At 38.1% G+C, this 287,198-nt stretch overlaps 1 protein-coding gene and 1 pseudogene across 2 annotated transcripts; one reads left to right on the top strand and one right to left on the bottom strand.

Moving 5' to 3' along the window:
- Window positions 1-119,180: 119,180 nt before the first annotated feature.
- Bmp5 (bone morphogenetic protein 5) lies at window positions 119,181-243,524 on the bottom strand. Of its 2 annotated transcripts, XM_036193844.1 has the most exons (7): window positions 242,306-243,524; window positions 190,237-190,429; window positions 177,481-177,629; window positions 139,937-140,131; window positions 127,124-127,200; window positions 123,370-123,480; window positions 119,181-119,330 (listed from the first exon to the last, which is right to left on the bottom strand). In XM_036193844.1, the coding sequence occupies exons 1-7, from the start codon at window positions 242,793-242,795 to the stop codon at window positions 119,181-119,183; spliced, it is 1,365 nt and encodes a 454-aa protein (XP_036049737.1). In that variant the 5' UTR covers window positions 242,796-243,524. The 2 variants fall into 2 exon arrangements, with proteins under 2 accessions (XP_036049737.1, XP_036049738.1); XM_036193845.1 differs by lacking the exon at window positions 123,370-123,480.
- Window positions 211,196-211,882, top strand: LOC118586898 (annotated as a pseudogene).
- Window positions 243,525-287,198: the final 43,674 nt, after the last annotated feature.

Below are 287,198 nucleotides of genomic sequence, written 5' to 3'. Positions count from 1 at the left end.
AAGGAGCACAGGGCTCTGTACAGACATGGTTTCATTCCCAACCACAAGCCTGTAGGGTTGTCCCTCGGAATTTGTTTGAAGTCTTGTGTCAAAACTCTGTTTAAAATTACTGAGGCGCTTTGCTATATTTAAAAAAAAAAGAAAAAGAAAAAGCATAAACATCTCTAAAAGAGGATCCTAAATTAGGGGAGATCCTGGAGGTAGGCAGCACACCATGAAGTTGTCAGTAAAGCCGATGGTGCAAGACAAAGGTTGAAATGCTGGACTCTTTTTGTTGGTTTTCGTTTATTGATTTTAGTGGTTCTCTCCTTCCACTACCATGTGGGAGTCAGGAATAGAACTCAGAGTGTACGTCTGCCTTGGCCTGGTCACAAGCCCCTTACCTGGGCCTGAAGACCTGTTTGTTGTAAACAGAAATGGCACAGTTACTAAAGGCTAGATCCATTCAAACAAAAGCAAGTCCTTAGGAGATTAGGACTGAAGATTTAAACGGGAGCCTTAGGACCAGACAACCCCTGCTTCCTTCTGCCTACTTCACAAACACTCTTAGAGTGCAACGCCCTGATGCTCTTCAGTGTATCTTGCAGTTAATAAGATAAAATCACCGAGAATAGTCTTGTGCAGGGGTCCCTGCAGACTCCCAGAGACCCAGCTAGGTGTCTGTGGCCAAGATGCTAGCTGACCCCACATTTTCCACAGCTAGTAAGAATCAGGAGTGGACTGATGCACACATGCTTGCACACCCGATGGAGTATACAAAGTTTACCTTCTAAAGCATAATATGAACAGAGTTCAAGGGATTCACCATCCAGACCTGTTAAGGAATGTTTTTTTTAATTCTTTGAGAATATAATTCAAGGTATTTTGAACATATTCACTCCATTTACCCCAAATTCTCTCAGCCACACCCTTCACTCCTTCCATCCAAGTTTAAGGTATCTTTTATAAGTGTCCTGTCCTCATTTCAACCCCAGCGACAATGAAATTTTGAGTTCTGCAGTTCTTTATTGTGATGAATATCCTGTGCATGATAAAATGTATATATGGATGTTTCATTTGTATGACTATGTCTGCACCACAAATTCAAACTGCCTGCAGAAGCAAAAAGAGGGTGTCAGTTCTTTTGGAACTGGTGTTAGAGATGATTGTCAGCTACCATAAGAGTGCTAAGAACAGAACTTGGGTCTTCTACACAAGCAGCCAGGGCTCTTAACCATTAGGCCATCTTTCCAGCTCCACATGAAAAGAATTGACCCTACCCACTAAATATCAGCTGTCACGTAAAATCACCATTCCTGATACACAGCTGATGATGTGGCTGCTGCTGCTGCTGCTGGTGGTGGTGGTGGTGGTGGTGATGATGATGATGATCATGATGATGATGATGATGACATTTGCTGAGTGCTTATCATGGACCACATACAATTCTAAGCACTTCCTGGGGGTGTCACCAATTTCACAAGGATGGTCCTACAATTGTCATTTTACAGATTAAGCCACTTGCAGCACAAACTGCTTAATGAGAAAGCCAGAATTCAACTTCGGTAGTTTGACTTCAGTCCATGTTTTTAATTGTGACACTGATGCTGCCTTGCTGAAATCACACTCAGCCAGATATACAATACTTGAGGCATAACTTCTTTTCCATTATTTCAAACATTTAAACATTAGATGAGACTTATTAGAAATTTAAAACCTCTCAAGATTAAGGTAACTGACTCCCCTCCCCACAAGTTGTTAAAATTGCATCAGAAACCAGAATGCCTGGGGGGAGATCTAAATATCAGATGGAATTAGAATCCTGGGACCACACTTTGACAAGTGGACATTCAACCATAAATATCAATACCTTACAATTAGAATCATTATTAGAAGTCAACAGCGTCTTAGTATTTTTATTATCAACAGTTCAGAAAGAATCTTTACATTGTTTTTAAAATTCAGGATTTATTTCATGTATCTCAACACTTGTATATTTTACTTAAATCTTTTCACAAATAGCATCAGTGGAGAGAAGTATAACCCAGTGACACTGTCATCTTAGCAGATTCGAGATCCTGAATGCTGCAACCATCACTACCATCCAGCAAAAAATCAACTTCTTTCCCTACCTTCTATCTTAGCCTCAAATGGAGTCTCCAGATTTCTACACAAAATCAAAACACCCAACTAGCATAATTAAAGCAAAATTAAACCCTGTTTGGGTTGCTATGCCTTTAGAAAAATGTGGGGTTTCCCCCTTTTGCTCTAAAATCTTGTTTTTTAAATAGTTACAGGCTGACCATAGACTATAAAAAAGAATACTACCTAATTACAGAATTTTTAAAATCTCATCAAATGCAATTTCTGTAATTTGAAATGCATAGAATATTTTATTTGCTTTCAAATTTCTAAGGAAATAGATGGAAAAATAGCAACTACAATAATCTATACTTAACTTACAATTATCAATTGATTTCCATACACTAGGCATTAGCATAAAAGGTTTTCATGTGCTAACCCATGCAATCTTCGTAACAGCCACCTCACATAGGCTGCTTAAGTACAGCCATTTTGGGTGTGGAGAATGAGAGTCATGAAAACGTCAACCAAAAGTGACCAAAGTAATCAACATTATCTAATGACTCAGCTGTCTAGAGACAGCTGTCTACACAACCAAAGTGACCCATCTCCCCAGTGACTCAGCTGTCTATAGACTCAGTCATGACCAAAGTGATAGAGCTAACCAGTGATTCAGTGGTCTATAGACCCAGTTATTGGCACCAAAACTTTGCTGGTTACACAGACTGCCTTTCTAATAAAGTGGAAGAATTACTGCTAGATGCCATATCCCTCATCATTTGATAGGTAGATTAATTAGAACATATGTCTCAAATACAATAGGAAAAAATGCATTTGTATAAAAAAACTATACCATCTATGAAATTCTTGGCAGCACAGGTTAAGACACTTTCTTTATTAATAAATTAATGTTTAAAGATAATTTTAAAGCCAATAATTCTAAAATATTATTCATACACTTAACTGACATTCCTCCTTTGCCATTAATTCAAGTACCTACCCTCATGATTTTATTTTTTTTAAGATTTATCTATTTTTATTCCATGTGTACAAGTGTTTTGCCTGTATAGGCATACATGCACTATGTATGTGCCTGGTGCCCAAAGAGCCCAGAAAAAGGAATGGGATCCTCTGGAACTGGCCACTGGAGTACAAGAAACGGAAATCTGCTCCTCTGCAAGAGCAGCAAGTATGCTTTTAAGCACAAAACTCTCTCTCCAGGCCTCTCTGCACCTCCATATTGCCTTGAACCACAATGAGAATATGAAAAGTTAATGGGACATAGGAAAGGAGGGACCCTTGATCAAGTCTAGTTGAAGCCTCTTACCAGCTGAGGAACATAATCCCAGCAGAGCTGACATTTGCTTAAGGTCCTTCTTATTTCTCAGCTCCAAACCTACAACTCACTGAGAGCCTTTCTACCAGATTTACCTACCAGAACTGCCCAGAATTATAAAAGGACTGGTCCAAAAATCTTATGACCTCAATGGCTCTGAATTTTATTTTATAAAATTATAATCCCATCCAAGGCTTCTCCAGAGATAACCCATAATTTCATCAACCAAATAGAGAAACAGAGAAATTAAAACGTTTCTTAACAACCCTGTGAAATATCATTTGAAATCCACAATGGTATGTAGGGTCATGCTAAGGCACATAACTGTGATGGTGCCTTGAGATGCCCACACCAACACTTGAGCACGTCATTTTCTTTCTCTGAGCATCTCTTTCTCTTAACCTCTGTGCTGAAAACCTATACTAAAAGTAAGGCTGGGGAGATGGCTAAGTAGGCAAAGTATTCACAGTACAAAGGTGAGAACCAGAGTTCAGATACCTAAAATTTACTTAAAAGCCAGATGGCCATGCCAGCTACCTATGCTTCCAGCACTCTTGGAGCAGAGATAGATCCTCAGAGCAAGCTACTTGTCTAGACTAGCCAAATTTGCCTAGCTCCAAGTTCAGTTCGAGACCCTTCCTCAATAAATAAAGAAGAATAACACAGGCATGAACACACAAATGCACATGCCTGTCACACTTACACACACACACACACACACACACACACACACACACGCACTCCAGAAAGAGAGACAGGCAAGAATTTGCACTTATAAACACCCATACCATATACATATTCACACACCAAGTATTGCTATTCTCTGAGAAGCCCATACCTATTCTCTTGGGTGTGTTTTATTCTCTCCCTGAACACCTTTCTATTTTTAATAAACTCAAACTCTGCTTCCCAATGACTCCCACTGATAGTCTCTTCTGCATCTAAGCCAAAGATGCTGTTTCATCTGAATTGAGGTCCTTAAGAGATTAGAGGACTTCTCAGCCTGCTGAGGGTGATAGTGTGGAGCTGTGCCTCTGCCACTGGCCACTGACAGCCTGTCATTGAAACAATATAGCCCAATTCACCTGGTTCAGTCTTATTTAATACCAGTCCTGTCTGCTCAGAATTAGCCTAATTTGCCATTTTCAGCGAAGAGATTAATTTAAAAATTGAATAAAATGAAGAGGGGAAATTGATCCTCACATTGTAGTGCTAACTCCTGCCCAGTCTCTTCCTGCAGTGTGTGAGGTATTTGCTCTGAGAATGGAGTTCTCAGTTTAGCACATGATTACATCTGCAAGATGACCTGGCAAGCCTCGTCTTTACTTGATCTCTTCCAGATGCAACGTATCCACTATCTCCCTTTCAAAGTCAGCATGCAGAATGCCAGCTGATAAAATGAAATGTGTTCTGAGAGAAGCAGCCAGGGAGTCCTAACTCTCTCTGATCTTGGGTGCTGATGGCAGAAGGGGAAACCAGCCCTAGTTCTCTGACAGTTCTTTGTTCTACTAGATAATTTGGCTCCTGATCCTCCTGTGACTTCTCTGAAGCTGAATCAAGGAAAGATTTAAAATTATGTATACATAAACAATATGAGATAACAGAGGCTGAGCAGTCCTGCTACACATAGCAGAGAAGTCAGCACTTGGGATGTGCTTTTTTATTCATGCTATGCTACAAATATACAGTTTCTATTAACTTTCTTTTTATCTCTGTTAATACTTTTAATTTTTGCAACAAAATCAGAAGACACAACTTTCTTACTAAAGTATCAGCTGTTAGGAAGACAATCCTTGAATAGATTGTCAGTACCTTGAACAGTAGGCACAGAACATGGAATGTGTACTGGTCCCCAGCTGTTAGACCTGACCCAGGTAAATAGTTATTTAACTATTTTAAAATCAATCCTACCTAGTCATATTCTAAAAGGTTTGTTGTTGCTGCTGTCTTTTGTACAAAAGATAAAGTTAGTCAGTGCCATGAGCAAGAACTCCTTAACCAGAAATTTCTGTTGGTTACATGATCCTCACAGCTTTCCAGTACAAATACAGCTCAGCCAATTATAATGAAAGTTGTTTTCATTGGGAGTCTAGGAATCTAAGGAAGCCTGTTAAGCTTTTATTCTGCCAAACGAAAAGATCTTATTTTATTGGAGTTGTTACTATTAATTTGTTTTAAAGTTCAACATTAGAGATAAAATTATTTAATTTTTGCTGTGTATGTATCAACAAAACTTTGGGAGAAGCACAGAAGTATAGGGCAAGCAAAGTTCTTGTTAAGAGTCTGTAAAGAAGAAATGTAATTGGAACTGGATGGGAGCACAAATAATCCCATAGTGCAGATAAGTTCGGGGAAAATAGCCTACTAACTCCCACTGAAATGTTAATAAGGAATATCGGGGTGTCTTGGAACTACAGAGTTCTTCTCCGTGAGCTAGAATTCTGGAAAATTAGTGGCTCCTGAAGCCACCTCCAGCTAGTGGCTTTCAGGTTCTCTTCTCCCAGAGTTGAAGGATGGATTTCAAGGAACTTAGAGGCTGAGATTTAAAGAGTAGTGTATTGTAGATTTATAGACTGGAGCTTAAGAGGGGAAAGAGAGAGCACTGTTTAAGTAATGGATGGAGATAAGACACATGTGGCTGACAAGCAGTGTAAGGAAGCTCAGAGTGCCAGAAAAGGAGTAATTAGGCTCTGGTCAGTGCTCTTAAGAAACAGAAGAGAAAAAGAAAAGCTAAATGTTTCTCAGAACTCAGAAATGTGGGTAGACCCCAAAACACCTTATGATGGCTCCTAGAGATGGCATTGAAGGCCAAGAGTTGGGGAAGGAGAGATACATTTTTCTCCTTACAGGAATAATTATTTCTCCTAGCTCTTTAAGCATGAACCCTCCTTCTAGTCCCTGGTCAGGTGACTGGCTGGAATAAGGGAGGAGACACCTGTCTTCACCCAGTCAGAGATTACACTCATCACTGTAATAATATGGGTGTCAAACCAAACTATGCATACTAGGAAACAAATCATTTATCTACAATTGTTTTATAAGGAATTGATGCCAAAAACAAAAATAAAAAATGTCAACATAATATCGCATTCATTCCTCATGATCTTTGATTTGATCTCAGAAACTTTATGGATCAATGTCAGACTTTGGCATAATATTAGATGTCTGTGCTAAGGGTTCCTCTGCAATGTGATAATGTTTGCTCAATGAAAGTTGAAAAATTAAAGAAATAATTAATATTTATCTTCACTACTTCAACTAAATAAATTTAAAGTGATGTAAAAGATTTAAATCTGAAATTACACGATTGGGATTTTGATTGCCTGGAATTTGGGGCAAGATCTTTTAATAAACTTTGATGTTTTCTTGGTTACCTTATAGATGAGAATGGAATTAAATTTAATGATAAAGCTTATACCTTCATAACCTTTAATTTGAAAACATCAACAAAATATGTCCTGAATACCCTATTAGTCTTCATACACACACACAAAAAAAAAATGCATTGAATTGTTTACAATGGATAGACACAACATACTTAACAAGTTCTGTCTTGAAATGTGTTGGAAAAGGAAAATTATTGTGAAGGCAATTAACATCACACTTTAAAATTATTTATAATGCTGTTCTTACCCTGGTGACTGAGTTAAGTAGATCCCAAGTTCAGTGCCAGCCAAGGTAGGCTATATTGGGAGCTTCAGGTCAGCCTTGGACAGAGTTCTGATATATAGTAACAGAAGGCTGGTAGGAGCTTACTATAGGTGTATCTGGGCTTTAGATTGGATTTGAAATAAGCACCCAGAGTCCCTTGCTATGTGGGCTTCTTCTTCAGGATAGCTTCTTTCCTCACTGAGCACATTAGAGTTTCTGACTTCTGTGTGCTAAGACAACACTTTATATGATGCAATGCAATCATTGAAAAGATATCTATAAGCTACTGGCTGAAAGCAATCTGTAGACTCTGCTACACTCACAGAGAGAGGACCATGGGTAATCCATGCACAAAGATGTAAATTCTAGGAAGTGAGAATTTTGGAGTGTTGACTTAGGTTCTGACTACAACAAAGGAGATATCAGACATTCTCATTTTATTTTTAAAAAATGGGCTGCTAAAAAGACAGCCTTGTGATTAAGAGTATGGACTGCTCTTGCAGAAGATCCAAGTTTTCAGTTCCTGGCATTCTCTTCAAGGTGTGTACAATACCTATAACTTCAGTTTCAGGAGGAATCGGATACCTCTAATCTTCATGATTACCTGTGCACTCATGCGTGCATGAGTGCACATACACACACAGAGAAAAATAATTAAAATAAATTTTTAAACAATATAGATGAAAACTGTAATGTGTTGGATAGTTTTAAAATATTGGACTGCCTGTACAATAGAAGAGATAGCTCGGTAACAGGCTTATTTTTCAAGCATACAAACCGGAATTCAATGCCCACCACTCATGCAAAAAGCTACCCACTTGGAATCCCAGCCTGGGAAGACGGAAACAGGCAGATCTCTGGTGCTTCCAGGCAAGGCAGCCTTACCTACCTGGTAAATTCCAGCCTGCTGGAGACCCTGGTGCCTCCAAAAGGTGAACAGTGTTTGAAGAACAAACCTGAAGGCCAACCTGTGGTCTTGCCATTCTTGTGCACCTCCACACATACGTGAACTTGTACGTATAAACATATGCCCACATGTAATAAAGTTTGACTATTTTGGTTCTCCTACTGTAAGTGACACCTGTTCCTGTGTCCAACATCTTTGACTCAGGACTAATCTTAATTTTTTTCATTTCTATCTACAGAGTCCTGTGACACTGATGCATAGTGACCTCCAACACTAGTTTAGAAAGAACCACCATCCTTTGACTGGATCACTTCTATCATCCACTCTCATAGGCCTCTTTTGTGGCATGTCCTTGGAGAATCCACTTAACATACTTGGAGGAATTTGCACCATATAAAGGAGCCATGTGTAAACACTCAGGTCAACAGCCTCAGCCCAGATGTCAAATTGCAAGTAGATGTTATCTTTGAAAGTAGACTTCCTCACCCGCACGCTTTTCAAAGACATAGTCATCCTTTTCGTCTTCCCAGCAGAGGTACCAGACATTGTGGAACAATAAATATTTGTCCCCTTTAAGCCCTTTCTTAAACATCAGTCCACAAAATCTGTAAACATAATGCACTGTCATGGTGGTGGGCTGAATCTGAAAAGTTCCCTCAAATGCAGATTTAAAGGCTCAACCCCCACTATAGCAGTGTGTAAAGGTGGGGTCTGGAGAGGTGACTGGGTCATGAGAACTTTATCAGTGGATTAATTCACTGATGAATTCATCTGCATGGGCTAAAAGTAGTTAAAATCCAGTCTGAGAAGTAGGACTTAGGGCCATGTGCCTTTGAAGGGCATATTCTGTCACATTGCGTTTTCGTCCTCTTTCCCTTTTCTCACCACCCTCCCCTCCCCCTCTTCCTCTTCTCTCCCCTCTTCCACAGACACACTGGGGTGAATAACCTCCTCTGCCAGACCTCTCTGCTGCCAAAATGGTCTGTCTACTCTCAGGCCTAAAGCGGTGAAGCTAGCTGGCTTTGGACAGAAATGTCTATAACAGTACGCCAAAATAAACATTTGCTTTTTGAGTTTCTTGAATTTTTTCCCCAAGTGTTTGTTACAATGACATTGTGTATGGCTCTAAGTTCAATGCCTCTTTAATTTTGTTTTAGTTTTTACAGAGCCCTAGTATGAAAACCTGAGGGCTTCAAGTTTGGGGTTGAAATTGTTAAGGCTGTAAAACTCTCATATAACTCAAAATGCTTCTGGTAAATCAATAAAAAACAGAAAAACTTTGGAAACTTCATGAGTTACCACTTTAAAATATTTTCAGGCTTGTATCTTTATATGTTTCAACCACATACACACTTGAAAACACATTCTCTTTCAAGAAAGATATCAGAAGTTACTTTCAAATTAGTTCATGAAGTTTATATCCCTGAAGATTCAATTCTGCGTTAAACTGTTACTTGCCTACTTAAATATTTTATATTTAAAGCAGCTGTGACAATTCTACTTACTACGTGGACATTGAAAATCAATGATGAACACTAAAATATATATATAAAACCTATAATTAAAGCCAGTTGTTAACTTATCAACATGCAAAAAATTAAATTAAATATTACCATTTAAATGAAAAATATATTAAAATCACATGTTGTACATAAAAAATAAAATGTTATATACAAAATTCAAAGATTCTTGTGCTCAGCAAGCAAATATGGACATCATTTGCTTCTCCAGATTTTGTTTGGATTTCATTTCAAGGTTGAATTGCAGTATTTAAATGTTATGAATAATGTAAAAATCTTCCTTAGAACCTATGACATGGAAGTGAAAATATTGTGATTTGGGGTTTCTATTAGAAATACCATGTCAACAAACTTAATAAAATTTTAATAAAGAAACTGGAAAACTCTTGGTATCCTATATATTTTTATAATGTACTGAAGTCATATTATAATAAAGTACTTAGATATGATTCACAACTACTTTCTATCTATGAAGACATAACTTCTTCCACAAGATTGTTCAATGTAAAAATTAATCCCAGACTTTCAGACATGTGATTGAAAAGAATACAGAGGTTGACAGGAAGGAACTGAAAACTAAATATATGAATAAGTTGTTAAAGGAAAAGCTTGTAAAGGCTCAGGGCTCATGGCCCAGAAAATTACATGTCTAGGTTCTATATGAAATGAAAAACTAAAACAAAACCCAAAACCTGCTCTTTTTCCTTTACTGATGAAAAGTGATGTAAAGGAAATACTAATTAAAATGGTCAAAATGAAGTCATTATTTAAAACCTAAGGGAGTACACTGTTCATCTGAAGAAGGACTTTCATTGAAATTATAAATGGGACTTTTTATAAGAACAGAAAATAGAAATGTTCTTTAGTGTCCAGTATAACTTCACACACACACACACACACACACACACACACACACACACACACACACAAATGTATCACTGTACTAAACTCACTTCTGGATTGACTAATTAGGTAAGACAAGAATAAAGTATCAAGAACCTGGAACCAAGTCCCCTTTCATAAAATAATACTCAAAGAGCAATATCATGGCTAACAGTAAATGTCTGAGGAGATTCCTTACATTTCACCTGTGTGGCTCCAAAGATTAGAGTTTGGGTTGATGATAAAATCCTACATTTATGGTAATAAAGAGTAGCTTTCAGCATTGAGTTCATGGTGAGCTAATTCATACAACTAATCTGCACAGCTTCAGAAGACAGGTTGTCATCACTAGATGTGGTCAAATATCGGGTCAGAACAAACAATAGTCCTGCATAGGAGTATTCTGTCAGTTATCCACAGCTGTTAGGGTTGCCAAGTGTTTGGTACGTTCAGACATGGCCAGATCTGACAATTTTGTGCTGTGTCCTGCTCTACCTCAGACAGCATGTCCCAAATGTCTTGTATTCAGTAGATGTCTAAGAAATTACAAAAATGTCAAAGAGCTATTTTTCTGTCACAATAATGGGTCTTTAAATTACTTAAGTGGCAACACCAGTGGAAAGACATAATCCATGCATTAGGAGCTGGACAGACTCTTACAGCGTTTCCTGCTGTCCTGGCAAAAAGACCAACCAGGGGGACTGGGACTTAAAAGGACTTGCTTTTCATAGCCAAGGAGAGAAACAAAGGAGGCTGTTTTTGGCTGGAGGCCCAAGTCATGACAAATAACCACCATTAATTGGTGAAAAAAAGCCAAATCCATTCACATGCTCTGAAACTCACAAGTCAACAAGAGCCTCACTCCTTCAATTTCCAGATGAATGGCAGCTTCACACTTCTGAAAGGAAGTCATTGGTTCCTGGAAGTATATATTTAAAAAAAAAAAAAAAAAGTATGCTAGAAGACTTGCAGTCACCATCTTTGATAATATATTGCCAACATGTTAGGTATTTATTTTCCTGACTTTGCATTTTCTTCCACAATGAAATAAAAAAAAAAAAAAAAACAGCTCAGTGGTAAAGAAGGCATGGAGTATACCCCAAATATGCTGCTTGATACCCAGCATCATCACTAATAAATAAACTCAAAATCAGTAGAGTCAAGTAACATAAGTGTCTAGGTGACACTAAATATTTTCAAGTTCTGGTTTAGATAATAATAATTAGATACAAACCCACAGGTATTATTTTACATAAAATTTGCTTGAATTATATTTTAGTAAGTACTATCAGCATTTTGGTAGTTTTCTGTTTTGCATCCTTTGAATAACAAAGCAAAAAAATCAAAATAATTTTTGTGTACATCCATGTTACAAACAAATTCTTAAATACAGATGAAGACCCTGAGAGAGTTGAGCTGTTGACATTACTACATATGAAACTAAGTGGTAATAAGTGAGCCAATGTCCAAACGACATGTTATTCAAAACCCAAACATTTAAGAGGTGGAACCTGAGTATAATTTTAGTGGGAGTGTGTGAGTCTTTTTTAACACAAAGGTTATTAGTCTTTAGTATGTCTTGGAATCACATAGGGGGCTGCTAAAATACAAGCTAATGAGCCTTAGACAGGGCTTTGATTTAGCTGTTCTAATATAAGATCCCAGAGTGTGAATTTTTTCCATAAGTACCGTATGTTTATGCTGCTGGTCCCAGGAAGACTCTTTGAGAACTGTTGATTTAAGGACCTGAGAAGTAGCATGAAAATGCTGTCCTTTGTTCTTCTAGAATTTCCTGTCTACAACTGATTTGAGTAAACGATTGTATTTTCTGGGCAACTTAATAAAGTTGATTATTTACTTGTGCAAAGAAGAAAACATTGCTATGGCTAAAGAATACATGACTATAAGAAATTGCAAGTATCCATATAAACAATAATGCTTCTTCACAGCTCAGATATCAGGAGCCTGAAGTTTTTATTTAAACTTCATTTAGGTTGTGATTTATCTTCAGTTCTATCTCTAGAAAATTTCATTTCTAAATAAAGGATAGAGGAATATTCTGGAGCGCTTTCTGTATCTGCCCATGTCAGGGGTGGTTTTACAGAAAAGTGGTATGTTCTATCATACTTAATATGAACTTATCACGGAAATGTACAGGCTATGAACACAGGACTCTCTCCAATTATCTTGGAATTTGATTGTTTCTCTTTGTTACTAGGGAAGAGAACATGACTTTACCTACTCAGTGCTGTGTAACACCAGATCTTCATGTGCAAAAGTGCTATTTCCTATGATTCATCATTGACTTTAGTCTATTTCTACATCTCCAGAAAACTAGTCTAAAACTTACTAGGACATTGAACTCCTAGTAAAAGTCACAGAACGCAAACTTTTGACATCATTGTGTGTCAGCTAATAAACCAGCTAATGTTGAAACGACATCATTTTGAAAATTCAAGAGTACAGGACTTGAGATCTGAGTGTGATTTTTAGAACACTGTACACCTTTAAAAGTTAGATGAGGGCAGTCAATATGACTCAGCAGGTGAAGGTACCTGCCTCCAAGCCTGAAAAGACCTGAGTTCAGTCCCTGGCCCCTGCATGGTAGAAGGAGAGAAACGATGACTTATGCAAGTTTTCCTCTGTCCTTCACACATGTATGCCTTGACCTACATACATACACACACACACACACACACACACACACACACACACACACACACACACACATACACACCACTGAATAATAATATAATTTTTTAAGTTATATAAAAAAAAAAAAATCCAGTAACTTTTTTCTGCAGATTACCATTTGTCCAGCAAGATCAATCCTTTTCCTACTGGAGACAAACTGATGGGTTCAACTATGTGTAGTCTCTAGGTTCTCTAATGCTCTTAATTAACATTTCTCTCCATGAAAATGTTCAGTAAAAAACTAACGATTTTCTGCCATGATAACACACAAATGTTCTATTGATTCAATAGCCAAGGGAATTCGTTCACTAAACTGTCTCACCCAAGCCCTCCTCGCCCCCCCCCCGCTTTTTTTTTTCTTTTAAAGGAAACCTTTTAGAGCAAAGTTAAGCACTGGATGGGAGCTGGTCCAGTGGCTGCTGCAGGCTCCAGCACCAGTGAATGCTTTATCTACAGAGCTCATGCCAAATTTCCTACTGACAGAGAAGCCCTGAAATATGAACCTTGAAGTCAATTCATCAGAAAACAAATATTACATATAAATTAGCTGGAGGAGATGAAAACTGTACACATTCCCCAACTTCCATAATTATTTTGAAACAAAACAATTCCCTCCTACTTCTGCCAAAGTATTTGGCAAGCATACAAAAGTGGCTAAAAATTAGCATAAAAAGACTTAATCCTGCATTTATCTTTCTAGATTAGTTTAAATAACTTCCCATTTCTTAAGTTTTATAGGTTGATATTTTGAAACACTGGAAGTGCTTTTTAAAGACTCTGCATATAGTTTCCACAATCTTTAGGTGAAGACAAAAGGAAATTTTAACTGCTAATATATTTATACTAGGTAAACATTAAAAAGAAATGAAAAATTCAGAGGATATTGGCAGATCAATGTACACTTTTAAGGGTTTATTTTACTTTTTAAATAAACCATAAATGAAATGTTTTCTAGAAATTTTTCCACTTAACAGTATATCTAAATCTATAGAAGAGCTTATCATTAGAATAGTGATAATGATATAGATTTTGCCCTTTCTGGATACAGGAGATTACATTGATATTTTATACTGACATTCAAATGTTGGCTACTATATTACAGGGAATAGTCTAAATTTATCCACATATATCAATTTAGTAATTCTTAATGAGAGAAAACTACAGCATATAAAAGTCAGTTGGACAGTTGACCATGTATGCCTATACGTATATAACATTATTTAATTTAATGATATTTAAACTTAGAATATGCTCTGATGAAAACGGAGCTTTGTCATCCACAGAAAAGTCTTTGGCCTCAGATTCCTTCGGGAGTCCTTCATCCAATGACTAATGAGAACAAAGGGAAAACATCTTGACTATTCCACCTAAAAATGGACCAACTCCAGCCACCCATACTCACTCCCAAGGCTATGTTCAATCCTGTACCGAAACTTGACTCATCTCCCAAACCAATCCTGTTTCTTTCTTTTCCCTTTCACAGTCTGGGATTCCAAGAACACTTCATAATATATGTCTCACCTACTCATCTCCATCTTAACATCTGTGTCCCAGGAAACCTAGCCTACAATGATTTTCCACAAGCACTGAAATACATTTGTGCTTGTATACACTTCAGATGATACATACTTACTTCTGGTTATATAACTTTTCAGTGAGTATCATTATATATATATATATTTAGACATTGATAAATAATCTATACCCAAATGGATATGATATGTTTTATTTGGTGGTTAATATTTCTTGAATTTAGAATTTCATTTCCTTTTCTAAAGATTTTTTTCTAAACATAGTAAGATATAAATTCACAATAACACTGTAATTTAAAGTCTCACTACAAACTGTAGATAGATTTCCACTTTCAACAGTGCCAATTTCTGCAGTAACAGAGAGTGGCCAATGCACCACGTCAACTCTCTAACTCCTTAAAAAAATATACTGCAAATATTACTATTTTTTCAAAATTAAAATTTGTTATACAGACCCTATGTTATTGGTATATTATAATTCTCCTCTGGCAAAATAGCAATAAGTTATCCTATCTTTTTTTTTTCTTTTTTGAAGAAGATGAAATAATGTAATGTATTCATTTTATAATTTCTTTACTTATAATTTCCTTATTGGATAGGCTACTGTACTGGATAGTTTTATGTCCACTTGACACAAGATGAAATCATGTTGGAAGAGGGAGCCTCAACTGAGAGAATGTCACCACTGGAAAATGCCTACAATGCATTTTCTCCATGGCCTCTGCATCAGTTCCCACCTCTAGGATCCCACCTTGAATTCCTACCCTGACTTCCTTTGCTGGTGAAAGGGTTAGCTGAAAGAAACATCATTGCTCCCGAGTTTCTTTCATTCATGGTGTTTATGTTTATGTTCATGTCTGTTCACAGCAATAGAAGACCTAACTAAGACAGATCTTGGTTCCAAATCCTGCAATATTGCTGTAACGGATCTAACTGTGTTTGGGGTGGGGATCCTGTTGGTATTGGAACTTGGAGCTGGAGAAACAGTTGAGAGCTCAGAGACAGTATGCTGTCCTATGGGAATTTAGAAGAAAGGAAAGGCTATTGTGTAGCACTGATGCATTTGTGTGTTGAGTTGACAAGAGGTCAATTGTCCCTCCTGGTTTTATGTCAACTTGTCACAAGCTAGAATAAATTTGGAAAGAGGAATCTCAACTGAGAAAACGCCCTCCCCCCCATAGACCTGTGACTAAGCTTGGGTCACACTTTCTTGATTGATGACTGATGTGAGAGGGCTCAGCTCACTCTGGTGTCACCACCAGTGCTGGTGGTGGTACTGGGTGCTATAAGAAAGCAGGCTGAGCAAGATATAGGGAGCAAGCCAGTAAGCAGCATTCCTCCATGGCCTCTTGTGTTACATTTTCCTCCCAGACTGAAACACTACATCTACAGTGAAGCTCTTTAAATAAGAAGGGAAACAGCTCATGTAGCTAAGAAGACCTCCTCTCAAACCAATAGAAGCTGAGCTGCAAAAAGGCCTGAGACCAACCCCACTGCCTGAAAGATGTAAAAGCCAGCCAACCTGACTGGAAGAGCCACCTGTAAAGGACACTCTCCAATCTGTTAAGCTGCCTCCAGGCTGTGCAGTGTGTTCCAGGTTCCCAGCTTTGTGAGCTGTCACCCATGCTGGGGTGAGCTTTGGTGATACAGCTGTCTTTGAGTCATTTTTGCCCCTGTAAGTAACTACAGAAAAATTTATTGGTTCACCAAATTGGACATTGTTTCTATCCATACTTTGGTCTATCAAAAGATAGATATTTTCCCTATCTGGGCTAAGTAAACATGTGTTGTGTCTCTCTGGGAAAAGTTTTGTCACACATCTCTGTATCAGTTCCTGCTTATAGGATCCTGTTTTGTGTTACTGTCCTGTCTTCCTTCAATAATAAACAGTCCCTCCAGTAATGAACTGTTTCCTGGAAGTATAAGCTGGAGCAAACTCTTCCTTCCCCAGGTTCTTTTTGGTCATGGTATTTCATCACAGCAATAGAAACCTAATACAGTTTATTTAAGGTCTAATTTTCAGCATTACTTATTGGCAAAAGCAAGATCTCAAGTCAAATATTTTGGTACCTGTCCCTCTATACTTCATTAAATAGCTGTGGATTTCCTATTCATAGTGCTTCTTTTAATCTGCCATACTCATGGTTAAGTAAATACTTGTAAGGATTTCTTGGCAAGCATCCCAAAAAGGAGTCTTCTACATTTCAACATCAGAGATGTTATCCAAAGGTAAGTCTTGTTAAAATCAGGTTTTCTCTGTGCTGTAAAGAGGACAATGTGCCAACTCTCAGAACATCCTTTCACTAATCCCCATGTCCTTTTATGTCACAAAGATTCACATGTGTAGTTATGAGTTTGAATGAGATGGTTATCCTAGATTAACTGTTACAGAGGGACTTATAAGGCAGAAGTACAAGAGTCAAAAATCAAAGGAATTATGGCAATAGAAGGATAAGGATGAAGAGACAGAGGTGGGAAGGGAAGGATAGAGGAAGAGAGAGGGGGAGGAGGAAGGAAGAGAAAGCAAAAGAAATAAAGATGAAAATGCTGTATTACTTGCTTCATTTTAACCCACTGTGCCTCATTTTGGTCTTTGACACACAGAGTATAACATAATTTTTCAAGGCTTATAGAAATTAAGATTGTAATATTTAGTTATAAAGCAACAGAAAACGTGATCTGTGCTTGCATTTCTGCAGACTCCTTCAAGTCTAAGAGATGAAGCAAGCTAGAATGGCTCATTTTTGTTCTTAGACTTGGAGCAGAGATAAATATATTTATTTATGATCCTGTAGATGTAACTGTCTTGTTAAATAAGAAACACAGAGCCAAATAGAGAGTTAATAGCCAAGAGGTCAGAGCAATAGCTGAGAGCTGAAAACGTTACCCTTCACTGCTGCTGCTGTCTTTCTTCTCCGCAAGAGGCCTACATTCTGTGTGGTTTTCCTTTTTATAGACTTTCTGTTCTACCTTCTCATTGGTTGTAAACCCAACCACATGACCTCCTTGTCACTGCCTGTCTGTATAGACCTCCAGGTCTTCTATGGTTGGTATTGAGATTAAAGGTGTGTGTCTCCAAGCTGGCTGTATCCTTGAACACACAGAGATCCACCTAACTCTGCCTCCCAAGTTCTGGGATTAAAGGCGTGCACCACCACCACCAAGTTTGTGCTACAGCTTGCTCTGACCCCAAGGCAACTTTATTAACATACAAACAAAATCACATTTCAGTGCAAATAAAATATCACCATATTTCCCCTTTTCTATTTTTTTTCTGTTCCACACCAGAGGGCTCTTTGATATGGGACAAAAGAATCTCTTAACCTTTTAGTTTATCAATATGTCTGGGTTTAGAGAAGGAGTGAGCCAATTCCATCTCTAAAGCCAGCTTGATATATTTGGAGATTTGGGCATAGTTTTTCTTACTACTTTCTTTTGGAGGGGGTGCTGTATCTTATGGGGACACAAAGATAATTTTAGGATTATGGAGTAGTCCATGAGGGTGTATTATATGAGCCAGTTGCCTTGAAACTGTTTTGGATGTTGGATCATCTGGGCTACAGTGTCATTGGAGACCATTTAGGGGGTCTTGGTTGGTCAAACCTGATGTATCTTAATTTGGAACAAATCCATAGCCTCTGGCTTTCTGTGGAAACAAAAGCAGAGCCTCTTTTTTAAAGCAACATATCCTTATATCTAAATTTTGAAGCCAAGGTACCTTTAAAATTTACATATTTGTTTAACTCAACATATTTTACAATCAAATGTTTTTTTGAAGTTAAAAATCCCAAAGACAACACAATCTAGATTTTTTGTGTAGTATCCCTCTTTATGTGGCTTATTTTTTATACTACCTTTACTGTCTCTTTAAAGACTTTATTTTTAAAAACTATCTATTTTTTATATAATTGTATTTTTATATAATTGTATATTTTTATATAATTTTGTATTTTTATATACTTGTATATATTTTTATTTAAAACAGGTTGATTATAAATGCAATCTCTTTCTAAAAAAGGGGGGATATGATGTAGATATGATAAGATGAAAGGGTAGATTAATGAACCTAATTTTAAAGAGCAACAACTTGTTTGAAATGTTTTACATTAGTATAGATTTTAGTTTATTGATACAAGTTTAAACTTAATTTTGTTATACTGTATATATATTTCTATCCTCATTTGAGGTATTATGTTTATGTAACTCATTTAGATTGTAATGGATAATTAAGAAATACAGATCAATTAGTCTTCTGTGACAGCCAAACTCATAGTCATGTTAAGTTTTCTAGGTATACATAGATATATTTCAGATAGACAGGTAGTCTTCAAACACTTCAAAGATCTACAGAATATGGCATTTAAAATATTTTTAAAATTTAGACTTTCTGGACAATGAGATATGTCTGCTCCTGGCAGCACCAACTTACTTCAGAGAGGAGAATGAGCATCAAAGACGCATCATATGGAGTTTATCTTCACCTTGGCAAAAATAGCCATTTGGGCAAGAAACTGTTCTTGCCTGGACTACTTGATTGACTGGACATGCAGGACCCATAGAAAGGTGACCACTGAACTTTGCTTGGCAAAATGGTCCTTCACATTCCTGCTTCACAGAGGAAACTGCCAGACATTCTATAGGACACTGAGAAAAGTGACTGAGAGACTCTAGCCCTGTGGGCTAAAGATAGATGTCCCAACTTTACAAAGGAACATTAGGTGACTGTCCAGGCTGCCAGCTGTCTCTGTCTACCCTGCAGACTCCCAAAAGTTGCTTGCATCCTTCTCCCATTTCTCAGGTAATATTAAATCCTTCTGAGGTCTTTGACATAGTTGAAGACTAGAGATAGTTATCATTTTCCTTAGTTATGATAAAAGTTAAGTTAGATATGAAACCTTAGACTAACAAATATAGGATAGATAGGATATCTTCTTTAATTTTGTCAAATACAAATACACTAGATATTATAAGTATACTAGATATTATAACTGTAATTCTTGTTTGATAATTGTTTTGTTTTCTATAATTTTACTATGTAAAAGTTAAAACCTTCCTTTTTGAAAAAAAAGAAAAGGGGAAGTGCTGTGGGATGTTCTCTATTCTGTGAATGTGCTGCTCTGATTGGTTAATAAATAAAACACTGTTTGGCCAGTAGCCAGGCAGGAAGTATAGGTGGGACAAGCAGAGAAGAGAATTGGGGAAAGTAAAGGCTGGGGAGGAGAGACCTGGCAGCCGCTGCCATGACCAGCAAGATATAAGGTACCGGTAAGCCACGAGCCATGTGGCAAAGTATAGATTATTAGAAATGGGCTGAATATAAGAGTAAGAGCTAGATAATGGCAGGCCTGAGCTAATGGCCAACCAGTTTAAATAATATAAGCGTCTGTGTGTTTATTTTATAAGTGGATTGTCAGACTGACAGGGCTTGGCAGGGGCTGGAGAAAAGGTCTCCAGCTACAAAATCCCACACAATTTAGTGCTAATATTACCTGTTAATGAGGTAATATACAAAGTTGACCTTTATATGCATAACAAAATACTGCCCTGTAATTTTTATGGGAGAATAATGTTTACCTCTTATACTCAGCTGCATTCTCTGCCATGGCTTGGAAAACAAATCATCAGTGCAAAGAGGAGCGGTTCCAACATCTGAAAGTGGCTGAAGGGGTTTGAATGAGGAGGAGGTAGTGTGCAGGCACTGGGTCATGTTCTCAGATCATTCATCAGAGACAGGATTGATGCACTCAGTTCCAGGATGTTGAAGACTATCTTCATCTTACAGCTCATTTAGTCTCAGCCTCAGCTATAGAGAACCACCCCATCATGCTCATGGCCCATCCAGGGTAGCCCCTATGAAATGATCAGTGCATGCCAGAGAACGAAGGACTGGTATTCTACCCCTCATAGGGATATTGTTGGTGGCTATTACAGTACCCTGGAGGTCTCTGTAGAGCAGTTGTGACCCCCGACCCCGGACTGCTCTTACTTCATTTTCCCTTTCTCAGGTGTTGGCCTCAAGTACCTACTTTAGTTAACATCCTGATACTAAACTCCGTCCTAAGAATCTGCTTCTTCTAGAGTCTAATTTATAAAAGATAGGATTCATGGAGACTGAATTCCATTTTTTTACTCCTGAATATTAAGTGAACTGAGGAATTCAATGGCTTTCTTTTCTTCAGTTAATTACTCTGTAGGAGAACACACACACACACACACACACACACACACACACACACACACACACACACTACAAATGTACCACTCTAACCTCTATTTCCATTCTGCTCCCATATGAAACATAGCATAAAAGATACTTTAAAAAGGACAGGCTCTCATGAACCCACTGGGAGGCACCTAACTCAGCATTCTGTGTGCTAGGACTGTGAGGAGCCACGTGGAACCATTCTTCTTCTGACTTCCTTCTGTTCTTTAAATGCAGCTAATACATATCCTTTTTACAGATACATCAAGACCATTGCTTCTCATAGTAACCCATTAACTTCATTTCTCATAATATTAGCAACTATTTAGAATAACTCCTGAGTCCTTCCTCAGGTTTCTTAACTATTGTGTAGCATTTATCCCACTCAAAACTGTCCTTGGTCAGTTAGAACCTACTGCTCCTATTTTGTTTCTCTCCTTTCCTCAAGGCTTATAAGATGCTTTCATATCACCTCTGTTAACACCATATGAATACCCTTCCCTGTATCTTGAAGAAGTCAGCACCATACACAGGTCTCTGCTACACACAAAGTTTACTGGTTTGACAGATAAGGCAACAGCTCCAGAGAGGTTTGTGGGTGCTTCAATTCTTCTTTTTTTTCCCTGATCCACACTTATGGGAAGGTCTTACCAAGGTTTATAAGTCTTTGTTAGTGAATCAAACATTCTTTAATGAAAGTGCCAAAAAAAAATTAAAAGCAGGCACTAAGCTAACCAGATTCAAGGATAGAAATGACAGACTTTTTTTCTGAAGGTGGAATGACTTCCCATGCTCATGGATTTGTATGATTAATATTTCAAAAATGGCTATCAAACCAAAAGAAATTTATAGATTTAATGTAATCCCCATCAGGACAGCACAAACAATCCTGCATAATAAAGATCTACTGGAGGTATCACCATCCTTGATTTTAAATTATATTACAGAGCTATGGTAATAAAAAACATCATTCTGGAATTAAAAACATATTGATCAGTGAAATAGAATTAAGGACCCTGATATAAGTCCACATATCTAGGACAACTTGATTTTGAACAAGCCATAGATACACATTGGAATAAAAGGCATCATATTCATCAAATGATGCTGGTTAAATTGCAGAGATACATGTCGAAGAATAAAGCTAGATCTTTATTTCTCACCCTATACAAACTCAGTGCCAAGTGGGTCAAGGACCTTGATGTAGACCTGATATCCTTAATGTTGTAGAAGACAAAGCAGGGAATATAATTTGTTATTGACTTTTTTACTCTTTTGTGGGCCCACCACCCAGCTCCCAAATAAATGACACACAGAGATTTATTATTACTTATAAATCCCTGGCCTTAGCTTGGCTTGTTTCTTGCCAGCTTTTCTTAACTTTAAATTACCCCATCTACCTTTTGTCTCTGAGGTTTTATCTTTCTCTTACTTCTGTAATTCTTACTTCTTACCCTTACTCCATGGTTGGCTGTGTAGCTAGGTGGCTGGCCCCTTGCATCCTCCTCCTTCTCTTGCTCCTTGATCTCTCCTCCCAGATTTCTCCTTCTATTTATTCTCTCTGCCTAGCAGCCCTGCCTATATGTTCCCCTCCCTCACTATTGGCTGTTCAGCTTTTTATTAGACCATCAGGTGTTTTAGACAGGCACAATAACACAGCTTCTTGAAGTTAAACAAATGCAACATAAACAAAAGTAACACACCTTAAAATAATATTTCACAGTAAGAATTAAACTTATAGGCACCAGAAAGGATTTTCTGAATAGGAACCTAATAGTGCAGGCATTAAGAATTACAATTAATATATTTATATTTATTTTAAATGTTTATATTTATAAATTAATAAATAAACTAAAATATTTCTGTACTAAAAAGAACACCATCATTCAAGTGAAGAAGCAACCCAAGAATGGGAAAAAAATTACTAGCTATGCATCTGGTGAAGGTTAAATTTGTAGAATCTCCAAATCTAGACATCAGAATATAAACAATAAAATTTTAAAATGAGGCATACACATAAATAGAAAGTTATAAAAAGGTGACATACAAATGTCTGAGAAATATGTGGAAAAAATCCAATATCCTTAGCCATCAGGGAAAGACAAATTAAACCTACTTAGAGATTTCATCTCACCTAAGTAAGAATGGCCAAGATCACATCAACAAGTGACAATGGAAGCCAACATGGATGTAGGGAAAGTGGAACTCTCTTATCATGCTGGTGGGAATGCAAAATGGGACAACCACTATGCAGATCAGTGTGGGGGAGTCCTCAAATAGCTTAAAATAGATGTGCCTGAGGTACACCAATCCAGATCCACCATTCATGGACATATGAACCCTAAATTTTATACCCTACTATAGAGATCATTGCTCATCCTTACACATTGATCTCTATTCTCAGTATCCAAGAAATGGGAATAGCTTAGATACCCACCAACTGATGAATTGATAAGGAAAATGTAGTATATTTATATGATGGAATATTATTAAGCTGTGAAAAAAATAGAATTATCAAATTCTCAGTTAAATGGATGGAGCTGGAAACCAATATCTTCATCCAAGTAACTCAAACACAGAAGACAAACATCACATTTCTCTCTGAATATTAGCATTGAATCTTCAGATGTGTGTTCCAATTTTACCATCCACAGCATTTAGTAATTTAGTAAGGGGCCATTGGAGGGGAGGGAATCCAATGGAGGGGACTAGAACACACAGGTAGAGAGGGTTGAACGATGAAACAGGAAAGATTAACTTGGGGTGGGGGTGGGAGGGCAGGGTAAAAGTGAAAAAGAAGGACTATGGGGAGGGATGATGAACAGTAAAGCCCCTTTGAAAAGCCATATGGAATCCTAATACTATATAAACTTGATAAAAATATACACATACATACACACAGAGAGAGGCACATATATATGTTTAATGGTGCTACCCACAACAAGGGGGTCAGGACGCTAAATAGACACCTCATGCAAGGAAGTAAAACTCCAGCAACAAGAATGTGCTATACGTTTTTAAATTTTTGATCAATGTTGTCCCATAGAATCCCAACTATTATGGGCTACTGCCACTACTCTTGTTTACCACTCAGAACTTGCCAGGAGGACCTAATGTTGAACATACCATATACTTGAGACACAAACATGGAAACATCAAGCTGGTACTCATCTGAAAGCTTCATCCATACTGGCTAGTGTTTGTTGGTGCTAGATGATGCTATGCACACTTCTGGAGAAGCAAAGTGTTACTCAATCCCATTCAGCTGTGAATCCTACAAACCACAACAATGCCTGTTCTGACAAAATATGACCACTGGCCCCATAGTGGCATGAATGTTTTATGCCACTGTGGATAAACCAACCACTCTTTGATTATACCTAAGGCCCATTCCATGAAATGGAACTCATACCTAGAACTGTTCAGGGTGCCAAGAATCTATGGGTATATAAGTCATAGGCTTTAGAGGAGAACCAAATAGCATTATTCTGCTAATAAACATTGTACTAAAATGATCCCTGATGACATTGCTATACCCATAGATCAAAGCATCTCTCAACCCTCAACAGAGTGGCTTCTCTTTGCAGTAGACAGCAATTAACACAGAGAGTACCAACTGGTCAGTAGGCAGAGAATTAAAGATTGTGAATTGCTCAGCACTAAATAGGTTATATATATCATACCCCTCCCCAATAAAGCTCACAGATCTTTGCAGAAGAAGGAATATAGAGATTATAAGAAAAGGAAGGAGTCAATGATATCAAGGAAACAGTGTTTTCAAGACACTTTGGGGCAATTGCACAAATGAACTCACTGAGAATGAGCAAGACCCATACAGGTTCTGCAATGCTACCATAAAGGGAGAGGGAGCATAAAATACCACCACTGGCTGGGCAGAGACTGGCATTTGGTAGTTGATTGGGTAGTGAGAGTCAGTTTTCTTTGATAAAGTAACTGCTGGAATGTAGTTGGAGTTTTCCTGCCTGGCCCACAGTCAGGACAAATCTCTCTTACCCTCCAGTCCCATAGTCGCTCAGACACAACCAAGAAAGCACACAGAAACTTATATTGCTTATAAACTGTATGGCCGTGGCAGGCTGCTTGTTATCTACTTCTTCTATCTTAAATTAACCCATTTCTGCTTATCTATACTTTGCCACATGGCTCGTGGCTTACCAGTGTCTTTACATGTTGCTTCTCATGGCGGCGGCTGGCGGTTTCTCCCCCCAGCCTTCTACTTCCCAGAATTCTCTTTGCTCTTGTCCCGCCTATACTTCCTGCCTGGCCACTGGCCAATCAGAACTTTATTTACACAGAGCGATATCTACAGCACTGGAATATTGACCATACACCAGGGCAGGCCCTACTGTCAAGCATAGCTGGGCAAAACAGACTGTTTTCAATGGGAAAGAAGAGGGGAAGAAAGAAGTATCTCAAAGTAGTGTGGGAATGGATTAGGGGTGATAGAGGCTGGAGTTGAGGGAAAAGAGTGAATATAATCAAATTTTCAAAAAAAAATTATTTACAAAATTTGACATGCCCATTATTTTTGTTGTCATTCATATTGCTTAAAGCAAGTATTAGTTTCAAATTCTACAATTTGTTAGAATTTTCTATTAAGAGTATCATTATAAAATATTCATAATATTTACACTAAGAAACCATTTAGCTTAAACAACAACTAACATCCCTATAGAAAGTCAATATACCTATTAAATGGGAAAAAAATCATTCTGTAGTCTATTAAATATATGTCTAAAAATAATAGCTATGAATTGAATTTTGCATTTATAAAGCACATGGGTCTTCTGACTGGTTTCGTCGTATCCAAAAAGAGTTTTCTACTACCAGGTAATAGGTAAACAAATTATTATTAAGACATTAATTTTAATAAGAAAAAATGAAAAGAATAATAGCCTACCAACCTATCTGTACCCTCTATTTTTTAGCTAAAATTTATTATTAGAACCAAAACAGCAGGAAAAAAAAATGATGGTAGAATACATTGAAAAGTAAACACATGAACACATACCTGCATCACCGACCTGAGAAAAACAAGCCCAAAGCCAGCCATTAAGGAAGCATTAAAGAGAGCTTAAAGGCATTCCATGCACTTTGAAAAATGCCAGCAGTATGGTGTAGTGATGCACACCTGTAATCTTAGCACTCAGGAGGCAGAGGCAGGCAGAAAGATCTCTATGAGTTCAAGGCCATTTTTGTCTGCATAGAGAGTTCTAGGCTTGCCATAACTATACGGAGACCCTATATATTAGTCATTTTTCTGTTGCTTGAACAAAGCACCATCACCAAGGCAATTTATAGAAGTAATGCTTTATTTTGAGCTGTGGTTCTGGAGGTCCAAGAGTCCATGCCCATCGTTGTGAGGAAGCCTGGCTTCAGGCAGGCATGGGGGTAGGAACAGCTGAGAGCTCATATTTTGAAATGAAAGCAGCAAGAAAGAGTCAACTGACTGGTCCAGCCTGAGACCCATGCCACAAGATTGAGCCCACCTTTGACACTGCCTGGAGTGCTAAGATCCAGACAGTGGATGGCCAAGAGACCTAACAGATCCAAACATGACAGGAGGGAAAAAAAATGTCAATGTAAAGATGCCTAATGATATTCTGCTATACTTACAGATTGGTGCCTAGCCCAATTGTCGTCAGAGAGGCTTAATCCAGCAACAGGTGGAAACGGATGCAGCGACCCACAGTCAAACATTAGGTTTAGTTCAGGGAATCCTGCTGAAAAGAGGGAGGAAGGATTGTAGAAGCCAGAAGGTTCAAGGACACTACAAGAAAACCTATAGAATCAACTAATCTGGGCTCATAGGAGCTCACAACTGAACCAACAACCAGGAAGCCTGCATGGGACTGACCTAGGCCCTCTGCACAGATGTGACAGTTGTGTAGCTTGGTATTCTTGTGGGACTCCTAACAGTGGGAGCAGGGGCAGTCTCTGACTCTTTTACTGGCTTTTGGGGCCCTATTCCTCATACTTGGTTGACTTACTCAGCCTTAATACATGGGGAGATGCTTGGGCTTATTACAACTTGATATGCCATGTTTTATCAATACCCATGGTAAGCCTGCCTTTTGCTGAATAGAAACAGGGGAGGTGCTGTGGATATCGCTCTGTGTAAATAAAGTTCTGATTGGCCAGTGGCCAGGCAGGAAGTATAGGCAGGACAAGAGAGAAAAGAATTCTGGGAAGTAGAAGGCTGGAGAGAGACACTGTCAGCCGCCGCCATGAGAAGCAACATGTAAAGACACTGGTAAGCCACGAGCCATGTGGCAAAGTATAGACTAACAGAAATGGGTTAATTCAAGATAAAAAAAAGTAGATAACAAAAAGCCTGCCACAGCCATACAGTTTCTAAACAATGTAAGTTTCTGTGTGCTTTCTTGGTTGGGTCTAAGCAACTATGGGACTGGCGGGTAAGAGAGATTTGTCCTGACTGGGCCAGGCAGGAAAACTCTAACTACAAATGGCGTCCAACGTGTTGACAAGAGTTTCCACCTAAAACCTGAGAAAAAAGATTCTAAGACAGAGCTAAAAACAGCTTCCTAGTTGTCTTTCTCAAGTTAGCGGCAGCCTGCCGGTTTGAGCTACTATGGCAGGTTCCTGGTGGGTGCGTCTGACCTGCAGTGTGGCGGGAATGAGGAATCTATAAGCGACACTTTACTGTGCTGCGTGGTGGATTTAACCTTTGCTAGTTAAAAAAAAAAAAAAAAAAAAAAAAAAGTTTCTGGGCTATGCACTGCTTTGATAGAACTGCTTCTGATAGTTGATGGTACACATGGCTCCAGATCCAGAGCTGGCAGTAAACTGTACCACCGCCATGTTGGAAAGCTGAGATGGGTGGAGCCAGTGGTGTTTCAGTCTTACAAAGATGGATATTACACAGAGAATCTGGTTTATGTTGTCTTTGGGATTTTTAAGTACAAAAAAAGATTTGATCTTAAAAGCTGTTGAGTTAAACAAATATGTAAATTTTAAAGGTAACTTGACTTCAAAATTTGAATATAAGGATATGTTGCTTTGGAAAAGATTCTCTGCTTTTTTTTCCACAGAAAGCCAGAGGCTGTGGATTTGTTCCAGATTAAGATACATCAGGTTTGATCAGCCAAGACCACCTGAAAGGTCTCCAATGACACCATGGCCCAGATGATCTGACATCCAGAATGGTTTCAAGGCAACTGGCTCAGAGGTTCACCCTAATGGACTACTCTATAATCCTACAATTTTCTTTATATCCCCATAAGATACAGCACCCCCCTCCAGCAGGAAGTAGTAAGAGAAACTACGCCCACATTCCCAAAATTATCAAGCTGGCTTTGGAGATGGAATTGGCTCACTCCTTCTCTAAACCCAGACATATTGCTAAAAAAAAAAAAAAAAACGTTAAGAGATTCTTGTGTCCCAAATCAGAAGAGCCCTCTGGTGTGGGACAGAGAAAAACCAACATTTTTATTTAAATCATGTTGATTATAAATGTGATCTCTTTCTAAAGATAAAAAGGGGATATGATATATATATATGATAGGATGAAAGGGTAGATTAATGAACTTACTTCTAAAGAGCAACAACTCGTTTAAAATGTTTTACATTGATATAGATTTTAGTCTATTGATACAAACTTAAAGTTAATTTTGTTATACTGTGTGTATATTTCTACTTTTGTTTAAGGTATTATGTTTGTATAGCTCATTTTAAATTGAAATGGATAATTAAAAATAGATTAATAATTAGTCATCTATGATAATCATACTCGTAGCCATGTTAGTTAAGTCTTCTAGATATACATAGAGATATTCAGATAGATAGGTAATCTTCAAATACTTCAAAGACCTACAGAATATGGTATTTAAAATACTTTTAAAATTTAGACTTTCTGGACAGTGAGACATGTCTGCTCCTGGCAGCACCAATTTACTTCAGAGAGGAAGATGGGCATTGAAGACACTTCATATGGAATTTATCTTCACCTTGGCAAAAATAGCCATTTGGGCAAGAAACTGTTCTTGCCTGGACTGCTTGATGGACTGTACGTGCAGGACCCATAGAAAGGTGACCACTGAACTTTGTTTGACAAAATGGTCCTTCAGGTTCCTGCTTCGCAAAGGAAACTGCCAGACATTCTACAGGACACTGAGAGAAGTGACCAAGAGACTCTAGCCCTGTGGGCTAAAGACAAATGCCCCAACTTTACAAAGAAACATTAGGTGACTGTCCAGGCTGCCAGCTGTCTCTGTCTACCCTGCAAGACTCCCGAAAAATGCTTGCATCCTTCTCCCATTTCTCAGGTAATATTATATCCTTCTGAGGTCTTTGATGTGGTTGAAGACTAGATAGTTATAATTTCCTCAGTTATGATACAAGATAAGTTAGATATAAAACCTTGGACTCACAAATATAAGATAGATAGGATATCTTCTTTAATATTATAACTGTAATTCTTGCTAGATAATTGTTTTGTTATATGTAATTGTACTATGTAAAAGTTAAAACCTTCCTTTCAAAAAAAAGAAAAGGGGAAGTGCTGTGGATATCGCTCTGTGTAAATAAAGTTCTGATTGGCCAGTGGCCAGGCAGGAAGTATAGGCAGGACAAGAGAGAAAAGAATTCTGGGAAGTAGAAGGCTGGAGAGAGACACTGCCTGCCGCCGCCATGAGAAGCAACATGTAAAGACACTGGTAAGCCACAAGCCATGTGGCAAAGTATAGACTAACAGAAATGGGTTAATTTAAGATAAAAAAAAAAGTAGATAACAAAAAGCCTGCCACAGCCATACAGTTTCTAAACGATGTAAGTTTCTGTGTGCTTTCTTGGTTGGGTCTAAGCGACTGTGGGACTGGCGGGTAAGAGAGATTTGTCCTGACTGGGCCAGGCAGGAAAACTCTAACTACAGGGAGGAGTGGTTGGGGGAGGGGGAACAGGCAGAGGGGAGGTCATGGAAGGACTGGAAGAGAGGAGGAGGGAGGGGAAACTGCAGTTGGGATGTTAAAAAAAAAAAAGTGAACTCGGAATGTAAGTGGCTCAAAGCCCACCAGCACTGACACACTTCCTCCAGCAAGGCCACACCTCCTACCCCTCTCCAAATAGGGCAACCAACTGGAGACCAAGTATTCAAATGCCTGAGACTGTGGGGGAAGATCTCCTTTAAACCAACATACCTTGTCTCAAAAAGAAAGAGTCAATATAGGGAAAGTGAAAGATAGAGGGGTTGCTTGCACCATCAGAAGAGCCTCCAACTTCATCAATAGGGTGGCTGGTAAGATGCTTGTGGAATATCTTGAATTTACTGAGTATTAATTTAGTGTTTGAAGCAGGAAACCCACAGCATTTAAAATTTGCACAAAAATAGGAAGACTTATCCCCAGAGTGTTTCTGAATAACAGCATTGGGTAAATCTTACTTTAAAGCCCTTTTTTTAGTAAAGATTTATTTTGTCTTTATTTATGTATGTGAGACTGTGGCTGTGTGGGAGTCTGTGCACGAGTGCAGGTGTCCATGGAGGCAGCTGGGCATTGGATCCTCTAGAGCTGAAGTCATAGGTTCTTGTGATCTGCCCAAAGTGGGGTCTCAGAACTGATCTCGTGTCCTCTGTAAGAGCAGTACATGCCCTTATCTGCTAGGTCATCTCTTCAGTCCTAACACACTTCATTATTAACTGCAATTCTGGCATCTTTTTATTTTTCATTTTAAGGCTTTGTCTAGACAAATCTGTCCTCTATGCCTCACTAGCAAAAGATTAGATGCTTACTACCTGGGGACGTTAGGTCAGAGGGTCTACTGCTTTAATGTCAATAGAGAAAAATGAGTGTAGGGGTGCAAATGGGTGCAGGGAGTTCCCAAGAAATTCAGTATTAGTGACTAGAGTTGCTTTTCCAGCTCCCTCTTCCAACTGGAACTTTGATAGTCAGGCTCAAACCCCCTTGAAAATTTCACTCTTGGTAAACTGTTCCTAAAATACTTATGGAATATGATATTTGAAAATACTCAACAGAACAGCTGGGAGCCATTCCATTGCAGATGATAAACATAACCACAGAGTCTGCTCATGCATCTTGCTGGATAACATTACTGATACTCCCGCTAAGAGATGGGAGCAATTTCTCCACCCTGTGTATCTGGGCTTGGTATGTAGTTTGCGTTGGCCAAAAGAACATTCACAAGCACAATACAAAACAGATGTTTATGAGCCACTTGTGCATTAGGTCTCGCTCTCTACTGCCCTTGGGATACTAAGAATATCATGTAAATGAGACCAATCTAGCCTGCAAGAACAGGAAAAGAAAAAAAATGTCTTGGACAACAAGCTGCCAACTACAGCATATGAGATCCTGGACCATCCACCTGCCAGTCAACATAGCTGCTGATTATAGAAGAATAAACGAGACAGAATATATCAGCTGAGTCAGTTAAGAATCAGATCCTATTAAGCAAGTGAGGGATTCTGTGTTCAAGAATGGTTTTCATTGGAATCACCATGGCTATTACTTAGAATGGCCAGCTGCTATATCCTGAAGGTTCTGTTGTTAGAAATCTGTTCCAAGATGAGCAGCTTAAAGCAATAACCATTTATCTATCTCATATTTTGTGGTTATTGACTTGACTTAAGCTGTTTATTTTGAATTTCTCTATATGGTCATTCTATTGTAGTTCTTAGTTAGAAAAATGATCACACGCATTCAACTCATGTTAAGAATAACCAGAAGATGTAAAATAAACTTTTTTTTTTTTAAGAATTAGTAGAAAACAAAGGCAAAAGAGCGAAAAAATTAAACTTTGGGAAATTTCACCACCCTCAGAGAGACATGATCTTTTTTAACTGTGTAAGAAGATAAGTTTATTTTTTAAAAAAATGGAAACAGAACAAAAAAAAAAAAAAAAAACAGCTCTTGGAGATTTGAAAATGCAATTGTAGAAATGGGAAAAGAGGAGACAATGTCAGAAGATCTGAATGTGAAAATGGGCAAGGAAAGCAGAATAAAAAGAGTAGAAACATTTATTTGCTAGTTTAAGAATTTGAATATGAAAAGCAAACCCTTCAGAGAAAACAGAAAGAGAAGAAATCATCGGATATGTAATTCTCCTTAAGAAACAGAACATTAATTCCTATGCTAGTTTCAAAGATCAACAGTAGATTTATGATTTTGAAACTTCATAACTTGAAAATTAAGGACAAAGAGAAAAAGAAAGAAAAGAAAATGTTATACCAAGCACTTAAATTGAGCCATCTGTGGGACTGAGAATGGGTAGATTCTGAATTGCAAGTTTTTAGACAAATTTCAGGGAGTGCAAAGGTTAATAACTAAAACCTAAAAAACAGGGAAAGCTAAATACCTAAAATTTTGAAGAGGAAGAATTCCCAACTGGAAAATCAAGGTATCAAATATGAGAGTGACTAATGAGATTCTCAGCCACACAAGTTTTAAAGATTTTACTGTCCATGCATCTTTTCTCAGGAAGTTACTACAAGAGATTTTTTCTCAAAAAGAAGAAGATAAAACATTGAGGAAGATATTTCCTCAAAAAGAGAAGATAAAATGTTGAGGCAGGAGAGATATATATTCCAGGGAATAAAGGATCCATCATAGAACGATGGAAACCTTCTGCAAGCCTCAGAGCCAACAGGAAAAGTGGATGGGATGGGGGGTGGGGGAAGGGCTTAAAGACATAGAAAAATAGAACTAATAGAACACCAGGATAGTATAGAAGGGGAAGAAAAGGAATACTCATGCTTGGTGTGTACACTCATGCATGTATAAGGTTAAAACCATGTAGTTCTTGTGGTGAAAAATACTTTGGCTTAGAAAGTCATTCTGTGGCTAGTAAGATGAGTCAGCAAGTAAAGGTATTTGCTGTATAAACCCAGAGACTTGAGTTCAATTCCTGGAACTCATGTAAATGTGGACGGAGACAATTGACTCCACAGGCTAGTTTCCACCTGCCTTTTCAACAAACCCACAGGCTAGTAAGCATTTCATACTCAATTAATTTACCCCATCATCCTCAGGGACAAAAATTCTAGAAAATCAGTAAGGTATGATTGTCTGCCAAAAGCTTGAGTACCTAGAAAGCCTTTTAGATGTAGCTCTGTCCCAAGAATAGACAGTACCCTTCTCTGGGGCTCACAACTCCTGGCAACATGGCACATCTCCTGTGAGGTCTCCTGATCCTAGAAGAGCATTCTGTTCAAGGACAATCATCTCACCACTATAAGGACATAATCATGTGTTTTGTTCTTCTGTATAACTACATACTTCACTCTGAAGCTGATGTGTTCTAAGTAAAATATGATATATTTTTTAAAATGTCAGTATAATCAAGTTTAGTGGTTCATTAATGGCTTTACTCCCCATCTCACACTACAACTCTACTAAAATGAGATTAGGAACCACACAGAGCAGGAAAGGAAAGGTAGTCTATCATGAATTGAGATGAATTTTTAAAATTTTTAATTACTTCTTTCATTTTCCTTTCTTTTTCTGCTTTCATTCCTTTATTACCTTTGCTGTTAATATTTAAGATGAAGTCTTACTTATATCTTATGTATTATGGGCCAGCCTGGAACCCCTTGTTTAATTGAGATGACTTTCAGTTGACCCCCCTACCTATACCTACTGATTACAGACTGAGATTACAACTCCATGCTGCTACACCTGGGTTTCCTTTCAATATTTGAAGAATTTGAGGTAAAGCACAGATGAGAAGCATCAGTTAGTCCTTCAAGGGAATTAGAAGACAAAGAAGGGACAGCCTAGAACACAGCAGAGCCAATATAAACATCATACATTGCAGTTCAGGAAAAGAAGGCTAGAGGACCAAAACAAACATACAATAGCTTTGATAATTCTGAAAACAAATGTCTACTGTCATACCTAAGTATTCTGATGACTAAAGAAAGTTTTATATATATATGTTCATTATAAACTAAAATAACCCTAAACACAGCTAGCTATGTTTGAATCAGGTGAATTTGAATTGAAATTGAATCTGTATAGTTTACTATATTTATTTTTTTATTTTTTAATTTTTCAGAGCTGAGGACCGAACCCAGGGCCTTGTGCTTGCTAGGCAAGCACTCTACCACTGAGCTAAATCCCCAACCCCAATATATTTATTTTTTAAAACAACATTAATTAACAATATTAATTAACAATAGTGAGTACAAATATTTTTGAAGGGTTCTGGGCCAACTTATTTCCAGGGACCAGTTTGCTAAGACTTCTGCCTCATATTATCCCACCATCCTATGTCTGACTCATATCTAGCTTCAACCAGACCCTCGGGAAGTGTGTTCAGTCTAGTAACCAATCAGGATCCTACCTGGCCACAAGCAGGAACTAGTCTAGCTATTTTCAATCAGGAAGACCCCTGACACAGCAGACAGACTTTTGACGTGGCAACCAAAAATGCTGACCAGATGTCTTGAGCCAATCATAAAATGAGTCCTTTAGCAGTATGGGTCTATAGCCAATCACTTCAAAGTACACTTAACCACAGCTGGAATTCCACTAAGCAGGCTTAAAAGAGGTTGCCCTACCCTCCCCCAGGATCGAAGCCATTTTGTGTGGGCCCCAACATGCTGGTTTTTCTCAAGAATAAAACTGCTTTCTGCAATTGCATATCGGGTGTCTTCTGGTCATTTGGGGCAATCTAAGACACCTACAATTTTATACACAATTATGCATAGTCAATACTTTAATAAAATTCTCAAAATAGAAAACACTTTTAAATTTTGCTCCACGCTACTGAAGCAAGTCTTTAATTAATTTTAGACTTATATAATAAAAATCTGTGTTAGGTTAAGATTTTGGACATACTCGGGCTTGGGGATTTAGCTCAGTGGTAGAGCAAGGCCCTGGGTTCAGTCCTCAGCCCTGGGGGAAAAAAAAAAAAAAGATTTTGGACATATTCAATTTTATCTATATATCTTATCAACTCAGAAACAAGTATATTTTGTACACATATCATAATGGACAGTGAGCTCCTAAACTTCGATAAGATATTCACAGTATTAAATGTGATACTTGGTAAGCAAATTATACCCTGCTTTAGTAAGATAATAATATTTTTTTCTAAGATTTTTCTAGATTTGGGGAATAGTTTTCATCCTGGTCCACTGTCATGCTTTTTTATGAACTGACCAGGGAGAAGAGATAATGATATATAAAGCAGCAAGAAAGTCATATAAAGTTACATATATACTCCTGACATGTCTAAAAGAATCACCGAGAGTCTTGTGTGTACCTTTCTGCATAGGTAGGTACTCACACTTGGATGCTACTTTTCACATGAGAAAAATCTTTATTACTTTACAAAAGACTATAAATGTAAACAAATCAGAGAAGTAATGTGCTAGCCCATACACTTACTGGTAAGTGACTAGCTGACCTACATTCACCTCAAGGCATGTACGATTAAAATTTATGCAGCACCCATGGAAAAAAATGCATGAAATTTCTGTGTTCTTGAAAAAAGTCAAGACCATTAATACAAGCACAACAATACCTATGATCTAACACAACTCACATGTTTCCTTTGGCTACAAAAATTAAGAAAGCCACTTATTACTTTTATTAATTTATTAATTGTGGAGAAAAGTAAGCATTTAGTTAGCATTGTAAAAACATGTAGTGGGCTACAGAGAGAATTACAAGTGTAAATGTTGGCATCACATAGTCTTAAAGATAAAATGAGAATGCAGTACTCAAAAAAGCAGTAAAGAAATCAACCAAACACAACTAGAGGAACTATTTTTATTAAAAGAACCACAGCTACATCAATGGTACTTTGAGAAATTCATCCTTGATGAAATTGCTTTACCAGTCTGAAAATGATATAAGCATGTAGTGTATTGCTCCACAAGGCAAATCCAACATTGATGAGCTTAACGTACTAAGGAGATTCAAATGTTACAGCAGGAACAATAATCAGGAAACAGAAATGATAGAGCAGGCAAGAGGAAGTGAAGAGGAAGGGATAAAACTCAAAGGACTGAAATTGTATCATCGCTCAAAATTAACAACAGAATATTAGAAAGTGAAAAAGAGATGAGAAACATATCGCTTAAGACATCTCAGTTTTCAGAAACCTTCTGAGTGAGTTTGGGAATTTTCACTTGTGCTTAAAAAAAATACCCTTCTCAAATCAGTTATGCATCCCTATACCTTGGTATGTTTAATCTCTTCACACTTATTGAAGACCTGTGCTTTTCTTGTTTGTTTATCCCCTAAACATCACTTGGTTTAGCTAAAGGAAGATGAGAATTTTATTGGCAACAACACTGAGCTTTACCCACTGTAGAAAACAGTGCAGTCAGAAACTGAGCCCACAGCCCTAGCCAGAAGACAAACTTTAGCAATAGATTTAGATCTTTGCTGAAAAGGTGTGTGCAGAGTGGAATGGGTTGTTTGCTGAAACATCTACTCAGCCGCAGCATCCAACAAGAGTAAGAAAAGAAATGATCAGGAAGGGAGCTACAAGGGCAGCTGTAAGTTTCAAGCCCCAAGTTCCCCTAGTAAGTGTTGATCACTCGACTTTAACATGCTTTCTTCAACACAACTGCTATGATTAAACACATCAAAAAGCAACATGGGGAGAAAAACAGACTGCGTGGCTTACACATCCTGAGCCACAGTCCATCGAGGGAAGCCAAGGCAGGAAGTCAGGCCAAGAAACTGGAAGCAGGAACTGAAGGAGAGGTCATGGATGGACACTGTTCACTGGCTTGTTCATTCATGACTTGCTCAGCCTGCTTGCACCTTTTTCATACATGACCCACGCATGACACCTCCCACGGTGCGCTGGGCCCTTCCACATCAATCATAAACCAAGAAAATTGCCACAGGCATTTCCTCAGTTGTATTCCTCTTCTAAGATAACTCTAGCTTATGTCAAATTGAGAAAAAAAAAATCAGCCAGAACAGACTGCAAATACCTTATTCCATGTAATAAGAAATTACAAATGACATTTACAAAATTACTAAAAATTACAATGTTCTTACATTTGGGTGTCCACAATAATGAATGTGAACACTTCAAATTTCTTTCCCATGTAGATCAACCTCTTGTTACCTTTCCAATTTTAGTAACATAACTGAGTTGAAATAATAAGAACCCTTGTGGCACACTGAGTCAATTATTCATCCGTATTGGATATTGGATTCATATCTGAGAAAGGAAGTTTCCTCAGAGGAGAATTTTAGATCAGAGAATGTTTTACTTCCCCTGCTTACCACCTAATTGGGCCTTTTGTGAATAAACTCAACACAGTTCAGTACATCTGTCTATAAAATTACATTCTATGGAGATATTTTGAAAATGAGGATTTCTAGTACTAATAATTTATTGCCTGTTAAGACATATATATCCCAAGTTGTCAAGTTAACAAAACTCCAAATATATAAATGGTCAAAATTATTTAATCCCAGCTATTGCTTTCCATGTCATTTCTAGAACCTTCAGGTAACTTCCATATAAAAATCATATGTCCATGACAAAACAGAAAAATTAATAAATACAAAATAAAAATAAAATGTGAAGTTTATAGTGTACATATATACATGTGTATATATAATGCATATATTATATATATATATACATATACATACTTTACATTTTATATAGCTGTATAGCTGAGGGAAAGAAGACCAGATTCATAACTTGACATGAAACATGATAAAGTTATAACAAAGAATTCATTGATACAAAGACCAAAAATCTTAGATAAGAAGTAGTTCCTTCATCTTAGTGGAATACATTTGTTATAAAAGAAAATCTCAAATACTATGATGCTAGTCATCAATTTGACTTAATTCTTGATGGGGGTAGGTTTGTTTTTCTGCTTAAATTAGGTAAAAAATGCATAATTTTTTTAGTCATTTCTCAGGTGTCTCAAATAGGAATTCTCTCTTGTCACCAGGAAAATAGCAGGTTAGAAAATACACAGAAAGCTGAAGTGCAGGAACAGGAAACCAATCAGGAAATTCTCAGTTTCTGGCCCTATTGACACTGGCCATTTCTGAATGTAAAGAGTCAGGTGTTTAATAGGGAGCATTACCTGAAAATGAGAGTTAACCTTGGAGAAACTGTAACACCAACACAAATAGTCTCACTGGTTTTTTAGGGAACACAGCTCTGCAGGTATCACCCATGATCTGACCTTGATGTTAGTGTATTTGAAACAAATGGACATCAAACTAGACGCTGAAGGCCTGGAGAGAAAAAAAAAGATTGTTTTGAAACACTGTAAATCTCTTAGTCAAGTGAACCACTGGCTATGGGACATTTGTCTAATTTTCACAGCTTATCAGTAATAATGAGACTTAGAGCATCACACAAAACCCACTCCTCATCCCTTATTAAGAAATGGAGACTATACCAAAAGAAATGTAACCAAAGGGTGAGGAAGAGGCATTTTAGAGTTGGGGAAAATCATTTGAAGTTATCTTTAAAATATTGTTTTGTCAATAGTAGTACGTTAAGTATCATACAGGTGTTGTGTGACACTGTTCCTGGGGAAACAAACATCTTCTCATCTCATATCGGGAACCAATGATAGACAGCAGACCAAAGTAGGGATACCACCAAATCCAACTTGGAAAAGCAGTAAGTCTTACTAGAGTTACTTATGGGAATATGGATGAGTGGTCTGTCTCAGTTATGGTTTCTGTTGCTGTGAAGAGGCACCATAACCATGGCAACTCTTATAAATGAAAATATTTAATTGGGGTGCTTCACTTGCAGTTTATGAGGTTTATTCTATTATCATCATGGCAGGGAGCATTGTGGTATGCAGGCAGATGTAGTGCTGGCTCCATCTTAGCTTGCAGGCAATAGAAAGTTGACTGACATACTGGGTGATAGCCTAAGCATAGGAAACCTCAAAGCCCACCCCCACAGTAACACACTTCCTCCATCAAGACCACACCTGCTCCAACAAAGCCACACCTCCTAATAGTGCCACTCCCTTTGAGGTTATGAGGGCCAATTACATTCAAACTACCACATTCCACTCCCTGGTCCCCATACACTTGTAACAATATCATAATACTTCAAAAGTCCCTATTGTTAGGATCCTGCTCTCACTCTTCCAGGTCTAATGTCTTACGTCATCAGCGGGCGCATGCGTCCCAGCCTTAAAGCTAGACGTGCACCCCCACTCTCTCTCTGTGCCTCTCTTCCTGTGTTTCCTTTCTGCCAGGCCCGGCTCTCCTCCACCCCCTTCCCTCTATTAAAGCTCTAAAAATAATATTGGGTTCTACTGTGGCCGTGACTCTTCTGCCGACTCACCAGCACTGTTTCATCCTTTCACCTAGAGTCTAAAAAAGTCTCAACATGTTTAAAACTTTAAAAGTCTGAAGTTCAAAGTCTCTTCTGAGATTCATACAATCTCTTAACTGTAATCCCCTGTAAAATAAAAAATAAAAAAAAAAAAAAACAGATCACATACTTCTAACATATAATGATACAGGGTATACATTACTATTCCAAAGACAGGGAAGGGAATCACAGGAGGAAATATTGGACTAAAGAAAGGCAAAAAAACAGCTGGATAAACTCCAAACTATGCATCTATGTGTCTGATGTCAAAGCGCTCTTCAGATCTTAAACTCTGTTTAGCTTTGTTGACTACAACACACTTCCTTCTCTTGGGCTGGTTCCACTCCCTGTTAGCAGCTCTCCTTGGCAAGTATCCCATGATTCTGGCACCTCTGGGTTCTTCAAGGCAATCCAGACTTCAACTTCACAGCTTCACTCAGGGGCCTTTCTACTAGGCCTTCATTCAGAGCAACCCTGACACATGCCTGGCCTCAGCGGCTTTCTTTAGGCACAAAGGCAAATTTCAAAACCCATTTCTTCTATCCTTAACTCTAAAGCCAGAACCACATGACCAAATTGCCAAGTTCTTCTGCTTACTGGGCCTGGAACATGGCCCCCTCAATTAATTACATGTCCACCAGCTTTCTGTCCTTCACTGCCTAAGCTTGGCTGTCCTGAAACTTGCTCTGTAGACCAGACTGGCCTCAAACTCAGGTCCACCAGTATGTCTTCCCAGTGCTGGAATTAAAGATATGCCCTCATCACATCCAGCTATAAGCTTTTTTGTTTATTTGTTTGTTTGTTTGTTTCCGCAAGTTGGAAACTTAGCTGGGTGGGATCTTGCCCTGAGGTCACCAGTCCTTTTATTTCATTTCCTAATCTTTTTATCTCCTTGAACACAGTACTTAGCTCCATTCCACTTCCTGGTGCTCCTTTTCTCCTCAAAATTTACATTTTTAAATTTACCCTGCTCAGCTTTCTCTTTTTCATTATAAATCTTATCAGCATGAACACTAGTAACCACACAACAGAGCCTATACTAGGACGTTTTGAGATTTTTTTTTTTTTTCTGCCAGTAGAATTAGTTCAAAAGCCTTCACTTTATCCTTAGGCAGATTTTTCAGACAAGGGTAAAAAGCAGCCACTTTCTTCACCAAAATATCACGACTGGTCTCTAAGACACATATTAACCTTCCTCTCCACTGAAACCTCTTACTTCCCACAGTTCATCAAATCAGCAAAGCCCACCTCCTAATAGTACCACTCTCTATGAGAATATGGGGACCAGTTACATTCCAACTACTACATGGTCTGAATAAGATGTCCCCCAAAGTATCAAGTATTTGAATACTCAGTCTCCAGTTGGTGGTGTTGTTTGGGTAGGTTTAGGAAGTGTGGTCCTGCTGGAGGAAGCACGTCACTAGGAACAGGCTTTGAGGACAGTGAAGGGCCAGCCTTAGGACCTGATGAGTTCAGGACTTGCCTTTGGCAAGTATTTCTTCACTGTGGCAAAAACAGCAATCGATCAACAACAACAACAACAACAACAACAACAACAACAAAACAGTTCTTACCTTAAAAGGAATAACAGATAGTTTATTCTGGAACTATTTTGAGTGACTGTGCCCCAGGTAAACAGAGTTAGATTACCCTAAATTCCTTGTTCCCAAGTGGAATTGGTTTCATGAAGTTTTACAGAAGAAAGAAAGCCATAAGGACAAGTATAAACATATTGGTGGGTGTTAGTAGTTATGCGGCGCTAGGAACATGTCCCGAACACGACAGAACCACGGGAGAGTTTTATTAAAGAGGATAGAGGTGACAGGCCTGGGTGAAACACACGTGGAGAGAGAGAGACAGAGAGAGACTGAGAGCCTTGCGCAAGATGGCGCCGGCTTTTTAAAGGTTGGGCTGCGCATGCGTACAGGGACTCCTGTGGGTACTCCACGCATGCGTGTAGATTACATGGCTGCGTGCGCACTTTACGCAACCACGTAAGTCCACAGAGTCCCGGTCCCGCGAGATGTCTGACCCGGAGATGGCTATTCTACACCGGAAATAGTTAGGCGGTCTGCCGGGCAAGCCCAACCGTGTAATTGTCTATCAGTGGGTGCATCAGAAAGGAGGTCACAGCAACAGGAGGGGAGCTTTTCTATAGGCCTCAGATGCTGTCTGATACATTCTTATCTCTTGGGTTGGTGGAAGCTAGTTGTCTGATAAATCAACAGGTTTCAAAAGGCTTTTATTTATTAGTTTACAGAATGTTAGTTCTGGCACAGGGGTAGGCAAGGATTGACAATTCAGAGAGCTGATGCTAGCCCAGGTAAGGTCATTAGCCTCTGGACCTGCAACATTCCAACCTCGCCACATCAGTGGCGTTCTAATTAGTTAATCAGTCTGTGCAGACACACCCTCTTCCTAGGAATTCTTGTTCTCACCCCTAGTTCTGCCTTTTGGAAAATTAATGTATATGCTTTGTCATTATATGTTGGAGGAATGTAATTTGCTCTCTTTATTTTATAAGGTGGTTACAATTAAGAGATTTCCTACAGTCTCAGAAAAGACTTTGAATTTTTAAATACTGTACTTTTGGAGTTAGACTAAATGCATTTTGCATTTTGATATGGCCACAAGCCTATGGGACCAAGGAGAAGAATTTGATTTGGTTGGGATATCTGCTACAGAAGGACCCAAAGTCCGTGTGCTTGTAGATAAGCACTGGAGAGACTAGATTGTTAAACACACGGGCTTTTTTCTTCAGTGGGAGAAATTGACACCTTTCGATCAGAAGACTGGAGCAGATGTTGTTTAATAGCCTGGGGATCTTTTGCCTGGTGAAACAATAGGATGTTATTCTAAGGGAAGGTGACACATCCCATCTTGTGGGGAATGTACTTCAAAATTAGGAAATAAACAACTCAAAGTGGGATCTATGGAGCCATCCCCGACCCAAACTCCTCAGAATCCTGAGCATTGTTTCTCAGTCAATAGAACCTATCCTTGTGTAAGAAATCCAACTTACTTTGTAAAAGAGTTTGCTATTATGCTTATTACAAACACCTCCTCCCTAGGCCCAAACTCCTGAGCATTGTTTCTCAGTCAATAGAATCTATTGTTATACTAATTACAAACCTTTCCTCCCTAGGCCCTTGTCCTGAACACTGTTTATCAGTCAACACAGCTCATTCTTGTAGGAAAGGTCAGAGGTGCTTTTGCTAAAGGAATTTCAGTGTAGCCGCCTAAAGCTTTGTTGTGATAATTGTCATAGGAAAATTTTTTTCTTGAAGTTTTACTGTGTTTAAATAAGTAAAGAATAAACCACTTGGCATCAGACTCCAGAGGTTTGAGCCAGGGCCGGCTAACAAATTCGAGCTGAACCAAGTTTCTTTCTTACCTCACCTGGATCATTTCCCTGCCATCCATGATGCTCACAGTTGTCTTTCACTGTTTATATATGCTTGGGAGGTATTGGAGGGTAGTGAATCTGCTCAGTTTCAGGACTTCTTGAAGACTTTGAGATGTTTATTTCCTAATTTTGAAGTACATTCCCCACAAGATGGGATGTCTCACCCTCCCTTAGAATAACATTGTGGTGGTATTTTGTTCCCCACAATATTGTGCACCCTAATAAATTTATCTGGGGTCAGAGAACAGACAGCCACTAGAACAAAGCCAAAAATGGTGGCTAGAAAATGGGTCAGAGCAAGCCATAGCAGAAGTTGGGCGGTGGTGGTGCACGCCTTTAATCACAGCACTTGGGAGGCAGAGCTAGGCGGATCTCTGTGTGTTCAAGGCCACTTTAGAAACAGCTAGGCGTGGTGACCCACACCTTTAATCCCAGAAACCCAGTCATTAATCCCAGGGAGTGATGCAGAAAGTAGAAAGATATGTAAAGCGTGAAAACCAGGCACCAGAGTTAGTTAAGCATTTGGCTGGTTTAGCATTCAGGTTTTAGAGCAGCACAGTTCAGCTGAGATTCATGTGGAGGAGGACTCAGAAGCTTCCAACCTGAGGAAACAGCAAGGTGAGATAGCTGTGGCTTGTTCTGCTTCTCTGATCTTCCAGCAGTCACCCCAATACCCAGCCCAGATTTGTTTTTAACAATCCTGTTACATAACATCCTATTGTTTCACCTCCCTTTGAAACCCTGGGTCTTAACAAGCTTCCCTCAAAGATGAATGGTTTTATCTTGAAGAAAATTGCTCAATAACAGCAGAGTATACATAAACATTCAGATATGGTTTTGAACAAACATTAATGAGAGACTCTGAGGAAGGGGGATGGAGACACAGAACAGCAGTTGAGAGAGCATGTTAAGGGTCTGGATTTGATTCCCAATACCCACACTTTTAAATCTGTACAATAATAAAGACAAAAGCTTACAGGACAAGATGATGGACTGTTTATCAAGTTTAACAGAATGCAACAAACTCTATGATGAAGCATTGTAAAAATGTTCCTTTTATCATTATTGTAATCCAATGATACACCCACTTGCAGTGTAGGACCAATAAAGGAGGGTCCTGTAGTGACATAAATTGAAAATCTTTATTTAATTATTCCTTCAAGGTAACACTACATGCAGTAAAATATTATTTTAAGGTGTGTTGCTTTTGTTTATCTTGCATTTGTTTAACTCTGTGAAGCTGCGTTACTGTGACTGTCTAAAACACCTGATGGTCTAATAAAGAACTAGCCAACAGCAAGGCAGGAGAAAAGGGGCTGGCAGGCAGAGAGAACATATAGAGGAAAAATCTGGGAGGAGAGGAAGATCTAGCAGCCAGAGGAGGAGGAGGACATCAGGGGCCAGCCACCCAGCTACACAACCAGCAAGCCACAGAGTAAGAGTAAGACTTAAGGAAGTAAGAGAATGGGAAAAGCTCAGAGGCAAATGGTAGATGGGGATAATATAAAGTTAAGAAAACCTGGCTAGAAACAAGGCAAAGTTAAGGCCAGTTAAGTAAGAATAAGAATAAGTTAGGTAAGTTAAGTAAGAATAAGAATAAGTTAGGTAAGTTAAGTAAGAATAAGCCCCTGTGTGTGATTTGAGAGCTGGGCGGCACCACCCCCACCCCTGCAAAAGAGCAAAAACTTATGACAACTACATGTAACAAAGTTATTTTTCAAGCAAAGTTTTATTTGAAGATTGATTTTTTGAAGTCTACTGAAAACTAAAAATAAATAGATCATTATTTTTTAATATATGCATATTTGAAGAATCTCTTCTTCCTTCACATATCCTTGTTAATGTCGTAATAACCTGTAAAATACCTGTTGGTAAAGAAAGCATCTGGCCCTTCCCCCTTCTCTCTTCCCTCCTCGCAGTCTCTCTCTCCCTCTCTCTCTCTCTCTCTCTCTCTCTCTCTCTCTCTCTCTCTCTCTCTTTCTCTCTCTCCCTCTCTCCCCCCCCCCTCCCAATAAAGTTCTAGAAGGTAAAAAGAAAAAAGAAAGCATCTGATTGACCTTATAAGATTCCTCCAGCCTGGAATTACTGACATTGTTCAGTAAAGCTGAAATTCAGCCATGTATTGCAATAATGGTAAACAGCACAAGAAATACACAAGGAGCATGCCTAGAACCTAAAGTCTCTTCAACAAGCTCTATCTAAATATTTTGATCATAGAATTTTAGACAAAACAGATAAAATTTCATCATTATTATTACTTTTTTATTGTTGCATGCTTTTTGAATGAATATTAACCAAACTAGAGGAACTGGAAAGGAATATTATAAATTATAATCTTTAAAAGAGGATTTTTATCTATTAAGAATAATTTTTCAGTATTTTGGTTTCTGAATGACTTTAAGCTAGGCTTGGTGGCCCTTATCTATAATCTCTATACTCACCAGGCAGAGGCGAGAGGAGTTTACCTCATCCATAGTTTTCTTATACAAGAACAGGAGATATAGACCATAAAAATTGGTTTTATATATGCTTGAACTTATTTTACTTTAGGAAGTTTTAAAACACATATGGAATCAAAGAAATCATTTATGGGACTTGGACAAATGTAATAGGTAGAATAGAGGAATAAGCCAATGAATATAATAAATATCAACTTTATACATACAGATCCAACTCTTGTTGAAGGTTCAAGGTAAATTTAATCTATGCATCTGGCAGCCCAAACAATTTAGAAATGACAACACTTACAACATTTGAAGGTAATCATTTAGTTACTATATAATCACTTTATAAACTCTAATTACTTTAGCAGTAACTATTTCTACTTTCTTTGATTTCCTAAATCATAAAGTGATTTAGCAGACAACTTTCCAGCAAAGGAGTACTGAGCATATGCTGAACATCTTATTAAAATCTCTCGTATGATATCAAATAGTTCTTCAGTTTGTCCCATGAATATCTAATATTCACTAAGTAACAGTGCTATTGTAGAAACAGAAGTATAGTGATGGGCAAAGTACCCAAATTTCTGGTCCTTTGACAGCTAAAATTAATCCTTTAGATTACTGAAAAGGAAACTGAGATAAACAACATATGCAACAGCACACAAGGGCTGTCAACATCTGCGATTTGGACTCAAGTCTGCCTTCTTCACACCAAACACCATGGAATCCACACTAAGCAGATACTAAATATTTTAAAAGGTTACTATGTTGGAGAACTTGGGAATCAAAATCATTTAATGGAATCTAAAAACAGTATTATAACTGAAGACTTACTCTCTGCTTCCCTCAAGTTTGACTTCACCAGTTGTATGAACTGGAAAAACAAAGACATGGCCATGTTATAGAGAAGAATGAATAGGAGAGAAAGTGGAGGAAGAGAGAGGAAAGAAAGGAGGCGGGGAACAGAGGTGGGATGTTATAGCTGTCGAAGTTGGAGACGCACATGCCAAAGGTTCAGTAGCTTACATCTCTAGTATGTACAAATAGTAAAGTAGCTATGTGTGTATTAAGAGAGGAATAAGGAAGTGAGCTGTACTTGTTTTATGATGAAACACTCTACCAGAAAATAAATGTTCAACTAGAAACCTGCTTGTCACCACGAATGGATTACATAAATGTAAGATCAAAACCCATGAGAAACAGGGGAATATCTATAGCATTGCTCTTTATATAGAGTTATAAAACCAGGACTATTTAACTATCCATGAAAAGGAATTAATTAAAATTGATATAAAATAATAAATCTAAGTGTCACATTTAGATTATGTCAATCACTAGAAAAATAAGGAGACAGAAGAAAAATAAAGGTACTAGAAACCACAAATATATAAAGCTTTTCAGATGAATTGGGGTCACTGTAACACTATCACAGGCACATGTTATGAATGCATATATTATGTATGTATTATGTTACAGATTTTTATTATTTTGTCCTTATTCTCGGAGCTGAGGACAGAACCCAGGGCCTTACGCTTGCTCAGCAAGCACTGTACCACTGAGATAAATCCTCAACTGCACAGATTTTTAAAACTTCTTATACCACATAACTTCCATGTTACATGTGGCATGGAGTATTTAATGTGTTATTTTAAATTTTTATTTCCATGGAGCATCTGTTTACTGTTTTTAATAAGAATTCAACTTCAGGTCATAATCAATTTAACAAGATACTCCAAAACTGAGGTTAGTAATTATTTATTCAAACACATTCATTATGTAATTGTTTTTTAAATCAAATCATAAAATAATTTAATATTCATTAATAGAGAAATGAGTGTAATAGTTCAAAAACTCTAAACAGGGAATATCAAACCACTATAGGGTAATTTTTGAAGTTATAGTTTTAATAATCTATTTTGAGAACTTTTCACAAGATCTCACTGGATGAAACAAGTAAGAAAAAGTAAACCTTGTACCTAAAATTATCTATAGGATGGTCATGGTGCCACACACCTTCAATCTCAGCACTCTAGAGGCAGAAGCAGATGATCACTGGGAGTTTTAGGCCAGTGTTTATTTACATAACAACTGAGACCCTGCCTTAGAAAAAAATTAAAATCGTTTATATTCTAAGGCATTGTGAAAGAAAGCAGGGAAAACAAAGGAAAAGAACCATTAATTTTTAAAACTTACCTGTATGCTATAATTTCCTTTGTACAGTTATTTTTATATTTGCATATATTAATAAACTAGATAATCCAAAGAATGAAGTTAGCTCCATTTGTTAAAAAACAGGGAATACCAATTGGCCAAGTGAACAAGCATGTTACACAGAAGGAAATGACGTAAGGGTGCAGTAGGCCATCTAAATACTTTTCTTTATATCCATAGACAAGTTCAGCTCTTAGGGGTCATTAGAAAAGCTCCATTTTTAAGTGGATAGCAGTTAATGAAGAAACTTGAATCACCTCAGAGTGCAGAGAATAAAGAGCTGTGTTGTGCTCAGTCCTAAGTAAGACATCTACATCATCCCCCCTTCCCATGTAGCTCAGCAAACATTTCAAAAGAAGAGATACAAGACTAGGGGAAGACTGTTTTGAAACAGTCTCCTCTGAACATGTCAGAGACCCAAGGTGAAACCCAATGCTACTGGTTTGAAAAAGCAAACAGCAAAAACAACAAAACATATTAATAAAATGACTCCATTCTCCTCATAAATCAGTTCTCTGCTTTGCCATTGTAAGTGAAACTTCCTACTGCAGCAGATGGGAACACATCAAAGACACTCACAGCCAGACCTGCAGAGAGTGAGAGACCTTGGAATTCTCAACCCTAAATGAGATGTCTCTATTTAATCCCTTCCCTCAGGGCTCAGGGAACCCAGTAAAGGAGGATGATGTCAGGAGCCCAAAAGAGTGTAGGGGCCAGAGGGGATGGAGGACACCAAGAAAACAAGGCCTTCAAATCAATAGGAGCAAAGTTCATGTGGACTCACAGAGACTGAAGCATCCATGCACAGGGCCTGCACACATTTGCATCCAGTCCTCTGCACATATATTATAGCTTTGACTGGTTCCTTGTGATTCCTGAGTGTGTGTGACCGAAGCTACAAATTTGAAGAGGAACAGGAGAGTCTGCGAATTTGAAGAGGAGCAGGAGAATTTGAAGAGGAAAAGGGAAGAGAGGAATATTACAATTAAATTATAATCTCAAAAAGGGAAATCTCCTAATAACCATGATAAAAATGAGAAACTCATGAAAAAAATGATCATGGAAAATAAATTAAGGTAAAGACCAGCCTGTCATGGTCCATGCTATATTTTATACGTACATTTCTAAATAGAACATTTCACTTAACAGCAGGTGAATTCATTGCTGTTAGCTCAGCTAATAAAACAGCTAGCATATTCCTTAGTTTTTAATTATTTGCTTTAAATGACTGCTTTATTTCAAAATCATTATCTCCCCCAAAGTTTCTTATGGAGGCAATCACACACTCAAAGGGAAAAATAATGAAATTTGAACTCAATTTCCCAATTCTGCTCTGTGCCTTAATTTTTTGGTCCCAATAACTGGTCATAATAATAACAACAACCAGAAGACCAGCAGACTCTACTCCCTATGGGACACTAGCAAACCTACTTTGTTTTCGTTGTAGCAAGACCAAATTTTAAGCTGATAACTACCTCCCTCATCTGTTTTATTTTGTAACAATAATCTGACAAAAAAAAAAAGGAAAGGGTCCTATCAAACGTGTGAACAATGGAATGAGTTGATTTTAAGAATTCAAATATATTTTTAAATAGAATTTATAAGCACAAAACAGTAACATTTTAAACTCTGAAGAGTATGAATTTTTTGCAGCCACATCTTAAAGAAGAAATATTTATTTTATTAAAAAAAAAAAATCTTACCTTCAAGTGGTAATGAAACATCAAACTACCTATATAATTTAGATCATTAAAAAACAATTTGGAAAATCTTAACAACAGATGCAGTTGATTCAGCTAGAAGAAAATGTTGCAAAAGAGAACAATAGAATAAATAAACTTTATGTGTCTCTGTTGCCCATCATTGACAGACAGAGCCCTTATGGCAGCATAACCAAATAGAACTTTGAGAAGGGAGGGTGAAAGGCACCCTGAGCAAAGTACCCCCTCCTGGCATGTATTATGAAAAAACCTTTAGGAGGAGCTGACCTTTTAGGAGTTTCATTTTTTAAGTGGCACTCGAGTATGTCATTAGCAATGAGAAATCTAGGTAAAAGTGAAAACCTGTGTGATGCTGAGTCCTCTGGAAACATACAACAATACAAAGTAACAGCTAAGAATGCTTCATATCCCAGCAAGGAGAAGAAGGAACCACAAATATTACAAGAATTAGCAGGATTTCCAAATGGTGAGCATCGCAAGGTGGGGTATGAGCTAGAAAGGTTGTGCCACACCATAGGGCCAAACATCTTATTCATTTCAGCAACGCCTGCAAGAGAAAGTCCTGAGAAACCTGAACTAATTGTGTCTTTCCTAGACACAAAACACCAAGTTACCCAGGTAAAGGGAAAAGGAGGGCAGAGAATGCCACTTGGAATTTGATTTGCCGATACTGAAGCTTTTTAAATTAGTTCCTACAGTATTTGTCTCATAACAAATCTAATATTATAGTAGTATATTAGATAACTTAGTATTTTACTAAAGTTTTCAATTCTGAGTCAATGTGATTTTCGAAGCCAAGCTTGAAAGTCATTTCTCAAAATAGATGAAACTATATGTTGTAAAGCAGGGTACGTTGTCCCTGGGCACATCTCTCCCCCACAACCTGACTCTGGTTGCTGTATAACACAAATGTTAAATGTCTTTTAATAAAAACCCAGTGCCAGATATTGGGGTAAATGCTGAAAGGTTAGAGAGACAAAGGAACAAGTCACTGCTGAGTCTCGTTTCACCAACTCCATGAATCCTCTGATTTAATGTCTCTGAGTCCTCAGCAGAAGGGGTCCAGCCAAAAAGGGTTTCAGCCGAAAAAGGGTTGCTGCCAAAAAGCTTCAGCCCAAAAGCCTCTAATTCCTGTCTCCTCACACCTTATATACCATTCTCCACTCAACCATCACTTCCTCCTAGTGCTGGGATTAATGGTGTGTGTGCTTCCCAAATACTGGGATTAAAGGTGTGTGCCACCTCTGCCTGGCAACTATGTTTAATCTAGTGGCTTGTTATGGTCTCTGATCTTCAGGCAAATTTTATTAGGGTACACAATATATCACCACATTGCAGGAAGGCTTCAGCACAAAATCCCACATCCTTTCTCTCTAGGAAAGAGAGGTCCTCTCCACTAACACTCACTAAATGGTTTGATGCCCATGGAGGTGCTGCATCTACTAACAGTATCATGATCCCTTGTTAGCTTCCTCATTTTCAGTCACACTTGATCTCAAACTGGTATTTTGGGACACAAGCTAGTTGCATCTATGCAGGATTAAATTTCAACCTCTCATTCCTCACAAGTCCCGGTTCCTCAGCTTGATTCTCTGTATTTCACTCTTGACAAAGTTTCCTTTGAAAGACTATTTTTTTGTTTTTATTACTGACTGCTTCCATTTTTAAATCCTATGTGAGTTCTCAACACCATTTGTAATTTGTAACAATTCCTCTTCCTGGAAACATCAGCTGCTCCAGCACCCTCCTGTGTTCTTACTGCTGTTTTGAGCCACCCCTAGTCAGACACTGGACGTTTCATGACCTGTTGACAATGACTTAAGGTCTTGAGGTAATTTCTTCTTAGTTGTCATAAGCCAGTTTATACACTGTCTTGATTTCCATTTCAAAATACATATGAGTAACTTCCAAACGATACATCTATTCAAGACCTCTCTCCAGAAGTCCCCAGCTCCACACCAGGAATTTTTAATTGGGTATCTCATTAGAATCTCAAATTTCACATCGTCAAAATGTTCCTTTATTAAAGATGCTTCTTACATCTCAGCATATGGCATCATTAGCCAATGTTTTATGAGTCAGAATTGCAGACACCACTTTTGACCCATCCTATGTCTTACCTAACCCTAATTGTCTCCAAGTCTCTTTCTATGAGTGAACATTTCAGAGTTTACTCTAATATGATGCAAACTAATCATGGGTCATTAATGTCAGTGCTTTACCAATGTCTGTCTTTCTTTTCTTTTTTCTTCTTGAATACACCTCATACCCCAGTAATTAGACTGAGTCACATAACAGCTAGATACAATATTGAGATACTGAAGCAAATATTAGCTGTCACCATGAAGCTGTACTATAGCAGACAAGAGAACATTTCGGGGTAGAGTTCATTATGTGATAAATGATTTTCACTTTTCTCTGCCACTCCATTTTGTGCTTCTTAAACTGAATGTCTTAGGAATACTAGAATTTCACTTTCCCTTTTTTTGTGAGCTTCTGTCCCAAGCCCCAGAATCTCATAAATTCCTCTGTATTTAGTGATCCCCAGAAAGGTAACAGTTTCAAATTTCTAACAGAAGAATAAATCTTGTTTCTGATTTCTAGAATAACCCCAAAGAGCATCAAAGCATTAATCTCGCTTTAAGATGTTTGGGGAAGCTAATCTTTTTATTATTTGAATTTTGTATTGGTTGAGGATGTCATGCATGCACCAAATGTGTTTTGATCAACTCTCCTCCCAACTCCTTCTCCTCCTGGTCCTTCCACATCCCCCCACTTTGTGACATCAGGATGTGCATATGTATCTGGCCATCAACTGGACCATGGGTAGCCTCTCAGTGGGTTGCATCCCTATGAAAAACTGACACTCTCTCTCCCAGGGGCCATCAGTTGCCAATAGATCCTCAACTGTGGTAGAAATTTGTGAACCTCTTGAGCTGGAATTGTCTCATATTCAAGTCTTATGGGCACACTCAAGCTGCTGTCAGGTCACATGTCCCATGACCCTGTCATGTTCATAAAACAGATTCTCAGAAGCTCACCACTACCTTTAGATCTTACAGTCTTTGTAAATCTTCTTCTATAATGATTCCTGAGTATTGGGCACAGGGGTATAATATATATGCCCCAGTTATGTTTGAGCACTCCACATCTCCTACTCTCTGCACCTTGATCAATTCTGAGTCTTTATCAACAGTCATCTTCTCTAAGGACTGAGAGCTGTACTAATCTATGAATATAAAGTAATAGGGAGCACCTGAATAGTAACACATTCTCTGAAAAATCCATATGAAGACCTACTATTTTAGAAGCTTTCTAAAATAGGTACATATACATAAATCCTATAAATAAGAGAGTATGCCTCTTCTAGATACCATGGGCTATCAAAAAGCCCAGTGCTAGTGTGGGTACCTCTTTTTGAGTAGTTGTCCAGTGGGGTTCCATAAGAAATTACTGGTTATTGGCATTGGTTTGGGCTACCCTTTGAAACTTGGTAAGACCTTACTGAATACACTACATACTTGAGTCATAGGATGTGGAAATATTAAGTTGGTACTGACATGGAAGCATTATATCTACTGGCTAGCTTTCCAGTTTTGTGCACTACTAGATGATAAAAGTAATCGATAGCATTACCTAGTTGTGAACTCTGAGAGCTGCAATAATGACTGTCTTGGCAAGATAGGCCCATTGGTACAATAGTAACACAAATGCTATAACTAATCAACCACTTTCTGATTTGGTATGAGGCCATCTCACAAGATATAACTCATGCCTGTTACTAAAAGACAAATAAATCATTTGTATAAATAATAAATATAGTACTAAAACTTTATAAAGTAAGACTTTATATCTTTAAATAACCAAATTTATTTCTGTTTTTATTTAGCCCTCTACTGCTTTGAAATAAATTAATTTGTCAACACATATATGTATTATTTGACAGTTTCTATGGGCCAGTAATCTGGACAAGGATTAGTAAAGGCCTCTAACCACATGCTCTCATAAGATGCACTCAAATTATTGGCCACGCTGTAGTCATTTCAAAATGGCACCATGGCTAAGTATCCGCTTCCATCTTGGTCACAGAAATGTTAGCCACCCCAAATCCTTAGTTTCTCTATGCACTAAACAAATCACCATTCCATGGAAATGCCTTCTGATATCTCAGGGAGAGAGGAAGTTATGGGGAACCAGTGAAAGACAGTAACAGAGACAGAAAGAGATTAAGATAATACAATCTTTGTATCACAAGAGTAATACCTTACCTCTTCTCCAGTATGTGAGTCATTAGAAATGAACTAGTAGATTTAGACTGTACTGAGGGATGAGTTTATACAAAACCATGAATAAAAGGAATGGAAATATTTGCATCTCCAATAAAAAGTTCCTGCTCCATATTTTTAAGTATCTATATGAAGAGGGTTGACCTGTATCTCAACAGTATATGAAAACACTGAGTTTTGTTTTGAGAAATATTTTGCTGTTAGTAACTGATCTTTTAGATGCTGATATGTCTGTTTTAAAAGAATTTAGGAATATGTTTAGTTATTGTATTACATAGTATGATTTTAAAGCAAGACTCTGTAGCTAAAAGCACACACCCTCACTGAGTCATGTAAAAGTTCTTATTAATTGGAGCAGCAACATGATAATCTGAATATACACAGTTTCTTATGTCATTCCTTTATATTCTGGACATGAATATTTTAGTAGGATTATAGTTCATTGGGAACTATAAGGTTTGTAAGGAGAGCCTGGGGAGATGGCTCAGAAGTTAGGAGCACTAGCTGCTCTTGCAGAGGACCTGAGTTTGATAACTCTTCTGGCCTCCATGGACTCCTACTCACATGTGGTGTGTATATAGACATACACTCGGGAACACACACACACACACACACACACACACACACACACACACACAGACATGCACATGCACACACAAAATTAAGTTTCAAATATTAAAAATAAGAGTTGTAGTTTGGTCTATAGAGTGAGTTACAGGCCAACCAGCACTACATAGCTACACCCTCTCTCAAAAAAGAGTAGGAGAGAGAGAGATTTGGGAGGAGAGTCTGAGGCTGAACCAAGGATACCCTTTTGATGACTTCCTGAGCAGACTGTCATCTCCTCTGACCTGTATCTTTGCAACAACTTCACAGTTATAGCATGTGTTCCCTCTTCCAAAGCCAGGCCAAATCTACACTTTTATTTTTCCTAGGAAATCCCTTTGGGCTTTTAATTGGGATTCAAACAATACTATAAAGACATTTGCCTCAAATCTCAGCAATGATGAAAAAGACCTTCATGTTAATTGAACTAGTTATAAAAGAGATTTATTTAGATCATTGTTTAAAATCCTCAGTGCAATCTATTCTAAAGTTTCTCAAAGTAAAATAGATGAAATATGCTATTGAATTGAGACATTTGTTTCTTTCTGATCTCTAAGTTATATTTTATTAAAAGACATATAATATAATACTATATTGTATATCTACTATGAAGTCAGGCAGATTGGAAAATTGTTAGTGAGACTATTAACACCTACAGTGAGGGACCATGTGTTGCCTCAACAATAACTATGTGGGAAACAGCTCTCTTGCCTAGAACATAAACTTCTGATCATGAAACAACAGAGCAAAAGAATCCCTGGCTCATAACTTTGCTTCTCACAGATTTTCCCTTGAGGGAATATACTTTCATAAACTTTGTATTTTGTCTGTTTGGTTGGTTGGTTTGGTTCTGAATCAAGCATGGACACAAGTCCCAGTTGTATGCTAAAAAGCAATGGAACTAACATGACCCAGCCACGTCACAATCTTATAACAAGTAACAAAAAGAGCCTAAAAGCATTAACAGAACTGTGCATGCCAGCAGGATCTTGTTTCAAGAATTAACCCACAGGTTACTCGGTAATCAGTTAACCCTCTGCATGGAAAACCACACTCAGAGTATCGGAGATTAGGAACTATTCTTTGGAAAACGCCTGAGGTAAATGTCAGGGTTGGCACTCTTTCTATGCGTGAACAAAAGCAATTACATTTTCTTTTCTCACTTCCTACCCTAGGACAGGGCGAAAGTGTAGTGTTACATATGGCATGTTGAAACCTTATAAAAAATTAGAGTTTTAACTTTTTATTATGAAAAAACAAGCCATAAATTATCATTTACAGCAGGACTCATTTGTTTTACTTCAATATTGTCTAACTAACAGAGCACAAAGGACTTATACAGATATTCTCTCCAAAGCAGTACAGTTCAAATCATCCCCTCTGACCTATCATCTTAAAGGTTTGGTTTCTATCAAAAGGAAATGGATCAGACTGCATGGGTAGCAGGCAGTTTAGAAATCAGTTCTAGTCAAACATTGCAAAATTCTTGAAAACGTGTTCTTGAACATGCTCCAGACATGACAGGAGTGCCACAAACCCCCTGCGACAACACTCCTTTAAAGCACTTCATGTGGAAGTCAAGAAATATTTACAATTTTTTTCAGAATTTTTTTTCAAAAGCTTGAACTTTTCTACAGTATGTCTCTTTTTAAAAGCCAGGTCATAAAAGTCATGAGCAAGTTCCCATTAACCTTTGCCCTAACTTCTTAACTTTGAAGAGCATTGTGCCTTGTGCTTTAAGATAAACTAAATGGACATCTAGGAGAGATATTCCAGATTCTAATCAACTGTTAAGACCACTATAGGAACACAGAGAAAAAAATGTCTTCAGTGTAAAGCTGTTCAATTTACTAATCATTTACCAAGAGAGAGTACCATTAATCACAAAATATAATTGTAAGCAGGTAGTATTTAATCTTATTCAAAATTACAAATAACTTTGAAATTTTTGGAAGATAAAATAGACACATTTCATTAACATACTTTACAATAGTAACAATAGTAAATGCAACTGAAATTTACCAAATGTCTATTCCATACCGGGCTTTCTGTTTACTTCACTGAATCCCTTCAGTAATTCTGTAGGCCTGGAACCCCCAGCCTTATCTGCAGTTCAAAGATAAGGAGCCTTGATGTCACAAAGCTGAGTAACAGAGGCAAAGCTACCCAGCTAGTGGCTGCAAGAAAAGAAGTCGTGTTTCCACTTCAGAGTCGGTATTGTGAAGAACAAATATTGTGATGTGTAGAACTGCTTTCTTACCCAAAGCTCGCATCTTTAACCACGGCACATAAAGACTAGAATGTCTTGTCTGGAAAGAATCTAGTTTGTGTTTCCTTGGTGGCAGAATAAAGTAAATGTGTCATTCTGAATCTGAACTGCAAATACTGAGATCTGTATGTGTGTAATATTTTCCTTAAATGCTTCCAAGCAATGCTACACAAAAGGTCTTAATTGCTACATAGTCACACTAATTTTCCTGGGTATTAATAAACAAAACAAGATACTGTATGTTCAGCAGACATGTGCCATGTTTCCTGTCTGGCCAACACTTTTTGGATACCCTGCTATTCTGGAAGAAGCGTTCTGTCCATGGAATATCATCCGTAAGATGTATTTCTGCAGGCTTTCAGCTCAGAAAACAGAACACCAGACAAGTGTCTGAGTTGTACAAATTGCATTCGTCATCTATGAAAACAAAAAACAGTCTACAAGAGAATGACTTTATCAAAAAAAGCATTCAGGGTTCAAGTGAATACTGCTTTGAGTTCTGATCTTGGCGATGAGATCCCTGCGGACAGTTGTGGCTCCTTGGAAAGACTGGTAGGTGCCAGTTCCTGTCATTGACATCTGCCCCGTGATCAAGGAGGCTCTGTGACAGGGTCAATGACATCATTTCTCATGTGGCCTCCAGCCCCATTCTTCAGCCAGTTACTCTGTAAATTTTTAAGGGGATTTTCTTCTTTATCAAACCAAGTCAGCTTCTGTGGCTTATTTTTGAGAATTCTAAGACTTGTTCTGAGTCTGAATAAGAAGGAGTGAGCACAAGCCTGTCCCTGTCACTGAGCATGACTATACATTCTGGACAGACTGGATCTACAACGTAATGGATAATTTGAGAAATTCACAGCAACAAAGGGCAGATGCCCGAATAAGCATCCAATGTGGCAAGTCTACACTGTTTTTCTTTAGTATCATTTAATCTAAACTTAGTGCCACCTAAGTACAGGAAGGGGAGTGCCTGATTACTTCTTGTCAACTTGGCACAAACCCAAGTAACCTGGGAAAGAGAAAATATCAGTTGTGAACACATCACCAACAGATTGGCCTGTGGGGCATGTCTATGGAATGGTTCATGATTGATGTGGGAGAATACAGCCCACTATGGGCAATGCAGCTCCCAGAAGGAAGTTCTGGGTTGTGTAAGAAAGCAAGCTGACTCCTGGCAATGGGAGCAAGGCGGTCTCCAAGGCTTTGACTGGCTCTTGGAAACCGATTCCTCTTACTAGATTGCCTTGCCCAGCCTGAATACAGGGGGAGGTGCTCGATTGGCAGCTTGATATGCCCTGCTTTACTGATGCCCATGGGAAGCCTGCCCCTTTCTGAGTGAATAGGAGAGGTGGATGGGGGAGCTGTGGATTGGGGGAGCGGAGAGGAGATAAAGGGAGGGAGTGGGAGGAGATGAGGGAGGAGAAGCTATGGTCGGGCTGTAAAATAAATTAATTAAATAATTAAAATAATAAAGTACAACGATAAGGATTAAAAAAAATAAGCAAGCTGAACAAGCCATGAAGTTTTCAGTTCCTGCCTCCTGGTTCCTACCTCGGCTTCAGGTGAGGGACAGTAACCTTTAAGCCAAATAAATCCCTTCATCCCCCAAGTTGATTTTGGTCAGTGTTTTATCACAGCATAGAGAAGCAAACCAGAATACTCAGCCTGAATTTCACAAAGTGCTCCCAAGAGCAGTTGGCCTCTTAGAGACAGAGATCCACGGTAACCCTGCTCAAGAAGCAGAGCGGGGGAAATTGCCACACAGTGGGAATCTCCCAAGCCTACTTCGTTTTCTCTTGGGTCTTCTCCCTGTGCAATTCCTTGGTAGTGACAGCAGCAGCAGCAGCAGCAGCAGTGGCCAGGCATAAAAATCAGCTGGTTCTGGAGCTTCACAGAGAGAGAAAGATCTCTCTAATAGAGGCACTAGGTCTTCAAGATAGTAGGAATAACAAGAGGCCTCCTTTTCTCCTCTACTTGTACTGCCTCAGAGTAGACAAAGCACAGTAACAGAAATGGGCAGTTTCCAACCAACAAACAAAAAAATGTGAGCCTCTGGGAAACAGAATACCAAGGAAAGGATGGAAAAGAAAGAACTCAAAATGGCAAGCTGATAAAGGACTTTCTAACTTCCAGAGTCACTCACATCTTACAAATTCCTTGGATCTACTATCGGGCATGGCAAAAAAAAATTTACTAAGTTAATAAATAAAGTTCCTTCCTGGCCCAACAGTGGTAAGCAATGCAACATCTCTGTAAAGTCAGCTGATTTTCAAAATCACCAAAAGAAAAGAAAAAACAATTTACACGTGTATTATGGGCCAAATTTGGTCAATTGCCTGATACAGCTGGATGAGGCCCTCTGGATAAGTGAGACAACTGAATAGCTTGATTTGTTTGGGAGGCACCCAGTCTGTGGGGCCAGGATTTGTCCTTAGTGCATGAGCTGGCTGTTTGGAACCTTGGGCTTACACAGGGACACATGCTCAGCCTGGAAGGAGGGGACTGGACCTGCCTGTACTGAATCCACCAGGTTTAAATGAATCCCCAGGGGTGCCTTGATCCTGGAGGACATGGGAATGGAGGGGAGGGGCTGGGAGAAGAGTGGGGGTAGGGGCGGGAGGGGGAGGACAGGGGAACCCATGGCTGATGTATAAAATTTAAAACACATAATAATAAAGGAAAAAAATTCAAATGAAACCCAGAGTTTCATAAGCATCAAAACACCTAGTAAATGATTCAGTTATTGGTATCATGATATTCATGTTAAAAGACCATCAATATACATCAATAACAAGACAGAAGGAAATCAAGCTGGAACTGAGCCTGAAGCTATCTCACTGGTAGCTAGCTTGCACAGTGTCTGGGGTGCTATGTAGTTGGCTGAAACAGACATACCAGACTCTGTCTCACTCAACCCGAACTCTCTGTGCAATGCTACTAACCTACCAAGGAAGCTGTATCTATCGGTACTCAGTGGCACATCTGTTACAGGGGTCGCCAATCACTTTATGGTTGGTTTTGAGGCCTGCTGAGGAGGTCATAGTTCGTCATGGAGAAACTATTTCTGTTGTTTTGCTAAATGGACATATTGTACCAGTTAAACTGCCTCCTAAATAATTGTGTTTATGCCCATGGATTAGTACTTCTCTCAACTACGGTCAGAGAAACTTCTTTTTGTAGTGAGTCATGTTTGAACTCATGTGAGTCATGTAGTGGCTCAAAAAGTTGTTTGAAGTACAAAGAATAAATGACTGTTGTTTTCTCAGACCTAAAAGGAGTATTTATATTACTCCATCCAAGGCTCAGGGAACACTGGAAAAGAAGACACAGAAAGAATTTAAGGGCCAGAAGAAGGAGTATGTTGGAAATCTGTCTTCCAAGCATGATACGGTCACTCACAGAAACTATGACTACCTGAACAACATCTCTGTAAGACTGGACATGTCAGTATTCTGTCATAGATGGGGGTGAAAGGTAGGAGAGGGATGGGGAGTTGGGTTACTAGACTTCATCCCTGAGACTTATAGACAGTTAATTGTTGCTGGGGTAGGGAATAAACCTTTTTCAGAGGTACGGTAAGTTGCCTGTGCTCCTGTAAATGCTCCCTCACCTTCTCCCATGCTCATTAAAGAGCACTAACTATGCTCATTCATCACAGAAAATAAATGAACATGACAGTAAGAGGACTAGCTTGGCAGATGATGCCTGTCAGAAATAGACAGTAGACAACAGGGAATGAAGGGTGAATAGGATCAAAACACTGTATATACATATCTGAAAATTTCACAATGAACTCCATTATTATGTGAATACCAAGGTTCCATACAGCCCCAGACATTACAGACTGTTATCAATGGTCTTGTTAACCCTGCAAGACTTGAGGAAAAGACCCTAACACTGAAGAAACTACACACTTAAGTCACACAGCACAAAGAAATCAAACTGGGAATCTCCTGGAAGCTCCATCCTTTCCAGATAGTTTTCATGGCACTAGAATGTGCCAAGCATGCTATTGAAGTAGAAAATTAATCATCCATATGACCCAACTGTTAATTCTTAGAGCTACCGTGAGAGCCCATGGGTGCAATGCTGGCAATGTCATATCTGGTTGGATTTAGGGCCTGCTCAGAGACAAAATCCATATTTGGCAATGTTTTTAGGGTAAAGACCCTGTAATAGGTAGGTCATAAACATTAGGGGAGAACTTACTGCTAATTATTCAGCTAAATGTCCACAGTATGAAACTGATTTCTAATGACTCTCCATTACATTCATAGATTAGTGCAGCTCTGAGCCCTCATCAGAGAAGCTTCTTTCTAAAGTAGATGACTGTTACTACAGAGACCCACAGCTGGACAAAGAGTGGAGAATAGAATATCATGGAATACTCTATCCTAAATGGGTCATCTATACCACTTGGAGGAGTCCCAAGGCTCAGATGTCATTGTGGAACTGGGCCAGGAAAGAGCCAGGGATGGTGAATGTCTAGAAGGAAATAGTGTTTTCTTGCAAGTAGGTAGGTATACTAAGTATGATATGTATCACATAAAGGGAAGAAAATTCATATAATCATGTTTCCATTTTCTGCCTTAGTAACGAATATTCTCAGTAGAATGTGAACAGCTATGTATATACATATAATCTCTAAAGTAGCTAGTATAAAACATTATAATATGCATGGGAATATAAATATAGACTTTTAATCCCAGTATGTAGGAGGCTGAGGCAAAAATATTGATGAAGCTAGCCTAGGGTAACATAGAAACTCTCAAGACAATATTGGATATGTCGTGATAATCTAGCATATGATAAACCAAAAGAAGCTAGGAAAGGGAAGGAAACATAGGAAGTTGGTCTATAGATGTGCTGCTCCTCATGTGCATCAGACCTACTGGACTAGAAAAGGCAATGGTTGACTGCAGATTTCCAAGAGAACTCCTAGGAAAGACCCATAGCCTCCTCTCCTTCACATGCCAGAATTTCAAGGACACTAAGGATGCAGAGACTAATGCCCCGAGGCAGTGGGATCGGGACCTGTTCCTAGTGCATGAGCCGGCTTTTTGGAACCTAGTGCCTATGGTGAGACACTTTGGACAGCCTTGGTGCAGGAAGGAGGGACTTGGACCTGCCTCAACTGAATGTACCAGGCTCTGCTGACTCCCTATGGGAGACCTTGCCTTGGAGGAGGCAGGAAAGTGGGGTGGTTTGTGGGGGAAGGCTGGGGAGGGGAGGAGGGAGGACAGGGGAATCTGTAGTTGGTATGTAAAATGACTAGAAAATATCTTAATAAAAAAAAAAAGAATTTATAACCAGCAAGCCAGCTCTACAGAAAATACTTTAAAGAATTCTTCATACTGAAAAGAAAAATTAATCCATCCAGCAAGGCCACAAGAAAGAATAAACCACACTACTTAAGCAAAAAAGAAGAAGAAAAACCCTAAAATATAAAATCAGTAAAACTGCAGACCAGTATACAAGTTTCAGTAATAACTCTGAATATTAATGGTCTCAATCCCTCAATCAAAAGGGGTATGAATAAATGCCAGGACGAAGACAATGAAAGTACAGCTGAATGAAACATGTTAAAATATAATTAAAGAGATACCATCTTTGGGGGGAAAGCCAAATGAAATAGAACTTGAAATGAAAACTAAGAAATACAAATTCAGAGAAAAGCCTGACCAATAGTTTGGACAAATGATAATAGAGAATATCAGGTCTTAAATGCAAAGTAGAGAAATTGGGCCACTCAGTCAAAGAAAATAGAAAGTCTCCCAGAACCCAAGAATGGAATATGTCCTGAGACATGATAAAGAACCAAACATATGAATAACAGGTATAGGAGAGAAGACCCAATTCAAAGGCATGGAAAATATTTTTAACAAAATAATAGAACTTTCAGAATCTAAGCAAAGAGATCCCTAGCAAGCTCTAAAATTCATACAGGACACTAAATGGACCAGACCAGAGAACAAAGTCTTCCCATCATATAGTAGTCAAAATATTAATTACACAGAACAAAGAAAGGATATTGAAAGCAGAAAAGAGGAAGATCAAGTCACCTACAAAGGCAGGCCCTTCAGAATAACAGCAGATTTTTCAATGGAATGTTATATAAGTATGAAAGACCAAAAATTGCCAGACAAGACAACTATATCCAGAAACATAATCAGTCATAAGCAAAGGAGAAGGGAATTTTTCCATAATCAAAACATATTTAAGAAGTTTTTGGCGGGGCATCAGTGGGGCACACTTTTAATCCCAGCACTTGGGTGGCAGAGGCAGGCAGATCTCTGTGAAATCGAGGCCAGCCTGGTCTGCAGTGATATCCAGGACAGGCACCAAAACTACACAGAGAAACCCTGTCTCAGAAAACCAAAAAAAAAAAAAAAAAAGAAAAGAAAAGAAAAAAGAAAAAAAGAAAGAAAGAAATTTGTGACAATAAATCCAGCTCTGGAAACAATATTGGAAGGAATACATAGGTCTGAAAAGAAAGTTAAGCTCCAGGTACAAGGAATAAATAATTAATTTCAGAATACTGAATCAGGAGGCCTATTAGAACACTAAAAAGCAATGAAATGATAGAAATTAATGAACATTATTTAATAATGACATTTAATGTTGGTGTATTAACTCCTCAATAAAAAGGCACAAACTAATGGAGTTGATCAGAATCCATCTTTTTGATGGCCCCCAAGAAACACACCTCATTTCTTAGGGTGAATATTGTTGTCATGAAATACTATGACCAAAAGCAACTTGGGGAATGGTTTATCTGCCTTATACTTCCATATCATAGTCCATGATTGAAGGAAATTAGGGCAGGAACCTGGAAGCAATAGATGATGCAGAAGCCATGGAGGAGTGCTGCTCACTGGCTCACTCTCATGGCTTGCTCAGCTGACTTTGTAATAGGACAAGAACCACCATCCCAGAGTTATCCTTACCTACAATGGCCTGGGATCTTCCACATTAATCACTAGTTAAGAAAATGCCCAAACAGACTTGTCTACAACCAGATCTTATGAAAGAATTTTCTCAATTGAGGTTCCCTCCTCTCAAATGACTCCAGCTTGTGTCAGATAGACATAAAAATTAGCTGGCTTAGGGAAGTCAAGGTCATAATGGGAGGAACCCTTAGAGACAGCTGAGCCAAAGCTCCTGGAAGCTCATGGACTCTGGACCAACAGCTAGAGAGCCTGCATGGGACCAACCTAGGCATCTGCATGTGTGTGACAGTTGTGTAGCTTGGTCTGTTTGTGAGACTCCCAGCAGTGGGATCAGGACCTCTCCCCAGCACTTGAGCTGGCTTTGGGGAACCTATTCCCCTTACTAGTTTTCCTTGTCCAGCCTTGAGGCAGGGGTAGGAACTTGGTCCTGCCTCAATTTGATGTCCCATGCTTTGTTGACACTCACTCTCACCAATAGTAGTAAAAATATACTGAGTAGAGAAACTCTCAAGTTCAGTAAAATTGCAAATCAAATGTACCAAACCAATATCTACAGAACATTTCACCCAAACATTAAAGAATACACAATCTCCAATCTCCTCTGTACCAGGCTTTTTCTTTGTGGTCACCAACCAGCTCCCAAATCATGACATGGAGACTTATAATTAGTTTTGAATGCTCAGTCTTAGCTTAGCTCTTCCGTGAATCTCTTTCTCTTAATCTACATTTTGCCTTGGGGCTTTTTAACCTTTATGTATGTATGTATGTATGTATGTATGTATGTATGTATGTATGTATGTATGTCCTTCTTTCCTGCTGTCTCTATGTCTGGCTGGCCTTGGAGTGTCCCTCTCTTTCTCCCTGGTTCTCTTCTCCTTCTTCTGTCACAGGCCTAGATTTTTCCTTCTACTTATTCTCTCTGCCTGCCAGCCCTGCCTTTCCAACTCCTGCCTAACTATTGGCCTTTCAATTTTTTATTACACCAATCAGGTGTCTTAGGCATGCAAGGTGAAACAAATGTAACAGGTCTTTACATCATTAACAAAGGCAGCAGAAACAAATGTAACACACCTTTGCACAATTAAAGTAATATTCCATAATATAAACAAATGTAACACATCTTTACATAATTAAAGTAATATTCCACAACATTCCCCAGCAGCCAATGGGAATTTCTCCAAAATAGACATTTAGGACACAAAGCAAGTCTCAACAAATAGAAATTGGGGTCACATCTTGTGGTATTTGACCATCATAAATTAAAGCTGAATACCAACAACTAAAGAAAAGTCAGACAGTACACAACTCACTAAACAACACACTATAAAACTAAAATTGGGTAAAGAAAGAAGTTAAAGAAAAGAAAATTTTTAATTCCTTGACTTAAATAAAACACAACATGCCAAAATCTATTGGACACAAGGAAAGCAGTTCTGGAAAGAAAAGGGATACTAGGAACATATCTCAACATAATAGAGGCAATATACAGGCAGCCCCTACACAATATCATCCTAAATGGATCACTAAAGTAATTTTGACATATCATAAAATAAATATTTATGCTCAATTAATGTGCAGCATGAAAACAGACAAAGATACATAGATAACAAGTAGTTATCTGACTCAGCTGCTATATAGTCCTGGCTCTAGAGAAATAACAATGAATGTTCTTCAGTCCTCTTCCTACTCCTGTATAAGAAATAGCACTACAAAAGACAAAAATAAAAAATAAAAATAAAAACAGTGCAGATAATCAAGCCAAGACCTCCAAGTTCTCAGTACTCCTGCTCGTCTGTGAATGGTCAGCTCATTAAACAGTTCTGTATTTAGGAAGTGCTGGTAGCAACTGTGGTATCCAAATTTCTCCCTTTTCCTCACTCCTTCTCCATAGCCAATTTCCAAGCACTTCCTTCACTATTGTATATTTATGCAAGCTCAAAGCTGTCAATTCAGAGAGAGCACAGACAGTAGTGTTGAACATAATCTTCATAGAACTTAAAACACTCAGAATTAGCTTACAGAGATTCTTCCAAAAATTCTTGAAATCATGTTCACTGAAACTCTCCAGTTTTCTAGATGTTAAGATTTATTCAGTTTCCATATAAGAACCAAAAGCAAGAGCTTGGTTTTAGAATAAAAATTTGCTTTCTTAATATAGGCAATCTAGAAACAATTCAAACTGCCTACCTTTAAGGAGATGGTTACCATATGTGGGAAAATACTGCTGCTTTTGGATTTGCTTGGCATTTAGGCTCTGTTTATTTCATAAACTTGGACACAAGGGCAGTTAGCTCATGGTCATAGTGGTACAGGGAGATGACATCATAGCCGATGTCTGAATGAAGCAAATATCACACCATTTCTATTTCAAGATTTTCTCAAGACTCAGTGATAGGAAAGTTAAAGAATATAAATTTATGAATATTTCTTATTTGATAATCTTTACATTCAGAGCTTAATTAAAAAGAGAAATTTACTCTATTTTTCATAACTAGTGAACTCTAATAAAACAAGACTAAAAGAAATTTTAACATTTTCTTGACTGAAAAGGGTGTAGTAAGAATTTACAAATTGAATAAAGACATAGATTTTCATTTTTTCCCTTTTATTAAATCTGGATTTTTTTCTCATAAAATATCATCTAAATATAGCTTCTCCTCCCTCTACTCCTCTCAGTTCTTCTCCATTATATGAAGTTGAGAGTTGGCCTTTCAAGATCTATGAAGAATTGTGTTGGAATTTTGATGGAGTTGCATTGAATCTTTAGATTGCTTTTGGTGGAATGGCCATTTTGTCTTCCTTATGATAGTAAAAGCTGGCCAAAACACATAGACTTCTGTGGTAGAAGAGAGAAGAAACAAAAGGACAAATTTAGATCAGTAAAGTGCTTACCATGCAATCATGAGGACCTAAGTTCAATCTCCTTCATCCCATATTTTAAAAATATAAAAAGCAAGCTAGGCATTCCATGGCAGTCCTGTAATGTCAGCACTGAGAAGGCAGAGACACAAGGATACCTGGTGCTTGCTGACCAGTCTAGATTAATTTGTGAGTTCCAGATTCAGTGAAAGACTCCATCTAAAAAAAAGGCAAGGAGCAATTGAGGGATAACACACACACACACACACACACGCACACACACACACATGGGTGGGGGTGGAATTCTTTCTATTTCTCATTGGAGATTCCATTAAAGTAATTCCTCAATTAAAGTTGGCCTTAGATGTGTTACAAAATATTGTAATTCCTGCTTAAAGCCTGACTGTCATGAAATGATCACAGAAAGAGATATTTTCTTGACAAATGACTTTCCAAGCTACTTGCAGTTCAGTTTTATAATCCATTGAGAATAATGGTTAGAGATTCCACTAAAGTAATTCTGCAATTAAAGATGGCCTTAGGGGAATTGCAGAATATTAAAATTCCTGCCTTAAACAAATGTCTGTCATTAAATTATCACATAAAGAGTTATATATCTTGATAAATAACTTATTCCAATTTATCTGGAGTTCAATTTTATAATCCACTGAGAATAATAGTGAAATAAAACACAACATATAAACAATAAAATTGGCATAGACATCTCTTTTGAAAGGCTACCACATTCATCTTACTTAATTTTCACATTTATAAAATGAGGTAATTGTAGAAAACATCCTATTTTATGCATTGTGGCTGCCTCACTTCTTCAGTCTCTTACATGGAAAGATTTATCAGTAATCTCTGACTATGGTGATGCTGCTAATGGTATATGATTATACAGTTGGAGATACTTGAGACTAGACTATTATCATAGTATGATGCTGAAACCAGACATACAACTATGGTCTAATATCTAGGTAGCTACCATATGTGAAGAATTATTAACTCCTCCATGTTAGGGCATTAGCTCTTGGATTACTAATACTTTGAAAAAGCAGAGCTACAACTGAGGTGGTATTCAACAGGAATACAAATATTTACCACTACCCTATGTATTTACTCTAGGAAGTTCATTATAAATCTATTTTGTATTTATCACATGACTTAAAATAGGATATACCATCAAGGACTTTTGCTAAGAGCATGCACCTTAGACTTTCTATGCAGTGACACAAAATAACAAGAAAACAGGGAAAAGAGAAGTACGTGGAATCACCTTTTAAGTTACTAATTGGTTTATAATCTTTTTTATCATTTTAGATTTTATTACAGTTTTCTTCTATTACATACTTTACTTTCAATTCTTTTTTTATTATATTTGTGTTTTAATTTTACACATTAGCCATGGGTTCCCCTGTCCTCCCCCTCCTGCCCCCCCCCCCACTTTCCCCACATCCCCTCCCCTCCATTCCCATCTCCTCCAGGGCCAAGACTCCCCTGGGGATTCATTTAAACATGGTGGATTCAGTACAGGCAGGTCCAGTCCCCTTCCTCCAGGCTGAGCAAAGTGTCCCTGTGTAAGCCCAAGGTTCCAAACATGCTCTAAGGACAGGTCCAAGTCCCACAGCCTGGATGCTTTCCAAACAGTTCAAGCTATTCAATTTCCTCACTTATCAAGAGGGCTTGATAAAGCAATCTACAGCAAGCCAACAGCCAACATCAAATTAAATGGAGAGAAACTCAAAGCAATACCACTAAAATCAAGAACAAGGCAAAGCTGTCCCCTCTCCCCATACTTATGCAATATAGTACTTGAAGTTCTAGCCAGAGCTATAAGACAACATAAGGAGATTAAGGGGATACAAATTGGAAAGGAAGAAGTCAAGATCTCCCTATTTGCAGATGACATGATAGTATACAGGAGTGACCCCAAAAATTCAACCAAGGAACTGATACAGCTTATAAAAACCTTCATCAACATAGCAGGATACAAGATCAACTCAAAAAAAAAATCAGTAGCCCTCCTATATACAGTAGACAAACAGGCTGAGAAGGAAATCAGAGATACATCACCCTATACAATAGCCACAAATGATATAAAATACCTTGGGGTTACTCTAACTAAGCATGTGAAGGACCTATATGACAAGAACTTTAAGTCCCTGAAAAAAGAAATTGAAAATGTCAGAAAATGGAGAGATCTCCCATGTTCATGGATAGGCAGGATTAACATAGTAAAAATGGCAATTTTACCAAAAGTAGTCTACAGATTCAACGCAATCCCCATCAGATTACCAACACAATTCTTCACAAATCTGGAAAGAATAATACTCAACTTCATATGGAAAAAGAAAAAACCCAGGATAGCCAAAAGAATCCTGTACAATAAAACAACCTCTGGAGGCATCACAATCCCAGACCTCAAGCTCTACTATAGAGCTACCATGATAAAAACAGCTTGGTTCTGGCATAAAAACCAACATGTGGACCAATGGAATTGAATTGAAGACCCTGACATTAACCTGCACACCTATGAACATATAATTTTTGACAAAGAAGCCAAAACTGTACAATGGAAAAAAGAAAGCATCTTCAACAAATGGTGCTGGCATAACTGGATGTCAATGTGTAGAAGGCTGCAGATACATCCATATCTGTCACCGTGAACAAAACTTAAGTCCAAGTGGATCAAAGACCTCAACATAAATCCAGTTACTCTGAATCTGATAGAAGAGAAAGTAGGAAGTAGTCTTGAATGCATTGGCACTGGAGATCACTTTCTAAATATAACACCAGTAGCACAGACACTGAGAGAAACAATCAATCAATGGGACCTCTTGAAACTGAGAAGCTTTTGTAGAGCAAAGGACATGGTCAACAAGACAAAGCAACAGCCTACAGAATGGGAAAAGGTCTTCACCAACCCCATATCTGACAGAGGGCTGATATCCAGAATATATAAAGAACTCAAGAAATTAGACATCAAAATGCCCAACAGTCCAATTAAGAAATGGGCTATAGAACTAAACAGAGAATTCTTAACAGAGGAAGTTCAAATGGCTGAAAGATATTTAAGGAGTTGCTCAACATCCCTAATTATCCAGGAAATGCAAATCAAAATGACTCTGAGATACCACCTTACACCTGTCAGAATGGCTAAGATCAAAAACACAGAAGACAGCTTATGCTGGAGAGGATGTGGAGCAAGGGGAACTCTCCTCCACTGCTGGTGGGAATGCAAGCTTGTGCAGCCACTTTGGAAATCAATATGGCGCTTCCTTAGAAAATTGGGAATCCATCTCCCCCAAGACCCAGCTGTAGCACTCTTGGGCATATACCCAAGGAATGCTCAATCATACCACAAGGGCATTTGCTCAGCTATGTTCATATCAGCATTGTTTGTTAGACAGAACCTGGAAACAACCTAGAAGCCCTTCAACTGAAGAATGGATAAAGAAAAAATGGTACATATACACAATGGAGTACTACTCAGCAGAGAAAAACAATGACATCATCAGGTTTGCAGGCAAATGGATGGATCTAGAAAAAATCATCCTGAGTGAGGTAATCCAGACTCAGAAGGACAAACATGGTATGCATTCACTCATAGGAGGATACTAGATGTAAAACAAAGATGACTAGACTGCTACACAACTCCAGGGAGGCAACCTAGAAAATGGGACCCTAGGAAAGACACAGGGATTGCCCAATGACAGAGAAATGGATGGGATCTACATGAACAACCTGGATGACAGTGGGAGTAATGAAGGGCAAAGTTTGAGGGAAAGAAAGCTTAGGGGAGCAGGAGATCCCAGCTGGATCAAGAACAGAAAGGGAGAACAAGGAATAACAGACCATGATAAATGATGACCACATGAGAACAGGAATAGGCAGAGTGCTGGAGAGGTCCCCAGAAATCCACAATGATACATCCTGTGTAGACTGCTGGCAACGGTCGAGAGAAAGCCTGATCTGACCTAGTCTGGTGATCAGATGGCCAAACACCCTAATGGTTGTTCTGGAACTCTCATCCAATAACTGATGGAAGTGGATGAAGAGATCCTTGGCCAGGCCCCAGGTGGAGCTCCAGGAATCCAATTGTTGAGAAAGAGGAGGGACTGTAAGAGCGTGAATTGTTGAGACCAAGATTGGAGAGGCACAGCGACAAATAGCCAAACAAATGGTTTATAATCTTAAAGAATCTAATCAATAAATATTGACTAGAATATATGTGACAGTAATACTGCATAAAAGTTGATAGGTCAGTGTCTAAGAAATATGATAAACTCAATGGCACTGAGCAAGACAAAGAAAAGCCATGAAGAGACATGAATATTGGAGGATTTATTAAGGCAACTCCATGTAGTTAAAAGGGAGGTTTATTTTGGAGTAACTTACAATAAGCAAAGGGATAGGTTACAGCATCCGGGAGAGGTGAAGTGCAGTCCAGCAGTGTTCTCTGGAGAACTCTGCTCAGTCTACATCCAGCATCCAGGATCACCAGGAACCAAGAGAGCTGGCACATCTGGATCTCAAGTCTTAAGGTCTCTCATCTTGGCCCCACTTCAGGGGCAGGCCATAGGTAGGTGTGACAGTTACCAGAAGCCTCAATGGGGGTAGTACTTCCAAGTCAAAGCTGAAACAGCTACCCACTACACATGGGTTGTTGTTTCAGTTCAACAAAAGCAACAAAAATCTAGTTTCATACCATTTACAAAACCTTTTTAACTTCCCAGTTTCCTGCTGTCATTGGACATAACCTGAGAAAAGGCACAAGGTTCTAAAAATTTTAACAGAATCATCTTTATTAATAAGTTGGGAAAGAAGTAGGAGTTGAGGGTAGGAAGAAAAGAATGGGAATAGACAGACTCTCCAAATATAAGCATATTGTGTGTCATTCATAGTTTTTACACTGTTGAATGAAGTTACTCCCATTAACTTTGCTGTGCCCTGCCCTGCCACAAACTTTACTGGACTCTAAGGCCAATCGTGTTCTCTTTTATTAGAACAAGCATACTATTAAGGTGGTGTCTGGTTAGCATTCAGGTTTTGGTTTAGGAGGTGTGAATTCTAAGGAGATGATGATGATGATGATGATGATCAGAGACAACATTTTGAGTCACGCTACTCCATGAAATTCATATTAGTTTAACTGAAAGTCTTGAAATAGCATCTTTTTCATAGCAAAAAGGATGGCAATGAAAAGTCGTTTTTTTTCCCAACTAAACTTGTTAGAAATAAGTACTTCCAAAGCATATATTACCATCAAAGTGACTTATACCAAAGTAGAACTATGTTGTAGCAAGCTGTAGTCATGTGTTACCTTCAAGATAGACAATGTGTATATATGTGTTTGATAACTTAAATATTTCTTATAGTTCTTTGAAAGTCTAGTAGACTTCTCCCATGAATCTATGTAGATCTGGGTTTTCTTCAACCACAACACTTTTATTATTGTTCCAATCTTCCTATTTCTTTTGGGTTTACATTATTGATCTCTTCTTGGTTTAACTTTAGTGGTTTTGATGAATCTACTAATTGTTCCATTTCTGTTAAGTTTTCTAATTTAAAAGAATTTTTAAAGTATTTTTAGATACTTTAGACTTTTAAAATATTCCCTTACAATATTCTGAGTTTCTTTAAGATCTTTTGTAATCTTTCCCTGTTCATCTCCAATTTTGCTAAGTAGATGTTCTTCTTTTGGTTTATTGGGCTAAGAGTCTGTAAATCTTGCTTATCTTTTCAAGGAACCAGCTCTTAGAATTTTTGGATGTTTTGTGTTCTTGTTGTTGTTGTTGTTTTTATTCCACTTTTCTTGCCCTAGTTTTTGGTTGTTTCTTCTAATCTACTAGATTTGCAGGCAAGGGGGGTGGGTCCTTGTTTTTCTAAATTCTTGAGTTTCATCCTTAATCTGTTCATTTGTGCCCATTCCTTTTTTTTTAAGTTAGGCACTTGAAAATATAAGTTTATCTTTCAGAACTGATTTTAATGTATCCCAAGGGTTTTAATGTGCTTTCATTGTCATTTATTACCACGACATTTTTATTTTCTTTTTGATTTCACTGACACATTTATCTTTTGGTAGTGTGTTTAATTTCCATGAGTTCCAGTCATTTCTGATATTCTTGCTGCTGATTTCAAGCTTTATTGCATGGTCCTCTAGACACATGGCCTTATTTAAATTTTTCTTTATTTCTTCAAGATGTGGTCTATTTTACAAAAACTTCCATGGGCTGCTGAGTATACTTCATAGCCTTTGGTGTTAAGGTCAAATGTCTTTAGATATCTGTTATATCCATTTGATGTATGATCTAATTTACTTCAGATGTTTCTCTGGTTGGTTGGTTGGTTGGTTGGTTGGTTGGTTGGTTGGTTTTGTCCAGATGATCTCTCTTTAGAAGAAATAGGATGCTGAAATCACCTACTGTTACTGAGTTTATGTTAATCTGTGGGATGAAGTCCAGTAGTATGCTTTTGATGAAATTGGGTACAACAGAGTTCGACGCATGTATGCTCAAGATTGTAATGTCATTTTAGTCCATGTTCCCTTTATCAAAATGAAGTGCCCTTCTTTATCACCTCAGATTAATTTTATTTTGATGTCTATTTTGTCATGTATTAGGATAGTGATACCTGATTGTTTGAAATACTTTGCATCCTTTCACTCTAATGTGGTGCCTTTCTTGAAGGTGAGATGAATTTCTTATAAAATTTTTTTAAAAAAAGAAAAGAAAAGAAAAATGGGGATAAGTTGCATTTTACTACTTAATCTATTCAACTAACCCCTGGGGAGTTGAGACCATTAATATTTAAAGATTTTTGTTGAGAAGTGTGTATTGATTGCTCTTTTTCATTTTTGTTGGTTTTGTTCTTAATCTTCTTTATGTTTCAGTGGTTATATTTCATTTCTTTTCTTTCTGTAGCTTATTAGTTATGCTTATTCCTCCTTGTTACAACAGCTAAGACTTTAATACAGTATGAAATAAAATACATGAAAGATTCAATTGTTTTTCATGATTGGATTGATTAATTTTAGCAAGAAAGCATTCAATATGGTAGGAATTCATTGTTTGGAGACATCCTTTACTTATTCTTTTTTTCCTATTTGAAAATCTATTGTGAAAATTTTTTAAACTACATTGCTGTTTTGAAACTTGGGAGTGAAAGTTTCATTTTGTCACATACTTTTGATGAGTTCACTGAGATGATCATATTAGTTCTTGTTAATATGCTTACATGGTAAATTACACTAATTTTGCCATTTTAAATAAACCATTCGTTCTGGGGATAAAATATGATTAATTGTATTGTACTAATACATAAAAACATATACATACAGATAAGCATATTTAGTACATATTAGATTGATTAAAATTTGTAAAAAAATTAAACAGGCTTACAATTTATGACTTTAGCCTTCATTAAAGAGTGGTCCATAAATATTCTTCCTTTAGATATTTTTGGTTTTTCCATTTTATTGTAAAACAAGAATTTTAAAGCAATTATAGACCTGTAAGAATGTGTATAATTAATAATATTTCATTGTTATAAGTTTAGCAAAAGATCTCTAAAGCTATCCTGCTTAAAATTTACTTGTAAAGAATATTATTTCTTGAATTTCACTTCTTTGGTGGGCATAGTACTAAACTGAGACATTTTTCTTGAATTAACTTTGATTGCTTATATCATTCTGCCAAGGGTCATGAGAGTATATAGTAGATGACAACTAGTATTTAACAGGTTGACCCACTAGTCAGTGAACCTCATTTGGCAAAGCCATGGGGTTACTGACTGTAAATGACTGGATGCTTCTGTCTGTAATTTCTCTCATGTGCCACTGCTTTTCTTTCCTAAAAATAGCTATGAGTATTCTCCCCACTGCTTGTGTGTTTTATCTCATGAAAACATTCCATCTATTGGGCACACTTACAGTTGTGGATGGTCAGGAAGATGATTTCTGTTAAAGCTGTATAATTCCGATGAATAAAAATAACACTAGAATATTTTTCATAATTGACACAGGAAAAATAACAATATTCTCAGTCATAAAGACAACTAATTTTAGACTTTAGAACAAATTAAAAACAGACTGGCTGCCCCTGCAGAGACTATACAAACTTAAGTTCCAGGTGTTTATGGCTGAATCAAGGTCAGACTTGAAGCCTCTTTGGTAGACACAACCCCCTGTAGTAATTCTCTTTCTGCACATACCCCAACCACTCAAGGTTCATCTAACTAACTGCTATTATTAAGTTCTGAATTTCAATGTCATTCTCTGTCTGGGAATGCTAACCACTCAGGCTATATGTTCAGCCAAGTGTTAATCACTGGCTGGTCAATGCTATCTTCATAGCCGAAATAAACAGTGTGATTCCTTATGTGTATCAGTTTGGCTCTGTCTCTGACCTTTTACTCAAGAGATGCTTTGTGACCCTGAAAATGTAACTCATATGTGTGCGGAGTTCGGCTGTGAGAGGAGGGATGTGAAGAACTGTGTAAAGAGCTGTGCAGTTTTCCAAAGTGCCACTACTCTGCAGTCTTCTATTCACAGCCCTGGAGTACTTCTGGGAGCTGGCCTCTTGGTCTGTGTTATCATTCAAAACTTGATTATTTCATCTATTTTGATAAATATGTTGATATACAGTTGTTTATAACCTTCTCTTATTGCCTTTTTTTTTCTTGAGCTGAGGATTGAACCCGGGCCTTACACTTGCTAGGCAAGTGCTCTACCACTGAGCTAAATCCCCAACCCAGCCTTATTGCTTTTAATAGCTTTGTATTTTTTTAATGGTGCTTGTTTCCTATCTAGATATTAATAACTTGTATCTTTTCTCAGTTTTTAAAATTTTTTCTCAGATTAATTTGATGAGAAGTATTATCAACTTTAAGGATAATTTCAGTGAGCTAGTGCTAAGTTCCATTAGTTTACAGTCTTGCTTTCTATTTTAGATGTTGGCTGTAGGCTTTCCCATTTCTCATCATGTTTTGCTTTTATGGTGCTTTTTGTCTTTTATTTTTCCAAAATTAAAAACTAAGGTTAATGATAAAAAATATCTTTAGCATTATTGTTTTCCTTTTCTCATGGTATTTTTTCAGTATCCCACAACAGTCATATGTCATGTGGTTTTTGACACATTATATATTTACATGTGTGTGTGTGTGTACTTGTGTGTGTGTGCCTGTGTGTGACTCTGCCTCCTGTCTCTGCCTCTGTGTATGTATGTCTGTATGTCTCTGTCCTTCTGTATGTGTTTCTCTGTCTCTGTCCCTCTGTGTGTGTCTCTCTGTCTCTATGTGTGTCTCTGTCTCTGTGTGTGTCTCTGTCTCTCTGTATGTCTCTCTCTGTTTCTGTCTGTCTCTGTGTGTATCTCTGTGTCTCTCTCTGTCCCTCTGTCTGTGTCTGGGGAGGGAGAGGCATGTTCACATGCACACACACACACACACACACACACACACACACACACACACGTGTGTGAAGGCCAGAGGATAACTCAAAGTATCATTCCTCACTTTTCACATTGTATGAAGCTGGATTCTTTGTTCACCACCGAGTTCCTGTCTAGTTGGCCCTCAAGCTACCAGGGCTTCTCATGTCTCTACCTCCTACCTTGCTGCAGGAGCGTTGGATTACAGACACACACCACTGTGTCCAGCTTTACACAGGTTTTAGAAATCCAAAGTCATGTTTGTGCTTGTAGAACAAGTACTTAACTCACTGAGAAATTTCCCTAGCCTGTATTTTCACTTTATTTTTTTTGTTAAAAATAGTGCCAAAGTAATTTAAAATCAACTGTTTATTAAATTCCTCCCATTATGTCTATTTTTTTCTGCTTATATTCTTAATATATTCTCAATGGCAAGAGCTGTAATTTACTCTCCTAACTTCTCTTATATACATATCTATCCTCCTTGAGACATGAGATGTCTAATTTTATATACTGACTGGGTCATAGTCCATAAAGTTTAATCTTAACACATGTGTAGAGTATAATCTAAATCAACAAATAAAGATAAGCAAAAGAAACACCTTGTGCATGGAAATAATGTCAATATGCATAATTTTGGTCGAATATACTATTTTTCATTTAAAATGAAGAACTTTATCCCTATGACTGAATAATGTGTTAATGATTGGGGAAATAATAAATTTATTTTATCTCAATCTAGCCTGTCAAAAGTATTTTATTTTATTTTACATGGCCTAAACTGAACAAACAATATTAAGTTATATTTTTTGAGAACTTCATAAACAAGTATTCTATATTTAGATAATTTCTAATCCTCCTCTGCATCCAGATCTTCCCATGTCCCCAAGTCCATGTTAAATTCATGACCTCTTCTTCTTTAACTATCATTATAAATATATCCTGCTGTGTCCACTCAGTGTTGCTCATATACGTATGAATTTAGGGTTGACAGTTTTTGATTTTGGGTTCATCAGGGGGCTCGTCCCTGGAAAAGACTGATTCTGCCTCTCTCAGAAGCCATGCTAGGGGTGAGGCCTTGTGTAATTTCCCCATCCACACTGGCATGTCAACTGGCATTGTCATTATGTCTCTCTTGTTTAGGGGACCATATTGTTGAGATTTCATGAACATAACTTTCCTGTCATGTATAGAAGATACTATCTCATAGATGTCTTGATCCTCTGACTCTTAGAATCTTTCTGACCCTTCTTTTGCAATGTTCCCTGAATCTTAGATGTAAGGGTTGTATTTACTGTCTCTGTAAGAATTGGGGTTGGGCGCCCACAGTTGGATGTTCTCTGCAGTGTGACTAGTTCTGAATTTCTGTAACAGTCTCCATAGGCTACAGAAAGCAGGGCTCTTTGATGAGAGGTGAGAGCTGCTCCTATCTGTAAGGGGAGAGATCAGTATTTAGAATGCAGTTTAAAATTGTCTGGCTGAGGAAAGAGGTAGTAGTTGGATCTGTTGCCTCACCAGCTATGGGTAGTTGGCTACAATTACAGAACTAGCTATATCTTTCCTATTAAGTAGGTATAATTGCAATCAGACAACCCCATTGCAGTTAGGTTACCCCCAAAGTCATGTCACTATTGCACTCTTGGGGCCATCTTTCCATGCTGGTCTTACTGTAGTTTATACACTTTATACCCCAGTAAGACTCTTAATGGCTTTTCTCCCTTGGCATTTTGTATTGCACCTTCATATACTATGAGACCTCGTCCTCAGGAAGGAGGATTCCAGGTCAGTTCTAATTCAATTTCAAGACCTGTGTCTGAAGTGTGCGGTATCTTCAGTAAAAGGGTATCTTAGGATTTCTATTGCTGTGAAGAGACACCATGACCATGGCAACACTTACAAAGGAAGACATTTAATTGGTGGCTCACAATTCAGAGGTTCAGACCATTATCATCATGGTAGTACACAGAAGCTTGCAGGTAGACATGGTGCTAGAGAAGGAGCTGAGGGTTCTATAGCTTGATCCATAGGCAACAGGAACTGAACTGTGTCACTGGGCATAGCTTGAGCATATATGAAACCTCAAAGCCCACCTCCACAGTGACATACCTCCTCCAACAAGGCCATATCTACTCCATCAAAGCCACACCTCCTAATAATGCCACTGCCATTTTTTTTTTCAAACCACCACTTGGGTCTTACCTTCAAGTATGGAAGTCAACTAAGGGCCACAGGGACAACCTATATTACTTTGTGAATCTTAGACTCCCCTAACCAATATTCAAAGAGGAGTCCCCCATATCTGATACTGGGGTTTTGTTAGAAAATCTCTGGCTCATGTGGGGAACATTGTCACACCAACCAGTGTATTCAAACTATTTGTGTATGTACATAAACACACATCATTCATATATTTTAAGTAAACATAAAGTAGCAAGTTTCCTTGTGGCTTTTTCAAAATAATGATACTCAGGATATTTAAAAGAAATAATATTTTTATTGGAAATCGATTTTTTAAATATATTTATTTATTAAAATTTTTTCATTTTACATACCAACCCCAGTTCCCCCTCCCTCCCCTTCTCCCTCCTCCTCACCTCCCTCCCACTCTACCCCCATCCACTCCTCAGAGTGGGTAAGGCCTCCCATGGTCAACAAAGTCTGGCACACCAAGTTGAAGGAGAGCCTAGCCCCTCCCCATTGTATCAAGACTGAGCAAGGTATCCCACTGCAGGGAGTAGGTTCCAAAAAGCCAGTTCATGCACCTGGGATAAGTCCTAGTCCTGCTGCCAGGGACCCCACAAACAGATCAAGCCACACCACTGTCACCCACATTCAGCGGGTCTAGTTCGGTCCCATACAATATATTCTAACTATGTTTTCTCCTCCCCCAACTCTTCTCAGATCCTACTTCCCTACCCACCCAAAGCTACACACTTTCTTTCTCTCTTTCATTAGGATACAGACAAACATACAAACTAATAATAATAAAATAAAACAAACAAACTAGAATAGGACAAAACCAAGAACAAACAAACAGAAGAAAAACAGCCAAAGAAAAAGCTCAAGAAACTTACATGGATGCAGGGACTAGCCGATTCACACACACACACACACACACACACACACACATCCCATAAAAACACAAAACTAGAAGCTAGAATATATGCGTGCGTGCGTGCGAACGTACGTGTGTGTGTGTGTGTGTGTGTGTGTGTGTGTGTGTGTGTGTGTGTTGTGTGTGTGTGTGTGTTCAGAGGACCTGTAAGGGGGAAGAGAAGTGGGGGAAGGGGGAGCCCTGACAAAGCATTATGAAATAAATAACATCCAAAACACCATTGAGACTGTTTTGTATTGGCCATCTAATGCATGGGCATCTACTAGGTCCTGCTCCTTGGAGTGGTTTGTACACCTGGTGAGACTGCATTGAAGAAAATTACTTTTTCATTTATCAGTGGCTATCAATTGGCTATAGCTTGTGAGTTAGGGATGACGCCTTTTGTCCACTTACCCTCTCAGCACTAGGACCCCCATCAGGCCCAGACCTGTGCAGGCCCTGTGCTTATTGCCACAGTGTCTGTGAGTTCATAGGAAAAGACAGTACTTATAAGGACAGAGATGATGGAGTAGATCCTTACTGTTGCGTGTTCCCATTAACACAGAAGAAAGATTTCATAACTGGGAAGCATGGGTGATATTGAACAGACCTTAAGGCTGTGAAGTGTTGAGAGCGCCCATGTGGAGCGACAGGCCACAGGAATGCAAACCATCCACAAAGCCAAGAGTGGAGCTAGCAGGTGGCTTCATCCATTAGTCTGGTGTCAGCACACTCATGCTCAGGCTCTTAACATCTGGAAAGACCCATTAGTGCTTTTAATTAAGTAGAAGACAGATCATGCAGCGTTCCTTCATATAAGAAAACCACAGGAACAAAAGAAAAAGTATTGCCTAGATTCTAAGAGTCACTCTCGTTTTACATAAATAAATACAGTCATTTTAATTACACTTTATGGAGGTTTCACTTTCACAGATTTTTCCATACATCATTTCAGAATTTTATGGAAAATATTTCTTTGACTTTTTGATGATGAACCAAATTTTCATAAAGAGAAACATGTTTTTTTAACTCTCTTATGATTAACATTTTATACTTTGAAAATATTTCTACTATAAAGAGTTGGCTAAAAAAATAATTGCATATCATCTCAAAATATCTCTTGAAACTTACAACAGTAGAAAGTCTTGGTGTAGAAAGGCCCTTTTTGTATTTCTGAATCTTAAAAGAAAACCATTTATATGTGAAATCCTTCCTGTAAGTCTACACATAGATGTATATATCCACACAAGTATTTAAACTTTCAGGTTAAACCAGACAAGTCACTACCAGAAACAACTTAAACTCTAGCTCTTCCAAAACCTTCTAAACATGAAATTATAAGCCTCATAATGCATAGTAATTTTTTATGTTCTTAGTCAGTTTAGGTGGGAAATATTTAGAAAGTTCATTTAGAATTACATTACACTGCACTAGGTTTCTACACCACACTCCAAATGCCCTCCAATTCCAGTCATCTCTCCCCACACTCTCTCCCTCAACCCCATCTGCTACCTATCTGATCTCCCCACTCCCATCCCCACCCACCCCCAGTCCACTCATAAAATCTATTCTATTTCCTTCTACCAGGGAGATCCATGCATCCCGCCCCCCCATAGACCTCTCTTCTTTACCTAACCTCTCTGAGTCTATGAATTGTAGTCTGATTATCATTTACTTAATGGGTGATGTGCACTTATAAGTGAATACATATGATGTTTATCTTTCTGAGTCTGGGTTATCTCACTCAGGATGATTTTTTTTCTAGTTCTATCCATTTGCTTGCAAATTTAAGATATTGGGTTTTTGTTTTTAAACATCTGAGTAATACTCCATTGTGTAAATGTACCACATTTTCTTTATCCATATTGTCTCCAGTTTCTGGGTATTATGAGAAGAGCAGCAGTGAACATGGTTGAGCAAGTGTTCCTATGGTAGGAGAGTCCTTTGGGTATATGCCCAAGAGTGGTATAGCTGGGCCTGGAGGTAGATTGATTCCCAACTTTCTGAGGAACCACCATATTGATTTCCAAAGTGGCTGTACAAGTTTGCACTCCTACCAGCAGTGGAGGAGTGTTCCCCTTGCTCCCCATCCTCTCCAGCATGAGCTGTCACTTGCGTTTGATTTTGGTCATTCTGACAGGTGTAAGATGGAATCCTGAAATAGTTTTGATTTGCATTTCCCTGATGGCTAAGGATGTTGAACATTTCTTTAAGTGATTTTCAGCTACTTGAGTTTCCTTTATTAAGAATTCTCTGTTTAGATCTGCATCTCGTTTTTAACTGGATATTTGGCTTTTTGATATCTAGTTTCTTAAATTCTTTATATATTTTGGATATTAGCCCTCTATCAGATGTGTAGTTGGTAAAAATCTTTTCCCATTCTGTGGGCTGCTGCTCTGACTGAATGACAGTGCCCTTGGCTGTGCAATAGATTTTCAGTTTTGTGAGGTCTCATTTATTAATTGTTGATCTCAATGCCTATGCTATCCATGTTCTGTTTAGAAAGTCATCTCTGTGCCAAATGTATGCAATGCTATTCCCCACTTTCTCTTTTATCACATTCAGTGTATCTGGTTTTATATTGAAGTCTTTGATCTACTTGGACTTGAATTTTGGATGCAGTGGAAAGTATGGATCGATTTGCATTCTTCTACATGCAGACATCCAGTTTGACCAGCACCATTTGTTGAAGATGATATTTTTTCCAATGTGTATTTCTGGCTTCTTTATCAAAAATCAGGTGTCCATACGTGTGTGGATTTCTGTCTTTGTCTTCAATTTGATTCCATTGATCAATGTGTCTGTTTTTATGCCAATACCATGTGGTTTTTATTACTATAGCTTTGTAGTACAACTTGAAATTGGGAATGGTAAGACATCCAGAAACTCAGTGCAGTAGAAACTTCCTAGAATGTATGAAGGTGATCCTAAGAAGGACCCCTAGAGATGGGGGGATACAGAGTCTCAGTGGGCCATCTCATGTCTCCAGGCAAGGCTTCCAAAGGCAGGACTAGGTTACATTCAATTGAGTTGTTGGCCAAGGAGATCTTATGGAATTTTCCCTAAACAACCCATGCTGTTTCTAAGACAAAGGGTTGCTCTCCCCAAACTGACAGTAGAGCCCCATTGCCAAGGACAATACCAGCATAACTCACTGAATGTGGAGAAGTTGAGCTGGTACCTACATAGAGCCTCCACTTCTACTTTCTAGTCTCTTTGGTGTGAGAAGGTACTCTGCAGGTTCCTGAAAGAGAATGTGGACACCAATCCAGCCACAAAACCTTTGACCTACAATCTGTCTTGCCTGCACAACAGCTAGGGCAATGGTGTCACAGAACTTGTGGAAATATCCAACCAATGTCTGATTTGACTTAAGGCCTACTCCATGAAATCCATACCTAACACTAGTTGGGCAACCTAGAACCAGAGAATAGATAGCCCAGAAATCTAGAGTAAAACTAAATTCTAAATACTACTAAAATCTAATTACTATTCTAGATAGATAGATAGATAGATAGATAGATAGATAGATAGATTGATTGATAGATAGATAGATGATGTATATATATATATATATATATATATATATATATACAGAGAGAGAGAGATTGATTCTACTATATTCATAGATCAGTGCCATATACAGTTATCATCAAAGAGGTTTTCTCTGGCAGCAGATGGGAGTAAATTAAAAGACTCACAGCCAGAGATTGTGCAGAGAGTCTGAATTGAAGGGCTATGTCAAATTCCTCCCCTCGGGGCTCAGGGAATCCCTGCAGAGATTGTAAGAGCCAGGAAGAAGATACAGGAAAACAAGGCCCTCTGACTCAACCAAGCAAAGCACATATAAGCTCCCACAGACTGAAGCAGCAAGCACAGGGCCCACATGGATCTGCACCAGGTCCTCGTGTATGCATTTAATAAACTATTAAAGGTATTTGGTCTGTGTTTAAGTTTCTTTTCAATAATACAAAATCCTCTACTTCTGTCATCAGCTATGTCTGAAGACATTTTGTTGTTGTTGTTGTTGTTACAACTAAGGAATACTATAGTATTGTCTGTAGGTCTCAATAGCTCACAAAACACAACACTCGTGTGCCTCTCTCAATGACAAAATTATCTAGCCCCAAATATCTATGGAGCAAGATGGAGAAACCTGCAAATGACAGATAAATATGCCCAGTGATTTACTGATTCCTGTCGATCATCTTTTGTAATGGGATAAAACAGACATTAATACTGCCTTTTGGTCCTTATGTTTCTTATGTGTGGGCTCTATTTATGATTTCTTTTATTATTATTATTATATTTGTGTTTTAATTTTACACATCAGCCATGGGTTCCCCTGTCCTCCAACCTCCCGCCCTCACTCCCACCTTCCCCCCATCGCCTCTCCTCCACTCCTATCTTCTCCAGGGGCAAGACTCCCCTGGGGATTCAGCTCAACCCGGTGGATTCAGTACAGGCAGGTCTCCCTCCAGGCTGAGCAAAGTGTCCCTGTGTAAGCCCAAGGTTCCCAACAGCCAGCTCATGCACTAAGGATAGGTCCCTGTCCCACAGCCTGGATGCCTCCCAATCAGTTCAAGCTATTCAATTGTCTCACTTATCCAGAGGGCCTGATCCAGCTGGGGGCTCCCCAGCCTTTGGTTCATAATTCATGTGCTTCCATTTGTTTGGCTATTTGTCCCTGTGCTTTTTCCAATCCTGGTCTCAACAATTCACGCTCTTACAGTCCCTCCTCTTTCTCGAAAATTGGACTCCTGGAGCTCCACCTGGGGCATGGTTGAGGATCTCTTCATCCACTTCCATCAGTTATTGGATGAGAGTTCCAGAACAACCATTAGGGTGTTTGGCCATCTGATCACCAGACTAGGTCAGATCAGGCTTTCTCTCGACCATTGCCAGCAGTCTACAGAGGATGTATCATTGTGGATTTCTGGGGACCTCTCCAGCACTCTACCTATTCCTGTTCTCATGTGGTCATCATTTATCATGGTCTGTTATTCCTTGTTCTCCCTTTCTGTTCTTGATCCAGCTGGGATCTCCTGCTCCCCTAAGCTTTCTTTCCCTCAAACCTTGCCCTTCATTACCCCCACTGTCGTCCAGGTTGTTCATGTAGATCCCATCCATTTCTCTGTCATTGGGCAATCCCTGTGTCTTTCCTAGGGTCCCGTTTTCTAGGTAGCCTCCCTGGAGTTGTGTAGCAGTCTAGTCATCTTTGTTTTACATCTAGTATCCTCCTATGAGTGAATACATACCATGTTTGTCCTTCTGAGTCTGGGTTACCTCACTCAGGATGATTTTTTCTAGATCCATCCATTTGCCTGCAAACCTGATGATGTCATTGTTTTTCTCTGCTGAGTAGTACTCCATTGTGTATATGTACCATTTTTTCTTTATCCATTCTTCAGTTGAAGGGCTTCTAGGTTGTTTCCGGGTTCTGTCTATTACAAACAATGCTGATATGAACATAGCTGAGCAAATGCCCTTGTGGTATGATTGAGCATTCCTTGGGTATATGCCCAAGAGTGCTACAGCTGGGTCTTGGGGGAGATGGATTCCCAATTTTCTAAGGAAGCACCATATTGATTTCCAAAGTGGCTGCACAAGTTTGCATTCCCACCAGCAGTGGAGGAGAGTTCCCCTTGCTCCACATCCTCTCCAGCACAAGCTATCTTCTGTGTTTTTGATCTTAGCCATTCTGACAGGTGTAAGGTGGTATCTCAGAGTCGTTTTGATTTGCATTTCCTGGATAATTAGGGATGTTGAGCAACTCCTTAAATGTCTTTCAGCCATTTGAACTTCCTCTGTTGAGAATTCTCTGTTTAGTTCTATAGCCCATTTCTTAATTGGACTGTTGGGTATTTTGATGTCTAATTTCTTGAGTTCTTTATATATTCTGGATATCAGCCCTCTGTCAGATGTGGGGTTGGTGAAGACCTTTTCCCATTCTGTAGGCTGTCGCTTTGTCTTGTTGACTGTGTCCTTTGCTCTAGAAAAGCTTCTCAGTTTCAAGAGGTCCCATTGATTGATTGTTTCTCTCAGTGTCTGTGCTACTGGTGTTATATTTAGAAAGTGATCTCCAGTGCCAATGAATTCAAGACTACTTCCTACTTTCTCTTCTATCAGATTCAGAGTAACTGGATTTATGTTGAGGTCTTTGATCCACTTGGACTTAAGTTTTGTGCATGGTGACAGATATGAATCTATTTGCAGCTTTCTACAAACCTCTACTCCACAAAACTGGAAAATAAAACGGATAATTTTCTGCATAGGTACCACATACCTAAGTTAAATCAAGACCAGATAAACATTTAAATAGTCCAATAACCCCTAAGGAAATAGAATCAGTCATTAAAAGTCTCCCAACCAAAAAAAGCCCAAGACCAGATGGTTTCACTGCAGAATTCTACCAGATCTTCAAAGAAGACCTAATACCAATACTCTTTAAATTGTTCCACACAATAGAAGCAGAAGGTATATTACCAAACTCCTTCTATGAGGCTACAATTACCCTGATTCCTAAACCAAACAAAGATGCAACAAAGAAAGAGAACTACAGACTGATCTCCCTCATGAACATTGATGCAAAAATACTCAATAAAATACTGGCAAACAGACTCCAAGAACACATCAAAACAATTATCCACCATGATCAAGTAGGCTTCATCCCAGGGATGCTAGGGTGGTTCAACATAGGAAAGTCCGTCAATGTAATACACCATATTTATGATTTCTTAAAACATGGACTCTACAATTGAGGTAGAATACAACTAATTGGATTGCAGCTCTCTTAATTCAAAGCACATCTCCCCAAAATTATAACCAAGTAAACTTAATTGTTCTGTTTCATTTATAGAAAAGACAGGTTGTAGGATATGCATATCTCATTTTTTCATAAATTACCACATTGGCTGTGTGCATGAGAATATAATTTTACTCTGTGTCTTAACCAGTATTTGGCATTCCAGTCTTCAATGTTTGTCAACCTGGATATGAGGGAACATTTCACTGTTATTTTTTCTAAATACTTTTATGAGTTATAGAACAAATGAAAATTATCAGCTCTTTACTATCATTCTTGGTTCTTCTTTTATAGCTTGCCTATTCAACTCTTCACCCGTTTTTCTATTAGTTCTTCTTTTAATATTTCTTTACTAACTTAGAGGAATCTTTATACTTTTCTAGAACTCAGTTTTTTTTAACTTCATGTATTACAGTATAATAGCATTTCATCATGAATAAAATTATATTAATAGAAAATTATACTTCTTAAAAGTTTATAAACTTTGTGCAATCATAACCATCAAGCATTGTACTTTATCATCTTTTTCTCTTTAGTAAGTAAATTATAATAGACAACTTAAAAAAGTATATTTTAAGAAAATGATTAATTATATCTTTAAATTTCCATCCAAATACTATCTGTGATAAGTTGTATCACTTATTGATTATTTTTATATCATTCAAAGTGATAATATGTCAACACAAAATTGCAAATTGACACAATTTACAGATGTTTGCTAAAACTGTATTGTGTATTCTGTGGCAACTCTCATTTATTGATTCAGTTTTTTTTTTTTTTTGCAGTCTGTCTGGTTGCCAACTAAAGCTTTATTTACAGAGAATACACTAACATAAACAAACCTAGGCTCTAGATGTGCAGAAGGAAGCAAACAATAAATAGGATAAATATACAAAAGAAATGGATGACTGCAAGACCTTATAAAACCTCACATGGCAACAGTACTTCAAGATGGCAGATGCTCACTGGACAAAACTAACATTTAATAGTGTTTAAATGGTGCTTAATGGCTAGAACTTTTCATCAACCCAAACTTTGGCAAGTGAAGAAAATCTTAAACTTGAATCTAATCTTGTGGTCAATATTTTGATCAACCATACCTTCATAATAGGAACGAAATCAAACTCCAGGTTTGAACTTTAGTGACTCTCCTAGATTGAACACTCTGATCCCCTGAGAGAAGAAATGACGTCATACAAAGGACATGATAACTATTGTGTCTCTTCCTGCCCCCACACTCACACAAGCTCCAATCTATTCTGTTTGTCCCTTCCCTTGGCTGCCCCTAACCTCCTTTATACTAGAACTCTAATGGCAAATGTGAGTTCTATGAGCGGATTGTCAATCCTGAGAAAAGAGGGGAATCCCTCACTTTAAAGTTTGTCAGAAGTCCAAATGTGTTCAATATCTGAAGTGAGGACGGTCTTATTGTCAGAACTGTTTGCCCTTCATACAAAGGTCTGCATCAACTCTGAGTCATTATTATGTGCAAGTGAAACACAAAAGGGACCATCAATTTTATTATTCGAGTCTTCCCATGTGATACTCATGTATCACCTCACGTCAGTCTTAAAGTTACAAAACAAAACAATCCTCCTGTCTATGAATATTGAGTACTAGTTGTACTAATATCATAGTGACTTCTACTGAAGTAACTTTTCCAAAGGCCTTTTTCATATTCACATAAATATTTAAAGAGGAAACTCATGGGCAAGCTCTTCCTATAGCTAATAGAAAAGTGGCAGGTATCCAGTGGCCATGAATAGTGTGAGCAGTTAATATGGGTGCTTCAGAACAAAACCTACCTTTTAAGTCATCATATTTCATTGCTTATACATCCTCTGGCACTGGTGTGCCTTGACTTCAATTTTTTTCAGATATATCCAAAATGAAAATATAAAGGTTTAGAAAGAAATATTGGAAAAATAAATTCATATGTAAACAATATGTCTACAGGGCTGTTACACAACTCAAGTTATAATACAAGCAATGTTTTTTAAGTACTCTTACATTCTGGAGATGATGTTTCTGGATTTCAGAAGCCAGGAATTTGTTTATAGTAGTCATGGCCTCACTAGACCAAATCCTTTGCCTGTGAACTGAAGTTTAAAAAAAAAAAAGCAAATTTTAAATTATCATTCAGATTGCTAGTGCAATTTTTTTATTTCTTAAAGCATAATTATACTAGAAATGTGTAAAGCCAACAAAAAACAAATAAAAACCACCAAGACTAACAAAAAACTAAAATAAAACCCAAGCATTTGACTGTATCCTTTGAGCTCTATATCACACCTACATAGAGCAAACACTAGAAGCTGATTTTGTGACAAAGTGAAGGATTACAAGGGAATGCCGTCTGTGTTAGCCCCTCTCCGCCCTCTCCTAAGACACAATGGAGAAAACTCCTTGTATTGAAAATAAAAAAAGGAAAAGGACATTAGACTTAAAGTTCTAGGCATAAATCTGCCAGAAAAAGTAGCAGAATTACACCTGCTGTCTGTAAACTTCATATGGTGGGGGAAAAAAAAAAGATTGGATGGCTAATAATAACATCAGGGAATTTCGATCTTATTATTCCATAAAATTAATTCACATCAAGAGATTTATCCCCACAAAAGTCATAAGGAGTGTGTTGGGTTTGTATCTAAATGGTGTTAGACTATTTTACAAACTGAAACACCCAAACTCTGGAACCTTAGTAATTCCTTCCCTCTGTTTTTGTTTTCAACGACTGCATTCAAACCAAACCTTCGTAACTTCCTGTGTATTATTGCCTTGGCTAGAAGCTATGAAGCTCTGGACACCTCCATTATGAAAACATATTACTTCATAGCCATACTAAAAGTTTCCTCGGCCTAGATGTTTCCAAAGTCTCTTCTCGTCCAAAACTGAATTGTGAGCTGCTTAGCCCCGTCCTTCACAATTGCTTGTTTGTACCCTCCCCATTCTGCTTGTTCCACTCAGATGCCAAGCAGTATCTGCCATAAATTCATGAGTGAGTGTGCATAGATTAGTTTGCAACTCAGAATTTTTCTTAAATAAAAATTGCACATAATTTTTCAAACTCCCTGATATTTATTTAAAGATGTATAATTCCCAGATAATATAGGTGAGTCATGATCCGGGAAGAAGTTTGGAATTAACTTCATAGTGTGCAGCTTACAGATAATAGTGGACTACATGTTTAAAAATATTTAACTTACTAGTTTAAGTTTGCTCGAAAACACCAGTCTCGGCTACATGTATCTTTTAGATAGAGAGCCTATGATGTGGAGATTTCAGACTTTTATCTACCTTTAGAGTAAATGTGAATTTAAAAATTAGATGATGAAAAACCTACATAATTTAACCTTTTTTATAGCTTAGGAATCTGTTTGACTTTTTTAAAATTAAATATAAAGACACCTTCCCTCTCCACCATCTAATCGTTTCCATGTCCTCTACCTCCCTCACTTCTTAAATTATTTTTCTCTGTATATATATTTTTCTTTTAATATGTGTTTTGTATGTATGTATAACTGTATAAATACTATCTGATGAGTCTTAGTGATGTACATATATAATATATATTATATAAATGTAAAATCATATATGTATATGATTTCAGGGCTGGCCACTTGATATTGGACAACCAATTGAGGAGCTCATCCCTGGGGAAGATTAATTCCTCAGTGGCCTGTAGTTTTATGTGTGTGAAGTACTGCTTCCAGTACTCTATTTAGAGTTGGTCTGCCTGACAGGATTCTTTCAGCCTTCTTTCAGCCTGTTTGGATCATAGACAGCTTCTCTCTCTCTCTCTCTCAACTTCATCAGATGCTTTTGCTGAATGCAGTCGTCCAGGTTGGCAGTCACAGTCTTTTAGAATGTGGAGTGCATTGCTCCAGGCTTTCCATGCGATGTGGACATGTGGACTTCTTTCTTTGATTGTGTGTCTGATGTGGGAGTCTAACCTACCTTAGACAGGGCTGGTGCAGGAACTTCATGAGCAGAGCTAGACCAGGTAAAGCTGATGAATGAACTAATTACTTGGATCCTGAGTGGAGGGGGTGGACGGCCATTGGCAGTGCTCACTGGACCAATCTGGTTCATGCGCCAGCAAACATTTGACTTTGTAAAGAATACAGTATGTACAACTTTAGTTTTCTTTTCTTTTAATTTTGTTTGTTTGGGGGGTTGAAAATATGGGAAAGTTTGGCATTTACTGTGCTTTTAGATATCGGTGACAAGAGATAACATAGAACATACAAGATGTAAAATAGCTTACTTTGTAAGTTCAAACTTGGCAGCAGTTGATTATAATACCATATGCTGATAATGAGCCGATCAGGATCGGTCTGGTTTCTTGTGTGATCTTTATACTCTAGTGAACATGCTGCTGTCATCACCACCACTCCATACACAGGTGGACTGAAACACAGCGACATCAGACACGCTGCCTTTGACAAACAGAAGGTAACTGGCAGGAGTGACTTGAAATCCAGCATTTTGCTCCAGAATCTGGGACCTCCAAACTGTTGTTTCCATTCTTGTCACTATTACAATTTTTTAGAGTAATAACCCTGAAATATCAATTTAAGAAGAAGTAGGATTAAAGAAGTTTATAGAGAAAATTGAGATATGCCATACATGCAATTTCCTTGTTTGGCTTGCATTTATTGAATTATTTCTTTTGTGAATTTTTTTTAAATTATCATATAATTACATCATTTTCCTTTCCCTTTCCTTCCTCCAACCCCTCCCACACACCTCTCCTGCTCTCTTTTAGAGTTGTGGCCTCAATTTCATTGATTGTTTTTACACACATAAAAACATGTGCATGTGTAAAAATTCCTAAATGCATGAATGCAACCTCAGTCTGTGCAATGTGATTTGTATGTACGTTTTCAGGGCTGACCATTGGGTACTGAACAACCAATTGGAGTGCTGGTGTCACATAAGCATGTCTGTCCCTGTCCTTGCTCAGCTCATGTACAGACAGTCATGTTGATGAGATTTCAAACTTTTTAAATTACATCGTATAAGATCTTAGGTCTTTGATGCTTATGTTAACATGTTAGTTTGAACCCTGACTCTCCTGCTTTACTACTTAAATTATTGGGTCAACCTGAGATTTAATTCTCATATATGAAATGACTTACCTGTCAGGCTTATTGTGAATATTAGTTAATGTATGGAAAATGCCTGCAAGGGAATATGCACTCATCGATATGGTTGCTGTGTGGCAGTGATAGAAGTTGTCATATTCGTTCCACTTATTCTCTGTTCTTTGGCCCTAATTCAAAAGGGGAAGACCAGAAAGTCACTGTATTGGCCCAGTGACTTGGTACTTGAGAAGACAAGAAAAAAAGGGAAGAATATATAAAAAATTTCAATGGTGGGAGGTGAGGAACAGTGGTGACTGGGCAGGTAGAAAGGACCTGGTTAGAGGGTCCTGTCACAGTCTGAAGGAGTTCTGCCTTTATCTTAAGGACAATGGGCACTATTAAAGGTCTTTATCAAAAGCATACATGTCTATACACTACATATTTTTTTTACATGACTACAGTGAAAATGAATTTAAGGCTAGATTGGTTATCTACCACTGATTTAGTAGGTTCTGCAGTGTTTAGGCAACAGCAATTTTTGTCTTGGTGTAAGAAGGAACTGTGGAGAACAAAGAGCTGCTTGGTGTAGCTCCTCACCATCCTTAATACGTTCCCATCCCAGGAACTGTGCCTGGCAAGCACTTTTGATTCTCCTGCAGCCTCAGGTCTGCCTAAAGCAGTAGTGTCTATTGGCCATTGCCATTGAGCCCTGTTCTCATTAAACATACTTGTGAACTGTCACAAGGCATCACATTTCATTAAACTTATGCCAAAGAGCCCTTACAAAGGCACCTTTGAAAGAAAGGTTAAAACTAAACTATAGAATTAACAGTAAAAAGAGTCCCATGTTCAAATGTACTCACTATCATGTAAACAATCAGGAGAATTTTTAAAACAGTAAAATGACTTTTAAATAGTTGATATATTTTTAAATTCTCCTGGAAATCTTAGTCATTGTATAAATATTTATTGAATTTGGTGAAAGTCAGCTCTATGCAGATTTCTATGGCTGACACTGGAAGGGCTGTCCCATGTTTGCTATCATAATATAGCACTAAAGTCATCATTTTGTGTTGCTAGGGACCAGCCTGTGTATTTTACAAAGGACTCATCCTGAGTTATAGCAGGCGTCTCTTGTGATCACAGCCTTTACGCATCATTTAGGAAGCTGCAGTTGACTTATCTAGAAATGGAGATTATAAGGTTCACTTCGAATAGCAGAGACTGGAGTAAATAATATATAGTAATTGTTCAGGGTACAGTCTAACACAATAGTAGTTAGAAAACCAAACCCATAGTTGAAAGCAACACTTTGTCTGTCTTCACTGTTGATCCTCTACAGCTCTCAGCTTGACATGTTGTTAGATGCAGGGTTTAGAAGAGATTTGTTAGAAGTGGTAAGAAACATGGATGGAGCATGCAGCACATCTTAGCTGCACGTCTATGTCTGGGGAAAATTGTATGTATAAAGGAATAACATTGAAAACTTACATATTTAAGATTTCCAGTGAATTTGCAATCATTATAATCCCTTCAAGCATTAGTCTAGTCTCACATGTGGCAGCTCTTAAATAAAGATTTTTAGCGAAAATTTATTTAATTATAAGAGGGTCAAATTTTTCAGTGACAGTAAGGATTCACAGAAAGACACACTCTTAAAATTACGATGCAACTCCTCCAAGCCGCCCTAACATTTAGAGTCAGGACTTGATGCTTAAAAAGGGGGCAAAGATGACTCAAAACCAGTAGACGCATTTACTTTTAGCCAATTATAATGACTATCACATGAAGGTTGTTGACATTGCTGCATGACCCACATGCATCAGCACCAAGTTAATGTGCAAACCGTAACCCAACTGATAGCTTTTATAAATCCCCACTGCTGTGAGATAACAAAGTCCACTGCTCCGGCCTTTTTTCTTGGAATAACCTTTGATCTTCACAACAACAGTAAAAATAATTACTGACTTTGGCCAAGCCAGAATTAGTCATTTCTTGTGAGTAGCTGCACAGCTGGAAACAGATGTGTGGGTCTCCCTGTACAGATCCTTGCTGACTATCCTTGAGCCTTTAGATCATGCTTGTCGTTCGTTTATCAGTGGCCAAATGTTTTTCTTTGTAAATGTGTGTAAAACAGTCTCAGAATTTCAAACAATAACAAATCAGGGATGACCAGACTGAGATGCACAGAAAGGAAGTCTCCCATCTACATAAATCAAACAGTAGCATCAACAAAAAAAGAAATCTAAAAGCTGCCCATGCACATGCACATTAGTATATATTTTCAATAACTCGTCCAAGAAAGGAATAATATTCGAGGAGGAATATGCTCAAAGTTTCAGCAAGAAGAAAAGGGTGACTATTATTAGAAATGACAAGAGGCTGGTAGGCCCACAACTTTGGGTAAACATGTCCTGATTTGGGCTTGAACTTGTCACACAGGGCCAATGGCCAGAGGCACTAAGTGTGAGCCTTTGTCTTAAGCTGTCAGGCCTTTTTCTCAGATCAGAGATGTAAGAAAAAAGCCAGCAGTTGACCATTTTCAATATCTATTTGTGATCCCTCTCCGTATCTGTTTGCCATCAAGGATCTGCCTAACTCTAATTCCACCATGGTACTAGCAAACACCACCTAATTTTTGTTTTTAAAGCCAGGATAATTTAATCTGTCAGTCATAATAACTGTTTCCCTTGTGTTCTTATTTTGACAAGGTCCTGGAATGTACTACCAATTAATTGAAAGAGTCTATAAACCAAAGCAGAGGTTTATTGTCCTCTTCAGTTATGTCTTATGTCGTCTTTCAGGTTGGTTTGATTTGGTTTTCCTGTTGGATTGGAAGGCATTTCAGGCAACAGGCTTCTCATATAAACAAAACCTGGGTGATGTCGCTTGGGCCCTTCTTATCTTTTCCTCCTCTTGAGCAAGGTTAAATGTGCAAACAAAAGAACACTTCAGTGTAACAGGTGACTGAGTGAATTTCAGGGAGAACCATGGCAGTCACCTTACCCTCAGGGGATCTTAGATCTCCTCCTAAGCAGGAGGAAGGCGTTATGTACTCAGTTCTCACTGGAAGAAGGCATGAATGTGGACTCTCACAGCTATATGGAAAAGTGTCATTCTAGCCAGCTGCTCCATAGGTTTTGAAAATGCAAAGGAAACCTAAGTTCAGTTATTACACATGGGTTTGTGCCTGGTTTTAAATGGATTGAGATATACAATGTTTTTCAGTATTTTATTAATACTTTCTCAAAAAGTCAGATATAGCAACACGTATATATAACACAAACATTTGGAATGATAAAGTATCAGGATAACTGGTTACAGACCAGCCTGAGGTGCATAACTTTTTACAGGCTAGAGTGGGCTACATAACGAGTTACAGGCCAGCCTGGGCTATGTAGTGAAAATTCAGCTTAAATAAATTTACTATATTTTCCCAAACAAAGTAAAATAAGACTCTTAAGACAGCTCCTGTCCATTTTATTTTAAGCCCAGGTAGCGTTTGTCACATAAGAGAACAAGCCAATGAGCCTGACGCTGAAATCCTCAATCTTTTTCCAATAGTGTCAAAATCACTTAGTGAGGGATATGCCTATAATGGAAAGAATCAGTTTGTTTCCTGCCCGTATCTTACAACGCATGCCTCCAACACAATCACAGGTCATAGGGCAGGACCTCAGATATGTCCCTGTGCATCATACCCAAACTGAATTATTCATTTGCACGTGACCCCAAGCAGGACAAGTAAGATTTTTCTTTCTAAGAATTTGAAAGTCTGTCACATGATGACTTTTACCCAAAGGTGATTTTATTTCCTAGTCTATAGTGTCAGTGAGAATTCCTGAGAGGAAGCTGTGTCTGCATAGACGGATTGACTAATGAGTTCTGCAGTGATCTGGAAAAGTTGGAATGTCTCAGGCCCAGAGGCTAATCATCTGACCTGGGCTAACTTTAGTCCTCTGAAGAGCTGTTCCTTGCCCCCCATTGCAACAGAACTAACATCCTATGACTAATAGATAAAAAAAACATTTTGGAATCTATTAACTTAGCAAACCACTGGCTTCCACCAACCCAAAAGCTAAGAATGCCATCATCTGAGTCCTACTGAAACCTCCCCCATATTCCTGTATCCATCTCTCTAATATACCCAACAAAGTATTTTAAATTGGCCCTAATTTATGATTTTCTTTCTTCTATAAAATTACAAAACTGCTTCCATGTTGGAACATGGAATGTAGGGTAACCTGACTCAGTGCTCTCAGACCACAGTCACTCAGATTCAACGCTAAGATAAACTAGATTTGCTTCTTTACTTCTGCTCGGGAAAAGAGGCTTTGGTGACTGTGTATAGAGGTGGGGAAACAATTCTACAATGCCCAGGGCAGTGCTGCTGAATGCAAAGAATTAATTCCCAAAATGCAAACAATTAATTCTGAAACTGAAAGAATTAAATCCAAATGTTCTTAACTATAAGACTGGTTCCTCAGTGAAACACAAGAAATGTTGTGTTTCAGACAAGAGGCTTGTGTTCTACACTGATTGAAAATACACATCTGCATACTGAGAAGCTTGGATCCAAACCCACGGACTAAGAGCCATCTTTGTGAGCTACCTGCTCTCGGTAAGTCACTTCTTCCCTTCCTACAACCCATTGCTATGTCCACACTCAAAAACCTAGTTCCAAACCAGCATCCTGTGATACCTCTTCATTCATGAGCCACTTTAATCACATCTCTTTCCTTTCCCACCCAGTCCCCTCTCTCCCATCCACTCAGCCACCCACCACCAACTCTACACACACACACACACACACACACACACACACACACACACACAAGCCTAGCCTAGGAGCCCTCTTTCTTTGGGAGACACCTTAGCTTGGCAAGTTGTTTCTTCTTTCACATTATCCCTCCACCCCCCTCACCAATGTCCTCCTCTACTGGATATCTCCAGATCAGCAGGCCAAGGTCCAGTTGTTGATCTTCTAGCCTGCTTTGTTCAATAGACAGCCTTGAGTGTTAAGATGTTCCTTTCCTTCTTCATCTTCTCTCTGACTGCTGCTATATTGCACCCATGGGGCTAGTTCCAGATCCATGGCTTAGGAGCCATCTTTGCCTGATTCAATTAAACAGTTCATCCACCAGCTTTACTTGACTTAACTTAGGCCATACGTCTCCTGCACTGGCCCAACCTAAGGCAAGGCAGGTTATCACATCAGACACATCACCAAAGAGAGGATTCCACACATCCAGGTCAAATTGTCAAAAGAAAAACAACATAAAATAGCCAATACAGAATGTCTCCCATCAAACCCACTAGTCTGATAAAAGTTTCCTCTAATAAGAACTACCTAGATGAAATCTAGACAGAGTTTAAAAGAACAACCATAACTTTATCAAAGAACTCAAATAATTTCAAGATGTGAATGAAAACTTCATTGAACTCAAAGAAGATACCAATAAACACTTGAGTAATTTCAAGAAAATACAACTACATGGCTGAATAAAATGAGGAAGATAATTAAGGATTTGAAAACTGAATTCAATAAAGAAAGAAACATTGAAGGGAACACAAGCTGAAATGAAGACTGGATTAGAAACTCAATATCTCAGACTACTCAGAAGGAAAGCCTTAGACACAGAATGAATCAAGCAGAAGATAGAATAATAACAGGACTTGAAGATAAAGTAAACAATCTGGATGAAATAACAAAGAATAGGAAAATTTAAAATCACAGGGAAGGAACATGTATGAAATGTGAAACACCAACAAAAAACCAAATCTTTGAATTATAGGAATAAATGAGGGAAAAGAATCCAAGGTTAAGGCAATAGACCAAATCTTCAACAAGATCATAGAAGAAAACTTCCTTAAAGTAAGCAAAGACACACCCATACAGATACAAGGAACACACAGAACCCAACTAGATAGGAGGGGGAAAAAATACCCCCATGGCATATCACAATTTTAAAAAAAAACTAATTATACAGAACAAAGAAAAAGTAAGGAAAGATATAAGAGAAAAATAAAAAATTACATATAAAGGGAAACATCAAAATAACACCTGATTTCTCAATGAAAACTGAAAAACATGAGGCAATGGACTCCATGTGCTAAAAGACAGCCAAACTAGACTACTGAACCCAACAAAACTGTGTGTCATAGTTGAATGTGAAAGACAAACTTCCCAAGACGTAATCAGCTTAAAGAATGTCATACTCAACAAAAACAAAACAAAAAACCCTAAACAGAACACTATAAGCAATTCTTCCGAGGTGAGAAATAAGCATAGCCATAGCCAAGAGACTCTAGAAAAAAATCTATGACAATTGAATGCAATACAAAGCACAACAAAGAACACAAACCAGCAAAACAATGACTCTAATCTTCACACACCTTTCTATTATAACTGTAAATAGTAATAGTCTCAATTCTCCAATCAAAAGACACAGACTAGCTGAAAGAATTAAGAAACAAAACCCATCTATCTTGTCTTGCTATAAAGGTGAGAAGAACCAGGAGGACACTGTAGTGGATAGCCATCCCAGCATTGTTCTGGAAGTTCCAACCCCCATTGAGGCTTCAGTAATGATCATGCCCACAAAGCGGGGCGGGAGAGGGAGCGGAAGACCGAGGATCAAGAGGAGGTCGCTCTCTTGGTTCGGGGACGCTGGACGCAGGAGGTAGACTGAGCAGAGTTCTCCAGAGAACACCGCCGGACTGTGCTATACCTTTGCCAGACCCTGCAACCTACCTCTTCATTTGTAAGTTACCCCACAAAATAAACCTCCCTTTTAACTACGTGGAGTGGCCTTAATAATTTCACCAATAGGACACCAAGGAACATGCCAAACTGGATAGGGAAAAAGTCTAAGAGGCCTCAACTCTACACAGAGGACTACAGGCAACTGAGTAAAGCTGGGAGCAAGATAGGCAGTCCTCTCCAGAGAAGAGCACACCAACTGGTTTTCCAGTGCCAAACAGTTAACCCTGAAGACATACATGCAAGTAACATTATATGGACTCAACAGGTTATATTTATTAACATATATGTATATAAAATACAAACATACATGCAATAACAGTTAATGAAAAAAATAGACCATGAATTTGAAAGAGAGCAAGGAGATGTGTCTATGAGAGTTTCAAACGGGGAAGTGGAAGGGAGAAAAGATGTAATTAAGTTACAATCTCAAAAGTAACAAAGCAAGACAACAACAATAAAAAAGAGAAGACAGGCAGCACTTTAAAATGAAATTAAAAAAATACTCCATGAAATGGGCTCATGAAGCAGGCAGGTACTGCCATCCTGATATCTGACAAAACAGACTTCAAACTAAAACTAATCAGAAGAGAGAAAGGCACACACACACACACACACACACACACACACACACACACACACACGTAAACACAGACAGAGCAAATGAAGGAAAATTTTAGCCATAGGAACACAGTTATCCACATTGTGCAGTAGGAAGAAAAATAAATAGGAAAGGAATATGAATATGAAAATTACAGTTAAAATAGATTCAAATTGTAGAAAAGCAATAGAAGAAAATTTATATAAGAACATAGATTGAAGCATATTCTCTTTTATTTTAGCCAGTTAATTAAGTTGGTTGAACCCTGATTCGAACATATGCAAAATTTGTGTTATAAAGCCTAAATGTCAATATTTCACACTACATGAAAGAAAACCCACTTTGTTCTATGTGTAATTTGTGGCACAATCACTGATGCTCAGATAGGAAGCCTGAAACCAGAGGTGCGTCCCATACTGCTTTCATTAGTCATTAGAACTCTGTCCTTCATGTTTTCCTTCTGCTCCAGAGTCTCTTCTCCATCCTTTGCTAAATAACTTTTCTTGAGATATGACTCTTTGTGCTGTGGGATGTCATTCTGTATGCTGTGAATATGTGTTGCTCTGATTGGTTGATAAGTAAAATGCTGATTGGCCAGTAGCCAGACAGGAAGCATAGGCAGGACAAGCAAATGAGGAGAATTCTGGGAAGACGAAGGGCTGAGTCAGGAGTCACCAGCCAGACACAGAGGAAGCAAGATGACAAGGCAGAACTGAGTAAAGGTACCAAGCCACATGGCTAAACATAAATAAGAATTATGGGTTAATTTAAGTGTAAGAGCTAGTCAGTAATAAGTCTGAGCTAGTGGCAGGGCTGTTACAAATAATATAAACATTTGAATGATTATTTTATAAGCAAGCCACAGAACTGCGGGGGGGCTTGGTGGGACCTGAGAACGTTCTGGCTACATTTATGACCTAAATGTTTAACTTTTTAAAAATATTCAGTTAAATGACTCTGTATTCTGAAAAGGTTATATCACAAAGTCAAAAACATTTTCATCAACTACCCTAAGTCCCCTATTTTTGCATGTATTTAAGGTTTACACTATGACATTATAATATATAAGTGTATAGAGAAATGAATTCAGTATCATGGTTGTCTGATGGTGGGGCATGTCACTGAAAGACAGTTAGATATGTGACTAATACATTTTATTTTTCAGTTTGATAAGATGTATATACTCACTTTTATGATACTTACTTTAAAATTCGACATGCATTTTATTCACTTTGAATATCTATTTTGTAATTTCAAAAAAGTAATATTCCTCCAAACAAGGAAGAGGTAGAAATCATCCTTTAAAAAAAATCACGTTTACTACAAGAACCAGGAAACAATTGTGTGTTGCAAAAGACATCTGAGCATGGACCCTGGAAGATATGGTTACAGCATGTATTAGGATTATCTAAAGGAACTGATAGAATGAATATATCCCTAATTATATATATATATATATATATATATATATGTTTTTATATATCTTGACTGTTATTATATACATATATATGAATATTATTATATATGCATACATTCATACATATACTTACATACATACACACACCACACACACACACACACACACACACACACTTATATACTGTGTACTATATCCAACAATTGTCTCACACTGGAGACTTCACATCTCAGCAGTATCAATCCAGTACTGGAGGCCTGGAGGATTCATGGAGAGGTGGTAGTCTTCAGTCTGTGTTGGAATCCTGAAGAAGTTGTTTCTAATAGTGGTGAACAAAAATGCTGTAGCAGCCAGATAGAGGAACTTGCCAGTGAAAATGAGGGCAAGCCAGTAAAAGCAAACGTCCCTTCTTCCATGTTCTCTCACCTGGACTGCCAACAGAAAGTGCCACCCTCGCGTTCAGATTATGTCTTCCTGCTTCCAATAATCTAATGAGGAAAATCTTTCACAGAGGTACCCAGGGGCCTCAGGTTTTAGTTGGTTCCAGGTGCAGGCAAGTTGACAACAATGACTGAACCATCACAAATGGCTTCCAATTTGAAGGAGATGTTTATAAAGGAGCACTAACCATTCTTTAGAGATTCTGGATGCTACTTCCCTACCTGATGTGTAGCTGGCAACATTTTCCTCCCCTTCTGCACCTTTCTCTTTACTCTGCTGACTGTTTCCTTTGCTGTACAAGAGCTTGCAAACCTCATGCAACCCCATTAGTCAATGATTTCATATAAAGAACTCAAAATCTTAAAGAACAAAAGCCAAATAATCTAAGCAACAAATAGGCAAACGTAAAGAAGAGGTGCAAATGGTCAATAAATATAAAAAGAAATGTTCAAATCAAACTGCAGTAGGAGGAGTCTATGCCATTCAATTAAATTGGATACCACCAAGAAATAAACCTCAACAAATGCTGGCAAGGGTGGGTGGGGAAAGAAAACTATACAAGGTGGCTAGGAGTGTAAATAGTGCCACTGTTAAGGGAATCAGTAAGAAAGGTTCTCAAGAAACTCACACTAGAAATACTGTGTGAGCCAGCTATTCAACTCCTGGGTTTACACTTGAATGGACCCAGAATACCAGACACCCTCACAAGTCCTTATTTATTGTAACATTCTTCACAGCAGCCCAAGTGTGGAACTAGTCCATATACTCACTAATACATGAATGAATGAGGAAAGTCTGTCTCGATGTGTAAAGGCTTGCTTGCTGTGCCTGATGGCCTGAGTTTGACCCCTGTAACCTGAGATGGAGGGAGAGAACTGACCCCTGAGAGTTCTCCTCTGACCTCCACATGTGTGCTTTGCACACATGCTACTCTCATATACATACACCAACATTGTACATACAGTAATAATAAAGAAGAATTAAAAGTAAGAAATAAAATGTGGTATATATACAGGCAATGGAGTTTGTTCAACTGTAAAGAACAAAATTACATCATTTGTAGGAAAATAGAAGCAACTGAAAATTTTCATTTTATGCTAAATAACTCAGATATTCTCTCCTACACGTGGGATCAGGATTGTATAAAACTGACATGAAAAGACAAAGGGGATCATTTGCAAAGAGGACCAGGACCAATGGGAGGGGGAAGGGAGGGACAAGAGGGTACTGAGCAGGACCAAAGCACATGATACATGGGCTTAAAAACATCACAATGAAACCTGTAGCCTGGACACCAAATAGATGATACTTATAATGAAGAATACTTTTTTTAAAAAGTTACAAAATTTATTTTAGAAAACGTTTACATTGTCAAAATTTTGTGGCCAATTATAAGGTACTTGAATTTTTTCCAATAAAAAAGAAATAGTAAAGTGGATTGTTTTTTTAACTGCAAAAATTAGTAAAATAGTCTAACATCCAGAGCATCAGAAACTGTTGGTATTTAGGAAGATGGAACTTTATGGCCAAATTTCAGCAAAAATATATAACTCATTAAATATTATTTGTTTCAAGTGTATTTTTTCTTTAAAATTTTTACCAGTTTACAAGTGTTTCAACTTATGTGAGCTATTCAAACATATTTACATATTTTTTTTGTGTATATATATATATATATATATATATATATGTACATATATATATATATATATACACATATAGTAACATTGCACAATGCTTATGATCTGTTTGTTAGAGTGACCTGTGTATATGATTTACATAAAAATAAAGGTACATATATTTTGTAATCATGCTATAAGAGAACATGATTTTTTTAACATTTGGAGATCAGTGGTCTAAAAATATTTTTATCATCACATGAAATATTAATTTTCCATTCCTACTGACTTTTAATGATACTTTAGACAAGAGGACCATCTTAGTAATCAGGTTTACTATATAAGTATTAAAGATCTACAACAATTGTCACAGAAATCTGTATCTGAATGCCACTATAGTTGATTTCTTTGGTTGGTTGGTTGGTTGGTTGGTTGGTTGGTTTGATTTCTTAGTAGTGCACATTAATAGTTAAAAAAAATAGGTTTCTTTCTATGTTTTCATACATGTATGCAATTTCCTTTCCTTATTTTCTGCCCCCCTTTATGCTATATAATAGTTCAACAATCACTCAGAGATTTGATGGGATTTGGGGTGTGCTCATGAGTCCAGGCCCTTCCCAGGAAGCTACTGGCTGATAATATATGTGTAGGAGAAGCAGTGCCATTGTCTTTGGTCGTATATACAGAGGTGAGGCCACAGCCTCCATTGGATAATTTCACACCATGGCTAACACGTGGCCCTGGTTCAACTCAGTAGGGCACAAAACAAAACTAAAAGACATACATGAGAAAGAAACTTCTGAGGTGTTTGATGGGAGTGTAAGAGAGACAAGAGAAGGTGGGTGGTGAGGGTAATCAGAATGTACTGTATACAGGTTTGAAATTGGCATAAATAAATTATATTAATAAAATTATGATAATAAATTTCACAATTCAGCATTTCATACACACACACTCATGCAAATATACACACCAAATTGAAATGGTCTTATGCAGTAATAATTTAGAAATACTTTGTCTTAATTAAGCTGCTAGAGAATTTCTAAATATGAAAATAAAATAATTGCTTTAAATTAAGTCAACAGAACCTATAAATCTAGAAGAACATTATGTATTGTTTCCAATTGTCATCATAATTTCCACATATGAATCTATGTGTCAAATTATCTGGAAAGGACCACCAGTTCTGAGGAGATCACTCTCAACTCCTCATGTTTGGCCTCAAATTTGAGCACAAATTTATCCTTCAACTTTAAATTTCAATTCTCTCAGTCTATTTTCCTGAAGAAAAAAATATATTCATAAAAGGCATATTATTTTTTACTACTGAAGTTCCTCAAAAATACTTCATTGAGAATATCATAATTTTTCAGTTGGTAATATCAACACCAAACACAATTTCATATTCAGAAATTTAGTTTTATTCCTTTACATAGCAGCCATGGTAGTGTTGATTCTAAATAAACTTACTAGTGAGTGTTAAGCATTCAAAATATTGACTAAAAGAGACTATTTAAGATGCGTGTGTTGTGTCTCACCTATAATCCCAGTGTTGGGGAGGCATAGACATGGAGATTGCCACAGATTGAGGACAGCCTAGGCTACATATCAAGCTCCAGTCAGCCTGTGGTACAGAGTAAGAGACAGTCTCAGACAGAGAGAGAGCGAGAGAGCGAGAGAGAGAGAGAGAGAGAGAAATTAATATAGTTATTTAAATAAAGCATCATAAGCAATTAAAATACTTAAAATTTAAACAAGTAATCTTGACTTATTCAAGAAAAATTATTTAACTATGTAACTGAACAGAGTAAGTTGGAAATAGTCTTAGAAAGTGTGAACAGAAAACTACCTTCAAGTTTCAGTTTTTGGCGGCTGATAGTATTTGATAGATTTTTTTTCATGGACCAAACAATGAGTTGCTGCATTTACTCTCAAACGGGTGATTTATAGGGAAAGGTGTTGGAATAAACAAAAATATTGAAGAATCTGGACCATAATGCTTTGGGACTCTATACTGTTGGCTGAGACACAGTCCAGGTGCATTAATATAGATTTCTGCAAATACTTAATCTGTTTTCCTATGGAAAATTTCAACATGAACAAAAGAAGTACCAGGCACACTTTAACTTTGAACAATCTGTTTGGAAGGAAAATGTAAAAAAAAGAAATCCCTGATTTAAAAAAAAAAGAGAGAGAGAGAGAGAAACTAAATAAATGTCTGCAGATTTTTAAAGTGTTTAACATTTGCTGTTTGAAACTTCACACATAACTTATTTTTCTGTGGGTTAAAAACTAATATAAATATAGTTACATTACTAATATAGATATAGGGTCACGTAATATAGGATATTAAACAAAGGGAAACTTCTGTACAGCAAGAGAGAGAAATATTATTCTTTTATAAAAGCTGAGAGCTGTTTTTTCACAACACAAATGAGCCCCACAAATTTATTAACTCCAAATTCTGTATGCCAGGAGTCTGGGTTGGCTTAGCTGGTATCTTTGAGCTTCGTAAAGCAACAGGTGAGCAATACTTTTTCTTCCATGTTCTCCTTGGCAGCATCCAGTTTCTCTTGACACTAGGACTGGGTGGGGTTCTGGTTGCTCACTGGTTGGTGTTGATGGCTGTTCTTGGATTCTTCCATGTTGCCAATACAAGCCCTCTGTCTCCATCCTCAGAGCCAGCCTTGCTTTTCCAGTTTGATCTCCTTTCCTGCTTCATCTTTTCATTTTGCTACTGCTGTTGCTGCTGCTGATGCTGATGATGATGATCAGGAGGAGGAAGAGGAGAAGGAAAAGGAGGAAGAGGAGGGTAAGGATGACAATGATGATGATGTGTGTGACTTCCTGGCACTTCTGTCTCTACAGTTTTCTTTCAAGACTTCAAGTGATTATTTGGATCCATCAAGATGGCCCAGGTCCACCTCCCTGTCCTACAGTCTTCAGAGGAGCCACCCTGTCTTCAAGATCCCTCAGTGAGACTAAGAGTAATCTTTACACTGTGACACAGAATGGGAATCTTAGAGGGATGTCCTTAGAAATCCGCCCAGAGCAGTTGCACTAGCAAAATATGTGAGCAGGGCTAGGCAACCAAGCTTTGAATTTCTTCTCTGACGGTTTCCCCTGCAGGCCAAACAAATGCCAGCTTCCTTCTCTAGCTCTCTAAATATACTCAAGGACCCTAGCCAGCATAGAGGCCAAGCAGTCAGCTAATGCTCTGTGAATAGCTGTTTGTGATAAATGTCATAACTGTTAGATATTTGATTTGTCACATCCTTTTTGGCTTTATTTTTAAATATATTAATAAAATCACATATTTTTACATTTAATCTTACATTAAAATACAAGTTAACATAGCATCCGTAAAGAATACTGTTTAAAACACACCAACTTCATTTTTCATTTCCTTATCCCCAGATCCCCACATTGAACCGCTATATCCTGATTTTTCATTTTTTGTACAGTTGTTCTGATGTAGAATGTATCTATTGCTTAGCTACCTAACAAGAGAAGAATTTACCAAAACCACACTTCATCACCCTCTCCACTTCCTTACCCCCCCTCATAAGTTGGTGACCTTGTCAGATTGTATTTTTTCAGGATAACTGCATTAAGCTCTCCCATCCCTCATAGACAGGGCAAAACTTTCTTTCTCATTGAGACATGTAATATTTGTTCCTCCCCTGATTCTCACAGGCGTTTGGAAACAGCAGAATTGACGCTACTTGACTTCTAAGGGTCGGCAATAAAAGACAAAACAGCTTTCTCATGATTCTCTTGGGATGTTCATTCCTGGAATGCAGCCATCGTGCTCTGAGGAAACCCAGAGCACAAGGAGAGGTCATGTGTCGATGTTCCAGCCAACAGATCCAGCTGAGGTCCTAGCTGACAGCCAGGATCAACTTCCAGACATCTGAGGCAGTCTCAGTGATGACTCCAGTGCCAGCCATTGTCTGTCTGTAACCACAGGAGAGACCCAGAGTGAAGAGCTGGCTGAGCCCCGCCATTTCTCAGAAGCAGGAGACAGAACAATGTTGTTGTTTTAAGTTGCTAGGTTTAGAGTCAGCAATAGATATATGAAACTCTTATAGCTGCACTTTGTATTGTTGTATTTTATTATTTCACCATTCTGTCTAAATTTAATTTTAGTTTGTAAAAACAATAAAGCTTATTTTGAATCTTTTTCATCTCTTAGCATCTTTAAGTTTCTAAATAAAGTATATTTTGCAAAATACTATTCATAACTCCCTATTTGATTCCCTATTCTGCCTCCCTGTTTGATTGATATCATAATCAAGCAATATGAGTTTTAAATACTTGTTGATTTGATGAAATTCTATCTTTCCTGAATGTCAATCATACCAGCTCAGCTTTTCCCAATTTTGATGGCTGAAGGAGTTCATTTCCCCAAACAAACATAAGACATAAAGTTGTTAGAAAATATTTACATCTTTTCTACAATTATTTTTTGAAAGTATATTTAGCAAATATTTTACAGGTATTAAAAGACCTTTCTGGGTGTGTATAATACAAGACAAAAATAAATTGAATGCCCTGTTCTATTACTCCCTAGGTATTCATTCTGAATTTTGTTGTTGTTGTTGTTGTTGTTGTTGTTTGGCTTTTCGAGACAGGATTTCTTTGTGTAGTATTGGTGCCTATCCTGGATCTCGATCTGTAGACCAGGCTGGCCTTGAATTTACAGAGATCCACAAGACTCTGCTCCCCAGTGCTGGGATTAAAGGCATGCGCCACCACCTCCCAGCTCATTCACAGCATGCTATGGAGATTAGAAGACAGTTTACAGGAATTAGGTTGCTCCCTACTATGTAGATACTGGGGATGGAACTGGTGTCATCAGCCTTGGTGACCAGCACCCAACCTTCTGAGCCATCTTTCTGGTCTGTGGCCTCTCCTTATACTGCTTTTTCTTTTCATTTTTCTTACATTAGCTTTTATCATTGAGGCTGCGAAAGAGTGAAATATTCCAAGTTATGAAATTTTAAGGTTTTTATCTGATGCTCATTTTCTTGATAGAAGATTGGTATGGAGTTATAAATTTAAACTATTTTTAAAAGAAATTAAAATAATTTTATAGTCTCCTAGTATCCACTTTCATCACTGGTCTCATGTCTTTTTATTAGTATAGAATAATTGTATAAAGTAGTGGGTTTCATTGTGACATTTTTATACACGCAGATAAGGTGCCTTACCATCACACATCCCTCCCTGTGCCCTCCTTCCTATCCTCTGATCTCCCCCTTCCATTTCAATGTTTGTGTGTGTGTAGTGGTTCACTTTTGCTGTCATTGTTTGGGGTTTGGGGTGTTTTGCTTTGTTTTCCAGTCCACGCATGAGAAGAAACACTTTATAGCTGTTTCTTTCCCGACTCTGGCTGATGGTGCTTAACATGGTGATCGACACTTCCATTCTCGTTCCTAAAGACAGGAGTTTATTCCTGATGGCTGAGTGATAATCCCTGTCACACTTTCTTTGTCCATCCAATACATGGGTGACAAGGCTGATTCCATAACTTAACAGCCGGGAATAATGCCACTAAATCTTGCTGTGTAATGTCTCTACTGTGTGCTGCCCTCAACCCCCTCAGATGATGTGAAGTGCTGTGCTGAGATCATGCGGTAATTCTACTCTAAGATTATTGAATGGCTGCAGAAGTTTACATTGCCTCCAGCAGTACATAAGAATTGCCCCCAAGCACTTGCTGGCTTTGGTTTTTGTTTTTGTGTTTTTCTTGATGATATTGTTCTCACTGGATGAAAAAGAATGTCAAGATAGTTGTGACTTGTGGTCCCATGATGGCTAAGGATGCTTCTGTGTAAACAATTGCATCATTGCTAAAGGTCTTTGGAACTTGACTTTTTTACTAAAAAGCATTCAGGTCCACATAATCCTCGACAAAAGTAGGACACCTAACATTATTACCATACCAAACAAAAAGAATCAGTGACAGCAGGCCAGGTCTGTTGTCTGAAGGACACTGGGAGCAGGGTACCCCAGAGCTACATATGAGAGGGCACACTGGCTTCCCTGCATGTGTGTTAAAGGCAGTGTTTCTTAGAATGCAGATCCCACAAAGAAAACGCAAGACAATAACACCCGTGCTGATGTCATTTAACATGAAATCCCTTTCTGGTTAGTGACTAGGTATGGGTCATTATGAGCTAGTAAGCACTACTTATCCAGCCAGCCACCACTGGACTTTCCCTATTAGTAAGTGAAAAAAAAAAAAAAAAAAAACTGTCTTGCAAAACCATCTCTGAGTATTTTCCTAATCTCTCCTCCCTGGCTCAGCTGTGATGTGGACACAGATGTCCTATTGTCCATCTGTTTGGCAGCCCACGGTATTTTACTGCAGTGTAGGGACATTTTCTTTAATTGATTATTTAGTTTCCATAAACTCTTTCCTCTTCTCTGCTGTTGCATGTCTTAGCTCACTACCAAGATCTGTCGGTTTTTCCTAATGCTGTAATATTTGTCTTGAGTTCTGCACTAGGGGCAAGTTCTTTGTTGTGTGCATCATTAGCTACTGTTTCACCCTGATCCATGCATCCCCTTCACAGGGTTTGTCTCAAATTTGGGAGATAATATATATTTCTCATTATTGATGTATTCATAGGTAATTTGGAGGGTTTTAACTATGACCTGCTCTTCATTTATTGATACAAAGTTCCCATATATCTCATTGAATAAAGCCAGCATTTCTTACAATAGCCTATCTCCCTGGGATAAAGTGTGGGAGGATCTGGAGAGATTTTAACTTGTCACAACTGTGAGAAATGCTGTAGGATCTAATGGGAAAAGGAGGCAAGTGTTAACAAATATCCCACACTTCAGAGAACAGACACCAACACACACACACACACACACACACACACACACACACATCAGTTGGAGGTTTGAAAAGTCCTAGAATAAACCTATTAGAAATATGGAAATTTCTGTTAATTCCATCAATTACACTTAAGTTAGTGGATATATTTTTCATTATATCATTTATATTGTTTTCCTCCACACAAATGATGGTCTTACCTGTGAGGGCACATTGACACAAAACATACATGACTGATTTATAGATTATTTCCCTCTAATTGTACTTGTCTTTCCTGAATGAGAGAACAAGATGTTGGTTTGTTTTTAAAAAGGGATCATGCCAAGAGATCAATATGATAGTAAGGTGTAGAAGCAGGCAATTATCAAATCAAACTAAAGTGGTTTACTGTATTTCACTATCAAATAAACCTTTCTGTTTTCTACATTTTAGATTTTTCATATTTTTTTACTCTCTTACATGAAGGTTTTAATTCATTTCAAACCCTCCTCTGCCTTTTTTTCAAGCTCAAAGTAATTCTAGAAAAGCTCTCCAGACAAACACTAAGTTGGACATTACAGAGAAATATCATTGCGCTTATTTACTGGAAGGGAAGAGGTCCTACGTCTCTTCAGACCCAGCTCTTACTGAAGCAGCTTTCAATTAATTAATTAATTAGTTAATTTCCATGATTATCTCCTTTTCCTCTTTATATTGATGTTACTGTTAGGTTTTTCTCCTGGGCTCCATTAGAATTGATTGCTTTCATTTTTGCAATATTTATGTAGATTCTTCTACCCCACCTGCTTTTCAGATTTCAGAGTTTGTTTAAACTTTCTGGTCCACTGGAAGGAAGTTCTTCTGTTTGTCAACACTGCTGTGTCTTAACTCCCCATTTTAAATGGTGTCATGGTCATTTTAATGAAAAAATTAGCAGGAGGAGAAATAAACTTGAAAATCTCAGAACCTTCCCAGTGTTAATTACAGAATCAATATTGGTCTTAATAGATACTTGGCACATTTTTTAGGGTCAACCTGATGTATTTGGTCAGGTTTCTGGGCAGCAAATTCTGAGACAACAATTGCCCTACAATTGATTTCCTGAGAAACATTGCTAGGTAAATGGTGTGAGAGTTGATCCAGGGAGGAGATGTCAGGACTGGCTGGTAAGATTCCTGAGACATCCAAGTCCAACTCTGGAACCGGTGGATGTGTTACTTCAGATGGATAAAAGGATCTTCCAGTTGTAATTAAATGTAAAAAATCAGGACAGCAAGGGAAGTTGTGCTAGATTTGCTGTGTAGGTAAAGTGCAATTGTAAGAAACCTTATAGACCAAAGAGGCAGGTGAAAGTATGAAGGACTGTATTTCTAGTTTTGATGATGAAAGAAGGAAGTCAAACGTCAAGAATGCATATATTCTCAAGAAGCTAGATTTGGACAGGACAAGAAACACAGAACTGTCAACATGGATTTTAGCTCAGAACAACTTACTTTGGACTAAACTTCCAGGACTGTAAGCTAATAGTTTTGAATAGTTTGAAGTCATGTTTTAAAAGCAATCATCAACTAATCCCCTAGGCAAGGGTGAAATCTCAAGCAAGATCCATGAGCAAATCTCTGACTGGAGCCCACAGGAAAATCTCAGAGAGAATTTCCTCCGGGTTGCCTCTACCTACTAGTGAGACAGACACCAACAGACCTGCCATATTGGTTGTTAGTACTTAGGAATAATGTTCCTCTATTGGTTTAATAAAACGCTGATTGGCCAGTAGCCAGGCAGAAAGTGTAGGGGGATGTTCAGACTAGGAAAAGGCTGGGAAGAGGAAGGGAGAGGTGGAGTCGCTAGCCAGATGCAGAGGAATTAAGATGAGAATGCTGGACTGAGAAAAGGTATCAAGCCACATGGCTAAACATAGACAAGAATGATGGGTTAATTTAACTGTAAGAACTAGTTATAAGCCTGGGCAATAGGCCAAACTGCTTATAATTAATAAAAGCCTCTGCATGTTTATTTGGGACTGAATGACTGCAGGGATGGGCAGGACAGAAACTTCCATCTATATATTAGTTTGGGTTACATTTCTGGGTATTTCTGGCTCTTGCCTGTGGCAGAGAGTAGAACATTGACCAAAGAGATTGAAAGAATTATGGGGAAAGCACCAACTTTATCAGGTCTTCCCTTCCTTCAGAACTCTGGAGAAATGAAGCTTCTCTAAGGTCTGTGACCAGAGCCTAGGTTTCCAACAATTAATGGAAACCGGTTTCTCGTTCTCTAGTACATTCTGTTTCTTACAACTTAGCGTCTGAAAAACAAACAGACAAAAAGACCCCCTCAAGCCAGCGCTCATGCATATAATGCCACAGTAGGGAAGCTGTGTGAGAACACAATGCCAATCTTGGCTAGGAGGACCCATCTGTGGAGGGGTTGGGGGCACAGAAACAGAAGGAATGATGGGAGAGAAACAGAATATTTCAGAGAAACATATGATTTACAATTGGTCAAGCGACTGGGATGCAGTAGAGGCAGCAAAAGCCATTTTATTAATCTTCTAGGTGGGAACCGAACAGCTTGCAGTGTGAAACAGTGGTACCTGTTTCAATCTACTATCTGAGGCCATTGGTGATCAAGTACCCAGCATACGTAAATCTGGTGCTGGGAAACAGTAGACGTAGTATAGGGAAATAAAAGTTGAGAGGTTGATCACGAATTATGAATTTGGAAGCTCAAAGAAAAGAAATCACCACAAATATAAATAGTAAAGGTTGAGCTCAAGTCATTAATTGCAATGGCAAAAAGCTCCCAAAATATAAGGTTTTCTCCTTTATTTAATAAATGAAACAAATTAAATGAGGTTGTTAAACTTCTTTATTCTTTTGTTGGTACCTGACTAGATATAAATCATGGAGATAATAGTACCCACATTCACAAATAACCTTTGCCATCAAGAAATGGTACCGTAGTGTAGCATGAACATAGAGGCATAAATAGAAATAGATATGTACATAGATATGTATAGATAATATTTAATACATCCTTCATTGGGCTAAGATCAATAACAGCATGATTTGGCAATTAGGTATTAGAGACGGAGTGTTTTAATATGTATTGTTGGTTAAATCGCCGTCTTGAGAATATGGAACAGCAAAAATGTTCAGTCCAGTGAACTTTTTCCCACCAATAATGTTCACGCTGACTGAACACTCTGCTTCCATCAGTTTTGTTTAAAATTGAGATTTCTCCTTATCTTTACTGGCTGTAAAGTTGCCTGTTAATACTACTCAGTTGTGTAAAGGCTCAACCAACTCTTGACTACTGCACCCAATTTTGTTTTGCTTATAGTCAATACAAAACGGGCATCGCATTAAGGTCATGTAAATGTGGCATTAGTACAAGACAAATTTGAAATTGAATTTCTGTATTTATAATATATGTTTTTGCCTAAATTTGAGAATTAGAACTATTGAATTTTCTTATCAGAGAAAATATAATAGTTTTTTTTTAAAGTCTAAGGAACTCCCAAGAATGGGAAGGGCTCCAAGAGAGGAATACCCTGGAAACAATGGGTCTAAAGTCCCTCTGCCCTATAAATATTCTTATATATCAACTAAAAAGCAAATTCAACTTGTATCTACTTTGTGTCTTTAAGTAATTCAAAGTCACACTCTTTAGTTATAATAATTCTCTTAGAAGTGAAATATGAAATACATTCTTTTTGGGTTTTTTAGTCAATACATAAATAAACCTGGTTATAGGCTGTGGTTATTTAGCCATCAGGAAATTTCACTATCAGCTGTTTTTAAGTTTTTATTTTTAAACAATAATATATTTATATGCAAATGTAAACATATGAATATTCCTCTAAGTGACAGGCCTTGAAAATAATTATTTTGACATCCAAAATAAAACGTGAATTTATCTAATATATGCTAAAGCAAAACATAGATTTATCTTACTTAGGTCTTACTGGTATATGTGTGTGTGTGTGTGTGTGTGTGTGTGTGTGTGTGTGTGTATAACAAATGGTTTAATAAAATATTTCAACATTGTAGAAAAGAAACAAAAGTGAAAACAAAACTCTTAAATTGAAGTCATAACTGGCCTTTCTCATCAAACAATGAAAACCTGTCTCAAAAACGCCCTTGGCACACGGAACATTTGTCCACATTGTTAACTGCCTTTGGGGGCCACAGATTTTCAAACGAGGAATTGAGCCCCTCGCTGTCCTCACTCTGACAGCATTCCTTTCAAGTGTAGCACTTTTTCCATTAAAACCACAAATAAATCTATATGCTACCCATTTGCAAAGGATCTGTTTAGTCTCGACTTTGAGGACATCGTTGTGATGACTTTTTGAAGGAATTAGTAAATGATTTAATGGTAGAATTTCTTTACCCTACCTGTACAAGCTATAGGAGTTCAAGATGTTCCCAAATAAATCCAATAGCTGTTCTCAGAACTGGTCGTGAAGAATTAGCTTATTTGGGGAATCAAACATATCGCTCTGATGGTTCTTTCTTGGTCTTCTTGGAGGTAGTGGCAAATGGGAAAGATCTCTAGGAACTAACTAAAAGGACAGGACAATTGTGGGGAAGGCATGTGTGGTAAATAAAAAAGTGTTATCAAGGCCCAGAGGCTGTTTTCATGTGCTCGAGCTGGGGAATACAAAATAGTTTAAAAAGTTTTCAGCCAGTCTTGGCTATCCTGTGAATTCTCACAACACAAATACTAAATAGGGTGTCAGCAACCTTAAAAACAGGATGATGTGTACCAAGATGACTCTCTAGCATTAACATTTTATTTGTCTGGAACTTGCCATGAAGATCAGTTGACTTTGAACATACCAGTCCTCTGCCTCTGACTGCCACCTGTTAGGCTACACCCAGCTTATTGGTTTTGGATTAATAAAATCAATATAGACAGTGCCTTCTGATCTTATACATCAAAAATCTATATACCCTCATATTTAAAAGAAAGCACAAGTATAGTGTTTTTTCTAAAGACAAACTTTGTTCAGAGTTTTATTTGTACATGTCAGGGACAAAAGAAGAGATAAATTGCTTCAATACACTCATTTATTCTTGCCAAAAATGTCCTTTAAGTTAATGTGGTGGGTATTGTGTTCCCTGAAATATTGTGTGTTCCCCAAAATAAACATATCTGGGGGGTCAGAGAACAGACAGCCACTAGAACAAAGCCAAAAATGGTGGCTAGAAAATGGGAAGAGCAAGCCATAACAGAAGTTGGGCGGCGGTGGTAGCACACGCCTTTAATCTCAGCACTTGGGAGGCAGAGCCAGGTGGATCTGTGAGTTCAAGGCCACTTTAGAAACAGCTAAGCATGGTGACCCATGCCTTTAATCCCAGAAACCCAACCTTTAACCCCAGGGAGTCGGGGCAGAAAGAGAAAGGTATATAAGGAACTAAGGAGTTAAGCATTTAGTTAGTTAAGCATTTGGCTGGATAAGCATTCAGGCTTTGGAGCAACACAGTTCCTCTGAGATTTATGTGGAGGAGGACTCAGAAGCTTGCAGTCTGAAGAAACAAGACCAGCTGAGGAACTGGTGAGGTGAGGTAGCTGTGGCTTGTTCTGCTTTTCTGATCTTCCAGCAATCACCCCAATAACTGGCCTCGGGTTTGAGTTTTATTAATAAGACTCTTTAAGATTCGTACTACAAGTTAGTGAATTTATGTTTTGAAGTTAAGTAAAATGTTTACTTAAATGCAATATAGCATGGTTGTTCTACATATGACCACTAAATCGTATTTGCTAACCAGGTATATTTGCCCTCTTGTAACTTATCCTTTAATTCATAATAGTCTATCAATTTTTGTAATAAATTTGCTAAAAAATTTACAGTGAAAGAGTACATTTGATCTTTCTTTGTGAATCTAACAACTTTTTTATTTAAAGATTTTTCTTTTAACTATGTGTGCTGCATGTTTGGGGATTTGTGCATGTGAGTGCTGTTTCCAAAGGGGCCAGAAGAGGAAGTCAGATCCTCCTGGAGCTGGGATTATAGGAAGTAGTGAGCAGCCAAAAAGAGATGCAGGTTTCTGATCCTCTGAAAAAGGAACAAGTGCTCTTAACCACTGGGCCATCTCTCCAGCCCCCAATTTTACAGTAATGAGCACATTAAAGTTTTAAGAGTCAATGTCTTTGAAAGCTGTGATGTAATGTCTCTCACTGCCCCTTGTAAAGATTTTTTTAAATTGTAATATATTTTATTACTATAATCAGCCCATTTCCCTTTAGTGGATACTGTTCTAATATTTGTGTGTTCCTTTGTTTTATCCCCAGCTTTATTATAATTTTAAATTTTAGTCATTTTTCTTTTTAATAGCATGGCATGTGGATGCTTGCTGAAACAATTTATTTAAAAATAAGCAAGACAGCAATGATCACTTTGGTCTATTTGCATTAAATGTTATATGGCCATATGGAGCCCTTTCCATTCTGTTTCTCAGTGTAATATTTTGCACACTTCACACACATCTCTTTGCCTTCCTTTCCTATTCCATTTGTGTGAAGGGACTGCATTTTATCACATTACAAATATCCCCCATGCTGGTATAAAATACCTGTCAGAATAGTATAGCTCAAGGCCAACTTTGCTCATTCCTTGTTTCTGCCAATGAAGTGCTATGCCATGGCTATATCTAGTCCTTTAAATAATTTCTTTAAGTACTTTGAAAATATAGAAGCCAAGTTTGAATACTTACCTAAGAAACACAAAAGCTTAAAAAGTTGTTAACAAACTTTTTCATGGAAGAAAAATGCTCGACTCTAGTTTAGATGGTGTGTATTGATTTTCTGCTCTGGTTTTATCTGGAAACTTTACCATGAATTCCTGTCCAACTTGATGTGATAGTCTTTGTTTTGTATTTTGTTATATTTTAGAATGAATGAAGTAATTAATTAGTGAATGCCTAGCCACTAGGGTAAAGCTTAACAACTGAACTGTCATTTTTACCTGCTGAGAGAAGAAAATCAGTTTCCCCACAGTGACACTGGGTGTATCAGCACTCCAGGTCAAGCTGCATGTTAGCAGCTGACCGCCATACAACCGGATTCCGCAGGTGCGTGTGTGTGTGTGTGTGTGTGTGTGTGTGTGTGTGTGTGCGTGCGTGCGTGCGTGCGTGTGTGTGTGTGTGTGTGTGTGATTTTATTACAGTCTGGTGGGGTTTGGTTTGGTTTAGTTTGGTTTGGGGGTGTTGTTTTATTTTATCTTATTGGTTTGGGGTTTTTTTTGGGTTTTGTTCGTTTTTTAAGAAGGAATTTACAGTTGGGTGGGTGGGGGTGGGGAGAGGATCTAGGACTTAAGAATGTAACCAAAATATATTTAAATTTAAAAATTGTTTTCAGTAAAAAATACATGTGAACAAGAGCATGTTTTAGTATAAATTTATATACATGTATGAAACCAAGTGTGTGGTTTGATTTATTTTTGTTTGTTTTTTTTAGGAAAGGATAACAATTACTGTGTAATTTAAGGCACCTTATTGATCTTTTGGCTCAAATTTTTTTTTTTTTTTTTTTTTTTTGAGCTGAGGATCAAACCCAGGGCCTTGTGCTTGCTAGGCAAGTGCTCTACCACTGAGCTAAATCCCCAAATTTTTAAAATTTGCTTTTTTACTCTGGGATTTTTTTTTGGTAGGAAAATGAATACAATCTAGAATTTAAATTCTCTGCTCCTGTATTTCAGTATTCATTAGTATCCCCAGTGTGTTTAAAGGACAAAGTATTACAATCTGCTAAAAACATCAGGTTAGCTTCTGTTTCAGTACTTGGTCTTGAGGCACTTAACATACTGTTCTGTTCTCCGCCCCCCCTCTCTCTCCTCTATAAATGATTATATAATTTCCAGAACTGAATATATAGTGCATCTCCGTCCCCATTGTGTACAAACATTGACTCTACAGGAAAATGGAAAGTAAGGAGAGAAACTTGATGTGGGGTTTTAGTTTTCTGAACTTTTGTGATTTGTAAAGGCTGCAGGTTCTCTTGGTTTTCCTCTCTGAGATCCTTGCCTTTCAGACGATGTTAATGAATATTGTAGGGCTCCATCTTCTGAGCCCCTATGCCCCTTCTGGAACAGCCACCTTAGTGTGGCCTTGTTTTACACCTAAATAAGAGAAAACACTGGCATTGCTTGTAATTTTTCACATTTTCTCCTCAGTTTTCATCTTCTTCAACTTGATAAAAACACAGATGTATACTTAGTAATGTGTATACTTTATCAGCAGAGGCATCTTCCCTCTTAACTTTTAAATTTTCCAGCTTTCCTCCCCTCGAACAGGGTGAACAAGAAGAAAGCATAAGGAAACACGTAACTCAAGACAGACTTTGAATGATTGTGCACTAGACTCAACGGTTATGAGGTGCTTGCCTATGTTTGGGAGTGAGGATTTCTTCTGCCCTGAGCAGAACTGCAGTGTAAGCTAATTATTCCTTGGGAATGTCTTGAGGGATCCCAGTTGTCAGACTGTAGGTTGCCAGGAGGCTCTGGCTCAGGTTCGATGATGATGATATAGGGAATATGGAGTGATGGTTCTTCAGCTGAAAAATAATTTTGGTTTTTCAGTCTGTTTTCTTTAGTTCTATGTAAAATCTTTAGCCTTAGTTTTTTAAAAACTTGAGTATTGATGATTTATGTCCTCTTACTTCCAAACTGGATAAAGCACTTGCACAAAGCAGAACATATGTAAAGTAAATTTAGAAAATTTTCTAAAGTGCACAAACAAAAATGTCATCATGCTAACTACTTATAATGACTTAAATCCATTAAAACCAATTATTTGTTTCTGGTAATAGTTAGAACAATACTACACTAACACTAAGAATTTATGACAATTATTTGAGACCACCATGAGTATACATACATATAATTTTTGGAAGATACAAAATCAATGTCAATTAGAGTGTTTCTATGTATACATGCATGTATGTGCTCATGTGTTTTCATGTGTATGTGTGTGCACACACAAGGGAAGGCTAAAAGTTAACCTTAGGTGTCCTTCCTGAGGAAACACCCACACTGTTTGTTGAGATGGGGTCTTTCACTGAGACCTGAGCCTTACCGACTGGGTTAACTGGCTGGCTGTCTTTCCCAGCACTGACACTACAAGTCACATTAACATCTGCTTGGCACTGGGACTGGACTCAGGTCCTCAGGCTTCCATGAGAACACTTCACTGAGCCGTGTTTGCAGCCCCACTTATAGTCCTTCTTATTTTTGTTCTAGATGAGCAAGAACAAGTTAAGTTATTTTCCGCTCTGGTTATTTTTGCTATTTTAAATGTTTCCTTGTTTGGACCATTTTTTTTAACTATAATTCATAGGCTGGTGTTTGTCCACTCAATAGTCAATTAACTATGAAAAGTACAAAAGGGCTTTATCAATTGAAAGCAAGTAATGACCCATGTAATTAAAACATTTTACAACTGGTAAATATTTTAGTATAGGATACACTTACATTTTATATATTTTTAAATAAAGAACTATGACACACACACACAAAAAAAAGAGGTTGGCATCACAAGTTTAATATATTTTAAATGTAAACATACATTCAAGTAGCACATTTAAAGAATAATATAATAGATTTCTATTTCTTAACCTCTAGTCTTAACCTCAATGATATACTATTAACTTATTAACTAAAAATATATTACTTAATGTATCCCCCAATATAGTCAATAACATATTTTCTATACTGTAAACTGTGTTTTTAAAAAAATTGTAAAATATCTGAATTACAAACAAGCCACAATGTTTGGAAATTCCTAATGGTGGACTTCTGTTCAAAGGCTATGGATGATGGTTAAGAAATGGTGCTTTACGAATATTTTCAGTCAACTGTTACAAGCCTCACCATGCAGCTAACAGCAGCAGAAAGTGATCAACCTGAAGACCCGTTCCTCAACAAGTCAGTGTGTGCTGAAGACCTTAGTTACCAGTAACCATTTCAACAAAGACAAAATAAATTAACACAAGAGAGAAGAGCATGCGCACACACATACACACACACTTTGACAATGCTCCAGAACCTTCCCTACTGTCCTTATTCATGCTTGGAAGAAGGCTTTCAAAATCCCTTTGTAAAATCAAGTTTGCACTAAGCTTATTCTGAAAATTATGAAAAATGGCTTTTAGTTGCTTTAAAACGGCAATTCCATCAAAGCCATTCAGTGATTTATTTTTTTTCCTTCAGTTTAATTTCAATGGTTTCACCCCAAATAAAATCCTTTGCATCACATCAACCAGCAAAGTCTATTATAAAGGCAAGTGAATGGGAATGTCTCTGTTGGCATCATCCATTCCAACACATTTTATGCATGAAGTGACTCCTGTATATGGGGAGGGAAATGGAGTACATGCAAATATTTCTTTACTTTGGACTAAGTTTTAAACAAGGAAAAAACAACACTGTAGCAGCAGTGTTCTAGACAATGGCCAGGTAAGATTCATCTGAGGTAAGGTTGTACTGTGCTTTTTAGTGTGGGTTTGGAAACTTGTGGACATAGTCTCAAGCCTGTTTCTGAAGTTTTGACCTTCTTGCAAAGAAAAAAAAAAAAACTTTAACCCAGAAGCAACAAGCAGCATGCTCCTAGAGTTGCACCAATTCCATTAATGAGAACAATTCAAACAATTATGCAGTCCTTCAGTTCCTGTGTCCTGCCTACCCTCTATTTATTCAAATCCAGTTCAACATTTTACTTTAGCCAATAAAGCTTAAGTGCTAAAAGAAAGTATCCATTAGCCAAGCAATGTTTGGTTTTTTGTTTTTTTAGTTTGGGTTGCTAGTTTTTAAAACTTTATTTCTAAATACTTTATTTTAATTTTCATTGGTGCAATATAACCAAATGTATTAATTTCCCTTCAACAACATTAAACTGTCAAAGGAGTTCTACTTAATATCAGAAAATTATTTGTAATAATATTGGGGAAAATGTTGACATAGAATTAAGCTGGACTCAGCACACCCCATCAAAAGTTAGAGTAGGAGTCTATTATATAATTATAGGAACCTTTAAAATAGATTTTACTAGTGAGGAATCCAAAAGAGAATATATATTTTCAAATAAATAAAAAGTATATATACATAATATTGTACATAGAGAGATGAAATCACCTGGGCAGATTTTAAGAAAGTCCCCAATTATCTGCTTTTTTTTATTACAGTCATGAAAATAATACAGATCAGTTTTGTTATTACCACAATTAGTTCTAGTGGCAGCCACATGAACGTACTACCATGTTTCTGTATTTCTTCAAAATGACATTGGAACTGTCGTCAAAGTACAGAACAGAGATGGCATTTAGCTTGGTTGGAGCACAACAAGGCTTGGGCACGTGGTCCGGAAACATCAGGTGTACCTGGAAAAGAAAGCAAGTAAAAAGGAAAGATGTGTCTTTTGGAGAAATGGGGTAAACATTCTATTTACAGCTTTAAGAATCCAATGCTTCTATCATGACTATCTGACAAGCATATTCACCATCTGACTCCTGTGTATAATAGCAATGACTGGCAATCGGAGGGCTGCTCAACAGGATGTACTCTCCATCAACAAGCCCTAAGAATCAAACTGTTCTAAGTAAGTATTGGGGCCTTGAAACGCAGCCCAACAGATAAGGCAAACTGTGTGTGGAATATTCAGTGGAATTTTTCGGGGCGGGGGGAGAACATGACACTTAGCACTACCCTGCTTTAACTGAGTGGGTATCTTCTGTGTACACTACAAAAATAACAGAGGCTTTGGGCTCAAGTGAGTGCAGACAGAAAGTTTTAAGTCTGCAGGATATTGTAATAGGACAGCTAAACAATGCATCGCAAACATTGTGCCAATTCTTACTCCTACATGGTGAAGATAAGCTAAAAACCACAATGAAATAAAAATCTATTCTTGTTTTGCCTGCACTCAGGACCCTTTTTCTTCTACTGGGTTGCCATGTACAGCCATGATATGAGGGTGTGTTCCCAGTCTCATTAGGCCATGTTTGGTGGATATCCCTGGGAGGCCTTTCTTTTTTAAAGGGAAACAGAAGAGGGGTTGATATGGTGTCAAGAGGGAGGTAGGGGAAAGGACTGGGAGGAATGGAGGGTGGGGGAGCTGTGGTCAGGATGTAGTGTATGTCAGAAGAATAAAAATCTAAAATGAATCTAGTACTTGTTTTAGAGCAACGATTTCAACTCTTCTTCATAGAATTTTCTCTGGACTGACAGGAGTTTAACACCATTTTCCTTTCCCCATATACTCCTTAGAAAACTGCCAAAATGCAAGTTGACGCTGAAGCAAGGGGTCCAGATAGTTTGCAAAGTGAATATCCATTCCCTTAAAAGACTAAAAATGTAGCTATATGGAAAAGTGAAGTGGTTAAATAAAAGCTTGGTACTCATTTTAACCAGCCTGGCAGTTTGCCTGTAAGTTATAATTGAGCTAGAAGCCAGAACATGGTTCCCACCTACTCTGGCCCTTCCCCCAAAGGAGTTTATGGGAAGTCCCCAAGATGAGCCTTAAGGGAGCTACAAAAAAGCAAACATAGCCTCTTAGAGTTTTGGCTTCACAGTGTTCTGGCTGAAATGATATAGGAGGCCTGCATGAGAGCAAAAACATCAGACAAAAGAATGACTCCACATGAACTTGAAATTTCCAAAGACCTCACAAAACTAAAAGTTGGAAAGCTTTTCTGGATTTGAGATGCAGTTTATATTCCTCATCAGCTTTATCTCCCACAACCCTCACAGGCATGATTGATAACCCCCAGGTTTCAATGGCCTTGGCAGCCTCAATAAGCAGCCACTCCAAACAAAATGAATTGTTCTTGAATGATTCTTCGAACGTATTAGTCACAACATGCTCTTCTTTAACAAAAACCATGCCTGTCCTCTCTTTCAACGTCCTTCATGGGACAAATGTAAGAATATTCACAGTACCACAAATGCTAAAATCACATTTGCCCTCTGAGCTTGAGCTTTGCAATGATGTGTCTTCTATAACAGGATAATATGCAACACAGAAAACAGGTCTTCCAATGTCACATGAGGACTTCTTTTTGTTTTCTCTTTGATACCACTTCCAGACTGTAGCCTTAAGAACTCAAATGTTGTATTTATAAGAAAAAGCAAATAAGGAAAGAGGAGTATTTGACGAAGGATTTTTTTCCAAACAGTATTAATGCTTAGCCTGAGGGAACTTTGCCATATTGGATACATATCTAAGAAAGCAAAATTCTGCTTTCTTAGTCAGGCATCATTACTTTAAAAACAAAAACAAAAACAGATCAAGAATTTTGAGAAATCAAGTAGCATTATTTCACAACTAAGCTGCCTTAGTTGGGGTTTCTATTGCTGTGATGATGCTTCATGACCAAAACAACCTAAAGAGAAAAGTGTTTATTTCAACTGACAACTTATAGTTCATCATCCAAGGAAATCAGGGCAGGTGTCTGGAGGCAAGAGCTGAGGCAGAGGCCATGGAGAAATGATGCTTTCTGGTTTACTCCCCACAGCTTGCACAGCCTGTTGGCACTCAGTACCATCAGCCCAGAGGAGACCAATGATCTGAGCCCTCCCACATCAATCATCAATCAAGAAAATGTACTCCTGGCTTAGCCATAGGCCAACCCGGGGGGAATGGGGCAGGGCACATTTTCTCATTCCTTCTTCCAAAATGACTCTAGCTTGTGTCAAGGTGGCACAAAACTATTCAGCACATAACCAATAGCTGTTCCTCTCTGTCACTACATATATAGTGATCATGACTGTCTTCAAGAGGAATCATCAGCATACTTCTCAGTCTACCAGTAGAGGTCTAAGAACAGTGCCCTTGCAGAACCTGTCTGCTCCTCATTGCTCAAGATTACTAACCCATAATAAGAAATCTTTGTGATGACATGAGGCATTGCTGACTCTAATTATCCCCAGGAATTAACTTTATGCTCTACATACTGTCATTAAAATAGGCTACCTCATGAAAAGAATATTTGTGGGGTTTTTTTTGTTTGTTTGTTTGTTTTTTGAGACAAGGTCCATCTATGTAGCCCTGGCTGTCCTGGAATCCACTCTGTAGACCAAGCTGACCTCGAACTCAGAGATCCAATGGACTCTATCTCCTAAGTGTTGGAATTAAAGGCATGCACCACCACTGCCTGGGTGAAAAGAATATTTTATATGTAGCTGACTATTAAAATGTTTATTTTCTTTCTTTATTCTCCTCTCCCTGGTTTTATTTCTAATTTTTTTTTTTTTTATAAAACTCATGCTTACCCACCATAGACAAGCACTTCAGACAAGCCAGGAGAGTCCACAGCATTTTAAGTCAAGAGTGATACCAGGTAAGCATCAAGGAATTCAAGTACTAGATATGTCTATTTATATTTATATATTATATTTTATATTATATATATATGTGTTTATATTATTATATTAATGTGAGTTCTTATTTAGAAACTAGCTACTCTGTCCACCAGCTTTCAAGTTTAAATGGATTCGAGGGGAAAGGTAAACTTTGGAGGTCAAATACAAAATCTAAGAGTTTGCAGCAAAGGTTGATAAATAAGCCTTGCTTGCATGATAGGGTTGTTCTGCCATCAGCAAAAGAACTCCACTTCTATCAGGGCTTTGTGGTCCTACAATTGTGTTCTCTACTTTTTCTCCTTGATACATTATCATAGTTTTCATGTTAACCCAGACACTACACAGCAATCCTATAACATAATCTAGTGCACCTCCTAGGAGACTGCTATCTTCCAGAGATTACCCTCTACTACATCAATATGTCAAGAGAGGTTGGATTGTGTTCATTAAAGGGAATCCAGTCATAGATCCCTGAGTCAACATTTCAGTCTTGAGCACAGGAATATGTTGAGGTTACTAGAAAATTAATCACTGCAAATATTTGGAAGTATGGAAGAAGAAAAGGAAAAGATAATTTTCTTTTTAAAAATGACAGAAAAAAAGAACTGAGAAGGAAAAATCAATAGAAATTTTTCTACTATTTGTACATTATATTCAATGACTGTAATACCAATATATATTTAGAACTTGCTTGAAATAATTATGTCAAAAGCTCTCAGCTGAAGTTCAATGCAGTTGTTATTCAATGTTTAGCAAAGATGACTAGTGAATTCTAGTTTAAAACTCATCTTGCTAATCACTGTGGAGTGATGAAATCTGTACAGAGTAGCTACTTTATTTAATACTTCAGTTTTCCCAGCTGAATTTGTCCCAATTCTGAGACCAGGGTTGTTGATTTAAACCAATCTGAATTTCTTACTGTACCCACCATTGTTACCCCCAGCTACAAGTTACAAAGGAATTTAAGAACTTGAGGTTGATAATTAAATTTTCTTTAAAACAAACCTCTACCGTGTTTGTATTATAAACCAGTTTCTATACCGTAAGCATAGAACATACCAGAGTCTGGACTATGGCATGGTTGGTGGCATTCATATGAGCATTAAGTGGAAAAGAACATTCTCCATCACAATAAAATGCAGCATACCCTTCTGGTGCTATAATCCAATCCTGAAATGTACAAAGTCAAGAGAAATAATATCAGATGAGTGGTGGTAAAGACAGATACTCCTTCAGGAGACATTCTACCTGAATAAGTTCCTCTCTTAGTCCAACCATTATTCTAAAATCCCAGCTTCTTCTACATCCTTTAATTTTTAGTTGACATTTACAACAAAAGTTTAAATATTTTCACTAGAAATGGTCATTTCCAATTTCTCCCAAGAGGTTAGTATATAAAACAAAGTATACATTAATCATTCTGTGTTTGAGAATAAAACCAGGATCACAAAATAGCATTCTAAATATTGTTTAAACTGGAAATGATTAACTCCGGGGCATTCAAGTGAACCAGAAAATGCAGAGAGTCGATGAAGTCCTGAGTGCATCTGTGTTGTTGATGTGAGCATGGCCATGTCAAGGACTCCAGTGACTCAGACACATGGGAGTGGCAAAGCCTTCCCAGGGTCAGGCTCAGAGGAATGGCAAGCCTTCCCCCAGTCAAAGTATAAATGTTGACAACATGTACTGAAAATATCAGCTGCAGCTTCCTCCTCCAGAATGACCGTAGCTGTGATGGCTCCGCTCCAGAGACGCCCCTATCAAGATCAGTTAGCCCACCTCTCCTTCTTCATCTGTATATACAAAGCACTGAGTTTCCTGGGTGCTGCTGGTACATCTCCATCAGAGCACATGACCCATCTGATCCCACCTTTTCTGTTTGTACGTCTGTCACTTATTCATCCCAGTCACTCTAATCAGGTCAATACCAAAGCCCTGCAGGCCAAGGCCTGTGGTATCCAATGTGGGTCCCTGACTTCAGGGAACTCACATCAGGGAAGCAAGGGAAAACTACAGTGACTGGAGCAAGTATGCAATGAAAGGTAAGGGAGAGAGCATTTGTGTACAATGGGTGTAAACCACAGGATGAGCAGGCTCTAGAGACAGTTGGGTGTTTGTGCTCTGAAGGAATTTGGAGGAACCATAGTAATAAGGTAAAAGGGTAAAAACATTACAACTGCATCAATGTTTAGACTGTGTTCAGGAGACATGCCCAGATACTCATACTGAGGAAAGGAACTATGGGGATGCAGTCTCCCAACCTGTGGTGGAATTGCACCTTAGGTCTGGGTCGCAGCAAGGTTTAAGGAGAGATAAACTCACTCCTTGACAGCAAACTTTATTTAGGCCTAGAGATTTGGAGGAAGATATTAAAGGTTTTAACTACTTTCCTGTGTTTGGGTGACCTAATCCATAGAATCAAAACCAAATGTTAGAAGAGGGAGCATAAGACCTAGGGTTGAGAAATAACCCAGCAGTTATATTTCTGATACATCTAGTGTTATGCCCATGAAGATAAGCCCAGTTCAAGGTGAAGCCAGCTGGATCTATCTATCCATCCAGTGCTTCATCACATCTTTCCATACCTGTTTATATTAATGATTCCCTCAATTTTGTCCTAATGAGCCCCATTCAACTATTTGAAATGGGCTGTGACTTTACTCAAATGTGTTTCTCCTTTATCATCCCCTTAGGTCATTTTTCTTAAAGAGACCTGGAGAGCCATTCTGCTATGGAATGGTACCCATGTTAAACATGAACAAGTAGAACTCCTAGAATTTGAGGCCTCCATAGAACACAACAGCTGTCATCACCCATCCCCACTGAGAAACTGTAGTGCACATAGTGGGTCCCTGGCTATGCTCACTGAAGACATTGCTTGTTAGACACCACTCAAACACATAATGTTAGTGGCCTTGATGTCATTCAATGGACCACTAATGGCTCCACATAAGTAATAATACAGTGTTTTGGCATTCATCCAGTCTCCAGCTAGACAAAGGATATTATATGGAACTATGGAAATTGGCATCTGTCACCAACTTTTTTAATATTACCAGTTGGTCATTTCTGACATCAGTGTAGATAAAGGAGGGTTGCATCCAGATATCAGACTGGATTTGATTACCACAGCTTACCAACACATATGTGTGACAGCAGCTCTTATAATGAAAGCAAATATAATTGGGAATTAGTTAACACCAACCTCTAGCATGCTTGAACACACAATAACAATACTGTAGATATGGCCCAAATTCATTTGCAGAGCCTAGAATTGCAAAAGGCTTATGGCCAGATTGTCTCCACAGCTAATATTGCAAAAGTGATCCTTGATGAGATTCAAGGCTCCAATCTCTTTAATTTAGTAAAGCTTTCCATGTTGTTTGTGTTGGACATGGTGGCTGTTTGTTCCTCCTTTGTCATCATTACAGTCTGGCGTTGAGCATTGCAAACAAACCTGGGACTAAGAGTGAAGACACTCTGAACATCTAAGTAATAAGAAAGGGGAAGATATTCAGAGCAGATGAAGTCCAGGGTGAATGTATAGTTTTAACATGAGTGTGGTTTTGTCAAAGACCCCAGTGCCTCAGACTCTTGGGAATGGCAAGGCCTTCCCCTGGAGTAAGTACAGATGTTGACAGTGTGTGCAGAAAATATCAACTGCAGCTTCCTCCTCCAGGATGACTACAGCCTGAGTTTTCTCCCCTCCAGACACACACACACACACACACACACACACACACACACTCACACTCACACTCACACTCACACACACACACACCTAGATTAGCTAACCCTTCTTGTCTCCATTCCCACTTTATATAATAAAAGCACTGAGTTTCTGGGCTACTGCTGGTGCATCTTCATCAGGAGCACTCAGTCCACCTGATCCCAGCTTTTCTGTATGTGTATCTATCATTTGAGTTTAATATGAGTTATAAGTAAAAGAAAAATATTTTGGGCAATCCTGACTTATGATTTAAACTTTATAGTTGGAAATTCTATTTCCTAGACAGAACTGTGATCCTAATGTAACTAATGTAGACATCTATACTACCTTAAAAGTTCTGCAGGTGCTATGGAGATGATTCAGTGGGTAAAAGAGCTGGATGGGAAAGCATGAGGACCTGAGTTTGGATACCCAGTACCCAGATAAAAGTCTGGGAGGTGAAGAGCATGTCTTTCATGCTTGCTTATAATCCCAGGATTTTCTACATTGCAGCAGGAGATACATGACAATCACTGGCCTTTGCTGGCAGCCAGCATACCCCCAAAGACAATGAGCTCCAGATTCAGTGAGAGATAACTATTTCAAAGAGTAAAGGTAGAAAGTGATAGGGCAGGACAGGTGATGGTCTCTTGTGGCTTGAATACATGCTCACAGATATTTACATGCATGTGTGTGCAAAAATAAATTAATTAATAAATGTTTATTATATGCAGGGCATGGTAATACATGCCTATAACCCCAATACATGGGACACTGAGGCAGAGGGAGTATTCACAGACATTGGGCTGCATAATGAGACTTTGACTCATGCAAAACAAAAGACTTGAGATAGTTAAAGAGCAGTATTGCTTTTATCCATTCTTAAATTTAAGAATGTTATATTTCCCTAGATGGCAGTTAAACCCAACTCATTATGTTCCAACAAGGAAATAATAATAAAGAAATGAAAATGACGTGTGTGCACCACATGCTGAATAGTCTTCAAAGATGATTATTATAGTGGACCAATTACTAACAAAGACTATGACTTGCTAAGGACTTAAGATAAAACAGAAAAGAAACACATAGATTAAACAATCTTACCTGCCATCCCAGATCCCGGAAACTCACATAGAGCTCATGCTTCTTGCAGGCCTGTTTTTGTTCACTGGTATTATAATCTGCAGATTAAAGAAAACCCAAAACTTCTGTTTGAAACCAATGACTGCCTTTGGGTATAGAGGTATACAATTTCTGTTATGAGATTATGAACAAGGTTTCTGGAAGAGATTGTATATGTTAAGCATGAGTTTGACTCTTAACTGAGAATTTTGGCTGTGTCACTCAGTCAAGTTACTTTTGTAGAATGTAGGATAGTATTTGCTTTATACAGTTCTGAAAAAACATTCTATTGCCACCTATATGCCAGGCATAGGCTGGTGCTGCCATCCACAGAGTACCAACTATTAACTGTGTGATCATTCATTAATTCAGTCACATCAGTGGTACTTCCATGAATATGCATATTCATACAATATTTTCTAAAGAGGAGCTTTCAGAGAAGATGCCAGTGTCTTTGGAGATTTTATTTAAATAAGTATCATCAATATAAGATACCCTATTTGGAGTTTCTGAGCAGCACTCAAAAACATGTCCACTTTTAGGCGTCTTCATTCATGGCTAATGGAAGTATCCAGGCAAAACTCAATCAAACAAAAAGCTCAGGAAACCCACTCCTTTTTCCTTTTTTCTCATGTCCAATCTATCAGGAAATCACCCACACAACTTTCAAATAGATTTCAAACCCACTTGCTCATTCTCTCCATCATTGCTCCTGGACCAAAACACCATCACTAGGCAAGATTACTTAAGTATGCTGAATAGTACTCTCCCCCTTTCCTCTTGTACCCCAAGTGGGCTTTTATCAAATTAATTATGCGTTTGTCTGAAAGAAGCCCTGCTATGGTTCTAATACCACCAAAGTGAAATATCTGCACAATGGCTAGAAGCTTGGTGTGAGTGGGACCCAGTACCCCTCTCACTCATTTCCAGTAATTCTTCTCCTCCTTCACCTCATTCTAGCCATAACCACCGCTTCCTGTTACACACACAGTTGAATTTAGACTTCATTTAGGGTCCTTATGCTTGCTGTAGCCTTTTCCTGATATTTTCTTGCCTGGACATCCACATGGCTAACTGCTGTATCTTTCAGTATTTTTTTAAGCACCATCTTGGAAGGAGTCTTCCCTAACTAGCACATTTAAATACTATAACTCTGATCCCAATAGTCCTCATTTCTCTTACCTTGGTTAGGCTGATTTAGTGTTTCACTTACACTTTGGGAAATTCTCTGCCATTATTTATTCATTACATGCATTACTTCTTTTTTATTTTATAATTTAATTTAATTTTATATATCAGCCACAGATTCCCCTGTCCTCCCTCCTCCCACACTCCCCACCCTCTCCCCAGCCCACCTCCCATTCCCATCTCCTCCAGGGCAAGGACTCCCCTGGGGATTCAGTTCAATCTGGTAGATTGGGTCCAGGCCGGTCCAGTCCCCTCCTCCGGGGCTGAGCAAAGTGTCCCTGCAAAGGCCCCACATTCCAAACAGCCAGCTCATGCACTAAGGACAGGTCCCGGTCCCACTGCCTGGATGCCTCCCAAACAGTTCAAGCTAATCAACTGTCTCACTTATCCAGAGGGCCTGATCTAGTTGGGGGCTCCTCAGCTATTGGTTCATAGTTCATGTGTTTCCACTAGTTTGACTATTTGTCCCTGTGCTCTTTCCAATCATGGTATCAACATTTCTCAATCATACAATCCCTCCTCTTTCTCACCGATTGGACTCCTGGAGCTCTACCTGGGGCCTGCATTACTTCTTATCTGTATTGCCTCCATTGAATAAATACTCACCAAGACAATCTGTTTAACTCTGGTTCATTGACATATACCAAGTATGAGAAATAATGATTGATACATAATATGCATTTCATAAATATCTGAAAAATTAATGAACTTATTTTCCATAGTTTCCATGAGTAATTTAAGACAGAGACATTGTTTCTATTATATATTTTGCAATGTATTCAAAATATTAAAAATTCTATAATTTTTTAAAAAGTTAAATATAAATGTAAAACTCTAATCTTGCCTCTGAAATAAAGGAAAAGTATCTCAAAAATACAAAACTTTACAGAGCACTTTTTATGTTGTCTCTGGAATTTGCTCAGTTTTTACAAATATCATTCTAAAAGATTTTTATTATTTATTATTGTGAAAGAAGGAAAATTAAAAAGCAATATAATTTACTTCAAAGAGAGCTTGTGCGACTGTTTCACCTTCCAACTTAATGATTCAACTGCTAATGAAGGAGTCTCACACCAGGGACAAAATGGTGATGCAGCTGTCTTTGTGATTACCGCAAATTGTCATTTGTTTGATGTCAACTTAGAAAATAAAGTAGTAGTTAAAATTTGAGCAGAAAATTTTCTTCTTATGCAATAATTGAATAAATATATGTTAATAGTAAAAAATGAATAAAATTTGTTTTAAGATTATGTCCTATTGCTTTCAGGGAAGTTTCTACATTAATCTGAATAATACCACCCAACAATTCTATTCAGGCAGTGGGAAAGTGTTTTTAACAATTAACATTCAATTATATTACAAACACATACATGCACATAGATAGATAGATAGATAGATAGATAGATAGATAGATAGATACATACATACATACATACATACATATATACATACATACACACAAAGACAGATAGGCAGGCAGACAGACAGACAGAGACCACATGTATGGTTTTTAGAATTCCATGTTTATAAAATAAGAAAGTGAATAAAATTAAAAGCCCAAAGATCTCATTTAATTAATGTAGTTTCATAAAGACTAAGTGAGATATATATTATCTCACATAAATGTAATGAGTAATTAAGTTTATAATGGATTCTTGTTCCAAGAGTCTGATGTCATGGAGAGTTGTACCCATATGCTTACTCTGTCAGAAATAAAAATTAATGGTTACTGAGTGAAGTAAATATTTTAGCCAAATCAGCAAGGTCTGGAGTTAGGTGCATGCTCAATAGTTGGCAAACTAAGCTGCAGGAAAAGGGGCAAGGGAATTATGTTTATAGCTTTAAAAATAGCAATTGGCAGTCCTTAAGAGATTAAATGAAGTGGACATAATTCTACTGTTGATGAACAGGTCTACAAATGAAGTCATGTGCCCAACTCCATTCTGCCTACAGCTGCTTGCCAAAAATATTGACCTTCTCCTGGACTCTCTCCCTCTCCTTGTAACTCATCAGACCCCATATTCACTAGGCCAGGCCACCTGGCATGAAGACACATGTAACCTCTTTGAGTCCCCTTTCACAACAACTTCCAACTCTAATCACCATGGGAGCAGTTTATACCATTTCCATCCTTGAGGCTCAAAAAGGCCTACACATCCTGTGCACTGGCCAAGACTGGTGAGTCTGCCTGACCTTACCCTGTCTGTCAATTAACCAATTCCTAGCCCTAAGCCTGAACTCCCAAACAGAGCCTGGCCTAGCCTGATGAGCCCAATTTACATGTTTCCTAACCTCCAGGTTCAGGCACAACCTAGGCACCAGCCTAGCCTGCTGTGTCCACATCAGATCCACAACCAACAGGAGAAGATCACATGACCAGATCTCATATTAAAAAAATAATAATACAAAGGCTCAAGACACTTTACACCCTCCCCTGAAATCCACCAGTCCTGTTAGAAATGTTCTCCATCAGTTACATAGATGAAACCCAGGACACAGGAGCTAAAAGAAAAATCACAAACTTTATCAAAGAATTCAAGGAACTGAAAGAAGACACAAACAGCTCAGTGAAACTAAAGAGAATAAACTCATAATAAATACTAATTACCTGAGGGATATGAAAGAAAATACATGCATAAGTCTGAATGAAATGACTGAATTCAATGAAGAGATAGAAACATTGATAAGAACTCAAGCTGAAATGAAGATGTAACTGAAAAACTAAATAACTCAACTGAAAAAAAATCAAAAGATTCTGAAAACAGAATGGATCAAGCAGAAAACAGAACATTGGGACTTGAAGATAAGTGAAGGAACTAGAACAAGGAAGCAGAGAATATTAATTTTTTAAAGCATGGGAAAGGAACAAGCTGGAAATGTGGGACACCATCAAAAGACAAAATCTTCAAATTATAGGCATAGGTGAGGGCGAATAATCACAGGTCAATGGCAAAGACCAGATCTGCAACAAGATCATATAAGAACTTTTATAAAATATGGAAAAGCATATCTAGCCATAGAAATGCAAGAAGTACACAGAAGCCCAACTAGAAAGACCAGCAAACAGAACCCAAACAACTAGATAAGACCAGAAAAGACCCTGTGACAAATCATAATTTCATCACTAAATATATAGAAAACAGAAGTATTCTTAAAAATTGTAAAAGAAAAACACAAGTCACACCTAAAGAAAACCCACTAGAATAACAGCTAACTCCTCAATAGAAACTTTTAAACCTAGAAGAACTCGGAGCAATGTATTCAAAATTCTAAAAACCACAATTATCAACCAAGATTACTGAACCCAGCAAAACTATGTACCAGAGTTGAAGGAAAGGGAAAAGCTTTCCATGATCCAAATGGGCTAAGACAATTCATACCCATCATACCAACTCTAAATAAAACATAGGAAGAAATACTGTGGACTGCAGAAAGGAGTGAACATAACCAACAGACTGTAGAAACTCCTCTAATTACTGAAACAGAAAGTATGATTTAAAATAGCAAAAAACAAAATGACTATGATCAACACCTACCTTTCAATAATAACTTCACATATTAATGGCCTTGGCTCTCTAATCAAAAGACAAAGGCTGTTTGGATGGAAATCCATCCTTCTGTTGTCTCCAAGAAACTCAGCTTTAAAGAGAGTTGCCACCTTAAAGTGAAAGGATGGAAAAGGGGATTCCAATAAAATGGGACCAGGAAACAAACAGGTGTTGCTCTCCTAATATCTGATAAAATAAACTTCAAACTAAAACTTATCAGAGCAGATAAACAAGGACACTTTACTCTTCTTAAGGAAACAATTAATCAAAAAGACATTGGAATCCTAAGTATATATGCACCAAACTCTGGTGAACACAATTTCATTTTTAAAATTACTACTAGAATTAAAGAAACAGATTAACATCAAATCATTAACAGTAGGTGATTTTAAATATCACACCTTCTCCAGTGGATAGGTCATCTGAACAAAAATAAATAAATAAATAGAAAAACATCAGAATTAATTGATATACATCAAATGGACATAACAGATATCTACAGAATATTCTACCCAAACACCAATGATTATATATTCTACTAAACAGGCCATGGAAGTTTCTATAATATAGACTACATTCTGAGACACAAAAAAAATCTTTAAAAATTAAGAAAATTTGAAATAACTCCCTCTGTTCTATATGACCATAATGCAATAAAACTTAAGTAGACAGCAAACAAATCTTTAGTAAGTCCACAAACTTGTAGAAATTAAAATCTTGTTTTTGAATGATGAATGGGTCAAAAAAGAAATCAAGAATAAAATAAAAAAATTCCTGGCTCTAAATGAAATGAAAACACAACACAATAAAACCTCTGGGGCACATTAAAAGGAGCCCTAGGATGAAAATTTATAGCTCCAAGTGCCTACATTAAAAAAAAAATAAGAAAGACCAAAAAATAAATGATTTAACAATGCAACTCAAGAATCTGGAAAAACAACAAACCAAACCCAAATCCAGTACACAGCAAGAAATAAAAATCAGAGCAGAAATTAAAGAAATAGAAACAAATAGAATAATTCAAGAATTCAATGGTTCCAAGAACAGGTTCTTTAAAAGAAAGTAAGCATGATGTTTGGTCCAACTAACTAAAAGAATGAGATGATCCAAATCAACACAGTCAAAATTAAAAAGAGAAACAACAGACACCAAATAAATTCAGAATATTATATAGGAATATATTAAAAACCTGAACTCCATTAAGTTAGAACCTAAAGAGATGGAAGAATTTCTAAATTCATCCAAACCACCACAGTTAAAACAAGAAGAGATGAACAACCTAAACAGAACATATGAGGAAATTGAAACAGCAATACAAAGGCTTCTGACTTTAAAAGGCCCTTATACAGCAGAATTCCATCAAATACTCAAAAAAGATCTATAGGCAATACTCCTTAAATAATTTTTAAAAAAACAGGAACAGAAAGAGCACTTCCAAATATTCTACAAAGCCAGTAGACTCTGACACCAAAACCAGGTAGACACAATGAAAAAAAAGAAAACTATAGTTCAATAATCCTGATGAACATGACTCAATAATTTTTAGTGCCATACTTGAAGACAAAATACAGCTATATATTAAAAATATTATTCATCATTACCATGTTTGCCTTATCCCAAAGATACAGGTTTGAATCAGCATGCATAAGAAAATAATTGTAATAAATCACATAAGTAGACTTAAAGACAAAAATCACATGGGAATTTCAATAGATGCAGTGATCGATTATGGACACATTCCAACTTATAATTGACTCAAAGAATATTAAACAACTAGAAAGAAACACAATGAATGAGATAATAAGATCTCTATAACAAAAACTTTAAATCTCTAAAGAGATTGAGAAAAACATTGTAAAATGCAAACACTTTCCATGCTCGTACATTTGTAGAATTAATATTAACATTGGCATTAATATTAATATGTGATAATTATGTGTACATAACTATAACTATTATGTTATTTGTAATATTAATAATATGAAAATGAACATTGTTTAAAAACAAATTATAGATTTGGTGCAATCAAAATCCTCATCTCATTCTTGACAGAAATTAAGAAAAAAATCTACCCCTAAATTTCATTTGGAACCACAACAGACCCCGGATAGTCAAAGCAATCCTAAGCCAAAAACAAAACAAAACAAAAAAACAAAACAAAAAAGAACAAAAAACAATGCTGTAGGCATTACCATTACAGATTTCAAATTGTATTACAGAGCCATAATAGTAAAAACAGTATGATACCGACACAAAAAATGGACATGTAGACTAATGGAACAAAATAGACTCAAATGTAAGTACATGTAACTATATCCATCTGATATTCAACAAAAAAAAAAAAAATGACCAAAAAAATACACTGGGGAAAAAAGACCATCCTCACCAAATGGTGCTGGAACAACACAATGTCCATATAAAGAAAAGTGAACTCTGACCTGCATTGTCGCCCTGCACATAAACCACCTCCAAATGGATCAAAAACTTCAATGTGAAACCTGAAACACTGAAAGCTCTGGAGGAAACATAGGCAGTAAGTATACCACAGGGTGCAAATGTAAGAAACAAACATCTGAAAAAGACTCAATTTGTCCAGGAATTCGGGCCAACAACCAACAAGTGTAACATCATCAAACTGAAATGTTTCATCTCACCTAAAGAAATAATCACCGAATGAAGAGGAAACCCATAGAATCTTTGCCAGCTGTACATCTGACGGCTGGGTTAATATCCAGAATATACAACAAACTCAAAAAATCAGAGTCAAATCATGGACAACAAACAGAATTTGCAGAAGAAAAAGTAAAAATGGTTAGGAGATATCTAAAATAAGTTCATCCTTAGAAATCAGAGAAATGCAAATTAAAACAATTTGAGCCTTTACCTCACTCCAGTCAGAATGGCAGGTAATGGATAGAACAAAACATTTTTAACTGAGTGAGGTAACCCAGACTCAGAAAGACAAATGCTTGTCTTTTGTGATTCCTGCCTCCATAGTGTCACATGTCAGTTTTATAACCCAGAGAAACCCAAAAAACTCAGATATCAAAAAGGTACCACAGCCCGGTGGTGGTGGCACACACCTTTAATCCCAGCACTCAGGAGGCAGAGCCAGGCAAGGCCAGCCTGGTCTACAAAGCGAGTTCCAGGAAAGGCCCCAAGCTACAGAGAAACCCCATCTCAAAAAAAAAAAAGGTGCCATGGGGGAAGGCGGAAGCAGTAGAGTTGAGATAGTGGGACACACACGATGTGAAGGGGAAATGGGGAAACTGAAGAGGAAACCTGGGGTAAGATGATCAATGCAGAAGGAGTGGGTGGGAGGAAGAAAAAACACAATGAAGATGTTTCGAAAATCCATAACAAATCATACTACTTTTTATTCATCCCAAATTACATATAATACATATAATTGTATGTGCATACATACAGATGTACAGTTTAAATGAAGTTAAGCAACTTGGGATGAAAATGCTCCTCTGTGTAGCCTTAGACTGTCTAATAAAAAGGCCAGTACCACTCATAAGAAACCCTCTTTTGAGTTGTTGGTCAATTTTGCCATTGGCTGTCTCCCAGAAGTTGAAGGTAAGTCTTTGATGCTGATGATACTACACACATAGGACACAGGACTTTGAGGATCCAAACAGCTTCTGACCAGAAAACCACCTCCCTGGTGACTACCTTTCACAGTCCAGGATAGTGCTAAGTAAGCTGCCAATGGCAGAAAGCATCAACAGTCCTACCCAGCTGTAAAGTGTATGAACTACAATAACAACCAATAGGACAAGTTATTCTCAAAGGCGCAATAAGGCACATATCCATTGGCAGTAACAAATAGCTGTCTAATGGGATGTAAAGCCTATCCAACAGGAGGGAAACCATGCTTGGTACTGAAAACTTAGTCAGCTACCCAGGGTTAGTGAGGTTATGAATATTAAGAGGAGACTCACTACCACCAGTTTACTAAACCAGCAGACTTCCTAACTACATTCTAAGTAGACTTCCCTTATACACACAGACAAGAGTAACTAGGAGGCTTCACCAAAGCAGCTTCTCTTTGCAAAAGACAAAGACCATTGCAAAAAACTACAACTTGCCATAATGCAGAGAACTACTGTTCTTGGGAGCTGAGCCCCACTGGATACATCTCCAACACAACTCCTACACTTAAGACTCAGGAAACACTACAAAAGAGGGGGCAGGAAGACTGCAATAGCCAGAGGACCAAGGAACCTACTGTGAGACTGTTTCCTAGAGTGACAGGGAAGCATCACCTAGGATGCTTATTTAGCTGCCTCACTCAGACTCGAACAAGGACAACGATAGACATGCTAACATGGAGCATGAAATCTCTCACAAGCCTTCCACCCCTAAACAATGTAACTAAGGGATGCTTAAAGTAGAAGTATATTCCCATAGGGATGAGCCCTCTAAATGCTTATACCCAAAATCACGTACATGCCAATAACACTGAATGAACAAAATATGTCATTAAAGAAATAGAGCTAGCTAATGACATATTAGATGAGCTAGAATAATTGTTTGAGAAATGTTTCTAAAACATTTCATGATTCCCAGAATAATCAGTTTTTAATGTTAATTTCTATAGGAATCATTTAGATTGGAAACATTTTCCTCTATGTAGCACTGTAGAATTTTCAGTATATTATTTATTTTAGAGACCTCGCTCGGAAACAAGCAAAATGTTCATTAAAAGTGATGTGATTAACTACAATAATTCTAGTATTATTTTTTTTTAAAAAATGCTGCAGCATTTTAAAAGAATCAGGTCATTTTGCTAGGAAGATGACTAAATCACTTCTAAAATACACAAAACATATTATTTGTGTAGTTTGACTGATAATACATTATAGAGCACTCTGGTTAATTTAATTGATTCTCTTTCCTTGTTTGATTGATATGTTTCAAGAGGCATAGGTTTCCATTGTATACATTAGACAAGAGGTAATGTTTATTTGATTTGAGAATAAGTGCAGAATGTTTGAGTTAGGATTAACTATGGGAGAGAATTACCCTGAGAAGCTATATAGGCTTCAAGCACGACCACTGCAAGACCAGACCCACTTTTAAGGGTCCTTAGTACCAAGCACATGATAGAAGGTCTTCTAGCAGTTCTGGTATGAGCTGAGACTTGGCGATTTTCCTGTCAGCTTTCACAGACTCTCAATACTCTGCTGTTTTGAGCACTTTATGTAACTCTTGAAACATCATCAAGGTCCATGAGTTCTTTGAAAAACTTATCAACCTGTAGCTGCTGTATCTTCAGGGATGGCTGGTTTAAAACTTGGCTAATGCTCTTTCTTCCTTCCTCTACTACCCAAACTTTAAAAAAAAAATCATTGTGCATGGTCAATGTGACACTGTCAAGGTCATCTACAGGACTGCTGCACAACCTTCTTGCCAAAGGAACTGAGATGGGAGCAAACTCCACAAACGTTCTGGAAGCAATGGTTCTACAAATATTCACTTGAATGAGGAAGTTGGTTTTCTGGGAACAATCAACATGGTAATTTGTTTAGCAGGTATTTGGTAGGCTCCTACTTTGGAGTAAACACTCTTCTAGGCTCTCCCATAGGATTATGTATGGGACAGAGAGAACTGAAGTCATAAGGGAGGAATCTTCTTTTTCTCCTTCCCTTTCCTCTCTTCCTCCTTTTGTTCCTTCTTTTTGCCCTCCCTCCCTCCTCCCCACTCCTTTTTTATGTTTCTGCAGTGTCCCTAGATAACTCAAGTTGGCTTGGAATTCTGGATTTCCTAGCCTCAGCCTCCTGAGTAATGGGATTACATGAGTGCACCACCGCGTCCAATATAGAAGTTCTTTAAACAAGAAAAAAAAAGTGAAGTGAAATGGTCAAAATGACCTGACCTGGATTATAATTTTCCTATGCCTTATGCTTTTCCAGACTTCTAATATTTTATGAGATGCACTGAAAAGCTGCAATTTGACAAACCTCTATCATTACTCTTTCTTAAAGCTGTGTCCATCCATACATGAGTCAGGGAGCCTTTGTTCCATCATTTGTTTTGAAAGCCTAGTATTATTGTGGCATTTATTACTTATATTTGGATCATTTTATATTTTACCTGGTATTTTAAGCCCCCCAAATATCAAGCGTTCTGTTTATATTACTATTCCCTTCCTTCAGTCCCACCTTTTAGCCCAAATCCTATGAGGCTTTTCCAGTCTGCTTGATTACTACCTATTGAAAGGTTAAGTCTCATAGAAAACCAGCTACTTTCTTATTATCAAAATATGAACTAACTTCAAAACCATCTACCACATATTTCACAGAGACGCTTGCCAAGGACCAACTCTGCAAAGGGAAATATCAGTCTATACTATAATAAGCATGTACACTAAATGTGTTGGGAAACTGGTGAAAGGCTCCTGGTTTTTGCTCCATGTGTTTTATTCATCTGTGGTTATAGAAGTACATTTGCTACTTTGTGGTCAAAAAGAGAAGATAAATAGAGTGGGCCCAGAGGGAAAAGGACTTTGATGATTCTGGTCACTGGAACCTTCTGCCAGAGTAATTATAAGCTCGAATAATAAGGGCATGGCTGTACTCTCAGCTTTCCAGTTTCCTCCAAAATTGTTTACTATTCTGTTCAGAGTTTACAAAACCCCTCTCTTGATGCAAAGTGCTACATTAAATTAAAAACATTCCAGCCAAATTCAGAAACCTCCTAGCTGAAAAATATACATCTATAACTTTGACAAGCTAGTATTTGCAAGGAAGGGGGGGCTTTAGAAGGTTATTTTTCTCCAATTTCATATTCAGAGACTATAACTTTTTGCCAAACTAAATATTTTCTGAGTATTTTTAACAAAGTAGCATAAAACTACCATTATTCTTCAATGAAACTTTATTTGAAAGCTTCATTTTATATGTAGCATTTAATTCAGTATAATGTAGTACCATATATAATTCTCTCCTATTGCTTCTGTTTCTAGACATGCCAGGTGATCTGGCAACTACATTTCAGGAAGGTGAATGAATTCCGTCTTTGATGATCTCAGGTTCTAGAAGATTTGTTACTTTGAAGAAACCTCAAAAAATGAAGTTTTTTTTAAGAATAGCAAAGGCTATTTGAAATGAGATTTCTAATTTGCCCAAATACGGCTAGTGGAACTCATGGCTGTCCTATGCATCTGCTCACCCCTTTGCTAGAGCAAAGTACTGTACATATGGTATCTGTTAAGAGAACCACATACATCATTATCAGTAAACAAATAATTTTTACTAAATTGAGAAGTTCTAGGAATAGTGAAGATCCAAATTTATTTTTCATAGATGGGAAAAGATTCTTGTAATAATGTAGACATCAATTTTACCTAATTTTACCTCATATAAAACATGAGGTTAGTCTTATATCCTAGACTAACCAAGGTCCTTCTCAGCATAAAGTGTGCAGTTGAGTCACTGGCAGTTACATACTTTCTAATTAGTGACACTTTTATCTCCTTTCCCAACCAGAAGGAGAATAAATTAAAATGAAAGTAGATTGATATCAGCTACCCATTTGTAATATTTTGCTGAAAAGTTTTATGTGTACATGTGATTGGATAGTTCAGATAGCAGCCCACCAGATAATTAAGGGAAATACAAGCACATCTTGATTCTCTGACCGTCTGCCCTAATCCTAAGTTCTAGGAAGAATCTGAGCTACATGATTCACATCTAAATATTAAGGGAAGGACTAGATGCTGACCATTCCTTCGGGAAGCTAGTCCGCAAGATGTGCCATTTCACTTCGGCTACACTTTGTTGACTTAGCCATTTCATAACTGTGTTACTGCCCAGCTTGATTTTAATTTGAATGGAATCTTTCAACACATGAAGGCACATCATAGTTATTTTTAAATGAATTACTGAGTGATTCACTGGTGAAACATTCTGGGGATGCTGGAAACATCACTAGATGATTTAATATACCAAATGAAGTTGTACGCAGCTGGCAAATTTATTGTGGCAACTTGACTTGCAACTTATGACCCAATCATTTTCTGAGCACAACCGACACTCTCATTGTATCTTACCTCCAGCACTGGACATCCTGGAGGGGTCCTGTTGAGAACTGGATTTGTTGCGGTTTTGATTTTTCCGTTTGCTGGCTGCTCTCACAGATCGAAGAAGTACCTCACTTGCCTTGAAGAAGGCCACCATGAATGGCTGTTTTGACTGAGGTCCATGTCTTCCCACAAGACCAGCAGATTTTACATTAATGCTGCGTCCTAGGACATAACATATAAACATTTGGTTTGTGGGAAAGAGATAAAGTAGTGTGAATGAGTTCTGCAGTACTTTGAAAAGGAGAAAAATATTTAAGCATTATCAGAATGTTTTCTTTATTGACTGAGATTCTTATACACCTTGATATTTATGATTAAAGATAAATATCTGGGAATATTTTTTGAATTGTCTTATTAGTCTACCACAGCCCAAAACACATAGAAGTACACCAGGGAATATCCCATGGCTGCTCTTGTTCACTGATATGTCCTTGGACAGAGAGAAAGGTTAAGAGTAATAGATTTGTTTACCCATCAGACTTGAAATACCCACACCAAACACAGGTCCCAAAGTCAATTCTGAGCTTTTGTGCATTAAAAAAAAACATAATTTTTTTTTCTAAACAATGAGAATCGAATGTCTGAAGGGCATCGCCCCCTTTCAGCCTCTCTCATGTAGGTCAATACTGATAGCCTTTCCCCCATTCACTTATGGCCAACTCAGTAACCTTTACAAAGTCATTTGCTCTAATGAACATTTTTTGTGCCATTCTGGGAGACTTTTCCTGGGAATGCAGGCCTGTTGTGAACTCCATGCCCGTTGTAAAACACTGTGAAACAAACAGGAAAATGTCTAAATTCCTCTCCTGGGGAGTTTCCACAAACTAAACTTGACTGAGATTTCAGGAGACTCAAATGAAGTCTGCTGACTGTCCAAAGAGAGAAGGAAGTCTTAAGTGAGCATATAGACTCATGTTTGATATGTACTCAGTTTACATCTTAGACCATTGTCGGTCTGTACATGTGGCTGTACATCTAAGAAAGAGGGAGAAACTGGAATGCTTTACAAGTCAGAGTGTCCTAGGCTCTACAAACTGAGGTGTCTGAAATTGCCTTTCCTATGGAGTAGCAATATTTATAATCATACCAATATGTTTGGAGTGCTTCCTGTGAATATGCTATATCGTTTTCTGGATACTTCCTCTGCATTATTTAATATGGTTCCACAAACACTATAGGAATGAGGTACTTCTATGCTCCCAAGTTAAAGTAATTGTCATTTTAAATTATATGTTTATATAATATGTAACTAAATATATATATTATACAAGGACCTATTATATTCTATACCTATCTACACAATGAAAACCATTGATTGCCTACTAGTTCTATGGAAATCACCCAACGGAGGTGAACTATTTAGTCTTATGCTGTAACTTTACTTGGAAATTATTCAGACTTATTGAAGTTACTATTCTCGATATGAAGTTACTGATCCTGTAAGGGTAATATATAACATGGCTTGAAATATGTACATGATTGACTCTGGCATGCCCCTTGAGAAAAAGTGTATGTTTTCTTAAAATATTTCTTCAGCAAAGACTGTGAAGCAACCTCGGTCCACTACAAGACCTCACCCACCGACCATAGAGGAAAAACAAGAGGAACACGTTCAAAAATGGTACTGACGGCATTTCACCAAATCAGCCCTTGTTTTTAACACAGTGTATCTTGGCAGCAAAAACAGTTTTGTGTGCACATGAATTGTGCAGAGAGACTTCTCTACCATCAGAAAACGTGAAATAAGAGTTCATGCAGCTGTTGTGAGGGAGACAGAGAGGTCTGTCACACATTGCGACAACAGTTTTTGAAAGTTCACACCAATCCAAGCTCCATGGGTATCTTCCATGATTGTCCTATAACAGAGAAAAGTCGTCTCCAAGAATGACAATGGACATCTGCCTCACAAGCCCCTCCACACACCGAGCTACCAGGAAAAGGACTTACAGATAACCCAAGCAGTAAACCTTAAACAAATAAGCATACACGTTTTTCTTTCAAATGCAAACTTATGGTGGCTCTGTGCCAGAGTGTATGTACTTCTTAGGAAAACTTTATCATTGGCATAAATGAAAGAGGCAGTTTGGTTTGTGGTTAGAGTAGTTTCCATTTTCCTTCCACTGCAACAAATGTATTAATTCAGCTCAGACTTCCTCCTTCTGGCAGCCCCTTGTGCTGTAAAAAGAGAAATTAGGAGTTCCAGCCAAATACCATACCTTGAACTGACCCACTTCAATACATAAACACTTTTACAATATGTTTATTCAGGTGGAGCCCTTGAAATCGGCTTAAGAGTTTCCAGTGACAGAGAGCTCGGCAAAAGAAAAGAAAATGCGAACTGAGAAACTAAACTGCTGTGGAATAGAAGAACTGGCAATCTGTTCTTCATTTTTTTTTGTCCTGTTTTGAAATATAACATAAAAAAGTATTTGTTGAAACTTTTACTTTGATATTTTAACGAAGTGTTAATTTAACAGTAGCTAGACTCTACTTGTATACATGGATGACTGCAGAGACCATTTTTAATATATGATCTTTCTGATTCTGAAATGGGTTACTGTAGGGACTTCACAGTGGTGCGATTGGTCTTCTATTCATGCAACACACACTGACTTTTATAGTTAAGTAAGCACTTAACTCAAAGCTCCAAGTTTCCTTTCGGTTGCAACATTTCTTTTTTTTTTTAACAAAGATTCTCAGTATTTTTATTTTTAGCTATGGAGAAATAATACTGCTCTAAAGATTTGCGTTCTGAAATGTGTAAAGATATATGTTAGGAATAAGAGTTCTCTTGATATTTGTGAAGGAAGATATTGTATATGAAGCAAAGTGTCCCTTCAAGTCAATGTGACTTCCTTTTAAAAATTACTTTAGATGTTATTGAATTTCTTTTTGGTATTTCACTTCAGCAATGAAGTGACAGTTAAGATTTTGTAAATTTATGCTTGCTCAGTTACCCTTGGTCTTAAACTACATTATTAAAGCATTATCTATTTTATCTACTCCTCTAGACAAAATATACCTACATTGATTATGTTAGTTAAACCTTTTGAATGATTGATCAGCTGTTTTCATTCAAAGTGCTCACAGGATCTTAGAATACATTGCATGTTAATAAAGATAGTGAAACTTTTAAAATATATTGAATTATTTTGCATTTGATAATAAATGTATAATGTGTGTTAGGTGCTAGAAATATAAAATAGAGGAAGCCTAAACCATTTTGATTTAAGAAAACTGTGTTTGTATATTACCAATGCTCTTCAAAGCTGATCTTGTTTTTCACTTATTTCCAAGTTAGAAAAATGGACACAATGACAGAAGAGCAGATTGAATATGAAATGGAAATTAAAATAGAATGTGATATTAAATGATCATTAATATAGGAGTGATGAAGATTTCAGCCCGAGTCTAGAGTTAAGCACTTTAGGACTTATACATTTCTTGGCATAGCTAGAACTTAACAGGTTCAATCCAACAGGGATATATTTGAAAAAAGTGGTAGCCTACAGTATGGGGAAATACATACAATAGAGGAATAATATTCAAAATATATAAAGAATTTTTAAGAACTAGATATCAAGAAAACAAATAACCCAATTAAAAATGGGATAAAGATCTAAACAGAGAATTCTCAAAAAAAAAAAAAAAAAAAACTCAAATGACTGAAAAAACACTTAAAGAAATGTTCAACATCCTTAGCCATCAGGGAAATGCAAATCATAACTACCTGAGATTTCATCTTACACCTGGCAGAATGGCTAAGATCAATAAACAAATGGCAGTCCTACTGGCAATAATGTAAAGCAAGGGAAACACCCATCCATTGTGAGTAGGAGTGCATACGAGTACAACCTCTATGGAAATCAGTGTGGTGGTTCCTCAGGAAGATGAGAATTGATCTACCTCAAGATCCAGCTGTACCATTCTTGGACATATACCCAAAGGACACTTCATCCTACCACAGAGACACTTCTCAACAATGTACATTGCTGCTCTATTCATAAGAGTAAGATACTGGAAACAAGCTAGATGTCCCTCACAGATGAATGTATAAAGAAAATGTGGTACATTTATGCAATGGAGTATTATTCAGCCAATTTTTTGTTTGTTTGTTTTTCGAGACAGGGTATCCTTTTTGTGTAGCTTTGTGCCTTTCCTGGAACCCACTTGGTATCCCAGGCTGGCCTCAAACTCACAGAGATCCGCCTGGCTCTGCCTCCCAAGTTCTGGGATTAAAGGCATGTGCCACCACCGCCCAGATACTCTGGTTTCTCTTCAGATCATATAAATCTTTCGCCTTCTACGCAGCCATTTTTTAAAAACTGAAACCATGAAATTCTCAGATAAATGGATGGAACTAAAAAAACTCATCCTGAGTGAGATAATCTAGAACCAGAAAGGAAATTATGATATGAATTCCCTTATGTGAATATTACCCATTAAAGCAATGATACCCAAGCTACAATCCATAGAACCATAGAGGTTCAGTATAGAGTAAGGGACTAGGAAGACAGATAGCTCTCCCTAGGATGGGGAAACCCACAGCCATAACAGAGAGATAGAGACAGAGACAGACAGACAGACAGACAGACAGACAGACAGAGAGAGAGAGAGAGAGAGAGAGAGAGAGAGATCTTGGAATACTCATCCCTAAACAGGATGTCTCCATCAAATCCCTCCCTTCAGAGTTCAGGGATCTTTACAGAAGAGGAGCCCAAGTGGAAGAGCCAGCGGGAATGGATGACACCAAGAGAACAAGGCCTTCTTGTAGCAGGAATCTTAACAGGTCTTATTAATAAAATCAAACCTGAGGCCAGTTATTGGGGTGAATGCTGGAAGATCAGAGAGACAGAACAAGCCACAGTTTCCTCACCATGCCAGTTCCTCAGCTGGTCTTGTTTCCTCAGACTGCAAGCTTCTGTGTCTCATCCCAATGGCTCTCAGCTGAACTGCTACTAGAAAGCCTAAAAGCTTAACCAGCCAAATGCTTAACTAGATCTGGTGCCTGGTTTTCACGCCTTATATATCTTTCTGTTCTCTGCCATCACTCCCTGGGATTAAATACTTTCTTTCTGGGATTAAAGGTGTGAGTCACCATGCCTGGCTATTTCCAATGTGGCCTTGAACTCACAGAGATCTGCCTGGCTCTGCCTCCCCAGTGCTGGGATTAAAGGCATGTGCTACCTCTGCTTATCCTCATGTTTAATATTGTGGCCGTCCTGTTCTCTGACCCCAGATAAGTTTATTTTGGGGAACACAATATCACCACAAATTTCCCCTGTTTTTGTCTAAAATTTTAAAAAGGTTATAACTAATACAAGAAAAACTATCCAGTAAGTATATACAATATATACAGTCAAGAATTATATTAACAATGTCCAGTCCATTAACATTTGACAAATTCAGATAAAAACTCCATTATATATATATATTAACAATGTCCAGTCCAGTAACATTTGATAAACTCAGACAAAAAAATTTTCATTACTTATCCTATTTAAAACAAGTAGTTCCTTTTTAAATGTAGATCCAATAATTGACCTTTTTATCTGATCATATCCATATTCTCTCTTTTTTCTTTTCATAATAGCTAAAAAGAAAAAGGCAAAATATAAAAATGACAAAAAGTAATCTACCTTTTGTCATTTTTATATTTTTCCCTTTTTCTTTTTAGTGATCTACCCATTTATCCTATTATGTCTTTATCTTTTTTCTCAGGGTAGACTCAGTGATCTATCTCATATCTATATTCTCCTTTTTCTTTTTTAAACAAAAACTCTATTTTGGGGTTAATTGTCAAGTCTTGTATCATTTGTCCAGCAACTGCATAATAAAAAAGTGCAGGACTTGTTTCAAGTCCTTGTTCAAGTAGTCTGTCAGGCTGGAATCATTGTTGTGAGATCCTGTCATCTTTTTGAAGATTTCAAAGTCACTGTTAGGTATGGTCATGGTTCTCTTTTTATCTGAATCTGTCAAATGTTAATGGACTAGACATCATTAATGTAATCTTGACTGTGTATATTGTATATACTTATTGGATATGATTTTTCTTGTATTAATTATAAGCTTTTTTAATTTTAGACAAAAACAGGGGAAATGTGGTGATATTTTATTTGTAACGAAATGTGATTTTATTTGTATATTAATAAAGTTGCCATGGGGTCAGAGCAAGCCAGAGCAGAAGCTGGGTGGTGGTGGTGCACACCTTTAATCCCAACACTTGGGAGGCAGAGCTAGGCAGAATCTCTGTGTTCAAGGATACAGCCAGCATGGCGACACACACCCTTAATCTCAATACCAACCATAGAAGACCTCGAGGTCTGTACAGACAGGCAGTGACGAGGAGGTCATGTGGCTGGGTTTACAACCAATGAGAAGGCAGAACAGAAAGTCTATAAAAAAGACAGGACACAGGAAATAGTCTCTGGTGGAGAGGAAAAACAGCAGAAGCAGTGAAGGGTAAAGTTTTCAGCTCTCAGCTATTGATCTGACCTCTTGGCTCTTTTTTTTTTTTTTTTTTTTAATCTAACATGATCCATGTTAAACTAAATCAACATGATCCAGGCACATAGTAACTCACAGAGACTGAAGCAGCATGCACAGGCCTGCATGGTCTGCACCAAATAGGGTCCTAGCTGAAAGGAGAAGTGAACACAAGCCCCCATCCCTAACCCAGAAGCCATTTCTAACTGATAACCACTTGCAAATGAAAATTTAATTTCCTCCAAGGAGACTACTAGGTAAACAAAATACTCTTAAGGGTAGGCTTCATGCCCAACAGGAGATATCCAACAGAAAATGAACTCAGCAGCATCTTTGGAGACTCTTTGTCCCATAATGTCATGCAGGACTTTTCCTTCTTCTTGTTGTTGCTGTTGTTGTTGTTAATTTTATCTATTTTTTAAATTTCATTTATATATTTATATAAATGTATATATAAATATATTATAAATATACATAATATATTTGTGTATAGATATGGCTTCCAGTTTTTATGGGTTTCATGAGTGTGCAAATAAGTGGGTCTATGTCTCATGCCTTCTCTTGGGCTCCCTTAGTTCTGTCTGTTTTGTACCAATCCAATGTGTTAGTTTTTGTTGTACCATATGATACATGTTGCTTTATTTTATTTTATTTTATTTTATTTTATTTTATTTTATTTTTATCCTACAGAAGTCTGTTTGTTATCTAATGAGAGACAGATAGGGGGTGAATTTGGATAGGAGGGGAGGTAGGGAAAAATTAGGAGGAATAGAGGGAGGTGAAAACATATTTTGGATATACTATGTGAGGAACAAAAACATCTATTTCCAATAAAGGTGGAGAGATGAGCTACTTAGAGCAAGGTACCAAAGACTATGAAGAAGTAGTGACTTTTGAATCTTCAGGTAGAATTGTTTCTAGCTCTAATACAATCATTTCATATCTAAGTCTAGAAACAAAAATAATTCAAAGAAAATATAGCAAGCTTTTTAAACCCAAGGGTCTGTAAAACATTGGGAGCTAGAGCAACTACAGAACTTGGTTAGCAGAGTGACACAGTAGTAAAGCATATACTCCCCTCCATGAACACTTCTACACCGGGTCGGGACGGCAGCAGCAGAACAAGTTCTAAAGCAGTCTTCTCTATCAGCATCAGCAGAGACTTCTGAGAATGGGAGAAGTCCTCTGGAAGGTCAACAGACCAGAAACCAGGAAACGTTGGAGATTTACTAATGAAAGAGAGAATGCTACATAAGAGAAAACAGTTCCCTTGAAAAACACCCATGTCTTAAAACTATGTACTGAGAAGGGTCAGGGATGCAGTGGGAAGGAAACAGGAGGCAAAGAACTTGCTTTCAAGGAGTTGCTCGAATTTAGATATATGTGTGCTCTCCCACACGAATGAGGAGGAGGGGTGAAGAAGAGGGCTGAGGTCTCTTTGAAGGATGTGGCAGCATTCCAATGATCTCACCAATGGCTGCTAGAAACAAAGGAATGTCATTTGTAGAGAATAAGCTCAATTGATGCTTAATAGGATACTTGAGCTCTGAAGTACAGTAATTAATAAAAAGAAGTATAGGAGCCTAGAATTTGAAATTGGCATTGGTATTGTCTTTTGCCTGTAAAATTAAGAATATCAAGTCAATCTTGGCATGCAAAAAAAGCCATCCTTTCTTTTATCTTAAAATTATTGTGCAGGTGCCGGGCAGTGGTGGTGCAGAGCGAGGTGGATCTCTGTGAGTTCGAGGCCAGTCTGGTCTACAAAGTGAGTTCCAGGACAGTCAGAGGTGTAACACAGAGAAACCCTGTCCTGGGGGAAAAAAGAAAAGAAAAGAAAAGGAAAGGAAAGAAGAGAAGAGAAGAGAAGAGAAGAGAAGAGAAGAGAAGAGAAGAGGAGAGAAGAGAAAAAAGAGAGAGAAAAAAAGAAGGAAGGAAGGAAGGAAGGAAGGAAGGAAGGAAGGAAGGAATGTTTGTGCAGATCCCAGGTAATAAAAAGAAAAAAACTTTAGTGGATACATGGACAATTTTTCACTGTTTTAATAATTATAGTGTAAATAAAAACAGAATTAAGGTGTCTTCTAAAGAAAGGATCATTGCCTTCAAATAGGAATCATTAGGAAAATAAATCAGACAGAACTCTGTTCCACTAAATCTTGTTATAATTGAGAATGGATATTTAAGGTTTCAATTTCTACCACTCTGACCTCACTGGTTTGCGCAAGTACTGGGAACAGAGCATTAAGGCAAATTCACCAAGAATACAACTGAGGCTATTTCTAATTTATAGTAGCAGAGAAGTAGACTACTGCAGCAAATACATATCCTAAACTTACTGGCTTGTATTTCTAGGTGATTCCTTTTGGGAAAATGTAAAGTCTAAAATCACTAATTCTTTAAAAATGGAGTTATTAAAGATACTCTGACCAAAAGGAGCTCTTCAGAGTCACGCTGATGCACTGCTAACTGACTGCTTCCACACCAGTAGGTTCTGTTTCCCTGAAGGATACATAATCTAAAAGGCATTCATTTGAGAAGTTATCAGAGTCTAAGTGCCGATATCACTCTAAGATGTTAGCATAAATTCCAAAGTACTCTCTTCCTAAAAACCTATTGATGCTGACTGTTTAACCCAGAACACCTGTGATAGAATGTGTACAAATTAACTTCCCTCCCTTTGAGGCAAGACACACAGCACCCTTTACAGAGGACTTCACAGAAAGCAAATCAATCTCGTTTTTCATTGACATGTCTATTTGATCTCACTTATGTTCAGCCTGTGGTTAAGACTGATCCTAGTACACATAAATCATGGATTCAGTAACTAAAATAAACTAGGATTTTGCCCTTTTTGAAAACAAATGATTTTAAATGTGAATTTTCTGCCTACCATATATATTAAATCATGCTTATATTACATTTTAAGGAATGTAGATGAGATATAATTTTATCTACTTGAATTCCAAACATATTTCAAGTCAGCATAGCCTTAAATTATGTGTCTTCTAATCCAGCTTCAGATTTCGACTTAGATGAAAATATGCACAGCTTTAGTGGTATAGCAGAAAACAGAGCCATTCCAGATATAAGCATACACACTTCGAGTACTCCAAACATAATTCAACATGGCGGCTCAAATTTTAAGACAATATACACTGACCAATAAATTACAATATAAACAAAGAAGGCTTAGATTTTAATTGTAATGATACTGGAACCTGAAAGGTAAGTGGTATTTTGAAATTTTTTATGAACTTTAGGACTCAAAGTAAGTTGTTTTGTTTTGTTTTGTTTTAAAACAATTCTTCCTAGTAGTTCTCAGGTTATACTTACTAGATAGAGCTTGAAAATCAATGTCTTCCCTGGAACTTCGGTTTATCATCTTTACAGTGGTATTTAGAGGAGAACTTTTAAGCTAACTATTTTCCTGTATAAGTTACATATCTAGAATTATATGATAACTTTTCAATGTGTCAAAAACAAAAGATAGAGTGACTGAGAAGAAATGTATTGGTATGCCTAAACAAGCCCAGGACTCTATGACCGACAAATTAAGGTAAAATTACACCTTAAAGAGGCTGGAGAAATGACTTACTAGTTCCTTTCTGTATGACCATGAGTACCAGAGTTAGAATCCCCTCTGAACCTATTTAACAAGAGGAAAACTGACAAATGCCTGTAATTCCACTCTGGAGGGATTTGACTCCCTCTTTTGTCCTCTTTGCATATGCCTATGCACAAACGCATACACATGCACACACACACACACACACACACACACACACACACACATATGTGTATATGCACACTTGCATAGATACAGAAGCACACACATATTTTCAAAAAATTCAATCCAGAATATATAAAGAACTCAAGAAATTAGACATCAAAATGCCCAACAGTCCAATTAAGAAATGGCCTATAGAACTAAACAGAGAATTCTCAACAGAGGAAGTTCAAATGGCTGAAAGATATTTAAGGAATTGCTCAACATCCCTAATTATCTGGGAAATGCAAATAAAAATGACTCTGAGATACCACCATACACCTGTCAGAATGGCTAAGATCAAAAACATAGAAGACAGCTTATGCAGGAGAGGATGTGGAGCAAGGGGAACTCTCCTCTACTGCTGGTGGGAATGCAAGCTTGTACAGCCACTTTGGAAATCAATTTGGCACTTCCTTAGAAAATTGGGAATCCATCTCCCCCAAGACCCAGCTGTAGCACTCTTGGGCATATACCCAAGGAATGCTCAATCATACCACAAGGGCATTTGCTCAGCTATGTTCATATCAGCATGTTTGTAATAGCCAGAACCTGGAAACAACCTAGAAGCCCTTCAACTGAAGAATGGATAAAGAAAAGATGGTACATATACACAATGGAGTACTACTCAGCAGAGAAAAACAATGACATCATGAGGTTTGCAGGTAAATGGATGGATCTAGAAAAAAAATCATCCTGAGTGAGGTAACCCAGACTCAGAAGGACAAATATGGTATGTATTCACTCATAGGAGGATACTAGATGTAAAACAAAGATGACTAGACTGCTACACAACTCCAGGGAGGCTACCTAGAAAATAGGGCCCTAGGAAAGACACAGGGATCACCCAATGACAGAGAAATGGATGGGAATCTACATGAACAACCTGGGTGACAGTGGGAGTAATGAAGGGCAAGGTTTGAGGGAAAGAAAGCTTAGGGGAGCAGGAGATCCCAGCTGGATCAAGAACAGAAAGGAAGAACAAGGAATAACAGACCATGATAAATGATGACCACATGAGAACAGGAATAGGCAGAGTGCTCGAGAGGTCCCCAGAAATCCACAATGATACATCCTGTGTAGACTGCTGCAATGGTTGACAGAAAGCCTGATCTGACCTAGTCTGGTTATCAGATGACTAAATACCCTAACTGTCATGCTGGAACTCTCATCCAATAACTGATGGAAGTGGATGCAGAGATCCTCAGCCAGGCCCCAGGTGGAGCTCCAGGAATCCAATTGTCGAGAAACAGGAGGGACTGTAAGAGTGTGAATTGTTGAGACCAAGATTGGAGAGGTACAGGGACAAATAGCCAAATCAATGGAAGCACATGAATTATGAACTAAAGGCTGTGGAACCCCCAGCTGGATCAGGCCCTCTAGATAAGTAAGAGTATTGAGTAGCTTGAACTGTTTGGGAGGCACCCAGGCAGTGGGACCAGGACCTGCCCTTAGTGCATGAGCTGGCTGTTTGGAACCTTGGGCTTATACAGGGACACTTTGCTCAGCCTGGAAGGAGGGGACTGGACCTGCTGAACTGAATCCACCAGGTTGAAATGAATCCCCAGGGGTGTCTTGGCCCTGGAGGAGATGGGAATGGAGAGGAGGGGATGGGGGTAAGGTGGGGTCGAGGGCAGGAGGGGGAGGACAGGGGAACCCATGGCTGATGTGTAAAATTAAAACACAAATACAAAAAAAAGAAAAAAATTCAAAATACAGAAGTCTCAAAAAATATCCACAAGCATGTCCTGAGACACTGATATGTCTTGAGAGCCAGGAATTATCTGTGATGAAGAAATAGCTAGGTACTGAGCATGGTGGTGCACGCCTTTAATCCCAGCCCTCTGGGGAGATAGAGGCAGGTAGACTTCAGTCCAAGGCCAGCCTCATCTACAGAGTGAGTTCCAAGACAGCCAGAGCTACTTAGTGAGAGCTTGTGTCAAAAGGAAAGAAAGAAGGGGGGAAGGAAGGGAGGAAAGGTGGAGGAAAGAGGGAAGGAAGGAAGGAAAAGAGAGAGAGGGAGGGAAGAAAGGAAGAAAAGAAAAAGAGAAAGAAAGAAAGAAAGAAAGAAAGAAAGAAAGAAAGAAAGAAAGAAAGAAAGACAGAAAGACAGGGAGAAAACAAAGAAAGGAAGAAAAGAAAGAAAGATACAGCAGGATAGAAGACTGAGTATGGAGGTGAATAACTAACACTAAAGAACTTTTGAAAATGCTCTATGGAAACCTATTACTATAGAAACTTCCTAAAATCTACACACACACACACACACACACACACACACACACACACACACACACACACGTGGGAGCACCCACACGCACACTTAAGTGGAATATAAATAGAGTCACCCTGACAATGCCTCCCTGAGACAAGATAGGCAATCAAATAAATATCCTTATGCCCAATGTGTGTTACTTCTTTTGAGTTGTTGGTTGATGAAGTCCAGCCTCCCCAAAATTACTCCCCATAGATCGGCCCTCCTCACAATTACTGAGTATTGCTATTTCTCTTGGTTACCCTCCAGAACTTGATGGGAAGACCCCCATTGTCTAGAAACCAAATATTTGAGTCATAAACTATGAAGAAATCAAGCTGATACTGACCTGGAAGCTCTATCTATTCCTACTAACTTTTCATATGCTGGAAGGTACTATGTATGCTACCAGCAGTCTATCAGCTTCAAACCTTGGGAACTACAATAACAAATGCCCTGAAAAAATATGCTCATTGATGCTATAGTGCATAAGACCTACAATATCAAACCAGTCAAACACCCAGCATGGATAATGGGGGAGGGGAGCTCAGAAAGTTCCACCTACAGCTGAGGATTTATTGGCAATTGATGGCTGTTGGGGTTAGGGGAAGTCAGTTTCCTTTGAGGACACAGCCTTGACCAGCCACCCAGGCTTCAGTGGATGGTCCTACATCAATACAGACAGCACTAAGTGGAGTAAGTTGGTTTACTTTTTAAATAGAGTACATAAAAATGGGAGTCAAAAGTGGTGGGGGTGAAAGGGTAGGAACTTGGGAAGAGAGAAAGAGATATGGATAAAAATGGATTCTACACAATTAAGAAATTTGAAAACAAATTTAAAAGAAAAAAACAAAAATGTTTCTCTTACATACCTAGATTGACACTTAGAGAACAACAAAAATAAATAAATAAATAAATAAATAAATAAATAAATAAATAAATAAATAAATAAAAGAAATGCTTACAGCCCACTGTAGGGGTGCTTAGTTGTAACCTCAGCATTTGGAAGGCTGAGGCAGAAGACTTGCTATGAGTTGCACCCCACTATACAGCAGGAATCAGGCCAGCAAGTGCTACATAGAAAGGCCCTCAGCAACAACAAAATGTAGTTAGAAAGAGAGGCAGGAGAGGGGCAGGGAGGCAAAGAAGACAGGAGGAGGGCAAAATAGCAAGAAGGTTGGTGGGGATACCAACTGATGCGGCCACTCTAGACAGCTGAATAGAAAACCCTCAAAAGTCTAAAAAATACATCTACTGTTCGACCCAGCTATACCACTCCTTTGCCCAAAGAAGTAGACATGCTACTCCACAGGTGCTTTCTCAGCAATGGTAATTGCTGGTCTGTTCACACTATCTAGAAAATGGAAGCAACCTTAAATGCCCTTTAAAAGATGAATTTAGTAATGACAACATAGTTCATCTGCACTATGGAATACTATTCAGCAATAAAGAAAAATGAAATCATGACTTTTGCAGGTAATGGATAGAACAAGAAAATAGTTTTGACTGAGGTAACCCAAATCAAGAAAGACAAATGCCATATGTTCTCTCATCTGTGGTTCCTAGCTCCAAATCTTCATATGTGAGTATATTATGTCAAGTAACCACAGAAGCCTAAAGTGAAAACAGGGCATGGGAAGGATGGACTAGAGGAAGAATTAGCAGGGTCTGGGTGATAAGATGGAGCATGGAGAAAACAGAAAGGGAGAAGGAAGTCAATACAGAAGGAGAGGGAGGAAGGAGAGACAAAAGGGAATCATTATTTTATATTTACCTAAAATTAATACATATGCATGTATATTAATAATATAATATATATCACTTAAATGAAGTTATGCCATACCATTTATGCCGGCAATGTTCCTTACAAGAGCCATACCCAAAAAAAAAAAAAAAAAAAAAAAGTACCAGAAGTGAGAAACTTTCTTTCAAGTTATTGGTCAGGGTACTCCAAGAGACTGCAAAAATAATATGAGCTATTTCTATTCCTCTTGGTTGCCTCCCAGAGGTTGGAGATATGTCTCTGTTGATAGAGAAGCCACACACTTAGGCCATAAGGCTTGGAAGATTTGAGATGGATTTGATTTGAAAGGCTTCTGTCTGAGGTTTCAGTCTACCTTTCATAGTACCAGATGGTGCTCTGCAAGCTGCCAAGGGAGGAAGTCATTCAAAAGTCCTAACCATCTGTGATGCCTATGAACCACAAGGATATCCAGACTGCCACGATACACTCAATGGTGCAATAGAGGTTCTCATATATTGGCAGTAATCAACAGGTGTCTAATTGGACTTAAGGCCTGCTCAACAGAATAGAAACCCTTCCAGGTACTGGAAACCCAGCCAACTCCCTGGGATTAGTAAGGTTATGCATCTCAGAGGAGAACCTGCTACTACAACTTTACTAAACCAGTATAATTCCTAACTTTATTCTAAATATTTACTCTTATACCCTCAGATAAATGTAGTTCTCTCCCTCATTGAAGAACCTTCTCTTTGTAGCAAACAGAGACCATTACAGAAAATTACAACCAGTTGTAACACAGAGATCAACTGATTTGGGGGTGCCTAGACCCAGTGGATACATCTACCCTCATACATCAGTAACATTGAAAAACAGAGGCCCCAAAGATGTTAAGAGCCAGAGGAACAGATATTCTGTGGTGAGATTGTGTCTCCTAAAAATTACAGGAAAGCTACAACCATGATACCTCAACAGTATGGCTTCCTAAGAAAGACCTGAACAAGGCCAACACTAATAGACACACTATCATGGAAGGGGGGAATATAACCAGGCTCCACTTAGACAAAGAGCTGCAGGCAACTAAAGACTATTGCTAGTGGGAAGATTAGTCTAACCCAGCAATTAGCCCCCTGGTTGGTTTCCAATACCAACTAGTCAGCCCTGAAATTATATACATACAAGCAACACAAAATTGACAAGGCAGATTTTATTTGTGTGAATACACACACACACACACACACACACACACACACACACACACACACACACACATATCAAGGGGAAAGTGTCCATGAATTAGAAAAGGAGTGAGAGAAGCATATGAGGAAGCTTGGAGGGAGGGATTGCCAAGACCTACATAGCCTTGAGATTGACCTGGGAAAGAAGAAATTATAGATGCACATACAGAATAGCTGGAATCAAGAGGATGCACACACTGATGGAGATGCAATGCACATAGAGAACAGCTGGAATCAGGAAGTTGTACACACTGATGGAGATGCTCCAGCGTCCAGAGCTCATTGCATTTTGTACATACAGATAGACATGGAGGCAGGTTTCCTATATATGTGGGAGTCCAGCTCCCACCTTTTGAAGGGTTCTTAGGTGGAGGAGAGAGGAATGAGAAAATATCAGATAGAAAGATATAGACCTAGACAACAAGACAGAGACACAGGATAGCTTCAGGAGGGCCCTGGATCAATACCTAGCCTCCCAGAGCTTTTTTCAAAAGGACTTTTTATAATATGCTAAGAGGAGAGGCAAAAGACCTCCCCCTTGCAAGTCAAAGCACACCCTACAGCCAAGTGTAGACATTTCCAAACACCTGGTAAATATCCCTGTGGCAAAATCATCCTATTATGCAGCCCAAGCTCAGATTCTCTGACCCTGAGTAATTGGGTCCCCACATATACACAGCTGAAAAAGGAGGTGAGCTAGATAACCTTGGTAAGAAGTTTCTATGGAAGAGAAGTCTGAGCGAGGCATGATCCTACAGTTACAAGAGACACAGATGCTACTGAAGATATTTTTGTATGGGCAGTACTCTTTGCCTGTACTGTTTTTAGCTAAAAGTTAGCCATTTATCAGCATCCATACTTGGACTCAGGGAAGGCCTTGCCATTCTCTCCCCAGCCTCCTACTCAACCTGACCAGGGGAACGCCTTGCCATTCCCATGAGTGTGAGGCAATGGTGGGCTTAACATGACCTTTCTTATGTCAACAATACTCATTGTTACAAGAAAGGATACACTCAATCTCCACAGGGCACATTGTTGAAGGGGGGAATGATATAATTATATTTTAATTAATTTTTAAATTAAAAAATAAATAGTTACAATTCCAAGTAATATAAAGTATTAGAAGAAACTCCTTTTCCTCTGACTGGGGCACAAGCAGAGTAAAGGAGCATGAAGGGGAAAGAGGGTCTACCAAGGTTTGCTACCGTCTCTAAGCACTTTACAGGAGAGTATCTGATGCAGGAGAGTATCTGATGGCTTCATTTTGAGATGTTATGGGGGCTACAAAAAGAAATGGGGGGGCAGAAACACTGGCAAGTAACTGGGGCATGGCAGGAAACACAATTCTTGAAAACCAATACTCAGGAGACCCCAGGAAAAGAAGGTCTGGGGACAGAAAGGGCGTCTAGAGTGGAAGCGTTTCAGCAGATTCAAAGATTTTACAGTCTGGAAGGCAGGCCTGAGGCAGTAGAAAAATAAGTGTTCTCCTTCCAGGGGTGTCAGCCTGAAATGAGGGGTACACTACCTCCTGCATGGCAAGCCCAACAAGTGCTTCTTCCTTGGCCCCAATTTTCATGATGGAAATATAGATCACATACTAAAAATTACACTGTATCTCCACAAAAGTTCATAGTTTTTAAAAGCACTCATCTTTATATAGCCCCTTTTCCCTGGGGCCCTATGAGTTTTGCAGACACCAACTCTCACATACCCCAGAAAGACTGGCTAGCATTTTGTCTTATAGCCCTCATTTATTTTAAGAAAGCAGAAACATTCTTTTCATAAAACCCTAAGAAGAATGAATTATTTTTAGTTTTCCTTCCAGTTATGTGACTTTTTATACTAAAAAAAAAAAAAAAAAAAAATACTACACTGAGAAAATTCTTTCCTTCAAAAGAGTACATGTAAATAAAGCTATGATGAACCACAGACTAGCAGGAATCTACCAAAGGTCTTTAAGACCTCCATATGTTGTGGTATCTTATGGAAGCACTTTTAAAATTGAATTTTATAATCACATGTATCAGCAGTAAGATTTGCTTAATACTTGGTATTTGGTCTACACGGTGACAATGGTCTTGGAAATGCACTTAACACAGTGAAGGTAAAGTTGTGAGTGTCTGAAGGAAACATTTCTCTGTACTCATTTATCCAGACATCTTTATCACAGAGACTAGCACAGTTCATTAAAGATTTGACCTTAATTTTACATTCTATGAATAATCATAAGCTGCTTCTAGCACCATGAAAATAGATCAATAAAATACACTGTGTTAAAATACACTCAGGGCAGAAAAATCCATGAAGAGGACTGATGCAAAATTCCTAATGTAATATGTTATAATCAGTGTCCACATTTTTCTCCCTTCCCAAATACTGACTGAAGATATTCGGGTCAGGTAAAGTGATTCATTCCTGTCATCTCAAACTCAGGGTTGAAGCAGGTGAGCTTTTCCAGGTTGAGGCCAGCCTGAGCTATATAGCAAGGTGCTTCATCCAGCACAAACAAGTAAGTGACCAGACATGCATATAAAAGTCATTTCTTTATTGTCTTCATACATATAAAATAGAAAGATAACAAATATTCTTCTTATAAAAACAAACATGCAAATCTTCACTGACACTTTTGCTGTGCTCAGTCAACTTAGCGCTTCTAACACTAAAACCAAAGCAACAGCCGCCTGAGAGTGAAGCCAGGTATTTTATCTGTTGCTTTACAAGCATCACTGCATCTATTCCTCACAAAGCAATGGTCACATCTTTTGAAATGATTAAAATGAGACTCAAAGAGTGGTCTGTTTTTTAAAATAATATTATTAGTTTATTCTTTGAAAATTTCACACCTGTGTACCAGGTATCTTCTCTCGGTATCCTCTTCTCTAGACCCCTGAGATCCTCTCATCCCATCACCCTTCCAACACCATGTTCGCCTTTTAAAATTGAATATTAGTAATTGATTGCTCTATTTTAACCACATGCACGTGGTTGTATGTCATCTACTTGGGCACAGGCATCCCACCAGCAGCCACACTCCGAAAATAAAGTGACTAGCCCTGTTCCAGCAGCCATTCACTGTCAGTAGGGCCTCAGCTACAGGTGGGGAGAAGGGTCAGAGTGCCACACTTTCAACCCTAAAGTAGGCTCTCTTTCCCTCTCGGTTCTGGGAATGTATTCCAGCTAACGTTTTTCTCTCAGGTCTCTCTGTATAAATACTTCCCACCTGTGGAGACGGAAGTCTATCTGCACATCTATCAATGGCACATGAGTGTAACTGTAAACAAAAATCGTTTTTTAATTTAGAAATAGCCAGTCCTGGGAAGGCTAATCATTTCCCCAAGTTTCTATTTCACAAAAACTGAAATACCACTCGATAGAGAAAATAATATGTCCTTTGGGGGGATGTCTTATGTGACATTCCTATCCCCATTCTCCAAATATTAACAACCATGCTATCGGCTTTGGCTGTTGGCTTTTTCTTTGTCACTGTTTTCTGCTTTCCCCTTAACTTTGTGAGTCTACAGCAGTCATACTGTGGTTGAACTCGGCCACACAGAACCACAGAGAGCTCTCCTGACTTCTAATGAACTTTTCTTTCTTCTTCCCAGTGTGCTGTCTGTGAAGCATGCAAACACCAGCACTATGTAATTTATAATTTATTTTGGAAAAGTAGGTGTCCTCAAGAAGTTTAACTCATATGTAAAGACTAGAAAAAACACAGTTACATGGTATCCTATATAAGTATTTCACAGTATTTGTGGCTAGAGCATTACTGTAAAGAATATTTTCCCTGCAGAACTTCAGTTCAGCCATAGAGAAGAGCATAGAACGGGGCCATGAAAAACACTAGAACATGTCCTTGACAAGAGTTCAGGGAAAATAAAACACAGAAATGTGGATTTATCAGAATATTTTCATATCCATTTTTATTAAATGAAAGCTTTTAAAATGGTGAAATGACCTGGAGAGGTGGCTCGGTGGTTAAGAACACTGGATGCTCTTCCAGAGGACCCAGATTCAATTCCCAGCACCTATGCAGTGACTCACAACTGTCTGTAACTGCAGTCTTAGGGATCCAATATTCTCTTCCTTCCTCAGGACACCAGGCATGCATGTGGTGCACAGACATACATGCAGAAAAAAAAAAAAAACACCTATACACATAGAATAAATAAAAGATTAATGGTTAAAATATACCTTTCAACTGATTTTTTTTAATCAACCACTAGTAAGTATCATTTATCTTTAAATTGCTGCTTTTAAAACCTATTTCCATGTGTCTTCTTGAGTTCTGATGCTAACCTCTGGATAAGCAAATGAGGTTATAAAACATCTCATTCAATTATAAATATATTATAAATCAAAACAAAAGACATTGGTTTTTAAAAGTTAGTTTTTAAATTATATGAGCATGACAAAAATAGAGATTTTTCTTTATTGGCTTATTCAGTTGTTTTGTTTCTTAGATAATGTCTCACATGGTCCAGGTTAACCTCAGTATAAAATTGAAAAAGAACTTTGAATGCCTGGCCCTCCTTTCCCCACCTCCCAGACACTGTTGTGTTACAAGTGTGTACTACCATACCCAGCTACTTAACATTTTTAATAGACTAATGAAATGTATTCTATTGTACCTATTTCTAACGAATACAACCTCAGAACGCTTCCACACCTAAGTCTCAGAGAACACTGTGAAAGAGGGAGCAGAAAGATGGTAAGAGCCTGAGGATTGGGGACTTTGCTGTGAACTATGCCCATAAAATCTCACCAACATAACTGCCTAAATGTCGGCTGAAAAGAGGCGACACCAATGGACATGCCAAAGTGGATCAGGGAAAGCCTCAGAGGCCTCAACCCTCCACAAAGAACTACAGGCAGCTGAGGAAAGCTGGGAGCCGGAGAGGTGGTCCTCCCCAGGGAAGACCACACCAATTGGTTATCCAGTGCCAATTTGGTTAGTCTTTAAAAACATACACACAAGTAACTTTGTATTAACTGAGCAGGTTATATTTACAACTACACATGTTTATACATTTAAAGGTCTATACACAATAACAATTAATAAAAGAAGAGGTCATGGGCTGGGCAGTGGTGGCACACGCCTTTAATCCCAGCACTGAGGAGGCAGAACCAGGGGGATCTCTGTGAATTCAAGGCCAGCCTGGTCCACAGAGTGAGATATCCAGGACAGGCACCAAAACTGCACAGAGAAATCCTGTGTAGTTTTTTTAAAAAAAAAGAGGCCATGAAGGAGAGTGGAGAGGGTTATATGGGAGGCTATGGAGGGAGGAAAGAGAAGGGTAAAATGTTGTAATTATATTATAATCTCAAAAATTAAAAAATAAGTTCTTATTTAGAAAAAAATTCATGAATAAAAAGGACTAAAAATACAGTATATTTTCAAGTATTAGTTAGCAAAAAGGTACACATAACAAAAAAAGAATTTTAAAAATTAGAATCATGACTGTATTTTCAATGATCTTTCTCAGAATACAAGGCTTTCAGAAAAGCAATTCTGCTTAGGGAATAAAAATATTCAAGCATTCTGACAAGTAAATAATGGGCCCTGTTGACAGAATTTTCTTTTAAACACTTTTGGGAAGAAAATTCTAATATGTTGTATTACCAAACATAATCTTGATAGTCAAGATCTCAGGGCAGAAACATCCTTGTCTTCCTCTCATCTTGGATATTGGGAGGAGGGTAGATGGGAGCAGAGAAACTGTAGATTAAAGGTTGACCTTTTGCAAAAAGATAATGAGTTTTAGAAACTGCATGTTGGACTTCCTTCAGAGTGAATTTGCTTACCCTGGTTAAACCACAAGCTTGAATATCAGTAGATATTTTACCAAAATCTGAGGTGGTGGTGGGATTTACCAAAGATTTGACCCATAAAAAGAAAGAAATGATAAATGAAAATTCATTAGAATAAAATTTTCTTTTCTATCAAGGTATTAATAGACAACTTACAGACGTGGAGAAAACATTTGCTGAAAAACTACTGTCCAGAATCCCTAAAGAACTAACTCTAAAAACTCAGTAAGAAAAGACTCTAAACCAGGAGTGGTGTTATATACCTGTAACACAGTGCTCCAGAGTCTGAAGCAGGAGGGTCACAAGTTGGAGGACACTGAGATATGTTCAGGGTCTCTGTCTCAAAAGAAAGTGGGAGCAGTGTTTTGTCTTAACAGACACTATACCAAATAGGGCATTTAAATGGCACATGAGGAGGTGTTCCACATCCTATGCCATCAGGATATGCACACTTATTAGAATGGGCAAAGTCAAAATGAGAACATTTATTCCATGTTTACGGGAATCAAGTATGATAGATAAAACTCCTTTGGAAAATGTTTGGCAAATTTTTATAAAACTTTTTTTAGGTAATAAGAATTGAACATAAGCCCTCAAGTAATGCAAATACACTATCATTAAACTATATCCCCAGCTCATTTATTTTTGTTTATTTTATGGCAGGGCTTATCTGAGTTGTCCTAGCCAGTCTTCAGCTTCCCCTACAGCCCAGGCAAACCTTGAACTTGCCATCCTAGGTCTTCAGCATCCTAAAGTGGCTATGATCACAGGTCTGTGCTGCCAACTCTATTTCAAAGCTAAACATTCCTTTGCTGCATGGTGCCATAAACCTTAACATAGAGTTAAAAACTTCTGTCTCCACAAAAACTATTTATAGATGCTTTATTAAATGTCCAAGTTGAAGGTGGGAGCAACCATGATATCTTCATTAGATGAGTGCATAAATGGAGTACAATATATTTAAATACTAGAATAATATTCAATGATTTAAAGAAATGACATATCAAGCAATAAAAATACCTGGAGAAAACTTAAATACATGGTCCAAAATAAAATAAGCCAGACTAAAAAGACTCTCTACTGCATGATTCTAATTGTACTACATGCCTGAGAAGGCAAACTATGGTGAATTTAAAAGTCAACAACTGTCCAGGGCTGGGCATTGAGATATGCATGGGCAGAGCACAGCCTCGGGGAACAGAAAAAAAATACACTGTAATAGTAAAACGGTAGTATTTTACTATTTGCTAAAAATAGTAAAATGCCCTTATTTGATTTTTCTCAAATCCATAGATTACAAACTAAGAGTGAGCCTTAATGTAAACTATGGATAATGATGAGTCACTGTAGGAACTCAACAGTAATAAATGTGCCACTCTGGAAGGGATGTCTCCAAAGAAACAATCAAATTATGCTATTTTAAGAGAAGGGTGGTAATAAGTTCTCTTTAGGGTCTATCTATGCCTTCTCCAGCCACTGGTAGTTGTCTGGGTTTTCAATGCCATGCACTAATTCTTTCTTGTTGAGCAGGACTGAAGTCCAAACAGACTGTCACTGGTTGCTCCCAAGGCAAAGGTGTCAGTACTGCACTACTGGGGAGATCTTGCTGGTCCAGGCTCTTTTGTGGTTTCTAGGCTTTACATCTGGATGGGACTATTAATTGCTCCTCTATTTTAGCAGTTTGCATAGCATGACTTCTGAAACTGATTCTCAGGAAGGAAGTTTCCAAGTCAGTTCAGTTCCGTCCCTCTGTTTCTGAAGTGTGTGTTGTCTTCAAAAAGGGGGCAACCAAAGGCAATGGCAATACCTTATATTGTTTTTGAACCTCTTTTGCAGCAAATAGAGACTATTACAAAGATCCACAGCTGTCCAAATGCACCATGGGATGCACCAAATGATATATCTACAATCCAATCCCTACACCTAAGACTCAGAAAAGCCATAGAAGGAACAGAAAGATTGTAAGAGCCAGAGAATCAGGATTCCTACTACAAAGAGATATAACAGATGTGCTATATGCTGCACCCATAAAGTCTTCACATATAGCTGCCTAAACAAGACCTACATGACAACAATACCAGAAAACATGGCAATAAAGACAGGGGGAATTTCATAAAGCCCCACCCACTTCAAGATCAGCCCAAGGTATCAAAGGCTGCTGAGAAAAGGAAAACCAATTTTCTTCAAGTATGTGTCCTGATAAGTCATCCAATCCCAAGTAGTCAACTCTAAACACATGTACATACAAGCAACACTAGAGTGCCTCAGTAAGTTGTGTGAGTGTGTAATAACTACTGAATAATTTGAAAAGTGAAGGAAGGAAGAGTTGTAGTATGGAGAAGTAGAGGTGGAAATGGTGTAAATATAGCACTCATGCATGAATCCTCAAAAAATTAAAACTTTAAGTTAAGAAAAGAAGAGAACTCAATCAAAAACATTATTCATCAACATGGAAATGGAAAAAAGAAAGGCTCGTATCAAATTCATAATAACTTAAATCTGGCTCTATTTAATGTTGGAGTCAATGACTGACAGAAGAAAAATATCTTTTCTTCTGAGTTTAGAAAATCATGATACTATAAGGAGCTGAAAGAAATATTGAAGTAGTTTAATTTTGAAAAAGAAAACATGGCAAAAATGTTGTCATTTTGTAGGAGCCAAATCATAATTGAACTTCTGGGGAGAAAGTATAAAAGCTCAGAGGAAGTTTCCTGTAGAGCTCACATGAAATTCATTATTCTCCTGTATTGGTTGTTTCAATACCATTGTTTCATTAGAAAGTTATAAAAAAATTTTTTTTCAGTTTGTACCTTATACAAGGCTACTATAAAGTATAAGACTTAAGATGTAAGAATCTGCCTCTGAAATGGTTTTAGTTAATGGGCAAGATTCTTCCTGTTCCTATAACTTAGTACCTTCATGTACAGAGTGAAAGAACAGAGGTGATTTTTAAAAGACTTGGTTTTAAACGCCCAGCATGGTGTTCATCACCTATTAGTAGGCTCCCTGCAAACATTAAGTTTTCATTAATATCATTAACATGATTTTAGCTAACCACCCAAGAAAATATTATTTGAATGATATTTTAAATGAATTAAGGGGCTGGCAAGATGTTCGGTGGGTGAAGGTGATTACTGCCAAACCTGGCGACCTGAATTTAACCTGGAGCCTGAGGCTGATATTTTGCGTACCCCAATAAACTTATCTGGGGGTCAGAGAACAGAACAGCCACTATATTAAACATAGAGGTCAGGCAGTAGTAGTAGTCTAATCCTAGTATCCCAGAGGTAGAAGAGCATCCAGAGCTCTGTGAGTTCAAGGCGACACTGGAAACAGAGCCAGGCCTGGTGGCATACACCTTTAATCCCAAGACTTGAGATCTCGTGTCTTGCTTGGGAAAGACACACGCCTTTAATTTCAGGAAGTGATGGCTGGAAGTGGAAAGTTATATAAGGCATGAGGACCAGGAACTAAAGCCCATACAGTGGAAGGAGAGAACAGATTCCTGCAAGTTGTTCTCTGACCTCCACACTTGCAAAGCAGCATGCATCCTTTCTAGACACCTCCCACAGACAAAAGAAATCAATTCATGTAATAGTTTTAATGAACTAAAGGTGCTCCTGGAACGGAAAACCTCTATTTACTTTGCAGGATTCAAGGACATAGACTCTTTTTTTTTTTTTTTTTTTTTTAGATTTACTTATTTACTTACTATGTATACAGTATTCTGCCTGCATGTCAGAAGAGGGCACCAGATCTCATTAAAGATGGTTGAGAGCCACCATGTGGTTGATGAGAATTGAACTCAGGATCTCTGGAAGAGCAGCCAGTGAGTGCTCTTAACCTCTAAGCCATCTCTCTAGCCACCTGGACATGGACTCTTAGCATCAGAGAACAACTGATGCCCGTATGAGCCATGCCCAGAATGAGAACAGAGGAAAGCATGGAGTTATATAGAAAGAAAATACATTTTGATAGAGTGAGCTCAAAACATAGCATGTATAGTTTATGAAAATCAGAATGTATTATTTGGTTGAACAATACATAAATATAACACTAATCTTCATGTTCATTTACTTTAGTCATGAAAAGAGAAAGGCATGCTGAGGTTTTGCTCATTCCTTTGCAATGGGCAGGGGGCAAGTGAGAAAAAAACGAGAAATCTGTGTCCTGCGAAGCCCTCTAAAATGTTACTCCACTTACAAAGCCCTTGAAACACAACTTACACAGCTTTGAACATTAACAAACCACAGAGAAATCTCATTCATATTTCTTTTTGAGTATAAATCTTGTCATTTTTATCATAAAGATACATGGATTTTTCTCAATGGATAATTTTACAAATACTAATACTAAAGTGACCGATGTATTTGTGTTCTTTGACTGCCTTTTAAATATCTTGGGCCTTTATTCAAACAAAAAAGTGATTCTCAGAAATTAACACATGATGGTAGGTTATGCTTTGTTGCTTTTAAAGTTACATAAAAGTGTGATAGAAACAGAAACGACTCTGAAATGTGGAAATTTTTAGATTGAATGTCATGTTTTGTTTTGTTAAAAGCTTTCTGAGAGTCTTAAGGAAAAAAAAAAAGGACAGTAATCTGGTGAATGTGGTAAGGGTTCTCTGGAAATGTTAACAATCACAGATTTTCAATTACATGTCTATGTGGTCTCTTACGTGACTACTTGAGAATGCACGAATGCTTGGCATTTCTCCTCTACACATACAAGAAAAGCTGTCTGACCTTTCTTCCCCTCTTTGTCTCCCCAAATGTCTCCATCTCTGATTTACGCAAGAAAATGTTTTGAGTTGTGGGCATATTGTGGCTTGTTTAAGATGGTGGGTGTCTGTGCACTGCATTCTTTCTGCATACAGTATGTGAGTGGTGCTCAAAGTGTGAGCATGTGCTCAGGTGACAGTTGGCTTATTGTTATCTGATATGGTCTTAGAAAGCTCCTGAGTGGTGACCTTCTGCAATACAGCAATCTCTAGACCAAAGATCAACTAAATAAAAGATGCTTCCAGTCACACATAGTTCATGACATCACAGAACAATCCCATTAGCTGTCATTGTCAGCCATTTTTTTCTTGTATTTTGGTTTTAAAATCTGCTTGTTTTACACGTTAATTTAGTGTCAGGACTATAACAAATACATCTACTTTTATTTATGCATTCTATTTCTCAGAGTGTTTAAAGATAAACTTTCTTCAACTCATCTCTTTGTTTATTCTTATATACTCATTGAAAACTCATGCTCTAATTATCCTCAATGTTAAACAATACACAAAGGGCATATTCGTCTAGAACACAGCATGGCAGTGTATGTTCCCTTTCCACCTGGAACAGTAAACAAGATGTGTGATTCATGTCAGTTTGGGGGTCTAGAGACTTGCTATCTATTTATTTGAAACCAGCAGTCATTTAAATTACCATAAATTTACCAAAGGGAGCCATATGGGCTTCTGATAAAAAAAAAAATGACTTAATTGCTTTCTAAGATAAGGTTCAGATAATGGGAAGGAACACTATTAAATCTTAATATGTTTTCTAAAATCCTTAAGTAGACATAATTCAACCTTTTGGACTTGGATAAATAATAGTGAGATACTGCATTCAAAACAATAGAGACAAAAGGAAAATACCACCCTTGGTCTATAATTTCTTCTGTGACTCAATGCTGTCAGCTGATATTCAGATTAATTAGCCACATAGATCCTCTTAGCCTTGAAACAGATCAATAGTCATTTGGCAACACAGAGGACTTTTATGGATATCTTCACCTAAGGTATAAATGACCTTATATGTAAGTCCCGAAGATATTAAGGAAAATACAATAAATTTTCTTAACCAGAAAGTTCTATTTTAAAAAAAAAACTACGGATTTAGGGGCAAAAAGGATTCAGGATGTAAAATTTAGATAGTGCATAAAAATAGATCTTCTTTCATACAAACTAGACTTTAGAATGTAAATTTGGTAATTTGCACACTGGTTTAAGGTACGTGTAACCATTACATGCTGTAACATGTTTCCATATAGGCTACATATCAAAAGTCATCACAAATTTTGGAAATTCTGATGTTAAAAGGGTATATTTAGGGGACATAGGACAATGCAATGTTGGGGAAGTAATTTAGTGGTGTGTTAAAATATTCTGCATATAGGAAGGAAGAATATATTTTTTAATCCCTTAAGGTATAGAAAAAGGAAACTACTAGCCCTTTTGAGCATCATTATATTAGTTGTGAAATTCCACAAGTTGAAAAATAAAAATAAGAAGTTAGAAGCTGGAGAACAGGAGAAAAAAAAGAGTGAGCAACTGAAGTTTTAAAATACTCTCACTTTATTTTCTGAAACCTAAGGACTTTTTTAAGTTTTCACAGTAATCTTGGTGAGAAAGGGAGAGGATGAATTCTTTGTACTATGAAACAAAATAAAGAAAACTTTTGTGAACCAATAAATAGAAAAATGATAACATCTGAGAAGCAGACAAAGAGAGCCAGTCTGGGCTACCATACAAATAACAAGAACCCCCAAAAGCAGCTGCCTTGACAAGCAGGGGCCTCCTCTGATGTTGCCCCAACCAAACAGTTGTGAATGCTCTTTATAAAGAGAAAATGTAGCCCTGGCTGGTCTGGAACTTGTCACATAGACCAGGCTGGCCTCAGATTCACAGAGATCCACCTGCCTCTGCCTCTGCCTCTGCCTCTCAAGTGCTGAGATTAAAGGCGTGTGCCACCATGCCAAGTGATTTTCTGATTCTTTTATGGAGAATATCATTACACAATGATGCTGCAACACAGGTTTCTAAAACTGGCAGCACTATATACATTAGGAACCATTAGTACTTGCTCATTAGCAAAGACTGTGAGGAATTTGTGAATTGTGACTCTGAACATTAAACTACTTGTATTCTATTATCTTTTAAGAAGTGGTTTTGATGTTTAAGGCTTACTAATACATTTAGTATTTCTACTAACTTACATTGAGGCATTCTTGCACTGGAAAATGTTTGTAATGTCAATGTAAGTCAGCCTTTCATAAATCAGCCATGTGTGCATGTGTGTGTATGTGAGTGTGCACATGCATGTGTGTAGATGTGTGTCTGCACATGTATGTGTATGTGTGTGTGTGTGTGTGTGTGTGTGTGTGTGTGTGTGTTGTGTTGTGTCCCTATGAGAGACAAGGAGCTTCTCTCCCTTATCTTTCTGATACAATTAGTTGCCCCAAAATAACTTACTTTTTCCAAGAAAAAACAAAAAGGTTGGCACTCAAGAAAACTACCACATTTGATATTTTATTGCCTATAAATTTCAAACAATGTAAGTACAAGTTGACAATGATTCATGTGTTGATTTCCAGTGTCTTCATATCTTTGGTGGAACCATATCTAAAAGTGTCTTACCAGTAAGTATTTTATCAGCCAGAGTGGTTGAGTATGCCCTTAATGAAAAGTCAGAACAAATAAACCAAAGCACTATCTACGGGTGTGCTCCTAACTCAACTTCAGAAGCTTACCCATGCTAACATCCCTCTATGAACTAGCTCTCCCTTGTGAATTTACCTAAAAAACACATTTATGTCATCATTTCTACCACTGTAAAGAAAGAGCTTTTCCTATGGTAGAGTTGCACCACTCAGAGTTACCTCCACTCCACTGCAGAACAACAGACTTTGATTCCTACCCTACTGGGTGCCCGGCACCTCCATCCAAGGTAGCTCCACACTTCTTCCAATGATCACTGTTACATTCATTTTGTCATTGTTATAACTAAGATTGTAACTGTTTTTTTTATCAGAGATAAGATTTTAATTTATTGTGCTGGCGAGTGTTCTTTCCACTTGACACAAGGTAGAGTCATTTAGGAAGAGGGAAGTGCAATTAAAAAATCTCCCACCAGACTGGCATGTGGGCAAGCCTTGGGAGCATCTTCTTGAGCAATGACTGAGGTGGGAGAGTTCAAGCTTATTGTGGATGGTCCTACCCCTGGGCTGGTGATCTTGGGTGTAAAAGGAATCAAGCTGAGCGAGCCACAAGGAACAAGCCAGTAAGCAGCTCTCCTCCAAGGGCTCTGGATCGGCTCCTGCATCCAGATGCCTCCCCTGGTTTCCCCTCAGTGATGGGCTGTACTGTGTAAGCTGAGAAAAAAACCTTTCCTCCCCAAGTTGCTTTTGGTCATGGTGTTTTATCAGAGCAACAGAAACTCCAACTAAGACAGAAATCGGTACCAAGAGTACACTAGTCCTATGAGACCTCACCTTCTGTCTAGGGAGGATTAGGGAATGACTTTGGAATTTGGGGCTGGAAAAGCCTTTGAGTGCTCAGAGCTTAATAAACTGTTGCAGGAACTCAGATTATTTGGAGAGCAGTGCAGCCGATGGAGGTCTGGCTGGTGAAGTTTCAGAGGGAAGTTTAAGAGTCCCTTCAAGAGTCTCAGGGGCCATTTATATGATATTTGGAATTAAGAACCACTAAAGTAAAACCTTTGCTTTGCTGGGAAAATTGATACTGGACAGCTGGGGCTGAAAATCAGCTGTGGTTAAGAAAAGACCAACTGGGAAGTGTTTCCTCCATGTTAGCACACAGAAGCTGTGGTCCAAAGAGATCAAGGCTGTGCCTTGGGCTAGCAGCCGAACTTGGTAATGTGTAAGAATCTTCTAGGTAGTTCTCATTTTGAAGGCATGAGAGGTTCATGAAAAGCCACTGAGGCTTGGCACTGAAAGAGGCCATTGATGAACATGCAGTCTTAGTCACAGTAAAAACCGAGGATTGAAGAAGTAGGGGAAAGGTAAGGATTGGCACCATGTGGCAGGGTCAGGGTCCCTGAAGAGAACCCATGAAAGGCTATCAGTAAAGAACAGTCCACTTGCAGTAGATTCTCTAACATATTGGAGATTCCAGTACCATGGGATGACCTCCAAGGACAGCAGCAGCCATGGAGTGAAGCCGCCCTGAGCCTGACAGACAAGCTGCATGTGTAGCAAACTGTGGAGCTGGAGAAGTAGAGCCCTTTGGGGCTCAGAGGATTGTGAGAGGGTCCCAGACCTCAGTGCTGACATTTTTACACTGTCATAGTGTGGTTTTGCTTTGATTTGATTACAGCTGTGCCCTGGCTCTTTCCTCTCGAAATAAGAAAGTATTTAACTTGTTAGTTTGATTTGAGAGGAGCCCACAGTCGACACTGAGCTTTTAAAAGAGACTTTGTAATTTTAGAAGAACTTCGGCATTTTAGAGAGACTTTGTATATTTTAAAGAAAATGACCTTTTAAAGTTGTTTGAATGTTTAAATGCTGTGTGGCTTTTAAATTTTGAGATAATTTTTTAAATTGTAATATTAGTATTAACATACCATCTTGATGACACGTGAAAAAGGAAAGGCCGATAGTTGAATAGTTGTGTATTTTTGTGTGAAATTGACAAGGGGTCATTGTGTGAGCTGAAGTTTTGTTAATTTGACACTAGCTAGAGTCGTTTGGGAAGAGGGAACCTCAATTGAGAATACCCCACCACAATGGCCTGCAGGCAAGCCTGTGGGGCATTTTCTTGATTGATGATTGATTAAGGAGGCCCAGCCCTGTAGCTGAAGTTTTCCTGTGTCCTGCCCAGTGTGCAGCCACTCAGACCCAAGTAAACACACAGAGGCTTATATTAATTAAAACTGCTCAGCCATTAGCTCAGGCTTTACATTGAGTAGCTCTTACACTTAAACTCAGCCCATTTCTGTTATCTATATGTCACCACGTGTTCTGTGGCTTGACCTGTGTGACATTACATGCTGCTCCCTGGATGGCAGGCTGGCATCTCCTGGCTCAGCCTTCCTCTTCCCAGAATTCTCCTTGTCTGCTTAGCCCACCTATACTTTCTGCCTGGCTACTGGCCAATCAGCATTTTATTAAACGGGTATACAAAAGCATTATCCCACAGCACAGCCCATTGTGAGTGGTGCCACCTCCTGGGCAAGTGGTCCTGGAATGTGTAAGAAAGCAGGCTGGATGAGCCAAGAGGAGAAAGCCAATAAGTGGTACTCCTCCATGACCTCTGCATCAGTTCTACATCAGAGTTCCTGCCCTGACATCCCTCAATGATAGGCTGTGATGTGGAACTATACACTAAAATAAACTCTTTTCTCACCAAGTCACTTTTTGTCATGGTGTTTATCATAGCAATATGAACCCAAACTAAAATATCTATTTATCCATCTTCTTCCTATGGGCCCCACATATCTACAGTAGTTACACTATTCAGTTTTCATCTCATTTAAATTAAGTGTCAAAAGTTAAAAATTATAATTCATCTATAAACTATAAATTTCTGTCTTTGACATGCATCAATTACAATGGAATTTAATTTTGATTAATACTTCAGTAGTCTTTTCTTGATTCGGGTTCAAAATTTAGTGGCATTTGTAAATCTCCTACTGTAAACCCCAAGTTTTACCTTGACATAATGGATAATAGACCCATGACTTCCTTCAAAGGCAAATGGACTTTATAGGCTTATTTTTAAAAGAACTTTATCTTGTTTGGGGACATTAAACAGTACACTAACTAAGCAACATTTTGATGACTTGAACACAAATGAATCAGAAACATATGGGTTAGATTTTTCCTTGACACACAAGCAGGTTTGAATAAAAGAGGAAAAAGTCATTGGCAAAATTCAACCTGAGTATTGCCAAATATAAAATGTCTGAAAACAGGGCTTTTAAACCAACATTCTAATGAGCCCCAAAATACTATCTTTGTTTTTCCATCCTTAAATTATTCTATAAATCTGTGTTTTAAAAAGAAGTAATTAATTTACTTGGAGAGTTTAAACACACAAAGTACCAAACAATGGAAAATGGGGTGTTGGAGAGAGACCCAAGTCTTAAAAGTGAGATTAAAATTACTGTCTAATAAACTATGTACATATGTGGATAAAAAAAATTACATATATGTATTAGAAATGTTCGTGAGAACCACATAAGTCAGATAATTGTATCTTTGCAATTTAGGAGATTGGAAATCTTAAGTTATAGATCTAAGCCTATTAGATTTTACTATTTAAAAAATAGTACCTATTTTTACCACAGAAGCTATTAGCCATGGTGAAAGAATGATGTACAACTTTGAAAATGATTTTGTACATTGTATAAAATAATTTGTCTGCAAGTCTTCTGGATTTTGCAAGGGAAAAAAAGGAGATATGTTTGAAATGTTTGGGTTTTTTGTGGAAACAAACAAATGGAACTCAGAAAATCATCTGTTAAGCATGAAAAAATTCAACAAAATATCCTTAAATTCTCATGACATCCATTGCAGTTCACTGTCAAATTTCTAAAAAGATTATTTCACAATCACATAGTTTCCACAGGTTCTCTGAGTCACAGTCCTGCTTTTTATTTTGATAGCCTTTTGATTTCCAAAATATATTTAGACCTGTTTCCCATTTTTCTTTACAGGAGAGGATAAATAAAATTCAATAGTATATCTCATGAACTTTCTCCTCATTTTGTGATTGAAGACATTTAACTAAAGGACTGTGGTTTGCTCTTGTGGACAGATGGGCCACAAAGACCTTTTATGTCATTTTCAACATAGCTTTTTTCAAGTATAGTTTATTGCACTTTATTCATTTATTTTTGTGTGTATATGTGTATGTTTGGGGGACTGTACATACTATGACACGTGCATGGAGATTAGAGGACAGTTTGCAGGAATCAGTTCACTCCTTCTACCACAGAGGTCTTGGGTACTGAAGTCAGATCATCAAGTGTGGCATAAGGTGACTTTACCCACCGAGCCACTTCACTATCCCTCAAGACAGTTTTTTAATACATGAGTCCTGCATTGTGCCAAGCATGGTAGATACAACCGAAAATGAGCAATGCACAATCCCTGACACCATGAAATTGATATTCGTTCAAGCACATAATCATAGTTAGGTTCTGATGGTTGATTAAAGTGACAACTATACTTTCCTAGCCTTAGGATCTAGTTGCAAGGGTATACGATACTGTACCCTCTGACTCCATACCTCTTCCATGATTTTATTCACTTTCTTAATAGAATCTGGAGCCATTTTTATGCATGAAAGTTGTTCTACCCAATTCTAGATGGTTAACTTTCCCCTGAGCAGACCACACATTGCCATTCTATACATTTATTAACATTGTTTCCTCATCCAGAAATAAATCACCCCTCCATTTTCCACTGCCGCTCCTCACCCCCCCCAAAAATTCTCTCTTTCTGCACCTCTGTTTCTTAAGATCCTACCCCAAAGCTGGGGGTATAGATGCAAGTCAATGGTAAAATGATTGCCTAGCATGCCTGAACTCTATCCAACACCACATATACCCAGGATTAGTGGCACTTATCTGTAATCCCAGCATATCAGAAGTGGAGGCAGGAGGCTAAGACAATGAACGTCTCCTTGGCCACCTAATATATTTTAAGCCAACCTGGGATACATAAGGCCATGCCTCAACAAAACAAAGGATTTTGCTCTTAAAAACAATACATTCACAATCTAATATTGCAAACAATAGATGGTCTGTTGGCTCTGTTTGAAGTAATGTCCTGTTTGCCATTTTTCTTTACAGGCAAGGATAAATAAAATCTAATTGAGAACCTACACCATCACTGGGAATGAGTGGAACTGCAAAGAGCTGAAACATCTGGTTAATTCTATTTATGGGAAAATAATGTCACATGTATAATCGCTATGAGGCTGCAGTTAGTAAAACTAAGGTCCCAGGAGGGTCCTCATTGTCCTAAGGCCATGCATGCTCCCTTTCTGCTTAAAATCATGAGGGACCATAAAAAAAGAGCTACCAGAGAATTAATCTGTTAAGTCTCTGTGAACACTGATCAGAGGCAAGGAGGAAGTTACTAGAACTGAAACAAAGTCATGCTGGGCATGGTGGTGTTTACGTAGGATTTCAGCATTTGCAAAGTTGAAACAGGATCATATGTTTGAAGACCACCTAGGCTCTGTTGAGCAACTCTGTGTCAAACTTACAAAATGGATCTGCCAAGGACTTCTGCAGAAATGGTTCTTATACAGGGTAATCTGACACTAACTGAGTATGTTCTAACATGGACTCCTACTTATATTCTGTTTATGAGATTTGTTTCAGACAGAGGCATATTTCTCTAAAGACTTACTTTATATTTTATGTGTATGGGCAGCTTTTTGTCATGTAGGTCCATGTACCACATGAATGAAATATACATGGGATCCAGAAGAGATCACCAGATCCCCCAAAACTGGAATTACAGACTATTGTGTGTTGCCATATACATGATGGCAAACAACCCAGGTCCTCTTCAAGAGCAACAAGTGCTTTTAACTGCTGAGCCATCTCCCCAGGCATCACACATGGACATATGTCACATCAAGACTGGGGAAACATGTCTAGCCTATATGGGGGAGGGGCATTAATATATTAAAGGAATTATTATTCTCCCTCTTGGTTGTCACACCATTGAAAGAATGGAACCCATGAAATGAGAATTTCTCAAAAATCTCCTGCTGGAAGAAGAAAGGGCCAAAACCCTGGTGGCAACCAAATAAGGAACTTCCCAGGTGAAGTTGGAATAGAGACTAACCTCAAAGAAAACACTTGGCACTGACACAGCGCTGGACAGGTGGCCACACCTGCTGGTCCTGTTCTGTCAAGTGTATCTCTTGCTTTCTATTTAACCTTTATCCTCATGTCAAGACCCTGAAGATAGACTTGGATGGGCAAGGGTCACTGGATGTCTTTGTCCCTCTTACCAGTGTGGCCATATTGAAAAGTATTTGCTTTCTGGCTTGTACTATTTTTTTAATTGTCTTAAAGATTATTTATGCATGAAAGACCAGATAGCCTGGAACATTTAACTATTTTAATATTCTTCATATTAGACATCTATAGAAACAAAGAAAAGCACCAAAAGGTAGGATCCAAACCGAAACTAAAATTCAAAAAAGTTGAAGTATTTGAAAAGAGTTCAATGCTAGTTTGTTTTGGACTCAAAATGATAAATAATGTAATAGTTCCTTCAGGCATAATTACTTATAAATTGTAAGAGAAATAAATATGAGCAATTAGAAACTTAATATATAAAGTTCTTCAAGAGCAAAGAAATCGACAGTAAAACAGAAATTAAACTGCATAAATCATAAAAGAAATAGAAAAGCAATAGAGGGGAAGAATGAAAAAAAGCAAAACTTCAGAAAATGCATGCGTGGTAAGAGGAGGAGTGGGGATTAAAAGAAAACAAACAAGTTGATCATGTTTCATAGATTTCTTGATTTGTTTAGTTAGACATTTCAGGCATATCCCCTGGGAGAACACTTGGATAAGTACACACCACTAACTCAGTTTCTCTCCTTTGGGCCACATACCAAGGAAGAAACAATTGGCTCCACCCCCACAAAGCTGATTTCCCAGTCACATTTCTGACCATAAGTGTACAGTAGTCTAAGACTGTAAGAATTATTGGAAACTCATTAAATGTGTTCTTTTCCTTGGCTCACATCCATAATGCTTAAACTTGATGATTTTCAACAATAACTTCAAATCCATAATTAGAAAACATTCTACAGTCCCAGTCCAACATAGTTTAATTGCTTACAAAATTTTAAAATTCAGTATTACAAATGAAAATCTGTGGAGAGTTTTTATTTGGAGGCAGAAGAGTTTGAGACTTTATCCAATAACACTTTCAGTGGGAACTATTTTTTTCAGATCAAGATTTGGGGCACATGAAACGTTCACTTGATTAACCTGGTGACATATTTAATTTGTGACTCTCACCTCATTCCACATATACAGTCTTTGGAGTCAGAACATTGTTCATGATGTCTCAAACATGCTATGAAGCTGGCTGGTGATTGGTTAACCAGGACCACCAGGAAATCTTTGTACATACAGCTATTACCTTCCTTTGAAAGAGACCAAGACAGACCCTGACTGGATTTAAGTGTGAAGTCTGTTAAGGAAGGTGATAGTATATTACAGGGGGCAGAACTAAATGAGTCACATTCTAGGTGCAATGCCCACTGCCTGATTCTGGGAAAAAGCAAACTTAAATAAGGATGTCTTCTGATCAATAAACCCTTTAAACCCCATGCTTTCTGAACCTAAGTGTAACATTGGAAGGATGTAGAGCATGAGATAATGGAGAACCACAGAGGGTATTTGAAACATTTAAAAATTACAAAACAAGCTAACACAAATTGAATACTCATGTTCTACCCTCCTAGTATGACACATAAAATTTTGAGTGACCTGGAAGTGTAAGTTTGAATGACAGTATTTGAACTCTCTGTGATCAAGGACTGAAAAGGCTATGAAAAAAAAAAATTGTCTTAGGCCTCTCTGCCCTTATCTGACTGTGCCAAAGTTCTTTCTATACAGACTACAGAGTCTGTTCCATTTGTCTGAAATGTCCATCCCTATAACTTCTAACTAACCATGTCTTCCTTGTCTTGAGGACTATAGTTCTGTTCCACTCACTGTATTCTTCCTCAGCCCATGGCAGACTCGGGAACGTCACCATGTGACCATGGTCTTACTCATGGCAAACCTCAGGAAGCCATTTCTGCACACGCTTCCTGCCATGGTGTCTCCAGCCCCAACGTACACAGCACTTAGCAGGTCCTCAGTGAACACTTGTGTGTGCAGAATAATTAGGGTTTTGTGTGAGGTTCCTAAAATGAGCCTAAAAGCAAATTAGTCTTTGACCAAATATCACAGCACGTTAACAACTTTGCACAATTTTTTCATGGCCCTGACTCCATCTGTATCCCCTCTCCTTCCTTGTATTATTAATTGCTAGTTCTTTTGTTTCCCTACCATGTTAAATATACTTTCTCTTTTTAGACTTACGTTCAGATAAAAATATGTGTATGCCCTCATAACCACAACCAAGCCATAGGTCCATAGCCCTTGTCATACTGGGTATAGTGTAGTAGTGTTACTAGTTTCCACATGGGTCTTAAACACCAGGCTGAAAAATCTCCTGAGAGCAAAAATGGTACCTACTTTTTACCATGCCCCACCCATGCCTAAATCCAGTCAATTTGTGTATAGAAAATAAATACTGCTCTGTGAGTTGATTTATCAATATTTTGCATTATCCTAAGGAATGTGTTGCCTTGTACATAACTATGAAGCATCAATTAAATAACACAAAAAGCCATGGGTCCAAGCAAAGCCCATTAAAAACATCTAGGTCAGGACTTACCATCCCCCGTCTCTGCACAGAGCTGTAAACCCAAATTATTCTGTGGGTTAATCACCCAATGGTTGCTGGTCACAGTGATATCGAAGACAAGCCAACCCACATCCAAAGCTTGTGCCTTCCTCGTGTCCAACAGGAAAAGATCTGCATCCCTAAGAAGAAAGGAATGAAAAATAAATGAAAGGTTTGAATAAAGACCATAATTTCTCCTATGAAAGTGAAAACATTTCAAAAGCACTTTTAAAGTAACAGGAGTTAAAGAACAAGGAGACAGGGGACTCTAATGATGAACAGTAAGACATTGCTACCTCCCAACCCAAACCTGGGAACTATTAGGAATATCTGAAAGTAATTTCTATTTTTCTGTTTCTCATTGTCACTTCATGCTAACTTAAGGGTCTTAATTTGGTCCCTGGTCATCATCAGGGCTCCCTCCAACCAACATCTGTTAGTACCCCTTAAAAATAGAAAAGAAAAATTATTAAAATGAATTGAGACAGAAACAAAAGTAGCTGCTCCCATTTGGATGAATGCAGACTCTCGGAGGAGCCCGGGTAGGGGATGTGTCAGCATCTGTTTCAGGGATAATTGTTGTATCCTTTACATTTTTAATATAATACTTTTATGGTGAAGTCCAGAAGGAGTCACTCACTAAATGTGCCACTTCATGAAGAGGTCAGACTCATGAGTGGACAGGCGCAGCCCACAGTGGCATGCTTTCACGTCTTCTGTGAGTCAACATTCCCTTTCAACAATCACGGCAGTGAACAGAAGTGCCTATGCACTACTACAATCTGAACGATATGACAATTAACATTTGTGAACAGATCTTGAATCTTGACGGTGCTCTCAAGTTATAAACATATGTTTGTCAATTATAGAGTGGCTTTATCTGTTCCTTCCCGACTACCACCAAGCAGTGAGCTAAACGTTGCCTGCTCCTGGCATTTCATCTTTAAGTTGTCATTTTTACATTAATGGAATTGGGGCTCAGATTAATCAGTTGTAAAACACCAAAACTCCTCCAACATAAAGTAAAAACAACAACAAAAACCACTAATATCATTTTGAAATGGACTTTCCTACTGTTCTGAATCTTTTAAAAAGCATACTGTATAAAGAGAAAAGTAAAGCTATGCCATACTAAGTTGTATAATGGCACTTTGGAAGCATCTCAAAAATACAGAAAATAAATTTTGTATAAGTCATACATAGAAATTAATTTAGAAAAACTATAAAAATTGAAATATTTTTAACAAACATGAAAGTGAAACTCTAAGTCAAAATTTTCAATATTTAGGTACTGTATATTCATTTCTTCAATTTTACTTGATCTGTACTACTCACTCAGTAACCAGAGAATTAAAATAAGAGACTAGGAGAGTAAAATCATCTAGTTATCTAATATTACACTGTAAATACTCAAAGTATTTAACATAGAAAGGCTGCAGACACTGAGATTTGATCCAGGAGGTAGTTTGGCAGATCACGGACTTCTGATGAGCCGGAAGTGCAAGGCAAAGAAGAGTCACACTGTACCATTTGAGTGTTCAGGACCCATTTTATCCATTCCATTAGACAACGTCAATCAATTGTTTTCCTTTCCTAACTTAAGAAGGCCATCAAATATATGGAATAAGTAAACCCTAAGAAAATAAGGATTGCACTTAGTGTTGAACTACTTGACTGGTATCTCTGAAGTTGTAATCTTTTTAAGTAACTACATTGCTTACTTCTTAAACGGGAGTCACTGTGTCTTGGAAAAGACTCAAGGGCTACACAGCTTTCAAGACAGCTCTCTTTTGAAATATGATATTGTGCCCCAATCATTTCTTCAAAACTGTATCCATTGAAGCACTTGAAAAACAGTAAAAAGAGATAGCTTTGTGTGTATCATGTATGTGCACATGTTTGTATACATGTGTCTATGTAAGTGCTTGTGCATGCATTTGGAGACCTAAACTTGGCCTTCCTCAATCACTCTCTACTTATTTTCTAAGATGGGGTCTGTTGCTGAGCCAGAGACCCAATTCTAAGAGGCCAGTTAGGGTGGTCCAGGGATGATCCTATTTCTGACCCTCAGTACTGGCATTTTAGCTGGGCATCACTGCACCCAGTTTTTTACTTTTATTTTGTTAACATGGGTGTGGGGATCCAAACTTGAGTATTCAAGCTTATGTGTTAAACACTGCCAACAGAGACATCTCCCCAGAGTCCCCACAGAGGGCAATTTTGATAGTTTAAATTAACAAAGTTCTGTAGGTAGCCATTTAGGTGATATTTTCTATTACTTTAAAACTGAATTACAACATCTTTTCATAAAAGAACCATCCAAGGTCAAGTCACACATCTTTCTAACATGTCCATTATCAGTAATAACTATGGACTTAATGCATATGTTTAGAGGGGAAATCATACCACAGGACTTGTGCAAGCTCTAAATGTCTGCATTCACTGACACAAATTGCAACACACTAGAAGATAATCTATAAAGTGTGGTTTCAAAAATCCATATAGTCTAGTTTACCTCTGAAGAATTATAGATATTCAACTGATTTCATAGTTATCAACATGTTTTCCTATTCTTGAACAAAACTATTTTATTCTTATTTCTTTTAGTTCTCCTTTCTCTGTTAATATAAAAACTTCTATATTACCTTCATACAATGAAATTTGCTTCAGAATATTGAATATCAATCAATGAACACAATGGCAGCCATTCTGTGATTTCATTCATGCAATTCCATTCATGATTGTAACAAAATAAACCCTCTCTAAGTCTATACAAAATTAGGTGTGAATTCCTTTGAAGTATAAAATTTCTCTACCATGAACTTATATCACCAGGAATAGTAGAAAAGTCTAATCATTTCCTCTGAACAGTCTAAAATAAACCTGTTGCTCCGTCTCACTGTTATCATTTGACATTTTTTTCCTGAACTTAGGACTTCATGCATGCTAGTCAAGAGCTCTACCACGGTGCCGGTACTTTGACTAAAAAAGAATAAATTCTTTTTTTTTTTTTTTTTTTTTTTTTTTTTTGGTTTTTTGAGACAGGGTTTCCCTGTGTAGCTGTGTGCCTTTCCTAGAACTCACTCTGTAGCCCAGGTTGACCTCAAGCTCACAGAGATCCCTGGCTCTGCCTCCCAAGTGCAGGGATTAAAGGCATGAGTCACCACCGCCCGGCTAAATTCTTCTTTTAAGGTGGCCACACTTTTAGTTGTTTGCTATAGAAACTTCAAGAAATCAATACACTCACTCGGAAGTTTTCACACGTGAAATGGAGAGTTCACTAATGTAAAATCCTAAGGAAAGCAGGAAGAAAGAAAGCATGTCTTTAAGATCCTTGGGCAGTGAGGTTATCAATGGATGATAGGAAAAATAAAAGGAGTTTTAGAAATCTAATTGCAATTGGCTGAGAGGTGAATGGGGAAGTGGAAGGATTGGAAAGAGGAAACAGCATGGAATTCGGGTGACTAAGTGGCTACAGAATCAAGTAGGAGTGGCTTTTCATTAAATAATTACATAATATTGCTTATAGGATGCATTTAAACATCTTCACAAGATAAAGCACTTACTTTCTTTCTTTTTTTTTTTTTTTTTTTGAGATAGGGTTTCTCTTTGTAGCTTTGCGCCTTTCCTGGAACTCACTCTGTAGCCCAGGCTGACTTCCAACTCCTAGAGATCCACCTGATTCTGCCTCCCCGAGTACTGGGATTAAAGGCGTGCGGCACCATCGCCCAGCTAAGCATTTACCATTTTAACACAAGATAAATTAAGGTGGACAATACTGACTATCCCCTAAAGTCAACATGTATTTAATTATCTGTCCATAGCACCACATTTGGAGTTCAAATACAAAATTTCTTTATGAATCAAATCACTTGACAAGAGGTAGTGGATAAGATAATATAGTTACTTTTGATAATAAACTAACAATTACAATAATATGTATACTGCTTTTTTTGAATTTGTACTCCTTTTTCCTGGCAATAGATGGCATCTCCAGTTATATTTTGCTGCATTGTTTTATGAAGGATAGTGTATGGCTTGTGGATAATATATTTTCTTGCTTACTTTTAAGTACAATTGACACATACTTCACATTGATATTTTCCATCCACTTAAGCAGAGGTATAATATTTGGGAGTCATCTATTTCTTAGCTAGTTTCCATTGCTGTGATAAAACATGGTGACCAAAAAAAAAAAAAAAAAAAAAAACCAACTTGGGGAGGAAAGGATTTATTTCACTACACTATCATATCACCATCCATGATGGAAAGAAGTCAGGACAGATTGATGCATGAGCAGGCTTTTTGGACCCCACTACCTATGGTGGGACATCTCAAACAGCCTTGAGGCAGGAGGAGGGGCTTGGACCTGCCTCTACTAAACTTACCTCCCCATGGGAGGCCTTGCCTTCTTGCATGAGGGGGAAGGGTTGGGAGGGGAGGGGTTGGGAGGGGAGGGGTTGGGGAGGGAGGCTGGAGGAGCGGGAGGAGGGAAGAGGGGATCTTTGATTGGTATGTTAAAATGAATTTAAAAAATTCTTTATTAAAAAAGAAGAAGAAGTCAGGGCAGAGGCTCAAACAGGGCAGAAACCTGGAGGCAGGGGGTGATGCAGAGGCCATGGGGGGGGGCTGCTTATAGTCTTGCTCTTTGTAGCTTGCTCAGCCTGCGTTCTTACAGCACCCAGGACCACCAGCCCAGGGGAGACACCACTCACAGTGAGCTGGTCCCTTTCACATCAATCATCAACCAAGAAAGTGTGCCGCAGGCTTGGTCACATGCCAATCTGATAGGAACTTTTTTTTTTTTTCCAGATTAGGTTTCCTCTTCCAAAATGGCTCTCACTTGTGGCAAGTTGATATAAAACTAGCCAGCACAGTCTGAAATGACACACTGTAAGTATACTTTCCCAAAGCCGGGTACTATAACTCCCAAGGGAAATTATGCAAATACCTTTAGGAAATTCATTTAAAATCTATACTTAAAATTTGGGATCTGTGAATTAATTCATTTCTCTAAACTTTGGGAAGATTTGTTAATACATTCCTCACAATGGATTTTAACCCCTAAATCAAATAGGATAAGAATATTAATTTGAAATATCACAAAGAAGTAAAACTATCTATATAATCAATAATAATGGATAATGTAAGAAATTTTCCTGATTGTCGAACATTATGTGGATATACAGATCTCAATCTTTCTCTCTCCATATATGTATAATAATTAACTAAAATATATTATAAAATTAGTAAATTTACTATATATAAGGCACATGATCCTAGAAGGGATATGTTATATTAAAACAAAGTGTGGTCAAGGGAAGCTTGGAGACACTGCCAGAACATTCACCATTCTACCTCATCTCTACAGTGTACCATGATGTCTCCATATTTCCTAAGCTTCTCAGAATTGAAACTATTTCATCTTTCACAGCATATTCCTTGAATAACTCATCAAGCCTAGGAAAAGCATAACTCACTTACACTTCCATATCACAGTCCATGACACAGGAAATCAGGTCAGGGACTCAACTGGCAACATAATCAATTACTAAACAAAAAACATGATGTCTCTTCACGTAAACATCACCACCATAGAACTGAGGAAGTAATCAATGGTTCTAGTATTGAGCACATTGACAAAATATGTCACAATAATAAATGATAATTTCTGGTGGGATTTTTTTTTGTCTTAAAGTGAAAAGTTTGCCCAGTCCCAATGGATACATCTACAAAACACCCCCACCCCTAAGACTCAGCGAAAACTGCAGGAGAGGGAACTGAAAGATTATAAAAGACAGAGGAGCAGGGAGTTTGCTATGAGATGGTGTCTCCTAGTAACATCAGAAACTATACCATAAAGTCTCACCATGCCTAAACATGAGCTATGCAAGGATGACACCAATGGACACACCAGTGTGGATGGGGGAAAGCCACGGACACGCCAGTGTGGATGGGGGAAAGCCACGGACACGCCAGTGTGGATGGGGGAAAGCCACGGACACGCCAGTGTGGGTGGGGGAAAGCCACGGACACGCCAGTGTGGGTGGGGGAAAGCCACGGACACGCCAGTGTGGGTGGGGGAAAGCCACGCACACGCCAGTGTGGGTGGGGGAAAGCCACGCACACGCCAGTGTGGGTGGGGGAAAGCCACGCACACGCCAGTGTGGGTGGGGGAAAGCCACGCACACGCCAGTGTGGGTGGGGGAAAGCCACGCACACGCCAGTGTGGGTGGGGGAAAGCCACGGACACGCCAGTGTGGGTGGGGGAAAGCCACGGACACGCCAGTGTGGGTGGGGGAAAGCCACGGACACGCCAGTGTGGGTGGGGGAAAGCCACGGACACGCCAGTGTGGATGGGGGAAAGCCACGGACACGCCAGTGTGGATGGGGGAAAGCCACGGACACGCCAGTGTGGATGGGGGAAAGCCACGGACACGCCAGTGTGGATGGGGGAAAGCCACGGACACGCCAGTGTGGATGGGGGAAAGCCACGGACACGCCAGTGTGGATGGGGGAAAGCCACGGACACGCCAGTGTGGATGGGGGAAAGCCACGGACACGCCAGTGTGGATGGGGAAAGCCACGGACACGCCAGTGTGGATGGGGGAAAGCCACGGACACGCCAGTGTGGATGGGGAAAGCCACGGACACGCCAGTGTGGATGGGGGAAAGCCACGGACACGCCAGTGTGGATGGGGAAAGCCACGGACATGCCAGTGTGGATGGGGAAAGCCCCAGAGGCCTCAATGCTACACAACAAAGAGGAAATGAAGAAATGCAGAGAAAGGGAGAAATAGTTTTTCCTGGGAAGAGGACACCTGAAAACATACATACAAGTAACACTATATAAACTAGTAGTTTATATTTAGGAATACAAATATATTATACATACATATATATTATATAAAAATATGCATGTAACAACATGAAAAAAGAGGCCTGAATTTAAAAGACAGCAGGAGTGGTTGGGAGGGCTTGAAGGAAGGAGAGGGAAGGGGGAATAGTATAATTATATTATAATCTCAAAAATAAAAGAAAAACGGGGAAAAGGTTAAAGCTTGGATTGTTTACTGATTGATGATTTCAGATGACCCTTATTATTTCATATAAAACAAACATGGACTTTTAAAATTCTGAAAATCATGAGTATTATTGTGACAGAATCTGATTCTATGATGTGTTTCAAATGTTTAGATAAAAAATTGGTCAAGCAACCAGGCATGGTAGCACACGCCTTTAATCCCAGCACTCAGGAGGCAGAGACAGGAAGATCTCTGTGAGTGTGAGGCCAGCCTCATCTACATAATGAGTTTCAGGCCACACAAGGCTACATAGACCCTGTCTTTAAAAAAGATAAGAATATTAACTGAAATTAATGTTATTGAAATAATTCTTAAGTTGTATTTCTATTAAGAAAATCATTATTTTTACATTGTAGGGTTTTAGATTATCAATTTGTTTTGTTTTGTATTGTTTTTCAAGACAAGGTTTCTCTGTAGTTTTGGTGCCTGTCCTGGATCTCGCTCTGTAGACCAGGCTGGCCTTGAACTCACAGAGATCCGACTGGCTCTGCCTCCTGAGTGCTGGGATTAAAGGCATGCACCACTGCCGCCCGTTTCAACAAATTTTTAATATTTAGTAAATTGTCAACTATAATTATACCCTATTTTACCCTGCAAAAGAATTTCTAATTGTTTATGTGCTACCCAGTAAATATACAGAAGTTCCTCCAAGTCAATAAGAAAAAAAGGAGATAAAATTATTTCACAGACAATTCAATTATTTTTCAACCCCCAGAAAATGAACACTGTGCCCAGGGTGATTTCTCCAGAGCTCAGGAAAATGTGGTGTGTCTTATGATCCACCCGAGAAACCTTCAGGGAAAAATCAAGAGATTTGCTGTTTTCTGAACCACATCATTCCCACATTCATGTTTATAGTTTAAATCTCCCAATGCAGCAGAACTTCCTAACCTTGGAAATATGAACATTTGGGATCAGATCATTATTTGTTGCCCTGGGTCTTCTAGAAGGTTTAGCAGGATCCTCTATGCAAACTCAGTATATCCGCACATTCAGTGCCAGTGGTGTACACACAGCTCCCACACCATCCCCACTATTGAGACAACCAAAATTACCTTCAGACATTGACAAATGGTCCCTAGGGAGCCATGTGGCCCTAGCTGAGAACTGCTGATATAATCAAGCTTGATCCCTGTATACTAAGAAATGTAAGCTGTGCTTGAGTGCTGTCTGTCCTGGGCAGAGTCAGCACAGCCTCCTCTGAGGGTCCTGCTCTGCTCTCCTCGAGGGACCAGGAAATCTTCCAGTGTAGAAACTGTCAACATTCATATATTTGGAAGAATGTCCACAGGAGAACTCCAAATCTTAAAGAAGCAAGAAGGGAGAGAGAGGGTGCAAAGGGAAGCTGACCGTCAACCAGGATGATGATGGCTGGACTAAACACACCAAGGAGGGAAGGAAGCTAATGATGGGGAGCGGTCAAGCCTAAAACGTTTACAGGGGTGACAGAAATTTATGTCCATAGTAGACATTAGGAAAAAATGTTGACTCCTAAAAAGCTCATTTTCTTTGGTGGTGGGAGAAGAGAGAGAGAGGGTGTGTGTGTGTGTGTGTGTGTGTGTGTGTGTGTGTGTGTGTGTGTAATTTCTAATTTAAATGTAGCACTTTGGTACAGCACCAGACACAATAAGTGGCCAGTAAATGAACCATCACTACCTATTTTGCTGTTGATCATATTATTTGTATATTATTTAATTAATTAGATATTTAGGCCTCTTAACATTTCAATGTATAATATTTTAAAGTTAAAATCCACTCCTTCATCAGCCTATAAAAAGTTCCTATCCATCCTGAAAGGTAAGCCCCTAGAGCCCTCCCCTGAGGCCCCTCACCCACCCACATGAAGAATTCATTTCCTTTCATTCATGTTTCCACATCACTTAGTGCATACTTACATCATAGTTCTTAGCACATTGTATTATTGTTATTAAAGTCTGTGTGAGGCAGGCTCTCCACATCCCGTGTCCCCCAGGCTATGAGCTTTTGAGATCTTATTTACTCTGCCTTAGGTCCTCTGTGCTTGCTCAACAAAAGCATGCGTGTGGCGCTCAGCTGCATGATCTGGAAAATTTAATAGTGTGGAAACCTCATTTCTCAATAATGTCAATATATGAGGTGTGACTGAAGAGCAGTGCATTCTATATGGAATTTGGAGCTGTTGGTTTTATATAAAACGATTAAAATAAATGAAATGATAGAAAAATGTGTTACCTCTTGAGCAGGAAAAATAAAGACTTGGATACCTATCAGAACACGTCTTCAAATTGCACACATTTAAATATGTATAAGCATAAATCATGGGTGTAAGAGATGGTAAGAATGAAATATATAATGTAAAGAGTTGAAAGTTATATAGAGTAAACAAGTGGGAAAGCAGATGATATAACAGTTCTGTCTGCTTTTGTAATGTAATCACGCTGATGGAGGATTCACAGACTAGCTGGGTAATAGATCAGCTGGGGTCTCGAATGTGAAGCACATTCAGAATATCAGTCTGAATGATAGCGAGGATACACACACACACACACACACACACACACACACACACACACACACACAATGAAAGCAGTACCTAGGGACAGCGAGCTCCCATATAAGATAATACAAACATACCATTAGAGACACTGAACTAAAAAGTGCAGACCGTAAGGATTTCAATTACTTCTGAGTTTTATTGAAAATACTACATTAAAAAAGTTACAAGTTTGATGATGAAAGCTTCGAGGGATGACATACATTTTGAAAACATGAGATGTTATTTTCTTTTCCTACCTCCATTTTAGTTCTTTAAGGAACAGCATGTGTGTGAGTGTGTGTGTGTGTGTGTGTGTGTGTGTGTGAGTGTGAAACAAGAGTAAATTATTTCAAAGATTTATTTTAAAATTACTTTTGTATTGCAATTATTTCTGTTTTAACTGTGATCATATAATGTGGAAATGAGGAATTTTTAACTTGGTTTTTCTCTCACAGAATGAAAGTCAAATTATTATGAAAAAATCAATAGAAAAAATAAGAGAGTTAATTCTTAGCTCTCACTAGGAAAAAAGAGACTTATTTTTAAATCCTGATATTTTGATGTTGGTCCTTCTTACTGAGGAGGGGTTGGAAATTCTACTTAACATTTATGTAACACAAAGTTGCTTCTCTCTATCCTTCCCTCTCTCTATGTGTGTGTGCAAAAATATCCTGAGCAAAACGAACAGTTGACTTGTACTGGTCAGCTTTCCATTACTACAATGAAATACTTAAAATAATAAACATATAAATTTTAAAAAAGCGTTGTTTGGACTTGTAATTTTATCAAGTCCAGTCAGTCCTGATCAAATGGCTCAATAAATACCTTTGGAACCTTGTCTGAAGAAATACATCATGGTAGGATCCTGCAGCTGACCAGCTACTCATCAGTCATGAGTCCCACATTCCTCTTCAAGGCCATCCCCCAATTGAAGAAGAATCTCTGGTAAAGCCCCCATCACCTCTTAAATACCTAGGACACCCCTCAACAGTTCCATGCTGAAGATCACACTTTTAACATATGGGTCTTCGAGGGACATTCAACCTCAAAACTATAGCAGGACCTGAATAAAAGTTGTCCTTTTGGTCAATAAAAGAAATCAATATTTAGAGTCAATCAAAATATTATCAATGAGTAATACCAGGTATATCAAGGATTCTTTTGAATAAGACTTGAGATATTAAGTAACCAAGTACAACTTAATGTCCATTAAAATACACATGGCTCTCCACCATAAATAATAGTAAGGTCACAATATTAACTCAGAACAAGTTAATAGTGCTGAGGATAAAAAACAAACACAATACTCTTCCTTCCACTGTAGAAAAATAGTTATAAGATAAAAATTATATAGTTGTAGAAATATTAAGTAATGTTCAAAATACTATTTTCAAATTTCGCTTGACTCTAACGGATACTACCATTACTTAATACGAAACAGATGTTTTCTAGGACTCATTACATATGCAGGTCCTGTGCCTTAATTTTGTAAGTAGAACAACTGGCCGGACATTATGAGCCACACCTGAAATCCCATCACTTGATAGGCAGAGACATAGATCTGTAAGTTCTAAGCTAGCCTGAACTATATACAAGAGCTTATCTCAAAAAAGAACAAAAGAAAATCAATGAGCAAAATCAGCACTATAGTAAGATTTAAAAAAACAAAAATATTCACCCATGGCCAACAATTACTAAGGTTAAGAAAATGACATGGATCTTCCTGATTTCTTATTAGTTTTCTTTAAAAATAGCAGTGCATATAGAGTAAAAGTTATTAAAATGACCCATTTTAATTAGTGTTCCATGGAATAATAATAAGTGCTACTACACATCCAAAATTCAATTAACAAATAATTTTGAAGAAGACCAGCTAAAAGAAAATCAGTAACCTCTGTAACCATGAGCCTGACTAAGGCTTTCTGTTTTGCATTTTGAACCTTCTCCAGGTTGTCTAATGGAGGTATTTGACCTCAGCCTTTTATCTTCACTGAGTACTGTGAGAGACTAATGGAATGTTCTTTGGGAAACTATTACAGTTGAATAACAAGAAAAACCTAAAAACTATATTAGGGAACTATAAAGAGACATCAAGGTAAAAAGGAACAAGACACTGACGCTTAAGTATTTGCCTCACCAAAGGACATAGTGGTTCACCATTAGAAAGATTTGATCTCGTGAGTGGGAGCTACTGGCAGAGGAAGAGCATCTTGCTGTAACAGGTCAATTGTCCATCAAAGATAACTAATCATTGATGAAAGGTGTTATCCACATGGTTTCTGTGTTAGATTAAAGGTCAGAAAACATGCCTCATGTCCCTCTATAGTTCATACTTGATGGTTCATTTGCATTCAATTGTCAGGGACATTTTCATATATTTAATGTTTCCATCTATCATCTGTTTTCATACAGTTCTCAAATATCTTTCCTCAGGATATATACTGGTTGTTTGTCAAGTTCTAATATAAATATAAGTAGAACTATCTTTATTCAAAATACACATAACTAATTGTATAATACCCCACCCCTTACCTAGCAAGCCAGTCCTTCTCTGAGTACAAGAATACTATATTATTTAAATAATTTATATGAAATTTTTATATAGATAGAATAAATAGAAAATGCAAATTTTCTGGACTGGAAGGCAAATTTACAAAACGAGACAAAAGCCCAAGAAAGAAAGACTATAGAGAGAGATGTGATACTGTTTTGGTACACAGATTGGTCAATAGTAGAAAAATATGTAAACTGTAGGAGGAATTTTTAATTTTTTTATTTTTCAGACGTATTTTCAAATTTCATTTATGTATATGTGTCTGTCTGTGTGTTTGTAGGCATATGTGTATCAGGTGCCAAAGGAGGTCAGAAGAGAGGTTCAGATTCCCCGGAACTGGAGATAAGGATGGTTGTGGACCACCTGATATGGGTGCTGGGAGGCAAATTTTGGTCCTCTACAAGACTGAGAGCTCTCAACTGCTGAGTCATCTCAGCAGCTCCTGCCTGAGTCTTACTTTTCAAAGGACCTCTACCTGACTCAGAATCTCCCTTCATCCAAGAAAAGCATACTGTGAATTATACAGTTTGTCAATAGCTTCTAAAGTAAAATTCAGTCTTTGTTAGGATAAATAATTAATATAAAGTTGATACCTATTTGTGTATTCCTTGATGATCTGATAGATGCTAATCTTAATTGTTTCATTTTCAAATCGATGGTGGCTCTTGTCCTTATATATCCGGAATTCGGCCGCTGTCACTGCTTCTCCGTGTGGAATCTGGGTCAGATCAAACCGAAACTCTTTGTAATGCCTTCTCTGATGAGAAAAGTCCTTGTCTCTTTCAACTGAAAAAAAATTAAAGGAATGAAGAAAGGAAAATGTTAGCCCTTTATAAAATATGGAAATTCATGACAAATTCTCTGCCTTTCAAAGTGAAGACAAACAGGATAAAACTGTGAAAACACTGAAACCACAGACTCATAGGTGTTTCCAGCTAAAGGAAATTCCATAGACCTTTTAGTTCATTCCATAGGCCTTTTAGTTCAAATGCAATGTAACCATCTGGTTTTATACCAATTCCTGGATCCTAAATGGAAAGACTGTCCAAAAATGTTTTTAAAAATGAAGGTTATAAAGTGATTGCCAATATGGATCAAGCACTGGGACATAGATTTCATACAGGAATTTAAGAGATGTTACAGAAGTCTGCAGAGTTCCAAGTGAAGTCAGTGATGTGTCAGCCAGCTACACAGGAAAGAGGGAGGAGGACAAAGCATCCGTAACATGGGACCTTATTGGTGGCAGTTCCGTTGACAAATACATAAAGCAAGTTCTTTTTCTGATTTCAACCAAATTTATTTTTAGCTGATCCATAAGCACAGCATTCACATTCATCAAGTAATGCCTTGATGGTGGGGTTGTGATGTAGGCACTGTCTAATGTTTCAAGTTAAATACATATCCTCTAATGGTGATCCTTCCTTCACAGAAAGAAAAAAAAAATCCAAAATCCTTCTCCCATCTTTGTGAAGCAGCCAGTAAGCAATGTTGCTTCTGTGGGACAGGATACCAAGGTAGCTCCCTCCACCTGACTGCAATGGATACCAAAAGAAGGATCACTTCTGAGCTGACTTCCCCAGGTGAAGGCTGTTTATTTATTCATTTACTTCTGTGAATTAAATATTTTCCTATACCTTAAGGCTTTTTCATGAATGATTATTCTAGTAAACTAACATCTAAAGACCCCTGTCTCCTCCCACTCAGGCTGAAGAGGAGACTAGCTCCCTTCTTTAGCTATCTTTCTAACAAATTAAATAAAAAATATAAATCTCCCAAGGACAGTAAAAAATGCTGAGGGATTTAGAACACTAAGTTTCAAATATATTGCAACATGATATGACTTAGTGTACTGTCTCCCACAGTCTCCTAGTGGCTACCATAGCTTTCCTAATGAGTTAGCTACAAAAAAAGGATTCATTTAGGGACAATCACTGTTATTTGATGGACTTAAGTTTTTCTGTTTATTGATTTTTCAAAATCTTAATTAGAATAATATAGGATTATGTTGTGGAAAAAACAAAAACTGCTATAATACACAATATTTTAGGCATTTCATAATTACTGTCAACAGTAATTTAAATTTTCCCAATGACTTGAGTCACTGATAAAATTTTAGTACAAAAATATAAAAATACATATAAGTGCCAGATTTATAAATTTTAAAAATGGTGTTAGCAGTAGAGCTGACCCTGTTGACAGGGGCATGGGTGAGCTGGCCCAGCCCCTCATCTGCCATGCAAGACCATAGGCAAAAGAGAGATGCCTTCATCAACCCCACATTCCCCTCACTGCCTATAGCAGGTGGGAGAGCTGGCCCTGAGGTCGTGAGAGCTGAAGAGCTGGTCCTGCCCATCACAGGCTGCAGCAGGCCCTGAACCTCACCTGGAGAGCACAGCAGAGCTGACCCTGTTGGCAGGGGCATGGGTGAGCTGGCCCAGAGGGTTTGAGAGCCAGAGAATGGTCCTGCCCCACCCTCGTCTGCCATATGATGGTGTGAACAATGGAAAAATGCCCTCCTCATCCCTCAGCCCTTACTCAGAAGAGTGGACCCTGCACACACCTGGGCACCATAGTAGAGTTGGCCCTGGTGGTTTGGGTGCAGGTGAGCCCTGACTGAGGGCATGACAGCAAGGGAACTATTTCCACCCCCTGCTGCCTGCAAATTCAGTGAGCTAGCCAGGGCAGTGCTGGAGAACTCGCCCTGGTGGTGATGATGAGGGAAAGTTGGTGGACTGACCAACTCAGCTACCACCCAGGACCAGAACCAGAGCGATGAGTTGGCCTACCCCAACATCCACCCTATCTATGAACTGCTGGAGCACATGAAGGGGCTGGTCCTGCAGATCCAAAGCTATAGGCTCTCCACAACACAGGGCCGCAACAGAATATCCAAGAAGTGTCCCAGTGAGGGTCCAGTATCAATAGTGTAGCAGAAGCCAGAGGCCTTGAACCAGACCAATGACTCATTGCAATGAACACTTGTAAGTAGGATGTATGAACTAAAGGGTATACTGTGAGACTCACTGTGTCCCACTACAACTCCACAGTGAGGTTTTTTTTTTTTTTCTTTTATATTTTGTTTTATTGCATTTTGTGGGGAGGTTGCAAGGGCAGAGGGCAGATATAAAGGGATGGGGAGATCAATGGGATCAGAATGCATGATATGAAACCCACAAAAAAATCAATAATTTTTTTTTAATGAAAAAGGCTAGTTGCAAAAAAAAAAAAAGCAATTATAGGGTACAGAAATCTCTTTAGATCAGTCAACATGCTTCTGATGCATTTTTAAGTATTCAGAATTTCAGGGTCTAAGATACAGGAAGGTTGAGAATGGATGGAAGGAGATCATGGTCATCCAGATATGATACTGGGGAACTGAGGCATTGAGACATTTGAGTTCCAAAGCCAGAAGAGAGCCACCTCTTAAATGACTCGTGACAAAAACACACAGCATTTCCTGCCTTTGTCTTTTGAAAGAATTTCATGTTTATTTTCCATGAAGCAGGTGATTTAGGAAGCCCAGGGGCATCTGCCCACCTGCTGCTCGGGGGCTCTGATTAGCATCCCTAAATACAAGGATGAGACAAAGCCATTCCTGTGCTCCAGAGCTCGCTGGAATGGTGGGGTTTGGCCATCTGACTAGCACCAGCATCACTTAACATGATTTGGGGAAGCTTGTTTTTTTTTAAATATCACTATTTTGCCGGGCGGTGGTGGCGCACGCCTTTAATCCCAGCACTCGGGAGGCAGAGGCAGGCGGATCTCTGTGAGTTCGAGGCCAGCCTGGGCTACCAAGTGAGTTCCAGGAAAAAGGAGCAAAGCTACACAGAGAAACCCTGTCTCAGGGAAAAAAAATCACTATTTTATTCCTAACAACAAAAGCACTTTCTCTAAATGAGGCAAATGAGCCCATTTTAGAAAGTGATTTGGATTCATAATTTAACTTTCTTCTGTCTTACTTCCCATGAGCAATTGTAGACTGCTATGGATGTTTCCCCATCTTCCTTCGGTCCATGCTCCTGCCTGAGAACATGGCAAGACAAATGGCAGAATATGCCAGGTACCTGGGAGCTAATCACTGAAAGTGTGTTTCCGAATGTGAAATTTGCCACAATTATTGTTTTTTGAGAACTAAATTAAGCTAGCTGTATTATTATTTTCTCATCTTAAATTTAAATCAGTGGACGATACCATACCTTGACAATAGTTAATAGCATTTATATGGAACAAATTAATATATTCTGCTTTGTGAAACCTATAATATAGAGCTGCCTTTCTCATTTTGAACATGGGGGGAACAAAGAGTAATGTGAAACAAGTTTTGTCCAGGGTTGCTAATGACAGACCTGCTGATTCCACTTACACACTATGATCTCCCCTATCTTATCAGTACAGGAATAAAAATCTTGAATTAACAACTCTAATATCTAAAGAGTTCTGTAAAATGAAGATTGGTTTCGGCCTCATTTGGTGGCTAAACTGGAAGTCAATTAGTATATTGTGACTTAAATTCTCTATCTGTCCTGGTTTATCTAAGTATGTATTGCTTTGCTGTAGAAGGTCTGTATTTATCTAAGTAACCCTCTCCCAGACCCTATGTAAGTAGTTCCATACATGGTGATATGTACTCACTGGACATTCACAGATATGTTGTCTCCATTATCCGGCATTCTAAATTATAGCAACCATTCTCACGGTTTCCTTAACAATAATTTTGTGATTGTAATTGAAGTCAAAACTCATACCATAGTCCTGGACGTAAGAGCTGAGATGTGAGTTTTATAGACTCCAATCTAAAGTATGCATTTCCAAAATGTAGATCATTTGTTTTCATGTTATACATGTCATCTACCGTTCTGGAGGCTAGGCTGTGTAATCCCCAAGAAGACAAACGTTTAGAGTTTAATAAAATTTGTTTTAGGTATACCACACAGAATAAAGCTGTATTGTAAATGTGTCCAGTGACTCACATTCTTATATTCTCTGATCAGAACAGCAATAGAAATTTCATGGGACATTGAAGCTAATGATGGAAAAAGATTTATTTATATGGACTTCAGCTCCAAATGATGCCCATAAATACAAGGTAACTTGAGGTCCTAGATAATTCTAGAAAGTGGCAAACATTAATATCTCTAAATCAAAAATAAGAAACTAGGTGGTAACAGACATCTGATTTTGAGACATCATTATAAACCTTGCATAAATGTTCAAGTAAAGATGCCCAGCACTACATTTGTATCATAATTATATTTTGAAACATAAATACTTTCAATTTTGAAATGCTTGTAGCTATCCAGCTGGATTGCTCTGTACCACTGACTTCTTCACAAGATCCTCTTGAAAATCAAAACTCCCAATGTCTTTTTTTAAACAGAAATATACATACAATTAATATTCCTTAAATATAACCTTCTTCAAGGCAAAGTCTTACCTCTTTCATGTTGTGACAACTTGGTAAATATTAGGCATTGTTAATGGTTACAATGCATAATAGCCCACCGTGTTAAATGGCTTGGGAAAATTAAAGGATAAAAAGTAACCAAAAGCAAAAATCAGAAATTTTTATTCTGTTGTCAGCTTTTATAGTCATATTATTCTAAATGTTTTCCTTTTACTTACTCCTTAATGTGCTTGTTGAATCAACTAAATGCAAGTGGTTTCCTCACTCTTTTTTTCTCTTTTTTTTGTGTGTGTTTCTTTTGTGTTTCTTTTTTTTTTTTTTTTTTTGAGCTGAGGATCGAGCCCAGGGCCTTGCGCTTGCTAGGCAAGTGCTCTACCACTGAGCTAAATCCCCAACCATTCTAGCATTTTTAATAATGTATGTTTCTCTGGATCAAAACCTTCAAATAACTATGAAATCCATAATCCTATTTTGTCGAGGAAAAAGAGTTCTTTCATCTTATAATCCCCTCCAAAGCTCAGGAAATATTAAAGAAGGTGTGGAAAGAGTGTAAAATCACAACAAAGATGGGGGGCGAGAACACTGACTTCTGGGGCGTGTGCTTTGGTTGGTAGTGGCTTTCACACTTGAACTCACAGAAGTTAAATCCTGTCATGGAGTCTAGAGGGTTCATGGGATCCCACCACTCCCTGAGGATTTATACATAAAATGATGGTTGATGAGAGAAGAAACATTTTCTTCACTGGTGTAACTACTGGTGAAACACCCAGGATTGTGTAAACTCTTACACATGCTCCTATAAGCAGCCCCACTATCCTAATGAAAGTCACTCAGTCATTGGGGATGGGGGAAGACATGAAAGAAGGCTGGAGGGGTGGCAAAGTGGTTTAGAGTGTTTTAATGGTTTTGTAGAGTTCAGTTCCTACAACCATGTTGGATGGCTCACAATTGCCTATAACTTCAGCAACAGGGCATCAGCACCTCTTCTGGTGTCTGCAGACACTACTCCCATGCACAAACTCTCACAGAGACACATACACACACACGTAAGTAAACATAAAATAAAGCTTTTGTAAAAAGACAGAAAAGTAGAAGGAGAGATGTGAATGTGAGGAGGAAGACTGAGACCAGTCAAAGCTGGAGAAGGACTCAGGAAGGGGATGGGTAATCAAAATACACCATGAACATGTATGAAAATGCCAGGCTGAAATCCATTACTATGTATAACTAATATATGGTAATACAAACACAAAAGAGTCTCTTAATGACTATACACATAAAATAAAACCATCAACAGAAGGGTCTTAGTTCATTGAAATCAAACTCAGATTTGTCAAAGGGAATTGGAGAACACAGGATACAACACTGTCCTCCAGTGGAGACCATTTCACTCCCCAAACATGTACACATTATTTCTTTTGTGTGAAGCAAGAATGAAACTGTAGGGGAAAATATAACTACATTTAAAGCACATTGTATTAGTCAGCTTCCTTATGATATTCCCTATGATATATTGAAACATAACTACATTTAAAGCACATTGTATCAGTCAGCTTCCCCATTTCTATAGCCTTTAGAAAAGTTAGTATCTGAGGACATATGTCAAAAGCTCAGCAGGGAGCATTTGTCTGATAATCACATATTGACTCTAACTTTTTAACACATTCTTCTGTTACTGCTTATATTACAGGAATGTTTCAAATTTTTAAAAGAAAAACTCAAATGCTATATGATGGTATGTTGTTGTGTATTCCAATGAATGAGACTATGTAGACAATTCTACATGGTAGCATGAGGAATTACCAATAAATCCATCAACACAGAATTGTTTATTTAAACTAATGATTACTAATAATGTTCTTTAAAACACTCCAAGGATTTGTTTTACTGGGCACACATACACACACATACACACACACACACACACACACACACACACACACACACACACATACACACACACCACAAAAGAAAAAAACTATCAAAAATGTGATAAAACATACGCAGTCAAGTCAGAATCACAGGGGGTGACTAAACTTGCCTCTGTTTCTAGGCTTTATGTATGCTCCAAACATTTTCATCTGCGTTAAAATCCAGATCACAAATCTGAGTACAGCAACAGAAATCTTTACTACATTAGCACACTGACACAAATAATTTCTTATTATGTTTGGCTTTAAAGCCAAACATTTAAACATGGTAATATAAAAGCATACAAGAGATGAAATTTGAATCAAGAAATTCACATTCCATGGTAAAATGTATTTATAGTAAAAAAAAAATTGCTTTAAATTTTTTTACATTTACTGATTTAATTTATGTGTATGAATGTTTTATGTGCATGTATATACATCATGAGCATGCCTGGTACCAGAAGAGATCAAAAAAAGGGCTGGATCTCCTGCAACTAGGGCTATGAATGGTTTGAGCCACCATGTGTGTGGGAACAAAACCCAGTCCTGCAAGAGTAATTAGTGCTATGAATTACTGAGCCATGTCTACAAACACCACCACCACCACCACCACCACCACCACCACCACCACCACCACCACCACCACCACCACCACTCTTTTGAGACAGGGCTCACTATGTAGACCAGGTTGGCCTAAACTCACAGAGCACTGCTTGCCTCTGCCTCTTGAGTACCAGGATTAAACTACAGACCAAACTATAGCTTAAAAGTTGTAAATTGTCAGAATTCTGATATAATTATAAAGCTGCTTATGCTCAAGATACACATGCCAAAGACATTTAGTATTGAGATAAACATATTTATTCTCAAATGCCTTACTTAGTGATTTCAACACTGCTGGAAACTGGAAAAACATGTCCTGATCTAAATATCTTCATGTCTGCAATAAGTGAGGAATGAAATTAATTGACAGGAGATAACAGTTTATTTAGTAATTTATTGCAGTTTTAGAAAGATACAACCTTGGGCAGTCTGTCTTAATCTCCTACTCATGAGCTGCACAAATAGCCTGGGTAGCTACAAGACATAAACAACACTCTCCAAGAGGATGGCCGGATGATAAAAGTATAGAAGAGAAAATGGAGAGCTACTATGGGAATGCTAATCTGTATGACTTTTCAAGGAGCTACTATGGGAATGCTAACCTGTATGACTTTTCAAGAATTCCTTCCTTGGTCCACTGAGCAGCATAAACTTGGCCCTGTAAAGACCTATTTATTGGCCAATGAATGCATATGTGCAGGTTTTCTTTGAATGGACAGTCACTCCAGAAGTGTGACAAACTCCAGATTCCAGGAGCCCCTGGAGCTTCTTAGGACCACTGTGGTGTGTAGCTTCAAGAATTAGTTGTCTCCTTAAATGTTGCAAAGCACAGTGTCAGTTGTTATTCGTATTTTATAATTGCTGTACTCTGTCATACTCTTAAATCCTCATGATAAATGTAATTTTGAAACTTAAGAAATTCAATTAATTATCCAATATTTATATAGTATTTTGTTTTAAAACTGTTAAGAGTTTAGAAGCGCAAATGATTAGTTCTTAAGGAAGGAAAGATTTGAGAATGGCTGGGCGTTAGAACTGAGTACCCTTCAGCGTTATTTGACAATAGCTATAGTGTATTATTGTCTCAATAATTAATCATAAACAATTAAAGCAGTAAACAAATTGGTGTTTGGTTTAACAAAATTAATAGTTTTGAAATTTTGCTTCTCCCTTAGCTGATCCAACAAGGTAACATCTTCCTTTTCTTCCTATAATATAGGTAAAATATTAATTTCCTCAATACTACAATGTTAATTACAAAGCAAAAGAATAAGTCTCTAGGTCTTATATGCCTAATTAAATATTCTTCACACCATAACTCCTAAATGTGTTGTGTTATTGTTTTGTTTGGTTTTGTGTTGTTGTTCTTGTTGTTCTTGTTGTTGTTGTTGTTTAACAAGACTGGCCTGAAACTTGTGATCTTCCTAAACCTCCTGAGTACAGGGATTGCATATGGAAACAATAGTTTCACCGAGTAATGACTACCACTTCTGACTTGGTGTAAAATGTCCCAAAACCAACATTTCTACAGGACAACAAGTCATCATTTTTGTCATGCTTCTCTTTATGTATTTAGGTTCTCCCTCTGATTTGTATCAATTCCCAGGGTATAACAGAATCCTGGAAACACATCTGTGTGTGAACAAAGTTGGGTTTGTTGACTCTTTTCAATCAATGTAATAGGTAAATAACACAGGAGTGGGAGTATTAGAAAGGAATCACGGTTGTGCGATTTGGGAGAAGGTTCCAGGAGTCTGTTTTGCTCTGCTGCACTGTCTGGCAATGAAACCCAGGCAAACCCAAACCCATGACGATCCAGGTTCAGCCTCCTCAGTGTTGACCCTACACATGTGAGCCACTTTTCTCAACTTAGTACTGCTTCCCTTCTATAGGAAGAGGTCATTTCACCATTTGCTGTAGTAATTAGGAACATACACTAGAGTTACTGCTGCTAATAAATAAATAAATAATAGAATAGAATAGAATAGAATAGAATAGAATAGAATAGAATAGAATCTATAATGGGATATGATGCATGGTCGTTTTTGAGATACAATCAAGCTCTTATTCCTAATCTGTGTTCAGATGTGATTATAATGTGGTCTTGTGTCTGTCTTCCTCCCTATCACAGAGAAGGTCTGTCCATCTTTGCTGCTCTATGGCTCTATTTCCACTCACCTGAACTGTGCCAGGATCTACTAGCAACACCATGCTGGGCTGAGAGATCCAGCCTAAGCCCTGATTCTCCACTACTGCCTTCCTCTTTTTCATTTCCCTCACTCATCTTGCTTGTCCTAAAAACAGGTGCTGTGTGCAAGTTATTTATTCAGTTCTAAAATAATTGACCCTTGCATGCTCTAAAACAAACCTTAGGAGTTAAGGAGGCAGAAGAGAAAATAAGAGAGCCCAGGGTGATCAAGAAGAGTGGTCCTTTTTCAAAGTGTTGTGATAAAGATAAATGCTATTTTTCAGACAAAAGTAGGAGAAGATGGAAAGACATAGATAGAAAAGGGAGAGATGGAAGGTGAGGAGAGGGAAGGGTGGAAACAGGAAGGGAGAAAGAGAGAATGAGATCTCACACAAAAGTTATTTCACCAGATGGTGGTGGTGGTGATGGCGGCGGCGGCGGCGGCAACAGCACATGCCTTTAATCCCAGCCCTCAGGAGGCAGAACCAGGCAAATCTCTATGAGTTCAAGGCCAGCCTGGTCTACAGAGTGAGATCCAGGACAGGCACCAAAGCATGGAGAAACCCTGTCTCGAAAAAAAATTTTTTAAGTTATCTCTTTCCTCCTGCATTATAATTATGCTGCCTTCTATCTATCACATGCATAAAATGCTTAAGAGAATTATCTGTTTTCTCCATTTGCACTATCTTGATATGTTTCTTGATTTACACCAATAGTAAATGGTCAATAATGGGTAATTATCAGAATATTGGTTTATGTAGAATAAAGTTTTGTTAACTGAAAATAAAAATAACAATGTGGCTGTATTTTTAAAATTGTGTTACCATAGAGTTAAAGAAAACTCAGGCTAAAATTCTATACTAGTAGACACAAAGCAATAATGTTTAATTGACATCTCTCGAAACCTCATTCCTATAAGGCAGACCCCAAAGTGCTACACGTTTTAGTTGTTCTCGTGTTGCCCAGAAATATCAATCCAATGAAATTTGCTGGTTCCCTAAAGGTCAGTCATCTCATTATTTTTAAATGTAGTCTAATGTATGAAAATGCTTTTCTTCTTGTGGTAATTATTAATTGGAGATTAAAGACAAGTATTCATACTTATGGGTTAAATACTCATATCAATACTAATATTAAAATTAATGTAGCATAATATGGAAGATCATACTTGATTAATAAAGTTTATGTAAATAAGGGACTGTGATTTTAATGTGTAAAAAGTATTTGAGAACAAGACAAAGGTACAACTTTCTTACAGACACCTTTTAGTAAATGTTTAGCATTTAGCTCTCATAGTCTCTCTGGTGGAAAAACTGGATCCTTTTATAAACTGCCTGCATCTAGAGGTCACCAATATGATTCCATCATATTTCACTGAATGACCTTGAAAATTCTTAAAATAAAATAGTCCATCTATAACCTACTCAAAGTGATATAGCTTATAGTAAGTTCACCCAGAATAGGCAATTTCACTTTACATCTTGAAATTGGTAAGATAACAGTTAATCCACAGTGAATATTTGTGATTATCTGACAAACACAGGAAAACAGTTTGGGAAAATTTCTTCTAAAAATTGCTCTATAGCTTCTCTAATAGCTGATATTGTAAAGAAAGAGTGGGAGCATCGTGTGGGTGGGTGACAGAGAAGCCGCTAACTTTGTGCCCGTGCTTGGTTACAAGACACTGGAAAGGTCATGAGTCACAAACCTCTCCACTGTGCTACTGTGAGAAAATAAGACGTAAAAGTTTATTCTCCCTCTTTATCAAGCCTGAAATCCACTCTTACCTCCTTTAGTTACAATTGAGATGATCTGCTTGTCATCTCATACACAGTGTCCAAGTGAAGCCACGTACTATAACTCTGACATTGATTATGGTTTGTATGCTTCTGTTTCCATAATAATACTTTCTATATCACACTTCTATATGAAGTACTCATTTAGAAAAAAAAAAGAGCAACATTCTACTCAACCAAAAAAATTTACACCCATCTGAAAGAAGTCTTGAAAAAATGAAAAGTTAATAACTATGTTAAGTGTGTCCAGACTCTCTAAGGGAATAAAGGAAGTAAGTGTAAGACAGAGTTTGTATAACTAAAGGATATATGATTTTTTTTTAGATAAGAAAACAAATACAATTCTCAAATTTGCTGCTTCAACTATTAATTCTGCCCGATAACATTCATGGAGTTTACGCAAGCTCAAACTTACAATTCAATCTGCTGTGTCTTTAAAGCACACACTCTGAGTTTTCAGGATCGTCTGGCACATGGAAGAAAGCCACAGACAAGTGTGACTATTCACAGACATCTAAAGTTCACAGTGTAACAGCCCTGGCAGGGAAAATATTTTCTAAAGAAATTGACATGGTGTTGGGGATTTAGTTCAGTGGTAGGGTGCTTGCCTACCAAGCACAAGGCCCTGGGTTCAATCCTCAGCTCCAAAAAAAAAAAAGAAAAGAAAAGAAAAGAAAAAGAAATTGACATGTACCCTACTTTTGGAAAGTGTATTACTGAAATAAAAGATCCCAAAGAATTAAAATTTCCCTCTGTATACCATGGTGGGGGAAAGAAGGGATAAAACCACGGTGCCAGCCTGAGAAGGAACTTGCCTCAGAGGAAGAGACTCCACGCTGTTCTACATTTGCATATTTGTCCTGTGTTTCATCTTTTCTATAAAATTATCAAACATCTATAGCAGCATTTCTCAATCTGTGAGTCGTGATCCCTTTGGGGGTCACATGTCAGACATCCTGCATATTGGATACTGACATTATGATTCATAACAGTAACAAAGCAACAGTTATGAAATAGCAACAACAACAAAAAATTAAGGTTGGGATCACCACAGCATGAGGAACTGTGTTAAAGGGCTGCAGCATTAGGAAGGTTGAAAACCATCGGTCTACAATAAAAGGCAGCGAAAAACTAGTTTTCCCTCTTCTGGGCGTGGCCAAACTGCAGATGAATCCAGTTCCTTTCCATTTATTTCCAAATTTCTTTTAGGAAACTGTAGGCGTATCAGCCTACGTGCCTTATTGAACCTAAATGACAATAGAGACCAATGACTTGTTTTTATACTTTCTACAATAAGGAATAAAACTGTAAGGATATGGGCTGGGGGGTGGCTCAGCAGTCAAGACGGCTTACAACCATCTGTAATAACTCCAGTTCTAGGGGATCTGACACCCTCCCTCTTCAGGTCTCTAGGGGCACCAGACACACATTTGGTTGCACATGCATGCAGGCAAAATACTTATACATATAAAATGAAGATAAATAAATCCCTAAGGTGCATACTGCAAGAACATTTACAAGTAGACTAAGAATTGGGAGTACTTACTACTTCAGTCAGACGAACGCCATCAGCGGCGGCAGGTGGGAGTACACATCTGCTCTGTCTCCCACCCGGAGACTGTGGTGCTGTACAGTGCTTCTGCCTGGCCCTACACCTTTCCTCCTGTATCTTCAGTCCCTGCTTCAATCTCTGTCCCATAGTGACTATATCTATATCTATAGATATGTGTGGTCTGGATTTGGGATGCTCTTTCCGGTGTTTAAGGGGCTGACTTCAGACATTGTTAGAGTTTTGTTTGTTTGTTTGTTTGTTTTGTTTGTTTGTTTGTTTTTCGAGACAGGGTTTCTCTGTGTAGCTTTGCGCCTTTCCTGGAACTCACTTGGTAGACCAGGCTGGCCTCAAACTCACACAGATCTGCCTGCCTCTGCCTCCCGAGTGTGCGCCACCACCGCCCGGCTTGTTAGAGCTTTTCAATCCCCTTTGCTTAAGCTGGTTGTGCTAATGCCTCAGGAAACAGCATTAGTCCAAATGGTGTATTTATCCCCTTTCTTTTTGGGGAAAAACTCAAATAAATAATGATAGCTTAAATAGAATCCTTGTGTCATGTATTTATTTTTAGTTGCACACTATGTTGTGATTTTAAAAATACATGCTAACCTAGTAGAATCATTATGATTCTTTCTGAGTTTATTACATTTGGAGAGAAGAAAGGCCTAATTGAAAGAATGTATTTCTTTTATGTTAGAGCAATTAATAAAATTCTAAATAATTTACAGAATAAATGGTGTGTTGTAGAAGATTAAAAGATATTTTGCAAATAATCTATGTCTTATGTTCTTACAATCCATCCTTTATTTATACATAAAATACTTGTTAATTCTTCCATGATAAATGTGTAATATGTGTTATTATAAATATTTTCAATTTCTTTTCTTTCTCTTTTTTACTTTTTCACTTTTTTAGAGATTTATTTATTTATTATATATACAACATTCTGCCTCCCTATATGCCTGCATGCCAGGAGAGGGCACCAGATCTCATTACAGATGGCTGTGAGTCATCATGTGGTTGCTGGGAATTGAACTCAGGACCTCTGGAAGAACAGCCAGTGCTCTTAACCTCTGAGGCATCTCTCCAGCCCATAATTATAAACTTTCTTTAAAATTATTGGAAACAGTTTTTTTACTAAAAATATAGTTTTATCACACAGCTTTCAATGGGTTGTCTCTATCACATCCCTCCCCTTAGAACTCAGGGAACCCTATGAAAGAAGAGGCAGAAAGAGCATAAGAGCCAGAAGGATTAGAGGACACGAGGAAAACAAGGCCCTATGAATCAAATAAGCAAAGCTCATATGAACTCATAGAAACTGAAGCCGCAAGCACAGGGCCCATGTGGGTCTTCACCTGGCCCTCTGTGTACGTATTACAGCTTTCAGCTTAGTATTTTTATGGGATTCTTGAGTGTGTGAGTGAGTGTGTCTCTGATTCTTGTGCCTGCTCTTGGGGCTCTTTTCCTTCTGTTGGGTTGCCTTGTCCAGTCTTGATGTGATGGTTTTTGTTTTACCTTATTATATTTCATTTTGTCATGTTTGGTCATTAGCTCGTAGAAGCCTATTCTTTTCTAATGAGAGACAGAAAGGGTGTGGACCTGGATGGGGAGAAGATAGGGAGGAACTGAGAGGGATATGGTGGAACTGTAATCAGGATCCATTATATAAGAAAATAACCTATCTTCAATAAAAGGGGAAAAATAAAATGCCAAAAAATATGGTTTTGTGACTTATAACTCTTTTCATTTGTCGTAAGTTGAGAGTGAACGCTTATTGTGTCAGTCCTTATATTTAGAAATGGAAACTGGGATACACAGCATATGGCATGTTTAACAACTGTTGATGTCATTTTTACACATTATGAGTGAGATGAATCACTGCATGAATATTTAAAAAATATCTTATATAATTAGAGACCAAATTCAGAATGGTTTAATAAAAATATAGCAGGTGTCAGAATCAATAAAACTCTCACATGATTGCCTTATTATTGATTGATCTTATCAATGAGTCTACATTGTAATGTGAGCCAAGGGATCCTCATTGGTCTCAGATTTTTGGTTGATCTGATTCTTGTATACTGGAATTTAAGGTCAACCAGAAAATACAGAGTAAAGTTCATCTATGAATAGACTCTTTATACATTCAAACTTAATAATTTCTTAAGTCTCCAATCCAACTCCATATTAATTATCAGAAAAATGCATTTTGTTGTTAAAGTTACACATATTCTTAACATTATTTAATATTAATCCAACTAATATGCTGTGGGATATTCAAGTATGTCAAATGTGTTGCTCTGATTGGTTAAAATAAAACACTGATTGGCCAGTAGCCAGTCAGGAAGTATAGGTGGAACAAGCAGAGAAGAAAATTCTAGGAAGTGGAAGGCAGAGGAGAGAGAAGCTGCCAGCTGCCACCATGACAAGGGAGATGTAAGGCACCAGTAAGCCACAAGCCACGTGGCAATATATAGATTAATAAAAATGGGTTAATTTAAGATAGAAGAAGTAGATAACAAAAAGCCTGCCACAGCCACACAGTTTGTAAGCAATATAAGTTTCTGTGTGTTTACTTGGTTGGGTCTGAGCGTCTATGGGCCTGTCGGGTGAAAGAGATTTGTACTGACTGTGGTCCAGGCAGGAAAACTCTAACTACACTAATACATTTGTATTATTACACAAACACTTTTCAGCAACAGAATTGATGGGTGTATTTGAGTGTTAAGAGAGCCTATCGTAGTCTGGTGGGGTGGTGCATGCCTTTAATCCCAATACTCCAGAAGCAGAGGCCAGTCTGGACTACAGAGTGAGTTCCAGGTCAGAGAAACCCTATCTTGAAAAACCAAAACCAAAACAAAGAGAGAACCTATTGTATCTATACCACAAATTAGGAAAGGAGAGAAGGAAATGAAGGGAAGGAGAGAGGGAAGGGGACAGAGGGAGAAAGGAAGGAAGGATGGACAAAATCAATCTCTTGGAAGTAAAGGATATAATGACTATCAAAGCTCAGTTTGAAAGACTGAAATTTTTTTCAAGTAAAAGAAATAAAATAGGGAATAGATTTGGATGAGAGAGGAGGTGGGGAGGAACTAGGAGTAGAGAAAGGGGAAAGTGTATTCAGATTATATTGTATGAGAAAAGAAACTATGTTTAATAAAAGGGAATAAAGAAATAAATAGTCACAAAAGAAGAAAGCAGGAAAAGGTGATTAAAGGACAGGGGGAAATGGTTTTCTAAATTCACCCAGATAATAGTGTCTCTGCAAGGAATAATGAGGAAGGAAAAAAGAGAAAATCATGTGAAACATTGATTTGAAATAATGAATTTCATGAGTAAAAAGGTTTACTGCATTCTTAGACTACAGGACACACAATTCTGAAAATTTAGGATCCTGGAAGCAAACAGAAGATTCCACAAGCTTCTAGGAATCAAAAAGAAAAACAAATGTATTGGTCAAAAAAATTTTAAAAATCAAAATAGCTTTATTCTAGTATTCAACCATATCACCAAATATTAAATAAAATGAAAGTGCTTCCATACATGGGTATATAAAAATCATAAAATGTTTTTCAATAATTTTTGACAAGTTTTTCTTGCTTACTTGAACAAGAAAGCCAGCGATACTCACAGTAACGTCTTCTCTCATTGCAAGCCCAGGTTTAGTCATGGGATCTCAATGAATTCATGAAGCTTGCACACTGAGATAATTTACAATTCAGAGAATTATGAAAATAACAGTTATCAAACTCATGAGTTACACTCATGAGATAGTATGCAAACACCAATAATCTCATCTTGCCTAACATATTTAATGAGTGAAACCATGCCTCATTTTTAGAAATACTTTCCACAACTAATTTTATGGAAGGCAAGAACCCAAAGTTCTATCACATTCAGAACAAAGAAGAGATAATGCCTACAGTTCCTGAAAAGCTTAAAGACAATTGATATTATGAATGGAATGAAGGAACAGGATGGCTGAAGGGACAGAATCCCTCTGATTTCCAAGGCACACGCAAAAAAAGCTTAGCTGGGCAAACTGGCTCCTCTTCCACTCTGCCCATCAACCTGCAAATGACTCAATGGCAAATAACTAAATAACTTAGTTCGTGTTGACTGACCACCTATTGAGTCTAAAGTGTCCACACTGAAGCCATGAGAGGAGAGAGGCTTACATTGTCAAGAACACACTCTATAGACACTATTTTTGAGCTACATACTAATCCACATTGTTTAGGGCTCATGGGAGATATGGTTCTATTTTTCCATCTCTCTCTGTCTGAGGCTTGGATTATGTCCAGTTTCCACCAACCCATTTTTTCCTTCTAGAATGCCAATTATAGCTTTTATTTTGTTCAGGGGGAAAGCAACAGATAAAGGAAATTTGCAACACTTGAAAATCACATCAATGGCAAGGGACTAAGAAAGGAATTTTCTGTCAGAAACAATTTAGGGGAAGGAGTTACAAACACTTTTCAATTTAAATATAACACCAGAGTGGGGGATGGACTTGAGGTTAAACAGCTCCAGTTGAGGACTTTGAAAACAGGCATAAAATCAATACCACCATGGGTATGTCTTCAATATGTTTTGATTTGGCATAATGAAGTATTGGCTTTCTTCTTTCTTAAATATTAAATGAAATTATGTATAATGTATATATACATTGTATCTAAGAATGAGCCGCATGGCTTAATTTCTCCAAACAAAGCAATGTAATTAGCAAGTTGGTGAAGTGGAAATATATAAAAGATGAAAACATCCAAAAAATGAACAAATAATTTAATTGTGGGTAGTATTCACACATATGCAAACTGTATCCTTGCTTTGCTGTGCTGTGGGGCACTTTCAGGTGCTAAGGGACACCCACACTTAAACAACACTCACATAAAGTACATGCTGGCATCTTTATCTGTGCCAAAGTATGTTGCCTTTAGGACTGTAAAGAGAACTGAGGAACATATTGTTGAAATTCATGTAGTGATGCTTTTTAATAGAGCTTTTTCTTGTATTTTAGGTTGTGAGCCTATCCTTGAATGGCTGAGCCATCTCTCCAGCCCATAGAGCTTTTCCTTAATGAGACAAATGACTCAGAGATATGAATGACTTGAAGAAGGTCCAGATCTGAAAAATATCCCTGAAGTATTTAAAGCAATATTTAATGAACTAGCGTTAAAAGACAGATGGTTTTGGACAAAATCAGGCCTGTCAATGCCTCTGTCTTCTTAAATGCAGCAAAATACACAGATGTTAAGCATACAATTTGATGAATTTGAACAAGTGAATACAATCATGATAGAGAAATACCAATCAAGACAGAATTTGCCTCTCCTCAGCAATGTTTGGGAGACGCAGTCCCATTCATACACTCGAGTCTATTCATTCTTTCTTGGTGCTTTCACTCCACTTTGTGAATGCGCCAAACCCATCCACGCTGTATAATAGAGCTGCACTCATATCAGGCTGGAAGCTGATATGGGTTCATCTGTGATTCACATTCTAGTTGAGATCTTTCTGTAAGCACAGGCTTTTTATATCTCTTGAATGATGCCTAAGTCTGAAGAACTTCTAATAGGCACATATTTCATTTGGGAGGAGGGGCAGGGATGCCAAACACTGTCCCAAAACAATCAAACCATGTCACAGACATGCTAGCAATCAGCAAGAGTGCCACTCATGGGACTAACGTTGATGTTGTCATTCTGATTAAAATTTGCTATTCTAATCTATGTAACTAGAAATTGTACTCCACCGACATTGACTACTGAATACTTTTTCATATTTTTGTCAGTTATACAGCTATTGAAGTAACAGTTCTATTTTTATTTCTATATTATTGGATATGCTTATAGAATTCACATACATTTTAATTTTGCTTTTCATTTTATTTCTTTGTGTGTGGTGTATTGTGTGTGCATATTCCTGGGCATGTGTGTATATGTATGTACAGATGTGTGGAGGGCAGGGGTGAGCATCTAGTGTTTTCCTCAATTGCTCTTCACCTGTTTTTGGAAAGGATCTCTCACTGACCTTGTCTGGCCAGCTAGCTCCTGCATCCTCTTGTCTCTGCCTCCCTGGTGTGGGATTGCAGGTGAGTGCTGCTGCTCCTGGCTTGTTACAAAGGCACTGGAGAGCAAAGTCTGCCCCGGGCATGTGCAGCAAACATTTTACCGATGAAGCCATCTCCCCAACCTCCTCCTTTTTGTTTTCTTAATGGTAATTTATGACCAGAAAATTTTCATTTTGATGAAGCCCAATGATCTATTTTTAAGTGGTTATTTCATTCTGAATTGTGAAGGCAATTTTGTGTTTTTATTTAAGAGATATGACTCTTTGAGCACTTCATTTAGTACTATAATTTATCTCTAAGCAACATACACATACAGTAGGAAGTAATGGTTGAAGTGCATTTCTTTCTCTGTATGTTTGTCCAGCTGTTTCAGCATCATTTGTTGAGAACATCTTCATTGATACATGCAAGTTCCTTTCCTTCTGAACCATTATAATTCTATCAGGTTATTTCAGAACTCCATGCTGCTTTATTGCTGCATCTGTCTATTTTTTTTTCTGCTCTCTTAATTATTGTGATTTTATTCTAACTTCTGAAAATAGATAAGAAAAATCTTCTAACTTTTTCAAGACTATTTTGATATTCTAGATTGCTCACATTCCCAAAAACCAATTAAGAGCAGTTTATCAATTTACATCTCTTTGAAGTCTGAGTATTTCACTCTATGAGTGAACTCAAAGAAGACTGCCATCTTAGGAGGGTTGGACTCTAGTCTTAAAGTTGACACACCCATTCAACTGTTCAAGTCTTCATTCTCACTATCCTTTATAATTCTTACAAGTTTTATTCTTCCTTTTATTGATTTTATGGAGTGTCTTGGGAAACTTTATACATACTTACATTATCCAAAATTAAATATTTTACTTCCTTTTTAATAGTTATGCCTTTTATTTCTTTTGGGCCATTTTCTAGCTTAGATGGCCAGTACAATATTGAGTAGACAGTGTTCATAGCCTCATTTTCTTTCTTATCTCATAAGGAAATCATTCAATATTTTACATTCTGGCTGTATCTTCTGATATAATCTATCTACGGATTATATGTAAACATTCTTGTGATGCTGGTATATTTACTTAATATACTAAAACTTTAAATTTATTTTTTTAATTCTCTTTCCCCCTCTGTCTGTGTGTGTGTGTGTGTGTGTGTGTGTGTGTGTGTGTGTGAGAGAGAGAGAGAGAGAGAGAGAGAGAGAGAGAGAGAGAGAGAGATGAGTAAAGGTAGAGGTGCCATGGAGGCCAAGATCCCCTGGAGCTGGAGTTACAAGGCATTATGAGCAGCCTGACAGAGGTGCTGGAACTGTATTTCCTGCAAGAGTGTTACATTCCATTAACCATTGAGCCAACCTTCCACCCCACAAATTCTCGAGCTTTTATTATGTTACAGTTCTTATTTTCTTACTTTGAAGAATCTCCATTTTCACTCATATAAAATGAATGTGTCTATTCTAACCATATTTTGATGTTGAAATGCTGGTTTTACTTAATTCATTATTTTAAAGGTTCTGTTTGACATCTGTTTTTCATCGTGTGAGAGAAGGCAGCCATCACTTGAGTCATTGTCTTACTGACTATGTGTTTTCCTCTGACTGCTTCCAATAATTTTCTTTATCTGTGGTTTTTAACAGCTTAACTTGATGTGACTGGGTATATCACCTTAGAGTCGATTTCTATTGATTTGGTTATGACTATGCCATGTTTTTTTTTTCATTTAGACATTGTGTGAGTCTGTATAGTTGCATTCTTTAAAGGATGTCAAATTTTGTTTAAGTGGAGAATCAAATGCCTTGTGGTTCTCAATTCTCTCAGAATTTTTTCATAATTATAATTTCTTGGGATGAACCTACTTCAACTCATTGTTAGTTCTAGGACTTAGTCATTCTCTCTCCCAAGAGGTCACTTTTCTGCGATCCTGAACATGAAGTAGTCATCAAAGTTTCTCTACTCTGCCCAAGTCACAACATCCAGTTGGGCCTTCCGGCTGACCCACATCTGGGCCAGGGGATGAACTGGAGAGTCTCAAGATGTACCATCTGACCTCATTCATGCTGCCACAGGCCTTGGCCCATGCCATACGCACAGGACATCTCAATGACCAAAGCCTCCACAGCAGTGCAGTGGCAGCCACCTACAAGTGTGGCAATGTACAGTAGCTTGAGATAGACATGAAGTCCATGACTGACCATGCAGTTCGGACTTTGATGTGGACAGAACTCATCCAAGGACTGAGCGTGACCCTGAGCTACCTCTTTCAGGACCCTGTCACCACCAACTACCCATTTAAGAAGGGCCCACTGAGTCCACCCTTCCATGGGGAACATGCATTGCACCACTACCCTCCTCAAGAGGAATGCTGCATTGCCTATAAGCTCTGTTTGTCCGGCACAAGCCATCACCATCGAGGCTGAGCCAAGAACCAATGGCACTCACCAAACTACATGCTACAACATTGACATGACCAAGTGTATCTAGTGCGGTTTCTGCTAGAGGGCCTGCCCTGTTGATGCCATTGGAGGAACCCAACTTTGAGTTCTCCACCGAGACATGAGGAGTTGCTGTACAACAAGAGGCTGCTTAAGAATGGGGACAACCTGGCACCTTGGCTCAGTCTGGTGGTCCCTACTGCCCATAAAGAAGCCATGATTCCCATCACCACCACCACCCCCAAAAAAGAACATCCAGTTGTGGAGCTGAGCTTCTTAGGAAAGTAGCCCCATTCACTGGGTGTTAGTTTCATTGTTTTTGTTGTTATTATTTAACACAGGTTCCCACTGTATATTCCATGATGTGAGGCTCTATGGGCAATCCCTGAAGCTCTGCCTTCTGAGTACTAGCTTGACCTTACCAACATCAAATGTGTAAGTCTAGAACTGGTTCATTACAGCTGAAAGAACAAATCACCCATGTATATAAACTTTAAATATAAAAGCTAAAATAATTTAAACTAACTAGAAGTACTGTGTTCCCACACTCATTCTTTGCTGTAAAACTGAAAAGAATTTAATTTCTTGCTTATACCAGGTACCGAATCTTGACAATAAGCATCACTAAATCCACTCCTTGGCCATAGATAACAGAGTCTTAGGAAATTTTTAAAGCAAAATTTAAAATAAAATAATGAAAATATAGTAGGCCCTCCTAATTTTCTTTCCCCAAAGGCAAATAAAAAAGACTTGAGGTTGGACCTGTCAGTGTAGAGTACTTGTGTGGCATGTGTGAAGCCCTGATTTTGACCACTATAAAATAAAAATTAGGTGCTGGAGAGATGGCTCAGAGGTTAAGAGCACTGACTGCTCTTCCAGAGGTCCTGAGTTCAATTCCCAGCAACCACATGGTGGCTCACAACCATCTGTAATGAGACCTGGTGCCCTCTTCTGGTCTGTAGTCATATATGCTGTATACATAATAAATAAAATAAATCTTAAAAAAATAAAATTAAATAAAAATAAAAATAAAATAAATGAGTAAACTAACAAGTAAAGACAAATCTGCATTGCTTCATTATACTGTGTAAAGATATCTGTTTATTTCTCTCCAAAATTACTGGATAAAATATTTAATTTTTTTTTAAAAAAATTGGTGTATGCACATTTGTGTGTGTGTATGTGTGTGTGTGTGTGTGTGTGTGTATGTGTGTGTGTGTGTGTATATGTGTGTGTGTGTATATGTGTGTGTGTGTATGTGTGTGTGTGTATGTGTGTGTGTGTGTATGTGTGTGTGTGTGTGTATATGTGTGTGTGTGTGTGTGTGTATATGTGTGTGTGTGTGTGTGTGTGTGTGTGTGTGTGTGACATTAGAGGCCAGAGAACAATTTGTGGTAATTCTCTTCTTCTACCCTATGGGTTCTGGAACTCAAACCCAGGTCATCTTAAAGTCTTGTTGGCAGCCCAAAATATGTATTTTGTTTGTTTGTTTGTTTATGAGACAGTGTCTCAGGCATCACATACTATCTTTGAACTTGGTATGTAGCTGAGAATAACTTTGAACTTCTGATTCTCCTGCCTCCACCTGTGCACACCACACTAGTTTATGTGTTGCTGAGGACCAAAGTCAGGGCTTCACGTGGGCTGTGTAAGCACTTGACCAGTGGATCTTCATCCTCAGCCCAAGATAAATTATTTATAGGTAAATAATTAATTCTTAAAGTATACTGGCTCCCTTATTCTGCTGCTTGAAAGAAACATAAATTTTTTTCAAATAGTTTCTTTTAAATATTTAACATTTGTAAAACTAGATAAACTAAACTACTCTTTAAGTCAGTAAACTTAACCAACTAAAATTACTAATAGTTTATCTCTATATTGTCAATTGGAGCTAAATCTTCAAATTCTTGCATGTTGTACCAATCATTTAATTTGCTTGTACTTTTCTTTTTGCCCCCAATTCAGACTTACATTGTCTTCTGAATTAATTGAATTCTTAGAGGCTGGATTTCACAATGATTAGGCTACCTTTATTTCTAAAGAGCTAGATGATCAGTAAACACAAACATTCAGGAAAAGATTAAGCTAAAATAAGGTCTATAATAAACAAGTTGCTAATTTGAAAAAACTGATAGATTCATTATAGAGTATTTCTGTTAGTATTCTAATGTTAATAACTGAACGTCAGAAGTAACTCTAAGTCTAAGTTCTACTTTGTAGATGTTTTAGTCTTAGAAAAACTTAACAGTGAGGCAATTTATAAAGTAAGGTTTTGTGTAAATATTTCATTCAACATTCTGGAAGAACTTCATTCTCACTGAGAAGAATCCTAGCCTGAAATGACCAAAACTTTTTATCTGGTGTGATATCCTTTTCAGATACAACCTTTGACACCACCCAGTGTTCCCTTACTAAACACACAGGGAATAAATGAACAAGGCTTTTCCAAAATTCCTGAGCTGAGAGTCAAATGTAGGGCTGCCTGATCCAATGTGTATGTTCTTGCTACATATCCTTAAAAAAAAACAAAACAGAATAATGAATTATCTAAGTAATTCTAAATTTTAAACAGTGCAATTTTAATTAAAAAGAAATTTTCTTAAGTTATAATTTGTTATCAATCAAGGTTTCCCAAGATAAGTCAGCACTGGCTGCACACATGTTTGTAAACAGCGCATGCGCTAAGGAAACTCCAGACTGTTTCTCTTAACCTGCCTTTATAGTTTGGAGGCATTGCTTGACGTTTAACGTGCTTCCTGCCCACACTCTGGATAAAACTTTGGATTATTTAACTTAACACAGCATGGACATAAATGCTGATTATTCTGTCTTCTGGATTGAGTCGTTTCTCCCAGTAAAAAGATTTTAAACTCCTAAGAGAGAATCTGGGTTTGGAGATGGCCCGCTCATGACTCCTGGCATGAGTGTGCCAACTGTGAGACTGCCATTAGATTCCATCAGTCTCAGATGGAATTGGTTAATCAAATGGAAAAAGTGCCAACAATAGTTTCCTGGGACATCAGGAAAATAAAATTTTAAGAAAAAAAATGCTATTATTATAGGAAAGATGTCATATTATGAAAGTATACAGTTTTGTAATTGGACTATGGGTCTTTGATACATTTTGATGGTATGTATATGAGCTAGAATTAATTTTAATTTTTAATGGAACTTTTACTTGAGCAGGATCTCATGACTTTCATAAACCAGTGTATATCAATATTATCTAAACTTGAGACTCCAAAACAGGTCACAGCAAACCATTAAAATTTAATGTGTATTTAATAAATATAAAGGCAATATTTTTAGCTTTTTTCCATATACATTCTGCAAGTTTCCTTTCTTGATCCTTTAAATCTAGTATCTTTAATTTTTGCCACAGTTCTCTTGAAATGCCCACAAAATAGTCCTTAAAAGTTTGTATAAATAAAATAGTCAAAGAAATACTTATGTAGACAAAAAGTATTATTTGTGATCAACACCAACCAAATATTTTCTAAAAGACTTAAATGTTTATCTAAAATGTGCACTTTGAAATATTGACTTTGTCACATTTAATTCAAGTTTATTTCAAAGGCAAAAAATGACACCTTGTATATATATCACATAGCTTCAGTTTAATTCACCATGTATATGACTGTCAGTTGTATTTATTATTTCCTATACACATGAAAACCCATAAACAAATTCTATTCTGCAAGTTATTTGCAGCATAGTAAAATTTTAAATCCCCCAGAGGACATTCACCAAATTTTATGGCTAATATCTTTACACTGCACTTGTACATAATAAGAAACAGAGCTGTCATATTTCATTCAACGGACTTTTATAATGAGATTTATATTTTTGCCAAGAAGTCTGAGTTTCACAACAGCTATGTTGAGACAATAGAAAACAAACATGAAACTTTATGCACATTCCAAGGTGGGATTTTTCCGCACAATTTACTTGCTATCTCCACGTAAATATAGAAAATTCACCTAAACTTTAACATGAGTTTGTGGAACAATTCTTATAAGACAATTATGCTGTGGATGGTTTGATGTAAGGAGCTCGTTAGAAGATAAACTGTATTAATGAACTGGATTGATATTAATTTGCATCAATTCCCTTACTGTGAAACGTCTACCGCTACTTTACCATGGTTTTTATTACTATGCAAAACTCTTGAGTAATAGCAACTATTGATTTTACTCTTACTTACAAAGTCACTTAGGTTCATCTTGGTTAAATATGAGGTTAAACTACCATAAAAATACTACAGGAATCCTTCCCAGGGAACATAGAGAAGCAAGAATTGATTCCTTTTTTGCAAGGGACAAGACTATGGTACTCTGCCCTCTGTGGTATGGAAGTTATGCTCTGCCCCTCTGGACCCCATTTAACGAATTCACCCTTTCAGTCTTCTTGGAAATCATATTAAACCATTAGGCAGCTGTTTTACCCTTCATTTGTATACTAATACAGAATAAGCTGCCTAGGACAAGAACACCAAATCCAATTCTAGCTGACGTTCACCCATACTCATCGTCTCTTGCTAAGAGAATCAGAGGTAGTAGTGGTGTCCCATAAAACACAGTTTCAGAATTCATGGAGCATTGGAATTCTATGGGAAAAGCAAGGGATATTTTGAAATATAAGTCTTTCTCAGTTAAGAATTGCCTTGGGCCTCACACAGCCTTTGGATGTCTCAGCAGATTAAACCCCATAAATATAAATTGCTCAGACTTCAGCCTTCAATAGCAATAAAGAAATTTTATGGAAGATAACCTGGAAGTTCAACAGAAAAAGAAACACTGACGTGAAGCAAAGGCATTGTCTTTGGTTTTCAGTTACTTTCTCCTCCCTACTTTCAATGAATAGTTTAAATTCTGTACACTGACAATAAGTAACTTAAAAAGGACTTCAACTATTGATCTGGTAATTCTTACTTACTGGTGAGTTATTTTTATAGACACGTGATCATTGTTGCAGATGGTCCTGATTACATCATTAGAGAGAAAATGCCACTCAAAACAGTTTAGACCAGACAGCAGCCTGAGGGCTGGGGATGGTGTTGTTTACACCCTCATTTCAGAAACTCTATTGCTCACACATCTCTTTAGTAGCAGATCAGCTCCTTTGGCATTTACCTCTTTTCATTAATCTTGCACGATACACACTAATTGCTCACTTCTTTCTGTTGCCATGTGTAACTGACTCAGTTTCTGCTTATTTTAGTGTCAATTATATATTCAAATATTTGTGACTGTCCACTCTTTTTTTCATCCTTCTTTAAATACATGGTAACTTCGTATTTATGGAGCATAAGTGCAGTGTTGGGACCAGTGGGTACCTGTGTACAATAAATCACATAACAACAAACAGGATATTTTACATGATTTTCCCTTTGTGATAAGAACAGGAGCTAAAAGCTTATCAAGTAAGACAGAGACCCCAGGTTCCTCAGTGGAGGTCAGGAATGCCAGAAGACAGGTCTGTTTCCTGTTTCTTTGTTATCTGGCTGAGAACTGCCTGGAGGCCATATGTCACTACAGGACTAATACTGAGAGAAGGCACATGGACACCTGGCTATTTTACATGGCCTCACCCACTCACTCCCTTCCCAGTACCTGCCCCAGTCTCTGCCCTAAATCCTTTAAAAGTCTCCCAAACTTGCATCTGCATGGTTCTGTGTTTCCTGAGACTCCTGGGTACAGGAGTTTTTCCTCTCTCCCTCCTATGCTTCTACCTATGGATCCATAATAAACTTCTCCCTAACGCTCACCCTCTGTGGTCTGAGAATTTCATTCTCCAAATTTGTGAGATGAGAACCCCAAAGGCACTGGCTAGGGTTGGCTTTGATAGCTCTTGAGTTTTCTGAGACCTAGCTACACCTACAATGAGAAAAGCTCTGACTTTCCCAGTCATGTCCCAGGATTCCCATGTCACTTAGACATTTGGATGTTTATGTAAGGGACAGTAGATTCCTTGTATTGACTGTCCATTTTTATAAGGTTTCTATTTTTTTGTAAAGTGTGTGTGTGTGTGTCTGTGTCTCTGTGTCTCTGTGTGTCTGTGTCTGTGTGTGTGTGTGTGTGTGTGTGTGTGTGTGTGTGTGTCTGCGTGCGTGTGCGCATGTACGCACACACTCATGTAGAGTTCAGAGGACAACTTTGTGGAGCCCATTCTCTCCTTCCACCATGTGGATCCCAGATGGAACTAACAACACCTTACAACACTAACAAGCACCCTTACATGCTGAGCCACCTCCCCAGCCCAACGGTTCCTAAGGAAATAAATATTGAAACTACATCTTAATATCCTAAAAGTAAAACATCACTTCAAAATTTCCCAATGGATTCCCTGGTAAATCGCAGGGCTTCTGTGTTTTTCATTTGGACCAGATCACTCTCAGAGAGAGAACTGTTATTTATATACCAGTTAATTTGGATAAGGATGATAAATGCTTTTAACATAAATAGTTAGAATTTTATGAAATTATTTTTTTTATTTTTTTAAGAACTATTTACTTTATCAAAACTACTGGTATATTTACACTTCCCTGCACGAGGTCAAAGTTCTTACTTAATCCAGAACCTTCTTTGTGTATACTTCCGTAGCATTGCCTGTAAAATGCTGTTTGTTGCCCAGTTTCCTGGAAGACCACCGGAATAGAAGAATAAACACCTGCAAACATCTGGCTGACTCCTACTTTCTGGTTGACCAATTGCTGTAACTTTGTTATAATCACTCAGTCACCAAGAGAATGCAAATTTGTAAACAAAACGAAAACACTGCAACCCAGCTCCTGCAGTTTATTTCCTGTTTTCTCTTAGCAACAGCACACACAGTGTAGTTGATTGGCACACCACACATGATTCAATATAATCATACTGCTCGTAAACCAAATTAGATTCAGCTACCAGAGAGTAAATGGCATCACAATAAGAAAAAAGGCAGTACCTGTTCATTTGGTTTGCTTCTGTGGCATCAATATTGAAAACTGATGTTCCCTGGTGTACTCATGGTTAAAACTCAGCAGCTTCCCCAGATCCTCAGGCAGGTAAGCTTTTCTCAGTTCTGGGTTGGTGGTGCACACTTTAATCCCAGCACACGGAAAGTAAAAGAAAGCAAGCCTCTTGAATTTGAGGCCATCATGTCTACATAGTAAGTTTCAGGACAACTAGTTCTCTAGAGACACTCACACATGGCACCATCAGCAGACCAAGAATTTGTTGCTAGACAGATTGTAGGTTCTAGAGAAGAACCCACTACTATTCTTCTGGTAAATGGACATATTATTAAACTGTTTCCTAATGACTTATCTTTATACCCACAGGTTAACGCATCTCTCAACCCTCACAAGGAAAACTGCATTTTCAGTAGATGGTGGTTGACAAAGAGATTCCAATTGGTCAACATGTAGAGAATAAGAGATTGCAGAAGGCTCAGACCTAAATGAGATACCTAGATCGAATCTCCTGAGCTAAACCTCAGGGATTGTTACAGAAGAGGGAAAGGAAAGAGTGTAAAAGGCAGAGGTGGTAAATAACTATATGAAAACAGTGTCCTCAGGACACAACAGGATAGCTGCACATATGAGCCCACAGCAGTTGTGACAGCATGCACACACACCTTTAGAGCTAAAGTCAGACAGAATTTCAGCATGTGAGGGCAAGTCAGGTACCAAATCTGCCCCTAATAAAAGAGCTACTGGAATCCTACCACTAGCGAGGAGCTATTGGCAGCTAGTGGGAAAAGGAGAATCAGTTTTCTCTAAGAGTGTAGCCATTTGTATGTCAACCACAGTCCAGTAGAAGGCCAAGCATTCAAGTTTATATGAACAGCAGATATTGGATTTGGTGTGTGTGTGTGTGTGTGTGTGTGTGTGTGTGTGTGTGTGTGTGTGTGTGTGTGAGAGAGAGAGAGAGAGAGAGAGAGAGAGAGAGAGAGAGAGAGAGAGAAGACACAAAGTTAAATGGGGAAGGAAGGAAGCATGGATCCTGGAAGATTTGGGTGAGGAGAAAATATGACTAAAACACAGTATACAAAATTATCAAAAAGTACACACACAGAGAGAGGGGGGGTATATTCCTTTTCTTTCCAGTCATTAAACAAAAGATATATAATTAGGCAATCTTTTAAGTCCCCTAGACCAACAGAGTCCCTTCAAATTGTACCCCACCTGTATATCCACCTCACCTCAAACCCAAAGGCGAGCGTCAGTAACCTGTGTTCTAGATGATACCCAGCTGCATAACCCATGCAATAACTCAAATATTTTAATATAGCAATTATCACTACTGTATTTTCCCTTTCTAAGTTAAATGGTAAGTCATGTATCCATTCGATCTATATTTATCATGATATTGCTGAATGTAAGGCACGTTTCTGGGGACTGGGATGACAGCAATAAATACAATTAGCCTATCTTTATGGGATTTGTATTCCACTGGAGACAACTGTATTTTAATGGTTAATAGTTGGTGAGTACAGATGTTGTGTTTTGCTAGTGCCATCCTCTGTGTATATGTACATGAACACATATACACACACATACAGAGGTATGTCGAGGCATAAAGAGTAATATGAATGCTATTTCAGGTAAGGTGATCAAGGAAGAACTCCGAGGTAATGTGATCTAATCAGAACACTGCTTACTCAATACACATGGCAGGTGCATAGGTCCCAAGAAGGGGAGTGGTTGGCTTCTTGAAGAATATCTCAGTGAGCACAGTTGGAGCTGTGGTCCATCAGCAGAGTTGAGGGAAAAGATAAGAATGCTACCCAGAATCTAGATCACTTGCAGAACACGGTAAGGAGTTTGGAGGATTTTATATTTTTCATGATCAAATGTTCCTAAACCAATTAATTGATTTGGAACAGACTCACAGTCTGCATTCACTCCTTATTAACCTATGCTTTCTCTACACCATGGGGACCAAAAGTAAGTGAAAATAATCTCAAATCTCTCTTTGAAACCAGGAGAACAGAACTATTTCCATCTACTCTTGACAATCTACTCATTTCCAAAACCTACATTCAAATTACATTTCTGGTGAAATGTGTCTCTTCTTGAATGTATAGTCAAACTTTCAAACCTTTTGCATACATGTTATTTGTCAAGGTCTGTTAGGGCTCTATTTTTATTTTGAACTGGAGCAGAACTTTGGATTTATCTTTAAAAGTCATTTATTCTTTCTGAATGATTGGCATTCAAATGCCAGGTGTCATCTGCTAGCCTAGATCAAGCTAGAAATATAATCATATATTATTTATTCATGTTATATATAAATATATTGTATAATATGTGTTATACACTTATATTATGTGTATATATATATATATATATATATATATATATATATATATATATAATACTAAGACTATTTCAATCCCATTTCCTCATTAGTTGTATAATACTGGTTTGTCCAAACTGCAAGTTCCTCACAGTGAACTTGCATTACGGGGTTTACAATGGTTTAAATAAGATACATACACAACCATTATGAATGTATGGATCACAGCAGACATCTGGAAAATCATAGTTATTGCCAGTTGTTTTAACTTCATGATAAAAAGAGGCACTTCTCAAGAGAAATTCCCTGTCTCTTCTTTCCATACAATCCTTACAACCATGTCATGGAATTTCACTACTGTTTTGCTTGCTTTGTTATTTCAATGGAATAAGGAAAAGGAGCTATTTATCAGTTTGTTTGTTTTTTTCCTTAATTTTTCTTTCCCCATCCTAAGCAGCTAAACAGGTCTTTGTGCTGTATCTTTCATGGGATGGTTGTGTTTTATGACAGAAAACAGAAGTTGCTTGTAAAAACGAAACAAAACAAAAATCAAACAAACAAAATCTTCTGGCATGTCTTAGGACAGATTGTGCTATATACACACATTGGGGGAGGGGGAAGTTGGCTAATGGTATTAAGGGAAACTGGAAGGAACAGTAAGCAGAGCCTCCTCCCTGGGGCTCAGCAGGGTCCTTTCCCTCCTGGAGGTGGGTGGCAGTCCTGAAAGTGGTGTGGAGAAGGAAACACAGTTACCGCTGGGGCGCCACTGCAGAGAAGGGCAGCAGAGCCACTGGACTCCAGAGGACTCTGTGAGCTTAAGGTACAGAGAGGACATGTTTCCTACAAAAGTCAGGTCTTCTAAAAGTTGAGGTTTTTAAGAAGTACATTTCATTACAACTATATCGCAAATGCATAACTCTATCATAGTCTCCGTAAACTCAAAGAGCAGTTGAACCTCAATTTTCCATGCATATCACAATGACATGAACAAACCAAAAAAGCCGTGTATCCTTAGGTACCAATCACTTAACAGAGTTTAGAATCTCTTCTCAATTCTATTTCTAGCTATCTGCACTGTATAGAAATGAATCCAACTCAGAAAGCATGATATATAAAATGGTGCTGTGTGAATATTAGGTGCTTGGTAAAAAGAAATCAAAATGATAAAAGGAAAGCATGCAAAAATATGTAGAATTTACACAATACCCAAAATAAAGAAATCTGTACAGATATTTGAATAACATTCATTTATGGTGATATAGATACATCAATATGCCATTTGGAAAAATAATCTAAAAACTAAAGAAATAAAATATAAGGCATTACTTCCCATAGGCTAAACTAAAAAGTATGTTGGTTCACTGTTCTTAGACATCTTGAGATTATTTTCATAATATCCATAAATCATTTATGTGCCTCAACAATAGATTGCATATGTCTATTATATCCTTTGGTTAAGTTTGTTAATTTACATAACTATATATTTAGTATACAACATCTCTACTTTATGCATACACCATCTGTTTTTGAGACTGGTTTTACATTGCCCAGGCTTGCCTCCTACTTACTGTGTTGCTCAGGGTTGCCTCCCCCTTACTGTGTAGTCCAGGCTTGCCTCCCCCTTACTGTGTAGCCCAGGCTTGCCTCCTACTTACTGTGTACCCCAGGCTTGCCTCCTACTTACTGTGTACCCCAGGCTTGCCTCCCCCTTACTGTGTAGCCCAGGCTTGCCTCCTACTTACTGTGTAGCCCAGGCTTGCCTCCTACTTACTGTGTAGCCCAGGCTTGCCTCCTTACTGTGTAGCCCAGGCTTGCCTCCTCCTTGCTGTGTAGCCCAGGTTTGCCTCCTCCTTACTGTGTAGCCCAGGCTTGCCTCCTACTTACTGTGTACCCCAGGCTTGCCTCCTCCTTGCTGTGTAGCCCAGGTTTGCCTCCTCCTTACTGTGTAGCCCAGACTGAACTTGATTCTCCTTCTTTTAACACTCAAGGCCTGAGATTATAAGATTGAGCCACATGCACACCTACAAGTATTCTCTAAATATTTTTACTCAAATCAGTTCTTGACTTTGGCCATTTGTGTGCTTTTTCTTGGGGGAGAAAATTCTTTAGTAGTGATCTAGTCAAACCTAGCCTATTAGTATAACTGTACCCTTTCTGTTAGCAGCTCATCCTTATTCCAGTGAGCACTCTAAAACAAGAATGATTCATTTAAACAATAAACACCTAATTCCCCTTTAGTGGTAAGCATGACCTATTGCACAGTCGTTTCTGTGTGTGCTAGCATTTCCTTCCTGGACACGACCCCCGTCCCCCCTTCATGAGTATCCTTTTGTACCCTAATGTTATACTGCATGTGCTACAATGACCTTGTAAGATTTTGTAATGCTGGGTAGAGTTTTACAACAGTCTACGTGAAGAATTGTTCTAATTTCAAAAATGAATGCTTTATCAGACACACTCTGATTGTTAAAATGCCTGCTGTTGTTATGGTTAGGAATGCATATACATATACTTATATGTATGTAATAACAATGAGCAAACAAAATAGGGGAAGGGGCATGAACGTGAATGAGAGTATGGGAGGGTTTGGAGGGAGGAAAGGGAAGGGAGAAATGTTTCAATCAAATTATAATCTCAAAGATAAAAAATAAATAAATAAATATCTACTGTTAATTTATGATATCTCCTCTCCCACAAGCCAATCTGGAGTTTTACTGAACATCATTACTTTTCTACTAAGATCTCTGTGGGTAGGAGGTTAACCTATGAGCCCCTCTCAGTCTGGGAAAGAGGTCTGTTTTCTGTAGAGAGTTGAAAAACAAGAACACGAGCAATTACATTCACTCTGCTTTTTATCGTTATCATGCCTCAGAAACTCTGGACAATGTCAGTGATAAAACATCCCTTCCAGTAAAAATAAATGTGCTGGTACAAGTTCAAAATTTGCCAATTGGCACATTTTTATCATTTTTCTTTTAATAAGATTGCATTCTATGGAAGCCTACAATCCAACACAATGACATAATGAACAGTGAAGAATTTAAGCACAATTATACCTTTTTGTAACAATCATTATGTTAGCCATTGTTTATATCAAATCAACCAGCAATATAAAGAAGCCAAAAATTCCAGATTATTATGAAATTATAAACAAATATAATAAAAATCTTATTATGAATTGTCTAGTGAGGTTATTTTAGTAGAATATTTTCAAATGTGAAAACTTGGAAGTTTCTAGAAGTGATTTAAAAAAATAAAGTCAGGGACTGGAGAGACAGCGCTCCTATTAGAAGCACGCTGCTTTTGCAGAGGTCCTGAGTTTGGTTCTCAGAACCCATAACACAGTGAAAATGGCCACCCTACCAAAATCAACCTACAGATTCAGTGCACTCCTCACCAAAGTTCTAACCCAGTTCTTCACAGATCATGAAAGGACCATTTTCAGCTTCATATGGAAACAAAGAGATAAACAAAATCAGGATAGCTTAAACCATCCTCTATAACAAAATAACTGTTGGAGGTATCACCATCCCCAGTTTCAAGTAGCACTGCAGAGCTACATTAATAATAACAGCAAGGCATTGGCACAGGAACAGATACAGTGATGAACTGAGTCAAATTGAAAACCCATACATAAATCCTATATTGACACCTAATTTTTTATATAGAAGCCTGAAATCACAATGGGGAAAAAAAGACAACATCTTCAATAAATAGTCAAACTGGATGGCTGCTGTGGTGGTATTGTGTTCCCCAAAATATTGTGCACGCTAATAAACTTATCTGGGGTCAGAGAACAGAACAGCCACAATATTAAACATAGAGGATAGGCAGTGGTAGCACACACCTTTAATCCTAGCATTCCAGAGGCAGAAATCTACCTGGACCTCTGTGTGTTCAAGGATACAGCCAAGCATGGTGACTCATGCTTTTAATCCCAGGGAGTGATGGCAGAAAGCAGAAAGGTATATAAGGCATGAAGACCAGAAAGTAGAAGCTTTTGGCCTGGTTAAGCATTCGGGCTTTCAAGAAGCAGTTCAGCTGAGATTCTTTTGGATAAGGACTCAGAGGCTTCCAGTCTGAGGAAACAGAATCAGCTGAGGAACTGGCAAGGTAAAGTTGACTGTGGCTTGTTCTGCTTCTCTGATCTTCCAGCATTCACCCCAATGCCTGGCTTCAGGTTTGGTTTTATTAATAAGACCATTTAAGATTCCCATGTAGAAGAATGCAAAATAGATCCAGACTCATCATCCTGCAGAAAACTCAAGTCTAAGTGGATCAAAGACCTCAATTTAAAACCAAATACACTGAAATTGATAGAAGAGAAAGTGGAGAATAGCCTTGAACTCACTGGCACAGGAAAAGACTTTCTGAACAGAACACTGTTAGCACAGACACTGAGATCAACAATTAACAAATGGGACCTCATGAAACTTAAAATCTGTGATATAGCAAAGTCACTGTTATTCAGATGAAGTAGCAGCTTACAGAATGGGAAAAGATTTTACTGACTACACATCCAATAGAGGGCTAATATCCAAAATACATAAAGAACTCAAAAAACTAAGTATCAAGAAAACAAGTAACCCAATTGAATAATGGGGTACAGATATAAATAGAGACTTCTCAAGAGAGAGAATTTAAATGGCTGAGGAACACTAAAAGAAATTTTGGACATCCTGAGTCATCAGAAAAATGCAAATCAAAACTACTTTGAGATTTTCATATAACACCCACTAGAATGACAAAGATCAATAAAACAAATGACAGATGGCTCATGCTGGTGAGGACAGGAAATAAGTGGAACACTCATCCATTGCTGGTGGGAGTGCAAACTTGTACAACCTCTATGGAAATCAGCAAGATGCTTCCTCTATAAGATGTGCATAGTGCTACCTCAAGATCCAGCTATACCACTCTTGGGTATATACCCAAAGGATGCTTCATCCTACACAGAGACACTGCTCAGCCATGTTCATTGCTTCTCTATTCATAATAGCCAGAAATTGGGAACAACCTAGATATCCCTCAGGATGGATAAGAATATGTAGCACATTGGGTTGGGGATTTAGCTCAGTGGTAGAGCACTTGCCTAGCAAGCACAAGGCCCTGAGTTAGATCCTCAGCTCCAAAAAGAATATGTAGCACATTTATACAATGGAGTCTTAATCAACCACAGAAAAAGATAAAATTTGCAATTAAATGAATGGAACTAGAAAAAATCATTCTGAGTATGGTAACCCAGAAAGACAAGTATGATATGTATTCACTTATGTGTGGGTATTAGCTGTTAAGTCATTGATAACCCAGCTACAATCCATAGAACCACAGAGGATAGGTGTAGAATAAGGGACTTGGGGTGTGGACAGATTGATCTCCCTGGGAAAGGAAAATAGAACAGATAGTCATGGATGGATGGGTAGGGTGAAGTGGAGAGGGGAAGGGGAGATGTGGACCAGGAGGGAATGCTGGAAGACAGCTAAAGCTAAGGCCTATTTGAGGGGTAGTATAGAAGCCTAATACAATAGAAGCTTTCTAAAATATGTATAAATGAAGGTGATCTAAATGAAATCTCCAAATAATGGGAGAAACAGAGGCCAAACTGGACATTTCTTGTCACCAGATGAAGCTTCCAGTCGCTGGGATTGGGTTACATCTAACTGAGTTATTGGCCAAATGGGTCCCATGGGAACCCCTAAACAACTTATGCTGTTTCCAAGACTATAGTTTTCTCTCCACAGGCAGCAAGATCCCATTAATTAAGACACCTATACAACTAATTGAACATGGAGAAGTTGACCAGTGCCTATATAGAGACTTCAGACCTATGCACTACCACCTTTGGCACAGGAAGGTTCTCTGCATGCTACCAAAGAAGAAATGTAAATACAAACCCTTTAATCTACAATGATGACTTGCTTGCAAGGTATACAAGTACAATGATGGTATAAAGCTTGAGCAAGTAACCAACCAATATCTGATTTGACTTAAGTCCTATTCCATGAGATGGAACCTGTCTTAGTTAGGGTTCCTATTGCTGTGGCAAAACACAATGACGAAAAGCAAGTTAGGAAGGAAAGAGTTTATTTATTTGGCTTACACTTCCACATTACTATTCATCACTGAAGGAAGTCAATACAGGAACTCAAACAGGGCAGAAACCTGGAGACAGGAGCTGAGGCAGAGGCCATGGAGGAGAGCTGCTTACTGGCTTGCTTCCCATGGCTTGCTCAGTCTGTTTTCTTATAGAACCCAGGACCACCAGCCCAAGGATGGCACCACCTACAGTAGACTGGACCCTGCCCACCATTGATCACTAAAAGAGAAGATGCCTTACAACTGGATCTCATTGAGACATTTCTTCAACTGAGGCCCTTCCTCTGATGACTCTAGCTTGTATCAAGTTGACACAAAACAAGCCAGTACAGAACTCATATCCAACATGGCTTAGGTGACCAAGAAACTGAGACTAGATAGCTCATGGACATAGGGTAACCAAATACTGCTGTTTAAAAAATGAAATAGTAAGCCGGGCAGTGGTGACACACACCTTTATTCCCAGCACTCAGGAGGCAGAGGCAAGCAGATATCTGTGAGTTTGAGGCCAACCTGGGCTACAGAGTGAGTTCCAGGAAAGGTGCAAAGCTACAGAGAGAAACCTTGTCTCAAAAAGCCAAAAATAAATAAGTAAAATAAAATAAAATAGCAGTAAAACTTCTCCTGTTGACATGGTGCTACACTCATAGATCAGTGTGCAGCTCAGCTGTCATCAGAGCAGCTTCCTCCTGCAACAGATGGGAACAAATACAGAGACCCATGCCAGACATTATGCAGAGAGTGAGAGGCCTTGGAATACTCTGCCCTAAACGGGATGTCTCTGTCAAATCTCTCCCCTCAGGGATAAGAGATCCCTGCAGAAGAGGAAACAGAGAGAATGAAAGAGCCAGAGGGGATGAAGGACACCAAGAAAACAAGGCCCTCTAAATCAACATGATCCATGCACATATGAACTCACAGACACTGGGGCATAATTCACAGGGCCTGCACAGGACTGCACCAGATGTGGTCCTAGGGCTGAAAGGAGAAGTACACACAGGACCCCATCTCATCCAGAAGCCATCTCCAACTGATAAAGCCTTGGAGGAAAAAAACTAGTTTCCTCCAAGGAAAGCTCACTGAAGAAACAAGCTACTCTGTTTGTTTGTTTGTTTGTTTGTTTGTTTGTTTGTTTGTTTGTTGAGACAAGGTTTCTCTGTGTAGCTTTGCGCCTTTCCTGGAACTCACTTGGTAGCTCAGGCTGGCCTCGAACTCACAGAGATCCGCCTGGCTCTGCCTCCCGAGTGCTGGGATTGCAGGCATGTGCCACCAACGCCCAGCTAAGCTACTCTTAAGCATTGTCTGCATGCCCAGTAGTAGCTGGCCTACAGATTGAACTCAACAGCATCTATGAAGGTTCTTTGTCTCATACTGTCATGGCATAGCTTCCCCCACTTTTTTTAAAGTTTATCTTAGTATCTTTTATTTCTATAATTTTTTCTTCTCTCTTTGTGTATATAGTATGCCTTCTAGTTTACTGTTTTTTTATGGGATTCCTGAGTGTGTGAATGAGTAGGTCTGTTTCTCGTGCCTTCTCTTGAACTCTTTTCCTTCTGTTGGTTTTTTTTTTTTGTCCAATTACAATGTGTTAGTTTTTGTTTTAGTTTATTATATTTTATTTTAGTTATTTAAAATGAATTTAAAAAGCAGAGAGAAGTTTACTTGATGAGCAGAGACTACACTCACCTGTGGGTGTAAGAATAGTGTTTAGGTTAGCAAGGGCTTACCCCCATTTAGTAAAATGGCTGTGTGTTCTCCTTCAAGATCCTCCTGGCATTCTTCTAAAAGCAGAGATTATTCATCTGGTATTCAGACACTTAGTTAAAAGTGGATACATTTTTTTAAATGTTGGTAAATTAACAAATACATTTTTTATTCTCCCTGCTTGCTAATGAGAGTTAAGGGAAATTAGGTGAATTTTCTTTATGTACTTCAGCACTTTGTTTTGGAAAATATTTTTATTCCAGAAGTATTAGGAATAAAATTAGGGAAAAAAGTAATTACCCTAAACCTCAGCCTTTAGTTAATAAAATGTGTTAGGGACCAGGAAAAAAAAAAGTAGTTAGCCTTTGTACAACACAGGGGTAATAAGCTAGCTAATAACTCACTTTGCATATTCATGACATTCACTCTCTAACTACTATAAATCAAGCGATATTTCCCAGCTGTACAGTTGTCAGTGTTGCCTACAACACAGAGGTAGTCTCAGCCATGACTAGTGGGTGAGACCAAGCCTGTCCTCTTCTATTTGAAACAGGAATTCCTGATTTATAGATGCCCACCGTCTTACATTTCTGCTTCCCCTCCAGCAGGTTTCTCATGAGATGCATGGGTCAGTCTGGATCTGAGAAGCTGAAACAACTCGGGGATCTTTAGCTGCACACCAACTCTTCCTGTGTGGCCTTTTGCAATCCTGACATCCTAGCTGTTTCCTGTTTTGCCAAATGTGACTCCTTCACGCCAGGTTTGTCAGAATCAACAACACAGACCAATCATATTTTCCTTCCTTGTAACTGGCCGGTTATACAGTGTGGCAAGAAGACTGGTACCCTCAGTCTGGCTACAGAGTACTTACTTTCTTCTGCCTCATGACCAGCTGCTTCCTTCAGAAGGCTACAGTCACATAATTCCTTAATCAAAAGTCAGTAAGAGTTAGACTTCGAGACTGGTAAATTCATTATTAAAAACTTTTTCCCTAGAACATTTTACATTGTATTTTAACATTTTATGTCCTCTACTGATGTGTTGAAAACATTCTATATCCAGTAAACAATAGCTTTGGACCGTACATGGAACTTTGCAGAGGTAAAGCAATACTCCCATACAGTCACCCCACTAGCATCAGCAAGGGCAGGGCAACGCACCAGTGAACTATCTGAGCTCTCACTTAGTGGGTCCTATTATAAGACACAGGATTTGCAACACGTGACTTAACATCACAGACTCTCACAACCAGTTACACCTATTACAAAGCAAGGAACACTTGCTGTATACTTAAGACAATGGATATGTGTCTGAGAGAGCAGAAATCAATAAAAATCATGACATTCTACTTCTGCTATTTCACTTTGAAAGTCTGGTATTTTGTAGTGAATTATTATGTCAACACCAACAACGGGGGGGGGGGGGGGGGTGTCGCCCTACAACTGAGGCAAGAAATCACTGAGTGGATAAAGGTCATTACCACTAAACACGATTGCCTGAATTTGGTTCCCAGGTTCAAGGTTTCCCACTTGAGAAAAGAGTATTTACACACACACACACACACACACACACACACACACACACAAATGATAGATAGATAGATAGATAGATAGATAGATAGATAGATAGATAGATAAGTGAAACAGGAAAAAATCTACAAGTTGCTGCCATTTTGTTCCATGACAATAGTCAACTGTTGGTAAAGAGTAAGACAGTCACAGAATACTGGTCAGTTTTTCTTAACTATTAACTAGTAGTTACTGTCCAATGTCCAGTGGCATGAGCAGATTCAAGTACAGGGAAGCATCCTTATGCCAATTCTTGGAATTTTTTTCTGCTTTACAAGTTATGAAATGTATTTCCACTGACTCATTGTAAACTGAAACTGTATCACATTCATGTTATAAAATACAAAATAAACATTGAGCATAATTTAGTTAACAATAGAAAGCAGGTAAAAAGCTTAATCAAATACAACTAAACAAGAAAGGTAGACCCAAAGGCCAGGACATAGACAGATCAAACAACTCACTTTTGGAAACTTAGATGTGCTTTGCCCTTATTTCCTGAGGACAACACATATAACCTGTGAGTATTTGAACTGTACATATCTGGACTGTCCAGTTAGGATCCACTGTGAAGTGGAAACCTGCTAAGATATTTCCCTCAACTCTGCTGCAACACAGTTCCATCCCTGCTTCTTGTTCTTTCTACTGAAAGGCCTCCTTAGGTTTTGTTCAAGATAACACGTGTAAAAAGGGCTGAGGTTTGAAAACTATTTTTTATGCACAAGAGATTAATTCAAGCTAGTTATTTAAATAACAATACACATTTTTACAGGTTTGCTAGTATGCTTCGTTTTACTCGATGTTGGATTTATTTAAACATTTAATGTGGAAGAGATAAAATTTTAATATTGAACATGTAGTCTTTGTATTTTAAGATATTTATTAAAGATTCAGGATAGTTATTTTTAGCTATTTTTAGGATTTTTGTCAAATAAATATTTTTCCACTCAATGTATTATAAAATATTGAGTCAATATAAATATTATGATCTAAGTTATAAATACTTCATGGATAGCCTTTTGGGTAATTTGAGGAGAAACTTGTAACTTCTCAACCTGTTTTAAATATTTTAACAGTTATTGTAACTTAGACTAACAAAGACTTAGCTGTTATCTGGGGGGAAAAATTAGTCCAAACAAATAATCTAACAAAGTCACAAAATGTAAAGCTGAATTCTAAACAGAACAAATTTGCAATAAGGATAAAATGACAATGAGAATCCCCTGAATGAGAAAGCATAAATTCAAACTTAATCTGAATTACAGATAATACCAAAGCCTCCAGGATTTCACGATTAGTTGAGCACAGTAATTTTCCTTGTTGAAACTCAGGAGTTTGTTCACCTAAAATTTCATCATGAGCCTGTCATAAAACTCAAGATGATTAGAAAAAAAAAAATTGACTTCGGAATATATACATAAAATACTGCCTATGTTTTCTGCCTTCAAAAGGCCATTTAGAGAATGTCCATTTTCTCTCAATCAAGTATCTTCCAGTTCTATAACTTCAGCCTCTATTCTCTTTCCTCTTCTTCATAATCTCTCAGCTAAACTAAAATCATACAATAGCTCCAGGAATGTGACAAAGGCCATGTGAAAAGCACCTATCTGGGCTGAAGAGACGGCTCAGAGGTTAAGAGAACAGGCTGCTCTTCCAGAGGTCCTGAGTTCAATTCCCAGCACCCACATGGTGGCTCACAACCATCTGGAATGAGGTCTGGTGCCCTCTTCTAGCCTGTAGTCATACATGCTGTATGCATAATAAATAAATAAATCTTTTAAAATAATTTTAAAAAAAGAAAAGCACCTATCAGATGCTTATCACAGAATCCATCACTGTGGGGCCTCCCAGGGGAGTGCCTCAGTAGGTCTCCTCAAAGAGTCCTATTAGTGTGGCAAATGCAGTGTAAGAAAGGAAGGCTTGTTTTGACTCATGATTTGAAAAGACAATTGCTCCATCATGGTTAAGGATGGTTTGAGAGCAGACAGCGTCCTGATTGCAGAGTGGGTGGTGGCTTCTTTTGTTGCCCCAGCTAGGAAGCAGAGAGGCTTTGCTGGAATAATCCTCAGTGTTCACTCTTAGCAAGATTCTTTCTTCCTCCAGTCAGGCCTCTTATCTAAACTAGCCACACCCCCAATCCAGCACTCAAGCACATGAGCCCGTAGTCACATTCCCATCAAACTGTCACAGTTCAGCATGAAGGCAGTCAAGAGAACTTAAGGCTTTGATTTTGTTTTTCTCTGGATAGAGGAAATGTTACATGAGTCTTTCTCTTGCATCTGCTTGCCAAAGCATGGTGGACCATGGATCTCTGTTAGCCATAGACTCACTCCTTGGGGTCAATTCTAATGGTAGTAATAGTAGAGGATATTCATTGACTGTGTGCTTTATGCAGGTTCACTGGCCTGTGACAGTACTTGATTAAATCGAAACTACAATTGTCTCCTATGATCTCTGCTTGAAAGGATTAAAACAGTTACAATAAAAGAAATGGTTGGAGCTGGAGAGATGGCTCAGAGGTTAAGAGAGCTGACTGTTCTTCCAGAGGTCCTGAGTTCAATTCCCAGCACCAACATGGTGGCTCACAACCATCCATAATGAGATCTGGCACCCTCTTCTGTGTACATAATAAATAAATCTTTTTTAAAAAAGAAAGAAAGAAAGAAAGAAAGAAAGAAAGAAAGAAAGAAAGAAAGAAAGAAAGAAAGAAAGAAAAGAAAAGAAAAAAAATGGTTTTCTCAAGGATATGCAGCTTTCAAAGTCAAAGCTGGTATACTAACAGTCTCCACAAAGCCCTCACTCTTGAACCCTATTGGCAGCCAAAGGAGGGATAAGACAACCTCTCTTCCCTCCACTCAAAGAGTACCTCTAAGGAGTATTAGCAGGTCCACCCCATTTGCATCCAGTTTATTAACATGATTATTTTCATGAAGTTCAAGCCGAACTGTCTTTTTTTTTTTTTTTTTTTTGAGAGACAGAGTTTCTCTGTGTAGCTTTTGTACCTGTCCTGGATCTCACTCTGTAGGCCAGGCTGGCCTTGAACTCACAAAGCTCTGCCTGGCTCTGCCTCCAAAGTACTGGAATTAAAGGCATGTGCCACCTCTGCCAGGCCAGTTGAACTGTCTTTTACTGCACATTTAATAATGAGAGAAAATATAATATTTGGGGCTGGGTACTTACGCCTCAGCACTTACAAGCATTTGTTGCTCCTGAAGAAGTCCAGGTTTAATTCCCAGCACCCACATGGCAGCTAAGAATTGTCTGGAACTCCATTTTCAGAAGATCTGACTCTCTAATGGTTTCCTCAGGCACCACATGCACACGGTATATAGACATACATGCAGGCAAAAACACCCATAAAATAAAAGTAAATATATCTTTTTTAAGAAAGAAATATAAAAACTTAAGAAATAAAAGAAAAATATCTAATAAATTTAAAGAACTATCCTGGGAATGAGCATTCTCTAGTCAGGGTTCCTCCAATTCAAGGAGAGGAAGGTAGTTTTGGCCTCAAGGCTCAGGGGCTGGTTATTTATGAGCAATGCATAGCTGAAATGCCTGCTACTCTACTAAATTCTACTTCTGTGACTCAAAAAAAATTCTACCTGGAGAGAGTGGAGGTAGCAAACAGGAAAGACAATAATCCCAATTTTCCCTACCATAACATTATGTTTTCTTGCAACATTAATTGTGGAATGTGAATGCTACATGTGAGAATATTATATGATTGCACTCAGAATTCAAACACTAATGCACAGCTACAAATCATTTTAAAACAGCAGCTTAAGGAAAACCTTTAAAAAGAAAATGCGATGCTCTCCACACTTGTCCTCCTGACTGCTGGCCTTCGAGTGTGCTCGGGACTCAATCTGCTGCCTGTGTGTCACAGTGGCTTCTTAAAATTGCTAATTCTCTTTCTTTAGCAGTTTTGGGGATTTCCCATGTTTGATCTTTTTTAAAAATTTGATTTGTTCCAAAGCAGCTTTAATGTTGAAATCGGCATCCTATATACAATTTACAGATTTTTTTCACCCCCTCTCCCTCCAAAATGGGATGGTTGCTTTCATCGGTTTATTTTCAACTCCTGAAATAATTCTCTCAAGAGAAAATATGATTCCCCATTTAAAATCTGTAAGTTAATTTTAAAAAATTTCAACATGTATGTAACTTGCATTGAAAGTAAAGTAATTCTAGAAGTTGATGGCCCAAGCTTCCAATCATTGGTTTATTCATTTGTGTACAACATTTTTAGTGTGGGCCTCGAGATTGGCTTTTTTTTTTTTTTTTGCTGTTCTGCCCTTGGCATCATGAGGATTTCAGGGGCTGCCCATTGATTCTGTGGCTACCAGTGAGGAGCATGAATGGGAACCATGGCTAAGAATACAGTCTAGGAATTCACTGCCTGCTTTCCTTCCCTGCTAAACATCTGGGGATCGACCGGCTAGATGGCATTTTTGTTCCCAAGGCTACAGTGCTTCTCAAGGTACCTTTCTCATACATCTGTCCTGCAACTCTTCTGGTAACAATTTTTACTACATGACTAAGAGTCATGAAAATCCCTCAGCTGTGCTGGGCTACTGAACTATCACCTACACTTTGTTGAGAAGATCTGACTACAATAATATAAATAGTAATCAAATTTTCCTCAAATGATTCAGCTTACAAGTGTTTTTTCTTTCCTTCTGATACTCTGGGGTAATACAGGGATAAATAGGGAGTTGTTCTTACTGCTAACCCTGGTAAGTAAACGCCATATGCAAGTCCAGGGTTTTCGAGAAGGGCCCTAGGCCAACTAGGGCTTGTCTTTGATCTCATGTTCCTCTGGCACCATCTTTGAATTGCTAGACATTTTTAGACAAGGGTTCCCAGTTTTAATCTCACACTGGGGTTCATAGATTTTGTAGTCACTCCTATAAATCTGCTATCGATGCCGAGCACAAATTGCAACCCTAATAACAATCACAGATGCTCTGCCAGGCCTCAATGAAGTGGTTCTCAACCTGTGGGTCAAGACCCCTGCATGGTGACTGTTTCACAGGATTCACGTATCAGATATCCTGCATATCAGATATTTACATGATGATTCATAACAGTAGTGAAATTATAACTACAAAGTAGCAATGAAATAATTTTATGGTGGGGGGGTCACCACAACATGAGGAACTGTATCAAAGGTTAACAGCATTGGGAAGGTTGAGAACCACAGCTAATGGCTTTTAAAGACTATTCTTGAAGCTGTATACACAATAATTCATTTCATCCTTTGACATCCAGTGATAGGGACAGAGCCACAGAGAACTCAACCAACTTGCTCAAGGCTACACTGCCTGCCAGCTTGAATTCCAGACGAGGCAGTCTGTCTAGCTCCCTTGATGCCAGATATCCCCTGTGATGGAATTATAGAAAAGACAACACCTACATTTAATTTACAAATGAACCTTAAAAACTGTAACCTACCACTGACTGACATTCTGGAGGGACTGTGTTAGCCCAGAAAGGCTAAGCACAGAGACATAACCATGAAAGAAACCTGAGCAGAGCAAATGACAGAACCTGAGTTTCTCTTAAAATAATACTGTGGTCTTTACTGAAGGGCCTTGTGAAAGTTACAAAACTTAATGTTTTTCTGGTTCTGACACATCCAGTAGTACCAAATAAAATCCAAATATGATTTCACAACACTTGATCATGACTCTCTTAAGGTATACACTCTCATATATATAAACACTTATTTATTTGGTGGATGTATGTGTGTGTGTGTGCGTGTGTGTGTGTGTGTGTGTGTGTGTGTGTGTGTGTGTGTGTGGTTTGTACATGTGTGCCACAGCATGTGGAGATCAGAGGACAATTTAAAGGAGTCACTTCTCTCTTTCTACCATGTGGATTGCAGGGATGGAACTCAGCTTGTCAGGCTTGGTAGCAACTACCAAAACATAAATAAGTATACATATATATATTTCTGGGAAACCCATTCAATATTAACAAGTTGTTAACACCTCATTCTAGTAATTAATTAAATAAACACAATACCTAAGCTATATTTCAATTATATTCAGTTTGTTTCTAAAACATGGAATTATTTCCTTCAATACGAGAACCTTTAATAGCTACTGCTTATGAAAAGGAAGACAATGAAAGTACATATTATGAAGTCAAGGATACTGTTATCTTAGAAATTATGGACTTGCAAGGTCTTACTTGAATTTCTACGATACCTATTTTAAACCCCACATGGCTTTGTTATCTAAGTGTCACTTAATATTGATTTAGCTCTTTGCCATCTGGGCAGAGAACAATGTACCCTTTGGATATATTGTCATTGTTAGCTTCTCTTCCAAAAGTACTAAACATTACTCTTATTAATCTACAAATATCTTTTCCCCACATTTTAAATGCTGCTTACATTAATAGATATTTTCTTTTTTTAATTATAATCTGTCCACTATTGTTTGAACAACTCTCATACAAATTACAAAGATGACTACTTGGTTATGTGGATTATTTTAAACATTTCTAAGGGATTGGTAGAAGGGCAGATAAATCTTCCCATCATTATTTTTATCTTACTGTCAAACTTTGTGAGCTGAACCTTAAACATCCCAATCTCACAACATGAAAATAAGCCCTTTCCCCTCCAAATGAATGAGCCTCTTGACAAGGCTGTTGGCTTTAAAAGCTATCTTAGCCACGGGTATTATTTTAAGAGATGAGCAAAGGGGCAAACCCACAGCCTGGCTCGTAAAATATGAATGGAAGGTGCAAAGAAGACCTCATAAATACTGCTTAGAACAAGGGATTCATTGTTACCCTCCAGTCCTGGGAGTGGCTCCTGTGATCTCAACCCCTGTCTGTGCATTAGGGAAGCCTCTTCCTTTGACCTGTGGTTTTTTTTTTTGTTTTGTTTTGTTTTTTTTAAGCCAAACTACTACATTATTTACGACTGCACATAGTAGCTAGTCTGTGTGTTCCTTGTGCACATATCCTGAGACATATACTTTCTTTTCCCCAAGTCAGTATTTCAATGCAGAAGACTGAAAGGGCTTTTTGCTAGAACTGATGTCACTGGGGATGTTAAATTAGCTTCTGTGCCAGCGTGAGGTAAACTGAGGATTTCCCAGCACATTCTCTACCTGTACACCTCAAAGACCAGCTTTGAATAACTACCTCATTTGCTGTCTTTTTAAAGTACTTTTAAGAAGTATTTTATTTCTTTAACAGCTTTATCTACATTGTTTTAATCTAGCCCATTATCACCTCTTGAGAATTTAATAAAGGAAATAATTTCCTAATATTAGCAGTGTTGGTCTTACAGACAATATAAAGAAAAGTTGGGTGGGAATTGAATGCTGAATTAGTTTTGTTCAGTACTGGAGTCTTTTCAATCTTTTACTTTGATTTAATTCTTTTCCTTTTAAATTTTAATCATCTTTCAGAATAATAAAGTCAAAAAATCAATTAAGTTTTGTCAAAGGGATCCTCAAATAGAGTAGATAAGAGGAAGGGGAGAGATGGGGTGTCGGGGAAACCATTGCAGAGGACTGCAGAAGTCAGCGAATTCTGATGCCCTGGGGTGCTCCCCTCCCCAGGGGTGGAGGCTGTAACTGGCACATCCTTACCTTTACCTTCTCCACTACTGAGAAAACAGGAGGCTGCACCTAGATTCTCAAACTGGAACTAATTGATTTTCAACTAATCTAAGCCTTTGGTTATAAAAAAAAAAGTAGGACCAAAGGCAACTCCCAGGAAGGGTGGGAGCAATAAAGACAGCCAAGAAGGCCCGGGGCTCCAGAAACTACAAAACTAAACGGGGGAGAATTAAGTGTTGGGGTTGGGGAAGGGGGAGGAAAGAGTGTGTAATTATAGGCAGTGAGAGAGTGAGGAGCTAGCGGTGGTGCTTGGGGCCTGTCTAATTCCTTCTAGCTGTATGTCCATTCCTTCCTAATTCCCAAGTTACTTCTCATTAGTCTTTTGAAACTATTTTGTAAGTGACCATTAAGATATAATTTTTTTTTTTATTAAACTGTGTTTATAGTAACCTCCCTCCGGGAGCTACCCCAGTCATTTGGCAACGAAATAGCTTTAAGAACCACAGTCTAGTTGTCTTGATTATAAATGAGAGTGATTATTGATGAACAGGGAAAAGGTTTTCATCCTTAGCAATAATTTTTCCCTTTAAACAGAGGGAAGAAATTTTAAAGAATGACTGGGTTTTTTTGCCCAGTATCGGTATTTCTTATTTCAGACATAACCCATGGATATGTGCTACAATGTCTTTCAACCTATCACTCATATTTTAAAAAATTTTTGCATGTGTTTATGGATGTGTTTATATGACACCTGTTAATAATGCTGTTGGAGAGACTTCACACCATAGGTAGCATCTTTACAGAGATCTGTATATAAATCCTTCTCCACTGAGCACTTGAGTCAGCCAAAAACAACAATAAATACCAATGGTGACTTTCAAAGCTGTCGATTGAGGACATAAGCATTATATTTTTTCCAGTAACAGGGGAGTGTATTGATTTTAAGAAGGGATCCTTAATTTAATGTTCCCTGTATTGCTCCTTCCATACTAACATGTTATAAATCATGAAAATGTTCAATGTTGCATATATATACATTATACTTATACATTAATATATATTCTTAAAATGTATCTAAAAAGAATTTGAAATCAATGCAGCAATGACCCAAAAACTAATAAACACAGATGTCAATTTTTGCTTTCAGAAAAATATATGTAGGCAATGAATAACACAAGTTTCCCATTTTTTATGATTTGCTCTAAAATGTTTAGTTTTGTATTATTAATTAGATGAAACATTGTTATCTAATTTTTAAATAATTTTAGAACTATCCTACAGGCATATGTCCCGAGACAGGAATTGTAATTAAATATTAAAGGTGTATAATCTAATTGTGCATTTGTGTAAGCACTCCATACACAAACCAAGCAAACATTTAGGAAAAATAGACATAAAAAGTATAAAAAAAGAAAACTGACCAGGAAGATATTTTTGTTCCCCACAAATTAGGTGGTATCAATTCAACAAAATTTTGGCTGATATTCAACAGTTTGAGGATAGGAGGTTAATCTGTGAATCTCTCTTACTGTGGCAGAAACAAAATTTGGCCTAACCATTTAGATTTGTTTCTTTAAAGTGAACAAGTTGCTACAAATAATTTAAAGGTAGAATAGCAAGTGAGCCTGCTTTATCTTTAGATGCCTACAGATCCTAAGTCCGGTTACTTACATTTCACTTTTAACTTTTAGTAAATTAAAATATTTTTTCACTTACAAAAACAGTACTAATTCACAAGAAAATTTTAAAAATATTGTGTTGGATATGATTCTGGATCTGGGTTAAGTTAAACTAGTTATGAGAAATGTTACAGATGCCATTCACATCCTGATACACCCAGGTGGCTTCCTCAGAACACGCCCCCTACTACTACTAACTGGACTCATTTACACTTAGTTTCCACAACATAGGCATTTTTTTCAGATACTAAAGAAAGGAATTTCTCTTGAGCTTTGAAACAGTGTGAAACACTGAATCACACCAAAAGCACTGGGATTTTTTGTTCACTTTATAATGATACTCTACACTTAGCTTTCCGAGTATGCTTTGATTTGTTTTATGTGTAGAAGAAATATGGAAGTAAGCTTTATACTAAGTAGTGATTGGCCATAAAGTTTGGTTATATTAGTAGGCATGTTTTAAGAGCAATAAAATTGTAGCTCAATTTTGCTTCAAGACAACTGCAAGAAATTCACCCAGGATCAGAAGTCATTTTCTGGTAATTTCTTATGAGATATTTATTTGGGGATTATTAATTTTAAAAAAACATATGGTTTGTTATTGAGGAAAACACTACTAATCACTTGTTTAAGCATGATCAAAATAAGGTTTCTGAAGTTTAAATCTAATATTATTCCCCTAGAATAAAATAAATAATTGTGTGTTGATATGAGCATATAAACAGCTGTGCCATCACACTATGACCAACACAAGAAAAATACCATTAATTTAAAAGCAAAACTATTACTTAATGATAAAACAAGGTTTTAGTAATCATTGAATAAATTGTTTTCTGTTTGCTTTGCTTTTTATTTTATCTATATTTATAAAAAGTAATGGCATACAACTTCAAAAATCTATTTTTTTCTAAAATAATAGTAGATATCTATTACAAATGATCAAAAGATACAGTTTAATGAAATATATTAAGACAGATTCATGACTGAGCTATTATTGCTTAATTACAAACTCTTTTGTCATGTTTTAGCTGACCTAAGCAAATAACCAAAGTTGGTCTGATACTTTAGATTTGTTTCTCTAAAGTGAACAAATCACTAAAATAATTTAAAGGTAAAAATTATGGGGTTTGCTTTGTATTTAGATGTTTACACAGTCCAAATCCATGTAAGATGCCTACATCTAAATAGAGTGATTTCAGTGATTCACATTTAGTTATGCTGAGCGAAAGTTATTCTGTAGATATTAATGTGGATCCTTGAATAAAAAAGCTGAAAAGTAAAATGTTCTATGAATAATATTTTCATTCCCTTTATACTAAGAAGAAGCCATCAAACAAATTTAGAATTGCATTCTATTTGAAAGCTCTCACTGAGATCTGCTAATTATATGTACAAAAGAAAATGCCACCAGAAAGAGCTGCAGAGCACCTGACATGCCATAGATGATAACTTTCTAAGCTCAGTACTAAGAGCTTTGTCCCTGGTAACACAAAACATATGATTTAGTAAGCCCCTTATCCTTCATGCCAGGATTGCTAAGAGTAAATGACCACAGCATATTAAGAAACATACATTACAAACTTGGCCACATGTCACCAAGATTCGTTACTATCTGACTTTTCAAAAAGTATTTTCTTTGAGATAGTGTACAAGGATATTTTTTTACTAGGTGTAGAGTAAGATATTTTGAAGTCAACCCAGATTGCATTTTAATCTAAAATTTTAAAAGGTATTACTTTATAGGGTCCTTGATTCTTTAAAGTTTATTAAATTTGCTGGTTAAATTTTTAAGTCTTAAAACTAAATTATGTTTAATGTTACTTTCTTTAAACATCTAAAGACAGTCAATTCCTCTTTAGTTTGTACCAAAGTATTTTAAGTTAAAACAGCCCTTGTAAAACCATTTGAAGTAGGTGGACTACGTAATATTCTTGTGAGAGAGAATAGTAGGCAGTGATCTGCCATTTGAGATTGTCAATATTTAAAATTTACCATGAAGCCCCAGCACCAATTGGAGTATAATTTTAAAACCTAGTCCTTAATAACCTTGTTAATAGTTATAGAAATTTATCAATTAAATATTTCTATCTCAAAGGAGAATTTGGTATAGATAAGTACCATCAAAATAAGTTTTATATTTATCTTGCCTGTGTCAAAAATCAACTAAGTATGACTAGATTTTAATCGTTACACTTAAGGAATGTTTCAATTAGATCAAAACTTTTTTTGTAAACTATTTTTTCATTGATTGCTAATATTTTACAGCTTTATTTGATCTTGATTAATTTCATTTAAAGATTTTTTTACAATAATTTCTTCCCCTAGATGAGATTTTTTTAAGTAAGTGGCATATGAATATGTATTCACATGCTCTTTAAATTACTAACAAAAAAAGGGTTTGGGAAGTTACTTTTATTTTCCCATACATAATACTGGTTTTTTCATTCCTTTCTTTCTTTTTTCCTTTTTGCCCAAAGCATTGCTATCCTTATAAATTTCCCTTTTTATAATATTGCCTTTTATGTACATCTTTAAATTAAATTTTAACAAACTCTCAAAGGACCAAATTCTACCCAAATTGTGACTGTTTAATTTTAGCTATCCATGTTAAATATATGTAACTCTGTAGCCTAAAGCAAAACCTTGTATCACTGTAAAAAATGAAACAGAAGTTATTGAGGGGAGTTTTATAAAATGAATATATAAACATGGCCACCTACCAAGAAGCTTCTTTACCATTAGAAAAAAATAAACCACTTTATAGTAATACAGATGAACAAACAAACGAACAACATACCTAAATTGACAAAGCTCATGACCATGTCAGCATCATTCAGAAAGTTGGTATCGTGTAGGCTGGCGAGAGGGGGGCTCTGGGTAGTGAGAGGAATCCTTGGAGATAACTGCACACGGTGAGCATACCCATTGGGAGAGGCTGGGTACCCCTTTCTTGCCTCCTTGGCCTCTCCTGCCAGGGATACCCTCACCAAGTATTCCGACTCTTCAGGATTCTCCTCGCTGGCCATGGCATTGTACAGATCCAGCATAAAGAGGGGTGCAGAAGATGCCTGTTTTCCAGGTGAGAACGGCCTGGGTCTGTGAGGTAAACCCAAAATAGAGAGAATTTCCCTCTGTATTTCCCGTCTTTCATGGTTCCGCAGTCTTCTATAAATAAAACTGGAGTGAACATGATTGTCTCCCAAACCCCCTTTTGCACAACCCACTTGAACCCAGCCGCTCCAGAGGAAGCCCACAATACCCCTAAGTAAAAATACAGTCCAACGCATTTTTGTACAAAAGCAAGAGTCGGTATTTTTAATCCTTCTTGTCCACTTAAAAATAATAATGATCCAGGTTCCTTGGAGGTATGCTTTTCCAGTAGCTGTAAAGTTGTAAAAACAAATTTACCTATTCTTCATGACAGTGATATTTCTGAACACATCATCCTCACTCCATTTTCTTCTCCTGTTTTAAATATTTTAAAATACGTCAAGAGTAGTTATTTCTAAGAAAGCTGAAATTCAGATTTCAAATTATCCACAGTTGTTAAGAACTCTTGCAGTATTGATGTAGCAAAAGCTGGCTAAAAGTATTTGATCAAATAACCTATGCATTCCTATGTGAATTTATGATAATCAGGCCTTTGGTATTTGAACTGACGAAAGCTGGTCTTCTGATAAACTGTAGATCCCAAGTTCTCTTCACTGGCTCTGACTTCTTCTCAGTGCTTGAACTCTTTCCAAGACAGATCCTGAGGTCAGAATCACAGATCTACGCTGATCTGCACCTTGCTGTTGGAATTATATTTGTCCGGCAGCCTAGTGATAACTTGAACATCTCTTGTATGGTCTCAGTGTAAAATAAGACCCAAGGTTATACTGTTCAAGTAAATGTGTTTCCCTGAGTTTACTTGAAATCCTTCCTGTAAATCCATTCAATCTTTTCTCCTTCTTACAGTTAATTCCACCTCCAGCAGGCACAAATATACCAGCCCTCTTCAAGAGAGATCTAAGGAGAAATGTAAGCACAACCCTGCTGGGAAAGAAGAGGCTTCTCATTGTAATTTGAAACTGGTAAAGCAAAAAGAAGTTAACCCTTTTGCTACCAGAAAAGCCTCCATTTTCGCAATTTTAGAACCATGCATGTAACATACAACAGTGATATGTGGGGAGTTCCAGGGAGGGGGAAAGACAGTTTTCAAGTAGCAGACTGAAAACTTTGCCACCCTTCCATACAGAAGTGTTTTAGGTCTTTAGTGGAATGCATTTAATACACTTCTGTATTAAGTCTCAGGTTGTAGCAAGTTAACTTGGTATGTCTCCGTTCCATATTTGAGATTGTTTCAGCTCTTGAAAGTCATTAAAATTTACTTCCTTAAAAACTGAAAGGACAAGATTTAAAATTGGAATAAATTTACTGATTCTTATTGGCAACCAGTTATTTTAAAGCAAAAAAGGAGACAATGAATCATTAACAAATATATTCTACTCCAAAGAAAAAGAACAGTTATAATAATTCCAGGATGGGAATTAGATAGGTCCTATTTAATTGTCTATAGAAAAGATTTAAGCAGAAATATATATTTATTTCCGGTTAAATCAATGGTTGAAATAGAAATGTCTCATATATAGTCTAATCATTCTTAACTTTTTCTTCATTACCACTGAAATGTAGGCATAGTTACAATGAGATATTTATACTCAGTACTTTAAGTTACACAAATAAACACCAGTTATGCTAAAGGTCAAATGGCCTGCGTAACGACACAGATTAAAAGTGGAATTCCTGAACTTTGGGGGTAGAATAGAGAGTGTGCACCTTTCTAGCATGCCATACCTAATCTGAGAAATGAGCAGAGTGTGTGTTTATCCTTAATGGTTAATGCCTTTAAAATTTGGAAGTCTGCAACATTTCTCTGCCTGCTATAATTTTCTTCTCAGGCACACATTTAACCTTAGCGTTTACAGAGCTTTCATTGTCTGGCACAGCATTCCGATAGCAAGGTAAATTTTCGAGTGAATTCTAGAACTGTGGTGAAATTTTAATGTTTTTTTTCTTTGCCTAGAGGTGTCTAGTTTCTTGTTTAATTTCTTTTAGCATATTCCCTCTGCATGAATAAAACAGTCCTATTTCGCATGGTCTTCAGCTCACTGGTAAATGCAAGACACTGACAGGGCTTCTGAATCTGACTACATACGTCATTTCTCTGGTACAGACTCACTAGGAAAACTTGACAGGGTGGCTGAATGTTTGCCTCACTGAAAGTTCTGCATCATCACAGGACACCACAGCAAGTCATAGCAGCAGCCCAGATGCTGACACACAGACACTGTTGTAAAAAGAGACATCGCAAGGAAGGGAAGCCAGGCAGACTTGCAGTGACCAGATCCCATTATAATAAGCAATAGTTTGAACTGCTAAAACTCCTGAGATTATTTGCTTTAGCATCCAAACCAAACAGCAAATTCTGGTCATTGGTACAGATTCAGATTGATTACTCCTTTGTGCTTATAAAACATATTACAGATCAAGTAGGCTACAGTTTTCTATTTTAAAATATATTTCAAAGCTGTGAATTTGCTTTATGATTTACAGAGTAAAATCAGCTGCACTAAAAGAAGAACGATTCCTATTACACGTTTTGATTTTTTTTTTTCCCTGAAAAAATAAGACTGGATGTCACAAGCCTCAAAATCCTTTCCTGAGCCATAATTTATAATACCAATCAGGATAATTATAATTTAATGGTTTACGCAGGCATACAGCCTTCCAAGTATTGGCATTAAGTTGTTAACAGGCTTGGTCAGATTTCAGTATCTACTCTATCCTTACCTCTCTTCCAATACAGACGAAACTTCACTCACATTCATTTTTTAAAAGATCAATCAGAGGAGAAAAATAAAACATAGTCTAAGACTAAACAAGAAGTGCTAGCTACTATATGAAAAGTTAGAATCATTTTCAACTGAAAGTACATGTGTTTTACCACATCTCCATACCCAAATAGATTTAGACCTAAGCATTTGAGAGCAACTTGAAAGATAAAGTAGATTTTGTGCCTGCAAACTAGGAAGGATCCACATTTCTGAGTACATAGGATACAGGGGACTGGACATGCTGTATCGTCACACACAGGAAAGAAGTGAGATTAGGAGAAAGACCTGGCTCATCACAAGAGTTATTCTTAACGATCACCAAGGGGCACTTCCATAAAAATCCACTCCCTCCCTTGTTGCTTTGGAACAGCCAAGCAGCCTCTCCACAGGTCACTTCTTTGGAAGTTTCTTTTCCCGTTGAAATCTGATGCCTTTGTCTCTGGATCTGTGAAGCAATCATACCCAATTCACCAATCTCAGCTTTCCCAGTTTCTCAAAAGAAACTTATTCAATGAATAGTGGAAGCATTTGTAAATCTTGTTTGTTTTAGAACTTGCTTCTCATCTCTCTTGAGCTTGGGTTGCTGTCATTTTGATGTAGAAACAGTATCTGGAAGGGGTAAAGTCGGCAGGAATCTATAAGACCATTTAGGTGACTGGCAGAACTGGCAGCAAAGAGACTTCTGGGAAGGCATCTACAAGAGTCCCTTGTGTCCAGAGGAGGGCAGAGCGATGCTGCAAAACCACTCTTGGACAGGTTTTGGTTTGTTGGGTTTTTGTTGTTGTTATTATTGCTGTTTGTTTGGTTTGGTTTGGTTTGGGGGAGGGTGCTTTGGGGGGGGGTTTTCACAATGACCTGAAAGGGATTGTAGTCATGGGCAGCCTATACTTTATCTAATCATCAGCTATTAAATGAAAACTAGGAAATATATAAGAAAGGTAGTAGAACTTTGGAAATGTTTGTTATTGTTGAATAACCAGGATTATATAAATAAGATTTTTCAATATGCTTCTCTAGTATATGTTTCTAAGATTGTGTTATCTGAGTTCGAGAGATTAGGTATTTATTGGAATAGTCATTTCTGGAGAAAATAAATCAAAAATTAGCCACTAAAAAGTAGACATTCTTAGTGAAACATCAGTCTCATGATTCCATAACTACTAGATTCCAGTTCTGTCAGTGTTAGACACTTGCTATGACTCAGAAAGAAAAAAAAAATGTGTAATGAGTTACATTCACATTCATAAAATCCTCTGCTCTATTATTACAGGGAAATTCTATTGAATTAAAGTTGCCCTTGATAGATGTGATTAATATCTGTTCCTGTCAGCAAATACCTCATTCTTTTGAGTAGCAATGACTTGTCTTATTTCTGTAGCAGTTAATCTTGTTGTCAACTTGACGGAATCTGGAATCAGCTAAGAGACATGACTCTCAATGAGTCTGCAAGGTGTCTACTGGATCATGACCCGAAGGGGAAAGCATTACCCGAGGGAGTGCCCTTCGACTGGCACTCTAGCTATGAAGTCCTGTTTCCTATGTTTGACTTCCTTCCTTCCTTCTTGGTGCATGCATCTACTCTGCAGCAGTTTCTGCTGCTACTGCTGCCATCCTTTCTGACCATCACAACCCAGATTCTTTGGTCTTTCCATGTGGATTGAAGACCAGCAGTTCTGCAGGAATCCTCAAGCCTTCTGTGCCGTATGGAAACTGCTGAGGAATCCATATCATGGACTGAGTAGGTACTGGGTTGTCCATCTCACCAAAGCACAGGCTGTCATCATGTAACATCAGATAACCCACCTGTATCATGTATCCATCTAATTAATACCCATTCTACCAGCTTTGTTCCTCTAAAGAACTCTAATTAATATAATGTGTTTGGTTTTGGCCCTGGTGCTGTTTTTATGGCCCATATTGCAATGCAAGAAACTCTAAAAATGACCACAGTATATTAATTAGATTTTAGCAATAATGAAAATTGCATGCAAAGTCTCAGTAGAATGGAGTTGCATAGAGGACAGACAGACAGCATGGAGCATGGAGACAAGCACTAAACAAGGCATGTAAATGAATGCCAGAGTTCAAGTTCTTAAACTTACACTGCTCACACTTTACACTCTTGCAGATGGCTGACTCTAACCAATATATTGGACAATTCAAAATTTGCAGGAATGTGACATTTCAATTGTATGGCTGCCAATTTACTCCAATAATTCCCATTCACAACAAGATAACCCTAAGAAAATAAAGTTTATAAATGTCACTACTGATTGTCAAAATGATACAATTTAAAGGGAATATCAAAATTACATAATGCAAAATTGCTTTAACTACATGACTATAGCTTTTCATAGTATTTTTTTGTTATAGTAAATACAAAACATTTTGTTGTGGTCTGGAGAGATGGCTCAGTAATTAAGAGCATATACTACTGTTGTAGAGGACCCAGGTTTGGTTCCCAGCATCCATGTGGCAATTAGATCCAGCCAGAGGACTCGATTCCTTCTTCTGGACTCTGTGGATACCAGGCACACAAGTGCTGCACTTACCTACATGCAGGTGAAACATCCATACACATAAAAATGAATAAATCCTAAAAAGAACTTCATAGAATTTTCCTTAGAAGCATTAGGATAAATTTAAAGTCTAAGAAAGTATCTTCAAATGTTACAGAAAGTGTCCATTAACAATTTTCAAATTTTATATATATATATATACATATATATATGTATATATATGAATATATATGTATATATGAATATATATATATATGAATATATATGTATATATATGAATATATATGTATATATGAATATATATGTATATATGAATATATATGTATATATGTGAATATATGTATATATATGTGAATATATGTATATATATGTGAATATATATATGTATATATATGTGAATATATATATGTATATATATGTGAATATATATATGTATATATATATGTGAATATATATATGTATATATATGTGAATATATATATATATATCCTCTGCAGATTAAGAGAATATGGGCTTTGCTTTGTAATGTACAATATCCTTAGAAAATATAATAATGAGTAACATAGATAATAACTAATATTTGAGCTGTAATTATATAAAAGCCCCTCTGACAGAAGTTTTCTGATAGGGGTGAATGTAAGAATTACCACTTGCAGACAGAGGGATAGTTTAAGAAATGCCAATAGTGAGCCATATAAAGACCAAGGAAGTCACAACTTTTGATAGGGACTCAAACACTTTAAATGATTAATATGTAATCAAAGTTGAAAACCCTCAACAAATATTCTGAGACAAATGTAAATGACTGTACATTAAAAAAAACTGTTTCATGGTTATAATAAATAGGTGTCCAAACAAGAATAAGATTTTTTTAATTGTTCATTGATTCTTAACAAGATTCTATGGTTGGTTGGTTGGTTGGTTGTTTGTTTTGGAGCTGAGGACCGAACCCAGGGCCTTGTGCTTGCTAGGCAAGCACTCTACCACTGAGCTAAATCCCCAACCCCATGATTCTATGGTTTTTAATTAATGTTATTTAAGTAAATATACAGTGTTTATTTCAGAAAGCTTTTTATGTCATCCATACTCTAAATACTAGCTTTCTAGACATGTAGAAATAAACAGTCTATGCTTTTCCTACAGGTCGGTTGCTTCTAAAAAGATTTGCTCAGGTATTGAAATTTAAATTCAGAGTGAAATTGCAGTTTCCTATGCAAAGTCTGCAGTATGCCATAATGTAGACACAGATCAATTTTAAAATGGCGCCTATTTACTACACAATTTTGCTTCATCTGCAGTGCTTTCCAGAGCTATCATGTACATCATAATGCCTCCTCCATTATATTACACAATTCGATTGGAAATCCAGTCATCTGAACTCACAAAAGTAACCTTCATGCCTAGATTGGATATGTTCAGTTTTGGAGTGTTCAGACTCTAGGTGTTTAGGGGGGCATGTGCATACACATTTGGAGTGTTACGGTGTTTAGAGGGGCACATGCGTACACATTTCTGACATGATGTGCAAGGTTTCTTCTCAATTTTCCCTTTACAGGATCTCTTCTTCCCCATCTTCCCTGTCAAGTTACTTTCTATATTTAAGTCCTATTATTTCTGTTTTTATACTTTTCATATTCTCTCTTTTTGATCTGTTCCTCCATTTACGATAAACTTTATCTGTGTGGCTAATTTTAAAAGCCTTATCATCCCCCATCCACCCGCCCCCGCCCCCACCCTGTCCTCTTATCTAGAACTCTCTCTCCCCAGCACTCTTCCCAGAGAGCAGGAGTTCACCCTGCCCTCTGCCTTCTTTCTTCTTCCTCCAGAGCTGCTGAATCAGTTTATCTTCTACAGTCACACAGTCCTTAGCACAAGAGTGATGACATCCAGTTACCATCTGATAGCACAGCCCCACAATTGTACTTTCAAGCTGCTTCTCTGGAAATGGGCAGAGATGCAGGTGACAGTTTTCAGGTACAGATAGAATCCTTTGGAAAAACAACTGTTAAAACACTTCTGACAAAAATTAAAACTACAATAGTGAAAATAATAACATCATATAGCAATAGTAAAATCCAAGGAAATAACTCAAATTATTTATTATCACTGAAGTTCTAGCCAATGTCACTCCACACTTGGAATAAAGAATAATTGTCACTGGGCTGAAAGCATAGCATCTTGCTTTCAATATGTTTAATCCTAATTTGTGGCACATTTGTGCTAATACAGAGCTCTAAGTCAACACACAATATAATTTCATGCTAGGTCACATCAATGTCTTTTTAAGAACTTTTAATACCCTTCTAGAAAACTTTTCTAGGTGTAATGTTTGTCAATGGTTTATTACCTTCCAACCATTTTAGAGAAACAAAGTTAAGCTGAATTGTTAATAATTTCTACTGTTATTCTGGAATTCTTCACATGGAAATATACTACTTATTGCACATAGGTTTTTGTTGTTATTTACCATTATATGCTGGATATCAAACAGAAAATTATATTAACATCAATAAATTTTTACATATTAATTGATAAGCCTCACCAACAGCTTGCACATATTTTTAAACACGCTTTTTAAAATCAGTGAGAAAGACTTACTTGGACATAGATTAGTATAACAACATTCAGTAAACAGGGAAGCAAATCACAACGAAACTGGCCATGCTTTTAGAAGCCCTCTAGGTAGCCCAAAGCAGTTTAAACATTTTCAACCTTCTTCAGTCAATCTTCAGATGTCAATGGCCTTTTGGCTCCACAATTTTGAGTATAAGAATATGTTAGCAGAACTTCCTCCCCAAACTGTATAGATCATTCAACATACATTAATATCAAAATCACTTAGATAAATAAAACAAGTATAGAGCCTGAACTTTAAAATTCATTGTCAATAATATGGATGCTATTATCTTTGCAATTATCCAAATGCTGCCAGAATCTTTCCATCAAGTAACTATCATTTAATGTGCCTATCGAATATCATAAAATCCTTTGATCCTTTTACTTATTTTTTTTCTACACCCATGAGTGGTGCAAGGACTTGTAAGGGGTGTAGTGTTTAACAAAGAATCTGCTTGAGACGTACAACCAGGAAACTAGGCTGCCATCTTACTGTCTGAATGACTTTGGAATCACACAACCGAGGGTAACCAGAAACAGTAATTAACTGAACTAGTTTCCTCAAGGGTGAAATGAGAGAAAAGTCTCTTACTGTGAAGTCTTGAATTCATTAAGTAAGAGGATGAATGAGAATATGTTTCATAAGTGCCAGTGTTTCATAGCTTGCTACCATGGCCCAGTAAAATTGAAATTCTTTTTCACTTTGGTATTGGTTGTCCCACGCTGACAAACTAAGACATGGTGTTTATATTCTTTAGTCAGATAATCAGAGAAAAAAAAGAATATACCATTCTCTGAAATAACATTGTCATGTCTATGGATAATAATACAACAACCAGAATTTTTAGTGTGTTATCTTTGTGCACAATCTGCTCACATTTTGAAAGATATACAGCCTTTTCCCCCTTCATGACATTCTGTTACGATTTTATCAGTCCATCTCAAATCTGTTCCACCAGAATCCTAGTGCAGAAAATAAATTATTTAAGAAATAATTCTTAAAAGCTTCATTATCTAACTGCTCTATCACTCACCAATAGTTAAACATACAGTGCACATTTGTTCCAAAGTTCTCGATGACTGTTGACGAATACAGTCAGCTTAGAAACAAGGTATTTCCTTGACTTTGAGTCAAGTCAGCATTATACAACCAACCCTGGGCTGGGAAAGGGGGCTTGTAAAGCCCAGAGGTAACTGACAGCAAGGATGTGATAGCTGCCTGTAGAGACATTTACTCAACTTACTTTGAACCACAGAATTGATTCATGTACTAGATTTGCTATCATCTATAATGCTACATGTGCTAAAAAATTACTTAACACTTCCACCTGTTTCTTTGTTTAAAAACTCTGGTTATTAATAATATATTTAGAAAAATATTGTGATTCTCAATAACATAGTATGAGGATATTCTTTTATAACACTAAGGCAATCATAACAGCATTTATAATACATTATTCACAACATTCCCATGGCAGATGTTTAATTTTCACACCTTCACTGCAATTATCAAAAAAAAACTATTTAGCATGCTACTATGCATTTAGAATAAATGAAACTATTAGTGACATGGAAATATAGTATGTAACTGTATTTTCCAAGCAAATTCTACCATGAAGTAACTTATTTAATTACCTGGTTACTGTTATGCAAAACATATCCTAAGACTGATCCTCCACCAGAATGTTTTAAGGGAGAATCAATCTGTCTTAAACTACTTAGAGAGACAATGTGGTGATTAAGAAGTATGTTCTCAGAAAACAGAATTGAAATGCTGGTCCTGTGTTTCATCGCTTTGTAATTACATATTGCCTGAGTTTCCTGGTCTTTAAGATAAAGATAATGATACCTCCTATCATATAAGATTTTATAAAGATTGAGTAAATTAATAAGCATAAGAAGATTTTAGTTGGGGTGTGTAGGAAAAATATTTAACATGGGAATTGGCACTCATTAAATAATAATGATAGATGCCTTTAGATTTCACTGTCTTCTGTAGAATTCTTTTAAGTATTATTACACTGTGACAGCTAGAAGCCATTTGTTGGAAACAAAGCTCCTATCTATAGTAAATAATCAGCCAAAACATTTATTCCCTCAAGAACACTTTCTTCTGCTGATGTGACCCGTGACAACACTAGCCAGTATTTACCAAATGCACCAAAGGAGCTATAACCAAACATGTAGTGAGTGCTCTTCAACTGAAAAGATGCTCTCACGTCTTAGTTAAATAAATTCTTTAAGAAATATTATAGATAGGTAAGAAGTGCTAGCAGGAGTCCAATGCATAGAGTCAATCCCTGACTTGGAATTTTCTTCTGTCACTGAAAAACCAACGTCACTTTGATGGTCTCTGGGGCTCTTCTCCACTGAGAAGAAGGAAGCCGAAGAGTGATAAAATTAAAACCAGTCTACCCTGTGCTGCTGTCTTAGAAATGCTGATTATGTTATGTTGTTAGAGGGATTGTAAACTTAAAATGTCAGTTAAAAAATCATTGTCACCAACACATAACTAAAAAATTTATGCATTTTATTCTTTTTCACAAAATTGAACATTAAAAATTATTTTGATTCACCGACTAAAAATAACTATCATTCTAACACATAGTAAACTTGTTTGAGGTTTATTTAAAAGTGAAAATGCTCGGTAGAGTTCATTGATTACATCGTCTAGTATTTCCAAATACAATGATTTCATACCATTTATATATAGTAGATAAAAATAAATAAAATTCCCAAATTCAAAACTGTAATCACAATAAATGGGATCATTTACTTTTTTCTTATATATGTAAGAATAGAAATGTAAGTCCTTGGGTGTTTGGACAAATTCAAAACTAAACTTCTGCTACTGCATTAGACATGTGATGTCAAGCTTTAATTAAGATATTAACAGTCCATGGCACTGTTGCAAGACTGTGGAAAACAATGAGTTTTTATCCAAATACTGACAGGCTCTGACTATTAATGATATTACAAAGTATCACTGTAATAGTATTCTCCTTAAGACACTTGGTCACTTCAGAGTAACTAGTTTAGTAGGGTAAACCAGTAACTCTTACTTTAAGAAAACTAAAGCTGGAAATATTGCTCAGTGGCTAACAGTGTACATATTGCTCTTAAAAAACACCTGAGTTCACTTCCTAGTACTGACATTAAGCTTAAAAAAATAAATAAAACTGTATTTTGTTCCTAATAACTGACTGTTAAGCAAATGCTTGCCAGAATATGCTTGCAAACTAATTTTTGCCTCAGGTAAATTTTGGCTTAGCATTTGTTTAAGATTTTTGGAACAAATATAGAAACTTGGATAGAGTTTTTTTTTTCAGTTGTTTTCATTATAATATATTTACTTTTAATATATTTACTTTTAATATATTTACTCCAAAAGAAGCAACTCATTCCTGGCACTAAGGTCTTTGTTGGCCTTTCATATCTAGTAAGCTCACCCTATTGTAAGATAATTTCATTTTTAAGCATATATGTGTGTGTGTGTGTGTGTGTGTGTGTGTGTGTGTGTGTGTGTGTAAGATTTTACAGTGGTAGGTTTATGTAGAACTTTTTCTAAGTGTCTTTGGTGTTATTTGGCCAGTGAGGGTCCATAGACCCCAAACATGACAAGCTGCCACCATTGTTTGTGGCTTCTCTCCAGAATCTGACAGTAAGACCAAACTGCTGGCAATGCCACAACCTTAAGTCATAGACTATGAAGAGATCAAGCTGTAACTACCCAAAAACTTGGTGCAAACTGGCTAGCTTTTACAGTGCTGGGAGACACTATGTGTGCTGTCGGAGGAGAAAAGTAAGTGCCATTCATACCCACCTGTGAACTCTACGTGCTACAATAATCACCAGCCTGACTAGACATGTCCACTGAGGTAACAGTAGTTCAGGTGTTATGAAAACAATCAAACACTTTCTGTTTAGCTAGCTCATGCTCCACAAGATGAAATGCATACCAGGCACTGGTGCTGAACCAAAAGCCCATGGCCAGACAGTCATAGGCCCTAAGAGAGAACCTACAACTATTACGTTGTTAAGTGAACATAGTATTAAACTGACTTCTAGTGATTTCTTGTTATGACAATAGATTAGTGCTTCTCTCGAGCCTCACCTGGCAAGCTTCTTTGGCAGTAGATAGTGATCACCACTGGGTCCACACTGCACAAAGTGCAGGTGCTGCAGAATGCTTAGCCCTGAATGGAAGAGAAATACCATACTCCTTCCTCCCAAGGCTGAAGGATCACTGCAGAAAAAGAGGCAGAAAGACTATAAGAGCCAGAAACAGCAGATGACTACCAGGAAACAATGTTTTCAGAACACATCAGGACTGCTGCACATATGAAATCCCATTGATTGTGACAGCGTGCACAAGACCCGTGCAAGTCCGTGCCAGACTAAATCCCAGCACAGAGAGAAGGTGTGAACTCGAAGTCCTACCCCTAAGTGAGGAACTCTGGGCAACTGTTAGTTGCTGGGAGATGGGGAGTATAGCCACTGCTGAGTCAACCATGCTCCAGGGGAAGGTGACACACCCAAGAATATTTGGACAGCACAAATTTGTGTTAAGGGGGATGGGGGCAGAACACAAAGCTGGATGGGTATGGAAGGAGGGTGGACCTGGGAAGAGCTGGGGAAGAGGAAGGAATATGATCAAACCCTGCAGGAAACTTTCAAAGAATTAATGAAAATATTTTTTTTAAAAAAGAATGTTTGCATGTGCTTTCATTCTGTTCTTTGTTGTTTATAAATGTTTATTATTTGCTTCTTGAAAATCTTCCAAAATGAGCATCAGAGTGGAAAAACATCGTCTGACAGGAACACAGATTTTACATTGCTCCCTTCATTAACAAATCACTGCTTGCATACCGCTACAATGAACTGATTTATATCCAAGACTGGGCAGAACCCCAAAGAGATAAGCAATAGCAAAATATGGAGAAGGTGTAAAACCTGTATGTTAACTGGATGGTGGCTTTTAAAATCAATCTCTCTGTCTGTCTGTCTCTCTGTCTGTCAGTCTCTCTGTCTGTCAGTCTCTCTGTCTGTCTCTCTGTCTGTCTGTCTCTCTCTCTCTCTGTCTCTCTCTCTCTCTGTCTGTCTGTCTCTCTGTCTCTGTCTCTCTCTGTCTCTGTCTCTCTCTGTCTCTGTCTCTCTCTGTCTCTGTCTCTCTCTCCCTTCTGTTTCTGTCTTTCTGCTGTACAGATCAAATCATTCTATGCAAATTCTATAAAACTGTTACTGTGGAAAGCATTCCTCTTCAGTTATAATTATGGTTTGGTTATGTGATAGTAATGATATTGCTTACAATTTCTTTTAAAAGCCCGTTAGAGGCAGAACACATTTGAAAATTCCACTTCTAGAGAAACGAAGCTTCAACAGTAACCCAGTAGGACACTGCCACCTTTTGGCTATATGAATTTTAAGACTACCAAAGTTACCAGTGCTGTTCTGAAAATGTTGAGACAGACAGCTTTGATAAATAATTACCTTATCATTGTTCATTTGGAAATATAGACCTTAAAGTTTTGTTTCTCAGTTAGGCGACTTTTTAACTATTGGAGTTTTTCACTTTGCTAGGTTCATCCAAAACCTTTTGAATTTTAGTATGTGGGAACCGTTGTTCTCATTTATTCTGTAAAGAATGGTTATGACATAGTAATGAAAATCACAGAGAAAATTTCACATCCCAGAACTCAGCCAGGACCCTTCGATGGTGTTTCTCATAGCACACCATGTCCATCTTTGCAGCACAGTCACAGCACCACACTCAAGATCATGAAAGCCATGACTGCATTTCTCACAGCTTTTCACCCACTAGGCGTTTCACATATGTAGTTTATAGATTATAGAATAAAAATGACACATCTAGGCACATCGAGAGACTAGGCAGTAGGTGAAAAATAAAAGAGGTGCAATAGATTAATATGAATTTTCATTTAGGGCAGAACCTGAAATTAGCAAGCTATTTCACATGATGACCAAGTGTCTTGTCCACATTGATCCTTCACTCTTCATTCTTTTTAACTTTTCTATGACTCTAAGTTTTTCATCATTTTTCCTACTTTCCAATGTATAATATAAAATGGCAGTCATCCACATCCATAAGTTCATGACTTCAATTAATAGCCTGTTGAAAATTATTCACAAATAATTAGTTTTAGTTGTAGCTTACCATGAAACTTCATGTTGATATCTCATTACTTGCTAGGTGTTGAAAATTATATCAACCAGCAGTACCTTCACCTCAAAATGCATAAAGGGAAACTCATTAGCTTCCTGGCTTCCTAAAATAATGTACACAGTATATATTATAGTCACTATTAAATTTGTGTTTATGGTATTATTCTTAGTTTTACTGATATGACATGCTTCCTACTCTAATCTTTAGACCTAGTGGAGAAGACATAACTATATATTTTAGTGTGTACTGTGGACTCAAGCCCAAATTTCTATTGGTTTTCATAAGCAGCCTCAAATCATCAGTGGAGAACTTTTGAAAGAATCATAGCTAAGTAGCATTCTTGTTTGAGTTTTCTTTGTTTATTCTCCAGGTGAGTCCTTGGAGCCACACAATGGAAACGTGTGTTTACATTATAATGACCACCGGGACTTTTCAAAACAGAAATGCCTGGATACCTAGGAACAAAACAAAGATAGCCATGGCACAGAAACCAAGATAGAAGCAAGTGCAAAGGGGTGGATTCACCAACTGTCCAACAGATCAGAAAGCTCCCCGGCTGGGCTTCCAGAGAAGGCAAGGTTTTAGCAGGCTCAGATGGGGCCAAATAATTGTATTTTTCTAATGTCCCCCCATTTAAACACTGATTTAGAATTTAATTTAACTAATTTATTCTCCCAGGGGAAGGAACCAAAGATTTACCATAGGGTATAAAATTGCTTGTGAACATGGGAAAGTACTTTCTCTCCAGTAAATCTTGGGAAACATAATGGCTATTCTTACATGCTCACCTCTTTCAGGATCTTTGCATGGTTTCAGGGACCTCACCTGTGCTACGTTCTGTCTGTGCCCTGATGCAACCCTTATTTCTTACATCTGCCTCTTACAATCTGTGCCTTCAGATCAGGGGATGTTGCTTTTTTATCTTTGGAACTTCAATGCCAGACAATGCCAAACAAATATATCTATTCTCTAAATGTGGATGAATTAATTAATGTTGGCTATACAATATCCCAGGAAAAAAGTCTTGAAGACTATAAAAACTTCTAAAAATAGTTTTAAATATATTGTAATTTCTTAAAGTTAGGCCATGTTTTTAAGTTTTACACTCAAGAAGATAAAAATAAAACATTCTTCCAAAAATTTGTATTTCATTCTCTATCTCCATTGTAAAACTTCATCCAACTCTACTGAAGAATAACAAAATTTCTTTCTTTTCACATTTCTTTCCACAGAACACTGAATTCTACGTCGTAAGTGTTATCATCAAAGTGCCTGGGTGAAGAGATTAACTCCAGTAGACTGGTGAGCATCTAGAAACTAGAGCTCAGGACAAGACTAAAAGGTTTCCCTGAGGTTCACCAACAAAATACTTGGCCAAGATAGTTCTTAAAAAAAAACAAAACAAAACAAAAAACATTACATGAGATGCAGAAATGGTTCCATGGTTTAAAAGTTTGCTCTGTAAACGTGAAACATGCAGTTTGGATCTCAGCCCCCTTGTGGCAGGCTATGGGTAGTGCAGCATAAGCTTGTAACTCCAGTACAGTGGAGGCAGACAGGAGGTGCATAGGGTCTTGCTGGCTGCCAGGCTTGCTGAAAAATCCCCCTAAGTCTATGTATATGCAGAGACACACCCACGACAGACAGACACACACTATTAGAAACGACCGATGGAGCAAGGAGGATACAAATGTAGGACATAATAGCAGGCTAACCAGCTGTAAACAGAAAGAAAACATCAGTCCATGAGAAAGTAATTTTCCTTAAATAACTGGACAGATAGGAAAGAAATGGATAGTTACATTCAGATGGTACTTAGCCAGAAGATAGAAACAAAGAAGAAAGTTCAAAGGGATGAAAAAAATTACCATTATAACATATATCAGAGAGGCCACCCAAGATAAGTGATAAAAATTATATACCCTATAACGCCATGGAGAAATCATGAAAGACCTTTGTTCAAAAATGTCTGGTGAGATAACCCAGATAGAAACCAGATTTCAAGTACACTGAAAGCAAAAATCCATTTTGATATGATGACAACTCTCTCACAAAATATCTTATGACTACAAAGGAGGAGAAAGATAAGTTTGCGATCAAAAGGTGTGGGGCATTTACCCACCAACCCCACAGCTCCCCAGAGTTTTCTTGAGTGTGAGCAGCAGAAAATATTAGATAGAAAGATTTATAGTGCAGAGATTAAACAGATAGAAAATAAAGGACAGCCTTGAGAGGGCCTGGAACCTATTCCAACCGGCCCTGACTGTCTCTGCCCCAGGGTATTTATAGAGACGCCAAGGGGGTGGAGCAAAAGACCTCCCCCAGCACAGCCCAGTGCAGACCATCTCAGACACCTGCACTCAGGCCCGTGGCCCTAATCATCCTCTATGCGGACCTGCTGGGTAAAGCCACGAGGAACCCGAAAACGGGCTCCCACAAAAAGGACAATTAGAATAGCGGCTCCACTCAGAACAAGAGAAGACACGTTCCCCTGGTCAGTTTGTTAGTGTTAGGTAGATTTGGGCTGTGCATTTCTCCTCACTTAATGAACACTTATATAAAACTCGGTTCTGTGAGTCACTCCCCTCTAGCAGTTTTCCCATGTGCCCCATTATTTCTTTAATTCTCCCGTCGAGACTCCTTTAAGTACACTGCTTTCTGCATCTCCCTAAAGTCATCCGTAACAAGCACATAAGTGACCTACTAAGATGCTGCTTTATCTCACACACCTCCAGTGTTCCAATCCTTTCCTCTTCTCGTTATACAAAGCAGATAATTTACAGATAGAGTAGAAAAAGCTGATACCCCTCAAACACTTAATTCCATTTTCCTCTGAGTTACCAGTACTCTGTGATTCCCTTTGCATGTCTAGAGATAATATTCTGTCTATTCTCATCCAATTCCTGCTCATCGTCTAAGACCCAATCCAGATGCCATCTCAACAGGGTTATGTGCTTTGCTCTACTTAGGTAGAAAACACAAGATCCCTTCTACTGAGCAATCTGATCGTCTTGAATTCTCATAGCTTCCCCACATTTCTCACATGCTGTAGGTGTTGAAGTTACTGGTGAGTTTAAACGTTTCCTATGAGACAGTAAATAGCCTGGAGGTAGAAAACACATCGCCTGTATCTTGAGATACATATCACAAAGCTTTGCTCCGTGAATGTGTAATAACACCTGAAATCTGAGAATCTATTTGTTAGCTTTGTTAAAGGAAAGAAACTTAAGAGAAAAATCGGGTAAAGAGAAAAACATAGAATTGTGGTACTGTCTATTCAGTAACGGAGCCATTCAAATCTCTTTATAATTATTATTGTGAATTTTCATGGATTGCATACCAAAAGGCTTCTTAAGACATATTATGTGGTAGTAATGGTGCTCACAGCAGATCCTCCAGAACACAATTAAAATGCATGAACCTGGATTTGGGGGATTTTCTATATTGGACAGAGTCAAGAAGCTAGAGGACCCTGATTTCTCATTATCCTAAAAGAGGACTAAATTAGGATTAAACTATTGGGTCCCTGGAAATTGTTTGCATGAATATCTCTAGTTTGATTCTCATGAAGTAAATGTGGAGTGTATTTCATACCCAAAATGTTTGTGATGCTTAGCACAGTGAATAACAACACACTACAGTATTTGCTCAGGAATCTTAGAGTTAACAGTTGGCAACAGCATGAGATTACCACTTCCTCATAGGGACAGCCTCAGACTTACCATGCCTAGGGAATCTTAACCATTGCCCTACGATAGTCTGAACTGGCTGCCATCTCACACTGTCAAAACTGTGCTTTTTGCAACACATTCCCTAGGGTGTGATACCTTGCTCAGCCTTGACACAGGGGGGAGGGGCTTGGTGGCTGGAGACTGGTCCTGGTGGCCAGAGACCAGTGCAGAAGAGTCCAGATTGTCTTTCTTTTCTCCTCCATCCTTAGAATGTTCATGTGGCCTCCACTCTTTCCATGCTGGACTCTAGTTCTTCAAGTCAGAGCTTTCTATCAGAGTTTTCTATCCGAAATAATTCACAGAGTGGAATACATATGTAATTTAGTTTTTCTACTAGCTGCATTTTAAGTAGAATCATTGTAATTAACTTAATAAGGTATTCTTCTAAACCTGTATATCCTACATGTTAGCATTCCAACATGTTACCAAACACTAAGGAGCTACTTTTTATTTTTATGCTATCTTTGAAATCTGGCATTGCCTTTCATGCTTAACACACATTCAGTTCATACCAGCCACCTGTCAAGTGCTGATGAGTGGCTTCCGTAATGTCACTACATATGTATGTATATATGCAACATGTACACAGGGATGCCATGTTGTACACTTGACTCTAGATATTTGTCATACATGGGGAGACGGTGGCACTTGATACTCGTAGGGATAGGTAGTCAGCACATCACAGCTCAGCATTAGTGTGTCTTGTCTATCCTGCTCTCGGTAAGCAAATTTGGTGGAGGGGATCCATGTGGCTCTTTGGATCCTGTCAGTAGAAAGCATTGTGTAAAGTTAGTTATGTATTTGTCTTGGTCTTTATGTTTTTGAGAAAGGGTCTCACTATGTAGTCTTAGCTGGCCTGGAATTTACTGTGTAAAACAGGATAACCTGGAACTTGTGGCAACATCCCTGCACCTGCCCTCTGAGTTACATTATAGGCATGTGCCACCATTACCTGCTACATTTCCTTTTTGAAACTAGAGATTCAAAACAACTTTACAGAGTAATATGCAGTATGCCTCTTACCCCTGATGCCAAAAAGGAGCATATCCAGCATTATCCCATTAAGTACATATTATTTGTCTGGAATATCAGCATGCATATTTTATAGTCATCATTCTTAAGGCTATTTTTAATTATCAAATAACTTATGTGCTTTTGTTGCATAAAGAATCTAGATTTAATCTTTAATCTTCAAGGAAATGCATATATTTTCTAATAGCAAGCCCAACTTAAGTCTGGAATATAAAAATTTCAAATTATGTTTTTTATGCTCCTTGAATTCAGTTTAACAATACTTGCTTAGATTTTTAGCATTTACTATCATAAGGAGATTGTCTAAAACAACTTATTAACTTTGTCTATTTTTAATGTAAAGATTATTTTAGTACTGTAAAAAGAGGGTAATTTCCTTGGGTTTTCTTCTGTCTGGAAAGTTTAATATAACAGAAATAATTCATTTCTTTAAAAGTCTGTAGAATGTATCTCTAATATTGCCTAGATCTGATACTTCCTTTGTGGAAGATTTACCAATGATTAGGTTTTTAAATGTCATTGAACTACTCATGTTAAAATAAAATAAATGAAATCATAAAACAAGATAAAGCCAAAGAAAACTGAACTGGATATGTAGGCATAAGTGCCATGGGGAAAAAAAAAAAAACTGACAAGGAGAAATGGGTAAGAAGAAGTTTGATGACCTGAACAAAGGTTTAAAAGGTCAGTACAACTTTTTAAATACATTTTTTTAACTCAAATACAATTACATCATTTCCCCTAACCTTCTCTCTCTCTCCAACCTTCCCCAGATAACTCCTATTCCTTGCTTCTCAAACTCATGGCCTCTATTTCTTTAATTCTTTTTAGTATAATTTTAATAGAGGAGACCTGGGATAGGGTCCAACAGGCATTAGAAATTTTAAGCAAATTTCAAAAGCATCAACTTGTATAATCTAGCCCTGAAAGAGCAGCTTTTCTGGTCTTTTGTGCTACATGGAAAAATAAGGCAGATGAACTCAAAGTCAGCACCCAGATACTTGGGCCTGACCTTGCAGGGTTACACGAGGATTGTCAAAATGATAGACCTACTTCCTTCGAGCTGGTTTTTCCCAGGCTGGAGACAATTTGTTATGGTTTAAGATGAGTTACACTTTTCTTGACTACTTCTCTCAAAATATTCTGAGCTCTGAACTGCTACTGTGTTCTAAGAATGGTAGCATACTGAAGATGCTGGCCAATCCCTAGAGAATGTCTTGATTACCTTTGCTTTTGTTATTTAAAATGAGAGAATCTGATTCAAAGTTATTCACTTATTTCCTAAATGAACTAATGATTTTTTTAGCCCACAAGAAATATAAAGTGGGAAAAATTTAAAAATTAAGAAGCAGCATTAAACCCAAATATATAAATTTAACTTTTTAATTTTATCATGACTTGATTTACATCTTAGCCAGTTTAATGCTTGACATTATTATAAAATATTGCAATAAATACAGAGTGAGACACTGGTTCTGGCTTAAGAATTTTGCAGTTTTAAGCTTCTAAATAAAGGCCAGGATATATTTATTGACTATTCATATACTTTAAGCTAAGACCTGTACCAGGCTTTCTCTTTTGGGCCACCAAGAAGCTCCCAAATCATAACACAAAGACTTATTATTAGTTTTGAATGCTCGGCCTAGCTTAGGCACATTTCTGGCTAGCTCTTTTAACTTAAATTAACCTGTTTCTCTTTGTCTAGCTTTTGACTAGGGGTTGATTACCTTTCTTACTTCGGTAGATCTCACTGCTTCTCTGTATCTCGCTGGCTTCTTGTCCTGGGCATCTCCTTTGTTCTCTCCTCCTTCTCCTGTTCCCCTTTTTCTTTCTTCTCTCAAGCCTAGATTTCTCCTCCTACTTATTCTCTCTGCCGACTAGCCCCACCTATCCTTTTTCTGCCTAGCTATTGGCCATTCAGCTTTTTATTAGCCTAATCGGGTGCCTTAGGCAGGCAAGGTAAAACAGATGCAACATATCTTCACACAATTAAATACACATCCTGACATCATTAAACAAATGCAGTATAAACAAAAGTAACACACCTCTACACAGTTAAAGTAATATTCTGCAGCATAAACAAATAGAACACATCTTTGCCTGGTTAAAATATAGTCTATAACAAAGTGATTTACATTATATAATCTAATTTCTCTTCTTAGTAACTCCATGAGTTAAATATTATAATCTCTGATTAATAATGTAACTGAGATCATGAAATTCATATGAAATCATAAACACTTTATAATTCTATATATATTTTTTGTATTACAGAATATCTTGCATAAAATAATATTTAATATTTTATAAAGCTTATGCATATATTACGTGGCACAGAATTGAACCCAAATCTCTAATCTTCAAAGAGAATTCTTGGGAAAAGGCCATATCTGCACAGACTGATTAGCTGTTTAGGACTGCAGTGATGTGGAGTGGTTGGAATGTTGCAGATACAGAGGCTAATTGCCTTATCTGGGCTAGTGTTAGCCCCCTGAATAGCCGTTTCTTGCCCACTCCTGTGTCAGAAGTAACGTCCTGTGACTGATAGCTAAAACACTTCCTGAAACCTATTAACTTAGCAGACAAATGACTTTTACCAAGCCAACAGCTAAGAATGTATCTGGCAGCATAGGAAGCCTAAAGAACAACTTCCCTTATCTTGCTGTAACCACTCTCTTGACAAACCCAGCAATGTATTTTAAACTTGCCTTGATTCCGAACTTTCTGTAAACTATAAAAACTTAATGAAATTGCTGCCATGTTGGAATTTGGGATAACCTAAATTTTTGTTCGCAGGCCATGGTCACTCAAAACTTGCTCTAAAATAAACGCTCTCTTATTCCCTTTAAGATGAGAGCTGTGATTTTGTTTGTTTGTTTTGCTTTGTTTTTGCATTGACAAGTCCGAGGGCCATTCTCAGAACATGCTTTCTTGATTGCACAAGGTTCATAAACACAACTTTTACAAAAATAAAGAGGTGATTGTTTCTTTATTAACCTCAGTTTCTTCTTAACCATGTAAATGACTTAACTCCGCACTAAGCGCATAAAGTCAAAGTGATCATCCCTAATTTAATAAACATTGATTAGTAAGACCAGCAAAGATGAAACACTAAGCAGTAAGATTCCCACTGTAGACGTTGAATTATTGTGTTGCAATCTCTGGATCACCATAGACTTGCCCCTCTGCTTTGGAATGAAGTGCTGGGGGTTGGGGGTGGGGAGCGCCCTGTAAAATGGACATGGGGCTTTGTGTTTTCTGCAGATAACAGAGGAAGAGTGAGAAAGAAGTCATTCTTAGGGGACAAAAGCATTTGTTTTTCTTACTCTAGGCTCAGATTTTCAGAGACCTAAAACGTGAGCAAAAGAATAAATAAATGAAGATCTGTAAGGTGAGCATAAATGTGACTCATCTGTCAAAGAACAAGGTCCGGGTGCAAAGACACAATGGAAAAGGAGCCTGAAGAGGCTCTACCTTGGGCAGTTGCCTTTTTTTCTATGAAAACTCGTGTCTTCCAGGCAGCAGAAACCTAATAGGAATTTTGATGGCGAAAAGAATTCGTAAATGAAGAAATGACTGAAAACTGGTCAGGAAACCTGTGGTGGTCACACAAGCGAAGGATGGCATTGTTTCTTAAGATGGTAACAGCCAACCCCAAGTGTTCGCTGCTCTAGAAAATACAGCACACACTAATGTAAAGAGCACTAAACAGCACTGTGCCTTTATTAACTGATATTTAAAAACAAAGACATACAGAGGGCAAAAGCAAAGCTCTATCCTAGAGAACTCTGGGTCTGTCTCCAGAAGAGCAGGTAAATAAGAGCCGTTGTTTATCACTCGGCCATAAAGAAACAGACACTGGCTGGGCGGTGGTGGCGCACGTCTTTAATCCCAGCACTTGGAAGGCAGAGGCAGGCGGATCTCTGTTGAGTTCGAGGCCAGCCTGGGCTACAAAGTTCCAGGGAAGGACTAAAACTGCACAGAGAAACACTGTCTCGGAAAAAAAAAAAAGGAAAGAAAGAAACAGACACTGTAAGAATCCAAATGCCACTGGAGGTTAATCCACTAATTAAGTAGATTAATTCAGACTAAGGAGGGCAAGTAGCACATGTTCTCTCATCTGTGGCTCCTAGACTTCATACTGGTTATAAAATTGTGTATATATGCCATAAAGAAGTTAAGCTGTCTATGAAGACAAGGCTATGGGAAGGAGAAGTGGTAAGAAAGTGATAAAGGTTGGGTTGGATCTGTATGAAATACTTTGAAACCCGGAACCACATACAATGAGTGCACACCAGAAAATTGTGGTGGATGATTTTGTGGGCATCTGGGATGTTTGCCTGTCTTAATTATGTTAATTTTATGTTAATTGTGAAGAAAAACAATTTGTGCTCTAATTAATCATTGCATTCATACTCTGTAATTTTATGTCTATATGTAGCAACTTTACAATTTAAAAAAAGTATACAAGGTGGAAACAAAATGACACATTGTGATCTGAGGGATAGAAGGAAAGAAATGACTAATAAAGAAACTGCTTACAGCAATTGCTGGCCCAAGCATACAATACATCCTAGTGCATGGAGGCTGAAGCAGGAGGATTGCAGGAGTTTGAAGTCAGCCATGTAGTGAGACTCTATCTCAGAGAGAGCAAGAGAGAACAGATCACTTAGCAGAAAAAAATTTTTAAAAAAAAGAGAAAGAAAGAAAAAGAAAGAAAGAAAGTAATCAAACAAGACCTGGAATATGGACTAAAAGTTTTCACTAAATTGGAGTTCCAGGAAGAGAGAAAAGAAGAAGAAACAGGAGAGGAAAGATACTAGTCATGTGTGTCCACACAAATCATGATACAATGTATTATGTATTACATCCATAAAATTACAAGGATATTTATTAGATCAGTAGCTTGCAAATCAGAGACTGGCAGCACAGCCATGCCTGTCTGCACTCTAGAGAGTGGGAGAATGTCACAGCTGCTCAAGTCAAGGAAATAGAAGCCTCCAAAGGAAAACACTAGTGCAGCCCCAGCGAAAGGCTGAAGGTCCTGAAGCTCCCTGGAGAGTTGACCTGTCAGCCTGCATTGAAAGGCTGCTTAGGAACTGGAGTTTGATGTCTATAGGCAATGGCAGCAATTGTAGATACGCTCCATCGGGAAGAGCTCAGCTAGCACACACTCTGGCTGCCTTCCTCTTTACTGTTAGTCCTTCCAGGCCCTCTATTGGATCCTACCTTCCAGATCCAGTATCTGTATATCTTCATTACTGTGCTGTTGCTATAAAGAGATACTGTGATCAAGGCAACTGTAGCAGAAAGAATGTAATTGGAGGCTTGCTTACAGTTTCAAAGGGTTAGTCCATTATCATCATGGTGGATGGTGTGGCAGAAGGCAGGAATGGTACGGAAGAAGTGGCTGAGAGCCAGACCCACAAGTTTCAGGCTAAGAAAGAGGCTGAATCTCTGATTTGCAAGCTAATCTAATAAATACTGTAATTTTTATATATGTGATATACAATACATTGTGTCATGATTTATATGCACACATGTAGCCATGACTAAAATATTTCCTCTCTTGTTTCTTCTATCCTTCCTTGATATCTTCCTGGAACCCATTCCAACATCCATGACATACCACCTCTAACAAGACTACACCTCCAAATCCTTCTCAAACAGGTCCCCTAACTAGGAACCAAACATTCAAATCTATGAGCCTATGGAAGACCATTCTCTTTCAAACTACCACACTATCTTTTCTTCTCAGTTGCTGTCCTACACGCCAATCATATCTGAAGATATCTGTCTGTTGCTGGTTGTTTTTACCCTTTGCTCTTTTGGGGGGCCTGCCACTCAGCTCGAAAATAAATCATTCACAGAGGCTTATTCTTTCTTATAAATGCCCAGCCTTAGCTTGGCTTGTTTCTTGCCAGGTTTCCTTAACCTACATTATCCCATCTACCTTTTGCCTCTGGATTTTACCTTTCTTTATTTCTGTATATATTTTCTTTCCTTCTTATTCCATACCTGGCTGTGTAGTTGGGTGATTGGCCCCTGGTGTCCTCTCTCCTTCCTTTTGCTCCTCGATCTCTCTTGCTTCTTCTATTCATTCTCTCCATCTGCCAGCCCTGCCTATGCTCTCTCCCACCTCACTATTGGCCATTCAGCTCTTTACAGAATGAATCAGGTGTTTTAGACAGGCACAGTGGCACAGCTTCAGAGCTAAACAAATGCAACAAAAAAGAATACAACATACCTTTGCATCATTAAACAAATATTCCACAGCACAAACAAATGTAACACATCTTAAACTAATATTCCACAACAGATATCCTTGTGGGCACTCCTAGAAGTGTGCTATACTTATCTCCTAGATTCCTCAGATCCAGTTAAATTGACAATCAGGATTAACCATCACAGGAAATAATACTAGGGGTGGGGAGAATTCCAGAAGAGTAAAAGCAAAGAATTTGCAAATGTGAGAAGCCAAATAAATATTAAATAAGATTAAATGTGAGGAAAAGAAATCTAGTGCTAGAAATACCATGATCAAAAATAAAAGAACTTAAAATTGATTAGGAGGAAATGATCACCTCCCAAGAAGTGACAACCAAGGAACTCAGAGATGGTTCAGTGGGTCAAGTGCCTGCCACACAAGCCTGACTACCTATGTTTGACCCTCATAACACACATAAAAGTAGAAGGAAAGAACTGACTCCACAAGGTTGTTGTCTACCCTATACACACACACACACACACATACACACACACACATCACACACATACATACACACATATCACACACCACAAACCATGGTGTGTGTGTGTCCATGCACATGAATACACATATGAGTGTGCCCACACACATACACACATATAAATAAATAAACCTTTTAAAATGATAATCAAATTCTCAGCTAAAATGTTGAATAGCAACAACATTAAAAATAAGATTGTGGATTCTTTTCAAACAGCGTGGGAGTACTTGTGTTTCCTTCAAAACTGTCTCTTAAGAATAATGAGAAAAAGGGTTAAGGTTTTGCATATGGGAATGGTTTCATGAAAGGAAATTATTAAAGACATGACAGAAAATAAGGGAAATACTCAAAAGAATGGTTAGCCGAGCAGGAAGGAAGGAGTGATAGCCATGTGAATATATGTAAATGCACCCAGTATCTAAGGAGCAAAGTTACAAGAAACAGTGAACTAACACTGCATAACAATAGTGTGTTGGCCTAGAATACGCTGAAGACAATGAAGGCAGAAAGATGATCTGTTAGCATTCTGAACCTGCCCCAATCAGGGGCCCGCCTCTGCCTTCATCCCTCCCCCACCACTTCCACCATGAAGTGTGCACACCTCCACTTTCTCTCCTCCTTCTTTCTCTCCCCCTCTTTCCTATCTTTTTTTCTATCTTTCTATTATAATAAACTCCACGCGGATGCAGTGCCTGGGGTGTGAGTGATTTTCCACACGCCGCAGCCCGCCGATGCATTTGCATGTTTCCCTCACCCGTGGGACACCTTGGCCGGGCCTCCTGCATGCACCGTGTCATTACACAATATACTGATACACTTAGAACTGATCAAGGTGAGGTTCCATGTATTGAGTGCCACACCAGCTTAAATAATGACATTAAATTAGAGTCTTTAAAAATGAACTAGATTAAAGAGGAACATATGCATTTAAAGCTGTGGTTCTCAACCTTCCTGATGCTGTGGCCACCCTTTAATACAGTCCCTCACGTTGGGGTGACCACCAGCCATAAACTTATTTATCACTACTACTTCATAACTGTAATTTTGCTACTGTTATGAATCATAATGTAAATATCTGTGTTTTCCAATGGTCTTAGGTGACCCCTGTGAAAGGGCCATTTGACTCCAAAGGTTGAGAACAACTGATCTCAAGAAAACCTAGAGAAAGTAAAACATGGGAAGAACACTGTTAGGAGCCATGCCAATCCAAGGCTTTCTCAGAAGTCCTGATAAAAGGACAAAAGGAACCTATTTCTGTGTCCTTGCCCAGGGGCAGACTTGGCAAGGTCCTGTCTAGGGCTGAGGCCAGGGCTTTTAAGGGTTAAGGTTTGGGTTCCTGAGAACTTGGATTTTCCCCTTGAAGAGACTGGAGTTATCAGTCCCGAGGCCACTCTATGCTTGGTCTGTGACACACTTGAGGCATCTTGTGATCCCTTGTGTAGCGTTATTTAATTAGCTTCCTGCTGACTTTATCCCGTTATATGATAGCTCCCACTGGCTCTGTTCCATTTCTCTCCTGCAAATAGTATACAAGATACTGTACTTCTTCATAAACTTAGTGGGCATAAGATGTATGTTCTGCAAGACCTCCTGACCCCAGCTTTTCTATATTCTTTGTGATCTCATCGCTTAGGATCCTGTCACCAAAAAAAAAAAAAAAAAAAAAAAAAAGACCTGCTGGCCCCAGTCACACAGTAGACATAAATTCAAAAACATGAATAATTACAATTAAATGGATCTATTCATTAGTGGGGGAAAACTACCATATTGACTGGGTGAAAATATAAAGCTATATATCATTCAAGAGCCATCATAAAATACAATGGGCCAAAAGATAAACAGTAAAGGACTAGGAGATAAATCATATAAATATCTCACACACCCCCAAAGCTATGAAGAGGCTGGTAATCACAAAAACTTAAAAACTGAAAGCATGATTTGACATGGAGGTATTTACCATATGATATGTTTTAAACATCAAGAAAGATCAAAATCTCTATAATTTCACATACTTAAGAAAATAGCCACAAGATAGATAAGACAAAATCGAGAAGTCACAAAAAGAAATGGACATATCACAACAACCAACATGATGGGAGCTTTTATACACTAATAGATAAATTAAACAAACTAAAAATCACATGGAACATTTCACAAGCTTTATTTAATGAGAGCATGAATAATTTGAACTGGCAGTTAAGGAATACATATCTTACTAAATTAAACACAGATAATTAATCATGTAATAGTCCATAAACTAGTCTCAGAAAATCTCAACAAATTGGCTTAATTTTTAAAAGTTCTCGCACCAGAACACAATAGATTAGAACTCCTTATCAATGCAATAAAATGTCTTACACTAGCATTTTTTTTAATAGTAAACATATTGGGACTGTGAGATGGCTCAGTGGGTAAAGTGTTTGGATCACAAGTGTGATGACTATAGTTTGATTTCTAAAATTCATATGAGTGCCAGGTAGGCATAGGAGCCAGCCAGAGGAGACAGGATCGCCAGAGTAAGCAGGTGAGCTCCAGGTTAAAGTGAGAGGCCCTACCTCAATCTATAAGGTGGAAAGTGATCTGATAAGGCACCTGATGTCAACCTCAGGTATCCACAGGCAGACATACATGTCTATCCATACCCATGTGGACACGCACACATATCATGCACACACATATACGTGTAAAAATAAAAAAATAACTCATGTTAATAAAGAAATTATAATGGGTGCTATGAGATGATTCAGCAGTTAAGAGCAGACTGCTCTTCCGGAGGACAAAAGTCCAATTTCTAGCACCCACGTGGCAGCTCACAAACACCTGGAACTCCAGTTCCAGGAGATCAGACACCCTCTCTCTTCCGACTACTGTGGGTGCCAGACGTGTATGTGGGGCACATACACACATGCAAGTAAAACATCCATAGTTGTTTCTGCTCTTCTAGGGGACCTCCACCAGCTCCCAAATAAATCACACATGGAGGCTTTTTCTTAATCATGAATGCCCAGCCTTAGATTGGCTTGTTTCTAGCCAGTTTTTCCTGCCAGCCCTGCCTATTTCTTTCTCCTGCCTCACTATTGCCCATTCAGCTCTTTATTAGACCATCAGGTGTTCTAGACAGGCACAGTAACACAGCTTCACAGAGTTAAACAAATGCAACATAAAGGGAAGTAACACACCTTAAAATAATATTCTACAACAATTTATATACATAGAATCAAATTTACCTTTTAATTATAATAAAAATAACTATATGTCTAAACCTGACATATAAAACAAATACCATATATATAACAACACAAACTCAAATATGAATAAAAAAGAACTAAGAGGTAAATGTATAACAAAAATGTTTATGATATAAAGAGGCTGTTAACCAAGACACTAATTATGCAATTTCAGGAATTAGATAAAGTTTTAGAGCCAAACTGAAAGATTTTATAAATGAATTGCAGATTTAATACAACCAAAATGTTTATAAAACTTTTTGAGGCCAGGAGGTGGTGGCACACACCTTTAATCCCAGCACTAGGGAGGCAGAGGCAGGAGGATCTTGATGAGTGAGTTCGAGGCCAGACTGGACTACAGAGTGAGTTCCAGGAAAGGCGCAAAGCTACACAGAGAAACCCTGTCTTGAAAAACCAAAAAAAGACAAAACAAAACAAAAACTTTTGAGTTTTGTAGTCAAAATGTTAGGTAGCTAAACAGATATTAACAGGCTTGGAGGCCATTGAGGGCATACCATTCCCTTAAGACGTTAAAATAAATAAATGTGTGTGTATGTGTGTGTGTGTGTGTGTGTGTGTGTGTGTGTGTGTGTAAAGGTCCTGGAGCTTTGTTGGGACCCATTAAAGGAAAGCTATTTCTTTCTCATCCAAATAACATAATTTAACTTCTTCCCTTGGCCCTCTGTGGAGGAATGTCATTCTAAGTGCCCCCATATATTACATACTATTGTGTCTTTCCTTAAGAGTTAATCCATCCAGGTCTACCAGTCACCTGCACACAAGAGAGCACCTATCAGGAAGCTAAGCACCCAGAGAAACACCAAGGAGAAAGGAAGAATCCTAGGTCCCTTAGTTGAGTGATCTCCTTACACACTCCAGAGCTCCCCTCTGTGCAATTGCACACACATTTTCACAACTAAGCCCGCCTACTTTCCTGAGATGTAACTCAAAATGTATACTTTTCATTCCCTACCCCTTTCTATCCAGAAGGTATTATATGTGTATAATATGTATGTGTGTATGTATGTATGTGTGTATGTATGTATGTGTGTATGTATGTATGTGTGTATGTATGTATGTGTATATGTATGTATGTGTGTATCTGTGTACATATGTGTTTCTGTATGCATGTATTAGCCAAAATCCTAAGCACACATGCTCTGGCACTCTCCACATTCTCGTTCCTTCCCTAAAGAACCCCAACCCCAGCTGCTTGCCTTCCTCCACTGCTGAACCTGCCTTCTTTCTTAGACCCGATATCAAAATACATCCCTGTCACTCTTTGCCTCATTTTGCCCTTCTAGAACTGCCAGGAGAGGTATTTACAGCCAGCTTACCCTGTTGTTTCTCTTTAAATGCTAAAAAATAATGGTGCTGGAACTTCTTTCTGAGCCTGTTTTTAAATCCTTTTAGCAACAAAACTAAGAACACATACTAGAGAGCCCTGGTTCTCAAGTAACAAACGCAATAAGACATTGTTAGCCAAAGAGGAAAGTGAAGAATTTTACAAGATAAGAACATGATGTTTTAAGTTCCCTGTTGTCAGGCTTCTTAACAAATCAAACTTCTTATTTTTGCTAATATTTATTACTTCAAAAATCAAATCAATCCACTCTTGTATTTCTCATATTAGAAAATGCAAAAGCATCACTCTGGGAGGGGAAGAGAGTGTGCTGGGGTGGAGGGCGCTCACTTGTTAGTTTATGAAAGATGACATCATTAAAAATCTGTTTATACTAAAAAATCTCTTAATTAACCACTTTGTAAGCAACTATTTTAAGATGATTTATTACATTTAATACCCTGTTTATCTATGACTAGAAATATTGCAGCTGTGTACCCAAATTTCATATATAATTAAAAAATGTTTGCCACTGAAGGCATGTAAGCTTAAGACAAAGTGACCATTACATTTTATACAGGCTATCATATCTGGATTATTAACATATAAAACATGCAATAAATTTTTTGATATTTATTGTGGGTTTTTACTAGTGATTTTCAGATTTAAAAAAAATGTTGCCTCTGGGCAAGGCCACAGTTTGCAATCCTGGAGTATATTTGTTATTATAGTTACGAGATGCATACTGGAAAATGTACTCATTTGTGGGAAAATGCAACCTTCCTTGAAGGAATGAAGATGTACTAAAGAGACCTTTGGACTCCTACCTTCGACTATTAGACTATCAAAAAATAGACTCCAAGAAATTATAATTTCCTCAGAAATCTTATGCTGGGGAAAGGAAATAGCTGGATGCCTGGTGTAAGTATGAAGGAAAGCTTAGCTCCCAGAGGGGGGGTTATAACTGTCAGGCTATCTTGCAGAAGGGATTAGAGACAGATGAAGTGTAAGATCATACCTTAACCTCTACAGTTATGCACACCTCTGACACTCTATTTAAATCTAAACCTCATGTCAGAGCCTCGAGGTGGACTTGGTGGCAGAGGCTAGGTAAATGTTACTGGACCTCTGTCTTGCTTTTGACAAAGTGGTAGCTGCATTGAATAAATCTTTCTTGCTCCATTTATTCAATTGTTCTGTTGTATACTGGTGGCTGGACCTAACCTGAGACTGAGCTCTTGCCCCAGAAATTCTGGTAACACTTATACCATCAAAAAGACCGCATCACCAGAAACTAGCCATTCTTAGGTGCCATATACCTTCTCTTCGGCTCATGTTCTCACCTTGATTAAACAAAAATAATCAAAGCATTTTGAGATTTCTTTCCTTTAAAAACCTGTCTTGGTTACTTTTCTATTGCCGTGACAGAACACCATGACCAAAGCAATGTATAAAAGAAAACATTTAACTGAGCTGACAGTTTCAGAAGGCTAGAGCCCATGATGGTGGGGTGGAGGCATGGCAGCATGAGTACCTGCAAACTCACATCCCAAAAACCATGCCGGAAACAGGAAGCACGGGAGCACACAAGTCTTTTGAAACTTCAGTCCCCACCTCCAACAACACACCTCCTCCAATAAGGCCACAGCCTAATCCTTCCCAAACAGTTCCACCAATTGGGACCAAGTATTCACACATATGAGCTGGTGGGAACTGTTCTCACTCAAACCTCCGTATTCCACTCCCTGGCTGCCACAGGCTCATGGCCATATCATAATGCAAACTGTTCTTAGTTCTGTAAGGGTCCGAGGAAGTACTGAAGACCCAAGACTCAAATAATATGTCAAAGCAAAGAGCATTTATCAATACCAGCCTACACGGGGTTGTTCACCTGTACAAAATGGCAACCATGAGTGTGTAGGCTCCTTCTAAGCACAGCTAAGGGGAGTTTCAGGGACAGTTAGGTCATCTTGAATATAATTGGTTAAGCAAGCAACAGTTACATTGGTATACTTTTAATTGGCTGAGGTTTCATCTTGTCATTTCTGGACATACTTGCACAAGCTTGAGCAAAAGTTCAGACGTGACTCAGAAGGCTGCTGGATTTGTCCTTGAGACATTGTGAGGCTGACCTGACTTAGGCCTGTGTTTGTTCTCTCTTGTCCCTGAGTGCAAGGGCGTGAGTAAACAGCCCTGTTTTTCCCTACTCAGAGAACTGAAACCTAAATTTAGGTGTGAGACTGGGAGAGTTTAACCCCTTTGGTTCAACTTCAAAATTCCCTATAGTATTTCAGTGTCAACATTTCTTAAAGATCCAAAGTTCAAAAGTCTCTGCTAAGACTTGAGTCAATCTCCTAATCGTGACTCCCTGTAAGATCAGAGCATATTACATGCTTCCAACTTATAATGGCAGCAAATGTGCATTTCCATTCCAAAGGGGGAGGAATCATAGCATAGTGTAGTTGTTTGTTTTTTTACTCTTTGCTCTTTGGAGGGACTGCCACCCAGCTCCCAAATAAATCACATGGAGTCTTATTCTTTCTTATAAATGCCTGGCCTCAGCCTGGCTTAGTTCTAGCCAGCTTTTCTTAACTTATCCCATCTCTCTTTTGTCGCTGGAATTTTACCTTTCAATATACCTTTCTTTCCTTCTTACTCCGTGGCTTACTGTGTAGCTTGGTGGCTGGCCCCTGAAGTCCTCCTCTCCTTCTAATTTTGTTCCTCCCTCTTCTCTTTTTCTCTTTCTATTTATTCTCTCGGCCTGCCAGCCCCACCTATTTCTCTCTCCTGCCTCACTATTGACCATGCAGCGCTTTATTAATCAATCAGGTGTTTTAGACAGGCAAAGTAACACAGCTTCACAGAGTTAAACAAACGCAACATAAAAGAATGCAATGCATCTTTGTATCATTAAACAAATGTTCCACAGCATAAAAGAATGTAACACATCTTAAACTAATATTCTACAACAGCATAGTAAGGAAATATTAGACCAAATCAAGATCAAAACCCAGGGGGCAAACTCCAAATCCTGTAGTTGCATGTCTGTGTTAGAAGGCTTAGATAGGAAAGCATTGTAGCCCTCCAGTTAAAGTAGAGGTTTATAGAAGTTAAATGATTAATAGTGTTTTGGCCAAAGTCCACAGCCTGTAAGCCACTCTAATAATCCATTCTATCAGTTCTTTTCCCTTAGAGAACCCTGACTAACAGACATTCACTTACTAGTATTTTTGGACTTAAAATTTTGCTTAGATATGAACAAAAATTAACCTATCATTAAGTATAAAGAAAAATCAAAACTTTAGAAATTTCTTCTAAGGTATGCACAAGTGTTTTAAAAGACTAATATTATAATAATTTTATAGTAACATAAAACAGAAAAGTCTACCTCAATGAATATACACTGTTGCAACAGAATTTTCTTTTATATTTCCACTTGCAAGTAATACTAGCCATCATTAATGATTATTTTAACCCAAACTGAAATGATATTCTGAGATGTGTGGCTGATAAAACAAACAATTAGTCATAGAATCATATTACATGTGGAAAGCATACATATTCACCCATGCCTGTAAAACTGTAAAACTCGGTGTCTTTGTTTCTTAAACTCTTTATTCCACAGTTGGTTTTGACTACATCTGTCTGCCACGTCCTCTCCTTGCCTCTCCAAGTGCCTGCCCATGTGATTGCTTTTCTCATGAGACCCTCTTTGTCCAGTGTTCTTCTTCTTCTGTATAGTTCTGTACCTCCTCGTCTATGAATCCTTGAGTGATGGAGAGTCCAGGTATGTACTGATCATTCTCACTTAAGAGCTTAGACAAATTCAGATAGGCTGGCAAGACAGTAACTTAGAGGTGGGTACTACCACCAAGAGGACTCTAATCAGGTGAATGAGAGTAGATAAACAAGGTTATTCAGTGGCAGTGACAGTGTCAGAGGGTCCAGATGATTTTTTTATATGCTTCCTTTCCTATTTCAGATAATTTGTATATTAAACCTCACATGAGGGTGGGGGAGGGCTATTAACAAGCAAGAATAAATGATTGCCTTGCTAAAATTCTGAATAGTAGTGGTGTACACATCATAAAGCTAGAGAGAAAAGACGTTCCATATGTGAGTCTGGATTCCACAACTACAGAGCCTAGACATGATGAGCTCTCTCAGCTTAGGAAGGGTCTTTACAGCTCATGAGAGCAGCTGCAGTTGAAACTTCTCCTTGGCAGGACGTTTTCAGTCGATGCTGTGCAGCATGTCTGGCCGCATAAAATCCCTGTGGTTACCCATGGCTTTGTCGTGTGGCAGTCGGGAGGAGAATACGGTAGTGCAGTAGTGCAGAAAATGTCTGCTATCTTTAAAGTGAAAAGAGACAGTGAAAGGCTCATACATCAGAGAGAGAGAGAGAGAGCTAGCTTTTGATGGCATCTCATAGCCCAGGCAATTGCCCACCAGCTTCCTTGAACATGTGTAATCAAAATAGTTACAGAGCAAAGTGAAAAGTGGCATGTGGCTACTATAGCTAAAACACCTTACACTAATCACAGAAACAACTCTAAGAAACACCCGAAAGAAAGTTTTAGGGAAGAGGAATGCAATGGAAGGAATGATAGTTGTTTGTTTTTGTTTTTTAAATAGGATCCTACTAGAGCTACAGTCCAACGGCAGAGAACTGGCCCAACATCTGTGAGGGCTAAGTTCAACCTGTCAACACACACACACACACATGCACACACACGTGCACACACACACATACACACACAAACACATATGCACACACACACACGCACAAACACACACATACATACACACACATCCACACACATACACACACACATCCACACACATACATACATACACACACACGCACAAACACACACATACATACACACACATCCACACACACACATACACACACATACATACACACACATGCACACACACATATGCACACACACACAAACACACATACACACATACACACACATACACACACATGCACACACACATACACACACACGTGCACACACATACACACACACACATACACACACACATACACACACACATGCACACACACACATATACACACACACATACACACACACATACACACACATGTACACACACACAAACACACACACATGCACACACACATGAACACACACACACGCACACATACATACATACACACACACATGCACACACACATGCACACACACATACATACACACACATGCACACACAAACACACATACACACATGCACACAAACACACATACACACACAAACACACACATACACACACATGCACACACACATACACACACACGTGCACACACACACACACACACACACACACACACACATACACACACACATACACACACACATGCACACACACATATACACACACACATACACACACACATACACACACATGTACACACACACAAACACACACACATGCACACACACATGAACACACACACACGCACACATACATACATACACACACACATGCACACACACATGCACACACACATACATACACACACATGCACACACAAACACACATACACACATGCACACAAACACACATACACACACAAACACACATGCACACACACATACACACACAAACACATATGCACACACACAAACACACACACATACATACACACACATGCACACACACAAACACACATGCACACACACATACACACGCACGCACGCACACACACATACACACATGCACACAAACACACATACACACACACAAACACATATGCACACACACACACACACAAACACACATGCACACACACATACACACACAAACACACATGCACACACACATACACACGCGCGCACACACACACACATGCACACACACATACACACACACACACACACACACACACACACAAGCCCACACTGGTTCTTACCTCAAGGGAATAAGAGATAGTTTGTGCTAGAGTCCAATATGAATAACTTATCAGGAACATAGGTTCACATTTCCACAAATATGTTCCAAATACCATACATATATGAGCAAGTTTCATGATGTTTATATACTAGCAGAAAAAAATCATAAATCAAGGCACTCTTAAAATACATTGGTGTGAACATCAGATAGGAAGTTTGGCTACTTCAAAGCAGGGCCGTGGGTGTGTGGTGACATGCTTGGCGTTTAGGTTGGTAGAAGATAAATGACCTGTTTGTATATTCTTTTACCTAGTAGCCATAAGGATGTTAGGTCAAACATAGAGGTGAGCAAGCAGTGAGTATTTACGGGGCTATCAAAGCCCAAGTTAATCTGGCTCCACAGCTGCCATGTTTGGGATCTCCACAATCGTAGAAACGGTCATCTGTTGGTAAGGCTTAGAGAATCTTAGAAACATCCAAGTTATTTTTCCTGTTCTGAGAAGTTCCATTCGCACCTCAGAACCACACAAGTAAAACAAACACACAGAGATGCATACAGACATGGCAGACCTACATCATGGATCCTACAAGTGTTTCTAGGCTTGCGGTGTAGCGTAAGCAAGCACACTACCTGCCCCATCTGATCTAAACTATTCACTTCTTAAAATACGTTTATGAATCCCAGACCCAGAATCACATTGTCCCATACATATGTAAACAAGAAAAGACAGGTGTTAAATGAATGCCCTTTTTTATATGAATGCCTTTTTTTTTTCTTTTCTTTCCTTTTTTTTGGGTTTTTTTTTGTGGTTTTTTTGTTTGTTTGGTTGGTTGGTTTTTTGGGGTTTTTTTGGTTTTTCAAGACAGGATTTCTCTGTGTAGTTTTGGTGCCTGTCCTGGATCTCGAGCTGTAGACCAGGCTGGCCTCGAACTCACAGAGATCCACCTGGCTCTACCTCCCAAGTGCTGGGATTAAAGGCGTGCACTGCCACTGCCGCCGCCGCCGCAGCCACCACCACCCAGAGCATGAACTCCTTTTTTAACATATACATTTTCTTTGCTAACAAAATATACGTGCACACACAAATTCTGGCAATGCTATATCACAGTATTTCAAATTTTACTAATATTGAATTTACAAGCATCAGCCAATCCACAATATTATTCTGGATAAAAATGGCATGGGAGTAGAAAGGACACTATGAAGAAAGGGGAAATGGAAGAGATGGAGGGAGACGACAGACGGGGTGGTGGTTTGGATGAGAAATGCCCCTCTTAGTTTTGGACAACTAGTGGCACTGTTTAAGGAGGTTGAGGAGGTGTGGCCTTATTGGAGCAAGTATGTCACTGGCAGCAGATTTAAGAATGTAAAAACCCACACAACTTCTAGATCACTCTCTCTACTTCCTGTTTATAGTTCGAGACATGAGCGCTCAGCCTCCTGATCCTGCTGCTATGCCTGCCTTCTGCAATGCTGTGGACTCTGACCCTCTGAAACGATATATATATATATATATATATATATATATATATATATATATATATATATCCAAATAAACTCCTTCTTCTATAAGGCGCCCTGGTCATAGTGTCTTATCACAGAAACAGAAAAGCAACTAAAACAGATAAGAAGTGTTGACTCTCCAGACTTTCACTATTTGCAGATGATATGATAGTATACATAAATGACTCCAAAAATTCTACCAGGGAACTCCTACAGCTGATAAACTCCTTCAGTAAAGTACCAGGATACAAAATCAACTCAAAAAAAAAAAAATTCAATAGATACATCACCCTTTACAATAGCCACAAAAAACATATAATACCTTGGGGTAACTCTAACCAAACAAGTGAAAGACCTGTATGACAAGAACTTCAAGTCCTTGAAGAAAGAAATTGAAGAGGACATCAGAAGATGGAAAGATCTCCCATGCTCATGGATAGGTAGGATCAGCATAATAAAAATGGCCATCCTACCAAAAGCAATCTACAGATTCAATGCAATCCCCATCAAAAATCCAAAGATTCAATGCAATCTCCATCAAAATCCCAACACAATTCTTCACAGACCTCGAAAGAACAATACTCAACATCATATGGAAAAAAAAAAAAAAAAACCAGGATAGCTAAAACAACACTTTACAATAAAGCAACTTCTGGAGGCATCACCATCCCTGACTTCAAGGTCTACTTTAGAGCTATAGTAATAAAAACAGCTTGGTATTGGCATAAATACCGACAGGTGAATCAATGAAATTGAATCAAAGACCCTGACATTAACCTACATACCTATGAACACCTGATTTTTGACAAAGAAGCCAAAACTACACAACAGAAAAAAGAAAGCATCTTCAACAAATGGTGCTGGCATAACTGGATGTCAACATATAGCAGACTGCAAATAGATCCATCATCTATCACCATGCACAAAACTCAAGTCCAAGTGGATCAAAGACCTCAACATAAATGCAGCTACACTGATGGAAGCAGATGCAGAGATCCAGAGCCAAGCAGTAGGCCAAGCTCCAGTAGTCCAGTCGAAGAGAAAGAAGAGGGATTATATGAACAAGGTGGGTAAAAATCAAGATGGGGAAATCTACAGAGACAACTGAACCAAGCTCATAGGAACTCATGCACTTTCAACCAACAGCTGTGGAGCCTACATGGGACCAGACTAGATCCTCTGCATATGGGAGACAATTGTATAGCTTGGTCTGTTTGAGAGGCCCCTGGTAGTGGGATCCGGATCTATCCCTGGTGCATGAGCTGGCTTTCTGGAGCCCATTAACTATGGTGGGACGCCTTGCTCAGCCTTGATGCAGGGGTGAGGGGCTTGGACCTGCCTCAACTGAATGTACCAGGCTTTGCTGTCCCCCTACGGGAGCCTTTACCCTCTTGGAGGAGAGGGTAGAGGGCAGGGGTGGGGGAGTGGGAGGAGGGATGAGAGGGGGTCTGTTGTTGTTATATAAAATGAATTAAAATTTTCTTAAAATAAAATAAAATAATGATAACTATCATAATGAAACCTATTAATTTATATAATACATGCAATGAAATATTCACTTTAAAATATGTAAGAAATAACTTAAAATTATATTTTTCCGTGTAGGTAAATTTGTGCTACAAATCTTAAAACATTAGTTATTCAAAGTTTTATGTATAAACATATATTTAAAATAACAATAAATAGGAAAGTGAGTAAATAGTAGCAGATATTCACAGGTAAATTCATGGATCTGGAAACAATCCCTCCGAGGGAGGTAACCTGGACATAGAAAACAAATGTCACATGTGTTTTCCCACCTGTGGATGTTAGTTTTAGAATCTTCAGATACATGTGTTCTAGTTGTACTATCCAGAGAGATCAGGAAATTGGTAAGAAACCAAGGAAAGGGGGCTGTCGACAAAATAAGTAACAAGAAGTGCTGGCATGGATGTTACAAACGAACACTTACTCACTTTTGGTGGAAGTGTAAACTTGTATCAGAGAAGTGTCTTCTGGCCAGAGGTGGTGGATGATGACGGGAAAACAGTGTTTTCTGGACACAGGGCAGTTCTCCATATAAACTCACAGTAGTGGTGACAGCATGCACAGAACCTGTGAAATCCCAAGACAGAAAAACAATCCCAGCATAGAGGAGGAAGGCGGCCACAAGATCCTACCCCTAGCTAAGGAGCTTTTGGCAACTAATAGTTGACAGAAGATGGACCATCAAGTTTTTTTCTTTCTTCATTTATTTAATTAAAATATAATTATATCCCCCACACCTCTCCTCTGTCCAATCCCTTCAATATCCTCCTCACTACCTCTCAAATTCGTGGCCTCTTTTTCTTTCATTATTACTTACACATACACACATGTGAATAAATAACATTAAAATAATAAACATTAAATTGGGGGCTTGATTACAGTTTCAAAGGTGAGTCCATGATTATCACGGCAGGCAGGCATGGAGCTGGAGCCGTACCTGAAAGCTTACGTCTTATGCAAGAGACAGAGACTGCTTCTGGCAAGGGCTTTTGAAGTCTCAGAGTCCACCCATGGCAACACATCTCTTCCAACAAGGCCACGCCTCCTAATCCTTCCTAAAAAGTCTACCAACTGGGGACAAAACATTCCAACAGATGAGCCTATGGGGACCATTCTCATTCAGCCACCACAAATGGATAGCCAATTAGGGGCCTATCCCTGGAGAAAATCAGTCTCTCTATGAGGTCTTCATTGCCTGTAACTCTTTACCCACAGATGGGACCTAATGAGATTTTTCCACATCGATGTTGGTGAAAGGATCAGGATTGACTCAGGACCCCCAAGTTCTCAGCACAAAAAAGATTTATTTGCCCCAGAGCGACAGAGGACAGGAAATGAGAGACAAACATAAGAGATGGAAGATGAGCGGGAAGGGAACAGGGGAATGGAGGCAGGGGTATTTGTCCCAGTGGGAGAGGACATGAGAAAGGACTGCCTCTGGATAGAGAGGAGACAGGCCCACAGGCACATGGCTGTTTATAAAGGTAAAGGGGGGAACCTCCTGTGCAGATGAGGTATTTAATTTTAATCATGCATGTTAATTAGGTGAGCCAAAGGGAGCTTTTGATTGCTGGACTTCAGTACTTTGTTAGCTGGACCTTGGTGGTCGGCCTCCTGAGGAGGAAGTGTCCAAATAAGGGAATAGACCTTGGTGGCCAGCTTTAGGAATGGAATCTAATGACAGGAGCCAAGACAATGAAGGGCTGGTGAGGCGGGACCGCTCGTTGGCCACAACTGCTTGGCCACACGGCCTCTTGTCAGGACCCTGAAGATGGACTTGGGAAGTGGGTATGAGGGAGGAGTCCCCATGTCTCCCTGTCCCCTTTTCTAGTGTGGCGATATGAAGTACAACTTTGCTTTTCATGGTTGTGTTATCTTGTCCTTGCAAGCTTCCGTATCATTGCGAGTCTGTGAATCCGGAGGTCACATATCTTGCATTCCCTGCATCTCCTGGTTTAAAACAGCCTTCGACTGCACCTGTTCTCCTCTGTGTTTTGCTCTGGGGTTTCTCTGCCTGTGTCTTTTGTTGGCAGCAGGAGTGGTTTGGAGCCAGGCAGAGTGACTGGGGGAAGGGTGAGGCCTGCCAGAGCCGCGCTCGCCATGCTCTGGTAGGCCAGAGTCCCTTCAGTCGGCATGTCATCTGGCAATGAAGTTGTTCACGACTTCTTGAAGCATCCCTATGGTTGAGATTTCGTGGGTCTTATCTAGAGGACACAATCTTGCAACACACTTCTTGGTCCTCCGGCTCTTAAAATTGTCCACCTCTTTTCTGCAATGTTCCCTGAGCTTTGTGTGTAGGAGGTATATTTTAGATGTCTTAATTTGGGGCTGGGCACCCCAAAGTCAGTTTTTGTCTGCATTTTGAGCAGTTGTAGCTTTCTGTCATGGTCTCCATCTGCTACAGAAAGAAGCTTCGTTGAAGAAAAACATGAGTCACGCCTACCTGTGGGTGTATGGATAACTATTGTAAAAGAACAGAAACCATACTGCTTTAGCAAACCGGCAGTAGTAGTTTCTCTTCTAGGATCCATGGCCCTACTGTTCGTGGGTATTCGGCTAGGTTTACAGTACTAAGTATGAGTTCCTACCTGTTGAGTGTAGTGGGTAGCCGTTCCAGCTTTGATCTGGAAGTTCCAACCACCCATTGAGGCTTCAGTAAATGTCATGCCTACAAGGCGGGGCCAAGAGAGGACCCTGAAGACCCAAGATCTGGACAGGTCTGCTCTCTTGGTTCCTGGACCCTGGATGCTGGAGGTAGATCAAGCAGAGTTCTCCAGAGAACACCGCTGGCCTGCACCACACCTTTCCCAGACCCTGTTACCTATCCCTTCACTTGTAAGTTACCCCACAAAATAAACCTCCCTTTTAACTATGTGGAGTGGCCTTAATAATTTCACCAATAGTTGGGTGGGTCTTAAGTCCAAAACTATTGGTTACCATCAAGATACAAGTGCCGCTATTGAACCTTTATGGGTGTCTTTGCCATGATGCTTATAGTTATGATATATAGACATCACAACTGCATAGGACTACTGATTGCTTTCCTCCATTAATAGCTTACTATGAAAGCTAGTCCTCAGGAAGGAGACTTTCAGATAGATCCAGCTCAAATCTGCTGAGTCCTGTGTCCAAAGTGCATGATGTCTTCAGAAATAGGAACTTACCATAAACTTCTGGGAGGCAACCATGGGCAACAGAAATATCCTGTATTGTTTTGGGAGTCTTGTGGACTCCCCTAACCAACAACTCAAAAAGGTTTCTCAGGCCTATTCCTAGGGCATTTGTTAGGATAGTTCATGGATCTTTGGGGAGGAATTATCACACCATGTGGCATAACTTTATTTAATGTGTGTGTGTGTGTGTGTGTGTGTGTGTGTGTGTGTAATTTTAAATAAATATTAATTGTTCCCTGTGACTATTTTAAGTCTCCTTAGCATTATTTGTTGTGGACCAATGCATGCGAGGCCTTGGCGGGTTTGAGTCCAGGAGACACGCCATGTGGGTGGAAGCCAAGGGGCGCAGCAAAAAGTTACTTACACCATGCAGGCATGGCATCCACATGGGAAGTTTTATTAAAGGGGGGAGGGAGAGGGAATAGAGAGAAAAAGAAAGGGAGAGAGAAAGAAAGGAAAAAAGAGAGAGAAGGAAAGAAAGGAAAGTGGAGGTGTGTGCAGCCTCATGAAGAGAGAGAGGGAGAGAGGACGAAGGAAGGGGAGGGATTTTTTCCTCTTAAAGGGGGCTTTATGTAAGATGACATCAGGATGCTGGGCGGATCCTAACATTATTTATCCCTCCTCCCTCTTCTCCTTCATTGTCCTCCCTACCCAGTTAAAGAAATGCCTTCATTTCCCCTTCATACTACCTGTGCCCTGCAGTGGTAGTTTGGATGATAATGGCCTCCATAGGCTCATCATAACACTTGGTCCCCAGTTGGTGGAACTGTTTGGGAAGGATTAAGAGGTGTGGCCTTGTTAGAGGAGGTGTGTTACTGGGAGGCAGACTTTGATATTTCAAGACTCCAAGACCCTTGCCAGTCCATGTGCTGTCAGTGTCCTTCATGTCATTCAAGGTATGAGCTCTAGCTGCTCCTGCTACCATGACTTTTTCTGCCTCATGGACAATCACCCTCTGGAATGGAATTGTAAGCCCAGTTACACACTTATTCTATAAGTTGCCTTGGTAATGGTATTTTATCAGAGAAATAGAAGTCACTAATATAGAAGTTGGTACCAGAAAGTAAGCTATTGCTGTGTCTTGTATGACAGACTTTTCCTGAGGAGATACAACACACACACACACACACACACACACACACACACACACACACACACACACACCACATGCATCTACTCACCCCAGGTAGGGACCAAAGTCATCAAAGTCCACTTGTCGAACCAATGACTTTCACTGTGGTTGCTTACAGGATCAGAATGATTAAAGACAGTGGCATCACCAAATCCCACCTCAGCACGGATAACAACTCACAAAATCTGGAAACCTGGACCACGCTGAAGAACCTGCAGGCAGCCTAAGAGGTTGAAGAGTGTCTTTTCCAGGTGGCTCAGTTGATCTAAACCTCTTCCCAGCAGTTCCACTGGTCTTGGTTTCTTCCGGTTTTGTCTCAGAGTCTTCCTTGGGGCTTGGCTTGTCTGAGAGTGACTTTTGGCAATCTTTATTGCTTTCTTTTAAGAGTCAGGGGCCTAGTGAATCTGGTCAGATTCAAGTACTACCTAGAGCTATTTTGACTTATTTACTTTCTATCCTTAGGCGCTTCCCTGCAGGATATGTGGAAGCCTTTTGAATGTTGAACTAGAGAACTGGTTGAAGGCTGTAAACAGAGCCTAATAGGCCACCCTCATTGGAGCTTGGAAGACAGTGCTGACACCTACTGGAGCTGTGGAGACTGAGCTCAAGAATGGAATTAAGGGAGGAGTGCTCTCAAGTCAAGACCCAACATAGTTGTTGCACTTCTAACTTGTGAAAGGAAAAGACCTGAGGAATTTCCTGCTCCTACAAAGCAGCAAAAGCTGCTGAAAACATGAGTCAGGGTCGCAGCATTGACCCCAGGCTGGTAGTCAAACACAGCAGTGTCTTACACATGATGCTAGCGTTAAGAGTCGTGAAGAATATACTAGCAGCTGGGGTGGTGGGATCTTCCTAGGTAGCTACAGAAAGCAGCTGAGACCAGGCATGTTGCAAGAGAATCCCATCCAGAGGACCTGAGAGGCCATTGTATGAAGCTGTGAAACTGAAGTCTGGATTGGCCAGGAGACCCCAGGTATTGGAGATGCCAGGGCTTAATATTATTTACAGGCGTCTTGCTAGCTAGCTCTTATATCTTAAATTAACCCATTTCTATTCATCTATGTTTTGCCATGTGGCTTTACCATTCTGCTGGCATGTTGCTCCTTGGGCATCAAGCTGGCATCTCTCCAGACTCTGTCTTTCTCTTTTCTGT

Source organism: Onychomys torridus, chromosome 7, assembly GCF_903995425.1.
Source record: "Onychomys torridus chromosome 7, mOncTor1.1, whole genome shotgun sequence".
NCBI lineage: Eukaryota > Metazoa > Chordata > Mammalia > Rodentia > Cricetidae > Onychomys > Onychomys torridus.
The sequence above is the reverse complement of the archived record's forward strand: the minus strand, read 5'-3'. Positions and strand labels throughout refer to the sequence as shown.

Coding starts and splice junctions, on each gene's coding strand:
- Bmp5 (XM_036193844.1), bottom strand. CDS start 242,795: ATGCGTTGGACTGTATTTTTACTTAGGGGTATTGTGGGCTTCCTCTGG. Junction 127,201..139,936: donor CAGGATGTCCAGTGCTGGAG/GTAAGATACAAT, acceptor TTTAATCTGCAG/ATTATAATACCAGTGAACAA. Junction 119,331..123,369: donor ATGCCATAGTCCAGACTCTG/GTATGTTCTATG, acceptor TTTCTTTTCCAG/GTACACCTGATGTTTCCGGA.